The sequence below is a fragment of the Leptosomus discolor genome, chromosome 2, assembly GCF_034619465.1.
Source record: "Leptosomus discolor isolate bLepDis1 chromosome 2, bLepDis1.hap2, whole genome shotgun sequence".
NCBI lineage: Eukaryota > Metazoa > Chordata > Aves > Leptosomiformes > Leptosomidae > Leptosomus > Leptosomus discolor.
In genome coordinates this window covers 48,340,554-48,628,911 of record NC_141392.1, presented here as the reverse complement: position 1 = coordinate 48,628,911, position 288,358 = coordinate 48,340,554, and the positions used below count along the sequence as shown (strand labels likewise).

At 41.4% G+C, this 288,358-nt stretch overlaps 3 protein-coding genes across 16 annotated transcripts; 2 read left to right on the top strand and 1 right to left on the bottom strand.

Annotated features, from left to right (window-relative positions):
- Positions 1 to 45,731: 45,731 nt before the first annotated feature.
- On the top strand, positions 45,732 to 176,967 carry AFDN (afadin, adherens junction formation factor). Of its 14 annotated transcripts, XM_086461036.1 has the most exons (35): positions 45,732 to 45,845; positions 83,195 to 83,390; positions 85,017 to 85,132; positions 86,639 to 86,802; positions 88,194 to 88,354; positions 89,350 to 89,507; positions 95,199 to 95,310; positions 95,713 to 95,880; positions 97,417 to 97,461; positions 105,099 to 105,193; positions 105,928 to 106,190; positions 107,774 to 107,843; positions 109,969 to 110,087; positions 116,726 to 116,787; positions 117,667 to 117,872; positions 121,586 to 121,606; positions 122,348 to 122,493; positions 124,783 to 124,877; positions 127,627 to 127,892; positions 128,414 to 128,557; positions 130,391 to 130,589; positions 132,124 to 132,227; positions 134,445 to 134,531; positions 154,653 to 154,718; positions 154,877 to 154,950; positions 155,440 to 155,558; positions 156,609 to 156,803; positions 157,062 to 157,153; positions 157,592 to 157,780; positions 161,068 to 162,090; positions 163,955 to 163,990; positions 168,673 to 168,807; positions 170,974 to 171,490; positions 175,582 to 175,666; positions 176,823 to 176,967. In XM_086461036.1, the coding sequence occupies exons 1-35, from the start codon at positions 45,732 to 45,734 to the stop codon at positions 176,965 to 176,967; spliced, it is 5,787 nt and encodes a 1,928-aa protein (XP_086317162.1). The 14 variants fall into 14 exon arrangements, with proteins under 14 accessions (XP_086317162.1, XP_086317164.1, XP_086317168.1 ...); XM_086461038.1 differs by lacking the exon at positions 163,955 to 163,990 and having other exon boundaries at positions 85,020 to 85,132; positions 170,974 to 171,265; XM_086461042.1 differs by lacking the exons at positions 97,417 to 97,461; positions 163,955 to 163,990 and having other exon boundaries at positions 85,020 to 85,132; positions 170,974 to 171,265.
- Positions 176,968 to 184,559: 7,592 nt separating this feature from the next.
- Positions 184,560 to 227,376, top strand: KIF25 (kinesin family member 25). The gene is given in 17 exon segments (XM_086461035.1): positions 184,560 to 184,634; positions 185,496 to 185,561; positions 187,017 to 187,028; positions 187,030 to 187,083; positions 189,188 to 189,304; positions 191,293 to 191,431; positions 196,441 to 196,544; positions 197,806 to 197,894; positions 199,400 to 199,442; positions 204,883 to 204,950; positions 209,269 to 209,343; positions 213,688 to 213,837; positions 214,951 to 215,127; positions 220,662 to 220,813; positions 223,311 to 223,508; positions 225,831 to 225,986; positions 227,219 to 227,376. Coding segments are annotated over 17 exon segments (1,833 nt in total).
- A 17,978-nt stretch (positions 227,377 to 245,354) lies between these two features.
- Positions 245,355 to 276,495, bottom strand: FRMD1 (FERM domain containing 1). Its single transcript, XM_009954062.2, has 13 exons — positions 276,400 to 276,495; positions 269,854 to 269,944; positions 260,602 to 260,681; positions 258,390 to 258,466; positions 256,511 to 256,697; positions 253,848 to 254,003; positions 251,460 to 251,525; positions 251,186 to 251,254; positions 250,821 to 250,995; positions 248,816 to 249,151; positions 248,550 to 248,678; positions 247,777 to 247,856; positions 245,355 to 245,642 (listed from the first exon to the last, which is right to left on the bottom strand). The coding sequence occupies exons 1-13, from the start codon at positions 276,493 to 276,495 to the stop codon at positions 245,355 to 245,357; spliced, it is 1,830 nt and encodes a 609-aa protein (XP_009952364.1).
- Positions 276,496 to 288,358: the final 11,863 nt, after the last annotated feature.

Sequence of the window (288,358 nt, the reverse complement as noted above, 5' to 3'; positions counted from 1 at the left end):
TAATTACTACAGTGTTTGTTCTGTTAGCAACACTTCTATTCTGTTGCAAACATTTTTCAAGTATAGTGGGGATAAGGTCTCTGCCTGATATTGTTTGTAGTCTGAACATGTAGCTATAACCTGGAGAAAAAGAATGAACAGAAATAAAGTGTTAGAGTGATGGTTTTAAGATGACATAAAGGAATGCTTGGGGGTTTTTGTGCTTGTGAATGGGATGAGAACACATAAGAAGGAGGGGAGAGCTGCAGATTATGGAGCTATTACTCATTATTAATTATATATTTTGCACCATTACAACCACTCTGAGATCTAAACGTAACTTGCAACCAATTAGAAATTAAGCTTCATGATGTCTCTTTGATGTTGATCATGGAAGACCGAGTATTAGATACCCCAGAGCCAGGATAGACTTCGTATTGCTTTCAAAGAGATGTGGGGAAGGTTAACATCAATTTTAACTTAATTGTCCAAATTAGATGCATTAGCGGGATGGTGATAAGCACGAGCTACGGCACTTAGATCTGCCTCATGGATACCATCCCTTCTCTCTCCTGTGTTTCAAGATAGAAAGAAATCGTAGTCATGTCAGATTCAAATCTTTCAGGGTAGCTGGGACTCCAAAAATATTTTCTGTGGGTTTCCTTGCCAAGAAACTAAATGCAACCCTAAATAAAGCAGATGGGGGCCCTTCCCCTGTCCTCCTTTCAGCTGCTCTAGCCATTTTTTGTCTAGACTGAGCCCCTGCTGATGTGCCTGTACCCACTGCTGCTGCCTGTCAGGTACCCTGGCACACTGACAGCAGGTTTCCAAGAATCTCCCCATACCTAGGGAGACAGGACCATGTCCGACAGCCATGGGCACCCCAAGACCCTTCTGCCACCCCTCCAGACCACATTGGCCATGACGAGCTGGCATCACGACCCACAAGGAGCAAAGAGCCAAGCCCTAGGATGATCCCAAGCCTGCAGAGAGGGCAAGAGCAACTTTTCCAGAGTGGTGCCAGTCACAGCCCTGGGGCCCTCTCTTGTTGCAGCTTACCGGCTGCTAACAAAATAGCATGAGAAAGACAGTGAAAAAATTACTTCAAATGCAAAGGCCCCAGAGCTGCAGCCATGTTGAGGAGTCTCCTGCATGACATCTCAGCAGCACCTGCTCACCTCAGTGGGGTGATGGACATGTATCTCACACATACCTGCAAATGTCCAGTGTATCCATGCTTAACTAGCTAGAAAGCTTCTACAATGGCAGCTTTGAGAAAGGTTCACATGTTTATTCTGCTTTGCCTCTGAGTCAGGCACAACTCCTGGACACAGCAGAGGGTGGATCCCGTTCAGTCCCCGGGGCATGTGCTCAGGCTGTTCCTCACCAGCACCACAAAGCAGAAGGAGAAGGCTGGCTTCAGCTGTGCTGAATCACCAGTTTCCCCTTTAGAAACAAATCCCTTACTTTGCCCAGGGATCTTGGAGAGCACACAAGGTATTTCCCAATCAGGATTTCATCGATGCTAATGGGATTTACTGAACATGTCGATCTTCCCTCCCCTTCCTTTTCCTGCAGGATTTCAGTGTGAAGCAGCAAATGAACAGGGTTTGGGACTGGGTTCCCCTTCCTCTCCCTGGCAGGGCTGGCTGCAAGGGGGCTTGTGGCCTCCCTGCGCCGGGTAGGTCATGGCTTGGCTTGGCACTGTGTGGCACAGCTGGGGTGCTTGCCAAAGGGGGATGCAGATGGGGAAGCACTTGCAGCATCGTGCCCTCAAATCATCAAAGCCAGACAGGCTGGTGATTTGCAGTCTGGTTCTTCACTGTGCTTCAGCGTCTCACCCCTCATGAGAAAATAAAAATCCAAAGCCGGAGCACTGGCAAGCGAAGCTCGCAGTGCTGAGCAGCTGCCTGGCAGCCTGCAGCCCTGTCCCTTCCCCCAGCTGACGTGCTAGTCTCATTTTGATGTAGCCTGTGTTCTGATTTCACCTTTATTTTTCCCTGTTTTTTTACCCTGAGGCAAAATTCAGATCTCATGCCCACATGGGGCTGTGCTCCCCCACCTCCTGGTGCCCAGAGCTCCTGCTGACAGGGCGCAGCACTCAGCCCCAGGACAGCTGTCACCATCCCTGCAGAAGGACAAGGAGCAAAGTGACTTCCAGATATGCAGAGCGAGAGATTTGGATCAGCAACAAAAAATGTATAAATGCAAGACTGCACACATATTAGTTTAGAATACTGATTAGATCCAGAAATAAAGGGATAGAGTAGCCAAATGTTTTGGGAAGCCAGCATTTTGTATCATTTATTATTCCTCAGCTAGCTTGAGTTGGAATAGGAACTGATCAAATGTTTGAGTATCACGTTGTCATAAACCGGTACTGTTTGTGTCAGAGGTTTTGGCTTAGAATCTACAAATGATTTGGCAAGTGACCTGGCTGGCTAAATCTGATCTTTTTCTAAAACAGGGGCCAGGGAGTACCACTAAAGGGATCACATTATGTGTAAGGGAAGCTGTTCCTGTTTCTCTGTAGTGCTTCGGCTGCACAGTCCTGACATTTTGTTTAATGATATTTCTACAGTTGTCAGGCCTGGCCAGGGCAAAAGTATCAGTGAAAAAGGAGCATTGAGGCACCTCCACAGAAGGCTTCTGTAAGTTTAAGATGGGATACTTAAACTTACAGAGAGACTCTAGTCCAGCGAAGGGAATACTGAGGCAGAGGAGCCCCCATTCAAGGTACACCCCACAAACTCATTGGGAGGGAGAAGTGACTGGAGAGCCGGTGTGCCTGATGCAGCCCGGTGGGCAAGGGCTCCAGAGGCAGAGAGAGAGGCTGGTGGCGGAGGAGAGCAGTAACAGCACAAAAAAAGTACTCAGAGCCAACCACAAAGAAAGACCCTCCTTCCTTCCCTGTAGGACTCTGGACTATGAACACTCACCTGCCAGTATAACGTCTATGGAGGAAGTTCTCCATGGAAGGATTTCTATGCTAAAAAACTGCTACATGTAAAGGCAATGCCTGAAAAGGCCTGGTCTCGATGAAAGCTTGCTGCATGGTTGACCTCTCCCTGGGCTTTGGCTTTCCCCTCCCTCCTCACACAGCTCCCTGCACACACTCCATTGCTTGCTGGACTTTTCTGAGGGTTATCTTTTACCCGCCTCTCTTTCAGCTTCTGCAGAGCCCACCTAGAGCAAGGCTGACGTGTCAGATATTGTTATTACCCACTGGAAGCAAGGGGTGTGGGGGGCTTTGCTATTTATATCCAGAGTTTCTCGCTCTGCAAACAGCTTTCTCACCTCTCATAAAAGCGTCATTGGATGAGCACCAGCATCACTGTGACACCAGGCCATCTCAGCGTGTCAGACCCAAACTCTTAGGACATCCTGGCGAGAAAAAAGGGTGATTGCAACTGGGCTGTGTCTGGTTTGTGGTCCTACGGTGTAAAACAGTGGAGGCAAAACCACTCTTAATTTTGTTTTTAATGTCTTTTCTTTAAAAAAGGAAAGATGTTGGTGAATAACAAGAGCAAACTGTTCACAGATTAAAGGAAAGGAAGGTGATGACATCTCTATAATACACGCTGGGATGTAATTATTTATGTAATATTGAGTAGTTTCTGTCCTCTGTAAGACTCAGTTTCCAGTTAATTGAAAGAAAATCCATCAAAGTCCATCCAAATAAATCAGCGGTTTCACGTGTTATGATGTATGTGCACTGCAGTATGCCTGTAGGGGCCAGTGTCACAGTCTGTACTGGGATGCTGTACTGGGAGACTAGACACTCAGATTCAGATGTAAGGTCCCAGCCTTGCCAACTTCAGGATGGTAAGTTTCCAGTCAAGGCTGAGAGGAGGGCAGTGGGACCTGTCAGAAGTCCATTCTGAACACAGTTGTTACACTGTGAGAGTTAAACAATACCACTAGTATCCCATCCCACTGCCTCTGACTTCTCCAGATCACAGGGATAGCTGTTGGATAGAGCAAACTGAAGAAGACACCTTAGTAAGAGGGGAATATGGCAAGGAAAGGAAGCAGATCCTCTGGCTGCATGTGATGGCAAGGTGAGAAATGAATTCTACAACCCGTACTATGGTCATTATAGAAGCACATGCATTTCATTTACTGTATTTAGAATAGTTTGACGATTTACTCTGATTCGGTTGGCTGTAACAATATAGTACCAGTGCATAACACAGGTCAGAAGACTGCAGTGAGTGAAAAGAAAGAGAAATGCTTCTCCTAGCATCCTTGGCAAATACTGGGCTTATCAGAGAAGGCAGAGTGCCATGGAAAAGATTCTAGTGTCATTATCTACTTAAAGTCTTCCAGCAGCACACAGACATTGTTTCACTGGTCTTTAGGTTATGCCAATGTGGTACAAATATTTATCATCACAGATTATTAATTCCATTCTGTGCAGAAGAAGATTTGTTTTTGACAATACACATTAGGTAAAAGGGTGTAAAATCAATCTTAAGAAGAGATTTTTATCAGTAGAATCTTAATGATATAGAATACACTTAATGATGCACTTGCAGACAAGGTGTTTTAAACTGCATGTGCAGGCATCTTGCATAACAAAACTCTGGAAGACGGATTGAGGCGAGTAGGATGCATAGATTTATCTTCTTTAGATTCCTTTTCCAGGCAGCTGGACCAGCCTAGAACAAGACTTTCAAACTCTGCAATCATATCTACATCTTTCATTCCTACAGAAGGCTGACAGATTAAGAGATGCGATATAGACTCTTCTGTCATAATAGAAAAGGGCTTATATGGGTTTTGCAATGAAGATATGATAAAGCTTTAAGAGGGTTGTACAATTCTATGCTAATCCTTGGCAAGCAGATCAATATCAAGGTAAAAGGCATAATGTTTTTGCAAAAGGAGGGATCAGCATGGATGTACTCAGATGAGAGGCAGGGCTACAATCAAGTTGCCAGGTGATGCTTGTAGTACAAAATCAAATAAGGAAAGATTTCTTTTTGCAGGCATGGTAAGCTTGTTTCTGTTCTTCGGGAACCATAAATGTTAAAGCTGGAACAGTCACATTTGATCATCTGACCTATCTGAATTGTTTAGCACATCAGGTCTCTGAGTAGCTTATTGCTCAGAGTTGCTGCATGGAAATTTATATTCCCTGGAGAACACTCATATACACTTATGGACATCATTAAAAAATTAAATAACATTTAATTATGTATCATCTCATGGAGAATTCATCAGTGACAGTGGATATTTCACTGAATAGGTTTTCCTCTGCTGTAAATCAGTACAAAGCAGTAGAATAAAGTACAATAAATGAGAATGAGTATCTAATTTGGAGAGAGCACAGCAATCGAAAATGATGGTTTCTCAACTGAAAACAATTGGATTTTACAGACATGCCCAGAATCTGTTATATATTTGTGTCCTTGAAAAATATATCGATGGGGTTACTGACTAGCCATAGCTTGTAAATTAAGAATATTTCTGATCTATTTCACAGGGAAAAGGAGTGAACAGGAAGGGGGCCTGCAGGTAGGACCTGGTGTGATGGAGGCACTCCACATGTTGTGTGATTGCATAGCCTAGCTCAACGAGAAGAACAGGGGCATAGTTTAATATTGGCCTTGACACAACAGATTAATTTTGTAGACACAGCAGATTATTTTTCTGTAGCCCTGGGCTACTCCTCTCCTTCCAAGTCCTGTCCGGGCTGCCTGCATTCACAGTCCTGCATGTGAGAAACTGCCAAGAGAAATGTGGGGAGCAGAGGGCACGGAGTGGCTGGTCAGGATGGGGAGAGGAGGAGGAGGAGTGAGGCAAACTGGTGCACGGGTGCAGGAAGGCAGTAGCAGGGTCTTGGAGTTTGGCCTTGGGCAGGAGGGAAGGGGAACTGCGGCCACCTCTGCCCCTGGGGTATGGCAAGGCTGCGTGCTCACCGTCTGCCCTGCATTCCCACACCAACCCTGCTCGCTTGACAAGTCAAGAGCCACCTCTTCAAATCTCCCCATAGTGTCACAGCCCTGCAAACCCTGCAAGGTCGCTGAAGGCAAAGCAGGTAATACAGCTATCTCCATCACTGTCAGGGCTGAGACAAGTCTGAAGCGCTGTTTCCCTCGCCCTGCAGAGCCACGCCAGCCAAAGGGGAGTGGGCTGGGTGCTCCTCCTTTTGTTCCTGAGCAAACACTTCCAAGATCCCGTCAGATACACATCTGCAAACACAATTACACATCCATCATCAGCAATTTAATTTGAAGTGAGCAGCACAAGTGTGTGAGAGAAGCACCTGTAGCCTGCAAAATATTTGTTTACTAGCTTCAGCAAATACAATTCTCCATTTTCCATGGGAGCAGCTCAGTTGAGTACTAAAATGTTGTCTTCCCCTGCATACAAGCACTTTCAGGAGAGTGAAGTAATTTGAATTTAGGGTCCAATAAGTCTGGGTTTATGTGAGCATGCCCTCTTTTTCAGCACACAGATTCTGTTCAAATGAGGAAAAAAAAAAAAAAGGAATTTAGACTTTTCCCATATTTTGCAGATGTCAAATAAATTTTTTCTCATCAGACATCTCCACATGAACTCCAAAGTCATTGTATATGCACATACATACACTCTTACACCAACTATGCACAAGGCAGACCTTCTGTAGTTGTGCTGCCCAACCAACCTTCACTTCCTCAGCAAGTCCCACATGTTATGGACACCTCTGATTTACCATAATTAGCTGCACAGTACACGTTATATAGGCTCAGTTTGTTCCAAACTCTGCAGAGATATTGTATATCGGTGCCTGATAAGTGCTAGAGGTCTGAGATACCTAACAGACTCTGCACATGTATTTTGTACCCTCTTTTCCATCCAGGACTCCCTACCTACAGCTATAGGGGCCATTAGTGAGTAGCCTGACTAAATTACAAGCAGGACTGACACGCTACACATCTTGTTCAGCGCAGCCCCAGTTTAGCTGGTGGCAAGTGCAGGCATCTGTGCAATCCCACAGCCTCTGCGGGCTCACGCACCCTGCAGCCCACACCATGCGCAGGGGCACTGCAGGGGACTCTGGGCAAATCTGCAGCTCGTGTTGCTACTTACTGCCGAGCACGTTTGTTTCCCAAGATCTGCAGAGATGGCAACTGCTAATAAACAGAGTGCTTACTTAATTTCCTCCACCCTTTTAGTTAAAAAAGAAAGGTAAAAGCAAAACAGTGCTAAGTGTTATGATGGGCTTAGCTAATTGAGTTCTTTGGCAATTTCAGAGGTACGCAACGGCACAGCCTTGGTGGTGGCATGTAATCGCATATTTGCACAATGGCGTGAGGCAGCGGAAAGCCACTTGGATAGGAATTTAGTTACAGGTCTCATTCCATCAGTAAGAAACTTGTTTGGTAATCCCTCAAAACTCCAGAATTTCAAATAACGTCTTCTAAACTAATTCGTTTTTTCAGGGAGGCCTGTTTCTGACACCACCAGTGTGCTTTTTGGGGAGGCCTTGCCCCCAAAAGTCCTTGGACAGTTGCTGCATTCACAAACAAAAAGCCTGGGATGCATTGTGCCTGCTGCTCAGCAATGATTGGACTAAATTAGGTGCCAGGTTCATAAGTGCCCCAGCACAGCTGGACCCCTAAGGCTCCATAAGGACTACAGCATGCATCTTGCCCCACAGAATCATTGGCATGATTGGGGCTTCCAAATCCAATATAGGGTGTCTAGGGCACAAGTTGTTTCATTATTTCCAAAGTAGCTCTTCTAGGTGTGTCTCCTGCCTTTCGTAAATAGGAGTGTTATGTCTTGCAGCTGAGCAGCTACCTAGATTTTAAGATTTTTTTCTGGTTGTTCATGCCCATGTCATCTCAGCCTAAGCACGAGACTCAGCCAGAATGAATGAACTCCCCGCTGTTCATTCCCCCCGCAATGCCTCCAATGGGTCTGAAATTAGTGAGAAAATGGTAAATGTAGGATGAATGTGTGGGGAATGGATAAAACTGGAACTGGAGGAGCAGAAGCTAATATAGAAACTAAAAGAGAACAGGCTCAGAAAAGGCCACGTTCACTTTTGAGGCTGTGAGGGACTGGGTTTTTCAGTCTGTCTCCAGCTCCTGAAAGATAAATGGCTTTTCATTAGCGTGGGCAGGATTCCCCACAAGGACAGACCATCCTGGCTGCCCTCTGGGGAGGCTGCTGTTCTCCTGGCTGGGACAGGAGAGACAACGTCCCAGCACGCCTTGTGACTCTCAGCATGTTGTCATCCATCTGGGTGCTGAGAGACTTGCTCGGCGAGTTCGGCAGCTCGTACAGCTTCCCATAAGATACTAGATAATTGCGGCTGGATTGTTGTGCGATGAGTAGGTTAGATAACAGGACTATTAAGTACTGTTTCATCACCCCAAACCAGTATATGAGATACTTCCTGTAAAAGTACTATTTCATCCCAAATTCAATAAACATAACTATTTTAAAATCCATCTACTGTTACAGTGTTTAATTAATTGGAAGAATGGTCAGTGTTAGATTTGATAGCTCAGGCACAAATTATCATGTAGTAGGATCTGTTAATTACCTGAAAAAAAAAAGTAAGAGGTAAACACTTTCTTTGTGTTTTCAGTCTGGTCAGATACAGTAATGATTTTTCCAAGCCTTCAAGCCAATTTCCTTAATGTTTTCCCCATAATGCATTAAGACTCTCATTCAGCAAGAAACATAAACACATGCATAATCCCAGTGCAACAATTGGCAACTGCTTGTATTAAACGTAAGATTAATACCTTGCTGAAAGAGGGCCTGAGAGACCTAGGAGCAGCAATGCTCAATAGACTCATCTCGGCAAGGGGAAGCAGTGGTATGTCCCTCCTTGCAGTGTGCTGCTTCAGAATGCAGGTGAAATCCCACCTGCTGAGGTCGGTGGGCAGCTTTAGGGTATGTCGTGTGATCTGGAGGGTCTGCTCCCCTTCTGCAGCTCCAGTGCGTCCCTACCACCATCTCCATAGCGCTGAGGATAACAGGAGCTGGAAATCACCATTTCAAAACTGGTTTTCAGCTACAATCCCCAGCACCATTCTGTGGCTTTTGGAAGGTCAAACCATATCCTGCCTCAGAGGAAACAAGAGGGAGACACAAGGAGGTCATGTCAGCAGCAGCCAGGGGATCAGTGCTGGCATCTCCTGGCCGCTTGCCCTGGCCTGGGGCCAGCAGCTTGGGGCCAGCAGCTCCATGTTTCCCCTTGCTTTGCCACGGTGCAGCATCCAGGACAGGACTTACCAGGAGTGATCATGAGGGTGCAGCCCTCCCATGCTGCAGATAGGTCTCGTACAGGGTGGGGGTCGTGTTAGGCAATGCAGAAAAGGCTGCTCTGCTGCATGGCACCCACCTTGTCACAGCAATTGCAGCCATGTGCAATACCTGGGCACAAGGAGCCTTTTGGCAGCAGACTCTGCCACTAACTGTTGTCTCCCAAATTGCTGGCGAGGTGACGAAGGGATTATTGTGGGCTTAGATAAAATACATAGGCCACCAAGATCATCGTCTTTGATTAGACCATACACTCTGCCAAAAACATCCTCATAGTACAGCTAGCCAAAAGACTGGAAATCCATAGTTTCACTTGTGGAAAACCTTCAGAAACATCTGGGACGTGGTCCCTCTTTGAGTTTTTCCAGCAGTGTTGAAAGTCTGCAGAGTAAACTGCTGTAGCTCTGTTAGCTGATGTCCTGTGGCACTTTGCTAAGGGGTTTGTTTCATTTTGGGACATGCAAGAGAGCTTTTTTGCTACGTGTCCCTAGGCTAAACTGTGCGAAGAAGGCAGCGTCCACCTTTCAAGGACAAAAAAGATTCCACGAGACATTTTAATCTCAGTATAGGTCTGCTGGATTATTATCACTTATAATTAGTTCTTTACATGCTGTGACATTCCCTGCTGGCAACCTCTTTTTCATCTGTAAAAATACAGAAGAGCTGTAAGAAGCAGGAGGGCTTGCCAAGACATCTGTATCAAGGAACATGTGTCCCACCTGGGAGGTTTGCTGTGTTTAAGCCAGACCCATTCCATCTGCATTATATCCTCTCCAGGGATATGACTATGGCAGTAGTATGATGTCCTGTTTCAGCACAAGATTTAACTATTTTTTGTACAATAATATATATTTTGCACCCTAATGCATTTTTGACTGTGCGTTGATGAAAATATTAACTACCAGAGAAAAAATGCTTTGAATTCAATCCTGTAAGTAATTTTCATTTTTAATGGTTTACTCTGCTTCTCTTTATGAACATCTAAACACTTTCTGAGTCTGGACCAGTTTGTTGCTTCCTGTGTCGTAACACCCAACACATCAGTTATACTGAGCATTTTGTACCAATTGAGCTTAACAGCACACATTCACCACGCTGAACCAGCTGAATTTAAATATTATGATACCGAGCTGACATATGGATGCCACCACTTGCCAAATGCCCCACTAGCCTGGGAGAAAGCTTGTTGGGCTGCAAAAGAGGAGAGCAGAGTCTAAGAGCTGTTTAAATTCCCCCACTGTTCTTCACTCACATTACTGACTTACACCACACACTTGACCCAGAGGACAGCCTGAGAAGAACCATGCTCTTTACTTTAGCAGTGGTCTTGGTGGTAGTAAGGCCAATTGTGTCCCCAGAAGCACAGAAGCTGCCAGGCCCAAGTGCTGACTTGCAGATATGTGCAAGCACGTGATGGGGCCACTGTTACAGCTTTGTAATACAAAACAGGTTTGCTGAATTTGGGGGTGAGCTCTGATTTTTGTTATCTGGCAGAGACGAGTGCATGCCTTATGAAATGCTGTAAGCAGCTCAGGGGGACTTTGCCCTCCACTATTTCTTCCCATCCTTTCACTAGTTTGGACGACCAGAGTATGTCCTGTGTCACACTTAGCTGCCATGAACTATTTGTCCTGTTGCCGAAGACAGAAGTTAAACTAAACTAACATTAGCTACCTTTTCCTGTTAATTTAAACAGCAGCCCACCTCCTTCTAATGCAGAATATGTTTTCCTCCTTCTTTGCTGCTCCCTGAAGGCCATGGTCATATTCTACCATGTGGTTCTGCTGCTACCAGGATCAGCCTGGACCTGCTGAGATATCCTTACACATTTCTAATGGCATATGCATGAAACTTGCCCCCTTTTAATCTGACTTATGCAGAAAAGCACACTTTTCAATGGCAGAGTGAATTCTCCAAGGCATTTAATGTCAAGGCAGGCCAGTCAGACAAATATTAGCTCTAATTGCCACTCTAATTCTTATATACCTTACCTGCATCCCCTTTCTTGCCTGAGACAGTGTAAATAATAAGAATGTTTTCTATCTCTTCACATCAGTTCATCGAGTAGCATAAGGGGGTACACTCAGCAGCAGCAGTAATATATGGGTTTGGAGAGCAGAGTTTGACCCAGGTATCATTCACTGACTCTGTGATTCAACATTCATTAATACCAGCTCTGTATCTACTGGATCATCTGGCAGTACAAGTTTAATCCAGATGAGAAACAAGCCCTCAACTGCATTTCTATCAGGTTAGTAATTGTGTACTTTAGAGAGTCTGTGCCAGCTTACACCATGATCATGACCTGGCAGCCCTGGTGTTGCATTTACCCTTTTTTTTTCGGTTGCCTTCACACGATTGAGGAATGTTGTCCCAGCTGTGTTGAGGGGATGTTTGGATGTGGCACCTCAAAGGACCAGCCTTCCGATTTGAAGGACAGCTCACCCATGTTTCCAATGGGGTCCTGCAAAAGATATTCAGGGCAAGCTCAGCACTATGGCCAGCAAAATATTTCCAAATCACGTTAAGTAGCAGGATTAATCCATGCCTAGCTGCATCCTTACACCTGGCAGAGATTCGCTTAGATCCTGTTGTTTAATTTAATTTCCTGATCCCTTGCCTGTTGATGAATAGGACCAGCCTAAGTGTCAAGGAAAGAGTTATCCACCACGGACTGCCACTCTGCTTTGGTGTAGAAACTGGACAACCAGCAAGATAACTTTGGAGTTGATTTATGCTATGCAGAAGAGTCTCTGATCACACTGTTTACCAGCGATAGGCACAGATGGACAGTGTGGCAAGGCTTGCTTATATGAGTGCATGTTCTGTGTCCGGACTTTGTGGATCACCATGGGTGGCAATTGCTAGTTTGCTCTGCTGGCCTGGCAAGCTGCATAACACCTTGGTTTCCACCACTCTTGCCTGGCTAAAGCATGCAAAAACAGCAAGTGTGCTCCTGCTACAGAGAGCAGTGAGGTAAATGGAGACAGTGTACTGTTGGTTTTTCACGCTCTTGCCTCTCCTCCCTTTTCAGAAGCAATCAACTGCCTCTAAACAAATGGGGTAAGAGATGCTCCCATCATTGTTACATCCAAGGGCTGTGCTTATGCCCCAACTTGTAATGCAGTCCAACTACTTTGCCCCAAGAAGTGCAAAACACTTAGTACCACACATTACTGTTGGCTTGCTGGGCCATCTGAGTGGGTTAATCCAAAAGGGCCTATACAAGCTGCTGAAATAATTGTGTGGGTTGGTATGACAGACTGTACTATTCCATAGGTTTCCAGTGACAGTGAAGTGCATGAACATGTCTCTTGACATGTCCATGCCAGTATCTGTACTTGGGTCCAGTTAGGATCCAGTTAGTATATGTGGAAGGTGGATTCTGCCTCTGCAGGCATACACAGAGCAATGAAGCCACACTGCTCATGCTGTGCATGAGTGAGTCCAGGCACTAACACAAGTGGGAGCCAAGGCATGTTGGCAGCAGGCAAGGAGAAGTATGAGCACAATTCATGCCTGATGAGTGTGTAAATAGCAGAGGAAGTCCCTGGGTCCAAACCTACTTACAGAGCAGTGCAGCAACAGCCAGAGACCATGACCTTGGTGTGTAGATGGCAAGAAAAGACTATGGGAGGTCCAGTCAAAGGCCTACACACAATAAGCCTTGCAGATCTGCCGGGAAAACGTTAAAACATCAGCACATCTGAATCACTAGAGTCTCTTTAGACTGATAAATGGATTAATATCTTGTGGCTTTCATGTTTTTGACACAGTGCCAGGTGCCCAGAAATTCATTTCTGGATTCATGGAATCATGGTCTGGGAGCAATCCAAAATAACTGATTTGGACTCTTTGCATATAAGTAAACTTCTGTTTTACAAGCAGAGATCAGACACCCCATGCCCCCAAAATTCCAAACCATAAGCAAGATGTAGTAATATAATTGTTAACTGTGAAACAGATAATTAATCTAAAAGTTAAGAGTAGGGTATTTAATATTAACACAGAAACTTAGAAAAGGCTAGGAGATAAAAAGATGCTACAGCTGATTAGTAGGAAGAACCAAGCATCTTCTCACCATCCTTTTTATTTTGGGTGTTTTTTAGAAATAACTCATCAGTTCATGTATTTAAATGTCAGAAGAAGGCTTCACATCATTCCTCCCACCTCATAAAAAGGAAGAAAATGGACATGGAAGGGAGATGCCGGTAGAATTTGTAAGTTTGTCCCTGAGCAGCCGCAGTATAGTTTCACCATTGCGCTGATTGCTGAAGGCTGAATCACTGATAAGTGAATGGCCCTTGCCAAGAACTGTAAATGTTCCAGCCACTGCAAGAACAAAAGTATGCAACAAAAACTCATGTCCAACTCTTTGGGTAATGGTATTCTTGGAGTGGGGGAAATGGGCTTAAGAAGTGATTTTTCTTCCATGGACTTTCCACTGAGGACTATTAAATACAAATGCAGCTCCTCTTTCCCATGGAAACCCAGAGACAAAAATCAGTGGAAGCTGGGAAAGTATTCCAAGAAAATATCACTGTATGCAAGGTCTGTTCTTGCACTCTCCCTAGGCACCTGCCACTGACCTCTGTCCAAGGGAACACGTCAGGCTACAGTGATCCCTGGTCTGATCCAGTGTAGCTGCTCTTCTTTTCCTGAAGCAAGGAAAGCAAATTAATTTCTATTTGATGCATTTTATATTGCCTTTATCCTATTAGGAAGTCTGGGTCTCATTTATTGCTTCTGAAACAATCTTCGGCCTTGCACATAGCCCAAAGCCTGCCAGAAAACAAGAACATTTGGGTTAGCCAGCAACATGCGAGGTTTTTCGACTCAGTCCGGAATAAGTCAGTCTTTGAGGATTTCATGTTGACATTCACCCATACATTTCTGGTTATTCTTTGCTGGCTTGTTTATCCTCAAAAATTTAGGTTATTTTTACTTTGCTATGAACCTTTCATTGTTCGTCACCCTTCCCTTTGACTCCACTCATTGCACGCTTGCACAGAAGTTGGAATCAGGCTGCTGCTGCAAAGCTGCCATTTTCCTAGCTGCAGAAAGTTTTAAGAGCAAAAAATCAACTGGCACACCTGGCATGGACTTAATCAGGAACTTCTGCAGTATTAAATAAAACAGATGGAGTAGAAGTGTGCTCTTAAAAAAAAACAACAAACCAAAAAACCCAACCAAACAAAAAAACCCTCAACCACTAAGCAAACTTGACAACCTGGTATTGAATAATAAAACCAAAGCATTCTCTAGAAAAACAAGTGTTCAGAAATTATAGGACCACAGAATCATAGAATGGTTTGGGTTGGAAGGGACCTTAAAGACCATCTAGTTCCAACCCCCCTGCCAGGGGTAGGGACACCTTCCACCAGATCAGGTTGCTCAAAGCCCCGTCCAACCTGGCCTTGAACACTGCCAGGGAGGGGGCAGCCACAGCTTCTCTGGGCAACCTGGTCCAGTGTCTCACCACCACCAGGGTGAAGAACTTCTTCCCAATATCTAATTTGAATCTACCCTCTTAGATTAGATGTTAGGAAGAGTCTAAATCTAGGTGATTAATCCATTCAGGGAATGAGGGCATCGAACTGATGAAACCAGTCAACTTTCAAGCTAATAAAACAGAGGTAGGAAAGAAATAAAAAATAAAAAACAGAAAGGAAGGAAGAACAGGGACAGCTTGCCAGCATCCAATCGGTCCAGCCTGTCTTACCAGCTATTTGAAAAAAATTCATCAGGGCATCTGGAGGTAAAAGGCTGGTATTCGCTATTTTGAGAGGTGGGAGTTGGCTGTCTTAGTCTAAATGGGCTTTTGTGGGAGATATGTGTGTATATATATATATATATATATATACTTCTCCCCAGATCTTTCTCCAAGGCAGCTCTTCTTCAGCTACCTTGTACCTTCACTATCAATGCTCTGATCAGCACTCAGATAATTCTTGCCCTGCTTACCGTAGTACATTTAAACTAGACTGGTGTTAACACACCAGGTCTTTGTAAACATCTCCACTTTTTCTAACAATTGTAAAAGATCTATCTCAGCCAAGTCAACAAAAAATGTCATCCTGTAGATCAAACCATGGGCAAGACTTAATATGTGATGAACATTAGGGTTTAAACCCTGGAAAAGGGACATTTCAAAACTGACTCCCTCTCTTTAAAATGTCACAGTTGCTGCCTACTGTCTTTCAAGATCACTCCTTAGAACGGGATGCGCCAGCTAGGATTTTTACCAGGAACAATTTTATTTTTGGAGAAGTTGTAAGACAGAAAATTGGCCTAAACCCCAACTTTAACTACAGGGTGGCTCCTGCTACTCTATAACATTTAGAACATTTATCTTAGAGCAAGCAATAAAGCAGCTGCTGGAAGCAAACAGCAAAGCAGGTCAATGAACCAAGTTATAGTCACTTTCTTTTGCAAATTTTTTCTTCCTCTTTTCTTCCATATCCATCTGCCCAAGAGTTAATTCTGAAATCCCTGGATATTTTTCGAAAAGATTCCCACAACTATCTAATGAATACTTATTTCAGAAGATGCCTTAGTAACTAGCTCATCTGCAGTATAATGGCCCTTGGAATGCCTTTATGTTTCCATGCAAGGCTTGGTTTTGAGTTCACCTATATATATATAAATATATATATATATACACATATAAATAGATATATATATGTTTCTGTTATGTGTGTTTGTGTGTATGCATAAGTATATATTCAAAAAAGAGTTTATATTTTAGCATCCTTCATTCTGCCTACAAAACTTCATCACTGACAAATTTTGCAGCATGGTTCTTCCCTCTGGTTCTGCAAAGCTTGTGCCTGTTCAGTGAGGACAGGGGCTGACAGAATTAAAAAATGCAGAATGTCCTCAGGGGCTCACCCGGCCATAATTCATGCAGTTTGCTGCAAGTAGAGATGTGAATAACGTTTCCCATCTTGGCTCCACCCCAAAGAGTAATGACTTTCAGTTTTCATCCTGTCCTGACCTAGGTTTTGGACACTGGGAAAGCTGAGGGGAAGGTTTCATTTAACTAGTTCCCAGCTCATGTAATGATTTTGGAAAACAGCCTCTTCACCAAAAAATATGGGTTTTTTTCTAAGCTGGCTAGCCCAAACTTGGGTACAACACTAAGTCTGAGTCATTTCACATCCTTTCTTAGAGCATGTATATTCTGTCTTCATTTAACAACTTACAAAGTTAATAAATATTCTGAGGAAGTAGATCATGCTGCCACTGTCCTGTGCACTTACACGTCTGTGTATATACACATGCACGTATATGTGCAATATGTATATATATGTGTATATGTGTCTATCTATAAAGATATATATACACAAAAACCACCTAAGATAAGTAGTAAGCGTGGCAGTATACACGAGAGTATGTAAAACCCTAGCTCTTACATTGGAAACATAAAACATAATGAAGCCAAGTTTGCAGAATAATTTATATCTAAGAGTGCAATTCAAAACCATATTTGCTTCCTATCTCTTATAAGAGACATTTGTTAGTAAAAAGGATTAAAAAATAGTATTTCACTGCCCACACCTGAATCTTTATATATTTGCTACCCATAAGGTAATATTGGCAAAACAAAACAAAGCAAAAGGCATATCTTCTGAAGACTCAAAGGTGAACACAATTCTGCAGTCAAGCAAAATTGCCAGCACAGGCTTCCCCGTCGTTCCCAAAGTAAGTGAGGTGTCAGTAAAATTCCAGTTAAGGCAAGGTCATAACGATTTCTCCCTCCACAAATTCCACTGTGATTTTAAAAGAGGGCAAATCATCCACTCCTTCCTCTTGCCTGTGCCTCCACTAGTGGGAGGGCACCGCGGGTGATGGTCTCCCAGAACACAGATCATTGCAGGCAGCAAGCACGTTTTCCCTGGCTCATTCGAACAGTCAGAGTTCATACCACAGAAAGTCAAACCGAGGATTATGTGAAGACCTAGGGAAAATAACCAGCTAGCCCATCTAAAATTGATCCTGCATCCTGGATAATTGCAGTGCTATAATAAATAGGCTGCTTTGTTTTCTCATCCAGACTTTGTGTCCACTGCAAGCTTTGCTGAGCTTTCTGCTATTACAAGCTTACAAGATTTGCTATCCCACTGGCCCCCATTTGCTTTATTCCTTTGTATACAGCAAACTGCCTGTAAAATATTAAGACACTGACTGTACAAGATGTGTGAAATCCAAATAGGTGCAGGTGAGACTGTCTTTGTAATTGCATATCAGAATAAAGACACAGTATAATTTAATTTAATGTGATAAGCACTTAAGTCCCAATTTTCCTGGCAATTGCTTATCTGGTGTTTCAATTTTTCTTTTCTTCTTTTAATATTCTTTTAGATAAAAAAGTTATTTCTATCAGATCCATGGTGGGTAGGTGAGATCAATAAAATATACATACCATTCACAAAAGTGCCAGGCTTTACTTTTATTGAAAAATGTAGTAGCGATGTGTAATAAAAAGCATTTTCCCTTTGTGGAGGTGGAGAACAGCTAGTAACATTCCAGAAGGCCTCTTTTTTCTGTACTCCTCCTGCATTTTAAGAAGAGATCACATCCATTCTCTCTTGCTTTTCAGTTTTGATTGAAGCCAACAGACACAGGCGAGAAATTAAACCTGCATAAATCTGACTCTGAGTTGCAAGGTTTGTGGATGTCCTCAGCTTCTCAGTAAGGTATGGGAGCTGTCCCTGAATACAAAGTTGATTTCCTAAGTAGTCACTGTGAATATTGCTGTTTTGCACATATTAATTATTTTTTATTTACTGGATCCGCTTTATTGTGACTGTCTGGGTTTTTTTTTTTTTAATGCTATAAAATATCCTAGTCATATAGCATTGTCACATAAACATTCCCAAAATGATCTTGCCTTTTGGAAGCTCCTAATTCTGCAGTGCTCGCCCCATTACCTTAGCACTATTTTTTTCACTGACCTTTTCCATTTTGACTAAACCATCAGTGTCTCTATCTGGTCCTGGAACCAGCCTCTCTGAGGTCTCTCCACGCTGGGTGGCACACAGAGGCACGGGTTTCCATGCCTGATAATCTGTACCTAAATATGGATCTCCTTCATGTGCTACAGAGAACCCTACCTGCCCCTGCAGCGCAGGAGCATGTCAGGGTGATGCAGTGATGTTTGATTTCCAGTGCATCCCATCCAGCTGCACTCTGGTTGCACTCACAGAGCTCAGGGCCCCTCTCCCAGGGGCTCTCTGCAACCGTTCCTGACCAAATATCTCTTACTTGGCAGGCTTCTAAAAGAAGCGTCCAGGAAACATTATCTTTAAGCCAAAAGTACTGATGAAACAAGGAAATTAAGGAGACAAGAGCATGAAGCAAGCGGTCTGTCAGTACAACTACTCTTGGCCCCTGCCCTTTCCTAGCCTTGGCGCAAGCAAGCCTGCCTGTTTTATTTGCAAAGACGGTGAAAAGTGCTTCTGCGCCAAGGGTCAGCACAAAGTCTATAGATCATTTAAGACCTTGCACTGGCCTTCTGGGCAGGGGTGAATTTTGCTCAGCCAACATCTTTATTATCTAGAAGTAATCTCCAACCTCTTGGGTTCCATGCCATGTGGAAAAATACCTCTGCTGGGAGAAAAACCCCTCCCTGTTTATTTGAAAGGTCTAGACTGGATGGAATTTTCTTTTCCCATGAAATTATCCAGATGATATGTTGCATTGTAATTTTGATCTATATCTGTCAAGGTTATACTTCTGCTCCCACCAGAGTCTGTGGCTAACACTCCCTTGATTGTAGGGAAAGCAAGCCCTCGATCCGGAGGGAGTTAGACCTACATGGAAAGAAAAACAATTATAAGGAAATTCTAACTTCATATCTATGGTAATAAAAGAGAATAGACGAGATAAAAATGAATTAAAGGAATGTAAAAGCTTTAGGTCTGTAGTCAGTTTATGGAGAACGAATATGTTGTGTCTTTAACACTCTCTATCTTAAAGGTTAGCCTAGGAAATCGAAGTTTGATCCAACAGTAAATCAGCTGGTTAGCACAAAATCGGATGCATTTAAAATCCAGCTTCACAAAAATGTCATTCATTGATGCAGTATAGAGAGACTGCCTGGTCTGTCAAACACCTTCAAGTAGGTCATCTTTTAGGGATTAGTCTAAGTTGCTATCTGTTGACATTTCACATGTGACGTCATAAGCTTCTTAAAATGAATGAAATTCCATTGGGTTTTTTTTTAAGGCAAATGATAGCTGAAATCTTGCAAGGCACAAAGGTTTGCAAAACTGGCTAGTGATTTTGTTCACCTTGTATTTGGAGTATCCACGTTAACAGAATCTAGAGAGCCTGTTTGTCAGGAAGAGAGTGCTTTGCTTATTTTTTCCTGAAAATTGGACCTTCTCTCTCAAACCGGAACCCAAAACACAAAACACCGAAGGAATGAATAGCGTACTCTGAAAATCCCTAGTCAACATCTTCCAATTAATGATGTATTCCCCTATTATCTGTCAGAAGACCAGTTAGGAAGATGGATGTGAGTTTGTTCCTCTAACTTTCAGTATCAGTTCTTCTGCTTAGTTCTTCTGTGCCCCTGAGCAAGTCACCTTCTGTTAGGCTTCTCAGAGGTGCTGGCCTCATCCCTTGGGCACTACAGTCCACTTTGAAATGATCTGTGAAGCTTTCTGTGCCTCGGCATTACCGTCTGCACAACTGAGGCTGCTATTGCAGAGGAGCACTGTGAGCACAATGACTGCAAGAACGGCACCATCCACATGTAAAACGGACCAGTGACACCTACACAGCAGGACTACAGGGCATTACACAGATGTTTCTTTTCCAGATTATATTTCAGTAACCAAACAAAATAACAGGAATGAGCAGGACTTCCTCATGGAGCAGCAGAAAAGCACAGAGGGACTGCAGCTTCTTTTGGTTGCTCCTTTCCTGTTTGTCCTCGCAATAACCATGGGCTCTGGTGTGGAGGACAGTAAGAGAAGCAGAACTACACTGGGAACTGAGGTTGTTCCCTGTTATTAGTAAGAGGAAAACAGGACAAATTATTGGTTTATCATGAATGAGACGAATAACTGATATGAATGCATTAAATTAAAATGAGAGGCACTATACGAGAATGTTTGTTTTTACTGCAGCGAAGCAGCATCATTTTATTGTGCATTCTTACTACCTAAAGCCATTGTGTTGGCCATCTTGAATACACTTAAGGAAAATATCCTTATGGAATGACTTTTTTTAAACATTAACTGGAGAAGAAAGCTAGTATGAATAACGGTACACTGAGTATACTATTTATAAATGTCATTTATTTATACATCCTTTGTATATTTGTGCATTCATTGAGACCTTAATTTCTCAAGAAACTTATCTCTGTATCTTATTTACTTGTCTGGAGTGGCTTCCCCTTCGTACCAGTAAACTAAACATATAATTGTTTAGAAACTCTACAGACTTGCCAAAATATGAACTCATGCACATGGAAGGGGGCAGAAGTTCAGATTTCAATCTGGCCATGCAGGACGGCACGTGCTGTCCTAAGCTGCTCTAGTGAAGTTGTTCATCTTAGTTGCTCTCCAGAGGCTCTTCTGTTGGGAGAGAAAAAAGATCTGATTGCCAAGAAGGAGGACAATGCTGTCTGCAGAGATGTCTCAAGGCTCTAATACAGAAAACAGAATTTTTATTTTTTCTTCTCCTCCTGTTCTGAGGGACTCTGGAAGAGAATATAATCCAAAAAACGGTAACTCTTTGCAGGGCCATATTTTCCTTTCCAGGCCATGTTCTGGCCTTTCAACTCACTCTGCTGGGCCTTTTTATTTCCTCTTTTTGCCACTGTAAAGGAGCCCCAAATTCCTAGGTCATAGCCCTCTCCTTTTCTTCTGTGCTTCTCCACTCTCTCATCCACCAAGCAGCTGTAGCCATAATAGCAGTTTGCTTTACTGACAGATAAGTGTTTTCCTGCACCTTAGACATAACTCATGAGCAATACGTCATCATACAGCTCCACAGTGGAACAGGACACAAAACCCCACTTCTTCTCCCTTGAGCACACAATCAAAGGGCTAGTCACCAACAGAAAAAAAATGATGGATTCAAGGAGAAACATAGTTTTTCACCTTTCCCTAAAAGCAAGAGAAATGTTTGTTATCAGCTGTGTGGAAGCAGAAAAAAAGCATCTGCTCCTTTTGATTCTAATTACTCACAAACTGCGTGAAATCTAAATGACTAGAGAGCACCCTATAGCTCTCCCATGACATTCAGTGCTTGGGAGGACCAGGCTTTCAGCAGCCTGAGAGCACCTAGAGGTGGAGACTGCATTTTCTTCCTTGCTGTCACAGCTTCTAGGGTTACTCTCTTAGAGTTCTGAACAATACCCGTGCTGTGAGCTTCCAGGTCTGCCATGTAACATGGGACAAACGTCCTTTCAGGTGCACTTAACCCTGTGGTGTACTGGCAAATAAAAAGGTGTCTGCATTTTTCCTTCTGTCATCCTGGCTGGAACTTGTGGTTAGCAGCAGCTACACTGCCGACTCACATAGCATCGTTTCAGGATTTCTGTTTTGATCAAGTTGCTCAGCGTAAAACGCCAAAGCACACAGCTGACCCAGAGTCAGCTGGAGCAGGTGGTGAAGCAGAAATGCTGTGACTCCTGTGAGCCAAGGTCTTGAGAAGCTGTTCAGCAGCAGCTGTTCCATGCAGTTTCAAGGACACGTCACAATAAAGAGCATTACAGAATCTTAGAGCCTGACAGTGCAGCTTCTTTGCCACAGATGGCTCAGCATTCAGACAGTATTCCTCAGCACTTCATAAGTCAAGAAACTACAAACAAGCACTCCTGTGAGCATGCACAAGATGCAAAGGAGCCATGCAACGTGAATGGCACGCAAGAAATGCTCCACCTAGCCTTCACTCACCCTGCCATCTGGACGGCCTGGAACAGGTCATTGCAAGGAAACCATGCTGCGAGAAGACCGCTGCTGTCCCTTCTATAGAGGTTGGTTCTTCCCCAGGCCATGTGTTACGGCTCATATGGCAAATTGCTCACTGGATTGAGATTTCTTCTGCTTCTTGGATAATATATCCCATCCTTTCTTCATTCATTATGGGGCACGGTACATCTGGCAAGGCTTGGTGTGCAGAAGGGTGGGAGGAGGTGGGTGCACTGTGCTCAGGTGCCTGCCTCTGAGCCAGCACCTGCTTGTGAAGGCAGCAGACAGATCCCACAGCATGGAAATGCTGGCTGGGAGGAGGACAGGATAGCATAGGATGCAGGGTTTCTATTGGCATGTTCTGTAACATGTGTGTCTTTTTGACACATTTTGGGAGATACTGCAACAGACACGCATATGCCACCTAGCACACTTCTGGGAGCATGGCAGGAATCCAGTGGAGTTGCAGACTAAAGCTAAAATGGGATAGGATGTCACCGCTCATTTCAAAGATGTGTATCAGGCACTCAGGTCAGGCCCTCTGGGTAAAATTTGTGACCAAAAAAATTTCTGCAGACAATTTCATATTTTTTCTTGTTAATGATGACCTGTATTTTGTCTTGATCAGCAGATATTTCGTCTCAGACTACTTATGTCCTCCCTGTGTGCTATGAGGGACTCTGAGATCCAAACTCAGAAGGAGTCCTGCCGAATGCATGCCGGCACTTTTAGGGAAGAGGTGGGGGGATAATGCGGTTACAGGGAAATCTAGGCTGTGCTTTCTTGGCTGGTGTCAGTTTGACTGGTTCTATATGGAAGATCTGAACATTTTTTTTGTGGGCAAGAACAGTAAAAAAGGCAGTTGCAATTCTCTTCAGATGTACTGGGGGGGGGGGGGGGGGGGGGGGTGGAAGGTGGAGGAGAATCTCTGAATTCCAGCCACAATTCAGCCATTTATCAGAGCTACCCCTTTGCCACAAAGCGCTCCAGTGTCTCACCTGCCAATATCTTCTGGAGGGAGAAAACTGTATAGGCAGTTCTCTGTCTTCCTCCTCAAGGCGTGGCACGAATTCAAAGCACATCTGAAATCTGATAGAAAATCTCTGTGAGGATCCTGACAGCCATTCCGGTTTTATGCCCCTTTGATGTGTAGAAGTATTCCGTCAGCATGCTTCCTCTCCTCTTGAGTCTGTTCTAGGTCTACGGTTCTTCTGGGAGCATACCACCAAGAGGGCAATGTATGTGTTATCTGTCTCCTATTAGTATTATTCCCCATCTTCCAATTCTGCATTGCTATTGATTGATTGTGTGCTGGCTGGCTGACTCTAATAGATAGCTTGTTCACTGCCTTTAATTGATTGCAAGTTCATCATTCTTTGCCCAGTACTCTGAACAGATTGTTATTAATTGCCATTTACTTGTTTCACAATACTATTTATTGCTATCTTCCTTCTCATCTGCTTTTCTTTTTCCCTCTCCTGTCCTTTTTGCCTTCCCTTTGACCCCTGCACCCCCATCTCTCCATCTGCCAGTGTCTCTCCTTTTCCTCCTGTTACCTCCCTGCTCTCCTACATCATGAACCTGTTTTTTGCCATAGCCTCGGTGAAACTTGTGTCTGTCACGACCTCCATTCTCGCTGCTACCTGTCTTTGCCCTCTCTGTCCTCAGTTCTGGGGTGGTCCCCTCCTCCCCCCACACCTCTTCTATCCTCAGCAGCTTCCAGGAGGACTGCAAAGACCTGAGCCCACGCCTGAGTGATAAGCAGTCCTGAGCCCTTCCTCGGGGGCTGCTCCGGAGATGGGCAAGTCACAATGCTCCAGATGAAGGAGGTGAGAGTGAGAAAAGCAAGAGTTAAAAACAGGCTTTCCTACAGTACAAGGAATAAGACAGCTAGTGTCTGTGTTCTGTAGTGGGAGTGTTTTCAATGACCTCTTTGCTGATCTGCACTGTGGCTACCAGTGTAGGGGCACAAGCCACAATGAATGTTTCTTGTAGGGAAAACTACAAATGAGCAGATATCTTGTCTGTTGGGTAGTGACTCTCTTGCTGGTGTGTGTGAAGAGTCTTCTATGTGGTGATGGTGCACACGTGTAACCTCAGCAGGTGACAGCTAGTGGGACCATGGGCAGCAGCAAGCTGGTGGACATTCATTGCATCCGCTGAGAGCTGTAAGCCTTCAGTATGTCCTGCTGCACTTGACATGAGTCCAGCCAAAATGCAGTGCGAAAACAGGCACATCTGCCTTCAGCACTGCTCATCAGCATGCAGAAACAGGTACCTCCGCACAGCAGGGTATGGTTATCGAGAGCTGAAGCCTGAGAGAGGGACACCAAGAACAGCATGTTCAGATATGACCCAGACCCTTATGCATTTCATGGACCAGCACCAGTGAGGTTTGTGTGCCTCCTTGCCTGCCCTCCCCCTCCCAGGCATGCTCAGTAGCCAGAGCATGTCCCTTTCCCAGGCGGTGGCCGGCACTGCAGCAACACGCTGTGTGGATGTTATTCCACAGGCAGGAGGAAAGGCCACAGGCAACTGGCTGAGATACCCTCGGTGCTCCCCTCGGTGTTCCCCTCTCCCACACAAGCCCAGTCACATTACAGACCTCAAAGGAAAGCTACCAGGGACACTCAAAATGCTCAACCAAAGTCAGAAAAAAGGGGCTCATTTTAATAAATCCAAGCCTTGCTCTCATGTAGGTAGGAGCTCTATTGCTCTCCAATCTGAACCTTTAAAAATAGTCTGTGTTTTGAAATCATCATAGTGCAGATCATCCTTTACTGGAGGGTTGATAGCAAGGTGTGAAAAAAAAGAGCAGACAAGGATCTGGAATCAAAGGCAGGGAAGCACTCTGAGACGTGTCGATAAGAAGTGCTATATGGATGACACTTTAAAAGGACTGGCAGATTTCTATCTAAGCTGTTCCTCCTCCTGGATGAATTCATCTTTCAGCGCAGCACTTCTTCATCCATACCATCCCTGTGACTGTCATGGCACCTTTCCAGAAGACTGTGTTCTGATTAGAGGTATGCAGATCTAGCCACCTTCCCTGTTCATATGCCCTTATTTGAAGCCAATAAGGTCAGGCCTTTGGTCCCTGACCTGTGCAGCGTGGCAATGGTGCAGATGGTATGTGGAGTGCCCCTAGCTCAAACCCACACACATTTTACTCCTCCTTTTGACCCGTGATAAAAGTAGACCAGGCTGAGATTCACTACTTTTTCAGAAGCTTAAAGATGTCAGTTCCAGGCAAGGCAAGAAATACACAGGCCTCAAGCAAATATCTGCGGGTGACCAATGAGATAGCTGAGAGCTTTCCCCTGGCTGTGTGTGCCGCACGTGCTAACATGCAGCTGCAAGACAATGCTTCAGTTGTATTTTTAGACGAAAAAATTGAAGCTGTTCCTCCTGCCCAGCACATGCCAGAAAAAGCACAAATGAACAGTGTTACTTTCAGATCATTTGCTGGACAAATTACATCTAATCAAGAAATGTCACAAATTACATCTAATGTTGAAATGAAGGATGTGCGGAAGGGAAAACTGAAAGACCCCAGGGCAGGTGCGGAGGTGATCTGTGAGCAGCAGGGGAAAAGCACTGCCTCCCTGCGCTAACCCCCAGATCTCCCCAGTGCATGGGGGGTCCTGGCATGGGAGGGAATGGCATGGCGCCCGAAGGGCTGCTCAGGCTGGGCAGGTCCCACTGGCTCGAGTGGAGGGGCCACTGTGAGTGGCTGCTGGCTGGGGACCACAGAGACAGCACTGCCGAGTCGACCCAGCGGGCGCTGGTGTGTTGCTGATGAATTTGGCAGTCATGCTTCTGTGAGCAGCAGGCAAAGGGTAATAAGGGAACCGAAAACTCATCTTTTAAACTGATCTCAGAAGATACGGTGACACAAATTTTGGTCTCAGACTCTCAGTTCTGACAAATTAAACTTGACCAAAACATGATCAATCGTTCTTATTGTTTAACATTAGGGTGGAGACGCAAAATTCTCCAGAGAGAAAAGACATACAGCCAAGTTCAGGTGCGATATAAAGATGCTTTAAATATACCCTTACTTTATGCTCATTTATATCTTCCTTTAGCTGAAAAAGATCATTATATTTATTTTTTTTAAAAAAAAAAAATCAAACTGGTAGAAGACACATCCACCATAAACAAAAGATGATTTGTGGATGTTTGTATTTGACAACTGTCTTCCAAAGGTAATCAGATGAAATAAATGTTGTGCCAGCTACCTGCTATAAGGGAGCTAACAGTTACATACAGGAAGATGTGACACAATTGGTTTTGATGGTTTCCTCTGTGGTTTTTACTTCTCCTTCTAGGGAAAGTGATGTAACTGTGATTTCTCTCATTTTCACCCTGTTCAGAATTCGCGAAAGTATCCTGTCTGTGTTTCTTTTTATACCAGCATCTTCATTTTGCTGTCAATTCAGAAGCAAATCCTGTTGTTCAAATGGATTAAGGCTAAAATGAAACATAGCTGGAAAACAGTATTTCTCTCAACCAGTGTTTTATGCATAAAATCACTGAGTCACGGAATCATGGAATATTTGAGGCTGGAAGAAACCTCTGGGAACCTCCTAGTCCTCCCCTGCTGCTCAAAGCTGTTGACATACAGAGACCAAAAAATCGGAGTGTGCTCTGCTTGTCACTTCAGTGAAACGCATGCAACAATTTCTGTAAAATACTCACTTTCTTGGTGCATCTAATGAACAGTCCTTGTTCAGATATTTTGGAATACAGATGGTATTCAGAATTCATAAAGTGGGCCAGAAGCACTCCCCTAGTCCTCATCCCAGAAATTAGCAACAAAGATCTAAAATCAAATGAATACTTGTATACTCACGCCCCAAATTACAAGTTATTTGACAAAATAGCATGCCAATGCAAAAGTACTGAACAATTTTCCTTTAAGCAGAATGCAGTGCATTGCTTTTGTGCTTGCAAGCCCCTGGCTGTCTGAAGACTTATGTCTTTTCATAGTTTCCTTAACCACTAATTTATTATACACATAGGAGATGCACACTCTCCATCAATGTTTAGATACAAGGAGCAGGCACAGTGCTGTTTTTGAAAGAATGTGCAAAGGCAGCTGCACCCAGTGTTTCTGTATGGGGACACTTCGCAGCAGCACACTGACATTGGGCAGCACCTCGTTCAGTGTGCGGTCTGTTTGCATCCTATTCTGAGTCACTGACCCTTTTCCATGCTCTCTCTAGGCAACCGAGCCCCTAGACTTTGGTTTATACGCAAGGAAACATGCAACACCCTGTTTTTAGCCACCTGAACTCTGTTGGATCTAGCTCTTCATGTCTGGTTCTGTACATCACACTATAGGAGCTGAGGCCACCAAACACACGTGTGCTTGTGCTCACACACAACTCTGCCTGAGCGAGCAAGGGGAAGCTGCCCAGGATCATTCATTTTAGGGGACATGCAGTCTGCAGCAAGGCTCCCCCTCCATACAGGGTCTTTCTCCTTTAATCCAGCAGCTGCAGACTTACCTGCAGACTCTTTCTTCAGGTTAAGATTCATTGAGGTCTTTGGTTCATAGTCACCTCACAATTCACTGGGAGAGTTTCTTATCTCTGTTGTTACCTCTCTGCCAACTGCCACCATTCCCACAGCAGAGTCAGGACAACAGGCCTCAGCCTCTGTCTTATGGGTGCACTGCCCTGGGAAATGACACTTGAAACAACCATGTTCTAGATGTCTTCCCTGTGCCTGCCATACCCAGCCCTGTGTTACTCATGAATCAGGTCTGATCTTCTGTGATTTCCAACTGAGCAGTGAAAAGCAAACCGTCACAGATTTTGGTTTGCTCAAGGCATCCCGTTGTGAATGGCAACAGCAGAGGGACTGTTGCATGAGCAGTTTGGGCATCTGCGTGGCAATCAGGACAGCAGAGGCAGTGAGGAAGAAACTTTGTGCATCACGTCAAGGTAAGAGGCTAAGCCAACCCCATCCATCCATGCCGGTCCCTAGTGATTTCATTGCCACGTCAACGGACACACAAATGGGCAGCTGGGACGCTACCTTCAACAACTAATGGGTTTGGCACGTCTTGTCTGTCCGCAGCTTATGCTCAGTTTCAGTTTGTTGCTGAGTGCTTTAGGCAGATGTCAGCTTAATGCAGACGATTTTAAATTCAAATATTTTAAATCAGAGCTTTTTGCTGTTCTTAATCAGCTTTAGAAAGACAACTAAGTTCAACCAGCACAACTCAGTAGGTGGGAAAGTCTTACGAAATTGGATGGAGATCAGGAGAGCTGATCAGGTGTTTAGGTTGACCGTCTGACAGCTATATATAGGTCCTAAGTGTTGCAAGAAATGAAACTCAGTATCTACTCTATTAATGAATTCAAACACTAAAATGATAAAATTAAATATTGTTATAATCTGACTAATATAATTAATTTAGAATTAATTATAACTGTCTCATTAAAATCAAACGAGCCTCAATATTATACAGGAATTTGTCAAATTACTTAAAAAATAATCAGTCCTTATGCATTTAAAAAAGAATCTAAGAAAAGGGATGTCCTCTGTTTAGAAAGCACAGCTGAAAAGTTTTACCAAAACCTGTTAAGATGTGATTGAAAATGTTAACCTTCTTTGTGCTCAAACAAAACTACAATCTGACAATCTGATTGTCTCAGGGACAATTATTAAAGCTTTCTTATTAGAATTATGTTGCTGAATAGTTGAGTACTTAAACAGACAGTCTGCTCTGCTGCCTTTGAAAACCATATTGGCAACCTTGAAAATCTAGTTGTTACCTTTCCCTGCCTCCACTCCCTCAGAGACATTTATCAATTTGATAAGAAGCTTGAAAACTTTATTTACCAAGAATTGTAGAGAATTGATTCTTTTCAGACTTTTAAACATACAATACACTCAAAAAACCAATTTTATAAAATAATATTTGAACAGTAAGTCCTTCTCTGGATTGACTCTGCATTTATTGTACGCATGCATTTGCTATGCCTGCTTTCACGCATAAGATTAAGGAACATAAAAAGACCATGGCATTTCACAGCATAGAAGAATAGAGGGGGAAAAAAAGAATAATACATTTCTGAAGATAGCTGGAGTCTGAAAAGATATCAGCTCTTTCAGGCTTCTGGATTTGTACAAAGTAAAGTCTAGGATTGCAGCCAATAAGCCAGATGGTGATCTACTGGACATCACATCTCTTGAACAGACTTTTGCTCCGTTCAGGTTGACTAGTCACATGTTGGTAGGGGGTACTTTCTAGTGCTATGACTTTTCTCTGCCCAAGGTGGATGGTCACAGAGATTTTAGAACATTAGTTTTCCTTATCCTTTTTTTTTTCAGGCTGGTTCTTGTTGCTTTCCAGAGCATCTGTCCAAAGTCTTTGGCCAAATCTGTATAAGGCCTATCTTGAAGATATGCAAGTTACCAAAAACTTTTAGGTCAACTGTCTAGCTAATACAAACTTTTAAGAATTCTGCTTTAAAAAGTAATTTAAATACAGTCAGTGTTTTGCTTCCCACAGTGCCTCCCTACCCCAAATATATACAAAATCCACAGACAGAGGACCATTTTTGAGGAAACTGGCATGGTCTTATCTGTCTGAAAGGTCTTGAGATAACATTGTGTCACCAATTTAGAGTAGATTCAGCATAAAAATAGAAGTCACTACTTAAAAAGGAACCATGATAAACATTAATCAACAAGCGTTTGCCCATGAGTGATATTTTGCATGGTTATTCTAAAAGATAAGTTTCAGTTTCACTATGTTGAGTTTTTTTCTCAGAAACAGCTGATACATAATATTTGCCTAGCACACAAATGGGCTCCAAGTCAAGCTGTTTGTCAACTGGAAATTTCATCTTGCAAGCTGTTTTAAAAAAAAAAAGCTTTTTTCATCAAAAAGCTGTTTTAAAGCCACTCAAGAGTGAAATTCATGTAAGGCACTAAACTGTATATATCAGATTTGCATTCCTTAAACTGCTCTTCCCGTGTAGGAAATCTGGGCTTCACAGCTCCCTGTTGTTGATAGCAGAGAATGGTTGAAATACATAGCAAATGCTTTACACGTTTCTTCCATTGTGTTATTTCCACTAGGAGCTGAATTCATGAGCATGTTACAATCTCCCAATACCACTGGCAGTAGAAAGTATTATTTACGTGAACCCACGTAGATGTTTACATCATTCTCTCCTAGGATACTGCCTTTGCATGCCATTGCAAACCACCTTTTGTCCAAAGTCAGAGCAAACAGAAGAAAATAAGCATTGTGCTGGCGAAGGTGATTAACAAGACATAAAACATTACACCTGTGATGACTCTTAGAAGGGAATAGAAGCACTAAAGCCAACTAAATCTTTGTATGTCCTGAAAAACAGAGCTAATTCATGCTGCTGGCAGTACTGCTGTGCCACAGGCACTCTTAGAAGGAAACCGTTCCCGTTACTGACTATCTACAGGGCAGATTTAGTCATTTATCCACAATAAGAAGGGAAGAGCAAACAGAGAAATCTGCTCACAAACTGCCAACGCTGAGAAGGACCAACTCTGCAGGCTACAGGGATAGATTTTCAGAGAGACACCATTGAGAACTACAACTCAGAGACAGTTTCAAAGCTGTGATACCTGGATTTCAGTGGAAACCTGCCCCTATAATTGCTTAGAATCTATTTTTATTTCTTTGGTCTCTGCCCTGACACAGTTTTATTGTCACCTCTATCTCTGCCCATGCCTCTTTCGTCTACATGCTTTACCTTGCATCTCTTGCCTGCACTAATTCTTGTCCTACTGTCCCTCACTTCTAATTCCTTATTCTTTACATTTATGTTTCTTCTTCCTCTCATCTTTTGCAGCTCCAGTCACCCTGCCCATTCTCCTGCACGCTATAGAAGGCTTGAGGATGGGGTATTTGATACTCCAGGGGTCTGGTACCGCAGGAAGCTCTGACAAGAGCTGTTACCATGGTCCCAATGGAGGGAAGCCTGGGCTGATGGACATCAGCTGGACCTGGTGGACATATCTATGTGAGCTTCCACACCTGGCTGAGCTACAATTCCCATAACAACATGAGGGAACATGAGTACTATGTAAGGACTCACCTTTACCTACCAACGCAGTGGTAACAGGAGTGGCCCTCATAAGGAAGGAGTGGACTTTGGCTCACTCAGTTGTATTCCTTTACACTAATCCTATGACAAACACTGGGGAGTAAAATGTGTATTCATGTTTTTACTTACATAGCCACATATATATGTGTTATAGCCAAATATTAAAATTCTTCTGTATCCATGATTACACACTGACTTTGCACTGTATTTATATCACTACACAAAAGGCTTTAAAATATTCACTAGATTTTCAGCAAGTGTAAATCACTTTAGCTCCACTGCCGTGCATTGCCTTGACTTTGGCGTGATTGTAATTCAGACCCGAATCACTGAAGGTGCGCTGACTTGTGCCAGCTAAAAATCTGAATTAAAAAAAAAACATAAAACAACTAATGTATTCACCTCCTTGCATCAAAACAAGCTTGGGTGAAAGCAAGCCAATGAGTCTTATCTCTATATATACTACTTTCCAAGGGACGACCAAAAATTTTTTGTTTAGATGTGACCAATGTAGGAAATTCTCTGTGGGAATCAAACACAGAACTGTTAAAATTGCCTCTCTGCTGCTAATGACTTCTCATCCATATGACTAAGGTTTTGCTTATCTGATAGCTAGTCAGGTTACTATTATGCATTGGTAAAGTAATTTATTTCTATTGAACTCAGTAACAAAATAACTGGCTGATTTCTTCCTGTCTAAAAACCAGGTCAATTTGTATTGAGTTTGCATTGTTTATCTTTAAAGCTCTTTAAGAAAATGCATTCTTTTTTTTTAGGGAGCTATAAAGTAGATTTAAGCTGATACCCACTGCCACTATGTAGAAGGCAAATTGCCAGCACTGCTGACACATAGGAGCGTATAAATCTGAGTAACCCTTAAAACTCTCTCTGAGTCCTGCAATCTATTGTTGCTGGCATGTTGGCATTGTGGAATTTGCTACTGGCTCCTCTTTTGGAAATCTTTCATAGCTCATCCCTCAGGCATAGCCTGGACTTCGAAGACCTCATCTCTGCTTGGTGCCTAAATCGGAGCTTTTTTTCCTTTAACTGTAACACAACTTTTACTGAGTAAGTCACAACAGAATGGTGGAGTCCCGCCTTCGAATGCCTTTGCTGCTGAGATTCAAAAACACTCTCGTTGACCTCCCTCTACAACAAAACTCTTCACCTGTGAGTAGCACACCTCAGGAACAGATTGTGAATGGGGAGCTCCTCATGCACAGTCCTTTTTGGGAGAATCTGATGACAGACAGGCACGCTCAGGCTGCTGCTGCTAAGTATGGAAAATGCACTTGCACCTCCCCTCCATCCTCTCCACAGTCCCTAAGGCACGGGAAGCATTTGGACCAGCACTTGCCTAGGTCCCGGGATTATCTAGGGTACTTGACAGGTATTCAGCCTGGGGTGGCATCTATGGGCTTTGTCCAGGGACAGCTAAGAATAAGTGTGTTTATTAGCAGCTCTCACAAATGACAGCCAAGAGCAGCATGTCAGGTACCTACAGGAGGTGTAGTGGGTGAGTGGGTAGGGAGGAGGAATCAGGAGCCTGCCTCCTTTTGCTGCTTCATTGATTCACTCAGCATCTGGTTCCTCCTCTGTAAAATGGGAGTTTCTAAGTTCACTCCCAGTTTTGATAGCTGGATGAAAAGAGGTGATGCACATTATGATTAATTTTCACACCCTAATTTTCACAAGCAGCTATTAGGCTCGCTCATGATTTTGAAAGGCTCTGTCAAAGAGAAAGTCAGACTGAGATCATAATCTGACTCCTTCCCCAGCTCCAGAGAGACTCAGTAGTCAGTGGATAGTGAACCTTCTCATGCAGCTGGTTGATACCCTACTCTTTGAGGTATGGCAGTTTCAAAAACGTAGGCAAACTCACTGGTTGGGCATGTCAGAGGGAAGGAGTATTCCCACAAAGGAACTTGTCTGCCTGACTTGGATATTCAAATTTTGTCAGACAGGATCTCCTTCTTTGTTAGGTGAATTTCCTTCTGCCCTGCCTAAGGAGCCGCACGGGCATTTGTTCAGGAAAAGGGTGTTATTAGGTAGTGAAGCACAAGAACAAGGAGGGTGCCAAAGCAGAGTAGATTGGGGCACAGCCATGAAAATGCCAAGTGATGGAGGATCCGCCACAGCACAACATGAATCTCTGGTACACATGGCTGTGTCTTCTCCCCTTTCTCATTGCTCGTGTATGCGTTTGCCGCGCTTATCCCAAAAGAAAACACAGTATGATAAATGTGATGACCTTGTCAACTTCAGCTTTTACCCAGCACTCACTCCTTAGGAAGGGTCACTGAAGGGATATGTGCTGCAGCTGACATTAGTCTGGGGGAGTGGGTGTCCCTCAGCTCCCAGGGCCGCAGTAGCAGTGAGCTTGAGGCACATCACCTGCCCTGCACTGGGATCCTCTGCCCAATTCTGTCATTGAGCTCCATGGAGGCCAGAGACAGGCACCATGTGCACAGCAGAAATGGTGACTGAAGGCCCTCACTCCAGGGATGGCGTGGGAACTTCAACGCACGGGGCGCGGGGTCTGGCACATGATGAGACATGAAGCACATGTTATGGAAAGGATTTCCCATCATTGCTCCAAAATTAAGGAAGAGAAGCATTTCCACAGGCTGATTCAGAACAGCGAGGTGAGGATCTTGCCCTGAAGTGCCCTCCGCAAGAGCCTCTCTTTTTAACGGCAGAGAAGCTGCAGTGAGCATGGCTTTCCCATGGTAAACGTAGCCTTTGTGAACATCTTGTTATCAGCTGGGGAAATCCTTGAAGATCCTAATCAAGGCCTGACTTCACCTAAATATCTGTAGTCAGGAAAGATACGTAAGCATATGCATGACCTAGCATGAGCTCGGTTATATTGTTAGTAAAGAGGAAATTAGCAAATGTAAAACTACAGGAAAGGAAAGGAAAGGAAAGGAAAGGAAAGGAAAGGAAAGGAAAGGAAAGGAAAGGAAAGGAAAGGAAAAGGAAAGGAAAGGAAAGGAAAGGAAAGGAAAGGAAAGGAAAGGAAAGGAAAGGAAAGGAAAGGAAAAGGAAAGGAAAGGAAAGGAAAGGAAGGAAAGGAAAGAAAGGAAAGGAAAGGAAAGGAAAGGAAAGGAAAGGAAAGGAAAGGAAAGGAAAGGAAAGGAAAGGAAAGGAAAGGAAAGGAGAACAGGAAAAATTGAAAAGGTAGAGTGGGAAGGGGAACTTTCTTCTGAAATGGACAACCTTTTATTTTATTATACCTTGTCACTTCTCTGTGTATTTACTACATGTTCAATGTTGCTTTTGTTTTATCACTGTGCACTAAGCGTGCCAAATCCCTTTGCAAAAAGTCTTGAGCCACAAATGAGCCTCAATTTTTATTTTTTTTTTTTACAGTAAATAGCAAATCCATTTACACCAGTAGCTAAGGATCATGGCTTTGCTTGAAAAACATTAAATCAGTAGCGAGAAGGTCATTTTAGCATGTCAGGCTGGGTTTTTAACTAGTTAATTCAGTTTGGGTTTGGTGTAATTCTATTTTTCCAGCACTGGTGTGAAACCTGGAATAACCCTTTTAAATCTCCTGTACAGTTAATCCAACAGGCTGCTGTACAGATACGACAGCAAGGCCGGGCACTTGCAGTCTCTTTAAGATGTTCCTTAAGGAAAATAATTATATTCAAAAGGAATAATAATTTCTGAAGACTGATTTTTTCTCTGCTCATTCTAATGGAGCCCTTTGAGCTCAAGAGTTTATTTGTTTATGAGAGTATTAAACTATTTTTTTAAAAAAATCTGTTTCAATTTCTTACCCTTGCTGAAAGGCTGAGGGCTGTAACACTGGTATATCTGCTTTCCAGGGACAATTGCAAGTAACTGGGACTTTGGAAGATCTTGTAATTATTTCTGAAAGCACATTTCATACCCTGCATATTTTTTCTCCTTCTTGATGTGCTGTAGCTTGTTCTAAGACAGAAACCAGCAAACTGGCCATTCAGCAAAGGTATGGATTGCAGGAATTTTTACCAATGACAGTGCTCTCTGACATGCAGTAACACTCCTGTGTTTAACAAGTAATAGAATTTCTTATAAAAGAAGAGTTATATATACACAGTCTTCAAAGCCATTGCAAGCAATCTGTGATTCACTGAAAAGTACCACCACTGCTTTCCTTCAGGATGTCTTAGCATTTTCTCTATAAGTAACCCATCACACCATTAGGATGGAGCTTTAGACCAATCCTGACGTAACTTAGCCCATCACTTCTTGGCCTAAAAGCACGACAGGAAAAAAAACCTTATTGACTATATATATTTATTTCCATTCGGAGAGATTTGTAAGCGTTTAGAAGCTCCTTTGCACTTCCAGGCATCAAAAAACCTGGTTTTAAGGAATGAAATTAGTTGTATTACTGCAGACAGAATTTAAATAGTTCCTCCTTAAAATATTTTATATTTCTTAAAATGGCTAGACAGAATGCTACTGTGCATATGAAGGAATGTTGTCTTAATACATACCTTTTTTTATTAATCTGGTAATGCTCTGTACTCGATTGAAACAATACAATATAGCCCAAAGATTCAGGAAGAACTTGATATGAGAAGTACGCCCTGATTTACGCAGAGCTAACCTTTGTGCCAGCAGGCCCTGAAGGACTCAGTGAGTGCTCCAACTCCTACAGCCAGAAAGGCAAATTGTTGTTTTGCTGGATGCTACTATCCCCTTTCAGAAAAGTCAAAAGTTTTCAAGTGCAGCGAACGGCCTTAGTGCTTACTTCCAAGCCAGAAAAAGTGTGTTACAGTGAAAGAGAGGGTTATTTGTTTAAGCTGGTTAAAAAGAAGATAAAGTGGTGTCTTTATAAACCAGCAGGTAAGATATGTGTCTTAAATGGGAGAAAAGAGAAAGTATCAAAGGGCTATTGAACGAAACACAGAAGTGTGACAAGAGCCAGTGCCTGGAAGGTGAATTTGGACATATTGAATACGACACACCTTTTAGTGGAGAGGATTATTAATGGCTGCAACAAACCCTGTGAAGTTCTTTATCCTCTGTCTCTTGCCATCTTCAGTTCAAGTTTTTATGAAAGATAGGACTTCACTAAATGTAAGACACAGAATTAATCCAAAGACCAGTTGAATTAAGTTCTACAGTTTTGTATTAAACAAGCCGGAACAGACCTGCTGCTCATTCTGCCTCATAATCTACTGGAATACAGATGAGTCTTTCCATTGCTACCTGTGCACTGGGACACTTGTGTCACAGCTCATGCCTGCAGCAGGGCATTTCATATTATGTCTCTTCAGCAGATTATGTTTTCCTAGCCCACTGTCAATCAAAAGTTACAGTGAGAAGGAGCTGTAATCTCACCACGCTGCCTTCTCACATGATGGTAATTCTGATGGTCAGATTAGGGTCAATAACTGCAAGAAAACCCAGCATAGGCTAGGGATTTCAAAACACCCTACTCAAGATGAAGTGCCTGTGTCTTGGGATGACTGCCTTGCCCTAGCTTTAAAATGCTGCTAGCAGTATAAACCTGACAGCAGAGACCGATCCCTTGACTCAGCAGCATGCTTGGTGAGGTTTGCTGGACTCCCTGCTGCCACAACGTCCTTGCTACCGATACCCAAAGCTGCCAGTGCAGTCCCCCTTAAGTCCCCCATAAATACACTGCAGCCAGTGCAACGTAGATGGGCCCAAGCATGGCTGATCTCCACCGTGCTCCGGGGCCAGGGCTGAGCATGCACAGCCCCTGGCAGGGAAAACCCGCAGCCTGGCAGCATGCCCCAACTTCAGAGCAGCGCCTCCAGACTCCTGTGATTTGTTACATTACGCAGTTTACATCCATCTGCCATAACCACGTCGGGTGAAGTTTTTTTGCGAGCCTTTCTGTTGAATTCCCATCTTCGGATATTGGGAGGCAAAGGACACATTTTTCGTGCCTTGTGGTCTAAATCTGTAAGTGAAGATTCAAAGGTGCCTTTGATGGCTAGGAATTTACAGCATTTTGGAAAACAGGTCACTAATCTAGGTGCCTATTTCTGTGCATGTGTTTCTAACTTTAGTCAGAAAGAGTGAAAGTGGTGATCTTCCCATTTTGAAATGTAGAAGTAATGTGATTCAGGAGACCCTTCACCCAGAGTGCTGTACTCCTCCATAATCTTAATCTACAGCGATCTTTTAATTCTTGGTTTCTCATTTGATTGTCCTGCAGCGCTTGATCTGGATAACCTTCCTTGGGATATATGCCTTGGAAACCATACTTTGTTTATGCCAGATCTACTCCCAAACTGTTTCTGGTTTGTTTTTTCAGTTTGGTAACATCTAAATGCACTTTTACAATATGAATACAATGTAAGAATAAATTTTGCACTTGGAAAAATTGCATACGGGAAAGTTTGTCTGAGAGGTGTCGTCCCTGAAGGTGCTTAAAAGTTAGAGTACGCTGTCTTTAGGATTTGCTTAAATTGATCCCACAGTGCCTTACTGGGTAACATTAAGCAAGGACACTCTTACACATTTCTTAAATTACCTATGAAGCTGTACGTTGTGCATGACAAGGTCATTAACAACAAGCTCTATCTGCTGCTGTGTCAGCCTGCCCGTGCAAAATTGTACTCAAGGGGGAAGGGGCCAAGGATACAAAATTCTGATGATTGTTGTACCAGGGTCTGGTTGGCACACTTGCTTTCCAGCAAGGTTTAGTATTTATCACATGGTGATGCATCTTGCTTCTACCATTTTGAGCTGTGCTAACTGCTGCACACATGCACAAGAAGATAGCCCCTGCCTCAAAGTAATATGCAAATCCCAGCACATATTGAAACACAGTAAGGAGGAAAGGAATATAATGACCAAACAGAAAGGGGAAAGACGCAGAAAACACAGTAAAAATGTGAGGCTTGTGGTTAGCATAACAAGCAGAGGTCACAGCACACCAAGTGCCTTATCCATAGGTTAGCAGTTCACTAGCTTCATGACTGTGGCAAATTTAGAAGGATCTGAAGGAAGTACCTTTGTGATTTTGGCTGGGTCTCTTCCCACAATCAAAGAGTGGCACGGGATGAAAGGTGAGGGTGTTTGAGGAAAAAATGCACAACCTGGTATTAAAGGTTGGTCTCACAGAGAAGAGTCAGGGCTCAGTCATTTCAAAGCGTAATTATTGAGTATTCCTGCGCTGGCAGATGCAGTGTTGAGCACAGACATCCTAGCTGGCTGTCTAGGTGAGGCAGGAGAGAATTTCACGTGGACAAGTTTAGCCAGCTGAAAAGGACACACTTTTACATGTAGCCCAAGCATCTCTATTTCACATTCTACTATGTAAATATACTCCCAAATATGCCCCCCCACAGCTATTCCCTTTTTTACCCAGTTGGGCAGGACTGGGTGTGACAGTCCATACACTGAAAAACAGGTCCTTCATTGAGTTTGATGCATTCAGTTTAATGCAGCTGGAGGGACTCCTTGTCTTTGTATAAATGAGATGACCAATACAGCTGTATCATGCCTGACACAAAAATGGCATAATCAGCTAAAGCGGTGGTGAGCTTGGAAGTGAAGCTTATGCCACAGTCAAAAGACTGAAGCTTTGAGGAAGCTGAGGGATGGCAGTATTATCCTCAAGGAGGGATTCATCTCACTTTTCAGTAGCCATCAAAAAGTTAGGGTTTAATCCTGTCACAAGATAGGCGTCAACTGCTTTCTGGAAATGGCTGCTTCTCTCCACTACCTATAGAGGGAGTCTACACTCACCCTGTCGGTCTAACTTGTAGAAAATTCAGGTTAGATAAAACAAATATCACTGCAGTTTTCTACAGAGGAGTTCCCTGATGCTTTCTGTTGCTTTTTGTTTGTTCATAGAAATCCCACTTCTATTCTATACTTATTCTGGACAAAGACCTCAAGAATGCAGAAGCATAGCATTACTAAGGAAAACTTGGGGACGGAAGGATTGGATCTTCTTTTGCTGAACAGGCACTTTAATTTCACAGGTTTACACCAATGTTTTCACTTACAAGCTTCCTGCAGCATTTGGTTTTGAGGCTAAAGCTCTCCACATACAGGACTTACACATGCTATTTGATTTAAAAGAACAGCGATTGTTGGAGAAAATACTTTCGTATCCATTACATTCTTAGCTCAGTGGTATGATAAGTGAAAATCCTTCTGGATTGGTCCTAAAAAAGTGAAAAAAAAAAAAACAAAAAGCCAACGGCATGCTGACCCAGTTTGCTTCCAAATCAAACTTTTCTAACAAAAACTGCTCAGATGTGGCCAAACAACTTCTGCTCGTACAGTCATCATGTGAGTGTGAAAACAGATTAAAATGAATGCCCTTTTAATTTTCTATACAATGTATGCTTTGAATGGTGTTATTTTTTTAGTGAAGTAATTACAGGGTGGAGAGAATGCCTGGCCCATGGCAGCAGGTTAATTACAAGAGCAAACACCCACTACATCTTGCTCAAAGAGCCTTGAAATGATTACACATTGTTGTAGCTAATAGCCTAGTTTGGACCACTGATTGGACAGCTACCCTCAACTTAAAAGAAATGTGTAACTTCTATTTTTACAAATAATGCTGTATACCAGAGAGAGATTAGCTAAATTTCTGCAGACATGGGATGTCAGTTTATTTATACTGTCCACTCGACAATTTTAGATAGACTCCATTTCTTTCTTTCCTTTTTATGCTTGCCCAATTTCTCATCTTCTTTCACAATACAGCAGTTTGGGAGAAAATGCTTTAAAGTGCACATCTGTGATTAAAAATAAAAACTATCAGAAAGCTTTTGTGGTACCTGCAGCAGCTCTGACCTTTGCTTTAACTGATTGCATTTTAAATTCTATGGGATAAGGCCAGGAGAGATCATTTGATAATCTCATGTGTATACCAGCCATTAAGTTTCTCCTCAATACCTCCGTGTTGAGAACAGCACTCCCTGGATAAAAAGCATTTTCCAGAAAAGGATTCAGTATTCATCTGAGGATGAATCCAGCAGGATTCCAGTATTAGGCTGACATCGACTGCAAACCTCTAACTGGGACTTGACCTTCCCATGTGCTTCTGATTTCCAGGAGCTGTTCACCTGAAGACAAACATACACCTTGGCGAAGGCAACACGAATGCTCACGTGCTGCAAATCAATCTCTCATTCACCTTGTTGAACGTGGATCCAACAGCACACTTCAGTAAAGACAGGATGGAGGCGGTGCGTGCTCCGAACCTACAAATACAGGTATGCCCAAGCTCCCTGTCCAGCCTTTCTCCACTGCTAAACGGTTCACTGGACCATTTCAGCATCCAGATCCACTCCTTTGTGCCCGACCATCTCCAAGTTCTGTTGTTAGCGTGGTCTGGCTATGAACCGGATAGCTCACAGACAATTCCCGGGCACAGACTAGGAGTCAGCACAGGCCAGCGATCACTCCAGCAGGCAATTTGCAGCCACCCTGTTTTCAAGCTAAAATGATTTAAAATCACGGAGATGGCCACACTAGGTCAGTTGGCTGTAGGGCTAGAGAAAGGTCCTTACACTATTTTATCAGTACAAATATAACTCAATGGGTCTTGACCCAAGAAGCATTTACCAATAAATTACTTTGAAAGATCTTCTATACATAACAAAAATTAAGTATATTCCTTAAGTGAATTTTCTTGACAGTTTCTGTCATTCATCCATATACAAACCAAAAGTAAGATACATTTATTAAGATAACTGCCATTTGTACACTTTTGTACTTCCCTCTCCCTAAAAATAGAGCAAGGATAATTGAACTGAAAACCTAAAGATTTCCAAAAAACAATTACATAACTTGCCACACTTGCCCTGTTTTCCCCTCTACTCCCCCCACCCTTACTTGTATTTTAAAGAGGTCAAGGTTATTAAACACAAGCTCCTACATTCATACAGTAAGAAAAGTGGGATCTAAACATACAGTAAAGATCTTTCATGCAGCATGAATTCGCCCACGTAGCCTATACATACCATGTTTGTTTACCAATGAGGCTATGAAATTGATACTTTGACGTACAGTGTGTGCAATTCATGCGGGTCAGATAATGGTGCAACAAAAAACTTCTTTTCCCTCCCTGACTCATCTGCGTTTATAGTGCCCAAAGACGCAATCCTTATTTCGGCTAATTTATTTACCTCAGTGAGTGTGTTGCCTACGTAAGGACTGCAGTCTGACGACCCAGGTTTGCAGCGTTGGTGTTGCTCTCACACAGGCTTTTGCGTGGTGTTATGCAGAACTACAGCTCCGATACTTCTGCTCTAGAAATGCATGCACACTTGGGAAGACACGAGAAGGGTTACTTCAATAATTTCAGTCTTACCTATGAACTTACAACTTCCAATAGTGTGCTGATCTATACAGCGTGGCACTACACATCAGGTGCAGGCTGCCTCAGAAAATTAATGTTGCATTCTGGCAACCATATGGGCAGCAGGCAAGCAGCCAGGAGACCAACAGAGCATGACCCTACCTTCACAGAAACCCTCCCTGTACAAGAGAACTGTTTGCATGAACTGCACTAGCCAAGGAGCAGAAACAAAGGGCTCCCGTACATTGTCGTTGCTTATAACCATCAGATCCCCCAGGGACAGATGTATGTCAACGTGATTAATGAGAGAAGCTGCTCAGACACAACCCCCTTGCAGCAGGTAACCACACGGACACCACGCTTCTTGATGTCTTGGGGAATGGACAGGATTGCAAAGGCCTCCTTGTACACCTGTGTTTCTTCTTGATGGACCTCTCTTCCTAGTTGTTGTTCTCACCTGTGACAAAATTTAGCTTGCAAACTCTACAGGGAAGGGCATTTATCTTATTTGTTCTGTAAAATGCATATTACAGTCTGAATGCTGAACAAACAATCACAATAATAGCTTACAGTAGCTTAGTTATCTTAAGCACCTGAAAAAAGAAAAGAACATTGTTCAGTAAGGAAAGAAGTAAAAAGTATTTTTCATTATCACTCGCAAGTGAAGCAGTTTCTGTTTCCCATTCCTTTGCTGCTCTCACCCTATTATTTCTTATCAAGTACGTAACCATTTATAGAGTTAAATCTAACTCTGCCACTGGCTTCAGCGAGGCTACCTACAGGGACTCTGGGCTGAATTGGAAACTCCTCAAATAGGATTCTGTCTTCTCACTATGTAAATGATAAACATCATCAGAAAAAACACGGAGGAAAATTTAATTTAATGGTTTCAAGTAATTGTATGCAATACCTTACAGGGAAGATGCCTTGATGATAGCTTAAACACACAACCCTGTTTATAATGTATTTTACGTGTATAATGCTTCCCATTCATAAATATCTCTGAATTTTTTTTACAACTGTTCACAGGAATCATGTCACTTGCTAGGCTTTACAGCAGCTGTTTTACTTCTCATTGCAATAGCCCTATGAAAAAAATAGGCATTGAGAGTGAAGCAGCACACATTTTCCACTGTAAACTAGCTGGTACACTATAATTTCATGCTTTAGCTCTCTGCACGATAGCTTTTCCAAGGAGGTCAGGGCTTATGCTTTATCTCCCACAGCACAATCTCCATAGGCACACTGTCCCGCTGGTTCACTCAGACAGCTATATTCTTGTCTACATTATGATTTTTCTTAAACCCTGATGCTGTACTAAAGCTGCTGCCATTTGACTGTTGATGGCAGCAACTTGTTCTGCAGGTACAAGCGGGCCCGGTTTCTTTCAGTACTGCTTCAGCACTGTCCTGCTCAGTGCAAAGCTGGTATTTGACCATCAGCAGCATTCCCATTGCTCCTGCCACTACAGAAACACATTGTAGTGGGTCGGGATTTCTGAGAAATGACATCTGAACACTATTAGCTTGCTCCAGTTCTGCTCAGTTTGAGGGATTTGTTTGTATCCAGGCTGGAGGCTAGCTATGGTTTAGAAATGCTGACTAGCTGCAGTTGAAATAGAAATAAATAAGTTCACAGCTGATTATATGCACCACGTGGGTCCAGTACTGTGATAATTTTATTCCTGGTGCTCCTCGGCATTTGAAAACCCAGGCATGCCAGCAATGCTAAATCAACTACTTCCAGTAGCCAGTTTTCCCAGAGCAACTGCCTCTTTTCCCCAGGAAAAACAATTTTATCTAAGTGGCCTGTAATAGCAAAACAGTGATCTATGCACACCCATTACCTAGAAGTCTCCTTCCTAATCCTGAAGTAATACAGCCACTGTTTCTCATGCTGTGTCTTCAACAATCCCATTTCACTAACGTCCAGACAGAGCCAAGCATCCAAATAGGCACACCACACCGCAAATGTCGTCTGTGACAGAGCGCGCAGCTATCTGCCTGGGTTGTGAACTACCGCATCACAGATTTTACATGGCTTCTTGACCTCCGCAGGCACCACCAGAACATTCAAAGTTACCTGGAAGCACACTTTCTGGATATGGAAAAAAAAATCCAGCATATTTTTTTTTCCCTTTTATGTAAGAAGAGTTATGTCTGGTTGGTTGTTTTTTTCCTTCTTCTTTCTACACTTCTAAAAGAAATATAGTAGTTTTAGGATGATGGTATTACAAGAACTTGAGGTTTTGTGTCCCCCCAAGCTCTCCAAGGGCTCTTAGAAGGGCTTTCAACAGCTCCCAGAGTTTGGGACTTGAGAAACAGGATCTCTTCTGTCTTTGGAACTGTAAAGCTCTGATACGGCACAGTTACAGATGTAGGGCAAAAGTATAACTGACCTTCACCTGTAAAACCAGAACTGCTGGTATACAGGAGCTATACTGATGGATAAAAACAATAATTTAATTGCTTAATGTAGACAAGGCCTCTGAGGAATCTCCTTCTTCAAATAACCCAGCCACTCAAAACTTCCATCAGCAAAACCCACTCATCTGAACTCCATCAGCAAAGAGGAACTTGAAATGCTCGGCCAGGTACACAAAAAATAAACAGTATTTCCCCCCTTTTAACCCCTGAAGAAACCAAAGAAGATACACACTCGGACCACTGAGTTCAAACATGATTGTTCAAGGACTAAGTTTCAGAGGATGCCCAATGCAAAACAAATATGACCACTGAAGTATCAGCCTGCATTACCTACTTCAGCAGGTTACGAAACAAAGCCAAACCCCCAGAGCTGTACTGGATTCCAGAGCCTGTACAGTGGGCAACGCCTCTCGCAGACAACTGACACGCTTTGTGAGAAACCACACACAAACGATATAGCTAAAAAACATTAAAACGTATCTGATGCTTTAATTTCATTGCAAGCTGTGGAAATTTCTGTCAGTACAGCCTTTTTGGACGATTCCTTTCACGCGGTGCTCCAAAACCACTCCATAACCACACACGGCAGCACCCGGGGAAGCAGCGGAGCGCCGTTCCCCGGGCTCTGCGGGGAGCAGCCGCGGCACAGGAAGGCCAGGTGACGGGCTGGAGGCCGCAGGGCAAGCGGGCGGCACCCTCCGTTCCGCAGCGGCCTTGACCTGCGGTGCCGTGTCCCCCCCGCGCCCCGGCCGTGCGCCCTGACCTCTGCCCGCCGGCAGGGAAAGTTGTGGCAGGGACGGAGGGCGGGCGGGCTGGGCAGCGGGGACATTCCCGCCCGTACGCCCTGAAGCGGAGAGGCCACGGCGCGGCCGCGCCAGCCTCCGCCCTCGGGGTCTTTGTTCCCGCGGCCGCCCAGGCCCTTTGTTGCTGCGAGCGCCCGACCGCCGGCCCCGCGCGGCAGCCAGGGCTCCCACTGCCGGTCCCGCCGCCGGCGAGGGGCCTCCGGCCAGCAACCACCCCCCCCCGGCCCCTGCCCGCCGCCGCGTCTCCGCGGCCGCCGCCCCTCCCCCCGCGCGGAGGCACCTGGCCGCGCCCCGCCCCGGCCGCCCCCGGCCCCCCGGTCCCCTCCCCGCGCCGGGGCGAGCGGGACGGAGGGGAGGGGAGGGGAGGGGAGGGGGCGCCCTCCTGAGGCGCGCGGCCGCCGCCGGGAGGTGACGGCCGGCGGGAGCGCGCGCGCGCGCCCCAGGAGAAGGAGGGCGGGCGGCCTGGCGGGGGCGCGCACGGGACGGTGTGTGAGGGAGCGAGCGAGCGAGGGGAGGGCGATACCGGGGCGGAGAAAGGCGGCAGCGGCGGCTTCGCTCGGCTCGGGGCAGGCGAGCGAGGACAGACGCTGCCGAGCCGGGAGACACAGCGGCGGCCGCCGACGACTCGGCGCATCCTTCCTCCTCCTCCCCGCCCCCTCCCCGCCCTTCCCCCTTTCTCTTTCTCTCCTTCCCCGCTATCCTACGGGGCCGATCCCTATCGGCGGCGCGATCCCGGGGCGTTTCCGCGGCGCTCGTACCGGCAGCGGCCGAGGGGAGAGCCGGCCCCTCCCCTCCCTAGCCGGGACTGAGGGACCCCCCGCTCCGTCCCCGCCTCCGCCCCTCGCCGGGGCTCGGCGCAGAGGGCCCGGCCCCGGTCCCGGCTCGGCTCCCCGGCGGCGGGCTCGGCGAGGATGTCGGGCGGCGGCGGCGGCAGCCGGGAGGAGGAGCGGCGCAAACTCGCCGACATCATCAACCACTGGAACGCGAACCGGCTGGACCTGTTCGAGATCAGCGACCCCACCGAGGTGAGCGACCCCCGCCGCGGCATCCCCGCGCCGGCCCGCCGCGGCGCGGCCCGGCCCGCCACCCCTTCCAGGCCGCCCGGGAGGTGAGACACCGCGCCCGGGCCAGGCCGCGCCCGCCTCCGCCCCGCGGCCAGCCTGGCCCCCCGCGCCGTCCCCTCCCCCCGCCCCGGCGGGGGGTACTCGGGCATAGGCCTCCCCCCGCTCTCCGGTAACGCGTGGCCCGCCCTGGCCGGGGAGGAGGCTCCGCTCCGGGGCGAGGAGGGCCGGGGAGCGAGTATCGGGCCCCTCGCCGTGCCCGGAGCGCCTGGGGCGAAAGCAGGTTGCAGCGGCCGGGCAGAGAAAGGGAGCGCGGGGCCGGAGCCCTTCCCTCCTCCCGCCCTCTCTCGCTCCCCTCCCGCGGGCACATGCTGGCCCGACCCTGCGGGACAGGCGGCTCCGAAGCAGGAAACCCTCCGGGAGTTGGAGGTGGCGAAAGGGGGCGGGCAAGGGCAGTAATACAGAAGCCAACCGCCCCCCTCCGCCGACCCCCAAACGGGTTTTTTTTTGGTCTGTCTGTGACTTAAACAGAGCCGAAGGGCGGCTGGTGGAAGAGAAGGACTGAGAAGCCCCGTGGTGGGCTTTTTTCGTCGCTCCTTGTTTGTTTCTTTAAAGATTCGGCTTTGTGCAGGAGGCGGCTCTCACAAAGCAACCTGCTCTACTTCAGCGGCTCTGCGGGGCCGCTGGTGCAGTCTCCGGGGCAGCTTTCCCGGGGCGTGACGGACGGAGCGCTTTGGCTCGCTGTGGCCGAAGGCTGCCAGCCCTCGGTGTAAAGTAAATATCAGGAGCAGGTTCGCAGTCCTGAGTTCACATGTTGTACCGGAAAAACACAGCGGGTAATTTCTTCCTAATGAAATGGGTGTTGCTGATGGCTGAGAGAGGCTGGGTTTTACTCCTTTTTTTAAAAAAAAAACCAAAAAACAAAAACCCAACAACTAATAGTCAAACCACACCCTAGCACTGCCCCTTGTCATGTTCCCTTTGGCTGGTTAGTGCTGTGCGTCTGGTTTGAAAGCGGCGGGGGGGTGGGGGTGTGTGTGTGTGCTGGGCAGGCAGGTTACAGCCCTGTTTGTGTGTGACAGCCCGCTCCCTGCTCGGAGGGTGGAGGCTGATAATGTGCGTGTTCCCGGGGAAAAGGAAATTCACACTTGCTCTTGGCCTGGCCCTTGTCCTGGCTGTTTATTAACAGGAGCCTCTGAGAAATCACGTTGGCTTCATCTGGGAGCGTGCTCCTGTTTCTGCACTGCCAGTGTAGCCACGAAAAAGTCTTGAATGCAAGTCTGAGATTATTAAGTCTGTGACAGCTTGGAAAGAATTGTTTTGGGTATTTTCAGTTCCGCTCATTGCAAACTGTTTCTTGGATGCCAAGATGAGGGTTTCTGTGATTATTTCCTTACAATATTTATCATAATTGGAGTTCCTTGCCTGTATTGCTTAGGTTTTAACAATATCACTGTTGGCTGATGGTTGCTTGTTCAAGACAGTAGGCTGATGCTAGCGTGAAGGAGCCTTCATGATTGTGTTTGAGAACGTAGCTCAGTCTTCCTGGAATTGCAGGTTGACTGCTGTCTGTGGCTTTTTTTTTGTCTGATTCATGCATTTGTCCATTCCCTATACATTCTAACTCCACCCTGTTTTCTTTGTGTTTGTGGCAGATTGTGTTTCTGTAGTTTTGTTAGTGAGTAGTTTAATAAATCTTACCATTTTTTAGGTCAGCCTTACATGCTTATCATAATTAACTAGACTTTGCACAAAAGCTACCAGCTTCATTATAGCTATTTTGAAAAGAAATAATAGTTTAACTTACATTAGCTCCACGCTTCTGCACTTAAGTCTCTGTAGCTGTATAGGAGCATACTTACCACTGTCAACAATGACATTTATTTCAGTGAACTACTGATACTCTAAGTGCATGTGTACCTCTTTGAATGCCTGAGCTTTTTAGACAACTAGTTCTAAAAACGTTCAATAAGACTGCAGGTGCATTTGCAGCAAACAGGCAGTAGGAAACACTTACAGATAAAGTATATTTTCCTTCCAGATAATTACGAATACAAATGTTCGCATTTTTTTTCACCATTACCCTGAACTGACCCAAATTTGGCAATATTTTCAACCCAGCTGATGGTGTGATTCACATGTGTACTATTTATCAGCTTAAATGAAAGTCGTTTTACTAGCCTGTGTGAGAGCTGACAATCCTCTGTTGTTTTCCCCGCTTTTCCTGGCTCAGCTTGACCATGAGGCACATCTTGCTTGTTGTAGGGGCTGCAGTGCGTGTGGCATCTGTGAAGAGGCAGTAACCTGGGTGTGACTTTTGGTTGGGTCAGCCTGAGCTGGGTTGGACTGGATCATTTTAAACTGGTTGGACATGGTTGTTGGCCTTCTGGGGTTAGCTTCGCAGCTAGCACGTGCTCATACTGCAAGCTGTCACCTCGGAGCTTCTGGTTGTGTAGATCATGTTTGGAATATCGAGACTTGATACCTTATAGTGATTCTGCAGGCATTTCTTCGGTGTAAACAATCTGGTTTAAGTGATTTGTCTTTTAAGTTCCCTATACAGAGTAGGATTTTCCAGAGGAGCTAATCACTTCCATAATAGTAGGGTTTCAGGGAGATTTATATATTCGGAGAAGAAAAGGAAGAGTGAAATCTAGTGTAAACTGACTAGAGTTCTGACAGTATAGCTTAGGCAGTGACAGTGAAAGATATTCGCGTGTGACCTGCAGATGTACCTCAGTGTTAGTTTGAAAGGTCTAATTCGTTGGTGAGAGACAATTACTCTAAGTCTATTGGGTGCTCATCACTTTAATGGAGAGTGTAAAATGTGACTTGATTTTGAATCTATAGAGTAGGATTTTGAAAGTAGTTTAAATGTGTGGGTTTTTTTCAGAGAAGCGCTTCATGAAACAAATCAGTTTGAATTCCTGTTAATATTTCATGGTGTAGAGTAGTCCTAAGGGATGAGACATCCACTTATCTACTTGCCTGTTTTGAGAGTTAGGCACAAATTATTTCTAAAAGTATATTGCCCGTAAGATATTGAAAAGCAAGAGCCTTGGGTAGGGCATGTGGTACAGTTCTATTACTAACTTTTTCCTAACTTGTTGTGTGATATGAACAAAGTCATTCAGTGCTACTTTTCCCCAGCAAAACAGGGGTGAAGGGAACTTTCAGATCCATGCTCGAAGTGGGATATTACTCTGTTTGTATCCGATGTGAAGAAGATTGAAGACTTCGTGGGAGTGAGGGTTTCATATCTTCACACATGTTTCACTGAAGTCACTTGTGGACTCATGTTTTAGAGCAAGGAGGGTATTTTAACTTTGTTAGGTGTTTGCCTATTTTAACACTTGCTGTTGCTGCTGTTCCGAGAAATCTGTCAATAGTTTGCATTATTTTAAGTTTGAAGGTTTATTTATTTATTTATTTTTACATTCAGGAAGTAGCTGAGGTGAGCTCTGTGGCTTGAGAAGCTTATAAATGAACAAACCCCAAACTCTGTTTTTTTGGGGTTTGTTTTAGAGGTTTAGTTAATACTTTTTGAACTCTAGTGGTGTTAGGAGTGGTGCTAGGTACATACCTTTGCTAAATAGCTCTGTAATGCTGGTACTAATTTAAACTTGATTGAGCTTTACTGCATCAACTTCAAATGGTGAGGCAGCTACTCATTTTCGCACGTATAAAGAAGATACAGAAGGCTTTGGGGAAATGTGGGGTGAATCATGTTTTTGTTTGTAGATAAATCAACAGTGAAATTTAAAATGAAGCAGTATGTTAACCCTTTTCTTTAAATCAATTTCCCCTTTCCATTCGAGTTTCTCCTTGCTTTTGTTCCAACTATTAGCAAATTTTTGGATGCTTTTAATATTTGGCTTGCTTTTTCTTTTTTTTTTTTTTTTTTTCCTCCCCTTGTTTTGGCCAAGGATAGAAACGCGGTGAAAAGACTTCAGACGTTTTGTACTAGGAGATAAACTGGTATTTTGATATTGATTTAAGTCTTGGGTGATTGTAGTACCCAAGTTTTCAAAAAGGAGTAAGTTTGAATTGATGATTTGGTAACAAGTGCAAAGAGTTGTTCAGAAGCTTGTAGATAAGAAACTATTTGTGTTTATACTCTTTCACCTTTTTTTTTTTTTTTTTTCCCCTTCCCTTCTTCCCTCCCCAGTGAAAGTGCTTATGGGAATTAAGTGGTTGATTATATAAAGTAACTGCATATGAATGTTTTGGGGGAGAACATGGAACAGAGGCACTGTAGACTAGTGTGTTTGTTACTGTCGAGTAAGTATAAATCCTCCCAAAAGTGTTTAAGATTTGTTAAGATGCCATACATGAGCTAGGCATTATAATTATTGTTGATCTTGATGTCAAAGTGAGGTTTCATCTTTAATATACACTTTGATAACCGTATATAAGAGCAAGAGAAGTTCTGCTTATTCCTGAGCATGGTTAGTAGATTAGGAATGTGGATTGCATTTAATTTTTTGAGAAGGACACTTTTCAGAATAGGTGGGGGTTTTTTGACAGTTGCCCAAGGGCTCGAGGATTGTTGTTGGAAGCATTGATCTGTTGTAGTTTTGTTTTCTGATAGAGAAAGCTGTTCTAAAATGATCTAATATATCTACGTGTTAACAAAAGTAGAAAGGTCTAATAAAAAAGCTTGGCAAAATAGCATGCTTTGCGTTAAGAATACCTGCTAATAGGGTATTCAACTTTTAAATGGCCATAGTTTAAAAAAAAGAAAAAAAAAAAGATTAGGAATTTGGAAGGTCCTTTTTTTTTTTTAAAAAATTTTTTTTTTGGTCTGTAAATCACTTGTGTAGGCTTTGCAGCAGGGTATTAGGAATAACTGCAGAATGAGGGTGGGATTTTTTGTTGGGTTTTTTGTATTGACTTCTCCACTGTTCTGGTGTTATATGTGTTTGGTCTAGTCAGTACGTTTTAAATTCTTTTCACTGGCTTTACATAAAAATAAGTAATCTATTTACAGAAAATGTTGCACAGCACACTGGATGACAGGATATTTTAAAGTGATGCAATTTTTGTCTTTATTATTTGGGTTCAGACCCAATTCTGGTTCATTAAAGGTATTATTTGGGTTCAGACCCAGTTCTGGTTCATTAAAGGTAATAGGGAAGACTGATACATGATAGAAATTTGTCGTCTTTTCAAAGTAGTTATGCAAGTTTGTTATTTAAATCTGGTTAAAGCAGTAAGAATTAAGAATCTTCTAAGCTTTAAACCCCCTGTAGATTCCTATCTGCCTGGTTGCTAACCTGTAGGCTTTTAAAAATCTGTCTCTGAGACTTTAAAATGACTTGTGTTTTAAGATTGGGAATAGCAGCAGTGGCTGTGCTTACTGCATTACAGGTGAAGCTAGTAGTGGAAGCGCAAGTATGGAGGTGGGAAAACGTCATATAAATGGTAGAAATGCTTGTGCTTTCGCCATACATTGGATTCTATGGTTTTCAGTAGTTTTAACTGGTGCAACTCTGCAAACGGTGTAGATGTCAAGAAGCTGGTGAATGTATCTGAAAATACTGTCTCTTTAAGTTTATCAAACCTATAATATGGAAAATAAATTCTCTTTGCAACAAATGTTTAAGCTAATATTTACACAGTCTGGAAAGGTGTCTTGTAATCTTTAGGGACTGGTGGCTGCACTTTTTAGTGAGTAGAATGTTTTCTAATGATGACTGTCACTAAACAGGCACAGTTCAAGAGGAGGTAAAAACACTGTTGTGCCTGTTGAATTCTAGTTCTGCATTGCAATGGCTAGAGAAAAGAAGTCATGGACACAGGTCTGCTCATTTGCATCAAAAGGACTATTTGGAGACCAGTTTTCCTTTAACTGAGCACGAGTGAATAGTCTGTCTTTACAAATGAAATATAATCACTACTATCTAGGGAGTGATAAGAAGTTTGAATTAAGATTTTTGACCACGATCTACAGACAACATAACGGCATGAAAATGGTTCTAGGAAAAAGCTTTATGCTGTACTTTTAATATTCCGTATGTAAGTTATTTCTTGAGTTAGTGCCTAATTAGGTCCATACAATTCAGACATACTAGCTTTAAGAATTCCCTCCTGATGTGTGAATCTGTTTCCTGCCTAAAATGCCATTGACAAGCATTATTTTTCAGTTGGAAAAAAACCCTAGTCCTTTAGGCATGTTAGGGATTTACTTTGTTTTCACAAGTGTGGGGTTTTTTTTCTGACAAAACTATTTCTCTTTCAAAAAGATTAAAAGAGGATTAATGGAACACACTTTTATGATTTTTAAGGAAAACCTTGGTTTATAATTAATAAAATTTTACTTTTGTCTAAGAAATATTCATCTAAATGGGCTAAGAAAAAACTAAAACTTGGCTGGAAGATGTTAAAAATTGAAATGAACTGGTGTTTGTGATAAGGATGTAGATCATAAAAAACTGCTCTGAATTTATCTTTGTGTCTGTTTGAAAAGTTGCTTTGTTACAAATGAAGGAAAGTAGATTGTGGTTATGCAAAAATTCAGAGTATTGCATAAAGAATTACTTCTGGTTTTGACTAGTGGTTCTGATGAAAGTGGAATTGAAAATCACAGTGTGAAGTAATAGACTGAATGTTATGATAAACTTGAGTGAAGTCATGTTTAGCAGATATTCCGGGTAAGTAGTGGAGTGTTTCCTCTGTTTTTCAAAATGAACTTCACACTAATGGAATCCTCTTCTGAAGTATATTTGAGTAAAGCTCTATGTAGGTAATTCTTGATTTTTGGAGATTTTTGGCTAGGAAGAACATTTATGTATGAAATATATTTTGGGCGATGATTGTTCCAGTGAATAGAGCTGTATAGGATTTTGCTTTTAGCTTGTGAAAAGGCTGGAGCCTGTTAATTTCTGCTGTTAAAGTTGTTACATGGATTTTGGAGATCTTTTCGCCTCACGACGTGAATTTTTATGTTGAAAAACCCCCAGTTTTTTTAACTGCTACCAGTTAAATGCAATAATGTTTTAGGAGAATAGTTTTTTTTTTTTTTTAAACTGGATATAAAATCCCAACGTATGAATGACTTCAGTGACTGTTAAGCAATGTATTCACATTAATTATGTTTATTAAATAGTTGAGATGATAGGTGGGCAACATCTTGCATTAGGTCTTGCTTGTAGCACAGTTAAGAATTGCTGTATAAACAACTGGTGTGGGTTTTCTGCTGTCTAGATTTGTACAGCAAGATTGGAAATGATAAGTGATGTTGAACATGCATCTCCCTGGAAAGTTTTTGAGGTGTGTGTGTGTGAAAATAGAGTACAGTACATTTCTCCTTCTGGATGGAGTCAAGATCATTAAAAGTGAAAATGCTCAAGGACTATTACCTTTTCTAATTTGTTGGCTTTGCTTTGCTGTCTTTTCTTTCTGCTTGTTCATTCCCTTACCTCCTTTCATGCTCTTCTCTTGTTTTAAAGGAAGGAAATGCAAACTTTACTAAGCAATCAAGAATGTGGAAATTGAAGCTAAAATTTACAGAAGCAACACTGTTTTTCATTCAGTTCCATGGCCTCTGTAAAGCAAATGTTCATATCTTTCGTTTTCCAAGTTTGTTGCTCAGTGTTTTCTGTAGTCGAGGTGTGTATCAGAGCCAGCTTTTTCTTTGTCTTGGTTTATCTTAGTAGACTAAGGGGCTTAAAAATATTCTTTAGCTAGCTTTTTTTTTCTTTCAATGAATGTTACCAGGATAAACCAAACTAGGTATTAGATAGTTCTGGATGCATACATGACTTAGCTCATAATTCTGGTTAAACACTTTGCAGAGTCCCCCTTCTCACCCTTAGTCTTTAAAAAGCATTGCGGCTAAAAACTAGTTACTGCTTTTCTCTAACTGTCCCTGTCTGGCAGTGTGATAGTCTAAGATGAAAACAGGAGACAACAGAGATAAAACTCTATGGATGAGAAGTAGTTCAGGTCTAGCAGTAACGTTCGAGGTATCTTCCTGGACTGTATCGTGCCTTGTGAGCTGCTGCTTAGTGAGCAAATGTGTATGATCGTGACATAACTTTTTGCACTCGGAGGGTAAGTTTTCCATGTGACTGGTTGTCCTCAATCATCTAATTGCAATTCTGTCTTTCATTGCTGTCTAGTTTAGTTCTGAAGTATGACTAAAACATCTGCTTTGACAGAAGTCCAATGGTCATTGCTCCCCACCCCCACCCCCCCCCAGTACTTGTCTGTTTTGCTGATATCTTCTTATTTTAAGGGACTCTTACTTTTTCCATATTGGGTGTTTATAACTTGGTGAAACCATTTCGTGTAATACTTTGGGATTATGGTCTACTTCTGTTAGAGGCTTTAGCCTAAAGGTTATCAACTGGTTAGTGTTGTCATATGTTATATTTCACTACTTTTTCTAGAGCTGCTTTCTTTGCTTGGGTGCTCACCTCTAAGTTAGATCCTTTGTTCAGCTCCTCTCCAGATTGTCTTCTGGCCCAGGTGTGCTAACCAGGGAACCATGCCTCTGATACAGCCTACATTCTTGCCTCCTTATGAAGAAGCCATTTGCAATATCTACTGCTTTCTGCATTTCTTTCCATACTGAGCGGGACAGGGCTCTTTATTGCCCTGATCTGTCTTGGACACTTTTGATGTAGATTACTAATTACTTCTGGAAATGTCTTTAGAGTTTGAATCCTGAAAGAACTGGAAGAAAGTCCTAGGGCTAGGATGGTTGTCATCTAGAAGATCAGTTATATGGTGTTAGTTGTGAGTGCAAATGGGATACTAGGAAATGTAAATAATACTTTGATACGCATGGTTCTACTCTTTGAATTTCATCATATAAATAGAAGAGTCATTAGTAGAGTTTATGACTGTACTGATGAAATTGTGCATACTCCTCTTCTGTAAGTTTGTCCATGTCATCCGTTGCAGTCAGGAGCAGAAGTTACACATCGTCAGCTTTGCAAGTTTTAAGCTTTTTGTAAATGGTGCTTGGTATAGCTTAAGAATAAATACCAATGGATTTCTCGTTTTACTCGTATCTTCCAAGAGTATAAGATACACTAGACTTAAAAAAAAAAAAAATAGTTAAGAGTTACTATAGTGATTCTTTTCAAGGAGATGAGAGAATCTGCTGGTTTGCAATATAATTGGGATTGAGTATCTGTTTAAATATATGACTCCTAATGCCAGGTCAACTCCTGGGTAAATATTCTAGAATAGATTTTGTGTAATCCAGCACTAGTTGCTATAGAGTGGTGGCAGACTGAAACAAAAGCGATGTTCTATGTTAATGGCTCCAGGGTGGATTTTATGTTTTATTTGTTCATTGTTTTTATTTCTACTTTAATAGGTTGTACGCTGTTGTAACTAGAACTAAGGAATATGAAAACTCTCACAGTAATTTACTAGCTAGTACTAGATTACAGTTTCTTGTTGAGCTCTTTTAAGGCTTGCCCTTGGTGAATTGTGTCCCAGGGCGTGGCTAATTTCTGGTCCACTCTAGTGAAAGCAGCTTTATAGCAGGGGAAAAAAGTGAAAGAATGGGTTGTCTGGCAACAATATTTATTTGGCCAACAAAGTATGTTGCCTGTAGCAGTATCTATGAACTAATGTTTTGGTGCCTAGATTTTCAAGCACCCCATGAGCTGCGCAGGAGAGCTTTCTCTTTGTTGGATGAGTCTTGTCAGTCCATGCTTGAGTATTTTCTTACCGGCAGATACACAGCCTAATCACAGTGTCAGGCTTTTACGCATTTATTGTTGCTCACAAAACCCAGCAGAAGATCAGAAACTCCCTTCTTAATGAAGATTAGTGGCTGTTGCAAAGCCTATGGTTGGGCAAAAGAGGTCAAATAACAAGGAAACCCTCCCCCAATGACTACAGCAAGGAGAGGTCTCCTTCCCTCTGGCCTCCCAGAGGGTGCTCTACTTTGAGCAATACATCAGCCGGAAATGAAAAAAGGGCCTTTTAACCATTTTGTTGTTGTTCTCCATTTTAGTAAAAACAATTATTCCATGTTCTTAATTTAAAAAATTTTAGGACGATGCTGTCTGTGATGTGGTGTCCTCCTGGACAGGAAGATGTTTATGAGGAAACAAACCATGTTGTACCAGGTTATGTTTTAGAAAGCTTTGCATTGATAAAATGGTCTTTATAATGTGATTTATTTTTTTGTTGAGAAATCGGGAAAAATCTGGCTTGTATTCACCTTACATGTATAGTTCGATAATATTTACTGCGTTCGGATCATATCCAGGCATTGCATACTTCTTGTAGAACGCTGGGTGTTTTATTAGGCAACATGGGAGTTGTTTCCATTTAAAGTGATAGCCTTACTGAATGTGAATACTACTTACTTTCAATGTAGACGGAATGGAAGTTTTAAGAGTTGTTCAATGTTTAATGTATTTATTCTGGCTATTGAAAGCGGGGATAGATTGTTTTCATATCTGGGAAGCGAAAATAATTTGAAAATTGTGATGGAAAGATGATGTTTACTAATGAAAACATTGCTAAATCTTGCTAATTGCTTTTGGTGGATTGCCTGTTATGCCTACTGTTTGCTGTCTAGTGAGGAAACTCAGAAGTGCAATTACTTAAGATTATTGCATTTTGTGATCTAATTCTTTAGCTTTATTGAAGACTTTATTAAAAAAAAAAAGGCCAAACAACTGTTTCCTTCTTCAAAAATGGGTGAAATGATTTAACAAAGCCCTTCTTTGTTTTGTGTAAGAGATGTATTGGAATACTTTCGATAAAGTCTCCAGAAATACTGAAATTAGTATTACAAGAGTGTTTTAGTTGTTGCCATAGCACAACAAGGACTGTTTCAATAAATTCAACTGTTGTACCTGTAACAAACTGTTTTCAGACAGATAAGGTGTTATAAAAATAAAGATATTTAGACAAAAAAAGAGAACAATGAAGTAATTTTATGCACTGACTATTGTCATATTCGCTGAAGCCATCTACAAGCATCTAAAGACCTAACCATCCCAAAATCATGAAATTGTTACAGTCCCAGCAAGTGCTCAAAGACATGAGCTGGATTTGCTCAGGTGTTCTAGCCATTTAATAGGAAAAAAATGTAGAAGAGAGGTGTTGTGTCTATCCTAGAGCCTTTGTCAGGATTTACCCTGAAAAACCTGGTTTTCTATTACCTTCTGATTTCTGTCTGTCTGTAGCTTTTGACTAAAGTTGTCTTGAAAAGTAGGATCTGTGATGACCTCACAGTGTTTGAATTTTACAGTGTTCAAAATCAGTAGAATTTTCTGAAGTGGTAATCAAGAAAATCTCTTAAAATCTGAAACTGACTCAGTGTCTTGAGTATTAGTTCTGAAGGAGTTCTTAATTGTTGTTGTTGGAAATAAATTGTTTGCAGTCTACTACAAGCTCCAGAATACTTTTGTTTCACACTTTGCTTTCTCATCTGCATTAAGATTAAGTGTGAACTCAGAAAATCAGTGCATCTCCTTTGAGAGATTAGCCAAGTTTGAAAACTTTGCCTTTTCAGAATAATCTTTATTCATCTTGAGTGGTAATTGTCAAGAGGTAGCACAAAACTTGGATAGCATTGTACCAATGTGAGACAGCCATGTACTGAAGCAAAGTGTTGTACAACACTCTGATAGTGGTAGTCTGAAGTTTGTGAAAACCTATTGAAACTCAGCACTTACGTTAAGTGTCTGTCTTATCTTCAGTGTTCCACATTTGTCTCTAGGTCTTTGAGCATTGTTGTGTGCACAGATGCTCATAAATATCCATGTATATCACTATAAATGCACTAATCTGGCTCTTTCAATAAACCTGCCTATGTAGAACCCTTCTCTTCCAGATTTCCCACATACACACTTTGCCCCAGAAATCTCAAATCCACAATCCTAAACTGGACACCCCAGTCTTCTGCTTTGGGTGAAAAAAAATGGCAATTATAACAGTCTTCAGGTGTGTTCATCCTGCTACATAGTCTTCAGACAGACCCTGGGAGCATGACTTTATAATTATCCAGCTTTGTCAGTAGCTTCCCGTGAAGTTACTGATCAGCCAGCCCTCCAGCACATGCCATGTGGACTTCGGAGTTTGGAACGGCTGGACTGTTGCAGTCTCTTTATAACCAGCTAGTCCCTTTGCTGATGGTGGCTGTGACAGTGGGGTTTTCTTCTAAGGGAGTGGGGGAGAAAAGGTGTTTATTTCTTGCTTGCTGTGCTATTATAACCGTAGATACCATTTCCTTATTTTGGAGAGGATTTCTTCTTCTAATATGCTTTCAGCTTAAGTGTCGCCTATTCTGGATACCTGCTAGGTTGAGTTTTCTGAATTAACCTTGCACTGAATTCTTCAGCTGCTGAGAAGAGAATCTTGCACCAAGGTGAAAAATTCCTTCTTAACCACCTCAGAGGTAATTAGGATGCTACTCACAGCAGGTAGAGCTAAATTTAGCCAAATCCTGAGGATAAACAGGGTGTTTCTTTATGGTGCAAAATGGCCAAAGCAATTGCTCTGATCCCTGATACACATGCCTTTTTCCTAGTTCCAACTCCCCTCCTTCCAAGGTAATATGATGACATTATCAGTAGTAGTAGAAGTCTGCAAACAGAGTGAGATAACGAGTGTATTTCTGGTGCCTTTATACCCTTAATGTCTGAAGTAAAATATTGAAGAGCAGCGTTCCTTGGCAGGGCTGATGGATGCTTCAGTAATCTGAAGGCCTTTCCATCTCAGCGTCTGTGAAAGAGGATAAATAGTTTCACATGTACATACATACTTTGTACTGCAGCCACTTCTTCACCCACCTCTTGGCACTTCTGAGGCACAGAGAGAAAGCCGGTGGTGTTGACTCTCTTCCTCCTGTCACTGCTGTGTGATTACCATCATGGGGTTTGTCTTCGGCAATGCAGAGCTGTCCATCTTCAATTCTCTTCCAGCTCTGCAGTGTTGATGAGAGCGAAAGGCAGTGATGGGTATTTCTGCTGCTAATGTTTAGCAGTTGCTAATCCCTACCACTTTTACTGTTCAGTACTTCTGCATACTGTAAAAGTTAAATTTGGATGTTGATACCTACTGGGGCTTTCCAAAACTATGGCCAGCCCTTTCTCGGCCTTATCCTCCACCCTCAATGTGCATCTGACCTAACTGTCATTAAATGTTGACAACATTTTAATTGGTGCTTAGTTTATTTAAAAAATTTCTTTCCATATTTACATGTGTGAAATCTACGTAAAAAAAACCAAACAAGTGTAGGTTTTGCTAAAGCTTTTGTTGGGAAAAGCTGCTTGCTTGTTATACACAAGTAGACTTTTTGTTGTTGTTGTTACTGATCTTTCCTGTTGTTACTGATCTTTCCTGTTTGTGTATGCCCATACAAAATAATGTGGTAGTCTGACTTTTTTCTTACATTGACTATCGATCTGAAGGTTTTGTAGGTTGAACATATGTGAGATGTTTTATATGTAATGAGCAGTTTTGAGCCTAATTCTTGAAAGTAGGCAATGCTCAGTCAAAAATGTTTGGAAAGCAATGACATTACTTGATTTTTTTTTCTTTTTTAGATTTAGATCATACTTCTATTTGTGTGCAGTTGTAGCCTCTTTTTAAACTCTCTTGTGTTTATATAAAAGACATCTAGCATTCTGACTTTATTATAATGTCTCCAGGAGAGTGAGATGGGAAAACAGTGATAGGGAAAAAAGCAGAGCCATGAAATAATGTATTGAAAACTGTTGTAAATTTGGTTACTACAGAACCAGAAAGATGGCAGATTTTAATGCATGTATACGGTTTGCTACTCACTGGGTCATGCTGATTTGAGATTTCACCTTAAAAAATATAGGGCGGGGAGGGGGGAGGTACTCACACTTAAGATGTCACACACCACCACCACCACACCACCCCCAGCTTAAATCTTAAGCTGTCTTGTGTGATATAGCAAAGAATGACCCTTTTATCTATTTGGTACCTGCATACATGCGAAGTAGGTTATGTTTCTTCATAGAATGAATGATTTTAATCTTTAGGTTTTTTGTTTGTTTGTTTCAAAAATACTTAAATATCAAATCTACATGAGACTGTCTCATTCAGTAAATAGGTAATTTAAGTTTTGAACTTGATGAATCATTTCTCTTTTCCACATGTGTAACTTTCTGGTATTCAAACTGCTAGGAAGCTTATAAACTGTTAACTAAGACAAAAATATATGTTGTATTAACATTCTTAAAATAAATACTGAATACAGAAGAAAATCAAAATCCCCAAATGCTTTGCCATAATAATTAAAAAAAAACCCCAAAATCTTCTTGAACGAGTTACTTAAAGTACCTAATCCTAAAGAAAGCTTGCTTCTCACTGTGGAAAACAGTATAAACTACACAGCACAGATAATGTGTTAAGTAAGAATATATGACATGCATGGTTGTTTTTTTGTTTTATTTGGTTTTATTTCTGTACAGATAAAATATTTTTGTACAAATAAGCCTGGGAATGTTTACTGTCCTCGGCAGTAGAGAAACAAAACAGTAGGCAGCACACACATCACACTGGGAGAGATTATTGGATGTTGATTGAGAGGAAAAGAGGCTAGAGATTCCTTATATTTTTAAGTCCCTTTCAACTTCTGAATACTGCAAGCTTTGCTTCTTGCCGATTTTTTTTTTCTTTTTTTCTTGTCATCTATTCATATTCTTATAACGTACTCCCTTGCTAATGAGAGGACAGACCTGTCTCCTGGTATAACTTTTCAGCTATGTTAATCCTGATTTGCTGCAAAGATTCTTTGGGTAATATCGCCAGTTAAAGCCTAAATTGTTTCACCATGGTGAGTCAGAATATACTTGAAATCTTGCATGGTAGTATCACTTATGCCTTCATTAACTATGTTCTAATACCTGAGTAAGCCAAACCAAGTTACTAAATGCTTTGGTAATCTGAGCCTGTTTAAACTCGAAATACTCCTGTTCGCGGTTAATCATCGGCATTAATGTTTGTATTGTAACTTGTCCTTGGTCCATGTGCCACTGAAATGACAGTCCCCTGATAAGAATAAAATTAAGGTCATTTGATAGGATTGTATTTTAGAGCAAGAAAATGCTTGAAAGTAAGGACCCAATTAATTTTCTGGTAGTTTTTTTGCAATGTAGCAATGAGAGATGAAAGATGGGGATTTTTTAGAGGGAGTTAACTAAACATACAAGCCATGTCACTGGCTGCAAAACTACCTACTGGGCAGAAGCACAGGACTTGCTGAGAACAAGAATTCATGTATAGCACACTGGCAAACACTTTCTTCTCGTGACTCCTGATTAACACTGTTATAGAGACCAGTTTTCTTAACCAGTGCTACATGATAAAACCAGTAATTTGTTTTCTTCTAGAAGAAATCCTTAAAATAGAGCTGGTATCACTCTTTGAAACGTAGCTCCTTTGGTAGTCAAATGTGCCATTTGAAGGGTGAAATGAGAGCATGGTGGATTCTACAGTGCAGTTACTTTCCTCACTGGGGAAGTGCTTTTTCACTTGGTTATTTTATATTTTTTAAAAAAAATCATGTGCATCTTTTCTATATATCTGAGACAGATTATAGAAAGCTTAAATGCTGAAAATTGCAAAATAAAATTTACTTCAATATGTTGAAAGGCTTAGATTGTATTTTCAGAGTGAAAAGCATTTCAGGCATTTTTTTTTCCTAAAGCTGAAGTGTATTCCAGAGGGTTGGAATTCTTTAGATAGTGAACAAATTGTAATAATTAAAAAAAATATATTTTTGCCTTGTTTTAGTAAAAATGTATCTGATCTGGGTTTGATTATTGCCAAAGTCTGTTCCTTGAGATCACTTTGTTCTTGAAACAAGCATGAAAATTTTCATTGCTTAGTTATGTAAACCTTAATGATGATGAAGAGTGGGTAGCCTGTGGCACAGGGAGGAGTTGTGTGTTGAAGCTCGCTAGTTCTTGATCGCAGCTTAAAAATGAGTGGATGCTTGAATTAACTTTTCTGACTCTGATGTTGCATATTAGTCCATCTCACTTTATTAGCATGGATCTCTCCAAACAGAACAGCTTGCAAAATGGAGACATGTATCCTTATAGAGAAAATGATACTTGTTCCTTTTTGTTGTTCAGGAGAACCTCTGAAAAATTTGGCTTTGGACAAAAGATGTTCTATTTCTGTTTGTGTATTTGTTTACCTTTAGGAATTTGAGACATTATATAGCTTAAAATTTTAGGCTGAAGACCTTGTGGAGGTGATATCATTGGAAATTGACGTTTTGAGAGGGAGGAGTGTTTATATTTGGTCAAGACTTATGCGTAGTTTAGTCATATATCTCAATTGTAAAGGCTCAAATGTGTGTTATCCTGCATGGCAGTATGATTTCAGGACAAAAGGCTAAAAAAGTTATTCCTGATTTCTGTAGTTAGCCATACTAATTAGTCAACTTCATTATTCCTAATTTCTGCTGTGTATCATTTTAATTTAAAAAAAAAAAAAATTGCTGGACTGTAACTTTCGGAGGCTGAAATGCGTGCTGTCTCTTGGATATGCCTTTGAAGGGTATGAATCAAAAAGACTAAACAAACCCAACTGTTCTTCTCTGCTTGACATCAGAAAACTCAGAGCTAGTTTTCCTAGTTCTTCAGTGCTCAGGTAGCTCACTTAGCATTAAGACAAAGCTCATTTAATTCTTTTTCTGACAGTGAGAACCACGTTTTATAGTGCTGAAATGCAGACTTGTCCATGTGATTTTGTGGTCATACATATCTTTCAGATATTTAGTGATTACCTAACAACAACTACTAAATATCAAGTTGCTCTTAAAAGATGACAGGGTGATCCACATGTTAAAAGTAGTGCCAGTGGCATGATTTACTGTGCTTTCTGTGGGAGAACAGTCCTCTCAACTGCTCTGGGTATCCAGATTACAGTTTGGAAACAACTCATTACTGGCAGATATAGGCCATGTAGGTTTTACAATGAATTACTATTAGTCTAGTAGTCTCAGCAGGGATATTTACGTGAGAATTTTTGATCATGAAACTGTTGAGAGTGATTAAGAAAATTCTCATTTTTAGTGTAGTTGGTTTCTAGAACCAGCTCTGTGACAAATTCACACAATGCAGATCCTAGACCTGTATCATATGAACAGTGTCACCGTTTTCATACAGCTATAATTATACAGTGGCATGTGGAAAGTAAAACTGTGACATTTTCTATTGTCACATACAACTTATTAGCTACATACTAGTATGCCAGCTAAATTTGAGTTCAGAAAATAAGATTTCTCATCTGTACTTTGAAATTAAGGAGAGATTTAAAGTTGAATCGGGTGTCTAGTATTTTGAGATTGGTAAGGTGAACCACAAATGCACTTTTCACCTTAGAACAAGACTATTACCTTCTTTCCTAATTTTTTTGGTTTTTTAATATGCAGGAGGAAGGCTGATCCTGCAACTCTTGTGGATTTGGGCCTTTTCATTTCATTTTGGGTTTTTGTTCACGGGAACACTGAAACATTGGCTTCTCTTAGTGTCTGAAGTTCAGATACTGTTTGGGCCTCTTTCCTTCCTCTTGCCGCCTATGTATACTTGCGTGAAGTGAATGGCTGAGAAGCTTGAAACTAGACTGTTAATGTAATTAGACCAGTGTTTCTTCATTCTTCTCTTGATCTCTCTTTTGCCTTGGTCTACACCACTTTCCTTTTGTTCCTGCTTTCTTCATTTCTTTTCTTCTCATGTTCTGTTGCTTTGTGGTGTTCCTCTCAAAATCAAGTTGTGCTGCTGTGGTTAGCATGTGATTATTATTATTAATAATATTTCCACCCTCTCGGGCCTTCCTCTGGCCCACATACCCTGTGGCAACTAGAGGATAGCAACAAATTGGTATTGATGGTGGTGAATCACTTTCCCTGTTGCACTCAGATGCTTGTCTGGAACTTCAGAACTGCGCTGTGTTCAAAAGTAACACGTATAATCTAAGGGTATATAACCTATAACCTAAGTTTGAGGATATAGGGAGGGTGGGGAGTTTAATTTATTATTTTTGTTGAAAGCCTCCTGTTCCGAGTCCTTGCCTTAAATTTCTGTGTTTGTCTTGCTTTTTCTGATTTTTTCGTTGCTTTTTTGGTTGTATAATCTTTCTTGAAGAGTAAACAAGACTTACATGTTAAAAGAATAGTCCTGAAAATTCCTGATGACGTATTTATGTTCTAAAATATCACTTTGTCTTCTTAAAGGAAAAAATGAGTTAGAGGCTAGTCTTAGTATTTTGCATGGATGAATAGAGTAAGCAAGCTTAATTTAGAGCCATTATACAGTGGTTCACCTGATAATGTTTGAAAAAATGTTTTCATGCTTACAGTCTACTGTATACACATTAAAAGTGAAATCATTATGCAGTTTACTAACTGCAAATGTGTTCTGCAAAATAAAACTTTTCAGATGCCAGTGAATAGTCAAGTAGTGGAACAGGTTGCACAGAGAGGTTGTGCAGTTCCTTTCCATGGAGGTTTTTAAGACCACACTGGATAAAACTGCAGCCAGCCTGATCTGACCTGAGAGATGACCTTTTTTTCAGCAGGAGATTGGATTGGAAACTCCTGAGGTTCCTTCCTCCCTTAATTATCCCATGATGGGTCAATGGTATGTGTGCCCATTCCTGTTCATTTCCATCTGGGGTGGATTGCATTGTGTTGTTTGGAGAAATGACTCTTGATATGTGTAATAGAACTGCTTAAATAGATTTTATTATCTCTAGTCTCTACTAGTTGGACTCATACCTGAAGAGAAATTTGTAAATGTAATGTTGCTACTTCTGCATTTGTCATCGCTTTTTGTCATGGCCCTTCTTGTGACATCTTCAGACATCTCAGTGTTGGAGCTGTTCTGTTGGTCTTGACCTCTGTTATTCTGTGCCTGGAAGTCAACTTGGGTAAGCTAAGGATATCTGCCTTCCTGGCTGGTGTAATAATTTGTGTTTTTTGTAGGATAATAGTCTTGGAAAATTGGTTAGCTTGTCATCCATAGATGTTTAAATAAGATCATAGGATACTTTGGTTTGAAAGAGACGCTGGGAAGTTTCTAGTCCAACATCTTGCACAAAGCAAGGTCAGCTGTGAAGCCCCTGAGGGCTTTACCCAGTAAGGTCTTGAAAACCCCCAAGGACCAGGTAGTACACAACCTCTCTGGGCACATTCCTCCACTGCTTGACTGTCCTAATGATGAAAAAACCTTTCCCTATATCCAGTTTAAAGGCCTTTATAGTTTTAATTTATGCCCATTGTGTCTTCTCCTCCCACCATGCACTACTGTGAAGATCCTTGCTGTATCTTCTTGATGGCCTCCTTTTAGATACTGTGGGCTGCTTTGTAGGTCTCCTCAAAGCCATCTTGTCTCCAGGAGGAACAAACCCAGTTCCTTCTATAGCTCCTAAGATGGTTCTCCAACCTCCTGACTGTCTTGTGGCCCTCTGCTGAACTTCAGTTTATCTCTGTCCTTCCTCTGTTGGCAGCCCAAAACTGGACTGATGAGTAGAGGATGATAATAATTTTACTTGATCTAGAGCCTATATTCCTCCTGTTAACATAGCTGAGGGTGATGTTGTCCTTCTTTGCTGCCAGGGCATGCTTCTGAGTCATCTTCAGCTTGCTGACCACCAAGATCCCCAGGTCCGTTCTAGCAGAGCTGCTCTCCAGCCAGTCATTCTTGAGCCTGTGTTGTTGCAAGACATTCCTTTCACAGGCAGGACTTTGCATTTATCCTCCTTGAATTCCATGGAATTAAAAATCCGCTCAAAAGCTGCTCAGAAACCCAAACAAAAAACAGAGGGCAAAAAAACCCAGTCCAAAACAAACCCCAAATCCTCACGTTGTAGAACTTCCTCTGGCAAAACATCTAGGCATGTGCTTCAGTGCTTTGAATATTGAAACACTTGGATCCATTTTGTAGTTGAGCACAGCATGGACAAGAAGTGATTGATTGTAAATTGTCTAAATTCCACTCTATTTTGCTCCCGTTTTCTGCTTCTGTATTTCTTCTTCCTCCAGATCTCACATCTGTATCAGTTACTTGAATAGATACTTGCGGTGAATGATTTATGCTGGATTATTTTTATTGATATGTGCATGTTGTGAATAATATTTGCTTTCATTCCTGATTATTATTAGCTTTATAATACTGTATTTTGTGCAGTACAGTGTGTTGACTAGTTGAATTCTTCATAGTTAACCTCATGTTCTTTGTGTTTTGAATTCTGCTATGGTGTTATGAGTCTCTGTGATGCCTGAAAATATGTCTTAAAAACCAGCACGTGTTGCTTGGGGCATGTGATAGCTGCTGAACATATCTTGCATTTGCGATGTTTAGAAATTAAAAGTTTTATCTATGAAATGTTAATTTTAACCACAGAAAGGTCTTTTTTCGTGGTATCAGAACTTCTAAACATCTGATGTAGTTGGTTAGAGATGGAGATTGTCATTTGTGTGAAAATATAGCTATGCTGATAATGTAACATTTTTGGTGGAAGAAATGCTGAAGTACTAGTTTCAAAGTAGCCTATAATCTCATCTGGACAGAGATGTCTAATACTGCTGTTTGTTGCTTCAATGGAGCATTTTTGCCATTAAAATTTTAAATTACTTTGGGTAGCATTAATCTGTTAATTCTGTAGATGTTCCAAGGCCAGTATTAACAGAGCAGGAATTTAAAACCAAAATAAGCCAAGCAAGCAAACCCCCAAAATCTCAACATTAAATCCCCTTTCCTGCTTGTTACTGGACTCTATTTTGATGCAAACTTGCTACCCATTCTTAAGTAGCTAAGCTAGCACTTCAGCTGATAAACCCCGGGTCCAATCTTCTTGGATTTCCACCTAAAAAACATGGTTAAAAAGGTTTATTGTGCATTCTGGGAAGTCAGTAGGTCAGGACTGGCTTGTCCCAGAAGTTCAGAGATCACAATCTGGAGTTCCTCAAGAAAAATACCATTCCAGAAGTCTCCTTTCAGAAATGGAAGCTGTTCAGCTGAAGAGAGCTGCAGCAATGTGTCGTGGAGTGAGACTGCTTGTGTTATGACAATATGAAGCCTTAACGTTGAATGAACAAACTCTTGAAGGAGCTATTGAGTTGTATTCTGTAAGATCTGTAACTATCTGCTCTCGGTTCTAGGAATGAAGGTGCCACCTAGTCTTAGTGCTGTACAAATACAGAATTACATTGTTTGTTTTTAAGTGCATTATTCCAGACCAGGGGTGGATAGGAAGGGTGAGGAAGAAAGCAGTGATGCAAAGGATGCTTGTGTGATGATTAAGCATTCAGCTTTTCAGTCATCTTTATGTTGTTCCTGCCTCCTCCCGACTCCACACACCCGATCTTGTAACTGGTGATCTCACTGACCTGCCCTCTGAAACTTCCTCGCTCTTCTGTAAGCAGCCGGTGGCAAGCCCCTGTGAAATGATGGGGCAGTGTTGATTTGGTGTCTGATCTGTTGGAGTAGATTTGTTCTGATGCTTAAATAAGAAGTGAGCAAGTGACTCTGGCTACTTAAAATTTTGAGCACTTAATCAACTGAATCAATCCCATAATTGTCTTTCAACCCCCTCATCATGACAAAAAGTGAAGCCAGATTCTTATCTTACGGGTAAGCAAAAAGTGGTACTTCAAGGTAATTTATATAATTTTAAAGAAGTAATGAAGTGTCACTGTTTGAGTGGGAAAAGAGCTGCCTTGTTATTGTTTGGAAATAGAAATTTTTCAAAGATGTGAATAGTCTTGCACAGAACACAATCTAATTAGAGGATCAACCCCGAGATATTTGAGAGGGTAAGATCAACAGTTATAAAGTAATAACTCAAACTTTTCTTATTTAACTGGGGCGTATATCTCAGCTCCAGTGTCTGAAAAATTTAAGGTGATTTCTGACCTAATTTCTTTTGACAAAAAGTTGCTAAAATTGGGTTTTATGGTTGTACCACATGATGTGTTTTTTCTAGATTATTTATTCTATTATGAAGAGATCTGCAAAGGAAATGGGAAGCTTCCTATGTAATCAAGTGGTCAACTGCTGTTTCCTCTATCGGGAATAGTGGTGGTGATTACTCACAGTCACTGTATTTGCATTATTGTCCTGAGCATGGAATAAGAGACTCTGAAGCAGTAGAGGGGAAAGAGAAAATACAGTGGCCATGGCTGAAGTACTGCCATTATAGAAAGAGGGTAGCTTTTTACTTGTATACTTACAAGGTGCTTTTGAGTGCTGCTTTGTTTTAATGACTATTTGATGGCACAATTAAATGTTGCTTTTAGCAAGTTTAATTGTGTTTTTTAAAAAACATATTTAACCCACCCTATCTCTGGGCTGGCTTCCTTACTTATGACTACTTCCTCAAATCTCATTTTATTTTAATAATTTTGCTTACTTTCCTTTTCTGGCCTGTTTTGTTGAAATGATAGTACTGTCATCCCTAAGGACGTTAGAGACTCTCAAGACTGTAAATCTCTGTCTGTGTTTGTGTGTAGACAACATCTGAGAAAACATCTGATGTAGTGTTTTGCGGAGGGTCTTTTAGCACCAGTGAGTTGATTCCTCCACCATTTGTATCATTCCTACTTCAACTGAACCCTTGTCGGCATTGTCTTTTAATGCCCAGGACATGAAAAATATTTCAGAGGGTAGTGTTAGCAGCCAGTGATTGTAGCTCTAATGTCCTGTGGACTCAGCAGCCCCTCATGTTTTGGGGAAAACGTTACTTCCAGTAGAAAATAACGTCACTTGGGTATTTGATAGCTTTAGTCATCGTTTAGTTACTTTTAGTTGAAATAATAGAAAGCTGTATTTATTTTTATGCAGTGCTACTCTTAGACTTTAGAGGCTATGTCCTGTAGTATTATAAACAAAAATACAACTTTTGTTCTTCTCAGTTAAATGATTTACTCATTGACATATAGCCTGATTTTATTTTAATAGCCTTTATTAGGCCTTTTATACTGAGTTTCAAGTACTGTACTACTTTCATAATGTTTTGTTTGTTGAGCCTTAGACAAGTGAAATAGATATTTAGACAAGGATTATGAAATACGTCAATTCCCATAGATAACTAACTTATTACCACTAGATGCTGTTAAAGCTAGCATCTAACATACTCCTGGTTGGTTGGGGTTATGGATCTGCAGCAGCATTCCTCGCTTCTGTAAACTATTGTTCCTGGTTTTCTTTTAGATGCCAATAGCTAAACAAGGGAAAAGTGTGAGGAGATTTCATATTTATAGCTTAAGCTGGTAAAACGGCTTTCTAGCAGCAAAAGAGTGCTCCCCTCACCCCTTCTTCAATTGAGCTTTTTTTTTTTTAATCCCTCCTTTACGCTGGCATAGGGTTTTATGTGACTCCATGGTAAAGTTCTTAAGAAAGCTGGGGGACTAGGATTAATTCTCCTTGGACTTTTCTCTCTGAAGTAGCTCATTAGAATTCACCTAAATGCTTGTGTTGAATCAATTGAAATGACACTTAGCTGGAGGGGGGGTAGCTAGGGAAAGCCCTTCAAATGTAACTGCTAGTTGCCATTGGATTAGCTTAATGTCATACTCTCCCTCCCTGCCATGGACAGACATGGCACATGGAGTAATTTTTCTCCTGACATAACCTTCCAGTAATCAGAAGTGAAAGTCAGTTAGGGACTTCAGGGGAATTTATTTTTAGGTCCTTGTGAATAGTACATTCCATGTTCTGTTCTAGTAATAATAGCGTGGAGGATACATAAAAGAAGGAGGCATCCAGGTACAGAGGTTTTCTTGTTAAATGAGCCTGTTTACACAGCAAGACCTTTCAGCCAATGAACTGGCTTCCAGTCTGGCAAAATAGACACTACTGTAGGTGGGAGCAAGTGTGGAACCCCCTAGGTAAAAGGAAGCTGTTGGGTAATTGGAAGGTAAAATGTTCTTCATAAGAAGGGTGCCAGCTCAAGAACGAAGCATTAAAGTGTATTGTTGTGTTGATAGCTACATGATATCGTCTGTTTCAAATCTAAAAGCAAACAGAGTAGTGAGAGAATAAAATCGGAACCAAAGCAAGATTTTGTTTGTACAAGTAGCTTAGTAAGAAATAAGTTTATATGTTTAGGACTACTTTGAACCAGCTTTTGTGTAAGAAGGGAGGAGTTTGTTTGTAGTATGAGAATAGTCAAAGTTCCACAAAACTGTGAGCGCAGAATCACTGTCAGTCTGAAGATACTGTAGATGGTGTTACTGCAGAGAAAGCCCTTTTTAAACTTGTCAGCAGTTGTTTTTAAATGCAGCTAACTGAAGCTAAATGTCACTCACCAAGCACAGTGCTTGGTGAATTTGTTGCCAAAGATTATACAACAGGATAAAGTAGGATTTGCAGAGAGAAGGCTATCAAGAGATAAATTTTACCAAAGTATTACAGCTACTGAAAAGATGTTTTTTTTCCCAAGCTATCTGTGTCTTTGGTAGTCCTGACAACCAGTGTTAAGATAACTAATGGCATTAATAAGCTGCTTCATAGGTTTTAAGAAGTTACCTGATTCCTTTAAATAAAAAAAAAATAAACAAGTTATTCAAAATGATGATTCCTGAAGGGGTGTTTGAGTGACAGAATTAAAACAAACAAACAAACAAACAAAAACTCTACACACACCAAAAAAAAAACCCACAACCGTTTTTTTTGAACTCTCTCTCCTGTTTGGAAGTTGCAACCTGGACCCAGTATTTCCTTTAAATGTTCAAAAAGGTTACAGTTAATGCTTCTAATCATGTTTAAAACTGTGTGGCATTTTCACGTGTGAATTTGGCTGGCTGTTCTGGTTCTATCTGTAGAGAACGAACATCCTATTTCTGGATGAGTGGTAGAAGTAACTAGAAAGGTATCTTAGCTTTTTGTGTGTGTGCTCAACATGAAGCTACATCTGAGCGCTGTGGTTGTGCGCTTTTGGCTGTGACACAGCTGATCTTGCTGAATTTCATTCAACAGTGTGGATTTTGGGCTTTTTTTTTTTTTTTTTTCAGAACCAATGTTGTACCTATTGATTATATAGCCTAAAGTACGGTTGTTTTTTTTCTTAAAAAGAAAAGGGGAAAGGAAGTATTTCAGATAGAGAGGAAAAATAATAATAGGGAAAGAACCTCTTTTTAAGCTATTTCCATAGTATTTGTTACAACAAAATTTTGTTTTAGGCTACATTTTGAAATGGCATTATTCCTTCAAAACTTCTTGACTAACCAAGGTAATTGTCTTGGAAAAATAACTTTTTGAAATCCAGTCAGATGTTGGATTTGAATCAACATGATCTGGAATGTATGAATTTAATGATTGTAAACCAAATTCTAAGATGTTGTGACAATAATTGTACAACTGGAGTGAATTTAAATGTTGCACATTAGTGTCTCTTGAGGTAGTAAAACGGGTAATAAGGTTAATGAAGCTGGCAAGTATCTGGTGCGATTCCTGTGGAATCACATTGTTTTTTGGCAAGACCTTGACCTGCTAAAAAACCTTTAGCAATGTCAGTTTGGCAGCGAGCTCCTGACAGTGCCGTGAACAAGAGAACGCAGATTGAGAGGTTTTTTGCATTTGGGATACCTTTCTTCCCAAATTTACATGCACAATAATCCCTTATAGGCCTGCCTATTTTGCATTTTGCCAGATAGCATTCTCTTACATTTTGTTTGGCTGTGTAATTCTTCATATCCATAGCTACTCCTAAGGTCTCCCAGAATAGTAGTAAATACTTCTCTTCTTTTAAAATGTTTTTAAATCCCGTCTTGGAGGATAGAGTGAGACATTTGGGTCCAGTCAAGAACAGATTTTAAGGCAAGGATCTAAGTCCGTTTGGGTGTTGTGTGGGTTTTTGAGTTTTCTGGTTTGTTTGGTTGGTTTTGTTCTGGTTTTGTAAAGTCTTCAGTTGTTTGGTTTTTTCCAACTGGATTCCCTGCTGCAGTTTGTCTACTTCAGGAGAATCAGGTGCTTGTTTCCTATTAGGCTTGTTAGCATTCCTATGTTAACCTCCTGACTAATTAGCCTGGTTGCCAGAGCACTTGCATGCGGAGTATCGGGTAGCACCTGCCTTTTTCTAGTTCAGTCAGTGTAGCTGGGTGTCTTAACCCTGTGTGGTGCAGATTGCGTCTCATCCCACAGGAGTGAGAAGCTAATGTAATGCGATCAAGTTTATCATTACAGAGTAGAAGCTGGGTTGGTCTTTCCTGGCTGTGTCAGCAGAAAAATAAATATGATCCGACCCCTGGTTGTATTATTTAAAAATTACTCCATTTTTATGGTTTCCTTTGATGTCCTGTTGCATCATACTAAAGCCTGATACTAAACTAATAAAAATGCAGTGCTGGTTACAAGAAATTAATCCAGACAGCTGTTTATTTAAAGGATTGTTGCTATCACTTTTTTTTTTTTGAAATGCAATGAGAGTTTATTTCCTCTATTTCCAGTATACAGGTTATACTAAGAGCAGCTAAAAATGAATACTTTGTGGGGTGAATGTCAGGTGGTTGAAGTGAGGGTGGTTTCTGAGCTGCTCTGTGTATTTGTTGGTGTCAGCCTGTTGATGAGTACCAGCTTGTCAAAGTTGGTTTTTAATTGATCTGTCAGTGGTTAGATTGAACCTTCAGCCCGTGTCAGGAATGTGAAGTTGCTGCAGTAAGTGGTCAGATAGACATAAGACATTAGATTTAGTTTCCACTATGAAGAGAGCGACTGTAGTGTGTGTACTTCTGGAGACTAGAAAATCCACATAGGAGGGAAACGTTAGGAGTAATTCGATTTGTGCTGCCTATAATAAAACTGTGATCAGCTTTGGGAAGGACAGCCACAAGAAACGAGGCTTCATGAGTTTACTGGTGGAAGTTCTTGTTTCAGTAATGCCCCTTTCTGTCTTAAGTACATTGGCATTTCTGTTCAAGATACCTGTTGCTTCTTGAGTGAAAATATCTTTCCAGTTTTGAGTAGTTTCACTGATTAATTTGAAAACTTGTTGTACTGTAACTTTTTAATGGATTTAAGACTATTCCTATTAAGTTCCCCTACTGGAGTTTCATTACAGAGGAAAAAAATTGATCTTTTTAAATTGTAAAGAAGGTATTGTGTAACACCAGTATCCAACAACTCTTGCAGTATGCCTGTGATGGAAATGATCTTAAGACTACAGTATTTTAAACTTTAGTTTGTGACTTCAAAAGAGTTATTTATTTTTCTAAATGTCATGTGTTTGTGGAGTGAGTCTTTAAAATATTTGAGAGATTTGCCATTCCCGTAGCAGAACCCAATTTCCACGTAGCTCATCAGGACTGCCAGTCTCTGCTAGGACACAGTTCTACCCTCTCAGCGTCAGCATCCTCAAGAGAATTTTTTTGTGATGATGCTGCTGTATAGATGAGCTAGAACTACTTTTCCCTTGAAAAATGCCTATTCAGGTCTTCACTTTTTACATGCAGTGTTCAAACTGTACCTTTGAAAACCTGCTTCCCTATTGCTTTAAAACTCCAATTTGAAAGTGGGATTGTCGCTGTAGGTAGAAACAGGTTATTGCTGTGCTGTTACACTCTTTAAGTGTTCCTTCAGAAATGTATAAACACTGCATGAAAAAACAGAAATACAATTAAGTGTTGCCTGGGTGATGTCAAGTCAGCCAGACGCGCTGCTGCTGCTGCTACCATGCTGTTGAGCAGGTGTAAAAATTAGAGCAGTCAGCTTAGGTTGGATAGGTGAGCTGCTGGCAGCTACATTTCTGCTCCCTTCTTCACTCTGGTGCTTGTCTGACCTGTGCAAAGACTTCACGGTGTGCCAAGCCAGCATAGCATGAAACCAAAAAAACCCCAGGTATCTGCTGGCATACAGTGCTGTAAAATCTCCGTGCAGGGTCTGGTATGTGCCGCTGTTAGTGCAAAAGCATGTGTGAAGTGTCTAGCGTGGCAGAAGTTGCGTTTCATGGTTCCTTCAAGTTAATAGAAGGTGCCTGCAGAAGGACAGTTTCATCCAACTGCTAGCTCTGACAGCTTCCTCCACATTGAATGGAGTGCAGGGGGGAAGTTACACCTTCTGAGGCAGTTAACCTGACTCATGCTGTACAGCTGCAGGATGCTGGTGCCTGGCATAAGGGAGGAGGTGGGAATAAGTGTCTCGGTATGAGGAAGGGCTTTCTGCAGCAGCTAGAGTTTCTGTTGCTTTAAAGTGACTGTGTGCCCACACTTGTAATGTTAAAGTGAGTAAGGGCAGTCTTTTTTGTGGCCTGATTGCTGGCTTGAAGATGCTTAAATACAGGAGTTGCAGCTCTGCAGTTTCTTGGCAAATAGCAACAGCAACGAAAAATCAGACTTACAGTGCCTGAACTTTCATTCTTCCCCTTACAATTTTCCTGCTGTGTTTTGATTTGAGATGGATGTAATAATGTGTTCATCTTCTTCCAAATCAGACTGTTTAAAAAATATGAAAAATTCAGATTAAATAAATTTTTTTTGAAGACGTATCTGAAAGCAGACATAGTGGATTGTCTGTACTTCTAACGTTTCTTCTCTAAGCTTTCTGGAGTTGTTTATAAGCATACAGTTCTTAGTACTGCAACAGTGACAGGTTGTAGGTAAATAGCAGAAAGGTAAGTGATATATTCTTGGGGGTCGTCGCTGTTTGTTACTTTGCTCTTGGTTTTAAACCTGTCATGACTAATTCAAAGTCATCTTTATTTTGGTTTTGACTGGCTTTTTACCTGGTTCCAAGTATGATTGTACTCTCTGTTTTGTTGTTGGAGACTTTGAGGGTATTTTGATAGACCAAATGTGCATCAATTTTCTTTTTTTTTTTTTTTCCTGTCATGTCACCTCCTTCAAAAAATTTTCCGAATAATATATTTATTGGTTTTGGGAGGAAGGGTCCATATTTCCAAAGTATTTATTGGCAGTAACTACCGGATCCTCAGTATTGTGGTATTGGGAGAGTCACTGAGTGGCTGTTACATCAGCATCAATACAGTTTATAAAGGGGAGGTCTGATTTAATCAGGTGGAATGATTTAATCTCCTGTAACTTTATTTCTTGCATTTTGAATTTAAGCAGTCCAGTTTAATTAGTGAATAAATAGTTACAGAACTGTTGATAGTTCACATTGTTGAAAATATTTTTGTTTTTCAGTTAACTCTTGTAGATTTTATTTTGTGATTGAAAACAATCTACATTTTCTCTGTTAACTGGTGGGTAAAAGATGCTGTCCACCGCAGCTTAACAAAAAATATCCTGCAGGTGGCAGACAGTTGCTGCGTGTTGCAAATGCTAAGATTTTTCCAATCAGTTACTGTAGGTTTGAAAATTTGAGTTAAAGTTAAGCCTGTAATGCTTTTGGGCAGCACCCTTGGCAGATTTTTGCTTATTTTTAATGGTAGCTTTTTCTGGAGTTGTAAATCTTGCTTGAAGGCACTGCCTGTTGCTTGTTCAACAATGTCTTTTGAGGAGGTTGTGAAAACTTGAACATTTTTAGCATGAAGCGTGGTTGGTGGCTGCAGACTGAGTCTGGTGGCTTTGGCAAAATACAATTCTGAAAACAACTTTTTTGTTTCGAAGTAGGTAGGAAATATTCTGGTTCATCTACCTCGTGTACATGGATTGGTTCTGATGTTTAATTTTTTGATATGCGAGGTGTAACTCGCCAGGAAAATACTCAAGATTACAGTAATGTTTGTTTCATCCTAAGAATTATTATATTAATCAGTCTTGCTATGTGGGCAGATAGGTAACGGGAAGTAGGGAGAATGCATATAAAGTATATGGTAGAATTTTTACATCTGTGTTAATTCAAGGTTCACATGGGTAGTTAAGCTGCATTTATAAAAATAAATCCTTTTTTAGGGTATGTGTTAGTTGTATTTATAGACATGAATTTTGGTTTTAGTCTAAGATTATTTTTTGTATGTGGCATTTGTCATATATTGCAGTGGGCTTGCATTGGAACAGGCTGCCCAGGCAGGTTGTGCAATCTCCTTCTCTGGAGACATTCAGAACCCGCCTGGACACCTTCCTGTGTGATCTGCTCTAGGTGATCCTGCTCTGGCAGGGCGGGTGGACTAGATGATCTTTCGAGCTCCCTTCCAACCCCTAACATTCTGTGGTTGCATTACATTTATGTTATGAAAATGTTTATAGTAACAAAGGCTTTGTTTCATTTTGTAGTGGGGCTCGTTCCGAAGATGTAGTTTTCTTCAGGAAAATAAAGAGGGGATTTTATTTAGTTATGCTTCTTGTGTTGTGGGTTATTGATAGTTCTGTCTGATAGAAAGCTCAGCTGTTGATCCTGCTTCCCGTGAACATTACGGTGTGTGTAAATTGTTGTGGCAGGATGAGTCATGCTGTAGTGGAAAGTCTTTGTTGATCCAGGTCTCAAAGATTTGGAAGAGGAAATAAAGCTGATGAATATTACTTTTATAGGAGCTGTTTACTTATCTGTATTGTTCTTCCTCTCTTCTCTTGGAACTATTTAGGGTATGTTGTTGATCTTGAAGCTGCACTTTTTGAAGGTGTCTGAAAAACTGTAGCTTCACAAGAACGTTGCTGTTCTCCACTACATGGAAAACAGCTTATAAGTGTTAACAGGATATTTTTTTTTTTAATTCCTTCTTAGTATTTGGCTGTGTATGAAAATACTGTCTGTCCTTCGCTTTCAAGTTGAGAATTCACTGCTGGGAATGTGTGCTAGGAACCTGACTCTCGTGTAATTCAGTTCTTACTCCCTTAGTGATTTAATATGCTTGGATTTTAAAATATTATAGGATTTTTTTAAAATATTCATAAATTCATTAGAATTGCACAGATCTGTTGCATACTTACGGCTTTTGGAGAGGCAAAGGAAGTAATTCCATTTTACTCTGTAGACTGACAACGGGTCAGGTACAAAGGCATTTCATGAATGTTTCAGAATATCCTGCGGTGATAACACTGTTGTTATGCTGACCTATTATATCAATATTGTGACATCAATTCATTTGAAAGCAACTTGTATTTGCTTTAATTCTAATTGTTGCACTCTGGATTGGTTTTATTGTGATTTATATTCCATTAGCAAAACTCCTGAGCAAGTAGTACGTGTACCTGAATAATAATTGCAGCTTAGTTAGTCGTTAGTCTTCTGTAGGTTTTTGCCCGTAGAATTTGAATGGGGCAGGAAGAAAGAAGTGATGTTCTTAATGCCGGGTTTTGGTATTTTCTAGATGCGGTCATGCAGAATGATGCTTGCAAGGCAATGTTATCAATGGAGCTAAAAAAGATCAAAGATAGGCCCTTGGAGGGGTTACAGATGAGGATTTCTGAGGATTTTTTTCTATGTCCTCTACTGCTCAAGAGACCGAGTAGTTTACAAAATGGATAGTGTGTAATATGCTTAAGTATTGAAGTATGTATTGCTTTGTGATTGATATGGGTGGGATAGTAGTTTAAAAGCCTACAAAGATCCTTTGCTTGGCTTGTGGGAATAGCGGTCTTGATCTTCTCATTCATACTCTTTTATTACCTCCTCTGGCACTTTAAAGGAGGGGTTTCCTTTCTCACATGTGAGCATGGCTATGGATTACTGCTCCTGGATATTACTGCTTTGTTTGCAGAAACCTCTCTGATTCTTCAGGAAGTCCAGGTTACCCTGCTACGAATCCCACTGTGTCACATTGCAGGCTTTTTCCAAACCTCGCTTACAGCACAGTCTTTTTCTCTCTCTACTTTTTTTACATATTGCTTCTTGGAGGGGATATGATTGGAAGAGAAGAGAGCTGGTTTTCGCTAGGGGTTTTCAGATAAACAAAGGGTTAAATACCTTGGTCATCCAGAACTGTTAACACTTTGTGTGTGTGTAACAAGCCTCTGTAACCGGAGATGGAAGCTTGAGATGCTTTTCTCTGCTTCTTTCACTTATTTGCACTTGTGTATATCATAACTTTGAATGAGTGATTATCTTGATTATTACTGATTGCTTCTTTGAAGCAGAAATACCTACTTGATAGTAAACGGGGAGCGAGATTTAAAGGTCAGACAAACCATTTTCAGAAACAGGAATCACTTTGCTGAAGCTGTGTGGAAAACTTTGATGATGACTGAGTTGAAAACTTGTATGTCACTCTTCCAGTTTTTAACGTGACTTCAGTGATGTCTGTGACTTACGTAATAAAGCTTGTTTGCTTCCTGCTTTTGTAGTACTTTTTATTTTTTCAGTTGATGATGGTCTGAGGTCGTCAAGGAGAATGTCAGAGCGGGGTGGTAGCACTGAGAATGCAAGAATTTCTAAGAATTCAGAAAAGCTTTTCCACAAGATTTTGTAGAATTTTAAAGTCTTTTCGTATTGTGAAAGTGTTGTTTCAAGTGTGTCGTTCTGATGCTTCCGTGTTTTTTTTTGTTTTCTTTTTCTAAAGAGACACTTTTGGAACATTGAACCTGTTGGCTTTGAAGCAGTTACTGCCTGTCACTGACTTTGTGCAAAAAGTCATAACAAAGTAGCTGAAGCACGCTTAACTCTCTTTTGTGCCTAATGAAGAGGTGATAGAACTTTATTTTGCTTGTGAAACCAAGAAACAATGATTAACTGGCAATTTTTTATTATGTGAGTTGGAACCTCCTTTTGAGTAGGATATACTTACGGAAACTACCCTTAAGTTGTTCTAGTAGTGATAAAAAAGGAATAATTAGGCTTTGTATTTAGGGAAAATGGCATTTATGATTTGAAAGGCTTAAAAAGAACTGACTTTTGCTAGGTGCTCTTTAAAATATATTTTGCGGTCAAGGTGATCAGAAGTAAAATTTTGTGAAAATTGACTCTACTTGTGTAGCCAAAGACTGTTCGTGTCCTCACATTCCTCCTGCATAAGGAGCCAGGGACTTGCACAGCAGGTACGTAAAACATCTAAAATGTGTTTAGATGAGAAAGCTAAAATTGCTTATGATGCATATAAACTCCTGAGAGGACCTTAAAAGAGCATTCATCACTTCATACACTTATGTAATTAGCCACTCTTGAAATCCAGAAAATGTTTTAACTTCTTTTTGGTAATTTGTAAATGGCAGTTCTTATCTTTAGAGAAAGATGACTTCAAGAGATTTGTAAATGTTTTGGGGAGATTTCTTCACTTAGGAGTATGTGTTAGGCAGTAGTGGGTATTTGTGTGTTTATTTGGTTTAGGAGAAGTGATCTTTATTTTTTAGCCTCTACTCGTGATGCAAGTCCATGTTATAAACTGCAGTGAACCTACCTGGCAGTCTGGACAAAGAAATTCAGGAGTGAGTTTGAGGATTAAATGTACCTCTGAAAAATAAACACTTTAATGCAGAGTTAGAGTGGAGAGCTGAAATTTATGTGTGATGCCTACCTTGTTGTCTTAGTGTGTGTTGTCATTGTCTCTGTGTGTGTTTGATGTTGATCTGCTAAGCATGTGGCCAAAAAGTTAAATGTGTCTTGAACTGGAAATATATGTAGATACCCACACACACCTGATATATAATAATAATAATGAAGACTAGAGGTTTGTTTTTTTCTTTTTCTGGTGTCCTACTCTCCTAATTCTTTGAAATGTGAAACCAATTACTTCTGTATGACCAAACACTCATATTTAAATGCCGTAATACTCTAGCAATGCCCAAAGGAACAGTATGGAACTTAGTGGAAGTGAAACATTACACTAAGTAGAGCTTTATATTGGGAAGTGGTAGAGTGTTGTGATGCAGTTGTGCAATCTGTGGTTTTTGGTTTGGGTTTTGGTTTTGTTTTTTTTTTAATGGAAGACTGTAGACAATTGAGCAGGGAGCGAGGTGGGCATGGACTTCTAGGGACACAGCTCAAGAAGCTGCCATAGAAGAGACTGGGGGAAATTGACATCCAGTAGTCAATGCATTCGGTTGTTTTCATATCCAGATTGTCAAAACAATGAAACAAAACTCAAGTGAGGATTCTTCAGAGGAACACATTACTTGTTTTCTAGAAGGAAACCAAAACTCTCTTTATACTAACATTGTATCTTGAGTATTCAGAATACAGTTTTGTCACCTCTCTGCTTTGCTAGTGTCTGGAAGCAGAAATAAGTTTAGCAATAAAACTTTAGATAATAATGATAACCTAACCCACGGTAGTTTAGAGAGCTTCTTGAATTGTTTTCTGGATCTTCTCTGAATGGATCTATGTTGCACTTCCTTGCTCTTGAATCTCTGCTGCCTTGTTGTAGAGAATTAAAAAAAATCTTTAAAGCATGGCTAATGGACAGTGGAATGTGTCCTCAGTAAAATAATCCTGCCTTAAAAAAAGAACCAAAAACCAGACAGACAAACAAAACCAAAACAAAACAACAAAGACCTCGGACCTTATCTGTGTATAGGAACTCACAAAATACGTAACACCTGAAAAATGTGATTTGCAGTGTGCTCATTTTCTCTCTTAATTATTGCTTCAGCCGTACCTTGAGACGGTGGTGGGGAAAACCTTGTGGAAAGGGAAGTAAATGTTATAAATGGGATATAATTATGCTTCATGGCACTTCTGTTGAAAGCTCATGTGTCGTCGTCTTTTGTAACCGTCGAACAAGTGGATCAAAACCCAAAGTTGGTTATAAAAATAGCCGTGGCTGTTTTGTGAAGCATCATGGTTAAGGAGTACTTACAGTAGAGGCAACTACATGAATCAGTCCGAAAGAGTGTGTGGGATGTGGCTCAAAATGTTACCCGCGAGAATGCTGTCTGTACCAGAGATCGTAACATGCTTGGATTTTTTTTTTTTTTGTGAGAACTACAAAATTGTCCAGCCCAATTGGACATACAGCATAGCTACACTGAGTAGAGAAGCTTGTTAGAGCTAAGAGGCAGCTAGTAGCAAAGTACTTGCTGCCTGCTGAGAATTGAAGATGCCATGCTGGAGGTACAGACCAAAAGCATGCCAGCTATCAAGGGGAGTGTGAAAGGAAGCTGGCATGACTGAACATCAGGCAAAGATAGCTATTAGAAAGCTGAAGTAGTATCCAAATGAGGAAAATTGTAAGTATATAAAATCTGGCAAGTAGAATATAAAGCATAAGATAGAACAAAAGAATTTGAGTAATAAATTTTGAAAAGTCTCTAATAATAACTGCCTTTCAGCACATAAGTAGTAGCAAATCTGTCACAAGCCATAGGGCCGTGGGATGATCACTTTATAAAAGAAACTTTCAGAAGGTAAGGCGATAGCAGAAAAACTTTGCTTCCCATCTGTGTTCATTGTTGAAAATCTTGGAAAGGTTGCCCTGCCAAGAACCTTTTATGGGTAACTCATTAAATGAACGCTTTCAAGTCAGTGTTTGTTAAGAGTTTAGAGAACATATGGACAACATGGAAGCAAGTTGCTAGAACCAGACAATGTTAATCAAGTAGCTGTATAGAAAGTGAGGGATGAAGTAATTTTACTGGCTGGTACCTAATGACTCCTTTAGGTAGACACCTTCAGGTCGCTGGATTTAAAGGCAGTGTGAGGCCAATATTAAAAGGACGTTTACTCAAAATGTTGTTTGTGCTGATTAGAATTCATGGACACATGGTAAATATAATAGATTGTGAAAGGTTCATCAGAACTCTGTGGAAAAGTTTGTCCCTCAAACTTTTTGGAGCTTACTGAAGGAGTTAGCAAGAATACATGTAAGGAAGTTCCAACTTGCCATGGTAGACAGGATTTCCAGAAGTCATTTGGTAGCCTTCTGCATGAGAAGGGTAAGTCCTTGTATGGATAATTAGTTAGTAATTGGAGATAGATTATTAGAGACAAGAAATGAAGTGGGTAGGATGCTTTTCAGGTAGTAGCTGTTACAAAAAAATATTCAGGATAGGAGAGTTGAGAGCCGTCTTCTAGTAATAGCAGTGAAGTCTCCAGTGGATGAGAAGGTGGCAGTTAAGCTGAAATGAGGCATGTGGAACCTGTAACTCCTTGCAGGAAGGAACACTGGTTTGGGATTACACTAGGTAGTTCTGTGGTAACACCAATTTAGGCTCAGAAAGATTGATTCTATAAATTGTTTGGTCAGCACCACAGAATAAAACAAAATTGGCCACTGTCTAGGTCCATAGTGCCTTTGCATTTGACTGCTATATTGGCGCAGGCTTGGGAGCACCCTGGGAAGAACAGTGTGTATATCTAGGTGACTGAGATGTTTGTCTTAGTGTAGGTTTTAACACTTGTTTTTTTTTACTTTGTGAAGGTCTTCTGAATGATAGAGTAGCTTCAATAAATATCTTGGATTCTTTGCTGTTCAGAGAAATACTGTGATGTGTTTTGTGTGATCAGGTGTAGTACTGGAAAGGGCTATGCTTAGCATGAAATCTACCACTGCACCCGACACCAAAGGATGTATCAATTTCAAAGCCTCTGGAAAGTGAAGACAAGAGCAATGATAATTGAACTGTGGAGCAAACTTGGCAATGTCAACTAGGAGACTTGAATCTTCTTTATTTCCCCCTGAGTGCAGGGCCCCGTGAGTGCTGGGGTTTGTGCAAGGGGCAAGTGTCGGCCACGTGGAGACCGCTGGGGGACTAAAATTTGAATTTGGTGTTGGTGTTCAGACCAGTAATAGAGTTACATGAACAGCCAGTATCCTCCTGCAGTTTGGTAGGCTGGAGTGGAGGACAGAACTCTGATGGCAAAGGAAAATATTTGAGGATGTGAATTTAAAATAGTTTGAAGAGATCAATGTTGCAGCTGTGTGGTAGCCATCTGGTTAACAGTTGGAGTCCCTTTCTTCCCTCTCTTTTACCTTGTGTTGGTGCTGGAGCTTTTCTTCCCTCCCAGAGTGTTTAGGGAGCTGTACCAAAGACTAACCTTTCTGAAAATATGAAGTAAAACAAATAAACGAAATTATTTAACTTCCTGAACAGCCTGTTTCTGGGACAAACAGGTGCCAGTTTAAGAGACAGGAGTGCATGAAGGGGGGAGGAAGAGGAGAGAAAAAGATGATGCTTAGGACTGCTGTGACTTAAAGGGGCCTGCTCTGGGTAACAAAACGTGTTGAGGTCAGTCTCAAAACATGTTTCTGGGTTTAAAAAAAAAAAAAAAAAAGTTTTTATTAATTCTCCTTCAGGTAAACCTGACAGTAGCTGTAAATTTGGATAGTTAAAGATTCTAGTTTTAAATATTTCCAGCAATACAGGGTACTTAACTTCTTTTTACAGAATATCCTTGGTTTTTTTCAAGTTTATGGTGTCCTAGTTAGTAAATTCTACTGTCCTCAAAATTTTTAAAACCAGTGTGATGTTTGAATGTCTTATATTTTCATAGTATATTTCTAACAAATAAACAATAAAAGAACTCCGAACCTTGTAATGGTTAGCCAGCACTCAGGTTTATATTTTTATTTCTTTACAGGATCTAGAGTTTCATGGAGTAATGAGATTCTACTTTCAAGACAAAGCAGCTGGAAATTTTGCAACAAAATGTATCCGTGTCTCTAGTACTGCCACAACTCAAGATGTGATAGAAACTCTTGCAGAGAAGTTTCGACCAGACATGCGAATGTTGTCATCCCCTAAGTACTCACTTTATGAGGTGCATGTCAGTGGAGGTTAGTATTTATTCACGAGGCCTTACCTGCATCCACACGACCTTCCTATCCACTCCCAGCCAAAGTATCTTTAGATTTGCTCCCAGCTTCTGAACCGCATAAGACTTGGCGTTTTTGTGCGTTGCTACTAATTGTTATGTGGGGGAGTGGTATTTCAAGATGTGAGTGTGCTTATCAGGCCTGCAGATGTAAATTTTGATTATGATCTATTAAATGCTGTACTTGACATCCTGTTAATTTATTGACATTTCTGAGAGAGTTGCTATTTTTAGGACTAGTAGGTAAAGACTACATTTATAATGGGAGAATAGGAGTGTTAAATTGGAGCGCTTAAGAGTACATCCTTAGTTCTTGGATGTTGTGGGACTTTGAGAGGTGGCCTTATAATGCATGTTCCCTTACTGCTAATTTGGGGGAGGTTCAACATACTGTTGTTGGAAGCCAGTGTGTTTCTTAAACAGATCCTTTCGTACTACCGGTGAAGAACTTGGCTAAGTAGCCTTCCAGTGCTGCTAGCATTTGTGTCCCCACCCCAGTAGAAAGCTTCAGGTTGGATGGTGGTTGTGTGTGGGGTAGTGGTGGTGGTGGTGGAGACAGGAATAGGAAGAACTAGCTTTTTGTTGTGCTTTTTTCTTTTTATACTTCAGAAGCTTACACAAGTGCTTTAACTACCTTAAATTCTGCTTTTGGAAGACTGAGAATAATTTAATTGGAGGTAGAGAATGGAAATTTATTCGGATATGTGTCACTTCTCATGATGAATTGATGTGAATTATATGAGAATAGGGAAAAGTGCATGTGTCATCACTAATTTAAACAATGAATAGTATATGGTTTTCTGCTTTAGGTTTCTTTAAAAATGTGTTAGCACCGTACTTGTAGTCAAAATGAAATTGTTTCCTTTGCAGAGCAAGTTCCTGATGTTTAAAATGTGTGGCTCGTGAGAGGCACATCATACAACAGGAGTGTTTTTCATTAAATAAAATGTAACCGCAAAGACATTGTCTTGCTATGCATATGTTGTCCCTTATTTCTAGAAGGGAGATCAAATGGCAAAGCTTGTTTAATTTTTAACCATTCTCTCAGATTTTTTTCATATACTTTAGATATAATACAGTCAATGAAATTTTGTCTAGTGTATGTGCATAATAGATTTTGTTGTTGTTGTTATTTCATAATCTGGTTTATTTTTGTGCAGTCTTTCTAGAACAGTAGTTCTTGGGCCACAGTCAGACTGGTTAAGTTTAAAATAAAGAAAATGAGTGTTTAGAAGTCTCATAAAGTTATAAAGTTTGAAACATTATAACTGTAGACTTAATTTCTCCTGAGTGATAATCTTGTGGGCCCAGACTTGGTTCTGACAAGGGAGGTATGCAAGACTACTTTATGTGGACCTTTAACTTAGGTAGATAGAAAGAATACACTCAGGCACATTGCTGGAAAGGGGACATATATTCCTATCTCCCCCCCAGAAAGCCTGGCTTTCTGTCCCTGTACTTAACAGGGAAACATCAGCTGATGTGTACTGTTGAGCATGGTTTTGGTTTTCTAGGAGCATAACTTGTTTGTAAATATCTTTATGCCGAGTAACTGTTACTGCCTTTTTTTTTTTTTTTTTTTTTGAAGAAGAAAGAAGATTAGATGTAGATGAGAAGCCTCTTGTTGTACAATTAAACTGGAATAAAGATGATCGAGAGGGAAGATTTGTTCTCAAGAATGAAAATGATACACTTCCTCCAAAGGTGAGCCTTTAAGGAGTGTGCAATAACAGCAGTTTTGAAATGTGTGGGATTTGCTTATATAGCAGAACATAATTTTTCCTTTTCTAATTCCTGAAAACAACTGCTGCTGCTGACGGTTGATATCTGGAGCAAGTCTTTTTAAATACTTAAAATGCATCTTCACAGCACAGCATTTTTGTGATCTTTCAGATGACTTGTGATGCTTTGACCTATGTAGCTGTCTAGTACTGGAGCATGTAGTGTCCAGAGAACTTAGTTTGCTTTGTTCTAATATGATGAATTAAAATTTTCCTGAAATAGTATATATTGCTAGACACCTAGGATGTAATCCTGCCTCTTGGCAGAGCCTTTAAAAGGAGATGCCAGAAGGAGTTTAACTAAAAATTGTTACCTTCCTAGATAACGTTCTGTTTCTTGACAGAGCTGACGGAAGACTGTTTCCTTTTGGAAAGGTGGTGTGTTGTGGTTTTTTTTTTTTCCTTCAAGTGAAAAATGAGGGACATGTCAACATCAGCCCTACAAAAGCTTTTTTTATGTTAGTCACTTAAACATTACATTAGATCAGACTTTGGCTCCTGAAGTCGTATAATTATATATATTCTGTCTAACTTGAATGCATATGGCTATGGAAAACATGCTGTTCAGTGTGGGCTATCTTCAGACAAGATTTTCATCTTGGGCTGAGCACTAAATTTCTTTTGCTATTGGAATTAAAGCTTGTTAATTTTAAAGGTGCTTTGGGTGTAGATACATGAGCTGTTCTTACACTACGCTTTTGCCTACAGGATACATTCTGTTAGAGGTGGGGAGAGAAAATTAATGATGTCTTGCACTACAGACTTGCTATTCCTATTCATTGAATAATCTTCAATCTTCTTTCTCTGTGATCTCCACTTCCTGATAGAAGCAAAAAACCCTCATCATCTTTCTCTCATCTTCTATTATTTTCTCTACAGAAAGCAAATGAGCCTAGAATTGTAGGTATCTTGTGTATGCAAGGAGCAGGAATTGGAGAAGAGAACACTGGAAGGACAACTCAGAACAATACGCTACAGGGGAAATGTCCTCTGTAATGTTTTTCCTTCTGCACTTTATTCTTATCCGATGCTCCAACACAGTTGTCTTGAAAACAGATTAAGCACAGTGTTGTTTTGTGAAGTATTTTTACTGGGAGGCAGAAATTTGTTTTGCAGCCTTCAGTTAATCTTTGAGACCAAGCAGATAGTAGGCATTATTCAAGTAAAATTCTGCTGTTTCTTTGCTTCCTTGAGTATAAGGTGCTTAATCAGTTCCTACCTGCTTTGGAATATGAAATGATTTTTGCCTTCTGTGTTAGTCCAGAGAATATTAGTCTCATCTCTGTGTAATGCAGTATTGTTGCCTGGGGTATTGTTTTTGTGCTAGTGATACTGTGTCTTAATGAGATTTATCTGGAAAGTTAAAAGCAATACTAAATTCTAAGTGGACTAAAAATGATGGAAGTTATTTTAAACTAATTTATTTCAGAAGGCTCAGAGTAATGGCCCTGAAAAACAAGAAAAAGAGGGAGTAATTCAAAATTTCAAACGAACTCTCTCAAAAAAAGAAAAAAAGGAAAAAAAGAGGCGTGAAAAAGAGGCATTGCGACAAGCATCAGATAAAGATGATAGACTTCTTCATGGGGATGATATGTAAGTGTTTTAAACTTTGATCAGTTCATGTAACCTGCATTTTGCTTTAAAGGATTCCTCCTCTGCCAAATAAGTTGTTGTTCCTCTGAAAAAGAAGTAGTTGACATGGGTACAATATCATTGTAAACCAAACTAGGTGATAGCAGTTTCTGTGGGTTGTATGTTCTTGCCATGATGTTTGTTTTTAAACCATGAAATATGCTTTTTTCCACCTCTTTGTCCTTGTACAGAAATTGACAGGTGCTTGGTGACATGGACTTTCCCCACTATGTTTATTTTTGGTTGTTTACTCTAGAGTGGGTTAATTCCTCTCTGTATGTTTGATTGTTCTGTCTTTTTCCAGAAAAATTAGTGTGTGTGGATATTTGCATTTGACTTACCACCTGACTGTCAGTTTATTTTTCTCTGAGATGTATTTTGGTAGCCAGTCTTCTAGGTTCTTCAAGTATTGCACCCAAATCTGCTGCACCTTATTCATTGAGACACAGGACAGGACATACATTAATCCTTGTACAGAAAACTAGAGCACAAGAGTCAGGCATGAATAACTGTATGTAGAACTAGAAAGCTGAGAAAGGTCTACGTGAAATTAAACTTTGTCTCTGTACCGGATTCTGTAGGTTTCATATGAAAAAAAAACAAAAACAAAAACAAACTTTTCACCAGAAAAGAAAATCATTAATGGTGGATTTTTAACACACTCGGAAAGAAAATGAATGATGAAAATTTATTAGTTGATGATAGATTCTCAGAGGTGAATAAATTACTTGACTGGTTGACAGTTAATAGAGGATTTAGTTGCTCAACTTGGTTGGTTTATTTCTTTCTTTTTTTTTGTTGACTTCGAGTGTGTTTCATATGTGTAGTACTACTTTGCATGGATATGTTTGCAATGTTCTTCAGATGTCAGCATGATCTTTCCAGTATTCTGCCATTACTTAGCTTAATCTTAATTTTTTTAAATTAAAATGGAATTGTATTTAAGTACACTAGCAAAAGAAAAAGCATGAGCTGCAAGCATATGCTAAGTCTGCTTCCACCTAATTGCAACATTGTAAATCAGAATAAAGTTAGGGGTATAATGTAAAGTTTCTTTAATACCATTGTTCCCCCCACTTAAGATCTAGAAGGCCTTTTTTTTTTTTTCCTTTGAAAAGTGGCAACCATCAATACTTAAATTGGTTGTCTATTTCGGCTGATCATGGGTGCATGAACAGTGTTAATGCTAGCAAAAGTGAAGTTCATGTAGAAACCATCTTATAATTTAATTGATCTCTTCTGTGTATGGATTCTACTTGCCTTTTACCCTTTATGAAGTGATAAGAATATATGTATTTCAAGGTATTAAATTTTTTTAATATGACCATTTTTTCTTTAAACGAACTTGGCAGTGAGAATTCTCGCCTTGCAGCTGAGGTTTACAAAGATATGCCTGAGACCAGCTTCACTCGCACAATATCCAATCCCGAGGTGGTTATGAAACGGCGACGACAGCAGAAACTAGAGAAAAGAATGCAGGAATTTCGCAGTTCTGATGGCAGACCAGACTCAGGTACTTACATTTCTTCTGGTTAAGTGGTAAACAGTAAACTGTTTACTGAGAGAGTATTTTTAAGGTCAGTGACTCCTGTAAATTTGACTTAACTTCTGCTTTTTCAAACATTTTTTGTACTTCATGTCTAATTTATCTATGGTGTAACTGAGTGAAGGACTTGTAGAGGTAAGACTTCACAGGAGCATGTTCTGTGATGAGTGTGTCAGCTTTCAGTAATGAGCAAATTGATAGGAGAGAATATGCTTATAGATCTTGCTACTAGTGCTAAACTGGGAAAGAAGGAGGGACAGAATTTGACTTATTAAACTGACAAACTTCAGTCATTTTACTAAGAACGAGCTGAATGATCTGAATGTAAAAATTCAATCAGTAGCACAAATACAGGATGGCAAAAAGTGATTGTTCAGGTTTGCACAAAGGGCTCTGGAAGATCTTGTGAATATCGGTGATCAAGTAGTTCATGTTCTTGGGAGTGGGGATACAACAGCGGTGGTTGCATAAACATCAGCATTAAAGGAATGAATGAAGCAATGTTAGTACTGATAAAACCTCAAAAAACGTATTCTGTCAGTGGAAGAGTAGTGAAGGAGGAGTTGGAGGCATAGAAAACATCACCTGAGGGAAATCTTAAATGGGCTTTTTAAAGAGAGGGGAGATTCTTGAAGGTCAGCACAAACGTGCTGTCAAGATGAAAGGTCAGTTCTTCATCCAGTTGTTGTCACTGTTTCATTGTAACTTCAAGTAATATTAAGAATGGTGAAGCACTGGGCGAAAGGTCTTGCTTAGAGAAATTAGGAAAGTATCACTGGAGGTTTTCACCACTGGAGGAGACAAATGTATTTTGGGGATGTTATGTAACTTTTCTTGTGTGAGTAGATTGACTAATTGATTTCTGAAGGGCTTTGTTGTTGTATTCTGACATAAATATAATAAATGGCTGCATGTCTGTCTGTATTCTCTGGTAGCTTTGTTTATTAAATTTTGTTTCCAAGGTGGGACACTGAGAATTTATGCAGACAGTTTAAAACCAAATATACCGTACAAGACAATCCTGCTGTCCACTACGGATACTGCAGACTTTGCAGTTATTGAAGCACTGGAAAAATATGGTCTGGAGAAGGAAAATCCCAAGGATTATTGTATTGCTCGTGTAAGTGAAGTTACTAAGTCACAATCTTCTCGTGCTTCGTATTTGATTTTGTTCCTTGCAGTAGTTTTAAAACTAAATGGAAAGACTCTGGTAGTTCTGTGACTAACATTTTATTTTTTAAATTCTAACAGCCTCAGGAATTCTGAGGTAATTTTTCAGGTTTTTGTTTTTAAAATCTAAATCTTCCGATCTTACTAAATTATTACTTGCTACGTAGATAAACATTAGTAACGAAAGTAATATATTTTGGTATTTGGCACTGTGGTTTTATACCACCAGTGCTTACAGTTTGCACTTGTATAAACTAACAGTTAACCCTGGGGGTACCTATATTTGTTTGTTCGCAAAACGATTCCTCTGAACTAAGAGCATCTGCTTAGAGGCAGAAGCGCTGAGGCAAACTCTGTTATAAAAGGTGTATGTTTTATGCTCTTGCCTTATGCCTTTCAGTAGGAGCTTACCCTCATTACACATCAGAAAAGGTTAAACATTTAAGTGAAACGCACTTATTTTCAGAATCTAATTATTTTAGGATTTCTAAGTGAATTGTGTAGAATTGCTGTTTCATAGGGGTATGGCTTTATGAAAAAAGTCCTGTGGGCAGTACAGATTAAAGGTTACAAACTTATATTCGTATCTTCTGAAGGAGAATAGTGAGAGTTGAAAACATTTGATCCTTGTTTGAGTCCAGTCTTTGATTACATTTCTGGCTATTGCTTGTCTAATAAACTTGGACTTATGGCTCCCTAAAATGATGGAAAAAAAGGGAAAAATGTTTGTGTCTCATCATATTGTGCTTTCTTCCCCTGCCCCATCTCCAGTACTTAAAGTGCCACTGGAAAACAGCAAGGGATCTTATATTAATTGCTATTCCCTGCACTTTCTGGTGCTCTAAAGGGTGTGGATATATCTTTGGTCTTAAAGTTGCTTTCTGATTTGTTGCTTATGGGATCTTGAGTAATCTTAGGGTCTACTTTTGCTGTGCTTACAGCCTCTAGTGGTATAATTAGCTGGGAATTAACATGTTGTTCTAATGTTGTTGTAATTATTGATAAGGAAACTGTGTGGTGATACTGCTTTTCTAGTTTTGTAACAGTGAACTGTTTCTTAGGTTTTTACTGTGTCAACACTTTTGTCTTAGTTCTAGACATATTATAATGAAGTTCTGGACGTTTTATCCTTGTCTTCATTAACCTGACATTGAGGTCCCAGCTGTGAAAGTTAATTTTGCTTAACCTTGGTAAAATTTTACATAGGTTTTTATTATAGAGGGGAATAATTTTGTAAGTAATAGGGATTTTTTTTTATGACACAGCATATTAAAAATTGATTGTCAGTTTTGGCTGCAAAGTATTTTCTATGTGTAGCTTTAATTATGACAACTAACTTCATATTGTGGGTTCTGTAAATGAAATTCATGATTCTCAGTCATTTATCTTATTAAATAGGCTGACGTGACATGCTCATTTTTCTTCTGGCTTGAGAGAATTTTGGGCCGCAGCAGAGACATTGTGACTGAATTTGGAAGATAGTTTTGCATCAGTCTGTTTAGTTCATAATTAGAAGATATTATGATATATTATGAAATATTATATTTTAGGGAATTTATTGAACTGATTGCACACTTACCGGGGAAACTATAGAAAGTCACTGTTGTGGTGGTGGTGTTATCTCTCACCTCCCCTTGTTCTCTGATCTTGTGTGGGGATGTTTAATGTATAAAATAGTCTGAGGAATGTTGCTTTGATCTTGGGAAAGATTAACAAAGTCTTTGCTGTGAAGCAAATGGATTTCAGTTAGTTTTATTGAAAGAACTGTTGGAAAGTATTTTGTCTTTTCTGAGCAACGCATCTTCTTGATATAGGAAGTTTCTACACTGGCATAAGTTGTCTGCTTATCTTTTAGGTTTGAAATATGTGAGTGGTCTTCATTGGCTAATAGCAGATCTTTTTTATACCTTTAAGTGCAGAAGACCTTACTGTTTGGCTCACCATAAGTCATTGTAGTTGGCTGAAATCTGCTTGGTGTTTCTCAGTGCCTCTGCTGATACAGTGCTTGGGTTTTAAATGTGAAACCCCTTCCCTTTTTAGTAAAGTTGAGTATTTTTAACCTAATTTAAAATCTGCTTTTTTCGAAATATTTTACGAAGTTTCTTTCCTTGCTTGAAACATAAAAAATGTCCTAGCTTTAGTTTAATGTGTCTTTCATTGCTGTTTTCTTTTTTGGGAACTCACAAATACAGTGCTGGATAGGTGTCACGGCCATTGATACTCCTTTACACTGAAGTCTTGTAGCTGTTCTTACCTCTGGTGGGGCTTTTGCCCCTGCTTTTGTGACACTTTACAGTGTTCTGTGGAAGACAAATCTGTCTTGCCGATTTTCTTATTTTTTACATCTTCTTGGGTTTAAAACAGTGTACAGAGAAACTATTAACTTCAGTTTCTTATTGTTTGGCATCTTTATATGTTTTGTTCTCTTTGGGTGGCAGGTGAAGTGTCTTCAAAGAATGTCAACTTAAGCAGTTGACATTTCACTCAGCTATTAAGGTGGATTTTTAAGTTATATGACAACACTTTGTAAGGCTGCATAAGTACCTGTAATAAAGTTCACTCACTTCTGAAGTTTCAGGTGAAAAATGAACATTGTAAGACTTATTCTTAACACTTGCCATTGACAAATTTTATTGTAAATGACAGTTTCCTGTTAGTTGCTTGCTTTCGTACCCTGGTTTGCCGTGTATCGGGCTATACCTTTATGCCCACTTCTGAAGTGCTTTTCTATGTAATCAAGTAAATACAAGTTTGTTCCAATATATGCTTTGTTTGTTTCAATTTGCTTGGTTCAAGTTTCCATGAATAACACGGGGTTCACTGCACATATCTCAAGATGTCAAATTAATTAGACAGTCTTCCAAGCCACCTGTGCATCTTCACTTGGGGCGTAAGACTTGACGCATGCAGCAAACCAGTTAACTCTTAAAAGTCAAATCTTGATTAGAGCTTTGCTTTAGCATGCTCTTACTTTTTATTTGAGGATAAGGCATAAGTAACTTCTTGTAATGTCAAGCAAAACCATGCAGTTCATGTCTATTTCTTAAAATAAAAAAAAAATAAACAAACTAATTGACATTACAGACATGAGGCATTAAATATTTTTTTGCAAGCTCCATTGTTTGTTTTGTGGTGGTTTTTTTTTTGTTTTTTTCTCAGGGGCATGTGCAGAGCCTGTGTTCCAACTTCTAAGGAAAGTTGAGGATAAATTCGTTTGAATGGGCAGATGTATTAAAATACACAGTAGATATGAGGTTTTTATTTAAAAAAACCCATCAAAATGACAAAGTAGCTTATTGAAGACCTGTTATAGTATGTGGGAAACTTTTGCTAGGGCTAGATACGGTAACTTGATCTGTAGCTATTACTTACCACAAGGGGCTTCAATATTTGAGTATTATCTTCTCTTACTTGTGTATCCCAGAAGATGCCTTGGAAGTTAAGACCTGAGTTGCTATGAACTTAATTTCAGTTTCTTAACTTGTATTTTCTGCGTGTTTCATTGCATTTTAAATGAATAAATATAGATTGGAGTGACTTTATGGTAATTTGTATATGTTCATGAATGTAATTATGAGGAAGCAGAGTATATTCTTCCTAATTATCTGTTACGAATTTGTTTTGGTTTGTAGGTTGTCAGCTAACAACCTGCTTGCAAGATTTGTGTTCTTAAAGTAGTTGTACCCATCTCCTTCTCCTACGCTGTTGCAGATATTGGGGAAATGTCTGTGCCTGATCTCAGCAGTCTGTATGGATTCGAATTCATGAAAGGACCTTTAACTGCATCTTCTTTTCTCAAAATGAAAGGAAATCTCTACCCATGAGTGAAAACTCAATCATAATATAAACTTGTTCCCATGTTTTTTCATTGTTCTAAAAATGTAGGAATTTCAGCTTTGTGGGTGACACTGAGTTTACCGTTGCTGCTGTTAAGCCCGATGCCAAGTACAGATGCTCATCCAAGTTCCAAGGCAGAAGTAGTATCAGGGTCAAGTAGTAGCACCTGTGTATTTATCGCTAATCTGTCCTCTAACTTTGCTGCATCTGGGGTTTCTTGGTTTGCTCCCCAGTCCAGTACTGGTCAGCCCCTAGTATGCATGCTGTAGCATGTGGTTGCTGTGTTGTAACTAGATAACTTCTGTCTCGAGGGCTTTGGAATTTAAAAATTGTTCCTTGTTGAATAAGACTTGAAACACAGTGTTACTTTAATTAGCTAATCAAAATTATCCCGTAGGTATAATTGATTTTAAAATCTGAGACGTGAAATAGAAAAGAGTGGTTCGGCAAGATAAGATTTGAGTGTAGATGTGTTTCTATTTCCCTTTGGTTTATACATTTTAATGTTTTCCTCATTTTATAATATCTTGCCTATTTGAAAATCTAATTAAAGATAATTTAATTAGTCCTATGTTTAGCCAGGTTTTGCATAGAAGTTATTTTGGGGAAAGGACAGTGACTTGATTACATACTTTTGATCTTAAACATACTTGTTTCCTGCTTGGAAGAAGATGAAAGGACATTTGAGGTGGATCTGTGAGAACTTAGTTAACACTGAAATGGGTGTGGAGAGGAGGCGACAAGTAAGAGTGAAAGCCTCTTGAGGGCTGCAGGGTAGTAGGGTGCAGTAGACAATAGCTGCCTTATTTCAGAAGGTGCTACCTGGGTCATAGTTCAGAGATGGAAGTAATTTCGAGTAGTTTGTTTAAAATAGAACTGTCTATGAATTTAAATAACATTGTTCAAATCACAAACGAGGGAGTAAAATGTATTTTACTTTAGTTTTTTTATTCAGCTTTGACAGATAGTTAACTTAGAAAGTACTCAGGCAGTGTAATACTGCCTGTCACTGGGTTTTATGCTTTGTTGCTGTGGGGAGCAGAAGTGCAAACATGCATGAAATCACAGGCTGTGTCTCCTTTAGACTCAGAACTCACGAATCGAGGTTTCCTTCTTCTACCCTGTAAGGATATAGCTGTAAAACTTAAAACAGTCTGTGGATCTGTTCCCAAAGTATACTTAGTTTTGGTTCTTCCTTAAAGCTAGACAGCATGAAGAAATTGTGTGAAATGATCCAGTCGTGCCCTTAGTCTCTGTGTAGACCAGATAAAGGTTGGGTAAGACAAGGATGCAGGAGGTATCGTGACATTCTCTTTGCAAGGATGCCTTGCCATTTCTAAGGATCCCTGCACGTTGTGTTAGCGGAATGGCATTAGCAAAATGAAAGGCGGATTCCAGTGTGTGAGATAATAAAGGAAATTTCAGTTTTATTTTTTAACTATCACCTCCATAGATAATTCTTTGATTTTTGTTTGGTTGGTTGGGTTTTTCCTTGTCTCTTGAGAAATGCGAATAATTTTGTTTACTGGGAGATGGTCTTGTCTACCTTAAGTGTAACTTGCTTTTCTTTTGCTTTTTAAACAATATCTAGTGTCCTGGGAAGAGTAATTTAGCTGTAACCAGGGACAAGAGAGAGTGTTAGAAAAAGTCCTGGAAAGCAAAGTGCGTTTTAAGTTACTGAATTCTTTTCCTTTAGCTCTTGTTGTAAACAAACAAGCCACAAAGTATCAGAAGCTATACCTCTGAATCATCTGTTCTAATTGTCCACCAACTTCTCTGAAAACTGATAATAGTTCTTTTCTAGGTCATGCTGCCTCCTGGTGCTCAGCACTCTGATGATAAAGGTGCTAAAGAAACTATTCTTGATGATGATGAGTGTCCACTGCAGATATTCAGGGAGTGGCCTAGTGATAAAGGTATGTCTAAAAAGCTTAAGAAATGTTTGTGCCTTGGGTGTTTTAAGCCATGCTGTGGACCCCTGTAAAGTAAGAAACTGAAAGATACATTTTAGTGTTTTGTTCTCAGGCACTTTTAGTACTAGAAGCTTTTAGAGTTATTTACTGTTTTGTTTATAGTAATGCATCTTTAGACAGTAGAAGGTTTTTACATTTTATCCTAAAGTTTCTAAATTATCCACTGTGGAGAAGTGTGCTATTAATCTTTTAAATAGTTTTAACTTAAAAATAATGTCATAAAGAAGTGTCAGGAACTTAGTAAGCTGAAAGTAACCCCATGGAATGCTTAAAAATGAGTGGCTGTTGGATGTGTGCATGTTCACTGATAGTGAGACTCAAAGGATGTATAATACTGTGTTTTAGGAATACTAGTCTTTCAGTTGAAAAGGCGGCCTCCTGATTATGTCCCAAAGAAATCCAAGAAAATAACTGATGGAAAGCCATTAAAGGGGAAGGAAAGAGTTGACGGGTCTGGCTATGGCTCTTGCCTTCCTCCTGAGAAACTACCGTACCTGGTAGAATTAAGCCCAGGTAAGAATTCTTATGTAGTCGTTTAGATTTTCCAAAACCAAGACTTTGATTGGAAGCACAGGAAAGTCTGTTGGCAGTGGAAGTGAATGCCCCATCAGTTGCTCTTCTGATGTCAGATTCTGAATTGGAGCTATCTAGAGGTAGAGCTTCATATTGCTATAATATCAAAATCTTAGTAGCAAATGTTTGGAGTAAAAAAAGGGGAGAAATGGTTGACTAAGACTTCGTCTCCATTAGCCCAGCTTCAAGTATGAAGCTTTAAGTGTTTCAAAAACAAAACAAAGAAATCATTCAATCTTCAGTTTCGTTTGGATTTTAGGGTTTAAAACTTGGTAATAAGTAAAATAGTTTAACAAGTTGTATTGTGATTTGGAGGGGGAAGCAGCAGAGCAATGCTTAAATCTGGTTTGTTTTGCGTTCAGAAGTATACTGTAGCATACCTAGTAAGATATATTTGACAGTGCCATACATGAAAAATACATCTTTAGAAGGACAAGAACATGAATTTTTAATTCAAACTTATTTGCTAAGCATTTGGAACCTTCAAATCATTAGCAACTCTGGGTTTTATTTTGGCATCATTGCAACTCTGAGCTGCGTTGTAATTTACAATTAATTTTATGATCTAGGAACAGCCAGGGGAGATTGATTGTTTATAGCACAACAACTGATAAAACGCATACAACTTCTGCTCTTAATTTCTATTGTCTTCATGTTTAAAGATTTTGATATGGACTTCATTTTATTTATTAAGTGTAACTTGGGTACACTCGGGTATCCAAACAAGTGATTTACAATTTGAAGTGTGGTTGTTTGCCTTTTGGGAGCAAGGTTGGAAACTGGTGCTGAACACTTTGACCAGAACTGCAAGCAAAAGGTTAAATTTGTAGTCAAATAGTCTGGGTTTTTTGTTGTGTGTGTTTGTTTTGTTTTGTTTTGTTTTGTTTTTTTTTTAAAAAAAAAAAAGGCAAGCCAGATGAAATTAACCATACATAAATATTAAGTGTATTTCATATTGTGTTCTCTATCCTAGGTTTGATTTGCATATTAGTATTTTGGCTTCTTTTAATAGTGCTTTTAATTTCTTTTCTTGTGCTCTAAACTTACTCTTCGTGCAGCCTACTTCCTTTAGTATTAAACCGTTGTGCTTGGGCAGAGGACCAAGACATCCATTAACTGAAGAGAGGAAAAACAATCTGAAATGCCACAGGTGGCAATGCTGTGTACTAAGCCTTTGCACGTTGCCTGTGGGACTGACCTATTGTTCATGTTTTTCTTCTAACAGCTTGTTGTCGCTTTTCTAAACAATAAGAATTGTTTCATTCAGTAGCTTTGTAGTACTGATGTCTTTGTATTCTATGCAGTTTCTAAAGTTGAAAGAGTTTAATGCACTTATCCTTATAAATTAAGTGTTGTCTAGCTATAGTTTCACCCTTTCCTGTCTTGTTTTCCTGCCTTCTTCCGCATGTTCTGCATGGTATCTGTTCTGCTGGTGCTGCCTTCACCTGGGTCCTCTGCATGTGTTTCTAATCCCAGGGAGAAGGAATCACTTTGCCTACTACAACTATCACGCTTACGAAGGTAACGCTATATTTAATGCTGTTCTCTCATTAGTCACTAAAAACATTACTGGCTATGAATCTTATGTTTCTTTTTGACAAATGAAAGGCTATCTTGCTTATCTTTTTTTCCAAGGGACTACTTCAGTGAAGTAGTTATTTGTCTCATCGGCTGTCATTTAATTATTCTGTCTGTGAACAAACATCAAATAGATTGTGAATGTGCTACCATCCAAAGAGTTCAACCTTACAGCTAAGGTTAACAACTAAATTTCATAGGGTGTTTACAAGCAGTGTTGTGGTAGAAAGAAAAACGTTCTTTGATGTATCTGCTTGCAGAGTTCATAGTTAAAAAGCGAATTGGGTAAATGGCACGGAACTTAATTATGCTTTTCAGTGTTTGACTGCATTGATGCAGTGGATGAAATCCATGATGATTTTTAAATGAAATAAAGTGTTTGGACCACTGATAAAGTGACCTCGCTTTTTGCTCTGTGGTGTTATGTAGCATCCTTTGGTATTTCTACTGCCTAGTTTGCGGGGTTGCCTAACATTAACACGGTATGTCAAAGAGATTTAGACACATTAGACAGTCGAGTTCAGTTTTATCTGTAGCATTTGAAATTGAGAATCTAACCTACAAATCATTATGGATCTTTGATTCTCCTTCGAGTTTGAAGTTATGTGTAGGTATGTCCTAGTTTGACCAAATAGACAAGAACACAAAGCCGCTTTCTTCTTCATCTGTGAAATGTCTACCAAAATACCTTTTCCTTTTCTTAGTTTTTTAGCATCTGTTTCCTCATTTTATTTTCTAGACTGCTATAAAAGTGCTATACGTCTGTCAGTGTTGCTTACCCTTTCATGGCTGTGGAGTACAGTACTGGTTTAAAGAACTCATATTCAAACTCATGCCTCCAGTGCTCAACTCTTTGATGAATTCAGACTTCCGTTTCATTAACAATATTATTCAGCAGTGCAGAAAAGTTCTGTAGAATGTGCTGAACTAATAAACGTAGACGAGCTCTGTAGGAATACCTGACCATTTTGTAGAAAACTTGAAGTTTGGTTGCGTCTCACCGGAAAAAAAAAATTAAAATCACAATTTCTTTAGTCTTTATCTCACAGTGTGCAAGAAATCTCTTAGTACTCTAGAGTCTAGTCTGTCTCTTTGAAACAACACATTTCAGGATACTTGTATTTATTATGGAAATAACTGACGTAGAAGTGTCCTTCTGTCAAAACATTGGCTGTTTATATTCTTGCAGAAGAACCTGGCAGACTTCAGTTCATGCCCTATGCAATTGCACAGATCCCCTAAGTTGGCTACTGGAAGTATGTCCCATTTTTTCGCTTCTCTACTGCTGCTGACATTTGCTGGTTGTATGGCTGTTTTGTAGACTGATGATCAGATTCTGCACTGTATGGCAGAGGATGCACTTCAGTAGCTTGTGGCTGTAAATGTGGCAGCTGGCAATTGTCTCTGTCTTCCAAGTCTTGTAAATGAACCAGTAAACTGAGATGAATCTGATAGGAAAAGAAATAGACTGGATAGACTGAAGTGAGATATGGCAGCACTTTGAATAGCTGATACTGTCTGTGTTATCTGTGAATATGGCTGCTGATGAATCCAGGGATGTTATTAGCTGCAGTTGTTCAATCGTAATATTTAAAGGCTGAGAAAAATGACAAAAAGCCATTTTTTAGGATGTAAGCTTCTAAGATTTATCCTACAAGCCTGAAATAAAAATCACAAAGCATTAAAAAAAAAAAAAAAAAAAAGGGCAAAACCTTAAGGTTTTTCTCCCTGCCTCATCACAAGAAAGCAACCCTGAGCTGTAGAACTGACAGCAACGGGAGATGCTGAGAACGTGCATGTATAAGGCTGAAAAAGTTGGGGTTGTTCAGCCTGGAGAAGAGAAGGGTCTGGGGAGACCTTACAGAGGCCTTTCAGTGCTTAAAGGCAGGCTATAGGAAAGATGGAAACAGACTTTTTAGCAGGGCCTGCTGCAATAGGACAAGGAGTAGTGGTTTTAAACTAAAAGAGGGCAGATTTAAGCTAGAATCAAGGAAGATATTTTTTACAGTGAAGGTGATGAAACACTGGAACGGGTTGCCTGGAGAGATGGTAGAAGCCCCCGTCCCTGGAAACATTCAAGGTCAGGTTGGCTGGGGCTCTGAGCAACCTGATGTAGCTAAAGATGTCCCTGCTCACTGCAGGGGGTTGAACTAGGTGACCTTTAAAGGTCCCTTCTAACCCAAACTATTCTCTGATTCTGTGATTCTATAACAACTCGGAAAGAGGAATTACAGGAGGTTGAAGAAGCTTGAAAGCCTTGGCCAGGATGGTTTCCCTGGTCAACCTTCCTTCTGAGAACGGAACTGCAGTATGTGGTAACACTGTTACACGTTAGTTTGAAGGAGCTTTGTTGCTGGTCCCGTTCCTTACTGAATATCCCTTCACCAAAAATGTTTAGTATTGACTCTTTCTGCTGGAAGTGCACATTCTGTCTGAAATTTAATAGACTTATCTCCTGAATTCAGCATGGTATTTCAAATCTGCCCAACCAATCTCTCAAACTTCTTACTGTTTAAACTCTTTGCACTCAGGAACCTGTGCAGGAAATGTGTTGCTTTTCAAATGTGGATTTAGTTAATTTTTAAGTCAATAGGTGCTGTCCCTTGTGTGGACATTTTTGTTCAACTTTGGCTTACTTGTTTTCTATGATCTGATATTCATTGTCTGGTTTTAAGTCAACACTACTCCCCAGCATTGTTTCAAGTGCTGGGTTAGTGAAGTCTATTGAAATTATCATCTGCAAAGTGGTGTAGTGTTCACCTTTCAGTAGTGAGGTAATGAATTTAAAATATATATCCATGAAGGGAGGCCTGTCTTTACTTTTGATCAACAGCAAAAGACTGCATTTGTATTCTGAATCACTGGCTTACAGTGACTGTTCACTTCTGTTCACTACAGGGTTTTCTTGTAACACCACTATTTGCAGTGTGAGTGTTGACTCATAACTGCTTAAACCCAGTCATGAAATCTATTTGTATTGCATCCTTAGCATAGGAAGTGATAGAAACCCACAGTTTTCACAGGTTTTGCATAAACAATTTCACTAGTGACTATAGGTGAATAGTAATATACTGTGCATCTTTTTACTCTACACTGTGTGTTTTATAGTTTTTACTATACATTAACATGCTTTAGTGTTTTTGAAAACCCCTTTTTTCTAAATCACTGTTTCCTGGCTTGTCTTTGGTGATAAGGTCTGCTTTCTGATGGAGGGTTTCTGTCTTGGTTTGAAAGACAGGTGTCTGCGGAGGAAGTCAGGAGCCTCCCTTGAAATGGAAAGTGCAACCCCCTTCACCCCAAATTATTATAATTTTGAAATTAACGGGCCTTCAGGCAAAGATATGGGGAATAGGAATAACAGTTCTTTACTAATATATATATATAAAACACAAGGCAGGGAAAAAAAAAAAACCAAACAACCCACTGGTTTACACTGACAGAGTCAGAAATACAACCTGACACCCTGTTAGGGTGGCAGTAGCAGTCCGATAAGATGCTGGCTGCAGTCCTCCTGAAGCGATGGATGTAGTTCTGTGGAAGCAGCGATCAGGTAAAAGAGTCTGGTCTTCCTCCGAAGGTCCAGTGGTAGGTAGGTAGCTCCTGTCCTCTGGAACTCCAGTGGATGGAAAAACTCCTCTGGGAATCCAGTGGAAGAAGGCTGCTAGGGTGTTCGAAATCTCAGTTTTTATTTGGCATGGACTGCTTGGCTCCTTCCCCCCTCCCCGGGCGGAGCATCTCACAATGGGATGGGGAGTCGTGAGGCAGTTCCTTGATGGGCCATTAACAGGAGATAGTCCAGGAGCGAGTTATGGATGGGTCAGGCGATAATGCATTGTTGTGCCCATTAACAGGAGATAGTCCAGAGGGGGGAGGCAGGGAGCACCGCCCCACCTGGTCTCAACAGCTCCTGAAGATGGTAATAGAATACTTTTTTTTTTTTTTCCTTTTGGCACATTTTACACTGTAACCTAGGACAGTTACCTCTTGAAATACAAGTTTTCAATCTGCAATAGGCAGTATACACAAATGTATGTGTATCTTTGTATGTGTACTTCTGTTATGGGGGAAAATAACTTGTGAAACTTACTTCAGATGCAGATCATTCTGAGTTTGTTTGAACCCTCATATAATGACACTGGGAAAAGCTTAATTATCAGGTAGATAATTAAGTATAGTGTATGCAACAGTGGCTAACATGGTCTCTTGAATCATAGTTCTTGCTTCTTCAGCTTGTGCCTCGGAGACACATCTGGGAGCTACATTCCAATTCAATTTTCTAAGCTTAAAAAAGCCCCAAGAAACTAGATGTTTCTGCACCTATTTAGCTCTGCTAATGTTACTCAGTCATGGGTGCCCTAAACAGAATACAGGCCGTCTTTCTTCCATGCTGTGTATTTAGTTATGCACACATATAAAATGAAAAAGTTTGTATAGAATTCAGACATTTTCCTTATGCTTCTTGCTGCTGCTTCTGTATTGCCCACCTTTCTGAGAACTTTGACCTTTCAAATTTCTGAATGAAAAGAAAATTGTTACTGTCAGATAAAAAACCCAGATACATTATTCCCCCCCCCCCCCCCCCCCCCCCCCAATTCTGGACCTTAAGTCATATGACTTAGATCATATGTATGACCTTTCTGAACCACCGGAAGTCTTTGAAGTTTGGTTCTTACAAGCTGAGAACAGCTGCCTTGGGCTGTCAGAGTTTGTGGAGCAGGGACTTCGCCATAGCTGTGGCAGAATCTGTATCCTGCTGCAGCGAGTTGAGGAATGCATTCCAAACAGCATTTAGGTGAGCTTCCAGCTGTTGAAAAACAGGAAGTACAGGACTTTACAGTGTAGTATAATGCCACCTTCCTTCCCTCCTGCATCACTCCCCTAGAACAAAAAGGCCTTTCATCCTTTTTAGAATTTGTAGTAATTCTTTTCAAGGTTAAAATACTCTTTTACTGTAGAAACTGGCTTTTACTGATGGATGATTACATGTGTGCTCCTAACACTTTCAGTAACTCCTTGAATCTTTCTTGTTTTCCTGGGAAGCAAAAAAAGTGTTTGCATCTATGCTGTGTTTTTATGTTGGACACTCCAGAGAAACAAAACAGTCTTAATTTGCCTCAGCAGAAACATTGTGATACTAAAATATATTTCATATGTGAAAGCACATTTTACATGGTATGCATCTATACTGAGAATATACAGTGGTGTGAGGTAACATTTATTAGTAGGAACTTGGTATTGGTTGATTATCACAAGTGCTGAACTCAGGAAAGAGATCTGTAAGTTATCTTAAATAAATATTTGCAAAACACAATATTTTATCATGTATTTTACAGAATATTTCAGAAATATGTAGGAATATTTTAAAGTTTTGGGGTTTTTTTTAGATATCAAAAATGAAAAATATGGGGGTGGGGAGTATATTTAGTATAGGGGTGAAATCACTAGACCATTAAGCCTGTTCTGTAATCTGTATAAAAAGGGCTTAGGAGGAAGTGCCATAAGAAATTAAGAACAGAAGCCCTAGGTACCTAGCCCTGACTTTTATGCCACTGACTTTTGAAATTCCAGTATTTTGAAATGTCATTATTTATGCGTGTCGAATAAGGGTCCTTGCTTCCAAACTGAATCTTTTCTCTTTTGGATGCCAGTTTTACCAAACTGAGATGTTGGCCAGAGGAAGAAATGTTTGACTTTTGGATTCATAAATAAATAAATGAGGGGGCTACTCTAGGTTTTGATGTGTAAGTTGTGGGGAGGCATAATAACAATTCAGAGAACTTGGGTTAAGCAGCCAGATTTATTCAGTAGTGTATTACGTGTCTGCATTTGGTGATATTGAAGATGCAGCCATGTAATTTCCGATTAGCATTGTTAAGTATTAAAAACTGCACACAATTAAATTGAAGATACTGTATTAGCATTACCTTTTTTAGTGTACAGTGATATTAGAAGTATGTTTCTGTAGACTTAAATATCAGGATTCAATAAAAGGTTTATAACTGTACCTGAAAAATGTTTAAAGGACTGTATGCTCTATGTTTAATACTACTTTTGTGGTGGTTGACATACTACTGTTACGATAATGATTCTAAATATGTTCAGTAACTGGATATTACTATAGTATTAGCACTTAACCTCGATATTTATAGTACTTTTCTATGGACCGTCTCTGCCTGATGTCTTTATGTCCCAATAACATCACAACACCCTCAGGACAAGCTTACTACTAGGAGCACTTGTACTTTTCCCCACGTCAAAATCACACAAAACTCTGTTGGTATCATTCTTCATTGATACCCAGCTTCTTCCCCCCTCCATTTCCTTTGTGTTTTCTGTTCTTCTGTACTGTTGCATTCCGTTCTTTGTATCTTCTGCTTTTAGTCAGCGTGTAGTTCTTAACTGTTAAGTTTTCTCTGTGCTGTTGACTTTTAATTCCTTGAAATACTGTTCACTGAAGGGGATTGATAGAGGACTTCATAGACTAAGTGAAACTTTATGGTTAAATGGCTTAGAAACAGATCCTGGTAGTAATGCTGGGAGTTTACAGTTAGATTTGTGGAGGTACTGTTTATATTGACTTTCATGTAAACTCTGAAGAGGACTAGTATCCTGTTGAAGACAGTATCACTGTATGTGCCGTGGCTTTAGTAGTATTCTCTGATGCTTTTTGGGGATGACTTGAAATCATTGTTCATGCCCACAGGTAAGACATTCTTTGTGTTGCAGCCTCCCTTTTTTGCATCTTCCCTTTGGAACAGAAACAGGAGAGGAGTCAGAAGTGACAGTATTAGTTTAGTATCTGATAGTATTTAGAGTTGTAGTATCTTCTGGGGAGTATTTGTATGTGTGACAAAACCCATCTGTGTTAGCCTGTGAAGGCAGCAGCTAAATCCTGTGCTGCATCCAGCGTATCTTGCAAAATGGGGACAATATGTTCTTCTGGGGGGAGGAGGAAAACAAACTTTATCTTTGACCTAATTTTCTGTGAGCTGAAAATAAACGTCAATGGGACTATAAAGATAAGGCCAGAAGGGCTACAGTCCTGTATATCAAGACTAAAGCTGTCATAGGTGAACATTTTGTAAGATTGTCTTTTAATATTGCCCTATTTCAGTATCTGAGGAACAGGAAACAGTTTGGCATGTTGTCCACCTGACAGTAGATATTTCTGATAATCTGTACTTTTAGTAAGATCAATAAATACTATTATTATAGACATGTGCAGTTAACCTTATTTTCTAAATCTTTTGAACCCATATTTGTTTACCAATATAAAATCTTAGAGATTAACAAAAATTGTATTGCTTAAACTACTAAGGAAACAAAGTTTTTTAAAGTATGTTTGGATTAGTAGTTCTTGATTGCTTTGGTCTTTGCACTTGTAGAAAACAGCTGCTTTGAGTGGGCTCTGTCTAGTTTCTGTGTTTTTTACGCTGCAATGAACAGCTAAGTTTCAACAAATCTTGAATGTCACTCATTTGACAAATATTGCTACTCTGAAATAAATTGCATTGATGTAGAAATATTGTGTATTTGAACTTTAATGGCCTGCAAATTAACATTTGTCACTTGCTGTACAGATGGTTCTGACTCCAGAGATAAGCCAAAGCTCTATCGTCTACAATTAAGTGTCACTGAAGTTGGAACCGAAAAATTTGATGAGAATTCCATTCAGGTATGGAAAAAAAGCAGACTCAGATGACAGAACTGATCCAGTCTCTGGTCAGTTATGTGCCATTGTGGAAACTAGTAAAATATTCTGTGAATACCGTTCAAAGCTAGAAGGGTAAAATACTGCTGCAATTTCATGTTAATGGTCTTAACTCTGTTTTATTTCCTGTCTCTTGCTTTAAGAGGAAAGTAAGGGTTTCATTATTTAAAGTGGGGTATTCTTTTTCGTCACTGGATCAAATGGTACATATTGTTATTATTGTAGCTGCTTAATGGCTTTCAAGTCCTAGTCTCAACCCCTTTGAGTGAGGTAGGATTTCTTAAATGTATAAAACAAGCATAGATGTATGAAGTTCTTGCCGGGGAGTCTCATAGCACCCTGGGTCCATGTCAGTGCAGTTAGCTGGCTTGTAAATACTTGCCCTGTGAGATTTCGCACCAAAAGAGCAAGTGGAAGAAAACAGTTTTGAACAGCATATGACCAAAAAAGTGAAAAACTTTTCACTAAGTGATTTCTGCTGCACATATTAGTTAAATGAGTGTTTTATTATCTCTGTTGCAAGGAGAATTGAAGTGAAACCTAACGGACTTTAGTACCGCTCATGTCTGTTAAATCCATAAGCAAGCAAAGTTAAGTTACTAGTCTGTAAATAGGGTAAGCTGGAACTCGATCTTTTTGTTTTAATTTCTGCTGCTGTAAAATTTAGTTTATTCCATGTTAATTAATTCTATTTTCAGTTATTTGGTCCAGGAATTCAGCCTCATCATTGTGACCTTAATAATATGGATGGAGTTGTTACTGTAACCCCAAGAAGCATTGATGCTGAAACGTACGTGGAAGGTCAGCGTATTTCAGAAACCACTATGCTGCAAAGTGGAATGAAGGTTCAGTTTGGATCATCTCATGTATTTAAGTTTGTGGATCCCACTCAGGACCATATTATTCCTAAAAGACCTATTGATGCAAATCTTATGGTCAAAGGTCCAAGACACAAAACTGGGTGAGTAAAATTTATTTTCTTTCTGCTCAGGTGAAGCAGGGAGCCTTGGAAAAAATAGGGAATGAGAGCATTATAAATGCCTGTGACTAGAGTGTGGTTTTAAAGGAGTTCTGAGTATCTGCTTTTAAGTGTTAAATATATAGTAACTATTTTAATACTTGAGCTCCACCTTGTGATTTTTTATAGGATTAGCAAGTGTCTTTTTCATTATGAAATATTCAGAAAAGTTTTTTTCTGATGCTCACTTCTGTGTTAAAAACAGTGGAATGCCTTATTGTAGTGTATTTCAAAGTTCTTCCAACCTCCAGGAAAAGTAAAGAATTTGCTGAATGTTTTCAGAGAGCCTGTTTTTTGTCGTTTTGTTGTTTGAGGTTTTTTTCCTCAGGTAGTAACTTTTAAAATTCCACTAGAAGGATTTGGATATTAAGTAGGGTAGTCACGAAATGAGACTGTCAAGATAGGGAACTCTAAATGTCTCAATATAGCAAGCACTTTTTACAGTGTGATTACTTATCTTCTAGTTTTTCGGTTGCAAGGACTAACAGTACGGAAGTCCATCGTGTTGTTTCTCTGTGTGGTCATATTTTTGATAGGTGCATAATAAAAAATTCTGCTTCTAGATTTAGTGACTTGTAGGGGCTCAGATATTCTGTTCAGTGGCTGTAGAATATTTGGGAGAAATAATCTTAAAATCAGACTGTATAGCATGGAAGAAAATAACATATCTTCCATCTTCTCTGGGTCCAAATGAGGCTACTGCTGTGGTTTAGAAAAGAAACAAATTGGCTTAGAGGTGAACAAGAGAAAGATACCTAGGAAAAGAGGCTCTTCTGGCTAATGCACTGAGTTAACAGAGATGCATACTTTAATCATTATTATTTTTTTCTCCACTTTATTTTAATGTGGAAATACCCAGTGTGCTGCTTGTGGGACCTGTCTGCAGGAAGACCTCCAGCCATTTAGCTATCATGTAATATTTCTGCTTAAGTCTTGAGTTCGTTGTACATCTAGCCTGCAGATCAATAAACAAATGCTCTCAAACGTTTACATAGTAAACTCTGAAGCACTGTACTACTGCAGAGCTTTATCTGGACAGCAAAATCTCTGGCAAAGGGCTGTTGCAGCTTGAACAATCAAATATTTTTTAAGTCTTTAGAATAAGCAGATAATAAAATGCATTGCTATGAGTTATGAATTATTTACATTATCAAGATTGTTGTACATTTAGTACTGAAAAACTGAGCAAAAATTTCTAGCAAGTCTACTGCAGTGAATACAAGAACTTGAACATGTTGTCCTGTGATTTTATATTATTTATGTTTATGTGTATTTATATTTTTCTCACTTAACTAGTAAAAAAAATGTAACTAAGAATCTGTTTTCCAAATTAAATTATCTGTATAAATATTTTCAGTGTTTTTATATAAGGAATTGATACAATGTTTTAGAAAGTGAATATTAACTGGACTCATGGTATACCTCTTGAACTTTAATTTACTACTTTTAGTTGGTCTGTTCCTTGTTTGTTAGATGTTCAACAATAGAATTTCTAAAAAGTACTTGAAATGTTATTTTGCTTTTAGAGCTGTTCAGGAAACCACATTTGATCTGGAGGGAGATGTTCACAGTGGAACGGCATTACCAGCAAGCAAGGTATTATAGTATGACTAAATTATAAATAAATAATAAAAGTTCATGTGCAAGTTAGGTCAAAATCATAAAACAGCAGTAGTATTTGGTAAGGTGCGACCAGTTCATCATTCTCCCCCACAGTTACCTGTTGTGAGTGGGCTTGGGTATCATAGTTCTGTTTAAGTTTGTATTAGCATTTCGCATGCATTCTGTGCCAAGAATAGTAAAAAGGGAATTCCTCAAGCCTGGAATAGTTTCTCCCCAAGCTGACCTATTGAAGGCAGATTGCATGTAGGTAGGGATTCATATTAGAAACGATACATCATTATCTCGTGTACATAGCATATGACTATTGTTATCTGTGATAGTGTAAATAAATGGTTTATATCAAATGTGAAAGGACGTTCAATTTTAGTTTAACTAGGCTTTTAAAATTTAATGGATGTGAGTTTTGACTTCAATAGAAGTTCTGTACGCACACTGACTAAACAAACTCTCCCTGCAGTCATAATTATAAACGTTTTATGAGGTGGTAATCTCTTCTTGATTTCTTTCTTCACTGTCTTTCTGTTAAATTCTGTGCTAGAGTTGCATTTTCCAAGAGCAAACAAATAAAATGACACGATGGTGAATGCCTTTCTTGGTGCTATGATCACATGCCTCAGATGAAATGAAAGAATGAATTATTTCAGCGATATGAAATGTTGTAGTTCTCCCACAAATGCATTTCCTTCTATGTTTTGGTGCTACTGTTATCAAATAGAAATACTTGTAAGGAAATTTAGTAATATTCGTGTCACAGGGTAGGTATTAATAATACTCTCACAGCTTTTGAATGTGTTCGTTAGTCTTAAAATTTTTTTCTTGCCACAGACTTCTGATTCAGTTTTTCTCCTTTGTAGCTTTGTTCGTGACAATGCTTGCTTTTATCTTGGATGCATTCTTTATATATGATTGGAATTTGTTTAGTGACGTTTTGGGAGGAGAAAAAGTTTGTAAACTATTAAAATGCTCAAAATGTCTCAGAATTGGAGTTTCTGGCATTATTACATAGCATACCTCATATGCTTTTCAGACTTAATAGAAAAATATTGTAGTGGACCTGGGGAAGCTTGGGAAAATTCAGCTGGGTGTTTGGTTTTTTTTTTTTTGTTTTGTTTTGTGGGTTTTTTTTTTTGATTTGTACTGTTTGGGAATGTGCATGACATCTTGTTAAATCACTTGTTTTCTAACAGTTGCTCTTATGAGTTTGCTTTTCTATTTAGAAAAGGGGTAACAATAACTTCAATGAAAGTTCTCTGAGACCTGGTGATGAAAAGTGATTCATGGATTGGCATGTCAGTACTTGCATTTTGGGATGCACTTTTTGTTAGGTTTTCTTGTGTCAGAGCAAATAATCTAGTTCTAGAAATTTCTTACGAAATTTCGTATTTTACTGATGGTTTATTTTCAACTATTTATACTGAAAAATAATTGCTACATATTTTGCTGCTTAAAGCAGCATGTTTTTCCCCTTCCTGGTAGAGTTTGATGGAATTGGAAATCGTAAATTAAAAGCTTCCTATTGAGGAGCTTGTGACACTGAAAGAAAACAGACTGAATTGTACATAAAAAAATGGGATAGTTTGAATTGCCTCTTCTAGTCTTGTAAAATTAAGTACTGTCCAGCGGATCAGACTTGCCTTAAGAACAGGATAAATCATCGCATGACTCCATAATGTCAGCACTTGGAGCTATTGCAGAAGCAGGGTAGGGGAGCATAGCTAGTTTTAAATCTGTTAATATGTTTAACTTTGTCTCTTAGCTAAAGTCATTAACAATTCATTCTTACTTTGAATTGGTAACTATGCAACTTCTAAATAAAGACTTTTGAAATCTTCATTATATGTTCAAATGTTAATAAATAGTTGTTCCTAGCTGGCCATTGTTGTCCTATGAATTGCAAGTGTGCTCTTCGATGCTTCCTTGCGGTGAAAACACCTCCTGAGCTGCTGGATTCTGTGCTGTACTCTTCTGTTTTCCCATCTCTTGTCAAGCCTCAAATTGACACTTAATAGTGCCAAGCACAATTTTAAGAGTGCCAAGCCCAAATACTGGCTAATCCAATGTTTGCATGCTAAGCATCTGTCCCTCTGTTTTGGATTAGAGCACCAGCAGGCTTGATGGTGACAGGACATCGTCAGCATCCAGCACAGCCGAACGAGGAATGGTGAAGCCGATGATTAGAATTGAGCAGCAGCAAGATTATCGCAGACAGGAAAGCAGGTAGGAAATGTGTAATCTGTAACTTCTCATAATGGAACAAACTGGATACATTTTTCTGATAGATCAAGCAGTATGTTGAAATATTTTAAACTACCAGATTTTCCCTGTGGAAAATGAGATTTCTCACTCTAAATAAATCCCAGGATTAACAACTAACCAAAAAACTTTAGAATATATAAAAAAGAAATTCCTTTGTTTCAATATTCTGTTATTTGTAGTTCTCTTTTTGTGAAGCCAGGCTGATAGTCATGTCACACCATTGTTGATTCATGGCTAGGCATGTTGTATGAAGTGCCTTTAGTAACAAAAGTACAGTTACCTAAAATTTTCATTTGTCAGTGGCAAGATGATGGGATTTACTCTGGAGAGGGAAATAACCAGATCATTCCTATTTCTACAGTAGTATTGTTGGCAAGTCTTCTGAGCAAGAATTTTAGTTACCTCTGAATGCTGTTCTTGTAAAGTTATGTAATTTGTAAATACATTTAACACCTCTTTCTTGATTTTTGCTTTTATGATACAGTGGCTGTTATTAGGTAGATAAATGCTATACCATTTTGCTCATAGGCCCTTTTTTCAGGTACAGAATGATACTTTTTGTGCCCTGCATATTCAGTTTGTTTCCAAAGCCATAGTGGAAAACACTGACTTCAGTTGTATGCCATTTTCTTGCTATTGAGTCTCCATGTATTCGTAATACCTTGTTCAAGTTCAGCTTGGGCCCATCTAAAAGGACTCAACTCCTTGTCAGACGATGTCTTTTAATATTAGCATTGCTTCAAAAGTTGTTGCTGTTTTCCATCATAAATAGAAAAGATCTGATGGGATGCATCCAAAGATGCTGGGAGTTGGCTGACATCATTGCAAGGCCACTGTCTCATCTTTGAAAGGTCGTGGAGATCAGAGGTACTGGCTGACTTGAAAAGGGCAAATACTACATCCATCTACAGAACAGACAAAGTGTAAGATCCAGAAAACACAGACCAGTCAGCATTAATTCAAGCTCTGCAAAGACTGTAGAACAAGTCGTTGTAGAAGCTATTTCAAGGCACACAAAGGACAAGAAGATGGTTAAGAAAAGACAGCATGGGTTTGCTAAGGATAAATCATGCTTGACCAACCTGTCTGACTTCCGTGAGGAAACAACTTACATAATTAATGAGGGGAGAACTCTGGACATCATATCATCTACCTCATTCTAGCAATGCATTGTCACAGTCTTCCAGAACATCCTTGTTGGTGAGATACGGTCTGGATCAGTGGGCCAGAAGATGGGTGGAAAGCTGGCTGACAGGGTGATTGTGACTGTCTCAAAGTTGAACTTGGCAGCTGGTCATGAGTTGAGTTTCTTGAGGTTAGTATTGGATCTGATAGTACTCACTAACTGTATAAACAATCTGGGTGACAGGATTGGATGCATCGTTGCCAAGTTTGTGGGTAGTACCAAGCTTGGAGGACAGCCACAAAGGAGAGCCACTGTTCAGAAAGACCTACACAACAAGAATTGCATGAAGTTTAACAAAAGAAAATGTGAAGTCCTGGACATGAGACAGAAAACACCAAGAGCAATGTAGGCTGAAGTCTCAGCATTTGGATTGTAGCTCTGCTGATAAGAACTTGGGGTCATGGTGTACAGCAAGCTGAATTTGAACCAGCAGCATATCCTTTCAGTAGTGAAGGCAAACTATGTCCTGGGCTGCATCAGCAAGAACACAGGCAGCAGATCAAGGGATGTGATTATCCCACTTTACTTGGCTCTTGTTAGGCCACACCTGGAATACTGTGTCCAGTTTTGGTGCCCCCAGTGCAAGAGTGAGGTTGAAAAACTGGCAACTGTCCTGTGAAGGGATGTCTCCAACAACATGATCACAGGATTAAAAAACTCGATGTGTGAAGGGATTGTGTTTTTTCAGTCTAGAGAGGAGGTGGCTCAGGGTAGATCTAATCACAGTCTCCCAATACCTAAAAGGGTGGTTGTACAGAAGATGGAGGTGCTGTCATCACAAGGATGCTGGTTGACAGGTGAAGAGGCAATGAGCAGAAGCTACTTTGTGGGAAAACTGTCTGGCTGTAGGGAGCAGGGGGAAGGAATCTTTACTGTGAGACCAAGTGAACATTGGGATATGTTGCCCAGAGAACTGGTAGAATCTGCCTCACTAGAAATTTTCAAGATTCTGCTTGACAAGGCGCTGAATAACCCTGGATAAAGTCCTGCTTTCAACAGAAGGTCGAAATACATGATCTCTAGAGGTCCCTTTCAATGTAGGCTTCTGTGCAATTATTTTTCCTCTGGAGTCCAATGTTTTGGTCAGTTTTGATAAAAAGAACATTTATGAAAATAAGGCTGGGTACCTAGAGTTGGAATTACGTGGCCTTGTAAGAGAAGGCTTGGGATGGATTTTTATCAGTGTGGTTAAATACCTGATGGGAGGAACTTCTTTACTGTGAGAGTGATTGAACAGGGGAACAGATTGCCCAGAGAGGGGTGTGAAGTCTCCATCCTTGAAGATATTAAAAACCTGACTGGACAAGTTCATGAGCAACTTGCCCTAGCTGACCTTTTGAGCAGGGAAGTTGGACCAGATGATCTTCAGAGGTCCCTTCACACCTCAGCAATTCTATGATTCTGTGAAAAGATTTTTTTCAGATGTTAAGAAAAATACAAGATTATATTGCTGTCTACATAACTTTTACTTTCAGATGAACTGTTATGATAAAGGGTTAAAAAGTGCAGTGATTCAAGTTGTAGAACTTCTAGTACCTTCAGGTGGATTTATTATTCGCTACACGGAAAATAGAGTTCAGAGATAAGTGGTAGGAAAATGAGGAGGAAAAAAAAAAAGGCAGAAAATTTTGCTTCCACCTGAACTGAATTCCTGATGTTCTAATGTTTTGTAGCAGTGACATCTTTTAAATGCTTTCAGTGATGTTCCAGTAGAATAGAACTTGATTCTACTCTGCATTCCTTCTGTTGGGATGCCTGGACATCTGGAGTGTCTTTTTCAGAACTGTTTTTATTAAGGTTGCTGAAGATTTAACTCGTTCTTGTTGAATTACTAGTGTTTTTAACTGTAACTTTCCTCACATTAAAGATCAACAAAACTCCTTTGTGAACGTTTTATAGCCTGACAGAAATTCTTGAGGCTTCTAATATTAATATTTCTTGAGTTCTAGCTGTGCATTTGTATGTGTATGAAGATTATTAAATTTCTGTATTTCTACCTTTCAGCAAGAGCACTTGTAAAGAGGATTATCTTGTGCTATAGTTCTGTATTTCAAAAATACAGAGCCATCTGCGAGCTATATCTGCCTTTTTTTTTTTTTTTAACTTCTAAAACTCCTTCTGAAGAGAATACACGTACTAATCTTACTGTTACTATACATGGGTTTTTTTTCACCTTGGTACCTGTGTGCGAAAAATGTTTTTAGAGGCATCCAAATTGCATTTAAGATTTGTGATAGCTACAACCACAGAGATCTTTATCGCCAGTATTGACATTGGTATTTTATTTCTGTATGTATCATATATGTGTAAAGTATGTGTTGTGTAATTACATTCAGAGTTATTTATCTAAATACAGCATTTCTATCACATGCTCTTTCTCAGATTTATTCACTGTGTTGAGATTAACAGGTTAGCAAAGTCAGTCTGTCAAATTAGGAAATGCCAGGTAATGAGTTGCTCAGGTAAACTGAATTCTTTCCCTTTGTGGATGAATTTTGTAATCTTTAGTTAGGCTTTCTCTGGGATACTCTGGTCTCATTTTGTGAGCTGTAAGAACAGTAATCATGGAGTAGAGTAACTGCTATGTCAGTTTGAAAAACTGGAAAATCTTCACTGACCAGGTTCTTGTTACTGTACGACTAGCTCATCACTGTACTAAGTGTCCTTGTCTGTTCTCTTTGTGTGTGTTCATTGCTGCTGTTCAAAGGTGAATAGTAAGGCAAATGAGACTTTCTTCCAGTCACCCACTGAATGGATTAAAGACCAAAGATTAGAACTTGTCTGTCTTAGTTTTTAGTCTCTAGAAAAAAAATAATTGAAATCTGAGAGCATAACTCCAATTTACTTATTGTGTATGGTTGTTCTGGTTGAAATGTGATTCTCTAAAAGAAAAGATGATGACTAAATAGTTAAGGATTATGGTTACATCCTCGTTAGGTAACTTACTTCAATTAGCGTGAGCAAGCATATAATAAAAAAGAGAAAAAGATAATTTTTTGCCTTGGATACCCTTCATGAGTTCTTAAGAATGTGTTTGGTTAGAAATGAGCATGGTGATGTATAACTGGTGTTAAAGGAATGCAGACACTTACCTGATTCTTAACTTTAACATGCCTTACAAAATTTATACGTAGCTAGTATGCTGGCTAAAACAGCCACATGAAGACAGAGGATTTTCTTTTTAATGCAGTTTATCATAGACAATCTAGGAGAATACAGAAATATCTGGAGAATGTGTTATTGGTTTTAAAGCAATTTTAAAGTGTAATATTACCTGACACTGTACTTAGAGAGGTGGCAACACCTAAGTAATATTTTATGGCCTTGCTAACATACCCTAACTAGACTTTCAGACTGGTTTAGCTCAGAATTTTGTCACCACAGAGAGGATTTTTCTATAAAAACAATAGCACAAAGACACAATATTCTTAAAATGTATCCAGTACAAAGCAGGTTGGCTAGCTGCTATCATATCAGAAGCACAGAGAGTTATTTTAACTTAAATTTCCAATTTATAAAGCTTAATTAGAGAATATTCCTTTTGTGTGTGCTTAGAAAAGGCAGAAAATGGTACATTAGTTGAAGGAAATTCATATTAAGGTAGCTAAAATAATTGACTTGCTGCATCTTTACAGGTAAAACTAAATTAACGTTTTTAAAAGAAGTCTTTCCTCCTACTGCTTCATCTTAATTTCTTTCTTAAAGCCAATTTCCAAAGTTCTGTAAGCAATCTTGCACTAATCTGTATCAGTTCTCATCTCTCTTGCTGCTTTCTCTCCCACTGGGGGGAAGAGTGAGAATCCTGTTCCTTCCTATGTGCTGAAAGGATCATTATCTTTTTGTTCTAAAGAAAAGGAAATAAATCATCAGCTGAAATCTGTCACTGGTTTACTAGTGAGTTTGTTGAAACATTTCTTTGTCTTATTACCATTCGTATAATGACAGATTAAAAATTTCTCTGGAGTTGTCACTATAGTTCTATTTTGATAATGCTCTGTGAGTATTAGTTATGAGTATTAGTTATTCTTCTATGAAACAATGAACTTTTCAGTGGAGATGATGCACTTTTGATAGTGTGGAGGTGGTGAGAAATTAGTTCACCTTAAATTTATAGCAATAAAAACAGAGGCAATGCTACAATTTACACACCACCGAGTGCTCTGCATAAAGAGAGTGTGCTACCATGTTTGAAATGTAACTGAACTGGCAGGAATTTGTGTATATGTTGCCCTGCTGTTCCTTAACTTTCAGCTCCACAGAACTTCGTTTTGCTGAGCTCTTCTTATAATAAAACATTATCTAGATGACATGACTGAGCTTCCTGTTGGTTTAAGTTTTTGCAAGTTTAAAAACCAAAAAAAACCCAACCCACCAAAACCCAAAGGTACTCTCCGTTTTTTTGATTGCATATGCTAAAATTTAATTTTATATTTTTTGACATCAGCCTTCAAAGTCGTCTTGTGGTGGGTTTTTTTGTTTGTTTGGTTTTTTTGGTTTTTTTTTTACTACAGGAGATAGCTGAATAAAGCCTTCAGTGTCCTCTCTCTGCTTTGTGGCATAACTAAAATTTATCAGGAGAATGAGGCTTATATAATCGTATTACACTCTTTCTTTATCAAAGTTACTGGGGGAAGTAGAGAGCTACCTATTGTGTTACATATGGTTATTGCATGCAGAAGATGTTAGGCTTTTACATATTTCCTAAAAATAGGTGCCTAACTACAGAGAACAGCTCAATTAATGCTTTTGCTTAAGGGAGGAATGAAATATGTGCTTAACCTTCTGTAGAGATCAGAAACATCAGTTTTCTGTTAATTTTTCTCCTCTGTGAATCCTCTGATAGGTACTGGTAAGAAAGAGCACTGCAGTCAGTTTTAGTGAAGATGTAGTTCTGGGGCTCATGGAATGGCTGCTGTTTCTTAACATAGCATAGCAACAGCCAGGTGAGGGTGGGGGCTGGATTTTACCTCCTTTTCCTCCTTACCAGAAGAAAAGACAAATAAATTCTCATTGGTTTTGAGGGTGTTAAAGATAGCAAAGTACATTTGTTGTAATCGAGCTGATGTTTCAAGTGAGGTTTCATTCACTTTCTTTCATGTGTCCATGAATAATTTGTTATTTAAATCCTGTCGATGGCAGATGGCAAACTGATCCTGTCAGTCTGCCACGCAGCGCAGAAGGGGGTGTTCATTAGTATCACAGGCTCCACAGTTTCAAGTCTGTATTTTGCTCTGTTGTGTTGTGGGCAAATATAGCCTGAATGATTTTAGAGGAAAGGTAAAAAAGGATCATTTTGGGGAAGGATATTGTGTCAGCATTTGGAACCAGTGTATTTGGAGAAATCTGTAATTTTACAATGGAATTAATATCACCTTGTAGATTGTTTGTTTCAATTTTTGTTGTATTTCTTTAGACCTCAGGATACTCATGGACCAGAACTGATACTACCTGCCAGTATTGAATTCAGGGAAAGCTGTGAGTATATTGTGAAGTTGCAACACTAACCTGTTGACATGTTTTTCTATAGTGTAATATTTCAGTCAGTTTGAAAACTTAAGGATAACTTAAGTAAACATTGAAAAGAATAATGACTAAACAAAGGATAGCTAATCCAGTAATATAACTTATATTGTTGGGGAGGGTGAACACACGTTTTGGGTGTTGAGGCAGGTTCCTGCATATCTAATTCTAATTGCATTTCAACTCGGTCTTCAGATATTCAAATGTAACTGTGAAAACATTTTTAATCCTGCCTCCTCAGCAGTACATTGAGTTCATTCTCTTCTATACAGTTCTCCATGCTTGGGTAATAGGTTGCATCTTGTTCAAAGTCTGTTTTATATAAAATCTGATTAAGTTTAAATTTTCATTTAGAATTTTATTTTTTGTTGTCTTGATCTCCAGTTTTTTAAGGTCTCAGATCTGGTAGAAAAATACCATGCCAGAGATTGTTCAAACATTTGAAACCAAATAGATTTGTGAGCAAACAAAGGCAGGTTTTTTTATAAAATTCCCTATAATAAGGGACCTTTGTAGGAATAGAATAGACAAGAGGAAGCTTGCATTTTCATGTGCCTTGAAGACGTGAATTTTCAGCAAAGAGATAGGAAGTAGTTCGAAAATGTATCCTGATGATCAGATTTTCTGGCTTTTTATAGAAGTGTGTGGCTGTTATGCCTAAGTAGCTGTAGTACATAATAAACAATTTAGAGTTCAAATTCCTGTAAGTTGCTTCCCTCTTCTCCCTCTTCTCCTCCAAAAAGATGTCCTCTATGCCCCAAGTTATGAAATTATTTTATTTAATTTTCTTTCTGTCTTTGGCTTTGATGTGTTTTTTTTCCTCTTTCTCTACAGCTGAAGATGCCTTCTTATCTGCCATTATAAATTACACAAATAGCTCGACAGTTCATTTTAAGTTGTCACCTACATATGTTTTATATATGACATGTCGGTATGTATTGTCAAGCCAGTACAGACCTGACATCACTCCTACTGAGCGTACTCACAAAGTCATTGCAATAGTCAACAAGATGGTGAACATGATGGAAGGAGTTATACAGGTGAGTTTCTCTGCAAAAACATGTCAAGGGAATGAAATACATTCTGTAGATTATCTAGTGACCACCTTAGTCGTCTTAGTTTTTAATCAACTGTTGGCAAGGGTCAGGCTAATACCTGCACTGATTGTCTATATGAAGGTTTGCTTTTGTGTCAATGAATAATGCAAATGGTAAGAGACTCCTGAGCGATGTAGGAGGTTAGAGAGGGGCTGTTGCTCTGAAGATACGTTCTCTGACAAGAAGTTACTGTTCTGTTCTTTAGAAGGTAAGATCTTTACCAGCATTTCTGGCTGTGAGCTCTGGTAAAACAAGTTGGATGTGCTTATTAAAGAATATCATGTAGATAGTCGTTGTTTTGCACTGATTGATGCTTGAAGTGAACATATTAAAAAGAAACATGACTCTCTAATTTTGATCATGTTACTCCTACAACTTCTATGACCACAAAAATGTATTAAAACTGGACTTTTTGAACCAAGCTGACACAATTGCTTTATAAAGAGAAATGAAAGTTCTCAAATGTTCCAACATCTTGCATGTAGTCTGATGCTATTACTGTTACATGTGTAAGACTTCTACAAAAGCACGGGGGGAGTTCTGTTTCGTGTAGGAATGCAGGATGAGATCCACTGGGTTGTCTGTGCAATTAGACAATATCTTGCATTGTGTAACAGTTGATAAAATGTAATGGTCACTTCCTGAAAAAGGAGTGCTAGTTAGGTGTGCTCACTGAGTAATTATTGTAACTTCTCTTCTGCAGGTTTTTCTCAGAGCAAAAATTGAAGTAATATTTCTATATTTATTAAAACATATGCACTTGTTGCAAAAAGTACTGGCATAGTACAAGCATAGTATGAAGCACTGTACAAGCATAACAAATGCGTCAGTCCTGCTTTAGAGAATTTACAATGTAAGTGTTACCCAACAGGTAGATTAAGGGAGAAGAGGAAAGTAAACAAGAGAGTGGCATGAAAGTCACAGAAAACCAAAACTGTTCAGCTTTTGTTCAGGTTTTAGAAAGATTTAGTGGAGTTTTCAGCAGGTAAGAGTGTTATAATTAGACAGTTCTCACACCTTTCATAAGAAAGGGTGGGAGGAAATGCCAGTGTTGAAGACACTTTACAGTGAGAAAATAAAAGTCTAGCCTTTCAAGTACATTCTGAAGCTGATGAGAGGTTGAAAGGTGGTTTGAATCTGAAGTGAAGAACTAGTATGTTGCTTTGAGTCTTGATACTGTGGTAATTGGATATTTGATAAAATTGAAATGATATCAAAAGTTAAATATGCAGGTTCTGCTATTAAAAAAAAAACCAAACCTGGCTGTGGAAGAGTGAATTTGTTAAAGTCAGAGGGGAGACCGTGACAGCAGTGGAGAACATGAAATGCAAACAGCCTGAACATAAGCAATTTAGTTGAGAGAATGGAAAGTAAACAATGAAAGGATAGGCTTCAAATATAATCTGGAAGTTACAGGGCTGAACAAAGTCACTCGGTTTACGTAACTAATGTAAACTAGTAACAAGGACCCTAAAAAGACTTGGGGTGATAGGGATGGGTACAGTGGGAAAGCAAATGGATAACCATGTAGCTGCTAGAAGATACTAGAGAGGTGGGCTCAAACATCGGTTTGGTTTGAAAACAAATCAAAGCTAGAAAACAGATTATCCTGTGAAAACATTCCTTTACAATCCTGAGGGCTTCCCAAATCGAGTCCAGCCTTGTGGTTGTTGCAAGAAAGTGTACTTTATATAATCCTGCTAATAGTATTACGAAACTGTTAAAACCAAGTGTTTGTCTGGACTGTCCTTTGTGAAAGGCCATTTTGACAGCCTTGCAACTCTACAGCTGCACTCTAATCTCCACCCTAAAATTTTAGGAAGACATCAACAAGGAAGTGGAAGCTGCATTTGTGATTTGTGAAAGATGTTACCTAGTTGCAAGAAATAAACTGAAGAGAGTTGGAGGCCGAAGAGAAATGGGAGGAGGTTCTTTGAAATATCATGTTGAAGAGCTGGAGGAAAGGGGGAAAAATTACAAATGTGATGAGAGAGTAGAGAACTTCAGTGAATTTGAAGGTTAATGGGCTGGAGACAAAGAAACACGTTGATTCTAAAGCTTGACCAGGAAAATGTCATGAGCTTGGACCTGTTTTAGTGGAGTATAAACAGTGCTAGCTAAGATAAGCCAAGCCAAATTACTTCATCTAAGCGGTAGAATGAGTGGTTATATTGATGGCTGTCACAGTTAAATTACCATGTAATAAGTCACTGTATCACAATAGCTTTTTTGTGTGTCTTGACTGTGAAGCACACATGCATACACTGAAAATGATCTGAGGGTGTGAAAGACAGAGAAGACAGATGGGAGGCAAGGGGAGAGAGGCACCCAAAACAGCAGTAGAGGGAAGGCGCACAAACTCTTGTGTTGTACTGTGGGAGTAAAATAAATGGTTTAGATCCTAATTTTGCCTGCCTAGATTGTAAGGAGACTTGATAGCTTTCTGAAGTTACTCAAGAAGTACTTGCTAACATGAAGTTTATGACTTTCTGTAGTCTTTGCATTAGTGTATGCAAATATTATAGAAGACAGGGATAAAAATGGAGAGATCTATGAGAAAGCTTGGTGCTTTCAATAAAAATCTAGGAATAGAAACTGAATTCATATTAAAAAAGCCAAATTTTTTGTATCCTAATTTTTTTTTTCCAAATCATTTTGTGGCATTTCTGATCCTCTGCAAATTTCAACATTTTTTTGTAGAAGGAGCATCTCCTTTTTGATCTGTGCCAACATATCTTCATTCAGTTCAAAGTGCCTTGGTTGGAAAGGGAGTGGAAACAAAAAAGCAGTGGCAATTTGGGGTTTTGGGCTCTAAGATGATAATAGTAACAGCAAATTACACCTCAAATTTTTGCATCTAAGCTCACTGTGTTGCAAGTGGGGGAGCTTTAGCTTTTCTGAGTAGAAAGCTAAGAAGAATTAAGTAAGAGCTCAGTTTTAAATAATCAGACAAACATATCTGGTGGGTTTGGGGTTTTTTTTGTTTGCTTAACTCAGTGTAGCTTATATGTACTAGCATTTAAGGAGCTGAGTGTGGTATTTCATTTGACTCTCTTTTGTTTAAAACAGTCTTTTTTGTTCTTTAATTGAAAAGCCATGTATTAAATCTGTCCTAGGTGTTTTGTGTGTTTAGTTTGGTTATGTTTGAGTTTGGGTTTTCGGTTTTGTTTTTTTGTTTGTTTGTTTGTTTGTTTTTCCTGTTGTTGTTTTTATCCTGGTGGGGATTTTCTGTTCCCCTTTGTGTGTGTTTGTACATTGTCTTCATTGCAGCAGTGTGGGCAAATAGCTCCCTGGATCTGTTACTTGGATGGCTAGTTACCCCGTTGCCTGCAAAAAGTTCTGCGGGATTTCTGTGGTGCACTGAGCATGGAATAACCAACTAGTCTGGGATGTCAATTAGTACAGGGCATTCCTTGAATTAATTGTGACATGTGGCCACTTCAGTTCTTGGCTGTTGTGCTGCTAGTCGTATTAAAATAATTCATTTTTTAAAAGGGGCTCAGTTGCATTGTAGCTACTGATTAACGCATCTGTGTATAATTGTGAACATAAGTGTTGTACCTTCATATTTAGTGTTTGATTTCTAAAGCTATCATGATTGTTCACAAGTTTCTTTCTTCTATTCTGTTTGATTTCCTTCGTCCGTTTTTCTCCAGGAGGTAGACCAGGTTGATCAGGTAGGATATTTTGCTGGGAACTGATCCTAGCTATGTTGGCTTAGCTCAGTTTCTCATGCTGCTTCCATATCAAAATACAATACTCAAACAGCTGGACTTGAACAGTTCATAACACTCATTCAGCAACTGGAACATGCAGTACTAAAATCCTTTTTTGACTATGCAACTTTTACGGCATTCCATAATTTCTGCTTAACGCACTTCAATGTGGATATGAAATGACCAAAGTTCTTTTTCTTCCCTTTATTTTCTTTTTTTGTTGTTTGTGGTTCCTATTCTTTGGATTTCATCTGAGGTTGCCTGGCCTGGCATTTGTGGTCGGGAGATGGTGAGATAGATCAGTACTTGATACTGAATCACCTGGTATCAAAGCCAGTGAGCGCAGTATCAGAGTGGCAGTGGGCAGTAGTGAATATGCGCTTGAAAGTGCACAGACTACCAGATACTGCATTCAGCTAAGCTTGTAGCACTATGTAACTAGATGCTTGTGTCGTGGCTTTATTGATATGGCTATTGGCAATTTAACAGAATTTCCTATGTTCAGTGAACGTGTTAAAATTGAACTTACCAGTTACAGCAATTGCAATATTACATGCAAATGTTTTGCAAATATCTGGTATCTGGGATATGTTTGGTGAAATGGGAGAAGGTACTGGTCTATCTTTTGGAGCCTTTTTAAGCTGCCATGCTTTATCGGAGACCTATTTCCCTGCATTATTTCTTACTTCTTTCTACTTACAGAAACAGAAGAACATTGCTGGGGCACTTGCCTTTTGGATGGCAAATGCATCTGAATTACTGAATTTCATAAAGCAAGACAGAGATCTTAGCCGAATTACTGTGGATGCACAAGATGTTTTGGCACACTTGGTTCAAATGGCATTCAAGTAAGGCTATCAACCTTCCGCTTCGCTTAACATATTTTACGTTTCTGTGGTTTTTAGAGTAACTTCACATTTTTGCCAAATTTTAGGTATAGCGATAATGTCTTTTGTGTATTGTTGAATATCTGAGAGGAGGACTTAATATGAGAAGCTAGACTTACTGCTTTAGACAGATAATTTGTTTTATGAACGTGGATTACTGGGCTATGCAAGGAGTGTCATCTGTTAGCTGTTCTTGTGGTAGTTTAGGCTTTCAATGAAAATTTTAGGGAAATGTTATTTAAATTTAGTTTGTGTTGATTGCCTCTTAATTTAAGGTTTTGTTGGAGATGGGAGGAAAGGTTATTTTTGCTGTTAATATATAAATAGGTAGGCTTAAATATTTGTGGGTCTCTAATGAACCTTGCATCCTTTAAGGTCTTCTAATAATAATCTAATTTAATAATTTGCATAAATAGCCATTTGCACAGTGGATGTTTTACACAATTTTTTCTTAAAAACGTGAAGACAGGTTTTGGCTTGAGGTGAAATCAACCTGTGCTCATCAGCTCAGGCAATTACAATACTGATTAAAAGAAAAATTGAATGAAGTGTCCAATGGGAAGGGAAATCCTCTGAGGAACGGGTCTTCGAACGAAGATTGCAACATTGAAGTGAGCGCAGCGCTAGTCAACAAGGGCTTAATTTTTGTTCATATCTTGATTCTCTTTTGGTTTCCCTCAAGCCACTATTGAACAAGTATTTCTCAGCAAATTTGTGTGTCTCAAACTAGTGTTTAGAGAAGTCCCTGTATACCTTGGATAGCTTATACCCAGCCTTTCCCAACTTGTAGTATGAAGAGTATTTAAATATAGTCTTTTCATACTTCTGTAATGGTAGATTCATGTAATTCTGTAGAATATAGTCATTCTTCTTTTTATACCATGGCAGGATTGGGAGACCTAACCGTGGTTTAACTGTTTAGCTTTAAGGGTGGCTGTATTGCTCTGAAGAGCAGTATGTAGTATGTGAAATCTTATAATTGCTTTCTGAACTTTTGAAAGGTATCAGAGATGCACCAAACCACTTTGTGTGTACTCCCACAGATTCTTTTTTTTCCTGTTGGTGAATTACGGGTATAGCAAGTAGCTATTTTGACAAAGTCTTTCAATTTTTATAGCACCTCTAAATTACTAACTGTTAATGAAGCTATGACTTTTTGCCACAGAACCATGTCTTGAATTCGTGTCTTGAAACAACTCTGTGCTACTTCAATTTGCTAGTCATTGAAGACAGAGTTTTGCTGTGGCTAGGACGGAATGGCCCTGTATTTTCCCTGTACATGATGAGCAAGCTGGATGCGAAAGGATACTTCTGAATTTTAGCTGTGTGTGAATTCTCACTTAAGTACACTGTGATGTGTACTAAGATTCCAAATGGATGTATTAAAATTTTTGGAGGATTGTGGAATATGTATTTAGAAGGCAAATTAAAAAAAGCAGAACAGTAGCGTGAAAAGAAAGAAATCTGCTGTGCAAATGTTACTTGATGGTTACAACTGGCATACACCTGAATTGGTCAAAATTACTGTGGCTTTTGTTTTCTACCAGTTGAGAGTATTGCATTAAAATGTTACCAGTGAAGCAGAAAGGGGAGTTGTAGAAAGTCATGGAATATTTTCCTTTGTATCTGTGATTACAATTGGATTCCCTTTTAGTTTCAGTTCTTAATGTAAACTGTATAAATAAATTATCAAAAACAATGTTAAGGAAAATGTTTAATTATTAGAAGAGAAGGAATACTAAAACAGGCTTTTCATTCACTGTAGTTAAAGGTAAGAGAAGAATCAAAAAAATTGTTTACACAAAACACTAGGGCCGTTTCAGGATCTTGTGCTCAGAATAGGAAAATGATATTTTTTTTTTTTTTTTTTTTTTTTAAAAAATACTACTCTTGACAGATTTTAATAGAGGTAAGTGTATGTGTTTGGAAAAAATAGTTATTGCAATCTTACAGAACCAAAGTTTGGCCTGACAACATATCTTTGTGACCTTCGCTTACAAGTGTGGTGGCAATACTGCATTTAAGTGTCTGTGTTTGTTTCCTAACCTTATTATTTTTCCAATGTTTCTAAGAAAGGTATGGGAGAACTGGTCTCTCTTGCTTTTTTTAAAAAGTATTATCTGGTTCCCCATAGTCACATACATAACACTGATTTCAGGAATTTTGTAGTTTGATAAATCTCTCTTTTTCTTTAGAAGCATTCATAATGAACACATAGAGGATTTTAACTTTTCTCCCCTTCCCTTCCAGGTACCTGGTTCATTGTCTGCAATCGGAGCTTAATAACTACATGCCAGCATTCCTTGATGATCCAGAGGAAAATAATCCTCAGAGGCCTAAAATAGGTTAGACTACTTGATCTTTTCTTGTCTTGTAAACCATACAATTAATTAGTAATAAACAGAATTTTTCTCAACAGTGACACAGCATTTACAAGTTTCCCTAACCCCTGAGAGTTGTTTGGATCAACTTTGTATGGATGATAAGAAAGGACAGCAGTGACATTCAAATGATCTATATTGGGTTTAAAAACCATGGAATAATTAGTTCGGAGCGGTACCTCTGGATGTCACCTAATCCAGTGTCTTGCTCAAGGCAGGTGCAACTAGATCACATTGTTCAGAGTATTGCCTAGTTGAGTTTTGAATCTCCCCTGAGGGACGGGGATGACGCAACATCTCTGAGTAACCTGTTCCAACGTTTGACCACCCTCGCGGTGAAAATACTTTTCCTGTATCTAATTGGGATTTCCCATGTTGCAGTTTTTGTGTTGGTTTGCCTTTCTTCTGTGCTACCACTGTGCACCTTTGAGAGGGATCTTGTTCTGAACCCTCCCATTAGGTAGATGAAGACAGCAATAAGCTGTGCCCTTAGCCTTCTTGTTCCCCAGGATGAATCAAATCCACTTCTCTGTCTCTCTTTTACGTCTTTTTTTCCATCCCTCTCATCATCTTGGTAGCTCTCTGCTGAATTTGCTCCATTAAATCACTATCCTCCGTGTGCTGGGGAGTCTAAAGCTGAATGCTGTGCTCCAGATGCAGCCTCACAAATGCTGAATGCATAGGAGGGGTTGCTTCCCTCCCTTTTGCTAGCTGCGCTGCTGCTAACTTAACAGCTTTAGTATGCAACTGGCTGCCTTTCAAGCAAGGACACACTACTTAATCACCTTTAACTTGATGTTTACCAGGATCTCTACGTCATTTTTGGCAGGGCTGCTTTCTATCCAGATGACACCTAGCCAGTACCATTTGCATAGACTTAGTCCTTCCCAGATGCAGGACTTAGCAGTTGCCTTTGAACTTCATGAAGTCCCTTTCAGCCCATTTCTCCAGCTTACTGAGCTGAAAAATACCACTGCCCTTCCCCCCAGCTTAATATCGTCAGTGAATTTGCTGAGAATTCACTCCATCCAGTCACTCAGGCCATTAATAAAGTCATTAAATGGTATCAGTCCCAGCCTCAGTCCGTGAGGGAAGCCACTATTAGCTGACTGCCAACTGGACTTTGTATCCACAAATGCACTAAGTCCAGTGGTCCATCCAGTTCTCTACATTATCATCTGCTTATCCAGTCCTTAGGAATTTCACTATAAGGGTGCTATGGGACAATCTGACAAATTGCCTCTGAGGCACTAAGGTTAAGCTGACTGGCATTGCAGATTTCTGGCAAGGATCCCTGCCACGATACTTTAAATAGTATAGTGCTTTGAAGCAGTGTCAGCCTTCCTGGGCTGCTCCTGTCCATAAGAGCATGCTGGTCATGTGTGCTATCCCACTGTGTCCGTAATCCCAGCTCAGTGGCTGTGCTCAGACTTCTAATGCTTCTCGTTGCTTTCCATGCTGAACACATTCACACACAGGCCCCTGAGATAGGACCCCCTGTTGTGCTTTTCATGGGCACAGTGTGAGAGCCTCCTACATTATGTAGCCTGATGACTAAAGATGAAAATGGAAAACAAAAATACTCAAGTTTGAAGGGATTAACTGGGGATAAAATGTTAGGAAGAGTTGAGAAACTGGTGACATTCTCAATAATTGAAGTAAAGATGATCTGCCGAGCTATTAAGTACAGTCATTCTGTTCAACTATGAAGAGTATTTATAACAAAATTTGTATATACTTCCTGGTCTTTTGGGTATTAAGCTTTCTGCAATTGCTTTTTTCCTGTGTTGAACACTGAAGGAAGAATACAAAGATGTACTGTTATATTTTTAGTGCCCTGTACTGTGAGAGAGTACTTTCTGGGACATGAACCCTGAAAAAGTAGCAAACCGATACTGAAATAAAGGCAGATGATGTTCATGATTTCAGTTATTTTTTAGCTGCTTCATTGATTTCTGCCTTACACAGATAGTTTTTTCAGGCACAATCCTGTGTTTCAATTCTAAAGAAATTAATTTGGTGGTCTCTTCAGATTTTAGATAAAAGTATTGTCTTAAAAGAAGACTTGGAGGTAAATGTTCTACGTTCCACCAAGAAGCATATAAGGATGTTTGCTCTTGGTGAAGCTAACGCAAGGTCCCTACTGCTTCTTACATAATATTGCAGTTCACTAACGGGCAAAAGGAAATTTGAGTAACGTTTTAAAAAACTAATGCGTAAACAGAAGGTACATTCTGCAGTTCAAGTGCATCATGCAATGCAAATAGTTTCTGCTGAAATTTTTGAGTACAGTTTGATATCTAACTGCAAGGAGCTATGGAATAATTACAATTGCGTTTGAAACAAGTAGAATATAAAGTTTTTCACTTGTTACTAAAAATAACAGAAAAAATGAGTTTATTCAAGTGAGGACATGATTTAAGTGTCAGATATAACCGATGATGTACTTGCATACTAAATATTTCCCCAAAAGACTTTATTTTCATTTCGGGAGTTAAAAAACCAATTTCAGTTACCAGTTTAATGTTGCTCAGTCTTGAAAACCATGGAGCAGTAAATTTATTCCAAAAGTCTGTATAACTTAAATACATGTAAGTTCCACCTAGCATTCACCAACCTGATTTGGGTGTGTCTGTATTATTTTTTTTATGGCCTAAACCAGTTGTACATAGCAATATGTGAACACGGTTTACTTTTTGTTTTATCCCTGTAGATGATGTGCTGCATACGTTGACTGGAGCTATGTCCCTGTTGAGACGGTGTAGAGTGAATGCTGCTCTGACTATACAGCTCTTCTCCCAGCTGTTTCATTTTATCAACATGTGGCTTTTTAACAGATTAGTTACAGCCCCAGATTCAGGGTTATGTTCACATTATTGGGGAGCCATTGTTCGCCAACAGTTGGGCCACATTGAAGCCTGGGCAGAAAAACAGGGTTTAGAATTGGCTGCTGATTGCCACCTGAGCAGAATAGTGCAGGTGAGTGTGTATATTTCTGATTAACACTTCTCACATAATTGTGTATTCAAAGACAGTATTTGTATATTCTGTGTTCTTAGGGAATAGCATGTGGACAAGTGTAGTTTGTGTGAATCAATCCTGGAACATGGAAGTAGCCTGCAAAGACACAAAATACGTTTTCAGTATCATTAATACTAAATTTACAAGTTAACTTAATAATTAGTGATTGTAGCCAACATGCTGTTCAGTTTCTGGTTTTAAGACTGAGCTATAACTATGTTGGAACAGAGACAAGAGCAGCAGCTGAAAAATTGATATGCCTCGTTTATGATAGGTTTAGTATTGATTCGTCTTACAGGTACAGGAGATACATTTAATGGTTGTTTTGGGGATATTTGTGTTGCTTCTGTTACAAATCTGGATTCTTGCTATGTCTTTTCCTATCTCTTATCTAAAGAACAGTCAGAAATGAAATTTAAGGTTCCATTCTGGTTTGATTTTGTCTCCTATGATTTATTTTTTTTCTTCCTGCCCCCCAGGCAACCACATTGCTTACCATGGATAAATATTCTCATGCAGATGTTCCAAATATTAACAGTACTTGCTTTAAGCTGAATTCTCTGCAGCTACAAGCTTTATTGCAGAATTATCACTGTGCTCCAGATGAACCACTCATCCCAACAGTGAGTCTCTACTATCACTTACTGTGCTGTTTTAATGTACCTGAGGAATATAGACGTAAAAGTAAAAACACTGGCTGAAAATCACTATCTTATTCTTACTGGTTTGGAATTATTAAGAGAAGAGTCAGAGTGGGCAATCTGTTTTCCATACACTAAGAAGTATCGGTGGTATTAGCCTGCTTCTGGCCACCAACTTTGGTGGGTGTACTTCACTGCAGCTCGAGCAGGATATTACCAAAAATCTCTTACACGGACTTGGAAAGTAAGGTAACAATGCATGTTATGCATGCTGAGAGAGTTGTCACTGCACCTTACACTGTTTGTGGATGAAATACCATACAGCGGTAGAGGAGAGGTGCACAGAGCACTCCTAAAAGCTCATTCTGTGTGTAACCAGAAAGAGCAAAGATTGATAATTTGTAGAAATCAAATGAAAGAAGCAGGAACACTTAAGCTTTTTTTGCATGTGGGATGTAAAAATCCATTAATCTTGCATCCCTTCATACAAGCAGCGGACAGGTTGTCCTTTGGCAGATTAAGTCGTGGAACATGTATGTGTATGTGTGTATATATATATATATATATATGTAATGGTTTTTTCAGAACTGTTTTTTACCTTGGTATTTAAGATAACTGACTATCCTAAGTTTTATCCATGGGAAAAATCTTTTTGGCAAAAGTCAAAAAAGGTTTTGTGTTCCTCGCAGAATTGTAAAGAACTCTTAAGATGAACTCTGATAGTTGACTGATCTCAAAAAAGTCTTAAAAGGTGAAGATAATCTAATATTTATGTAACTGAAAGCATTGTCTACAAAGTCTGTTTTTTGATAACTTCGGATACATCTGTTTATTAAATCAAAGGTACTAATACAACAGTTCTAAAGGTGTTTAGAGAGGACTTGTAGTTTGGATGTATTTTTATATATTGGCTACCAAACTAAAAAGTCTTTTGCTGAAGAATATAGCTTATATTTCCTGTTTACACATAGGTAGACTTCCACAGTTGTTGTTATTTAGGGACCTCCAAAGAAACATAGTGCTAGATTTGACAGGTCTTCTTTGTGTCAGAGGGAGGATTACAGTATGGCTGGTTGGTCCTGTTGTGCAGTGGTATTTAGAACTTCTTTGCTCCTTGCTATGAAAAAGACTTGTACGCTTAAACCCTGACTTACTGCTACCAAATCTGAAAAATTTCAAGGCTTGGAATTTGTTCAAAGGAATATAAGTGTATTTACTTCTACGTATTTTAGTGTGATATAACTCTTCTAAAAATTAGCACTTTTAATGATTAAAAAGCCCTCCTTGAAGAGCACTGCTAAAGACAGACTGGATTTATCTGACTTCCCCCTGGAAACTTTGCAGAAGCTGAACATTTCAGATGAGAACACTTACATGGTTTTGTCTTAACTGTGTTCTGCATTGTGCTCCAGTCATAAAATTATTGTATCAGGTTTACAGATTCTGAGTTACACATCAGTAAACTGAGGTGAGATTAAGACCAAACTGTAAGCTGGTCTTGGGAGCCAAGTAGAAGCTGTTACAGAGTTTTAAATACAGCTCTCATACTAAGTAAAAACATGCACCACATGTTTTAAAAATACTGAAGTAAAAAATAAATGCTTCTGTTACAGTTTTTAACCACATAATCTATGGGATTTAATGAAATAAAGCAGTGCAGACTGTACTTAGTGGAGCCGAAGAAGTTTTATACCTGATAATTTATTTTCCAAATTCCTTTTTGTTACAGTGTCAGTATTTTCTTAATGTTAAGGTTTTTTTCCTTAATGAAAATTATCGCTTTATAGTAACGATGTCTTTCTGCCTTCTGTCCAGGAATTGATAGAGAATGTAGTCACTGTTGCGGAAAATACGGCTGATGAACTTGCTCGCAGTGATGGCCGAGAAGTCCAGCTGGAAGAGGATCCTGACTTACAGCTACCTTTTCTTTTACCGGAAGATGGCTATTCCTGTGATGTTGTCAGAAATGTTCCAAGTGGTTTACAAGAATTTTTAGATCCACTCTGTCAGAGAGGTTAGTTCTTATGTTGTTTTACAGTGATCTTTTTTTTGGTGTTGTGAACACAGAATGCAAAATATACTTTAGTAAAATGTAAACCACTTTCTTATTCTTTATGTATGTTTCAGTCTTTTTATACTGTGTTCTTAAGTGTTTACTTTTGAAACCCATAAAAAGTATGCAGGACTTTTTAATCTTTACCCTTTCTTCCTGTCCCTTTCGTTCACTTTCAAGGTCCTAAATTAGCAGTGCTGAGTTACTAGTGCCTACTGAAATTTTGCTTTGCCTTTGCTCTAGAGCTTTTTTGGATTTTGGTGCTAGAGCAGCAAAAAGTTACATAAATATAAATTTTGTAGTACTATAACAATTTCACAGTTAACTTTTAAAGCTAATGTGAATTAAATATTTACATCACTTTTTTTACTTATCAGCTACTTCCGTATAATGTTAAAACCCATGAGCTTAAAATAGTTCTTTTAATGTTCATCAGCATAAGAGTTGATGGTTTGGACATTTGTAATCTCACAAAATTGCAGATGAGTAGAGAGCTCTTGTGGTTGGACGAAAGTGACAGAAACTTGAGAAAGTAAAGCAGGGGGTCTGTCAGAGCATTTACAGTGCATGAACAAGTCATGATCCTTATCTTGGGTTACTCAATTTTATTAGAAACCTTTTTGTTATATAATTTCTTTATAATTTTCTGCTTAAAAAGCAGTTTAAAAATTTCCGCAGGAATATCATGGTAGGTAGGACAGCAAAGTAGGTGGTCAACAAAGCAGATTTACTCTGTCCTACAGTGAAGTTTTGCAATTGTTGATTCCAACTTATAGAAAAGACATATTCTTGCATTTAAAAAAAAAAAATAATAGGAAACTGACTGTTCTGAAAGTCCAGTGAGTTACAGAGGATGTAGTCTTGAGACTAAAGGACACTAGTAGAATAAATTCTTTAATTAGTAAGTATAAATAATTTGCTGTACAAATGTCTGTATAGATATTACAAGTAAGGCCTTTTTAATGCAGACATTCAAAATTTTGCTTTTCAAGTATCCCTTAAATTATGCTGAGGGACTGGTTTGCAGTCAGTCAGTATAAAATGAACTGCTGAAAGGTCGTCTCTGACACAGAGAATATCATGTATTAAGATGGAGTGATTTGTAATTTGACTGTGATGTGGATTCTTACTGTTCTTGATTTAGGAGTGAATTTTGGATGCCTCTCAGCTGCTGTGTCTTCCTTTTTCAAAATTCTAGGAATTGCTCGATTAACAAAAAAACTAATCAAGTGAAACCCCACTTTTAATTGCATAGTTGCATTAAATAAGTAATGAGTCTAGGTGAAGCTTCACCTCTCCCAAATCTATGGGAGACTGGTTAGCTGGACTCTGCAAAGCAGAAGATTTCTGAGGTGCTGTCTTATTTAGAGTTCTGGTGCTTTATATTCTAAAAGATAAATACTGCTATTTGGTATTTCCTTGTGGCAGGCTATTTGATTTTAATAGATCTCTTAAGAAAATGCCACGACTATGTTAATGTTACATTTTCTTCTAGGTTTTTGTAGACTAACACCTCATCCACGGTCACCAGGCACGTGGACAATATACTTTGAAGGTGCAGACTACGAAAGTCACCTGTCACATGAGAATGCTGAGCTAGTAAGTATTGATTCAGTGAATAATTGTTGAAACGGATATCTTGGCAAGTCACTGTGTTTTATGTGGTGAGTTTTAATCCCTATTAGGAAGAACAGGCTTCATCATTAGACATGTAGTTTATCAGTGATTTGGTGAATTTCAGGAACTATCTGCAGATTTTTGTAAGTCAGTGTTTTTCTAGGCTGTGGCATGATATAATTCTCATGTAAGTAAACTTTGTGTTGTTCCCTCACCCTGAGTGAAGAAATGCCTTTTAAACGCAGGCAAAAATATATATGAACATGCATCATAATGTGAATGGAGCTGCAAGCTCCTTTTATTTATAAACTGCCAGTTACCAACGAAATGTTTAATATTACATTGTAATACAGTACTTTTTTTTTTTTTTCTGCTAGATTTTCAGCAAAAATGGTTTAGTTTCCCTTTTCATTATACTTAGTAAAGAGTGATTTCATTTCACTGTGAGGTGGCTTTTTTATGTTGCAGGGTTTCTTTGGTTTGGTTTGTGTTGTTTCTTTGTGGTGGGTTGGGTTTTTTGGGGAAGGTGGTTCTTTTTTGTGGGTGTGGTGGGTTTTTTTGGGTTGTTTTTTTTTTTTTTGAATATATGATAACCAAGAATGTCAAAGTTACAGAACAACTTCGTTTTGGAAATGTGGTGACTTCATGTGAAATCATTTTTAGAGCAACTAAACAGAAATAGTTTCGTATTTATAATTTGTATTTCAATGATATCAGGAAGGCCAACATGGAACTACAATTATGTTCCAAAGGCCTTCTATGAAAACACTTGCCCCTTGCTGTTCATAGGGACTTGAAAGCTTCATTTACTCTGTTCAGAACCCGACATGTGTTAGATGACACTATGCAGTCTCACTGCAGTGGCTGAAGAACATGTTTACTTTACAGAAGAAAGCATCTCCTAAATCTGTATGACTGATACAGCAGAGCTCAGTCTTGAACTGATAAGCCAGGCTCTGCGGGCTTGGTATCTTGGTAAACAGGCATTAGACTGGGGAATATACAGCAGAGATATTTTTGAGACATCATGCTCTTCCTCCTTCCCTTGTTGCTCTAAAGAAAAGCATTTTATAGAGCTGGTGGAAATAAAAATCATCTGAAGTTGTACTAGGTACTTGCTGTCCCTCATACTAAGAAAAAGCTGAAGTAGAATTCTGGCCGGTCTTCCTTAAAAAGGCTTTGTAAAGAAATGGAGGATGAGTGGATGCTGCTACTTCGTTCATCCATGGAAATGGATACCGTGTAAGACTGTTCAAATAACCTGATCTAATCATTCTTCTCTCTGGTGCACATATGTTAACTGAATGTGCTAAGCTTGAGAGTTCTAAAAGTCTTCAGTCTTGGTGTCTGAGCCGTGCTTTAAATGCTAGTTCACACATCACCTCTTGGTGCAACATGTCTACATAACCTAAATACTAGGTAAACGTTCTTTTTTCTGGTGTGGTTTTTTTTGTTGTTTTTTTTTTTTTTTCCTCCTCCCCAAGCCAAAACTATTCTCATAGTTCTGCTTCTGTTGGTAGTCTGTGGAATTGCCCAGGCTAGGCAGTCCTCCTCAAATTTTCACTGAAGAATTTCTTTTATTCTTAGACCAAGAAAGAAATTCAGTATAGACTGATGGCAAAGTTAAGTGGCTTACCTTTTCCAGTGTGTATATTTGTTAAATTAGTTTACTAATGATTATATTTAAATTAGTGGAAAAAATCCTAAATAAAATAGGAACAGATTCTGTTCTGCCATCTGTGGCACAGGAGTGCTAGACTACTCCTACCTTAAAAAGTGCTTCCTTTTCTAGTACTTTGAAACTGAGCTCTGTGTAGATCACACTCACCTTTCTAATAGTAGCCTACTGAGTCTGAAGTTCAGTTTTCATTAAAAGTTACTACAGTTTTATAGACCTGTTGGATTTCAAATTGTGAATCATTAGTATCTCTCCACTAAATTAGAGGAGGAGAAACAATGAGTACACTTCAAAGCTTTGGCAGTGTTTGTAACGCAGGTGTGGTACTTGATAATGTGAATCCATGTTAATCAAGTGTTTAAAATGGAGTACCAGACGTATTCTTTAGGATGTGAGATCTGCTGTTGCACTAACAATTTTGTTTTGATTGTAGATGAACTATTTTGCGCAGTATTTTTCCTGGTGTGGTAGTGAATACGAACTCTTTTTTTTTTTCTTCTTTCCCCTTCTCTGTTTCATAGGCTCAGCCTTTGAGGAAAGAACCTGAAATTATCACTGTAACACTGAAGAAACAAAATGGAATGGGCCTGAGCATTGTTGCTGCCAAGGTATGGAAGTCAGTTTGTTTAAGTGTTATTGAAAAAAGTTTTTGTTGTTGGTTTTGTTTTGTTTTTTTTTATCAGGCTGCTGTGGAAAATGTTAATGGAAAAATCTATTTGTAGTTATTATGACATTTAAGGTTAAACCTCTATTACAGGTTTATTCATTTTTCAGAGACAAAAATTGGCCATGTTATTAAATGGAATTAATAAACAGGCTTACTTAGCACTTCTGCTGAAAAGCAGCAAAAGTGTCTAGGGAAAAAAAAATAGTAAGTATAAAGAATAAAATATGTGGGTTGGTTTTTTTTAGTTTGAATAAATAAAATAATTCAAATGTGATCATTAAAGTTTGTATACTTTCTGCTATGAAGACACCACCTTATCTTTTGCATAGTGCACAGATGCATGTATGACTTTGGTTTTGCTTCTTTAGAAAGCTACAGCGTATTAAGTAGCTTGTTGGAGTGTATACCTCTTGCCCTGACTTGCTGAAATTGTGGATGTATGCTACTCTTAGTAGCACTAGGTAGTAATGTATAGAATGCACATACAACTCCAGCCACCAGATGGAGGACTCCACTAGTTGGTTGGTTTTGCTTTATTAACTGGGTCACATAGCAGACATAATCGTTGAGTTTTAAGCTTGTTATAAATTATGCAACGGTGATATCCAAAAGTCCTTGTGGTAATTACATGGCATACAAGAGATAGAACAAGTGTTTCCTAATGTCTCTTCGCTGTGTAGTATGTGAAACTCCAGAATGCTGTAGTCCTCCTCAGCATTTAGTGCATGGGCTGAAAACATGATTGTTTTACTGCTTTTAAGTTATCTCACGTAGTTAATTTGCTTCTAAACAGCACTATTGTTTTTTTTTTTCTGCAACTTCACTCATTTTGTAGTCTGTTCTTGAAATGGTCATCTTGCATAGTATCGGCTTTTAAGATTTATATCTGATCGCTGTAAAGGAATACCGGGTGTCAGGTGTGTATTGCTAACAATCAGCAGTCATTGAGGAAACTATTCAAGATCTGAAAAATGTAACTCCATATTCTGCTTTTATTTTGGTGGGGTGGGTTAATAATTTGAGAAGAAAATATTTAGCAAAGATCTTGAGATATGCCAGATTAAATATGTATCAGACTTCTGACTGCTATCTGCATTTCTGTTGAATGTTTCAAAATGTGCAGTGGAAATAATTTTTTTTTTTTCACTTTAAACCGTGAAATCTGATTTCTCATGTAGAGAGAAGCAGAATATATCAGGGGAAAAGGTTTCCCTTTTCACTCGAGCTGGCTGGCTTCTATATGTCCTTTTAACAACCGACACTCTTAACTTCCCTTAGCAGTATGTAACAGTGCTGTAAGCTCGATTTGAAAGTTTTTTGCAAGCTATTTAACCAATTCCATGATTTCTTTAACGTGATGGAAGCAGCAGTCTTCATCTCAGTGTGGCTGCAGAAACACTCACTGGTTCAGGCAGCAATTGCATTTCATCTTGCTGCTGTGTGCCTGCTGCAATATTGGAAATCTGATTTTAAAACAGTTGTGTACTAAACCTTGATCTGAAATAAGCAAGAGGAAGGTTTTTGTTTTAGTTGCAGTATATGTAGAATAGAAACTTCTGCTTCATTTGAAGTCAGCAGAATGTTCGTTGGATAGAAATAAAATTGTCTTGCATTGTGTTGAAACAAGTTGCTGTAGTAGTTAAATAGGATTATTTTCAAGGCATTACTTCAAGGGGTTCAGAGTTGCTTATTGTAAGTAATTAATAGCATGTTTTTCCCATAATAGGCTTCATAAAAACAACAGAGTAAGGAAGACTATACAGGCGTTTGTTTTCTCAGTCTGGCCAGAGCAGAATGGATTAGAGAATTGAGTGAGTGTGACTGAGAAGCTAGCAATAGTGGGTGGATTTTTTTCTTTCTATTCCTATCTTGTTGACTTCTATTAATAATTTTTCTGACATGTCTCAAGTTATGTATCTTTCACCAGCATAAAAACTAAAATTCTCATTTTTTTCCTTTGGCTGGAGAAAACACAGGAAGAAGTCCAGTAGACTCATAAAAATTCCTAGGCATTAACTGGATAGAATACCTGAAATGAGAGGGAGAGGCAAGTGTAAGAATAAATTCAGGTTTTTCTAACTTTCTTGATAGTAAATCACCTATGAAATGCTCATATGAAAGTACCTTATAGTTGAAGAAATGAAAGCTCATGTTGAGTTTCGGAAGTACACAGTTACTGCTGTCATGCACATGATCCCAGTTTGATTGCTGACCCAATTACATTTATTGAACCATTGGTTTCTAGAGCGCTTCATAAGTGCTGTAATAAAAGAAAATGCAGTGGCTGGTCAACAGGTGGCCCTGCTCTAATCAGTGAAAGACAACCCTGAATCAGTTCAGCTTTGGTTAGGAAAACCGTTGTTTTTCCTGTGATGTAACAAAATTGTTGCTGTCAGTAACATGCTGTGAGAATGCCTTTGCATGTCAATCCTGACCTGCCTTTCTTGTTAAGTCTTAATGGGCTTCTCACACTTGTCACTGGCTTTGGATGAAGTTCGCTAAAAGGTAGGTTGGTGATATTCTAGAGATGGGTGAAATAGGCAGATTCTCAGAGGTTGTAAATAAAAAAAAAAAAATAAAGTCCCTACTGACTGCTTTTCTACCTGTTGCAAAAAGTTCTACACTTCCCTAGTAATCTGTGCTCGTCTCTGAGGAAACATCTAACAAATTTATCATTTGATAATTCATTGAGGTTTTATTAGTTTGCAGGGGTTTGTAGATAAAGTCTCTGAGAATTAAGAGTTTTTAATGGTGAAATTTGATACCATACCTTACATAGCCTTTCCACACCAAATGTTCTTGATAACCAAGTGATTGTCACACCTTCTTTGCCGCAATCAAAAAAGGTGATTGCACTTGAAGCTTAGGTTATACAAGCAGGGAAGTGATGCAACTTGCATTGAAGTGCTGTGCACCTGCTTATCCTTATGATAGATGGTTTCAGATTGTGGTACTAGGTGACTGCAAACACATCGACGTTAAAGTGAGAACAAAACCAAACCAAAAAGAGATGAGTCAAGGAGTATATGAAAGTGTTAGGTCCCTGGGGAACCCTGTATTTGATCCTCTTTCCACCTAATGGTAGGTAAAATGTTAAAGCACATTACTTCTAATTAAATAAAATATGAGTAGCTGTGAAATAGGAGTTTTAAAGGCCTGCCAGGAGTGCCCGGGGAGCACAGAAATGCTGTGCATCACCGAGTTCACCTCACTCTGCTGTAAGGGTGTTTTCTGAGGCAGGACAGCCCCTGTGAGCAACAGTGTACGCTGTATGCATACATGCCAGAGGAAACAACTGTACTTGCGAAACAACTGTTAGCTGCCAGAGCACTGTAAACAGTGTTGCGTTTGTTGGGCTTTTGGTTTGGTTCTTTTAAATTGGGAAAATACCTAACAGCGTTTCTTAAAGTGAATACTTTACACAGATTTTTATTTAAAGTTAAATTACATAGCTTCAAGTGTGATCCAGAAAGGTAACTTCTTGTTCTAAACTTTTGTAGGTGTTGCATGTTTTCTTACAGTACTACTCCTGTAGCGTTATTAGCAGTAGCTTTAGTAATAGGTATATGGAAATGTAGCTGGTAGGAGTGGTCGAGCATCGGGAACAGTATTGCTTTTTGAGGTTGTGTGCAGACTTCGGTTGCTCTAACCCTGAAAGATGTTTTGATGTTAAAAGCTGCCTGACTCCCAACCACATTGCGGTTAAGTTTTTATGAAATCCAGATGATTTGGAAGCAGCGTGTGCATGCAGTTTACTTTAAAAATATATCACTTTTTGGGGGCTTTCGCATGTGACTTCTCAGCCATCTGTGGGCCAGCACACTACTTCCTGTTTAATTTGGAGGTTTTTTGTCTTTTGTACAAAAGGGCTCCTTTTTTTTCCTAGCAGTTTTCAAAGTTTAATAAAGCGTCTAAAGTAAATGGAAGTCAGAACAGCATAACTGATTACGTAAGAGCCTGAATATTGTATTGGTTATAGCTGGTGTTGATAAATGCTACACTGTGTCATAGCATCCAGCTCTGAGTTATCTTGATGGGTATCTTGGAAAATCCAGCAGACTAGAGCGGTGGTTGCTGTTGAGGGCTGAAAGAGAAGTGGAGAATTGTTTTTTTTCTTTCAAGGATCTGTAGTCCCGGAGATCAAAATGTGGTTTTCTGTTGTTGGAAGAACAGAATCCATGGTAAGTCTGTTCAGGTTTCTGTTGGGACTGTTTTTTCTCTGAACTTTTAAATACTATCCCTGTACTTTTTCCTGCTCTCTTGCTTGTTTAAACCTGCCAGTAGTTATTGGTTCGTGTAGCAACAATGTAATACAGCATGCAGTTAAATACAGTCAGACGTTAGTAGCTAACTTTCTAAAATCTAGAAAGAAAAAACCCTAACTTTTTAGCTTGTTCTTCATATGCACTTCTCAAATTAGTGGAAGTGACTATTAATATTGAAAGTTTCAGGTGTGATAACTACTGTGGCAGAGCATGAATAACACGACCTGTGATCTGTTTACTTGTTGTATTAGTTGGCTTTAATCCAGGTTCCTCTGAAAGTCTGTTTTCCCCTTATAAAGCCTTAGTAGAATAATTAAAATTAACATCCCAAACAGTATATGTAAGATTTGTAGTACTCTGTAGACCCTTCTGAAAAGATCAGAACATGCAATTACATTGCAGTTAGGATATCTGATGTTCAACACATTTCACAGGGTAGAGGCATTTAAATTCTAGAGTGCTATTGCACAAACGAAAGAATTCCCATGTTCTGCAAGAGTGATGGAGCAGGTTTTGTTGATTGATCTTTGCATGCTGGTTATAGTCATTAGAATGCTACAATTTAGTTCTTTAAAGTATGGCACACTTCTACTTCTTGCTCAGTCATCTTTTATTAGTATAACAGAAAAAGTTACCTTTAAATACAAACAAGCACCTTAAAAATGCATAAGTATATGACCCTACTGGCACGTAAGTCAGAGTGTATTTTCTAGGACTTTTTAACAGAGGGTCAGATTAAATATTTTCGTAGTGCTTGCTAAAATAGGATGAGATGGTGATAAGGTGTTTCTTTTTTAGTAGAAGCATTTCAAACACCGACCGTGACAGTTCATCCATAAATATCCGGGGAAGGGGCTTACTTGTCTAAAAACAAATGTGTGGCATCTTAACCATAAATAATTCGTATTATTTGGCAACCTTGATTGATCTTAAAGCAACTTAGAACGTTTTAATTAAACCTTATTTTCTAAACTGTTGCTTGTCATTTTATATTTAATAGCCCATTTAAGGTGTTCAATTTAAGGAGGGTTTGAGACTTCCAGGAGTATCAGTTTCAATGTGAAATTTTTCTGAAAGTTTGCCCTACAAATTTCTTATGGATGATCTATGTAGAAGGAACAGGCTTAAACATTCATTTGAAAATCTTAATTTTTTTTTTTTTTTCCAAAATGGAAAATTAGGTTTATAGTTAATAATACTGGTAACATAATATAAAAATTTGATTCTCTCCATCCTGTGTTGGCAAATACAGATAATTCATGGGATTTTTTTCTTTAACTGTTTGTGAGCTCTTTACTTGTGTTCCAGGTCTTAAGATTTCAGATACCTCAGTATTTGAAGTCGTCTTGTGTCTGTGCTTTCTAAGTATTTAAGGAAGAATTTTGCCCTTTCTTCCCAGCATGAATTAATTTAAAAGTTTGAGTAAGAAGATTTAGAATTTGTTTTGTTTTGTTTTTTCTGATGTTGGTACTGATTCACATCAGTGGTCTGAACTACTGATGTTGCCCTAACAGGCTTCTTACGAGGAACTTAAAGTAAAAATGTAGTATTTGTCATTTCCAGCACAGATTTTTTTTTTTTTTTTTTAGTCTCAGAAATAAGATAGTATGCAAGTTGCCAGCTTAGTCTTCATCATAAACAAGTGAGTAGCTATGTGTTAGCAATTCACCTGTTTCTTGTTGATTCATAACTTCCAGTGGGTTTTTTTGGTTAAAGTTTGGTACCCTGTAGATGTTCTATAAAATTTTGCTAATGCTTTCATATGCTGTGTAAAAGCTAAAGGTTATGCTAGCACAGCATGACTTTTCTTCTCACTAGCTGTGAGACCACAGCTCTGCTCAAGTGGAGTGTTTTTGACTTCTTTGTGATTCCTTCTCTTTAGGTTGGTACTGAAAATGACATTTCTGTTTTGTGCTTTCTGAAGCAAACTGGGTTTTAAAAGATACGTGCTGGTTCTTCCTTGCACTTACTAGCCAGCCTGTAGAAGTTATAGTGCACGTATGCTTTAGCTAGAATTCCTTCAATTCTGGCATTTGGTTAACTTCCAAAATTCTGTTTAGATACATGTTAATACAGCATTTTAATTTTAAATTTTTTACTCCTGTTAGTGAAAAAGACTTTCAGAAGTTAACAAATTCTGTGTAGACTTTTTCCTGTATGAATAATACTCTGAACTGGAGTAGAAATTTAGGTGCTTAACAGTACGTGATAGTGTATGCACTGGTGCTGGATTAAGTTGTATCCATCTGAAACTGCAGAGCCGTGTTAATGTGGAAGATTGTGATGTGGGGCTTTTTTTGGTTGTCCTTATCTATAGAGCCCAGAGGCATTTCTTCAAGAAAGTGCAGAGATATAGGGTGGTTGTTTTCCAAAAAGGATTGCCCAGTATGTCTTCCCTGTGAAGTCCTATCCACAGACCTAATTAAGCTGAGGCAGTAGTTCAGAGTTGCCTTAACAGGGAAGAGCATTACAGAATCTGCAACACAGCTTGCAGATTGGTACATAACTCTGAATAGCTTTTAGTGTGTTACTGCTCATAGAGTATTTATAGCAAATGTCCATTAAAAAGTAAACCCTTGTTTGGGGAAATAGAGCTCAAGCAATGTGTTTTCCTTGAGCTCAATGAAAGATTTTTTTCTTTGAAACAGAAGAGAAACAGAATGAAACAGGCTCATGATTTTAATTTCTTTTGTTAAAAACTAAGACTGCTTTTATGCATTTGTAGAAGATCATATGAATCTTAAGTTGCAGCATTTATAGTGATAAAAGAGGCTTCCTTTTCAGAAAAGTTAAGAAAGACTAATGAATAAAACTTGCTTAGTCTTTTAGGAATGTCGTATGTGAAGCATTTTCCCTTTACTTACCCCTTTTTCCTGTTTCATGAGAGTAAGACTGAAGTACAATTAGGTAGGAACTGTTGCATACTTGATTCCAGTCTCAGAATGTGACTTTAGGCCAATTGCTTTAGGTAGTTCGTTTAGTTGCTTTGGTTTTCATCAAAGAAGATACCTTTTAGAAGCAATAAATTTCCAAAGTGTGAGAGAAATCACTTTGTTACAAATTGATGCAATTCTGTCTAGCACGGAAGATGCTACAGCTGTTTGTCAGCATGCCTGCTTTCCGTGTTTATCTAATTGTCTTATTAAAGTTTCTGAATACCGTAATTTGGTTGGTTTTGTGGTTATGTTTTTTGTGTTTTTGGGGGGTTTTGTTTTGTTTTTGTGTTTTTAAAAGAAGACAACTACATACACACAAGATTACAGTACTACATATTTTATTAATGCCATTTCAGGAAGTCCATTACAGAATGTCTTGGGTTCTTTGATCTTTTATCTCCTGGGAGAAGCATGCTTTAGCAAGATAGAGGGTATATTCACTTATTGCTTTCTGTGCAAGTCAATCTTGATTGCAAACACTCTGTTATAAAAAAGTAACAGGTAACCCTTATTCCATTAAAGAGAACAACAAAACTCTTCAGTCCTTTCTCTTTACTCCTTTGAGGCTATTTGTAAATAGAGCTTCTGGATACACTGGATGTAAAGTTTCTAGATTGTTGGATGCTTCAGAGTCCTGTGATATTGTACTGCTTGCAATCTAGTGCTTTTTTTTCCCTCTGAATAGTAAGACACTTGCTTTTCATCTGTTTTCCCACCCAATGTAACTTAAAGTTACAGTGGAATTGTTCATCGATGTTAAATGCTTAATGTTTCTTCACCTGTAGATAACGTTGATTGTCACCAAAGTTTGAATCTCCACTGCCTGTTTTGTTTAATTGGAAATGTTTTGCACACTTGTGACTGTAGTTTGTCCAGCTCCAAAAATATTTGGGTTTTTCCCGCACTGTGGAGGAGAATTTGAGAGGGGAAAGCAGGAGTTTACATATGTGGAGCATGGGTCGGTTTCAGAGTTCTTTTTAAGTCAGTGTAGGACATGACTCAACAGCTGTAGAGACCAGTTTTACATACAGTAGGCTGGTTCACCTCACTTATATTTGGAAATTATGTAGGGCATGCAGTGAAGTATTTTGTCTAATGATGACAGATTTCCAGTCTCTACGCTGCTCTTGAGGCAAAAGAGGCCTTCGTTTCCTCTGGCAAAGTGTTGGGTTTTTTTTTTTTTTCTGATCTTCAAGTCCAGAGAAGTTTGCCCTCACTGGAGATGGGACCAGTAGCTACAAAGTTGGTCCTTCTCATTCCTCTGGGCTGACAGCAAGTAATTCAACAAGTCGCAGATGTGGTGTGTTCGGTACATAAAGTAGATAAATAATGTACTTGTCCAGATACAACCTGCAAAATGCCTGCAGCTTTAGGGAATGTGCGTGTTTGGGTGATCAGGAGGCTTTGCTTTTGCCTCCTAGAGAGCACGTTTGTAAACTGGCTGCATAGTTTAGTAAACTAGTATTTTAAATGCTTACAAGCTTGGGTTATTTAAATGCTTCTAAACTAATTACTTGTCAGGGAGGCCAGACTGAGACTTGATTCTGTTGCATAAACTTGCCTTTAAGGATGTTTATAAAAACTTACAGAGATCTCTGTAAACTCCAAAGTCTGGAGTCAGAGAATTAGCCTTGATAAAAATCAGTAAAATCTACTTTGGGTGTAGGCAGATAAAAGATTTCAGGCCTGATTGCTGTCAGGCTTGATAGCTACATTTCTGTCCTGTTTTGTTTAAAGACATTTTAGTTGCAGGGATTTGTTCTGGTTTTAAACTGATTTGTTTCTATGAAATACAACAGAAGCTTAAAAAAAAAAGACTGAACTGGGGAAACAGTGTCATCCTTGAAATGCTGTGACAGTTACCAGGTCCTAATATTTCAGCAAGGTATATTTATGTATGAATATACATATGCATATATGTGATTTCTGTATTATTAAAATGAATTTTTATATTGTTTGCATAATTATGCAAATCTGATAAAGACTTAAAAATTATTTATTTTAAAAAAATCTCCAATGGCTTGTGTGAAAGCTTGGAGTATTTTGACATGTATCTGGAGCCACTTAAATTGGAATATTACTTTTAAAAGTTGGTAGCTGTATGACACTTTTTTGTGGATTCAGTCAAACTACAATTGGAGAGCAAAGATACCTTCACTTCAGGACTACTTTTTCATATTACTATTTATGTGAAGCTTTAAGCCATTTAAATATTTGTTGTATTTAAGACAGAAATTTTAAAACCGGTGTTGAAAAGTAATTAGGAAGACTTTCTTGCACTGTATGTAAATAAAAGTAGGTTTTAATACATGTAATATTTTTAAAAAACAAAACAACCAAACTTGCTGTTGAAGTGGGGGGGGTGTTATTTTTTCTTTAATCAAACGTGATTCTGCCAGTCTTTATTGGAAGCTGTTCATTGCTCCAGTTTTATTGGAGTGATAAACACAGTATGTGAAGCTAAGCAGGTACAGGCAAGTGATGGTTTAGAACAAGTGATGACAGGACCACTCTGTTAATTGTGTGGAGCGTTACCGGTTTGGTTAGGTGCCGTACCTGCAGATACGTTTTGCAGATGCATAGTTTTTGCTTAATAACTTAGTATTACAATTTTGTTGTCATTCCTATCAACTGGAAGAGTGCTTTTGTAATAGTTTTCATAGGTTTAATGATATGTATTGAAATAACCAGGTCATCCTACAGATCTGCTAAAACTGCAAGAATATTACTAACCTCGCAGAAAGTACAGCTAGTTTGTGATCCACCTAGGATCACATGTGGGGCATGATGTTTGAGGATGGAAGTAGCTTAACTGCTAAGAGGTTATCACCTTGTCAACAGGTGGACTTTCAGTCCCACTCTGATACACTTAGATTGGGATACCGGTGGGGCTGTGTGGTGTCTCAGCACCTGCAGCCCATCCAGCTGCTGGTGGCAGGTCCCCACATGGCATGGCAGGTCCCCACTTGGCGTAGCGTGGGTGCCTCACCTGGGAACCCAGCTGCGTGTTGACTCCCAGTAGAAGGAGCTGCCTGTTTCCACCCTGCTGTTACCGCTGCTTGTCCTAGCAAATACCAAATGGGAAGGAGGAGCCAGCAGGATTTCTTCTGCTTGCTTTTAATGCTTCCGTGGTGACTGAGTCACCAGCTCGTGAGCTGGCTGTGATGCTGCCATTAGGAAGACATTATCTGATGCTCCTGTTATTCAGACTACCACTTCATGTACAGCTGCGCTACATAGCATTTTCCAGTTTTATGGGGGATGTCATGTACAGGAGCCAAACTTTCCTGTGTTTGTTACTGACAAAGTCGTCTTACAGAACTCATTTTGCAACACAGCAATACTAGCAGTAAAACCTGTTCTCCTTAAATACACTCTTTAATTCTGTCACTTTCATTAATTCATTACTACTGCAGTCTTGTACATCCTCAATTTTACATTCGTCTGATGTAGTAGTAGTTGTTTATTTTTTCAAATCACTGCAGTTTATATCGTTCCTTTCCTCATTGGTCTGATAACTCCATAGAAGCAGCTGTAATATTTTTTTTTTGGTGCTGTCTCTTCCATTTCTATAGTTCTTGTATTTTTTTAAGCAAATGCAGTATTTTGGGCACAATCCTGTTAGAGCAAGGAGGGGCTTGAAAAATAATGCTAATTGTGAAAATAAGTTTGGACTGTTGTTCACTGATGTGTTGCTTGATAGATGACTCAGATGATAAGCAGATGTGATGGAAAATGGCCTATTTCTTACTGTCTCAAAAGCTGAGGTTAGTTTGCATTAATCAACTCCATCCTTCAGCTTCTTTAACATGATAGAATTTTTGTAGTCAAGCAGGGGATCGTACCAGGCTTAAAAGGGGCAAATACCCATTTGCACAACAGGTATGAAATCTTTGTGTACCTTTGTCTGACAGTCAGCTGAGCATATTTTTGTATTTTTTTTTCTTTTGATGCGTTAAATGCATGATTGAAATTTTGTTTGCCTTCCATCCTCCTGCTCCCAGTGAATTTCTGGATTTTGTTGACGTTGCAGCGTGTGTGACTCAGAGTGGAAATTCCATAAACAAACCTAGTATTTGGGGGGTTGTTATTGGCTTCACTGTCCGGGTTCTCTTTTAATGAGAAACTCTAGTGTTGGACACCCACCCACCCACCCCTTTTTTTTTTTATTGTTTTCTCCCCTGCCCTGTGTCAGTGCTGTGACTCTTAAGTATGTTGTATCAGCATTCTAGAGATTGAAGTTGTGCTGAGGACAGAGGTGCCAAAATTTGCTCTTTAACTTCTATGGATTGCCATAGTTGCATGAGTTTTCAGAACCTTCCTAATCTTTCAGGCCCTACAGGAAAGTCATTCAGTCAATTAATTTGCTTATTTATTCAGTAAATTCTTTACTAAATTCCTTTATATCAGGTGATGTGCCCTGGATACTAGCTTAAGTCTTCCAGTTAAGCCACTGCTTATTTAGAAGACATTTATAAATGACAGTTTACAGAGTTTTTGTTACTTCTTAATTTTCCAAATGTAAGTACTTAGCAAGTACTTTTTCTGAATTAGTAGAGAAGAATGTGTGTGTATAAAAACATGTCACTATATACCAACGTTATTTATATTATATATGTAATAAAAACAATTAAAAGTTGTTGTCTCTCAGGTGAGATTTTAACATTGAGTGTTTTTTGTTGGCTGCAGTCTGTCTGAATTCATTAATGTCTGAGATAAATAGGGTTTATTTGAAAGAGCTGAAAGCTCTTGCTGAAGTTCCAGCTCTGGTTAACTGTGCTCTGCTCTGCAGTCTGTGGTTGTATTTTCAGATGAAGTTCTGTTGATACTGGGGTTTTTGGTTCAGGGGTTTCGTTGTTGTCTGGTTTGTCGTTTGGGGGATTTTTTTGTTTGTTTGTTTTATTTAGCATGATGCAGGAATGATAAAACATCATTTGAATCAAATGGAATTGTAACTACTGCAAATTTTTCTCTCTTATACATATAAGCTAATTCTTTCTTGTTCATGAAATCCTCTAGTATTTTAGTGTTTATTCATGTTACTTTATGGTTTGGGAATATAGTCTGCCATTTTAGTTTCTTCTAATAGGTCAGGGTTTTATGCTTTGAAAATAATTTATGTATGAAGTTTCATAAGAGTGTTATAAAACATTCAGTTTAGGTACTAGTGGGGGCACATCAGCTTTTTTTCTGATCAGTTTATAGTGTTTTGTAGTTGAGTTACAATATTTATGTGTTTTACAGTGTTTGGGGCTGAATTTCAATATTGATTGCATGCAGAAGATTGTGTCAGTTTGTGGGTAGGATCTACTCATTTATTTGAGGAGGTCCCTTGTCAATTCAACGACAAACCAACAGAAAATTAAGTATCTCTTGTTATAATTAAGTTTTCCTTATGTGCATTAGACAGACTGGAATGTAGCTGAACATTGTCGGACGGTGCTTACACTAAACTAGGGCCTAATTAGTACCATTTCAATAATTTGAAGTTTTCATTTAATTTCAAATGAAGAGTTAGATTTACATGCAGTATACAACCCATGACCTATGAACAGTACTGATGTGAAACTCCCAACAATCATCATCATTCAAATGCGTAATAAACTTTACAAGCCTCTGTTTTATTTCCTTGCTTCTACTGATCTCCTCAGGTTGTAATTTTAGACTCAGTCTTGTAAGATTTTTCTAAACATGTTTTTGTTCTGTGATAAGAACTGTTTGAAGCTAGGCTACTTTGACAACAATAACGCTAGTCCGCTTCTCTAAAAGCTTACCTATCTTCATTCTGTCCTACTTCAAATGTTGTTACACAATGCGCGTGGGCCACACAGATGCATTAAGGTCAGATCTAAGGGAAATAGAACTTTTGGTGAGTTTTATTGCTGGATTTATTGACAGTGTTTCATACGTCAGTTTTTTGCTGATCCTCTTGACTGGAAGCTCCTTTTATTCTTGCTCTCAGTGAGGAGGACTCGCTGGTTTTTTTTACTGTTTACAAGGTAGTCTGATCACTTAAACATTTTCGCTTACATTCTTTTCTTCATTTAGATTTAGGATAAAGACCTGAGTTACCATTCTAAACAGACTTCTGTATGCAAAAGTGTCCTGTGTTTGCCTTTACCTCCTAAGTAGGATTAGAAGATCTATTAAAATTCCATCTAAATGAAAAAGTTCCCATTGTCATAAAATTCCTGCAGCAACCTGTAAGTCACAGCAAATTTAGGAATAATTATTCTCATGCTCTGACTACTCAAGTGCATGCCAAACTTGCAAGTGTAACATTTTAACATCTTTCAACTTGCACTGTTTTAAAGCATTAAATTACTTCTCAAGATAGGTGTAAGATGATAAGAAAAACTTAATACAGGTATTGCATTCATGCAAATGCATGGCTTTATTCTGGGTACTGGACCTAACCATTTTCCTTAGTTTCCCACATGCATTGGCTGTGTACATCCATCTTAAAGATGAGTTGGCCCAAACATGGAGAAGATTATTTTCAAGAATCTTTTCATATTTTTACTCAGGGACCTAATTAAGTTTCCTAGGGAAAAAAGGGGGGACATTTTTCTCCTATTGTGTAATTACATCAGTAAAGGTGTTGTTTTTTTTAACAGGATGTGTTTACTTCAGTTCTAGATACGCTATTCCTCTCCATCCCTTGCTAAAGTCAGGATGATTTGTGTTTTTCACGTTTAGAAGGGGAGTGGGTGGGCCTTAGCAAGGTTGGGAAGTGTCTTTTGGGTGTGCTTGACATGCAGGCTATTAAAAGCTTGAAACAAAGATGTTTTTCCACTGTGTAGTTTGCTTCTCTGTGTGGGAATCTGCATATACGTGGCCTTTTTTCGGTTTTGCAATTGTTTTGGGACTCAGCTTCCACTAGAATACTGTTCCTCTGCAGATGCTGCTCAGAGCTGCTTGATAAGTCAATAGGTGACCTATAGTAGGATTTAGGAATTCGCAACTGTTTAAATTGTTGGGTTAAAAATCACATTATTCACTAAATAGTGAAGTCTAAGGCTGCAGCAGAGAAACACTGATTATTTTATGTCATGCTGGTTTAACCCATTTGGGAATTACTTGGGAAGTGTTTAAACTGAAATATTCTCTGTTAGGTCAAGCTCCCTTGGCATTTTTTGTATTGCTTATTAAACAGAAGGCTTCCGTAGTGGAAGTTCACATATGTGTGCTAAACATGGGTGAATATAAAAGATTAACAATTCCTGGCTCTTACTTTCCTTCTCAAGGCAGGCTTTTGGTTCTAAGAGTGAAAAGCCCAGTTCGGGGTCTGATGTGAAAAGCGTACCTGATACTCACCCTATATATTCACAGTCCCTGATGATTACACGTTTATTAGCACAGGTACAGAGTTGCTGTAACGTGATAAAAGTTGTCACAACAGCTTAACAAGAATGATGTCACCTCCCCTTATTGATCCAGGCCCTTCGTAGCAACCCTCTTCCTATACGGTTATGAACAGTCATGCTGTACTGTAAACAATTTGAGGAAGCTGGTTTGGTTGAAAACAAAGCTTTTATTTGGGAGGAGGGGGCCTGGGGACAGGGGTCAGCATAGCTTTCAGCCAGGTCTGTTGTGGGACCCGCCACAACACAGTAGTGCCTGTGAAGGACCAAGTGTGAGACAGCACAGGAGCAAGCAGGTGGGTTTCTTTCTGACACTCTGTATGAGTGCACTGCTAGTGTTGTTGTAATTAATAAAACATTTTTTAAAAAAACACTGAAATGTGTAAATACTGCTCCACTGCTGGCCTCCAAATTTAGTTCTCTGTCCTTTATGTAGTTTTTGTTATCTGGGTTGTTCTTTTACACTGATTATTTAACTGTATTGTAAAAGCACAGAATGGAGGTGTTTCTCATTTTGAAGCTTAGGTCTAATGTACTTGAGGTATCAGAATTTTTGAGTATCATGTTCCCTTTCTTCACTCCACAATTCACTGTTTGTCTAATTTTGATCAGCTAATACCTGCCTTATAAATCTTTTTTTCCCTATGGTTCTTTGCTTTATCTGTGCATTATAACAATTGATACCATTTAGAGCTAACAAAGGAGGTCTCCAGAGTAGAGTGCTAATGCTTATGCTGTTCAAGAATATTCTCACCCAGGCGAACTGAAGCAGCAGTAGTAGCTGTGTGGGTTTTTTCCAGTTATACATCTTGAAAATTTTCCTTAAATTATTATTGAAGGGGAAGGAATTCCCAAATTTTTCCTCAAAAGGGTACTGTTGTTTCACTGTCTGCAGGAATTGTGGGGAAAAAGTTGCTTCAAGTGTGAAAGAAAACAGATAGATTGGTAGCACTAGAGAGTTTACTACTGTGGATGAGGCTCCCCCCATCTAGAATTTACTGCATAATTTTTTGAAAAATACTTATAAAGGTTTTTGTGGGTTTTGTATTTGGCTGCATATATTTGAAAAAATGTGCTGTAGGTTCCAGTATGTTAATTTTGGGGTGGAGGGAATAAACCGTCTTGTTATGCTTAATAGATTCTTGTTTTCCACAGTCACCTTAACTTCTCTACACTTGTGTTCTTCTGGTCGAACTAACAGCTTTACAGATACACATGCTTCTTGTTCAGGACTGGAGGAAAATAAAGTGAATTGAAAACAATGTTTGCTGTATTATTGCTACCAATACACGCGTGTCATTGCTCTGTTTTGTTTGTGGGGGAACAGTTTTAGTTAAGCTGACCTTCACATTCCTTTGAAAGAAAAGCATGTTAATAAGCAGCTTACAAAGAAATCTGTATTATTGTAATGTCAGTAAATGATAGGAGAAAAATCCATGAGGTGTGTATGAGAATTTTTGCTCACTCTGGAGTTTAGTATGCATGCCAAACTACATGTTATCCTCTTTGTGTCCTTAATAACTGTAGATTTCTTTCTAGTGCAGTATCCTGAAGGTGGGACTGAAGAAAAATTAAATCTGTTTCAATAGAATTTAGCAATTGTGGTTCAAATTACTATAAAGCTTAGGGTAAAAGTTGAAGGAAGATGGTGAGTTAACTTTGAGGATGCTTGGTGAGAAGCTTCCCAAGCGTAAGTGAGAGCACAGACATGTTGTCAGAAACATATTAAATGTCATGTCAATTAGGCAGAGAAGGAACTCATTTGTCCTAATAATATATGAGTAGATGTGGTAGCTGGTAAAGATTTTTTTAATGTTGTCTGAATGGAGATTTATTTTTAAATCATTTTTTATGCTTTCAAAATTCATTAGTTTTATATTAAGTGAGATGACTTGGAGCTAACACATCTGCTCCTGACTTCTCGTAAAAGAGGAAAGGGATTGACAAACTGTATAGGCTTCATAAAAACATCAAAAAAGAAGGAACAAGGAGTAAAATGTCAGCTCCTTCAAATTGCAATGATGAATTACTGTAAGGCTTAGAGTATAGGAACTGTTAAAGCAAAAATCCATCTGATCTGGTATCTTCCAGCTGTAGGGTATTTAGCCAAAGAGCATAACAAAACAAGCATAAGATGGTTCCTCCTGGTTTCTAGCTTTCTGTAATTTCAGAATTTCTTTCAGAGTGCATTGTATCTGTATCTTCTGTATCAGAAGAAGAAGAAATTCTTCTGAAAGCCCTTCAAAGTCTGTACCATGAATCTCTGATCTTTTTTGTGCATGTTTATACACTTTTGCATCTAGAGCAGTCTTGTTCCTGGCAGTTTCCCAATTTAATTATGAAAACCTATGGAAAATGTTTTGGGGTTGTTTGGTTGGGGTTTGTTGTGTTTTGTGTTGTTTTTTCCTTGGGTTTTGCTTGGTTATTTTGTTTTTACTTTTTAAAATATTCTAGCTGTGGTAGCATGAGTAAGAAAGCATTCTCTGATGGCTATCAGAGACATGATAAATAATCCAGTCTGTGCCACTCATAATCCTGTAGACCTTCACCTCCTTGATTGCTGCTACACTGAGGAGTCCGTGTTTATTTAGTTGGTTCTCTCGAGAAAGCTATTCCATGTTTCTGATCATCCTTGTTATCCTCTGAGCCTCATGGTTCTGATGGTGTCATTTTGTAAGGGAGTAATCAGAATTATAAAGTTTTCTTAATGTGAACCTTTAGATTTTTAGTGACTGTGCTGGTTTCTGATTTGTTTGTTCTTTTCTATTAGTTCTGTTGGCTTCCAGGTATTTGAGCTGATTATGTGAAGATGTCTCTGAAAACAGTGACTAAAAAGGTCTTTCTCGAGGTGTTAAAGCCAGTTTAGGAACTGTTATATGGATAGTTGTGCAGTTGCAGATGTTTATCTCATCACTGTCTGGAAACCAGTGCACATAACATGGGCTTAAACAGAACATTTCAACTTCATTTAATGTGCACTAACAAACATAATCAAGCATAACAAAGGTGGTATGTATGGATGTAGTGTCTAATGCAATTAATGAGTACCAAAGTCACAATCCCAAAATTGCTTGATTAATACGTGCAGTGTTTTAAGGGACAATGCTCTTCCAGAGTCTTGCTCTTTTTTGTTTTTTACCTAATCTTTGACTATTAGGCACATCTTTGTCTGAATTCCTTGACCCAAGGGGATGAGATTCTTGTCAGCATCCTTTGAAATTAGGCTGAATAAAAGCAGTATCAAGCCTAGGTGGCTTCAGAGGCTTCTGGTTAGTCTTGGTCAGTCTGGCCTCCAAGAAAAGCTGCTGTTTGGTCCCTGCAATTATGTGTAACTACATGGTGCATGAGGTAGTAACTACAAGGATGGATGAGTGAGTTGCTGTTGACTCTTGTCCTTTGGAAATAAAGGAGCTTGCCCTCTAGGTGTATTTAGTGGTTGGAGGCAGAGGAAGGAGCACATGAACAAAATCATCTTAATTTTCAGTTCCCAACAAGGGGAGGTGGTAACTGGTTCTGCTGACAGTGCCCTGATGGGGACCAGTTCCTTACAAGGTTGGAGCATTACTTCTATTTGCCCCAGTGAAATACACTTTCCCCCCATTATTGCTCCAGTGTTCAGCATCATGTGATCTTTCTCTAACTTTTGGTTTTGACTTACCCAATATATTTTCTATACAATAAATTTAGTTACATTATTGTTTGCCCTTTTTCTGGAACACTTGGAGCATGGTGAACAGCACATTGATTTAGAGAGTCTGAAAACTTCCTTTCCTTGTGAAAACTAACAACTTCCTATCCGTTGTTGAACCAGTTATTACTATGAAGGACAAGTTCCTTCTTAGCCCATATCACCTTAAATTCTTGAAGAACTCCTGGTAAGAGATCTTGGAAGTCTAGGTGTTCTGTCAACCAGATCATCCTTCCCCGTGTGCTTCTTGGTTTTTTGCAGAGAAAAAGAGATTTGTGAAGCATGATTTCATTTTTCATTATATTTATCTAGCTGTCTTCCGACTTGTTTTTCTCATAACTCTAACTGATTTTTCTGGTATGAAGTTAAAAATATTCTGCAGTTACCTCGATGTTTCTTTAGAGCCCTTTGGAAAACCAAACAAAAAGTAACTGAATTTTTTTTATTTGCCTTTATATTTCTTCCAGACAGAGTGGTTAGTTCATTTATTTATTGTATATTTTTTCTTTTTTTTTTTTTTCCTGCAAGTACAGCTTAAGCAATTGTTATGAAAAATTTGGACATGTAGAATGTTAATCTGGAATCATGGGACTCGAAGGAATTCCTTTTCTGTGGCTTTTGGGATTACCTCAAGATTTAATGAATAAAACTAAGTCATTCACTTGCTTAGAAAACGGCGTAACACTAGCTTTTGAATAATCTTCACCTTGATTTTTATTTTACATTATTCTGACAGTGGGAGCAATGGATGCTTTTGCTACCAAAAGAAAAGAGTTGGAAAAGCTGGGGAGAAAAAAGGAAGAGGAAGTTGCATATTCAATATCAAAGCAACTTTGGGGTTATTTTAGAAAATGACGTTACATTAAAAACTCTGCTCTGTTGAAAGCTCACTTAGCACTTTGCTTCCAAGTGCCTTGCAGAGTAAAATGGCACTGTTTGCTATAGTAGGTAATGAAATCACAAGTGATGGTCTTACAATATAAGTGACAATTTGAAGGTTTGTGATACTAACATTGAGACTGATCTGTGTGGTGTCTTGTAAATTGGAGCATGTGGATGATGCAACAGCATGTCTTGAGTAGATGCTTCTGTTCTCTTGAATCTGTTGGTTGTCTCGCAATAAGTTCACTGTTAACAGTCCTTTGAAAATTTAGCAGAATACTTTGAGGCAAATGTTTTATGGACAAAATTGCATGGTTTTGCAGTAGACTTACATATTGGCTCTGGCAGCTCTAAAAGACTTATTAATTATAATGCCTGCTTTACTTGTTTATTGTAAAGCTAAAGGCACTGTGTGTTTCTTTAAACTAGCTCCTTTACAGTCCTAACGAGTGTGAAAAGCATTTCTATTCCTTTTTCTTGTAATCTGCCATTTACATTGTTTCATTTGAGTATTAGCAAGGGAAACAGTGCAGTCTTATGAAACATAATACATAGAGGTATAAAAAATAATAGCATGCATGTGAAAGTGCAAATAAGTATTTCTTATTAGGATGGGACTAGAACACACTTCTAAAGTATAAGTTTTAGTTAATGTATTTTCTTTCTTATTCAAGCTTGCATTAAGACCAAATATTCTTTACTTCTAACAATGCTCACAGGTTCAATAGACCTAATATTAAAATTTTCTTTTGCCTTTAAATTAATGTAACTTTTTTCTATGTAATTGGGTTTTTTTCCAGTTTGTGGATATATAAAAGCAATGAGAACTTAGAGGCTTACCTAGCCATGTAAAATTCAGATTAACACTTGTGGAATGCTTAAGAGATCAAATATAAATGTAATAAATTAATGCCTCTTTCTCTGTAGGGTGCTGGTCAAGACAAACTTGGAATATACGTCAAGTCTGTTGTGAAAGGAGGTGCTGCAGATGTGGTTAGTAATATTCTTAAGTATCAGAAGTTCAAAGGTAGAAAGATCCTTTGAAAATGCTTTTAAATCCATCATTTACTAGTATGTGTGAATAATTATTTTAATTTAGACCATGTTAGCATTGGTGTATGAATCTTCTTCTCTCTTGAATACCTATTTAGGATGGTCGCCTCGCTGCAGGGGATCAGTTGCTTAGTGTGGATGGTCGAAGTTTGGTGGGCCTGTCCCAGGAAAGGTATGGAATGCTTTCCTTGACTGGCTTTACATGAAGAAAATGCTAGAGTAATAGTTTACTGAAAAGGGCTGAAGCTGTTTTTTTTTACGTGATAGGCTTTGTCTTGGCTTTTTATAACTGCCTATGAGTAACTTTAGTAGCAAGTTCAACTGTTTGTGTAGTATTTGCTGTATATGATACAGGATATCTATATAGAAGAGATTGTATTACACGTTTGGACTTCAGTATTGAGCAAACCTTACTTAGCTCTTAATTTTCGATATTTGGCTTCTGATCTTTAACTGCAGAAATCTGAAAGAGTACTTGCCTGTAGGTTTTGTCTGTGTAATAAGTGTTTTAAGTATTAATCAGAAAAAGAGTGGTTTGTCAAACAAAAGATTATTAGAATAAAGGTGAGGAAATCATGGCATAAAAACTGGTAATGAGGAGATTTAAGTAATACGGAGCCTAACTTTATTTCGTTTTATTTGCTTTGGCTTTTTATTGCAGGGCAGCAGAACTTATGACTAGGACAGGTTCTGTAGTAACACTAGAAGTAGCAAAACAAGGAGCAATTTACCATGGTCTGGCAACCCTGCTTAATCAGCCATCCCCAATGATGCAAAGAGGTAAAAATGCTAATATTATTTATGTTGATAACAGCTTTATAAGTCCTAGAATGTAGAAAATATATAATTCACAGTAGCTTGCCAAATACTACAAAAATAATAAATCAGAAAAGAAATGTAGTTGCACAGGAAAGAAGCTTTTCCTTTCTTATCAAAATTTATCTGGTTTTGAATATTGTTTGAAATTATGCTAGTCTAATCATTAGTAAATGCTTTGCATATGTACCTTTTAAAAAAGTACATGATGCATTTAAACACAATTTGGGTTTGCAGTAATTTTTGTTTAACAAAAGGAATATAATGAATACAAAGGGCATTAAACTTCAATGGCTTTTTTTATCCCTTTTTCATAAAAGCTTCTCTCTGGTTATAATGAAGTCATATTCTGAGAACAGGAGAGTACAATGTAATTACTAAGAGAGAAATAAATAGAAACAGAAGCCCCTGGAACATGTTTTGCTATTGAATTTTTTTATTATTATTATTTTTAAACTAGAAATATTTAAATGTATGTTTCTAAGTTTCTGTCTGATCGTAAGAAGTTCTTGGATGTTTCTCCGATGTTAACATTTTATCATCCTACTTCAGTGAACTAACAAAAGACATATTTAAGTCTTACATAAAATAATGTTGTAAAGGAAATAATTTTGTAAAGGAAGACCTTTTCTACATAGAAGGTAGTACTGCAGTATAGAAAAGAATGGGTTAAAAGAATAAATCCTTATTATCACAGTTTACAACACCATCCCAGATGCCATATGCCTCTGAGTCAGCAAGAGGCTTTTCAGTAAAGCACAATTGGCTTTTCCAAATATTATGGTACCTTTTCAAAAGCTCTTTTGAAGCATACAAATCAAAGGAATCCTATGTAGTTGATACAAGAGTTGGGATTGTGTGTCTGAAGAAGTAAAGATTTTAAAATCTAGCATTTGCTTTACTGGGAACTCATTTTTTAATCGTAAATGCAAGGTAGCTGGGGTTTGAAAAAGAATATACTAGACAGTAATTAATATAAGTGAAAGGGGGAAAATACATATCCAACTGTTACAGTTTCTGACCGCCGTGGCTCAGGTAAACCCCGACCAAAGAGTGAAGGTTTTGAGCTGTATAACAACTCCACTCAAAATGGGTCACCTGAGAGCCCTCAGCTGCCGTGGACGGAGTACAGTGAACCAAAGAAGCTGCCAGGGGATGATAGATTAATGAAGAACAGAGCAGATCATCGCTCCAGTCCCAATGTAGCAAGTAAGTAAGATCATCCTTCTTTTAAGGGTAGATGCCTCCTCCACTAGTTTTAGAGGATGTTGAATTCAAAAAGGGGATGATTGTGTTTAAAAACAGCTTAAGTTTAAAATGCCAACAGAGTAGTAACATTTGAAGTAAGCCTCTTGTTAGAACTATTCAAAGGAAAAATCGTAGTTATTTTGTGAATACTATTATTTTATTAAGTTATGTAAATTATTATTAACAGTCATGTAAATGCTTCCTTTAACTTTCCAACAGATCAGCCTCCAAGCCCTGGGGGAAAGAACGCTTACGCATCTGGAACTACCACCAAAATAACCTCAGTCTCTACTGGAAATCTTTGTACAGAGGTCAGAAGTGGCAAGCAAAATGCTAGCTATTAAACTTTCTTTAGCGATCAATAGCGTCAGTGTGCTTGAGTCAAACCAGCCTTCGTTAACTATTTGAACATAATGCTAGTGCTAGTAACTGGGTGGCAGTTTTGCTTATTACAGTTAATGAATGGTTGAGAAGGCTTCGAGTGATTTTTATTAAATTTTGTTCATGAAGTTGTCCTTGTGATTTCTTAGGTTTGTACAGTATTGCGTACTGGTTTTCAGACTATAAAAACATGAGTCATAGCCACAATTATATTTGGTACTGGACAACCTCTTTATCTCCTGTTCCAGACAAATAATGCTGTTGTGAGCCAAAAGGAAACATTTGGAAAATGCATTTTTAGAATAATATTCCGTACAGATCTGTGTGATTAGAAAATTCTACCTTATGTTCTTTCTACCGTTTTTCAGGAACAGACTCTGCCCCCACGACCTGAAGCTTATCCCATCCCAACACAGACTTATACTAGAGAATATTTCACATTCCCAGCTTCAAAGTCCCAGGATCGAATGGGTCCAGCTCAGAGTCAGTGGCCAAATTATGAAGAAAAACCACAGGTCCAGGCAGAAAGTAATCATTCAATCAATGCTACGATGCAGGTGAGAAGTAATTTCTTTCAATATAAGAAAAAAAAAACAGAAAGAAACTGCTCAATTTCCACAGCCAGGCTGCTAGAGACGTTTTTGCAGAACAGTCAACTCTCTATAATCTCTGAGCTGTTGAGGACAAACTATACCACAGGGCGGGGAACAACTGTACTTTTGCCAAGATTGGTTTGGGTTCAGAAACCCGATTCTTACCCGCCCCCCCCCCCCCCCTTTTATTTTTTCCTTACCTCCCTTTCTTTTTTTTTCCTCCCCCCCTTTCTTTTTTTTTCCTCCCTTCCCCCCCTTTTTTTTTCCTCCCTTCCCCCCCTTTTTTTTTCCTCCCTTCCCCCCTTTTCTTTTTTCCTCCCTTCCCCCCCTTTTTTTTTCCTCCCTTCCCCCCCTTTTTTTTCCTCCCTTCCCCCCCTTTTTTTTCCTCCCTTCCCCCCCTTTTTTTTCCTCCCTTCCCCCCCTTTTTTTTCCTCCCTTCCCCCCCTTTTTTTTCCTCCCTTCCCCCCCTTTTTTTTCCTCCCTTCCCCCCCTTTTTTTTCCTCCCTTCCCCCCCTTTTTTTTCCTCCCTTCCCCCCCTTTTTTTTTCCTCCCTTCCCCCCCTTTTTTTTTCCTCCCTTCCCCCCGCTTTTTTTTTCCTCCCTTCCCCCCGCTTTTTTTTTCCTCCCTTCCCCCCCTTTTCTTTTTTCCTCCCTTCCCCCCCTTTTCTTTTTTCCTCCCTTCCCCCCCTTTTCTTTTTTCCTCCCTTCCCCCCCTTTTCTTTTTTCCTCCCTTCCCCCCCTTTTCTTTTTTCCTCCCTTCCCCCCCTTTTCTTTTTTCCTCCCTTCCCCCCCTTTTCTTTTTTCCTCCCTTCCCCCCCTTTTCTTTTTTCCTCCATAGAATTTATATTACAATGTTCCACAGACCTGTTATCTGGGGTGCTTTTATCTCCATATTAGAGATAATGGGGTGTAAATGATTGTCTTGTAAAACATTTTGTGGTTTTCTGAAAAGCAAAGTAAATCTTTCACTCTTCCAAGAAAGTTTACATGGAAAAAGTTCTCCTTTGCCTGCAGGGTGCATTGTTTAAGTGACAAAGTGAAGTATTAAAAATGAAATAAAACAGTACTTTGAGACATATCCAAGGTCTTCACTGAAACCCATTCCTTGCTCTCAGTTTAAAAAAAAAAAAAAACAAACCAAAAAACCAAGTAAATTCAAGTTGCATCTATTATCAAAGTGGAGATGCTTCTTGACATGAAAAGAATTTACCCCCCACTGTACCTTTATAAATTCAAAAAATAATGTTTTCTGCTCTTTGTAAATGAGGACTTTACTCAAATCCATACAGGAAATTAAATCTGGATCTGCTAAATCCAGTCACTGGATCATATTTTTCTCTAATCCACCAGAAACTTAAAAATACAGAGAGAAACCTTTTTTTCAATTTCTTAATTTGTGATAAAAGCAGAGCCTTCCACCAGGCTTTTGGAGAACCAGTGTCATGTAAATTATCTTGAGATTGTGTCATAGGAGCAAAGTAAAGATTGATTATTGATTACTCACACATTATTGGAAATTGAATTTAGTAAAAAGTCAAGTGAATAAAGCCTTAGGGTTTTTTTTTCAGTATTATAGATATCAAATCCTAATTATTTCGTCTGTTAAGAAAATGGATGTTATACCCAAAGTTGGATGGTAATATTGAAGGAAAATGCTACAAGTTAAATGACTGTGGCAAATAGCCGTAGAAATATATTGCTGAATTTCCATGTTACTGAATCTCCTTCACATTTCATGATTTCATCTCACCTAATCTTAGTTGCATAGTTACCATCTAGGCACTGTCTGTCGATGATGGGACGGGGGAGGCTGGTACCTCCAGAGAATGGTTCCTATCCATTTGTCTTAATGGCATGAATTGCTGCCTGGACATGCGTCTCTCCCCTGCTTAAGACAAGCTTAAGTGAGTAGCTTAGGGGAGGTGGTTAAAACTGATGAGAGGAACCCCGTCTTTTAAAGTTGTTGACAGATACTGTGTTTGAGCTATGGTCTTAAGGCTAAATGCAGTGCAGAAAAGCAATTTCATAAAGCAAACAGAAGTTTTAGCTCCTTACAAGCATTGAAGGTGTACACAATTTTTCCATGCCATACAGTAGTTCTTTCAAGTTGAAAATTAGAGGAAAATAGACTTTTTTTTAAAAAAAAATCCTTTCAATCCTTACAGTGAGAACTGGGCTTGTAAAAAAAAGCTGCTGTAATCTACTGACTGATGTGAAATGCCTGTTTTCTGTTCTGAAGGCACTAGCAAACTGTTTGGCTAGGTGCATCTTTACAGCAAATCTAACACAAATAGCTGTGTGTTCAGCTCTGCTGGACTAATAGAGCATAAAAAATACACTTGTTCATCTCAAAGAAGGCATTCTTTAGGGGTCATGGTTAAGGTCATTGATGAAGGAAAAAGAAAAGGAGTTTGCTTTGTTAGTCTTCTCTCAGTTGTTGATAATTGGTACATTATGTGTTCAGTGCTTAGTAGTTCCTAACGTTCAAAGTATGAATATTTGCTTCAAGAAAATCATTAACAGATTTGATAAGCCTAACTTATGGTGCAGTGTTCCTTTTCAGGAGGTTGTACAGTGCAGTGAGACCCTGGGCTTGTGTAAAAGAAGGCTTTTAGTTTGACGCACTAAAAAAGCGACAAAAGTGCAGACCAATACACCCAGGCCCCAAGAGCAGGTAGAATTGGACCCGACTGCCCAAATTCTGTACCCGTGAATGGCACTGTAGTAATGAGAGGAGCTTCCCGCGGGTCATCTTGCCTGTTAATGGAGGAGGGTGGGCAGAGGCTTCCTTATCTCTGCCTCAGCAGCCTTTCTGTTTGCCTTCCCAATAGGAAAAATGTTCAGTCAAGCCAGCTGAAGGCTGAATGGCAGAGCTGGTATGCCTGAGCTGCTGTTCCGAGCTGCCAGGACTCTCGGTGCTTGCATGCAGGGGAGGGGATGTCAGGGATAGTCCTGAGAAATTGTGCGAGCTGGGGAGGTTTTCAGCTTAAGCTCCATTTTGCGTTCATCCTTCCTCCTGGTCCAAGTTTCCAGGCATTTCAGAGGTTGCAAAGTCTTCCACGACTTGAATGAGTTAAAAGGACTGAGAAGAATATTTTATTGTTGGTTTTGGGAAACTTACTGGGCATGGAAATGCTGAAATTCAGTAAAAGTAATTACCTTCAGTAATAAGAATGCGGTTTGTGAGCCATTTTCAAATATGTTTTAATATAGATTGGCTATGCAATACATGCCTTGTTTATTTTTTTCCAGCGTGTGGCTCGTTCCCAGGAAGAACTCAGAGATAAAGTTTTCCAGCCAGAGAGGAATCGTTTGGAAGTTGTTATACGGAAGGATGTAGAGTACATTGATCGGAAGTCAGACAGCGATCAGTGGATGAATTCATCTGTGGATTCTAGCACGTCTAGCCAAGAACACCTGAACCATTCATCCAAACCGGTCTCGCCTGGTTCTTGTTTAACTAAAAGTGGACCTGGCCGTTGGAAAACTCCAGCTACCAGCCAGCCAACTCCAGTGGCCATTTCCCAGCCCATCAGAACAGATCTTCCTCCTCCACCACCTCCTCCTCCAGTGCATTATGCAGCTGAATTTGAGGAACTACAAATGGATTTGCCTCTGCCTCCCCCTCCTCCTCCAAATCAGATAGGAGCACAAGCATCTTCCCAGGTAGCCGCTGCTGAGCGTAAAAAAAGAGAAGAGCATCAAAGGTGGTATGAAAAGGAAAAGGCACGTTTGGAAGAAGAACGAGAAAGGAAACGTCGTGAGCAGGAGAGAAAACTGGGCCAAATGCGTTCTCAGCCACTAATTCCTGGTCAGCCTGTGGTTCCCCCTATGTCTCTTCAACAAGTGAAATCGGAAAAACCTTCAACGTTGCAGAGGTCTCAAGAAACAGTCATTCGAGAGTTGCAGCCACAACAGCAGCCTCGGACTATTGAGCGGAGAGATCTGCAGTACATTACTATCAGCAAGGAAGAACTGTCCTCTAGTGATAGCCTCTCTCCAGATCCCTGGAAACGGGATGCTAAGGAGAAGCTGGAGAAGCAGCAACAGATGCACATTGTGGACATGCTGAGTAAAGAGATTCAGGAACTTCAGAACAAGCCTGATCGTACAGCAGAAGAAAATGACCGCCTCCGCAAACTCATGCTTGAGTGGCAGTTCCAAAAGCGACTTCAAGAATCAAAGCAAAAGGATGAAGATGATGATGAAGAGGAGGACGATGATGTGGATACTATGCTTATCATGCAGCGACTGGAGGCAGAAAGAAGAGCAAGGGTAAAAGGGGATAATCCTTTCTAGACAAAAGAATTGTAAATATATATGTCTTGGTGGGTTCTTTGGCTTTGTCTGAGTATTTTGATGTTCTTACGGGGTAAAGGAGGATGAAGCTTTCTTAAATACCTTGAATTTTAAAATTGCTAACTTACAGTGACTTCACCAGTTAAGTGATGTATTATGAAAGTACCATAAATACCTATTGCAGAATTCAAGTTGGCAGTCAAATTTACTTTTCTGGTTGCGAGGGAAGAAATTCTCTTCAGATAAAGGGATTTTGCCATGTGCCTGCAGTAGGATTAGAAGGTTAAATGTGGCAGGACTTTGCTTACAGGAAGGTAAGCAAAACCATGTGAAATTATGAAAGTCTCTGGGAGAATCAGGAACAAAAATAGTGGGTTCCCCCCCCCAACCCCCAAATATATTTACCTCTAAGAGTTCTTATTTATAGTCTCGGACCTGAACACAACCACCGAATGAATGCTCTTGCCAGGGAAGAGTGAACTGAACTGAGATTCCACCTGGTCTGCTCCAAGTAAAGGCTGGGCTATTGGGCAGCTGCTACCTCTGCCTTTACCACCACCTCAGTGGTGACCCCAGCCGTGCTGGGGGGAAGCATTAGGTTTAGCCATGTGGTTTTGGGTGTTGTAACAACTAATACACCCTGTCTAGAACTGCAGCTCATACATACCTGGATTTTGTGTGGTGTCCAGTTTAACTGGTGTCTGACAAGGTTTGCTTGCTTTAGCTTCAGTACTGTGAAAGCTTATAATACATGGTAGGATAATACAGCTGAATAGTAGGATGAAGTTTTTATCACTCTGGTGGTGGCTGTTGTCTCTCAATCTGTTAAATCTATTGTTGCTGAGAAACAATATCTGTAGGAAAACTTGTTTTTCTTTTCTGAATAATAGCATGGATACTAAAGTTGCATACCAATAGCTATGCTTTGATAGGCTTACAAACTAGCTCTGTAATATGCTGAGTGTCTTCTGTTTGTTTATCTTGAAAAGTTGACTTAATTCTATGATAAGCAATTTTTAATTCTAAGAAATGTTTGGACATACTTTTTTTGACATTCAAAATACCTAACAGCTTGAGTAGTGTGTCTGAGTTCAGGATTGTCTTGGCAGCTTGATTTCCTAAACTTACTCTTCTCATATTTGCTGCAGTCTGCATTGCTTTCCTTTTTTCTTGTGGCTAACTTTATTACTGTGTAAAACAATAGATACCTCAGACTTGGAAACTGAAGAAAGGAAAAGCTAAATATATCTTTGGCAAACAGGTTGCATTGAAGCCCAGCATCGCTAACATGTAATTTGTAGTATATAGGCGGTTACCTATGGACATAAAAAAATCCTTGTAAAACTGCCATTTTAACAAACACTGTCTTAAAAATTTTACTGTAGCAAGGCTAAAAAAGCCATGTGTCATTAATAGCAAGCCAGTTGTATTGCATAACATTATATCAGTCTTCTCTGCAAGTGCTGGATTTGAAATACTATTTGTGCATAAAGTTCTTCCAGCATTTTGGAACATTTTGAATCTAAAAAGGTAACAGTTGTCTTGAACTGAAGTAAGGTTTGCATTTCGGTTACACTTCACTGTCTATGCTACTAGAGATGCAATAAGTAGCATCTCTGGAGAATTACTGAGGTTTTGAATGAGTCAAACCAATACTGATAACAATTTCGGATTATTTGATTGTTTTCATTTCTGTATTTCAGGATTATGTCTATTCAGTTCTTCATTCTAAAGCAGCTGACAACAAATAAAAGAAAATGCTTTTGAAATAGCACAAGTCTAACCTATCTTTATTTTCACTGTGCATATTTCTTTTTTTCCCTTTTCTTACTACCTGCAGCAGACTGCTGTGCCAGCAATCTCTGTTCTAGATTTGGTATGTTTGTTTCCTTCTCTTCAATATCTCTTTCCCGTTTCAATTCCTGATGTTATTAATAACCTCCGTGTGTTTTGGATGATGATTTGGCATCTTTGGGTGTTCAAAAAAATCATTGTGATACAATAAGCAGTGAGTTAACTGTAAGCATGCATTTGAATGTTTCCAGATGTGGTGACTCCTTTCCCTACGTTTCCTTCCTTTTAGATGTTGTGTTCTGCTTGCAGGCTAGATTTGTTTGTTGTAGGAGTGGTCTAATACAAGACTGTGTATTTGATGTTTTGTGCAATCGTGTTTATAAAATCTTATTAATAACTTTGAATGAACAGGCTGTGATTTCCTCCCTTCCCTTCCCTGCCCCTTAGAAGAGCTCTAGCAACACCATTCCTTTCCAATTTGAAGTGAAATTGTCCTGAGAGCCTAATAATACAGCATACTGTTGGAACAAATGCTGAAACCCTGTTGTTTACAGGTGTTACAGTTTTCTCATTAAAGTAAAAATGGATTGTAACTCAGAATTACTTCTGAACTAGTATTTCCAAGCAGGTCACATAAACATGCAGTTATTAAGTTACCATATAATTTCAGTTCCAGTTGGTTAATATCATTCTCTTGCATCTAAAACATGACAGGCTTTCAAATTGGAGCAGTAATTGCTACGACTCCAGCTAATTCTGTATTTTATTGCTCTCATTGGAATTTGGTAAATGGAAGAAGAGTTCTGTAGTCTTCTAGAGAAGACATACATCCCCTTCGAAGTGTATTTCTGTATAATTAGTATACCAATTTGAAAGAAAGGTAATGCCTGCAAGTCCTGTTAGTATAATTAATTTGTGCTGCTGGGAAAAAACTGTAAGTATGTCTATTCCAAATATAGATTTGGATATTTGGCACTGCTTTATTTAAAAGGTGATTGGGTTTTGGTTTGGGTTTTTTTAAATGCACACTTCAGATAACTTAGTGTGTCTGAGGCGTTTGGGTTTGTATCTGCGTGGTACATGAGCATTAAGCAGTTGACAGCAGTGAAACAGGTGAAGCATGTCAGCTTTCTGAATCAATGGACAAGCCAGGAGTCACAGATTTTTCAGACTTAGTATCTATCAATATTTTTTCTTATTACTACTCATATGGTTTTTTGCCTGAGCCTTGATCCCCAGAGCTGCGACTGGATAGATAAAGTACTTTGCCAAGCAGGCTGTAAACTTCTGGATCTCTCTGCGACAGGCGGTTGTGAAGGCAGACGGTACCATCAGATTTAAAAATGGATTAGACAGATTCATAGACATCACGCCTGTGAGCAGCTACTCAAAGGATTACACAAGGCTGTACCAGCTGACATCTCTAGTACTATGCTGAACGCTGGGCACATCCTAGAAAAAAATTACCAGGCTCATATGCAGCTGCTCTTCCCATGGTCAGAGAGAGAATAGCATGCTAGAGGATCCATGGCCTGTATCAGTTGGATTTATTAGGTTCATAAATTTATCTTTAGAAAAGGAAAGCAAACTAATTCTGAAATAGATGATGTTGAATGCTATATCCAGCAAATGCTACCCCCTCCCCCCCCGCCACCCAGTGTCACCATTTTCATACTGTTCACGTGATTTTCTGGGCATAGTTGCGTCTGTCCTATGCCACTTCATGTACCCAAGCAATTACTACTTTGTTTCTAGGAAAAAAACTTTCAAATGCTCGGTGGTTTTTACGTATGTCTAACGTGAGCGTTGGTGATAGCTGTTCTGCTAATTACAAAGCTGATGAAAGGTGATGAATAGTTAATGCGTGAATTGTCAACTTGGCTCTTGTGTTTTTTAAATTCCTGGGGCCATTAGCAGATCTGACACAGCTTCAGCTGTCATAAATACATACTATAAATTTAAAATTCTTCTGGAACGTCTTTTAAAGCATTCATGCTTGGAGAAATGAGTTTTGTCTGATATTTGAGGCTTCCTGGGTGCCTGCCAGTCCCATGAATATTTAATGTTTCTGATAGGGATTGGCCCAATCGCCGACTGAAGAAGGTGGCCTTTTGTGCCCTCCTAGGTAGGAATACTGCTGCAAGCATATGTTGGTGACAGGGGGACAGAGTTGCGCAGCAAAGCAAACTGTTGGCAGTTTGCAGTACAGCTGGGACAAAGCAGAGGGAATGAATTAGTGCTTTGTACTTAGCTGCTTCGCTCCGTTACAGCTGGGAGAACGCTCTTCTCTGTCGCTCTGGCTGTACGGGTCAGTTGTTGCTACCTGTTACGATGTAAACACATTCTGCTTTGGACAAACCCAGGAAGCACAGTAAATCACTTGAAACCATGACTCTTAAACTAGAGCAAATCTAGTTGAGATAGAGAAGTACCGAATCAAAATACTCAGCCTGGGAATCTAATGGCCATGGGACGTGAAGCTAATTTTTCTTAGCGTCTTGAAAATTTGGGATGAAGTTTGCATTGAGTACTGTTGCATGCAAATGCAAACACAAATGCCTGCCAGTGATCTGGCATGCCTCACCATCCTAGCACTCCCTGCCTTTGTCTGGGAATGCTCCAAAGTAGAAACTAGTTACTAATAGTAAAGAAATGAAATGTCACTCTCGTAATAGTTGTTCTATTCCCGCTTGTGCCTTACACATAACTTTTGGCATTTTTACTATTATGTTTAGAACAGCCTCTGACCTGGATACAGTTGTCTTCCCAATTATTATGGTTCAGAGGGTGACAACTGTTCCCAGGTGGGCATCCTGCCCAGTTTTCCCTTCTTTCTTTAGTGAAGCTCACAAGAAAATAAAACAAACCAGTCCCACTTCCCCTTTAATTTAGTTCAAAATATTTTCTTGTTTTAAGTGCACTTGAATAGGAATATTTGCTACTGAGCAAAAAGGCATCCATGCCGTAACCTGGGATCAGTAACTGCCATGTTCAAGAGTGTTTCTCTAAATGCAATTGGGACAGAGTTAAGGAGTCTTCCTGTTTTTTTTCCCTGGGCAGTTTTTGCCCCCCTCCCCCCCCACCTTATTTTTTTTTAAGAGGAAATTACTTCTCTTCTACAAACTCTTTCGCATTACTAGCTGCCTTTCCTTGTGACAGCAATATTATCTCCTTTGCTAAAATAATGTCTTTTTAATAATCAAGACAAGAAGAGGTCTTAATCCAAGCAGGGAGTTGGTTAACAACTTTATTCCCTGCTCTACCGTATCCACTGAGCTTGGTCTCTGTCTTAAAAGTCATTTTCAGTTAGGAATTGCAGAAATGTTAGCCCTAAAAAGGGGAATTTACTCGAAGGTAGCATCCTCTAGTATACATTTGCCAAATTACTGCCTAAATGAAATAAATTAATTTTGTTCTCTAGCTTTCATGCTCAAAAATGTTGGTTTTTTAACACTTCAGATGAGAGGCATTTTCACTGCTATTAGTCTGTATAGCTCCTTGAAGATGTAGAAGGCAAACTTCTTCAAAATTACGTGTTGTACAAGGTCATAAGATACCCATACATAACATAAATACTACATGAATAGTGGGGGGAAATAATTACCGGAAAATTTGTCAAAAAAAAAAAAACCCCGACAACCAAACCAGTTTGTTTTTAGAATTGATTGGGAAATTAATTATAAAACCTAATCTGCTTTAAAGCACATTTCCTGTTAATTGACTGGGGGGAGATTTACCTACATGAAGGTTGTCCTCATAAAGTCTATTAAAACTAAATTTCTCTTACTTATATCATTATTGCTGTGTGTCTTAAGGGCCTTTCTCTGTAAATGAAACTGGATTGTAAAAACAAATCCAGGAGTAGAGAATTATCCATGTTACATGCAGCTTATAGCAAGATCCAATGATTTACTGATTTAGAGTTATACCAACCAGTATAAAAGATGGGGGGGATCACTTTAAAACGTACGCTGCAGTAAGAAATTACGCAGCATGTAGTCCAGTTAATTTCTAGTTTTGAATTTAGCTTAGATGCCATTAGCTTTGGAGAATCGTGCAAAGTTTGGATTGTTGTTCAGTTTTCTTACCTGTGCAGCGTTTATCAAAAGCATATAGAAAACAGTATTGTCTCTTGGGCATCAGTTGTTCGTGTGAGCTGTTTCATCTCTGTAGTCAAAGATTTCTTTGCCTCACTCTCTGCTTTTTCCAAAACACATCTGGTGCAGATACAGTGGGAGATTTTATTTATCTCTTGAGACTATTTGCAGACTTGCTGAATGAGCCTGTTACTTTAAATGGATTGACCCTTTGACTAATGAATCATGATTTTCCGGTGCTTAAATACTAATCCAAAGTGAAAAACCAATTGGCTGCTGGAGCTGTGCACTGTTGGTTCCAAGTATTTAATTTCACTTTACTGTACCTATGAGACTATGGTTGCTGAAGCTATCTGGAACGTGAGTCACCTCAGTCTTCTGCTAGGGGTTCATATATGACTGCTAAAAATGTCTCCCTGTGTGTTTTGTGCTTTTATGTACGTAGTTCTGTGTGTCTCCTTTTTTTTCTTTTATTCCCCCCCTCTTTTTTAGGGAAGCCAGTGTAACAACCCATACTCTTTAACAGCTGGAAATTACATTGATATATCCGTAGTATAGCATTTTCTACTGAATGAGTTACTTTTAGGTGTAAATACTTGAGTTACAATTTTTTTGACCCATCTTGCCCACATGAGTGATGAAAAAATTAAAGATGTGTCTCTGTTAGTTACAGGATGAAGAACGCAGACGGCAGCAACAGTTGGAAGAAATGCGCAAACGAGAAGCGGAAGATAGGGCCAGGCAGGAAGAAGAGCGCCGACAGCAAGAGGAGGAGCGGACCAGAAGAGAGGCTGAAGAAAAGGTTGTGGTCTCCTGGGTGCTGCAGGGGTTCTCACAGACCTCTTCTCTTTAGCTTGGCCCGTAACAGCTCAGTGTTGGGTCACCAGGGGTCAAAAACACTAGCCCTAGTGATAAGGGTCATGGCCCAAGGCTTCAGTTTATCCAATAGAAAACAAAAAGTAATTAAACAAATAGCCCATTTGTGGAGCTGGCTGCTACTGCAGAAAGAGTACCGTAGGTTTACCGGCTGAAGCTTTTTAGCAGGCAAGGGCTTGGCTTCAGAGCCTTTTCAGAAAGTTATGGCAGAAATCAATTACCTGTTGGTTTCCTTCAGCCCCCGACATGACTTACCTACCTTCTGAATGATAATGGCTGAGTTAGTGGTGTTGGGTGTTGCTGTGTCTCAGAGGTGGCACTTAAATGTTTTTGCAGTAATTGTTTTATATAGATAGAGAAATATGAAATGCAGTGGAGAGGAGTACTCCATATTGTCTTTTATGTTTCAACTATGGGAGGAAAGGGAATTGGTTTCTAGAAAGGAAGTAAAGAATTTCAGCAGATAAGTTATGTGCAATCAGATTGTAAAAATTCAGGCTTCTAGGTTCCTTCAGAACATTATACATGAATTTGAGAAGCTTTATTGTTCAAAACTGTAAGACAAAGCAGATCATTTGACTCTTAGCATGTTTAAGACCCTCTTCTTCCCAGAGAAAGAACAGTTACTTTTGTTCAGATTGAAGACTTGCCTATTAGCTGATTTCAGAATGAAGAAAGAGGGCTAGCTGTTAATGTTGAAAGTTCATCTTGGAAGACTGAGGAAATCCATTAAAAAAAGCCCAAAACACCTTAGATATATTCACTTTTATTAGATTTGTTAGATTGTTTTCAAGCTTTGTTAGACTGTTTTCCGTAAGCAGTCTGGGTTGATGAGTAGGAGAAAGTGAAGCTGGGAGTGGTGATGTGTGAGAACTGAGGAAGGTATTTGAAAATATACTGTAGGATTTTTTTTTAAAAAAAGTGTGGGGCAACCAAAAAAAACCAACCAAGCCGTTCTTAATTTCTGACAATGGTGCAGCCAAATGACATTGGGATCACAGCCTTGAAAGGGTTTTCACTGACAGGTCTTGACTGAGACACTCGTACATCTACCAACTCAGAACTCGGTACCACCTGACCACTGCAGTGGTTTTGGAGAGTAGCACAAGGAGATGAGTTTCATGTCTTTGCTTTAGATGAAGATCGTTTTATTTATTATTTTTTTAGGATAATTGACTCAGTGTTGAGCAGATAAGCAGATAAGGTGAATTTTTTAAACACATGGATTCAAAACAGAAAGGGTGGTTGTTCAAAAAGTCATATATTCCCAGCAGAATAGACTGCTTAGACAAAAGAGGTTTTGTAACATGCAGTTCCCAAATACACATTTTCATTAGTTATCAAACTAATGAATAGACCCTTGTATTAATTTACAATGTGGCTTAGACAAGAGCTGAACAGAATTAAGTGCTATTTAGTTTAAAAACAGTAAAAATCTTTTAAACTGGAAAAATGCATTGAAGATATTTCATGGCCTTTTAAATGGTCAGTAGCCTTTTATAAATATCATCCGCATAGAGTTTTAAATTTTTTTTATAAATGCTTTTTAAGAAGTTATTTGATGTCTGTTTTAGAAAAGGTCTTTGTAATTTGATTTCTACGTGAAGGTAGTTTTCCTAGTATTTATGCTAGAAGTCTTGTTAGGAGACATGTATTGACTGTTGATTAATTTACATTGTATAAGCATGCAGCAAAATTACGAAGTTCCCTTTTTAAGATGGTAGTTAATTTTAGTCTTTTCCTCTCCCACAGATTCTTTACAGCTTTAGTAAATCTACCCTTTATTAACTGTAGTTACTTTTTGAGTAATAACTGCTGGAATCACCCATAGTTCACACAGGCAGTTGCCTTAGTTACCACAGGCAGCAGTAAATCTGGAAATAACAGCAACGCTGTCTTACACGACGACTGCCGTGTATTTCATCACAGTAAATATTCCTTGTATGAGTCCATGTAGATGCCCTGCTTATTGTCAGAAAAGGAGACACAAAAAAAAGGTGTTTGTAGCTCAGTGGTGAAAAACTTAAATCTCTCTTAGATTGAAATGTCTGTCTTTCTGACCGCTGTGTTTTTCTGTTTCCTCTGGACTTAGAGGCGACAGGAAGAGGAGTATTACAGTCGCTTAGAGGCTGAAAGGCGCAGGCAGCACGATGAAGCAGAACGAAGATTACTGGAACCTGACGAGCCTGGTCTGTACAGACCTCCGCTTCCACGGGAATATGAACTCCCATCCCCAACCCCTTCATCTAACGCTCCTCCTCCCCCACCTCAGCGAAACACCTCTTACCTCAAAACACAGGTCCTCTCCCCTGACACGATTTATACTGCCAAGTTTGTTGCATACAATGATGATGATGAGGAGGAGGAGGATTCCAATCTAGCAGGTCAGGATAAGTACTCCAGCACAAGAAAATCTTATGGTGACTTTCCTCCTGCCACCCTTAAGCCACAGCAGCCCTCCCGCCAGCCTCGCCCAGTTTCAGATGGCCTCTTTCTTTCCAACTCATTCCAGTCATCTCCAGTCAATGCCAACAGTACTGCTGCCAAAAAAAGCCAGCCCCCACCCCCACCAAACAAACTGAGTTTCATCCATGCCAGCAGCTCTAAAGGTAGACGCCATGAAATCAATTGTCTCCACAGAACTATCTTGGTGTTTTCAACTCTGGTGCTATGGATTGAATCACTTACTTTGTGATTTACTTTTTTCCCCACTTAATCATTATTTTCACTGTGGTGATCTAACTGAAATCCTGATATTAATATGAATCCTTTAATTTTTAATTGTTTTGATCTCTCAAATTTCCTTGTTCCTTACTCAAACTCTTCAAAAGCAAAAAATTCCGTCTTTCACACGATGAATCAGAAATTACTTTAACTGTAACTCAACCAATTCAAAGTACTGTTGGTTTTGACTTTCACTCTGTATCTTTCAGTGATTTGTTTTGTATGATTGACCACTGGTTATTCAGGGCATCTGGAAGTGCACCTTTCTTGAACACAGGAAAACTCTTCTAATGGGTTCATGGGCAGAGCTTATCTTCTGCTTTCGTTATTGGTACCAGGGTTCTCTCCTTTAATAGTGTGTGCAAATGGCTTTACAAATGACCTTTGTCGGCGTAGTTCTTAAATATACAAGCACCAAGAGACATATAGGACATGAAGTTAGTTTCATGTATTAGGCACCATTCCTTTGCTTGTGGTTTGTACAGTGCAGTTTTCTTGCAGAGAGACAAAAATCTAAATTTCATCTTAGTGCTTTTTGCCTGCCTTTCTCCTCCCCTTCTACACCCTTGTATTTGTCTCCTCATCTTGTTTCTTCTATAACTCCAAGTGGGCAACCATGGAGTTTAATTTCAATTGGAGCTCTAGCTACTAGTAACTTCATCCCCACATTTTATCTGCAGAGTATTAGTTTAGTTAAACTCATGGATTCAAAGCTCATTCAGTTCAAACTTCCATGCTAATTTTTTTTTTAAACTGCTGCTGTATAGGAGGAATCTTACATACTCTACTCTTTGAGTATGTGTCTGTCTAGATCACACTAATAAATTTGCAGGTTATTAATGTAAGATTTTATCTTTAAATAGCAGCATCTGCCATCACTTCCCCTACATTTGTTTTCTTCTTCTGTATTCTTCTGAAGGGAATGGTGGCCATGACATTCCCCTAGTTCATACTTTTTGCTTGTGCTGGAAGTCAACAAATGGCTGACAACCAACTCCAGCTGATCAAATCATCCTTTTAAAATGCAAAGGGTAGCAATGGGAAGTGTTTATGCTGGCTTCTAGCCAAATGGCCAACCTGTTTACTGGAGCCAAGTCTTAATGACAAATGTGGAAGCCAACAATACGGTATATCCCTGATCACCTTTTTGGCCACCTAACGAATTACAAAAATTACTTTCTTTAATCAGAGGTGCGCCGTGCCCCCTCATATAGGGAGCATACCAGCCTCAGATTAGGTTCTATCTATCATAAACCCTTCTAATCCAGCTGCAGTAGTGTATGGATCTGAATCTGATTGGGGATATGTATGAGACCATACCATGCTCTGAGCTTCCTGTCTGCATCCTTTTCAGTTAAGGCTGAGGTCATCATTTTCCAGCAAGGCTTCCTTTCCTTTGCAGGGCAAATCAGCTTCTGCTACAGTTGGAGTGCTTCCAGCGCCGACGAGAAGCTCTGCACAGCATTGTGTAGTTTTAATACTGCTGAAGGGACAGTAGTTTAGCTCAGCTGTAATTATTACTGAACTGATAGAGTTGGTGCTTAGCAGTTTCACTGTTTGGGGTCAGTACAGCACCCAAACGGCATAAAAAGTATCCACACTGATACTCCTTTAAAGGAAAAAAAAACGAAAACAGTTTGTTTACCCTGATGTTGCCTGTGAGGTCTCATGATGTAGTAGTCCCTATGGATCCTGCAAGCCTGCCTATTGCTCCTATCAGGCTCTGTCATAGGTTCCAAATCTTAAAGGAAGGTGAGGGAAGGTTTTACCTTCAGTGTGTTGTCAGTAGGCTGGAGTAGAAGTAGACACACTGTACCATTACAGTGCAGATAATTCCGTTATGCCTATTTTCTGTGCACGTGAGCCCACCGATAAACCCACAGTGAACCCAAATCACGGTTTTATATCAGAACGACTCTAGCTTTTGAGCACCTTATATGGCACAGAATTAATGAGTTAAAAAAATAAGACTAAAGAAAGACAGGAAATGCGTGGAAAAGATTCTCTTTATGACTGTCTGTGTTGTCAGCTTGCTCTTAGGAATATTCTGAAACAACAGGCTTCTGACATGAAACGTCTGTACTGTATGTCCGTACTGGGGTGTTGTTCTTTCAAAGGACTTTCTTTTTCTAGAAATTCTTATTTGAATCTGACTGTAATAGAGTGTAAAATGTGCCTTCTGTCACAGCACATAGGCTTCCAAAGGCCCTCGCTTCCCTTCCTTATTTGACACTTTGAAGGCTGTACGTGTACTGAATTAAGTAACTAGAACCATCAGTCGCGAGTTGTCACCACCACTCTTCCTGCCTCCCATCATCCACGACCCAGAATGCCATTTCATATGTAATTGCATTCCCCAATCCTGCGTTCTGTTAATTTTAATAGAAAAATGCATCTCAGGGAAGTGAAATGTTCACTGATATTTTTTTGTGTGTGCACGTTTGTTTTTCTGGAAAACAATCGGAAGGACCATCTACAAAGATTTGGTTAGGGTTTTGATAACATACAAAGAATACTGTAGTATGATGCTTCGCCTTTAATAACCTAATTCATAAACCATACAACTAATTCTGAATACTCTTATTTCGTAATTTTTAAAATAGCCATGAGAACAGGTTAACTTCACCTGATTGCTCAAGCTTCTATGAAGACTGCCTGCGTAACGTACAAAGCCGTTTGCACAAAATGCAGCATTCACCGTGCAGTTGCCCATCTCTCATCTCGCTGACTCTGTTACATTACTGTCCTTTACAGCTCTCTTCTGTTCTGAATGTTAACTCTAGTAAACCACGCTTCTGCGAATTTTGCTCCTTCTTCCACTGGGTCTCTTCAGACCGTTGGGTCTGTCAGCTAACAAGAAAACTACCAGCACCCAAATCAAAACTACTGTCCCGAAGGAGGTGGCATGTGGATCCAGACTTTTCAAAGTCTGGAAGGCGGTGCTTACAGGCATGCAGGACTCATGCCTGAAAGAAAAAAATCTTCACGTGCCTGGCATACCTAGTATGATTTGGTCTGCTACAAATTTTTGGTGGAAAAAATGTAGCCTACAACACGCTAGCTAAATTTGCTTGTGTGTTCCAGCCTCACGTGTCTCTTCTATTGAATATTTATGAGAAGTTACATTTACCAGTGGAAGAAGCAAACATTTCCTTCTGTACCAAAGAAGGTTCACAAGACATAACACGTACAATATTGAGACCAGAACTGTCTGAAGACAAATCCGAGTGTTGTGCTGACATTTTTTTTTTTTACTCTTTTCGTGACAGTTGTTAAGAGAATATGGTCCTAAATACAGATTAAATTACTAAACTTTTTGATTGGAAAGAAAAGGTTTTGTCTTGTGGCCTTTAGAAAGAATTAATATAATGTGTAAAACCTGTGTGTTATATCAACTTAAACTAAAGGTGCAGTGCTGCAAGATACTTACTTGAAATTTAAATTTAAGGTCTGGGGGGGAAGGGGGCATTTTCTGCGTGATACAGTTTACTTAATCAGGCTAAACAGAGACAAAAATTCTGACTGCTGAATTGCAAAGATGGTATATACTAATCTTCACTTACTTTTAGCCTCATAAAAGAGAGCAGCTGCAGCTAACTTGCTTCCTGTGGAGCTTGTTACAGGATAATGAAGTGTGTTGCTCTTTCCATCAATCTCCTGGAACAACTTCTAATGTCTGTCTTACAGTAAGCCGTAATAAGATAAAGACCATGATTTGATATGTGCTGGATAATCTAAAGAAAATCTGTTCTGACTCAAAATCAGGAATGAAAAAATTATAGCTGTCTTGATGGAGGGTGGAATTTCGTAGTGCTGGTTTTAAATATTCTAGAGGTCAGACGACCCTCTAAATTTATTTCTGATTCTGGTTCAAGATTATTCCTTGAAAGAAGCACTGCACCTTTTTGAAAAAATACCATATAAAACTTCTGTGTTGTAACTGCAGTCCTTCAACTTCCTTTTTCTTTTGCATAAGGAATAAATTCATACACTGGATCTACAGGAGCAGCTGTTGGGGCCCATGAAGTTTATCGGGATCCAAGAGACAAAAGATCTAAAAGGTGACGTGCAGGAGTCCATTGACTTTTATACACCTGACCTGGCTAACTTCTGCAGGATTTGCTGTTGTTGCTGTATCTCTGGGGGCCGTTCAAGAGTTCTGCAGTGGGCTCTGGATTATCTTGGGTTACTACAAAATACAGCTAAGTGCTCCGCCAGTCTTTAGGTGATCTGAAGTACCGCTTCACAGCAGCAAATTTTAGTGCTACAACGGAGTAAACTGAGTGATCATTGAAAATGAACAATTTCAGCTGTTTTGGGTGTATTTATAAATCTGAACAGTACCTCTCAAGTGGGATTCTTGCCAAATTTGTAGTAAGCATTAATACCAGCTCTTTCTTACATGTGAGTGGCGAGCTTTACTGTGTAGTGTACTGCAGGTGTGACTGGGCTTGGCTAGGAGTCTGTAGAAGCTGTTTGCCCAGTTCCTGCATTTTAAAATGTAGTTCATGTTTCAGCGGAGTGTGCAGAGCAGAGACGTCTTGGAGCTAAAAGTGAAACCTCTTCTGGTCAAGAAACTGTAATATATATTGAACCTTTATTATATGAGGGTTAATCGCATGTGTAAAGTATTGTTACAGCTACGACTGAGGATGATTTGAGATCTTCACTGTGGTGGTCAGAAACACATATTACAAAAATTGGTTTGCTGCAAGGGTAAGAGATAAGTGCCAGAGCTCAGGCAGCAATTGTGCTTGGAAGCTTGGTCAGTATAGAATGAAATAACAGCGGTGCTGCAGCCCCTGCAGCATACCCTGTACTAGTAGCTTTGTTTACCAAGACAGAAAAGCTTTGTATTCCAGTGCTTTTTCCTAGACACGTGCCACCGCAGAAAGGCTTGCTAATTCAGCCGTTAACAGCAATGCTGCACTAACACCGGTAGAGCCTTAGTTCACACCTGCACTTCACTTTGGAAATTGGCAAGCCGTTTCATTCATGTTAATGTGCCAGAGGTGGTCGTGAGCCATTAATTTGTCTAAGTGATAGCACGATGTCAGAATTAAATGTATGTGTGGAGAACAGAACCTTGCTGAACACTAAATGGAGAATCCTTTGCTGTAGTCAAAAATGCTATCAGTCAACACGTGTCACTAAGAATAATTATATTTAAGGATATTGTAGATAAGAATTATAACAATTTTTTTTTTCCCTTCCCAGTCAAGATACAGATTTACCTGGAGCACCAGAAAACTTGACGTTCAGGGAACGCCAACGACTTTTTTCACAGGGTCAGGATGTATCCAATAAAGTGAAAGCTTCTAGGAAATTAATGGAACTGGAAAATGAGTTGAACACAAAATAAGATTAAAGCACCTTATCAGATGTAACCGAAGATCTCTAAAGTGAGGGATTGAGATGGGGGGCACACTACTAATGAACAGAAAATGAATGTTTTCTGAAAGGAGTGACTTTGATTCCTCTATATCTAAGACTGTTAATTAAGATTTAGAGATGTTGCAATAGCAAGAAAACTGATTACTTTGCCAGGAGCTTGTGGTTTATACAATGAAAGCACTGTAAAATTTTAAAGATATGAATCACGTGAAGGTAACTTTTTCTTTCTTTCTTTCTGTTTTGGGGGTTAAGTTCTTGTGCACCAGACCAAGTAGCACTTGTCAAAGATAAGTTCTGTTTCCTGGTGTTCTACAGACACACTTTTGTTTTAGCTGCTGAGCAGAGAGAGTGAGAATAGCTTGAACTGCCTAAACTAAACTGTGCACTAGAAAGTAGTATTTTAAATTGTTTGATAAGAAGCCAATATCTGGGCCACCTTAAATAAGACTGTATACACAAGTTTGACATCACCTATGGTGTCACAGAATGATCAGCATATCAATACAGATCTCACCGTTACTTAGTACTGGAATAACACACACTCTGTAGGTGGAACCTCGGAATAAAACCACTTCTAGTCCTGCGTATTTGTTGGGTCTGAAATGGTTGCCTAAGAATTTATCAGTAGTTATGGAAAAGTCTGTATGTTGATGCACCCCCACTGTATGGGCTTCAGACTTTCAAAAATGTGACGATAAAACCTCTGGATAATTGTTTTAATAAAAAATCTGTAAGCAATAGATAGTAGGCTACACTAGTGGCCCTTCATCAGCTAGGACCAAAACGCTAGTAATGTGTTAAAGGCGAGGAGTAATGATTCCAGTTCGAAGGTGAGCGGAACTGATACGTCTGTTTCCCAAGAAAGGTAGATTAGAAGTTATTAGGCAGTTGGGCGTGGAACAGTATCCATAAGTCTGCTGTTATCAGTTCAGCAATATCCTTCTTTTTTTCTGCGGAGGAGTGAACTGGCATATTAGAGGAAAAGACCGAAGCGCAAAGCATCAGATCCAATGCTGCTGGCTGGGAGCGGGAATGTCAGTGCGGCCGTTAGCAGAGCTGGTGTGCTGGCAACCAACCACCTCTGCTCACGCTGAGGAGGCAGTGCTAGCCATCTCTGCTTTGGCCAGCTGACTTCATTGACATCCTGTTACTGTTGTACTGAAAACCTTCTTGGCAGTTCAAGCTATTTTTTCACACTGTAATAGCCTTATTTAATTTTAAATTGTTAATCTTTTTTCTCCCACTGTTTCTTCAGCTACGCGTATGTGGCTGATGATGTTGGGAATAAGGACCTCATCAGAGTTTTTCTCATTGTGTGATGTTAAGACAATATATATTGTGATTCGAAACAAATTTTCTATTTGACAAAGCCCTTTACTGGCTTTAGATGATTTTTTTTTTTTCCTGTATCATATTGTTCTCTTATAAATATATATTTAGGGAATTGTGCACACTTCCAAATACAAAGGGGTAGACTTTCACTGCCTTAGGAAAGAAATCACTTTTAATAAGAGTTGTATGATAAATAAATGCAAGTTAATGAAAATTGGAGTGTAAATATTTTTTACGTATTTCAGGTTTCTTATTTGAAAGTGTGCTTTTACCGTTTCACCTGTTAAATATGAAGTAGAAGATTAAACTGGTTCAAAGTGTTAATGAAGGATCTGCATGCTTGCTATGTCTGTTAATCAGGAAAAGCAAGCCTCTCCCAATTTATCTTGAGAACACTAGCAGCCTTACAGTGACAAATTTTTCTTAAGGAAAAAAACTTATGCTGTGGCTGAATTACTGTTGCTGCTAGAATCTGAAAAAGGCTTAGCAAAAAAATACCTATAACCTTCAGTCGAGTGGATTTGGCCGCTATTGGGCATTCGGGTCAAGTGTGAATATGTGTAAAAGTGCTTTTCATATTTGTCTGTGCATTATTATGAAAAACATCAAAACTGCTGTAGTTTCCCATTTCTACTGTATTTCACTTGCAACCTATTTTTAATAAAGTTTGTATTGTATTTAACTTTGCATTAAATGGTTTTTGTATTGTTTGTTATTTGATTCTGCATTCATAACAGTGTTGTTATAAACCAAAGGGGCTCTTGTTAATATACTTTTTGCTTTACCTGTCCTTTTAAAATATACTTACAAGCAACGTCAGTGTATCTCATAATGAATAGATGAAAACCTAAATTAATTTTACGTGGAGAAATCGACAAAGGAGGCTGATTCTCATTGATCAGAGAGCAGAATTTCTTGGCCTAATGTTGTTCAATATCTGTAGCAGTGACTTGAAAGAAGTGATTTTTTACAGCTTAACCAGGTACTTATGAAACAGTAAATATTGGTGGGGTCAATTACGCAGGCTAGTCTTGCTGTGTTTGTATCCTCCTCGGGTGCAAAGTTGTATTTCTGACAGCAAAGAGGAACCTGGAAAGCAGCTTCTTCTGGAAAAGTATCACAGAATCACAGAATGGTCGAGGTTGGAAGGGACCTCTGGAGATCATGTAGTCCAACCCTGCTGCTAAAGCAGGTTCACCTACAGCAGGTCACACAGGACTGCATCCAGGCGGGTTTTGAATGTCTCCAGAGCGGGAGACTCCACAACCTCCCTGGGCAGCCTGTTCCAGTGCTCTGTCACCCTCAAAGAAGTTTTCCCTTTTTTCCTTTTCCTTTTTCCTATAAATATTATTTCAACCAGAGTCTCCGTTGTGATTGCTGTGGTTAAAAAGTCCTTTGATTTCTTCATTTTGAACCCAAAGACAAGATAGCTTCATCAAATCCCTGAGAAAAATCGGTTTGGCTGACCTGGAAGTTTGGAGGCCTCGACTCAAATGCAGTGTGTAGTTTTGAATGAAGGTTGAATTAAAGGACTTAAGGATGGTGGTGCTCCTCTCTTATCGTTGGATTGATCAGTGTAGGTGACTTGACTCTTGATGGGAGACAACAGTTTAAGTCCTGCTTGGTGACGGTGGAGGAGGGAACCAGGCCCCAGTGAAGTGCTGTAGGTGTCTTCTGCTGTAGCTGACTGCCCCCTGAAGCCGGGATTGAGAGCCACCTACGTCTCTTTCCAGGTGAGTAAAGCTCTTGAGTTGTGGTGCCTGCACTTCGGAATTTTCAAAATCACTGATGAGGACGTTCTGGATTTCAGTGCAAGAGATGTGTGTATAAAGGCAGGGAAGGAGCTAAAGGAACCACAGAAAGCCAGAAGTGCTCTTTAGTATCTTGCAAGGAAATGACTGCCAGGACCTCAAGGCATGGCTGAGGGGAATCTTTTCTCCATGTTTTGCACCTGTAGCTTTTGACTGTGAGAACAGCCCAAAGAAAAAGAACTTTCAGTTTTTGAATATAGAAATGTGTAGGCTACAAGAAAAAGGAAACAACCCATTGTGCTTCTGCATGGTGGTCCCTCAGTCTCAGCAAGAGCAAAGAAGTGGTACAAGCAAAAAGTGACTTTTTTGATGAGACTATAGTTGTTGCAGCTGTGAGCTGTGTCATAGAAACATTTATTTCCAGACTACAGTAGTCCAGGCGTTGCGGGGGAGGAACTGTGCAATGCGCAGCAATGGTAACACATTTTCACTGGGAAAACAAGTTTTGATCTACACCTTGCACCGTTCAGGTCAGGTTTGCTAAGTGGGCACACAGGTACGATGCAGTTGCAGCATCTACTTTGCTTTAGGGACATGAGTTGTCATCCTTAGTAGCGTAGCTCTTTAATTGATGATGACCCTTACGGTGATAACTCTGTGAAATTACATTTGCATATGCAGCCAGGTCTGCTGCTCCCAGGAAAGACTTTAATTATGTTAAGCCTCTGTCAGAGTCTCCTTTCTGCACCTGTCATCCACATAAACGGCTTTTCAGCTGCTTGTACATACTGCTTGTACTACAGTCTTGCTGGTAATTGAGGAAAAGGCAGGGAAATTAAGAAATGGACAGAGTCCATGGTATACGTCCTGTTTACTGAAATAAATGACATACATGACCATACAGGTTGCTGTTCGTAGGTCAAGCAATGAGTACACAAGCAGCAGAATAATCAAGACTGTTCTTTACCTCCTAATTCAATTAGGTATGAGATAACATAAGAAATCACAACAAAAGTAGTGATGGTAAAAAAAATAAGCTTCACCAAGAGTAGTCTTAAAACACAGGTTGTAACTCAAGTATTTGATAATAGTAGATAATAAGAATGGGAAAATGGCTCTTCCTCGTGTTTTGTCAAGTGATACCGCTGTCTCCTATCGTTGGTTAGTGGCTGTGCAGCCCAGAAGGCAAAGCCTCACAGATTAAAAATTGGGAGTCTTCTTTCTCGGCTGTAATGGTAGGAAAACTCCTTAAGGAGAACAAAGTGCAATACACCTGCTCAGAGAATCTCAGCTTATTCTTTGTAACAGCTGGAGGTTCAGAATCAACCTACAGTTACTGAAACAAATGTCTTGCTAAAAATGTGGAATGAAATATTTACAGCTTCACTGAATAATGTTTTAGGAGGTTCAGATGATGGGCTGTGTGCTGTGGAGCAGTCTCGGGTTACTGTCTGCTGAACGTGGCGAACGCGATCCCATATGGGCAGCAGAAAACCCGAAGGCGTAGAGCAGTGAATCTGTTTGGCACAAGAGGGACAGCAACCTTCTCTCTTGGTATTTTCCTGAGTGCTTTTCTACCCATTTTGTTTCTTGTTACTGCATTTGGGAACACTGTAATGGACGACTCGCATCAGAATGCTGAAGGTGGGACCTCGTTAGTCTTGTTGGTTCCACTACTGGGGTTAACATGAAATGCATCAGAAGTATTAAGGACAATGCTCACTTAGTAGTATCTTACGATTTATAATCCACCGTGGTATTTCACTGACGCTAAAATTAATAGAGTAAAATGTGGGTTTAGACAATTTCGTTAAATTTCTGGCCTTCTGGTTTCCCAGAAGGATCTGTAACAAGGCAGGGTTCTGCATTTGCAGGGGGAAGACAGGATCAATTTGGTAGAAGTTTGGGGGGAAAAAAAACAAGATTCTTCAAAGCAGAGAATCAGTGTAGAAAGGCGTGCTGTATTACAGCCCTGCAGCATTTCCCAAGGATAGCTGGAGTTTATATCTGTTTCTTGCCTAGATATCACTGACAGACTGTTTTGTTCTCTCCCCATCAAGCAACTTCTCCTGAGCTTTGGAAATGGAAGATTCCAAAAAAGAATTGCTGCTGTTATCGTGAGTCACAGATCATATTGTGATTGATTGATTGATTATAATACAGATGGGACTGAGTTTTCAGTACTATCCAACTTTCTGATGTGCATAGAGAAATGACTGAATAAGAATAGTCCAGGAATACTCAGTTTTAGGTAACTAGTTCAAAGTGAGAGTGATCGTAAACTAAGTCTTCTTTGTTACAACCCACAGAAACCAGGTTCTTAATCTCATTCATAGCTGGTAAAACCCACAGTAGGGGAGAGATCAACCATCACACTTCAGAGATGATCCTTCTGAGATAAGGCTGAGTTATGTTGGAAAATAACATTGTTCTGACTTGATTGCTGCTGCAGGATAAGCATATAAAAATCACAGCTCAGTGTCAAGAATTGAGTCACACCCCCCAAGCTACTAAAATACTCTCTCCAAAATAGCTGCTGTTGATAAAATCCTGTCTGCCTTACTTAGTGCCAATCTCATAATATCCACAGTATTCCAGTACTTTGGAACTCCTTTTTATTTTTTGTTAGCCTAAATCCATTTGTCAGTTTTCATTTTTCTACCAGTGCAGAACTAGTTGCAAGGACAAAGTGCTGAGGGGCTTCTGTTGGTTGGTTGGTTGTTTCGTTTTTTTTTTAAAACTGAGGCTACAGTTTGTAGATGATGCGGGGAAGAAGTTGCAGTATCATGGAAGACAGTTGATAGAGCTGCACAGAGGTGTTTGTTTTGGACTGTGAGAGATGGGCAGTTCCTCTGTAAAGGATTGCTGGCCCTCTTTGCCAAACGTGGTGAGATTCACTGCTGTAGGCCTTTGGATTTTCTACTGCCCGTATGGGATTGCGTTTGCCACGTTCAGCAGACAGTAACTTGAGACTGCTGTTTTGCAGAACTGGATTCCTCTGTAATTATGATGTTGGCTTCAGTTAAAAAAAAAAAAAACAAACCACCACCAAACTGTAGTGCAAAAATAGCATTATTTCCCACTTCCAAGAAGCTGACATGTTTGTGTCTGCTATGCATTTAATAGCCAAATACTATGCTGACTGGTTTCAAGGTAATGTTCATCTTTCAGTGCAACACAGTGGAGCATTAAGTCGTAGTACTAACGTATTGGTATTACTAATGTATTGGCCTCAGAAACCTTAGTATGAATAGCTCCTGTCTCGGGCAGCCTCTGAGGACTCCACCTGCAGGCTTTGTCCATCTCCTAGGCCTAGCTCTAGACACTGGCTTTGCTCACGGAGTTACTGGATAGCTGGGGTTGGAAGGGACCTCTGGGTATCACCTATAGTCAGCTACAGCCAGTTGCCTAGGCCTGTGTCTAGTTGGGTTTTAAGTTCTCCAACCATGAAGACTCCACAGCCACTCTGGGCAGCCTCTGCCAGTGCCTGACTACCCTCACACTAAAAAACAAACAAACAAACAATATTTTTTGGGTTGAGAGGAAGTTTTATGTGTCTCAATTTGTGCCTATTGCCTCTTGTCCTGTCACTGGGCACCATGGGAGAAGAGTCTGGCTCCTTTGTTTTTATACTCGCCTTTCGGGAAGATATTGCTCAGATCCCCCTCAGCCTCCTTTCCTGCAGACTGACCAACCCCCAGCATGCTCAGTGTAACAGATGTTCCTATCCCTTAATCTTCTTTGTGGCCTTTGCAGCCTTATCCCAGCGTAGGCACCACCAGCTGCTCAGGGGGTAAATCCTGTAGCCGAGAGGAGCTCTCGGTCCTGTCCTCCTCCTGCCCTTGGTTGTGGGCTTAATGCTTGGCGAAGCCCGCGCCCCTGGCCCTGGGGCTGGGGCCGGGAGGAGAAATCTCTCTGCAGCCCTACCTCAGCCCTCGCAGCTCCGCCATTCCCTCCTCTCCCTGCGCTCCCCACCCGAACCCGTGCCCTCGGCCTCTGCGGTCGCTTATCCCGAGTGACGCTGCAGCCGGGGCGGTACCTCCAGCCCCTGCACACGGCACCCTCGCTAACCGCTCAGCTAAAGGCGGGGAGCAGGGTCTCCGCCCCGCCCAGGGCGCTTGGCACGACAGGCCCGAGGGTGCCACCAGCTGCCGGGCCTTCGCCGTGGCCCGGCCCCGCCCCGCCCCCCCATCGCTGCGAGAGGATGGGTGGGCCCTCCTGCCACTCACGGGCGCAGAGGGGCGGCTGGGAGGTGCTTCCGCAGCCCCGCTAACGGTCGGAGGCGGTGCGCGGGCAGCGCACGAGGCGTTCGCCTAGCCAATCGAAGTGCTGGCTGGCGGGAGGGGAAGAAGGCGGGTCCTGTCACCATGGCAGCCCGGGTAGACGCCCCAGCTGCGTTCCCGATTGGCCAATTTAAATCCCCGACGGGGTGGGGGGGCTGAGCGGGGTCTCGGTCTGCCTCGGCGCGGGGAGGACGATGCGGCCGCGGCGGGGGCTCGACCCGGGCTCCGTGTGGGCGCAGCGCCTCCGGCAGCTGGAGCAGCGCTTGCGGGTGAGCCCCGCGACGCGGCAGCGGGAGGAGAGCCGGGCGGCGGCCGGTGGGGAGGGGGCTGGCCCGGCCCGGCCTCCGCGGGGCCTGTCGGGCGGGGCCTGTCGGGCGGGGCCTGTCGGGCGGGGCCTGTCGGGCGGGGCCTGTCGGGCAGGGCCTGTCGGGCGGGGCCTGTCGGGCGGGGCCTGTCGGGCGGGGCGGCGCCTCGGCCGGCTGAGGGCGGCGGTGCAGTCAGCCCGGCCCTCCCCTCCGCGGCCCCTTCCCAGTGTATTTCTAGGCTTAAAATTGAGGCGAGAAGCCCACCTAGCGCAGCCCGCGGGGGCCCGGCGGGTAGCCCCAAGTGGGGGAGAGGCTGCTCTGCCTGGGGCCGGGTTAGGAAGGGGGGTTGGGAACTGCGAGAGCGCTGCCAGCCCCGCCGCTGGGCAGGGCGGGCGTCCGGCCCTCGGGAAGGCAGCAGCTGTGCGGAGGGGTGGACTCGCTGCGACAGCATCGAGGCTGTCTAGCAGTGCGGCCTAGGAAATGGAGATGTATGTGGGTATTGAGAAATAAACAGCGTAGCGTTTCTCTGAGGACCATAGTCCTGGAAAATGCCAGGCTTTCGCTGTTGTTAAAATTTTGTACGTATGCGTTTCCACACAAGCAGGCAAAATGACAGAAAGTGTAGGAAATAAAGGTGTTTATCATAACTTTTATGTGCTTGTAGACAAACATTGTGCTGAGGAGATTGGGGGTAGGTAGTCCTTTTGTTTCAGAAGGTAGAGAAACAAAGGAGTATAATAATGAAAGCTATCATAATCAAATCACGTTCCTCGGACTCATATTTCATTTGTATCTTTGTGGGTTTGGGTGGGTTTTCTTCCTTAGACCAAAGAAGAAAGAATAGTTGTCCTGGAAACTGAAAATGCTGCTCTACATCTAAAACTTGCAGAGGTAACTTGTTTATTTTTCCAAAAAAGAATTCTTGTAAAAATAGGGAAATCAAAACAGAACAAAAGCACACTGAAATCTGCCATCCTGTTTTCAGCTGTTGCACTCTTTACCTGTTGGGGAACTCTATAAATGGATTAAGGCTCAGTGTTTCTACGTGGGTTTTGGGGGGTTTTTTTTTTAGTCATAAGTGGTAGCAGTAACAAAGTTGCAGAAGTGAGTCACAGAGCATAGACCAACAACTGGATGCCCTCATTTCCTTCTATCCATCTGCAGAAGGATATGTTGTTCCTAGAACATTATTGAAACAAGGAGCAGCCTGTGATAATGTTTAAGGTCTTCAAAGGTAGGATTTCAGAGATTTGGAGAGTTTTGAACATCGATCTACACTGCTAGAGCAGAGCCAGCTGTGAGTATTAGTTGTGATACAGACTGTTGGCCAAGAGTTTCTAATCTGGGCTGAAACATTAAATGATTGGATGACCTCAGGAAAGCCTTTTGCCCTCCCTGTGGGTTTGTTAACACCTGCGGATAAAAGTGGGTTTAACATTTTCAAAGCCTGACTGGAAGCAGATGGTACATCTGAAATGAGTTTTGCGAGGTATACAGAAGAATACTGTCATTTATTCTGAGAAAATGTTTCTATTATTTTTGTTGTGCTTTATAACACTGAACAAAACCCTAAAGTGTTTCAACTGGTTTGTTTTTTACTCCCACAAGTACAAGAAATAAATTATTCTAGTCAGTAAGGTGCATCAGATGTAGGAAGAAGTTATCTGAGCATTAGGTAATGAAGCCTTGTTTTCAAAATACAGCACTGCTTCAGTTTATTGCAAAACGTGCTGGAAGGTACGAGCACCTACAGACACGTGAGGAGCGTGGTAGTGTTACCACCATCAGTCAGAAACAATGCCAAATGACTCATGGAGATACTTTGCAATTAACCTTGCACTGGTATTTCTATTCAGGCGGTTACTTAAATACACTTTTAAAAGACTTTCACTTCTGCTTGGTTAATTTGCTCCAGCAATCTGAAAACGTGAGCTAAACTGACATCTATGAAATAGTTTTACCTTAATTGAAGAGTCTCTATTAAAAAGAATGCTAGTTTTAATTAGATTAATTTAAGGTTGTGCAATATTGCACCATATCTTGATTGCACCAAGATTTTGCCAGCTATGGTGGTGAAAAAAGCTCCTGCCCTCAGCTGTCAATCACTGACCCTTCAGATCTGCTGGTGGAGCTGCCTGAATGATTGAGCTGTAACAAGTTCCGTCACAGTGACCAGGGTTAACAGAGGTCTCATTCTTAACTTGTAAAGGCTAATTGGATTCGTTTTGGCTGAAGTGAGTGAGGGAGCTTTGGAGACAAAGTTATGAGGGTAGCCATAAATTAGGATTTGCGAACGTTTGTCTATAGATTGCATCAGTCCAATAAAAATGTTATCTCTTGCTACAGACCTTCCCTTGCTTACATCTGTAAGACGATCACGAATATCAGCACTGCCACTGCTCTCTGCAGCCCTGTATTATATTGTTATCCTAGTAGCACATTGTAAGGGTTGTTACTGAACGTAAGAAGTCGGATTCTTTCTCTTTGCCTATTTGGGAACATGTTGGTCTACTTGTATGTCCCTCACTTTTGTTAGCAGTCCTGATCCTGCAGCCTTCCATACCTAAAGCCAAGTCTGCCAGAGTGGATCCAGTTGCAGTACTGAGATTGTGCTTTGGAGAATGCTATTAAGTAGTTCAGTTTCACTTCTGTTTATACTAAAGCTGACTATAAAAAGTTTTATAGTAATTTTTTTGCTTCTCGTGCATGAGCACAGATTTGCAAGTTCTGGCCAACTCTGATGAATGCTAAAACTATTTTAATGGAGAAAACCTCAAAACCAAGGCAGTGTTTGCAATAAAGATTAACTTGATAGTGGAAGTGATGAGAGGTTGACTGCAACGACAGTAGAATCAACCATTCCACTTTTATTGTTCATGTTGAGAAAAATGGGGTGGTCAAGGGGAACCTGTGCAGATGGTGGAAAAAATGTTAGATGTTAAAAGTAGGTTTTAACTAGCTTAAGCTTATTTAACAATAAGGCTTGAGTACTGCTATTTTATATATACGTGCTCAACTGTTCACATGTGATTGGAGATACTAATTCTGGTGTACTACTTGTATGTATTTTTGTCAAGCATGTTTGTAAATATTGCATCTGAATAACATGAGTCCTGAAAATCCTGAGAGTAAAAGAACATGTGAACTCTCTATAGAATCAGTTTCAATTTCTGGGAGCTTAAAGCTTGTAACAGAAAATGAGAGGTTTTTTCCAAATAACCTCTTCTTGCTATTTCTTTTCAGTCTAAGAACTTTTTATATTAAATAAACTTTTTATATTAGATAAGCAAAATACTTTTCTTGGAAAATATAATCTTTCTTTATTCTAACAGTTCCAGGACTTTGTATTGTTGGTTTTGCAGATGTCGTCTGTAGTTAAACTGCAATTAAATACCTATCATTATCAGATGATTGGAACGACATCAAACCCATTATACAAATAGATTTAGCTCTTTCATGTTGTACTCGTCTATGCTTTGTTAACTGAAATAACAGAGAACTGCAGTCACAGAATTTAAGGCCTGAATAAAGTGGGAAATAAGTCTGTGCTAGAGAAAAGTACATTCCAAAAATAAAGAAAGATGCTATTTGTACTGATTAAGGAATGACACATATCAACAGGTGGCAGGGGAAGAATTTGCAGCTCATTTTAAGCACCAGGACTATCAGTAAATGACAAAAATGCAGTTTTTCGTATGATACAGATTCTGTCATATTGCAGAACTCCACAAGTACTCTACAGAGATTTCTGTTTTGTGTCGTTGTCTGTAAATATTTGAAGTTGCACTCTTTCTGTTTTCCTTTGATCTCAACATCTCAAAAGAAATTTGCCATAAAAATTGCTTTTGCATAATAGGGAATTTTAGATTATTAGAAAGCATTCTTCTCCATATCCTGTAAAAATTGCTTTGGTTGCTTTGATCTCTGAAGACCCAGCTTAGTGCTTTGCTGCAGTGAGCAGGGACATCTTCAACTAGATCAGGTTGATCAGAGCCCTGTCCAGCCTGAGCTTGAATGTTTCCAGGGGTGGGGCTTCCACCACCTCTCTGGGCAGCCTGTCCCAGTGTTTCACCACCCTCACTGTAAAAATTTTCTTCCTTATAGCTAGTCTAAAAGTTAGCCTAAAAGTTACCTTATATCTAGTCTAGTTACTGGAAGACACTTAAACCAGCTATGTAACCAACCAGCCCTTTTCCCTGAGTGAAGGTGCAGATTAACCATGTAGATCCACCTCAGGCATAAGTAGGGGTTTTAGGTACTGCAAAAGAGTTTTAGTAATCTGATGCTGAGGTTTACTGCCCTAAGGAAGTAGAATATTGTGATGTTAAGTTACCTGGAGGTGATCCTTCATGTGACTCAGAAAAAGGTAAAATCAAAGAAATTATATATTTACAACATCACATGAAATCATAGTTAAGTTACAAATGTTTACAGGGGCAAAGGGGACAGAATGCAACAGAAAACATGAGTGCTTTAAAGTGTTTTTTTTAGGTGATTTTTTTTTTTTCTTTAAACAGTATCAGTGGTTGGCTGGAAGAAGCACTAATGAAGTATTGCAGCTCTACTCTGCTCATGGCCAGCAGCAGAAATTGCAGAGGACTTCTGTTGTAACCCAGCTGCATAGAGCAATAAAGGTAAAGACATTTAATAATAATGTAGGCATAATCCATGCCCTAAACATTTCTATGCTTGTCAAATATAGTAAAACCCAGAAAATGGTCAGACATGAACCTGATCTATGGCTTTATTGTATTCACAGCAGTGCTTGCAGTGAAGTGTAGCAACGCCTGAGTTACCTTAAAATCTGTAGTGGTTTTGCTGCAATAGGCTGCAAAGTCACCTGAGAAGGTGGTGAAAGTGGCCGCTCCTGAGCTCCAGGAATTTATGTATGGGCTGCTATCAATACCTAAGCCAGATATTTTTGTAATCAAAACCTTGCAATCCCTGATTTGACTATCATATAAACATCCCCTAAAAACAATAATTGTGATATGCTTTAACCAGATAGGCAAATCCTTTAAAACAGTGTTGGAGAGCTCCACTGATTCCACTAAGAGTTCTGCTCTGGCAGACCTCACAAGAGGGAGTAGTTTGCTGTATGCTCACTCAGGTTGTCTTAATTTTGCATCAGAGAGACTGGAACTGTTCTCCCAGTACCAGTACCGTAATATTTTCCTTTGTGGAAGTACTTATTCCTTAAGTTACTGTATAGAATAGTGAGTTCCTTTCAGGGACACTAACAAATGTCACCTTTTCCCAGGGCAGCAGTGAATGCCTGCATAAAATGACTGAAGAGTATCTCAGGAAAGAAGTCGGATTCTTAACAGGCAGAAGAATGTAGCTTAATTGTGGCATAGTTGGACTAGGTGATCATTGTAGGTCTTTTCCAACTGAACTATTCTGTTCTAGTTTAATTATGGTGATTCTGCTCAGTGATTTTTGCAGTGGTGTTTTACATTTTAGGTCAGCTAGAATGGTGGAACTGCTTGTAGTGCAATACCAGTGGATTGAGATGGTTTACTATCAGAGATCAATGAATGTTAGGAGAGAGCAAAGCTCTCCAAATAGAAGTCTAGATTAATGGTAATCCTATACCTGTAAAGAAAAAATACTTCTTCCCAGTTATATTCTATGGCTTTTGAGAGTGAGAAATGCAGTGGTTTTCTCCCTTTAGTTCAGATTATTGTTTTATCATTGAAACGAGTTGATTAATTCAAGGTCAGTACCGCAGCTGGAAAAATAAAATGCCACAGCATATGTGACACTTTGTACCAGGCTGACTAATGAAACATCACAGTGCTTCTGTGAGATAAGGTATTGTTTAGTTCATCTTACAGATGGTTTTACATGTTTGTTCCAAGACTTAGATGTCAAGAAGTCTACTAATCCTAAAATCAGGTCAATTTGGTTTTACTTTATTTGGACTTTTAGGTGATTATAAGTTCTTATAAACATTTAAAAGTCTCATCACGTGTGTTATGCTGAGTTATATCCATAATACAAATACTTTTCTGAACAATAAAAGTTTCTGATCTTTTAAAACTACATCTGATCTATAGGACAGGCATAGAACTGGCTTATTTAATATTCACTTATTTGCTTAAGTAAATATAGATTTAATAAATATATCTTAATATATATTAATTAATTAATATTAAATAAATATTAAATAAATATTCACTTAGCAGATACCTCCTGATCGAAATCTGGAAAATGAATGCGGTAAGGGATATATGGGTCATGATTGTTCATGGCTCATTCTGGATATGTCTTGTAAGTGGACAGAACACACACACACTCACACAGACTTTTTTTTTTTTGATGGAGTAAGAAAGAGACTTTGTTATACCTGAAGCTGTGTTACAGTCAAGGTATGCACTATAAGATGGTAAAGATCATAAAGTGTTGCTGAAGTCTTTAGGAAATGGTATCACTAAATATCTTACAGGATCCTTCTCTAAACACCCTGAAAGATATACTCCTGAAGACTTCCTTTCATCAAGTAGAGGGTTCTTCCTGACTGTGATATCTCACCATAATTATTTGTGGTGTTGTTACATTGGTTCTTTCTTAACTGCTGATTTTGTGTCTTTATAATGCATTTTTTCTTCTTGCTGAGAAGAGGATTAAGCAAGACCTGAAGAGCCTCCGTTCATTTGCTCTCGAGCTCTCAAAAGACTTTCAGCGTCAAAGCAAAACTTATCTTTACCGAGTTTTGACAGCAGTCCAAGGGATACAGCTGCAAAATGAAGCAATGCAAAGTAAGGCTCGTTGCGCTTACATTTCAAACGTGTAGCATCAACAATGTCGTTGTTAAACGTTACTAACATTAAAAGGCTGAGTTCGATTTTTTTAAGAAACATGTCACTGAAATTGTAGCACTTGTTTTTCGTTTGACACTAGATCATCAAGGAGTTCTGAAGTGTTAGAAAGAGTACAAATAGTACAAGATTACAAACCTCTGCAGAGGTTATGACTGATAATTTGGATTTAGCTTTTGTGTTGATTGCAGCTGCTACTAGACTGCTGCTGGGTTGACTGAGCTGTAACATTTTTAATCTGAAGTTCTCAGGCTTGCTATCTTGCTATTTTAGAATAGCTGAATAAAGAATGTGTTGCTTTAGCTGAAATTTTTCTACTTTTGACTGTACCAGAAGAGGACTTGGGTGATTTCAGAGATTTCTGAAATTAGGACAGACTGGATTTTTAATATTTCTTTTATTTTTATGGAGAAAGTTTTACTTCCAAGTCAAAACCAGTTCCACTCACTAGACTGCATGGGCTACTGTTTTGGAATTTGTGTGCTTCCTTGTTCATGTGTACATGCAAAGCAGACCATGCAGTGCACTGGCACTCTCTGCCCTCATCACTGAGGACTATGTGCGTTGGTCCCACACCTGGATCTCTTTGGCATGGATCTCTGCACTTGTTTTCAATATCCTTGATTCTGGTGGAGCCCCTACCAGGCCTGAGAAGCACATGACGCAACCTGGAGCTTAAGTTGTTTGAAGCTTAGCAGCCTGATGAACTAACAACAAATACACAAATTTATAATTGGAGTCCCTGGGCAATGCTCTGATAGCCCTGTGTTGCCATTTGAAAGGTGTATTTTCTTCCTGCTTTGCTTTTTTGGTTGAAGTATTTAATTTTGGGACTGATTTGATTCGAGTGGGACTAGTCACATCAATAGCAACAAACAGCATTCTCAGTGATGAGTGTTTGCAGAACTTGTCCCTGTATGTTATGTACTAAGTTGTGATTAAAATTGGTTTGATTACTGTATTATCCATGTAGAGAAAATGCTTAATCAAGTTGTCTTTAAAATGGAAAATTAACCCTACATGAAGATGAATGAACAGATAGGAGGTTGCATTTGGCACTTGAGCTGTTGCAGTGTGAACAAATAGTAAGTTTTCTTTACAAGGCCTTGCAAATTCCTGTTGAAAGTTCTCAATTTGAACTTGTGGTGCATTGTTCTATGAAATCATAACCAGGAGAAGCTGCGTTGCCTGTAACAAAGTAGTGTGTTGGTACTTAGGTAGACGACTTATGTTTTTAATTTGGCCCTTTTTCAGTTCTCTGTCAAATGTTCTAGATGGAAGTTCTATTGTTAAGGTTAAATATGACAGTCAGGATTGCCATCTTTAAAATTACATGTAATCTTTTGTAAATGGAAAGACCAAAGTACGTATTCTGGAGATAATATATGTTTTCAGTTTAATCCTAAAATAGAGATTGAAAATGAGGGAGAGAATTATAGAAGAAACATTCAAGTAGGTTAATTTCAAGGCTGTAGTTGACATGCAGTATACTATAAAACTGTTCTGTAATAACTGAGTAGTCCCTTGCTTAGAAATATTTATTCATAATCTGAAAACCAGGCTATTGCCATCTTTCCCACTGAAATTTAAATAGTAGTAATTCATAAGAGAGAGAAGTGCCCATTATTCTTTTGTTATAGGCCTATTTCCCTCATAAACAAAGCTGCTATTATTTTAGCAAAAAACACTGGCCATCTGACTGCAAGTGATACTACTGAGGTGGATTCAGTAATTCAGCAGATTTCTGAAAGGGTAGGAACTCATAAAAATTTAAGATTACTTTTTAGATTGCTTCACCACGCAGGTATTATGAGAAAGAGGGAACAACAGTATCTGTGCATGCAGAACATTGCAGAACATATTTTGAGAGAGGGGGATCCACTATCCTCGCTGCTTGGCAAAGTGGCGGGTACTAAGGAACAAAATCTGTCCAAGTGAATACGTGACAGAGGAGTTGCTGCAGGTTATTGACATATTTTGTGAAAGCAGCTGCAGCCCAGTGACTTAGATAGCCTTTGTGGAACCAGGACACTTTCTCTCTGGGGTGGACAGGAGTTAAAATTGGGTAAGGAGGTTATTTCCCACTTTGCCCATATGCTGGTACTTATGTGCTGTGCTCCTCTTGGGGAGAGCTGAACTCTGCACTGTGCTGGTGACTTGTCTGTGGAATGTGAACTACCGTCATCTTTTACCTTCAACTTGAGAGCAGAGTCTCATCAGCTCAGCTGCCTTTGGAAAGCCTTTCCTTTCTAGTGTAGAGTAGGGGAGGAGGAGAGGGACCTCGGATCCAGCAACAGAAATACTGCAGCAGACCAAAGAACAATGTTATAGCCCAGGACACTGAACACAGATGAATTAAAAAGAAGTTTTGGAATTGAGTCTATTACATCATAGCTGCTTATCCTAGAAGGCATGGTCAGATTGACCTCCTTTTTTGACTGGAATCTAGTATGGAAAGAAACATTAAAAACCCCAGGGAACTGTGGGGACAGCTACACATCCGTATCTGTGCTAGGCTGTGGCTGTGCTGCTCCTGTTGTTCATGTCCCCATTATGGACCTTCCCATTATGCTGGTGTAACTGTTTGTGTGACCACACATAAAACAGATCAGGGAACCGATCCAGGACAGAAATTACTCAGCAAGAAGGATTTGTTTTAGACCTCCATGTGACCATGGAAGCAGTTGTGTTAGCACAGCAGAAGGTCTGCTGCAGCACTGAATTGGGTGGGAATGAAAAGCTCCTTAATCAGGATTGTCAATTAAAGAAACATTACAATCCTGTACGTGTTTGCAAGCCATCTCTCTTCTACAACTGCTAGTCTGATTATTGATGAAAACCCTAACTGTGCTCAGTGGCATTTAAACAGAAAAATCAGCATTCCCAGCTCCCAGAAGATTTCCATACAGGTCAATCAGATGGGCAAAGTGTCAGGGAAAGGGATGTCTACAATGGCTGCAGGCACATAGTGACTACTTCTCTTAAAATTGAAGAGTGGGTTATTAGTATTTTAAAACAGATGCACTCAGTGACTGCCCCTAGGTTATGGATGAAACTGTAACTTCTGAATAGCTTGCAGCTGATGGCAAGCAGAAAATGGAAAATGTTAAATAAGTGCTTATAACTATGTAGCGCCACTTCCAGAAAAATTAAAAGTTCAAAAATAATTTCTGCATTAGGAAACTTCCTCTGTGGAGCTTCTATGCAAGAAGTTTTTCTGTGCTGCACATAAAGCTTTATGGAAGGTGGATGTTAAAACTGATAGTTCACTCTTAGAAGTATCAAATACTATCTGCTAAATGCAACAGCTTGACTCATTTTCTAGAGACTGAAGTCCTTCACCTGTCTGCTCAAGAGCCCTGATGTCAAATTAGGAAGCCCATAGGCTGATTTCAGTTTTCACAGGCATCTTCACCATAGGAGGGCTAGTTAGGAAAAAAAAAAAAAGTAATTAGGGCCTAAGTTAACTGAAACTGGATCTATAATGTCCAGTAGGCTTCTCGAAGACCTCATGAGGAGGCCATTTAAATATTGAAACAAACTAGTAATTTATTTTTTTTTCTCTCAAGACTGGAAGAATGGAAGAGTACCCTTAGCACCTATTGCTTTACTGCTTTTTCAAGAAACTTCAGGAACTGAAAGTGTGTGTACACAAATTTATAAATGAAGATAATTATTATGGCATTTACTTAAATAATCAATGGATTCCATCCTCATATTTTGAAAAATACTGTAATTAGGGGTCAGTGATGTAAGGGTCGATTTTCATAATTTATTGTAACATATTTGCGAGTGATTCTCCAAACTAAGACCTATTACTGTTACTACACGTACAGGATGGAAGAAAAGGATTTTTCTTAGTGAGACTCCTAGACTTTGGTTCCCCAACTATTAACATCATGTTTCCCCTGCATGCATCCACTTGTGGAGGAACATTATGACCTGAACAGCATGGGTATTACAAAAATAAGATCTGAGAAATCTTTAGTATAGACCAATGTCCCTTGAAGTGATCTGATTTTTAGTCTATACCAGAGAGCATAAATCATGTGTGGCATACTGAGATTTTAAGTCTGTACCTTTCTTTGTAAGGTAGCACATACTGAGGCTGGTGGCCCCGCTGCTAACTCAGCTCTCGGACCATGGTTCTGACTGCTTGATACTCTACATCTTCAAACCACTCACTAATTGTTGGGGAGATTGATTTCCCACTGGGGTCCCTAAAAGCTTGCTTTTTACACAAGTTTGCAGTCACATTATGTGCCTTCTGGGCTGTATGTTTGGTTTAGGCCTGCTCAGTGTTAATGTAATTGGGCTGAAATAAAACCATTTGTGAAGTTAGAAGGCTTTTATAATGACCTATTTTGCTCTCCTCAGTTTTGTGAAGGAGACTCCCTGGAGTTCAAAAGATCAATCTTTTTTATGAAATCCTACCCATGAAGCGAATGCACGTATCTTAAAGGGGAACCTTATAGCTGTTTTACAGGATTAGTAGCACTGTAAATGAGGCTGAGGATAAATGATAGGTTTACTTCTTGTAAAGTTAGCTGGCGTGAATCTCATAATCTGCAAATATGGCATGAGCCTTGCAAGTGACAGCCCCATCCAGAAGCAGGTTGCTTCAAGTTTAGTTTTCAGGCTTCACTGACAGATAACATTAACTAAACTAACACATTTGAACCGCCTTTAAATAGCTTGTGGTTTTGATTGGTTTTAAAGACTTCATATGTATACCTGTGGTAATTATCTGTAACTTCTCATAAGCATGAAGTATATAGCAAGAAGTATGATGGGATTTTTTGGAGGTGTCTAGTAAATCAGGGACTAACTCTCCTAATTAAAGTTTGGTAGAAGTTAAAAAGGTTTATGCTTGTATTTCATGAGGTGCTACTGGAAAATTCATTTTGTAAAGTCACAGAGTTTAGTTCTTTGAAACAGCTTTCTTCTAGTGTTTCAGATAAAAGCTTTTGATCTCGAGCAGTCTCTACAAGAGGTGACAGAGAGATATGAGAAAGAAAAGCAAAAGAGGAGAGCTCTGCATAACAGCTTAGTTGTAAGTATGTTTAATGACAGAACATTTTCTTATTTTGTTGCAACAGTGCCTGTAATTTCCTCACCAATAAAACTGACTATACTTTTCATGGACGTACCACTTCTCCTAGCTGTCTATATATGATGATATATATTTCTTTGCTGAGGCACATTTGTCTTGCAATAAACCCCACCCCATTCTTCTTACACAAGCATCTTCCAAATGCACTCGTGCAACATATTGCCCTGAGGAGTATCACCCATTTTGAATAGTGGACAAAACTTGAGTTTCTTCATCTTCTTCTCTAAATTTGCAGCTTCTGAAATTGTTTTAGAATTCTTAAAGTGACCAACTTGAAATTGCAAAATTGCAAAAAATTGCAAAATGGCCATCTTTTATTTTTCTGAATATGTCTAGCTGTGTCCTGCTCAGCCATTAGTGATGGTTCATTTGCGATTATTTTTGTCCGTTTTGTACTTGAACTTTACTATTCCTCCCCACCCCCCCCAATCACTAGTTGTGAGTTGCCTGATTCAGGACCTGATTTTCGGAAACACAAGTCGCTTTCAAACAAAATTCTTCTAAGTTTATCTACTCAGGAAAATGAAGCTCTTTGTTAAAAAGTAGTTACCTTCCAAACTCCGCCTTGTGTTGCAGTTTACTGAAAGGGTATTCCCCAAAGCAGTAGAAAGTTAATGCCAGTGGTCACTAGTCATCACAGCCAAGCTGTTTTCACTAATACAAAATGAGAAGAACTGATCACCACAAAAAGGAAGGAAAAGCACCAGGTTAGATAAACTGAAGTCTGAAACAGTCTACAGAGAAAAATCAGTTACTGGCTTTTTAGTTATGTATGAACACACAATGGAGAGGAAAAGGTACAAAATGTTTTGTATTCCACATCTTCCTCAGGGCTTGTGGAAGAGAAATGGAGTGTGTGATCTTGTCTATTGAGTTAATATAGGTGTCTGAAGAAGCTCAAGTAAAGAGGAAGGATGCTGAAGAGGAGAAAATGGCTCAGATTGAAAGCCTTTTTTTTTTTTTTCCATGTGGACTGGAGAGGGCTACACCATTCCAGAGCTCTGAAGAGCTGATACTTCCTCAAGTACTTTTTCCCAGCTTCTCAAAGCAAATGGTATTGATGCTGTTTTTCTCTCCACAGTGTCTGAGGCTGTGATGTTGTAAAAAACCTGCTTTCTTAAACATATCTGCTTCACAAATTCCAATGTATTTGTCCTCTCCAATAGTTTCTGTTAAATACTTTTTAATATTCTGACCCTAGGAACTGAGAGGAAATATCAGAGTCCACTGCAGGATCCGACCATTGCTACCTTTTGATACTGCTGCTGGACATTCAATATTACAAGATAGGTAATTTATTTTGGCTGCATTAGATCTTAGTTGACTCACAATTAATACACAGAGAAAACAATAGTTATATGTATGTGAGAACAACCGTGTTCTTGATTTTTCTGGCTTTATGTGTGGGGGGGGGCAGAAAAAGTAGTTGCCGTTTCCTTTTCTTTCTCCTGCTAAATTGGTTTTAGCCAATCTCATCCCCTTGTCCAGAAGTATGTCCACCTGAACAGAAAGCCATAGCTGTTCTGCCAAGCCAAGATTATCCCTTGCTTGGCAGAAGCAACACAGCCGCAATCAGTTTATTCACTATCCTATACAAATTCTGGAATACAGTAATGTAATAACTGTCAGGAGTTGTGGGCAGAGAAACACACTCAGCACTACAGTTGTTTTGTAATGCTATTGAACAGATTTGCTGTCAGCACAAACACTGCTCATTCTATTTCAGTACAATTTGGCTCTGAATCCCCAATTTATAATACACTTACTGTAACGGAGGTGTCAAAACATTCCAAGATCCAAAAGGAAAGAGGGATTAGATGCGAGTATGTGCTATAATGAGCTGAATTCTCCACAGATGACTAACATGAAAGAAGGGATGGATTGAAACATATACAAAGAAGGAAAGAAGGGGATAACTAGGTGGGTAGCTAGAAACCAGTACCATTATCTTTTGGCCTATCAGTAAATAACTGTTTTGGGGCTTTATTCTACTTTTGCTGGCTGGTAATTCTAAGTAGTACATTCAGTGTTTTGAAGTTTATTAATTTTTGGCAAATCTTTAAAAAAATATAGAATTGTTTTAATTAAAACAACATCAAAAGTAGCAGACAAGAAATTTCAAGTAGCCTGAAGGGGAAACTTGCATTAACCTGTGCTTGATATACCTGGGAAGAAACCCATGTGCTGGTTTTGTTGCTGTATGGAATAGTGCAATGAGGTGTTGAATTGCAGTGTAAAACAAGATGGACTGGGGCAAGCAAATGATCATTAAGACTAACTTTTCTTAATATATCAAAAAGTTATTTAAATAAAACTTAGTTGTAAAACTAAGGACTGATTCTCAAAACACTTACACACATGAATGAACTGGTACACCTCAGCAATCCCAGTCAGTTTTTGGACTAGTAATGGATGTAAGAACAGGGACAAATGCCTAAAAAGAGGGTGGTTTTCACTTTGATGTTCTAAAGTGAAAGCCTCTTGTTACAAGCTCACGTTACAATCTCAGAATAATAGAATGGCTTGCACGTGAATAAGTCTTAACTGGGTTTGTTCTGTCTTTCTTTTTTTAAGCAGATTGTTTTGATTGATTGCACTTCAATTTCTTTTTCATTCACAGTTAGCTGCGGTGTTAGTAGGTACCGGGGGGTACAAGAATAATGGCAATTCTGAAAGGTTGTCTTCAGACAATGTATGGTTCAGACATTTTGAGCATTGACTTTCCTCAGCTAGATGGAACAGTTATGGTTTCAAAGGCACCTTTTTTCTCTATTGGCTTTTTTTTTTTCTTACAGGCAAAGAAACTTTTCAGAAGAAGTGGCGTATGCAGCTGATGATGTGAGTATTTGGTGGTGAAATTCGAAAGTACATTCACAGATACGGGGAAGGAGAAACAAGGAGGACATGTGAACCATGGGTTTTTACAAAAAAAAATAGGTGCTTTCTTGTACCTAATCGATGCCCAGCTTTGATCACCTATGGGTGCAATAGCAGTTGATTCATGCTGCTTTCATCCTGACTCTTTGTAGCAGTAATAGCTTGGAGCTTCTGCTGGTGCAGCCATATGTGTACTAGAAGTTGTGTGTTTGCAGTAGTCAAACCCCTGCAGACTTCTTGCAGTCAGTCCCTTTGAGACACCTGTGTTTGCTGTAACTATTTCTAAAATTATGTCAGGCTTTTTTCATTTTATTTTTGCAACACAACTAATGCATTAGGAGAAAAATATGGTATCTCATGAAGCACAACAGCCTTTGTGGTACTGCAGTCAAGCATGTGAAACTGTCCTGGCTTAGATCCATCCAAGGAATGAGAATGAACGTAGAGGTTGCAAATCCAGATGATATTCCAGCATTAATTGAGGCCATTACCAAGATATAAGATTTAAAAAGGCACAGTAGTGTGAGCTAAGGTCAAAGCATTAACTTGGGTTTTAATTTTCTTAGCCGCCATAGTTCTTAGTTGGCTACTCACTGTTACTTATATGGTGATTAGCCAAATTCTCTTCTCTAGTAGAGTGCTTAAAATATTGCTGAAGTGACCTATAGTATGCTATGCATTTAAATCTCCCAAATTATAGCTTCATTAGTCAGATCTCACTTGCATAAAGTGGATACTTAGAGAGATATATATGCAATTAGGAAACTAATGGAGAACATGAAGAATCAGCTAAGAAAAAGTAAATATGTCAGGTGATAAAAACCAGAGATCTGTAACAATAGACGTAGAATTCTGGATGCCGTGACACATTTATTGTACTGTAAAATGCCAAAACCATTTCTGTCCCATTAAATTTTATTACATAAAGATGAAATTAGTTAATATTTAGCTTTCAGAGTATTTGATATAGGTATTTGGTGTATTACAATATCTATATGTTTACAGGCAAAGCAATGTCTGCTTGCTTATGCCAATTTATGAATTTTAGTTTGTATGAAGCAGTGACCTGGTAACCTTCGATATGCTAACCTGTTCTCATGTTTGAAAGTCCTTATGAAATATTCCAGGAAAATAAACATATTCGTGGACTTGATCGTAAAATAAAATTTGCAAGATACTAATTTCCTGGTTTTGGAAAACATAACGTTGACTTCGAACGTTTTGTTGGTTTTTCTTGACATTTATTTGGTTAAAATGCTTTCTAGTTTTGATCAAGTGCCTTAAGTCTTTGTGTTAGTCTCATAAAATGAATTTTTTTTAAGGAAAAAATATTTTTGTTTAAAGCATAGAAGTTCATGAGGGAGGATAAAAGTACAACTGACTTTTTACAAAAAGCAGTCAATTTAGACTAATCTAATGAAAGTAAAGGAAAACAATGTTAATTGCCTGTTTATTTTGCTTTTAACAACTGAAGGTGCTATGCTTGTGGCTAGGGTAAAGATGCAATTTTCAGATAAAATTATGGGGCTTGATTTGTTATTGAGCTTTCAGTTGCAACACAGTCAAAGCTCACATTTCTGGAAACAAGTTAACCATTTTCCAGACAAGTATTTATGATTTAAAGGAAATTTTAGATCAAGGTGAAGGAAGACTGTCTGTGATAGAGGTGCTGAGTTTAGTAGTTTCGCTTTTTCCATCATAGCTCTCTTTCCAGACTTTTCCCTGAAAATACTTTATATGTGTAACATAACCAGGCAGTTCTCTGCTGTGGTCATTTTAGAGCTAATGTGCGTTAGAAAGCAAAGCTGCAGTTGAGAACCTGAGTCCCAGCGCCACCCAGCATAGGTATTGGAAACTATAGCTGGATCTTCTGGACAAGCTTCAGCTTGATGTTGTTCTTGGATTGGACTGGAGCTCTAGTAATGTGCTGATCTGTCTCAACTGTGCTACAACTTTGTCATGTCACAACTAGAATAGGGAAAACATCTGTCTGGTAGTGAAAGACCACAACAGAAATTGCAGTATAAAGTAGCTTTGCTTCTCTTCTGCCAAGAGCTGTGTTAAGACTTCTTTCAAACTGTCTGTAGATATGCGGAACTGACACTTGAACAGAATGGTTGTGTATGTTTTTGTGAGACTGACTACATGAATTCTGTTTAGTCTTTGAGTGTTTTTTCTTTTGTTTATTTAGAGATTCATATCATTCTTCAAAAGACGTGATCTTTTCTATAATCTTGATCATCTCATCTAGAAAATCATTATTCTAAGTCTAAAAAAGGCTTAGAATTTTACTGGATGTACAGAAGAGTATTTAATTTCAGGTTTTGAGCTGCTTTTGAGATCTTTGAAGTTTTCTTTTTGCTTTCCCATGTATGTCCAGCTTCTCACCATAACAGTAACCACTGTCTGAGCCTTTCTCCTGAAGCCTGTTATGCAATAATGGTAGAAAGTGGGTACACACTACGCATAGATTAGGACACTGAGCAGTGCTGGTATTGCTGCTACCTGAAAAAATGAGTAGATGAAGTACTGAATGCTCAGAATCTTCTTGGTGGTGACAGGACAAGGAGGAATGGGTGCAAACTGAAATACAGAAAGTTCAGCTTAAACATGAGAAGCTGTGAGGGTAGTCAAACATAGGAACAGATTGCCCAGAGAGAGTGTGGAGTCTCCATCCTTGGAGATGCTCAAAACTGGACTGGTCCTGGGCAACCTGCTGGAGCTGACCCTGCTCTCAGCAAGGGTTGGCCTCGACGGTCTCTGTGAGTCCCTTCCCACTTCAACCTTTCTGTGACTCCGGTCTAGGATCCCACTTGCTGCTTTTCTGTAATTTCATCCATCTCTGGCAGGGTGCGCTGTGTGTGCCAGTGAGTATAGGTGTCATGTTTGAATGGGTAGCTATGTTTTTGCCTGGATTCACAACACCAGATGTAGATGCTTAAATGAGGTGCTTAATCTCTCCAGACTCCCCTTGTGGCTGCTGAAGAAAAGTAGCCACCTCCAGAGGGAAAGCCATTCACCTAAGGTCTGAATTAAACTTTAAATACATTTATCTCTCTCCACAACTACAGAGGCATCTGAGGCACCTGCCCTAGCCTAATACCTGAAGTGATGTTTAAATCCAACTTCCTTTGTCACAGAGAAAAGAAACTGGCTGACTCTACGTGATTGATTCCTTTCAAATAATGTTAAGAAGGTTTTCATTGTGAGTAGTTGAGAAAATGGGGATGGCAAAAAGGCTGCTCTGAATATAAGGGAAGGTGCAAGATTTTGCTGTTTCTTCAAGACAGGACTCAGGAAACATGGATTAACACAGCAAAGACCCTCCTCTTCTTGGGAGATAATTTTATAATAGATCAGATGGATGTAGCTGTAGCAGTTGGAGACATTATTGCTCACCAGTTGCTTATCACCATCCCCAGCTAGAGGTTTCTTCACCTAGTGCCTACTCAGTGTGGGGAATCCTTTAAGCTGTCCATGTCAGCCTCAGTGCTGTGTCAGCTGGTTGTGCTTAAGCTGACAGTGAAACATGAGGAGCAGTCGCAGTGTCCCTTACATGGGCTCTGCTGTGGAGCAGTAGTCTTGGGAAAGGGGACGTAGCCTTCAGCAGACGTGCAGTAACAAGTGATAAGAAATTATAATTATCGCAGATGGATTCTGTGATCATGTCAATATCCACTATTCTATAGAACACATTTAAAATTATTTCTTTGCCTTACTGAATTTCACTTACTGAACTGCTCCCCAGGCTTGGGGATTCAGGCTTGGGTGTCAGGACAGATTGTGAATATTTATGAAGTATCCTTTTGTCATTTCTATGATTTATATTGCCCTGAAAGAAGTCAGACTGGGAGTATTCTGTGACTCTGGGGTGATGAAAAGTTTCTTCAGTGTTCATGTGAGACAGCTGTATGGATTTCACAAGCACTATTGGCAGTGAAACCTGATGAAATTCTGTAGGCCAGCAGCCGTGGTGGATATGTTAGGCCATACTGATCTCCTGAGAAAAGAAGGTCATTACCAATGCTCATATGAAACTTCTGCCTATTAAGAATTCTTTTGTTTCTATGTTATGCAAATAGAGTTTTTCTGTCCAATTTCTCACCTTAGGGAAAGCTGATCTGTAAGTAAATTTGATATCTCAGTCAGAAATGTGTTCCATAACTCTGTCTCCTTTTCTTCTTTTCCTTTTTTTTTTTTTTTTTTTTTTTCCTTCCCCCAGAGCCTTTTGGTTACTGATCCTATTAGAATTTCTTTGTCAGGCCTTTTTGTAGCAAAGTGTTGTACTCAAATCTGTACTGCTGCTGGATTTGCCAGTACTGGGACGGGTAACATAGATCATTCTGCAGAGTGAGTGTTGTCGTCATTAGGTTGATAATGATACATTGGCCTGCTCCAAAGAGGAAGAAATACTTGTAAACTCAAAATGAGAAATTTTCATTTTTATTAGACATTTGCAGACTGGACACGCTGTTATGCAATCATTATTTGCTCAGCTCTTTACAACTTCATTCTGTGGCAATATTCATTTGAAGGCCATTAATCAGCGCTCCAAGCTACTTGTCTGAGGCACAGTAAAGCACATCAAATACAGCAGTGTAACTGCAGGTTAGTAAGCTAGGAAACTACCTTGAATTAGATGAAGTATTTTGTAGGCTAGTGAGCTTCCACTCAAATTGTTGTAAACCCCCACATTTTTTTTTCTTTACTTTTCTCTGCTAATAAGCAATGTATGCCACGAGGAGCAGAAGGGCACAGAAGTTGCTTATGTAAGGCATGCCAGACTGCTGTGATTATACTCTGGTAATAGTTTAAACAGCTGCTTACATATGTCAGACTTACAAAACTACTATATAATCCATCTGGAAAGTGAGTTCCACTAAAAACTCATGGAATTCTACCAATTGTGCTAGTGCAGTTCTTTCTCGCAGTTGTGGACTAGCATGTTATTCTATGAAATGTGCATCTTCTGCTCAGTGCTAGACACGAATATATATGAATTCAATCTGAAAAGGCACTGTGAAAACTGGCCCTATAATAAAAAAGGGCTCTTTTTGCAGTTATTTCTACGCGTGGTGGCACTTAGGGAGGTTGGGTTTACTTGCCAGTGGCTTTCTAGGCACATAAGAAGTTCAGATAAGGGTTTGGACCTTGTGAACTGAAGTATGCATATTTTGTGTTGGTTGTTCTTTAGTAATCTGAATGTGTTTTGAGATCCTTTCTTATTAGTTCACTGCAGTATACAGGCTCTAAAGCCTCACGTGTTGGTGACTGCTGGAGAAGGGTCTTGGACTTCATGATCCTTGATTACTGCTGTCACCTGGAACATTAGAAATGATAAATACTTCTTTGTGTGAGTGTGGCTATGATATTAACTGTAACTATTTTGTTTTTCTCTTAGGAAACTGTCCTCATAAAGTGTAGCCGTCCTGGTCATGCATCAATAAACAAGACTTTTCAGTTTGAGAGGTGAGTAGTCCTGTGTAGCAATCTGGATTGCTGGAAGATTTGTATAAGCGAAGGCTAATTTTTTTAGTAGGCATGGGTTAGAAAGGTAATGTTCATATTTTTTTATTTATGTGGTATTCACATTCTTCCCAGGACAGAATAATGCACTTCAGGATACAGATGACACACTTGGTCTTCTATCTCAGTGAAGGCTACTGATATGCCTAAGTTTGAAACTTAGAGTTGTTTGACCCTCTTCACAATCTGAGTAGCTTTCATGATCCTTGTAACATGTTGTGAGATAGCAAAACGTTGTCCACATTTTAAAGGGAAGGAAGGGAGGTGGATTGTGTGACTTCAGCGTGAGACAGACAGCATGACTGAGCCAGAAACTGGACTGAGGGCTTGTAAGACTCGATGTTCAGCCATGCTACTTTTAACTTAGAGTTAAAATGGCCTGAACATGGACAGCGAGAGTGGCATGTAAATCAGTGCTCCCCAAAGGAAAGTCTGTAGCGGAAAACTTACCTTATTAGATGCCCAAGAATCCACACAGACAAGAGCGATTTTGAATGTATCAGCTGTGATAAGGGTTTTGATTGGTGTTTGTGCATTAGGAGACACCAGAGAGTCAGTCTGCAAGACAGAGAACTGCAGGGAGTCAGGCTGAAAGTTGACTTATGTTCGTTTAGAATGGAGCTGAAACCTCTGAAAGCAGGAATGAAGAGTTAAATTAATACAAATGAGACCTCTGTAAACAAAGAAATACAAAATGCTGCCTTTTTTTCTAATGCAAACTTTGCATCTATACATTGCAATGACTCATACAGTAGACTCTCTACCCTGAACAGTGCTTCAAAACCCTCTGGAAACAGAACACATGAGGACAATTTCATGCTTCCTTGCTTGAAGGCAAAACTTGATTTAAAGTCAAATGTATCCAACATGAATTACCTGTCCTGGTTTAAACTTAAGGAATGAGCCTGTTCAGCCTGAACTGCTGTAGGTTTGCTAAACTTTGCCAGTCATTCACTCTTTCCTTGAGGCATCTTTCTCAGACGCTGAGAAACTCATGAAGTCTGGGGACTGTTGTTGAGTAGGCCACCAAACAACTGAAAATTCCTGAGACACTGCAAATTGTGAGGAAGATTTACTGACCCCACAGGTTATAGGACTCCCTTGATACAAGGTATATATAATCTTTGAAGGTACATGGCCCCCTTGCATGTCTGTTAAGCTACTCAAAGTAATTCCTTTCACCCTCCAGCTATGCCTAACACAGCCATACCAGTTGAAGTAAATGCAGAATAATACTGGAATTCAACTCTGTAGAGCAGCACAGTTAATAGTATTGACACCAAACTGCAGAGATGCTGTGGCTCTGGACATATGGTGTAGATCCTGATAATCAGGAAAAGGGTTAAAAAAATGTAAATCCCCTGAAGAATGCAGTTCTTGGGGAATGTTTTTTCAGTGTCCCAGCACAGCTCTTTTTTATAAACAGAAGAGCATATGGTTCTTATGAACTCCAAAATGTTTATTTTTTTAGCAAAGTTTTATGGAACTAATAAATGTCAAAATATTTTATTTCAGCTCAGGAAGAAAATTCCAGCTTTCAGCATGTTATGCTTTTATAATTTTATTGGTGAATCAGTTACCAAAATAAAAAAGAAGCTCAGAATTTTCAAGGTGAAATGAACATTAATTGCTACACAGGGACAAATCTGTCATCATTCTGGTAAAAAGACATGGGCTTACGGACAGAGATTCTCTGGATTTGCTGCGTCTTTCATGGCCTCAGCTAGCTAATTAAGTGGGTGTCCATGCTTCAGCCAGTGCTGTGATTACAGTGTAGCATAAACTAGTTCAAGCCAACTTCAGACTACTTGTTTTGGGTACTGGTAGCATTTGAACCACAGCAGCTAAGTAGTGGCAGTAAAACTCCTTTAGGAAGTTGAGTAAATATTTGGAGTAGTTACTGTAACACAGAGCCCTGTGCCTTTCCTCTGAATGGCTACCAGAACCTGAACCTGACGTAGTCAGCTATGGCTATACTACTTTGCAGTGCAAACAGACTACTAAGACTGGCTGATTCAAGCCCTGGTTGGGGTCAGTAGTAATCTGTTTGCTATATTAGACAGCAAAATCCACCAATGGCAAGTGAAGACAGTGTGAATGTTTTCATCTCTAAAATACGTTTTTAAGTTTGGGTTGGGTTTTTTTATGTTGTAGCTCTGAGATGTTTTGGTGTGTTAAGAAAAAAAATATCATTTCAACACATAATGAGTCAGAGGCCTAGTTGATGGATGACTTGGTTGCAGATGATAAATGAAGCAGAGGAAAGTGGAAGTGCTTTTCCTCTCTTGTGTTGACCTTGCAGATTTGATGTGCAAACTTTACTGAAGCATGTGCGGGTATGCATGCAAAGCGAGGATGGAGAATTGCTATTCAGTGTCTGCGTCCTCCCAGCACAAACTGTGCCACATCTCTGCATATTTGTTGGTTTCTCAGTGTAGTATGACAGCACATCAGTGGAATGGAAAGACAAGCAGTATTTGTCCATCAAGCCAGACAAGTGCTCCTTTCCTGATGAAAGAGAGTACATTTTTGCGCAACTTACAATTACACTGTGGAATACATTGCCACAGGCTGTTACTCCAGGCCAAGAATTCAGCAAGATGCAAAAATAAACTAAATACTAATTTTAATATTTATTTTTTTTTAAACAGAGATTCAATTCATAGTTCAGTTTTGAGGCCAGTTTACAGCTTTTAAGGATAAGGATGAGACACTGAGATGTATCATTCTGTCTCCAACCACCATAGTGTTTCTTGTTCTTTCTTCTGGCTATTGTCAGGAACAAGATGCTGAACTAAGCGGGTTGGCTCTAATTCTGTGTTCGTTTATCAGTGATACCTCTGTACAGTCTTATTTATGGAGAACATGAATACAAAATCTACATTTCTGCAGGCTATAGACTGTAGTGGCCAGATCCTGGTCAAATTTACAAAGAGGCTTGAGTAAATGCTGAGGAGCGCACTATGTCTTCTTTCGGTTAAACTTGTAGTGTCATATACAAGCTGTGGGATGCTGCTAAGTGAAGTGTACTAGTATGCTGTGTACACAGGGAAGTAACTATGCTTTCAGTGTTTGCTGCTACCAAAATTCCTGTTTCAAATTAGTTGGTTTGCTGTAACCTATAAAGAACACCCATTACTCATTGGAAAACAGAGCTAAACAGCAACAGAAAAAGAATGAAAACAGAAACATACCAGAAAAGGAAGCTTTTTCCAAAGACAAAGATTCGTACCTCAAATACTGAAGTGTGCTAATGACATTCACATTTTAGGTTCTGTTCATCTTGTATAAACAGTGCTTGCTGCAGGCTGTTACCCTGGGGAGGGTATGTTTTTGGTGTGCTGGAGAAGAAATGAATGAGTTAGGATGTCCATGTGTTACGATCAGGATTTCCTGTTTTCAGGTCTTGATTTTATGTTGTTCAAACTTTATAGTTGAAAGGGCTGGAGGAGAAAATTCTTTGAAGAGCCCTGTGTTAGCTGCTTTTTTTCCTTGAATTTGAAAAAACATATGCAGTTGTTTTAGACACCATCGTTTTGGCCCAAGGATTGTACTGTCATTGCTCTTTTCTAAGAGTGGAATAACTCATTCAATTTAATTGTCTTTCATTCTGTTTAAAAATTAGTCTGAAGTCTTTTACTTTGTAAAAGAAAGTCTTCCCTTGAGCAAGAAGTGTTTATTTCAGCATAGATAGTCCAGCAGGGGTGGGGATGGGAATACCTCAGGCTGATGCTGCCCACAAAGACAGCGCATCCTTAAACATGACCCTCAGGGGCCTCCTGATTTCTGCTCTGCCACTGACTCTTCTGGGACAAGTCCTGAGGCAAGTTTTCAGCCTCTGTACCTCTTTTTTCCCAATCCTTATCCACATCTAGAGGGAAGCACAACCTGACCACTCCCTTCTTTAGCACAACACAAAGGAGACACAGGCAGCAGGGATATTTCACAGTCTGGTAAGTGGGAGAAAGTAACAGGGATCCAGCACAGCCTGAAAAAAGACTGCCAGAAAGGTAGGCAGGAGGATTAGGATGAGCGCAGAGAGCCACAAGTGTACACCTGCGGGTCATTCCCTCCAGCACAGACAACAGCCACTCAAGTGGACAAGAACCTTGGAGTTCTAATTTTCAGCCCCCTGACATAGAAATGTCAGCAGATCACGAGTTTTATGTCACTGGCCTACTTTTTCCCTAGTTTGCATTCTTGTATTGTGACCACATGTTTGTATTTTTACTTCAGTTAATCATTGCACTTTGCTCCTCAGAGTTTACAATGCTTCGGAGTCTCAAGACACAGTATTTGCAGATGTGGCCCCTTTGCTAACATCTCTCCTGGATGGGTAAGTTAAGAGGTGGGAGTAAGAAAGCTAAAGGGCAATAATCTACTGAAATCCATCAGTTAAAAAAAGTCTCAATAGTGGTGGTCCTGTCATGTTTTGTGGCTTTGCAGTCACATTCTTCTGTTTTCTTTCTATTCAACACCAAGTGAATGTTGTTTCCTTATATAAACAGTGAAAACACTGTTTACAAAATTTAGCAGAGCAAATAATTTGGGAAAAAAAATAGGTGTGTGGGGTTTTTTTCTCTCTGGTCTCTTTCTTGCAAACTTAAGCATTGCTTCTAATGGAGGATACTATCTTTTTGTGTGTTTTGATAGGTTATGTTTTATAACTGTTTTTCAGTTGTAGACACAGCATGATGCATCTTTTCCAAGAGGGTATTCATATATGAAAGGCCTGCCAGGGCCACTTTCTGGTCATCTGTGCTGGTTTTGTGTACATCAAAGGCCATAGGAGGTGGTATAATCAACTTTTCTTTGATAAGAACCGAGCTTCCTCAGTTGTAGTTCTGACAATCCTTCAGGCACTGGTTTGCAAACAGAATTCTGGTTTGAATACAAAACTGATCAGTAATGACCAGTAGTAAATATGTGTAATTACTTCTAGCCAATAAGTTCATGAAGTGTGATTCTTCCTTTATACTAGAGCCAACTTAAGCTACTCTTGCGAAGAAGCCTTGAAGTGCATTTTATAATCCTTGAAGCTTGAACTGAGATCTATGCAGAACTTCCCTTCTGCTCCTTTCTCACCTCCACTCTTAGTTCCACTTGGTTATAGATGGTTGTTGTAGAGCTGTCACGGACCTTTCCTTCCCTGGAGGGAATGCCAGTCCCTTTCCATCCACAGTGGCACAGTTGAACAGTGGTAATCCTTGTTCCCAGCAGTCTGCACACTGAAGTTTCCAAGTCTCCTTTTCTTAAAAGCAGCCTAGGAGAGGCATATCAGGATATTGTGAATATTGGGAAATCCCAGCCACCCCTTTACACGTGCCAAAGAGGGGCCCACAAGTGCTACCTGGGCTAAGGGAAGTCCTGTACGGCCCATATGACACTATTCTAGTTTACCAAGGATGAGTAACCCCAGTTTCTATAGCCGAGCAACCTACGGACCTCTAGGTTGGAGGAGTTTGAAGAAGTCCTTATAACCACTGTTTTTGTGCTCTCTGCTTTTCCCTTTGCAATGAACATGTTTGCTTTGGCTCAGTGTGTTGCCTATGTATCTCCAGACATATCTGATCTGTACCCTGGTCTGCTGTACTTCCCGCTTTCTAATTTCCACATTGAGAGAATCCTGTCCTAAAAGTCAGGATTTTTTTATATTCAGTTAGGAAATGTTCTGTTATTGAAATTAAAGGAGTTGTCTTATTCTTCCAGAAGTGCCATTTAAACAGAAGCAGATTTTCAGGGGAGGCGAGGCTGTGCATATGAGCAGTGTTTCTCAGCAGCCTTCCCATTGTAAATGGGAAACAGACATACTTAGTCTGAACCTTGAACCTTTTTGCTGCTCCTGATTGTTTTAGTCTGGGCTCCAAAGTGGTCTGTAACAACTTTTAGCTTAAGTAGAAAGGCGTGTTGTGCTCCTTTGTTTTTTCTTTATTTTTCTTCCTTAATGAATTGTTTCATTTTTCAGTGTAAATATACAGGAGGAAAAGATTGTTCCATATGCAAAACAGACAAAGTACAGCAGGCTTCAAAGTTTACAGTTAGCTGTACAGGGCCAGCGAGGGAGTAAGATAATAGTTCTTTTCTTTATAGCATTGAAGAATCAAACTTGTTTGTTTATTTTAAAGAAGCATACATTTCTCCTCCTTTGATTTCCTTTAAGAGTGTTCTCTCTTAGTGATAACTTTGCAATACGGAACACCCATGCTTTTCTCAGGAGAGAAATACTACAAAACCATTGGTATTCCAGCTTGACAATGAGAACTTTTCTAAACAAGAATATAGCTAGTGAAGCAAAGTGGAGAAGAAGAAATGTCAGGGCACACAGGTGAATCATAGTCTGAAATTTTCAGATTGCTCTGTTTGAATCCCTTACGTTGGAACCAGAACGCAAACGAAGTAAACTAGGTAAATATAAACTAGTCTGCTTCTGCTGGGTAGTTGGATAGTTGGAGCTCATTTGGGCTTACTGAAATAGAGTTTTGGCTTTGGCAGAGAAGATATCCCTGATTGATACCTGATTTGCATCTCTGTCTTCACTGTGACAAGCACTTGTCCTACTTAGCTTCTGATACTGTCCCCTGTATCTTGTCAGAACTGTTTTGTCCATAATGCTTACTTTCTAACAAGTAACAGTTAAGGAAAATTTTAATAGCTGCACGGTATGAAAGTTTGAGAGACTTCTCAAAAGACTTCCATTCTGTCTTTCCTAAGGAAAACTACTACTTGCAAACTTCTGGCTCTCTTATTGATTCCAAAGATCTCTCTGATTTTAAAGTGGGACTAGAAGTGTCAATAAGCTATGGGCTGGCGAGGCAGTGTGCGTTAGGGGTGGAATTGTGAAGATTTCTCATTGTTAGCCTAACTGAAAACTACCAAAAATAGTGGGAGCTTTTGCACTGACATAAATGCAAGTAGAGTTATGTCAGCAGTGAATACTTGGAGAAATCCCTTGTTTCAGATTTACAGCCCGAATTTCTAACACATTTCTTTTTCCTGTAGTCCTCTTTAATTTTCAGTTGCAGTTATCTCATCTCCTTTACTTCATCAAATCTATGACTAGACTTCTATTTTATACTCTGCATCCTGAAATGTGGAAGGACCTTGCTATAGGTTCACTGACTGCAGCTTTGACTTCGCATCCCCAGAAGGAGTACCCAGATATTTGCTGTCTTTCTTATCAGCCCACATTTCTTTCTAACAAGAGAAAGCTTTCTAAATAATCCTCCAAAAACAATTGCTTCTGGGCATGTTTAATATGCAAAAAAATCACTGCAAATATATTTCTCTGCAGTGGCCATGTAAGCATTTCATGACTTGAAACCGTAAATTTAAAACAACTAGCTGAGGGGTGTTCATTGAAATTTGCTGGCATATGCTCGAAACAACATTTTTGATATGAGGAAAAGCATCGGATAACCAAAAGCAGCTGTTCAGGTCTGCCCACAGAGGAGGTAGCTTAGGCCGTGAAATTTTACTCCCTGGCAGCCCAGGAGCAAGCCCATTCTTGCAATTCTCTAGTAGGGCGGAAATTTCAGCATACTGCAAAGCACTCCTTGTGTGTGGAGATTCTGCTAGTGTCGTGTCTCTGAACAAACGAGATACTCCAGGGAAGGAGCAGTCCTGTCAGCATAACTGCATGTCTTCCGAGAGTTTTTGCTGGCACAGTTCTGTGGTCAACACCAAGGTGCTGGCAGGTGCTGCACAGCAGATGCAGCCCAGTAAGGACTAACCTTCGCCTGCACAGTACAGTGTTGGTCCTCACTACAAAGTACTACTGTGGCTGGACACATTGGTATCCACCCACGCGCTTTGCTTAAGGTGCTGACTTTGAGCCAACTGTGTTAGAAACGCACTTTCTGGATAGGATTTGTACATCGAAATTCAGATCCTTGAGACACAGACATCCGTAACAGAGCTCACAGCTGTGGACTTTTTTTGTTATTTTCAGTGCCAAGAAACAGGCATTTTCAGAGTTCTGATCATTAAATGTATTTTACACATCTGCTTCAGAAGATGATGAATTCATTTATGTGTGTACCCCTGCAGTGACATTGTACATTTTCACCTTCTACAAGTCCGTATCAGAGAAGATCCTACCACCAGAGTGGTCTCTGTGTGCATGCTTGTGCTGAACTAATGCGTTCGCTTTAAAATGTGTACGTCTGTTCGGGCTGTCTTATCTTTTCCTGTGACTGAGGGCTATGACTGATGAGCCTGCCTGAAAAAGACTACAAAAGCTGAAGCGTTTACTGTCCCCAGCTGTTAAGATATCAGCGCTGTGGTTTGCAGCATAGCACCGTAAGACAAATCGAACGCAGCGGTGGTTTACTTTAAGATGCTGTACCGTCAACTGCAGTGGTTCAGGAGCTGATTAACAAGCAGCTCCGTAGTGCATGAACTGGAAGTTGGGCAGACAGGAGGTCTGACCTTGACCTCATCAGTCATTCCAACCTAAGCATCCCCCTTTTGTCAGTTCACTCCCCTTTAACTCTGCTTAAAAAATAAAAGTCTGTGTGGGCAATGCTATGAGCAGTAGTTTAATTTCTGTTAGATTTTGAGATCGGCAGGGCAGTGTATTTTTTGTTTCAGTTTGTGTTCCCAAATTGTTTGGGGTTTGGCTTGCCACCTGACAAACACATTTGCTAATGGTAAAATAAATGAGGGCCCTTTTAATTTTCAGGTACAATGTGTGTATCATGGCTTATGGGCAGACTGGAAGTGGGAAGACATACACAATGTTGGGACCACAGTTAGAGGAGAACTTTGCATACTCCATAGAGGATGAATCAGAACTTGGAATTATTCCTCGAGCTACCCAAGAAGTGTTCAGGTAACAACTAAGTAAAAGCTCGTGTCAGAGGCAGTCACCTTAAACTTTATTGAAAGGATGAAATAATGTTTCTAACTTATTTCTTATTACAGATTTCAGCTTCACAATGATTAATATTTATAGCTTCTCTGACTGCCATTTGATATGTGAGTTTTGACAGAGATTTCTAGTCTCTCTCCTGCTTTGACTGATTTTCTAAGGAAATAAGATTATGCAGTCTTGATGTGTGTTATCGGTCCATCTGTCTTTCAGACTCCTAATTAACTTTTGAATGTGTTTCAACCACAGTTGTGGGAGTCTAAAATGGAATTAAGTTCTTACAAGTTTTGTAAAAATTGATAATTGGAATAGATGAAGAGGATCCATATTAGAACTCAGTCCCAAAGAAGAATGATAGGAGAAATTTTAACCACAATCTGTTCTTGCTTTGAGAAGTCTTAGATTTTTTTTTTTAGCTGGGCCTGATGCATGATTTGAACCGATATACTGCTGTGTTACAATAGAAGAGCCATTAGAGGTTTTTCCAGCTAAGCCTGTTTCTTTTGGAGCAGGGTATAGGCTAAATCAAAAAGATCCAATTTTGTACCAGAATTACTGTGTTTGACTGTAAATACTCTCCTGAATAGACAAGCCCTTAATTTATGAATTTTCTGAGGCTGTGGACAGCTAACCTCTTAGCGGTCTAGCTGGGAAGTTTACCATCTCTGCCTGTTTGTTCCTTGTGCTCTGCCAGAGTTTATCATACCTTGAGCTGTGAACCAATAACGTCCAGCAGAGAAATAATGTAAAAAAAGCCTTGAGGAGGGAGGGAGGGAGGGAGGGAGGGAGGGAGCTTAGTGGAGAAGAACAATTTAGGCTGTCATAGCTGCTTGGAAAAGTTTTATTTACTGCTTTACTTAACGTATATTCATGTATGCTCTGATTCTTCAGCTTAACGTTAGCATGTGGATGAGGCACAGCCACAACTGTGGATATTTAATAAGCACTTTTATCAAATTGTAATTAGATTACAATGTAAGAATAGATCTTTATTTACAGATTGTTCACTTGGGGTTTGACTTCTACATTTTTTAGCTTTTTTCTTTCTTTTTTTCCCCTCTTTTTATTCTCCAGGCTTATTTCAGAAAAGCCACCAGGAAGTTACTGGGTTGAGGTTTCTCTTGTAGAAGTGTATAATAATGAAATTTTTGATCTTCTGGCCAAAGACAGTTGCGGAAAAGCATTTGGCGTCAAACGTGATGTTGTCACAACCAGAGAAGGAAGGAGTGATGTTCCACTGCTCACGTACGAGTAAGCACACACTTTGATCGTTGTCACCCGGCCACGATCTGGGGTCAATGCGACGCGTAGCTGTCACAAAATCGCACTGTAGGCACCAGTTATCGCTGCTAATGAGTCCGTATCATATGCAAAAGAAATAATTGGGTGGTTCTTGCTGTTTCCCTTAGCTCAGTCTATCAGACTGCAGTTGGCTGCAAATGTCAAAGTGCTTTCCGAAAGAACAGTGCAATTGGTTTTGGTTGTACTGCTGTGTGAAGCGCCTTCCGCTCAGGATGCCTGAAGAGAGCTGTGCATTTTATTGCTGGATCTAAGGCATCTTGTCAGCTGTAGAAAAAGAAGGGGTAATACAGTCACAAAGCACTTGCTCTTTAGTCTTACTCAATTATAAAATTTACAGATTATAATAGAAATGTAGGTATTTCTTGTAGATTTTTAAGCAGCTGTAGAGTATTAGCTTTCCCTATACACAATGGAGTCAAAAAAAGAAAAATACTTTAGAAAGCATAAGTTTTTACGTGATCTTTTAATATAAATACCCATCATAGACCACTTAGTATTCTGTTTTCATAACTGAAGGCAAAAAAGTGGGAATTGATATGCTGGTATTTGAACCTGTAGTTCTTGAAAATCCAGGTTCTTCAAACTGAAAGCTAAGAAGCAGCTAAGCTTCTACTCATTCAGTTTTAAGATGCATACCTTCCCCGCATCGGTATATACTGAGTTTGGTTCTTATTTACACATTCTGACAATGTAGGGAGACCTAAGGTAGTTAAGGCTACAGCTACCCTTATTTTAATGCCTCCTTGTAATCTCTAAGCATTATAAAGGCTTGTTCCAGTAAACATGGGAATGATTCTTGGTGTTACACATGTACAGTGTACAAAGTAACTGTGTAATACTTTCCTGTTATGTATCAAACACTCACCTTGGCTAACTGGTCGGTAAAAATCACATGTTCATAACAGTTCATGCATTAGCAAGAGTGAATCTGTTTCAGATGCTTCACTTTAGTAACAGCTAAACAGTGGTGTTTATGCCAGCATTAAATCAACGTTAACAAAACCACATTATGACAATCAGTACTAGTGGCACCAGAATGATGATGCTACCCAGTGGAATTAAGGTACTGGACACCTCCCTATGAGCACCCAGCGTGTGAACAGAATCCAGAAGGGAATGTTGCTGCTTGTGCACTATGGAGAGCTCTAGCAGCTTAGAAAAAATGTTCTGTTCCTTGGGCAAATAACGTTTGTGAAAAGAAACATCTTGCCCTATTAAAATGTTTAGCCCAGTGTTACAGTGTTTTACATTTCTGGGGTAAACGTGATGTTTTTCTTCACTTCTCTATAATAATGCTTGTCATGGTCTAGTGTCTACTTTTCCAGGAGGAATTAGAAGTCAGAAATGAAACGCATTCCCTCCCCCTCCCCATGAAAATAAAACACAACCATGGTGTAAATAATTGAAGGCAGTATTTTTGTCTTGTGGGACTTAGTCACAGAAACAGATTAGTAGTTGTCTGTTTATGTGGGTTTATGCTATGGCCAGAAAGCCTTGATAAAAATACAAAAATGTACTGGAGGGTTGTGCAAACATGCTTTTTTTTCTACCTAGTTATACACATTTATTGACTTGTCTTTTCTAGCAATTGAACTGCTTGTAGAAAAGTGGGACCCCAGAGAAATTGTAAAGTGGTTTTGTTCACCACGGGGGCTATATAACTCTCCTTTCTTTTTATGAAATAATAATCGCTGCTGTATTCTAGGAAGGATTAACAACTGTATCTGGGGTATGCTTGCTCTTCAGTCTTGAGGTTAAACATGATTTATAGAGATTTCTTGATTGTACTCTGTGTGCTCCATAAGAGCATGGAATGAATTGAATTAAAAGTGACGAGCTTGAAGTGATGAATCCTTTCTCCCTCTCTGTCTGGTGGGTTTCTCTTGGTGTCTGTTCTTGGATTTCCCCAGCTGTGACTCTATTCCAACTTTTAGTGTCTGGTTGAGGCTCTGCTGTCAAGGGAAAGAAAAACTCCTTCAGAAGAAGTTGGGAGTGGTACCTAAGCTGTGCGTGCTGAATCTTTCTTAAAGGAGCTAATCTTTTTCCTTTGACTAGAGAAGAAATGCACCATATGACTTGGAAAATAAAAGTGGGTGTATATAGGGTGGGTATGATGGGAGTTGGATCTTTCCTGCTTCATCAGAACCTCCAGGTAATTTTTAATTATAGTATTTCAGTAACCAACATGCTGGCCTGGTTTCATTCCTGAAAAATGCCTACTGCCCTTCCCAAGGGAGCTTTGCATAGTTAGTGGGTGAGCCATCTCTTTTCTTAGGCTTTGGAAGGGAGAGGTGAGATGTAGATGGACTTGCGCCCTAAAGGCAGGAACTAGAAGCTGCAATAAGGTTTCATTTGTCTTTCTAGTTCATAAAATGGCTGCTCTGTTTATTTCTGTAAATTTTAATTTATGGTGAAGAAACCTGGCGCCTTGAACTAAGCACCTCTTAAAAACCACTTATCTCAATCAACTGATAAATACTCAATTCTAATGCAAATATAAATAAGAATATGGACTTGTATCTCAATTACAATGCAAGCAGTGAAAAAAGGCCAATTCATAAACAGGGTATATTAAGGATTACACCGAAACGTTAATAAGAAAAAGCAAACCCAAACAAAGTAAGGGAACTATTGAATGAGGCCACCCAGCTGACCGAAATCTAAAGTAAACAGCTGGTGCTTTGAATAAAAACACATCCTCATTTGTGATAATATTTCATCTAGAACATACTGGCCTGCTGGGTCTCATTGGCGTCTCCATATATCCATTGAAGTACAGTAGTCTCCTTGCTGCTAACATGTACATCTTACTGAATCCCAAAAACCTCAGCCTCTTTCTTCTTTTATGGCTTGGTTGACTTTGGAGAACATTCAGCATCAAATTTTTAACCTTACCACAACAGGGCTTCTCTTTCTAGAATCTGGTCCTGGAACGTGCAGTACATACAGCATGATAAAGCCGTAGAGATTATACTAAAAAATCATTTCTGTTGGTCCTGCTGGGAAGCTGCTGTGCCAAGCTTGCAGCACTGGGCTGGGGGTGCTGTTTGCCTCCAAAGCCAACTATGCTTTCCCAGGAGGTGACCAGCTCTGACAGCGTACCCTGAGGCCTGTCTTCTTCTGCAAATGCTACTCAGAAGACAGCAGCTTGTAGCACTGACCCCTTGCCAGTGCCCAGCAGCAGCTCGCAGAAGCCGATTGCCTGTCGCTACACCCCAGTGAGGGCTGCTTACCTCTCGGGCTGGCTGGTCCTGGCTGACCAGCTATTGGAAGATGCAGTTCAAACCTCGGGAAGGCAAGGTCTGCCTCCTTGGACTTGAGGCAATAGTCAGATCACCCCAGTGTGAGGCTCTGCCTTTTCTGACAGTAGGAACTAGAGCCACTGCTTCCCTGCTGGTGCCAGGTCAAGCAACCAGGGAGACGTTCCCGGTGCTGCACAGAGGCAGAGACACTGCAGGGGAGGGCTGCATGTGCGGCTCAGGGTTGGAAGTGAAGTCTATAGTGATCATTTAGCTCCTGCAGCCCTAGTTACACAGCGAACTGCTTTTAGGTGGCTGCTTCTCTTAAGTGTCTATAAGCATGGTGTGGTGTCCTGGTTTAAGCTAGAATAGAACCAATTCTCCATTCAGTGATTTTACTTTTCAGTTAAGTCTGTTCCAAGTGACTGCACTTCCTGAAGTTAACAGCACGTTTTTCCAGGCAGTGTCTGCTTCTAGGAGTGACAGTGCTTGGTGTTTATAGTTACTGCAGAGGAATGTTGTGCAGAAAGGCTTTTGCTTATGCTTGCTCCTCTAGAAACCAAGGTCACTGCTAAATCTTGTGCCATGAAGTAAAGGGTCGTAAGTAAGTAAAAAGGTCGCACTTGTGGGGAGGGGTGGGCTGGACAGGTGACCTAAAACTGACCAGCTAAGAACTCCATTCCATACACGTCATACCCAGTATAAAGCTGAGGGATCACAAGGGTCAAGCCCTCTTTGTCTATGGCCAGCATCTGAGGAGGACTCTGTCCATTCTTCTGCCTTCAATCCCAATCCATATGTTCTTGAATCCAGTTCCCGTCTGCTGCTGAGCCCAGTCTGGGACTTTCCCAGTGCCCGTCCTGCAGCATCAGTGCTGACTTGATTGTCATTGAGGGAGTTCAATATTGGGTTTATATATATTTGTATATATTTCATTACTTTCTTATTAATATTATTATCTTTTCTTTTTATTCTAATTGCTTCATTAAAGCTTTTTTTCATTTTTTTCCAACCCGTAAGTGTCTCTCCCTTATTCTCTCTCTTTTCCCTCTCTGGGAAGGGAGAGGGTTTAATAGAGAGCATCTGTCATTCATTTAGTTGCCAGCCCAGCCCTAACCCATGACGTGTGGATAAATGTTTTTCTCGTTTTTTTCAGATGCTCTTGCTTTATTTTCAGAGGAGATTGGTTTAGTTGGGTATAGCTCCTTCTTCCAGTAGGGCTGCTCTTAACATAAAATAAGTTTGTGCCCAGCATGACTTTCACTGAAATCAGCCCGATCTAAGTCATGAAGGCCCTGCCTTTCGCCACATGCTTGCTTTTGCTGACTGCAGCGATGTAGAAACAAGCCTGTAGCCTGTCAGGAGAGTTCTTAATGGTTCTGGTGTTACAGGGCATTCAGTATCCAGGCTATGATATGCAGCACAATAATTTATACCTCCATCTGGAAACTAATGTTTAGATGATGTAGCTTGAGTGATTATTGAAGAAGGCAGAAGAAAGGAAAGGGTAGGGAATCTTACCTCATTTGTTTTAAACATTGCAAACCTGGGGGAAATCATAGTGGGTTTTTTCTTTACCTAATCTGTTTATTTCACTTTCTGTGTTAGGTTTTTGCCCTTCGATTGATCATATTTTCAGTATTTCCTTTAACTGTAAAAGAAAACAGGTAGTACGAGACAAAATGGTCCATAGAAACTTATGCCTGTCTATTCTGACACTGTGCTAGAGTCCGTGCTCATCAAACAGTGGAACTGAACTTTTTTCCAAGGATTCTGGATTTAATTCCAGGTGTGAAATATGATTTCCAAAGGCCCAGAGAAATTTCTTTTTTTGCCCAACTTCTGTACCTCCCAAAGAACAGGAACTACCTTAACACAAACCGAACAACTCCACTTCTGTAAGACCAGAGATCTGTGTCTTGTCTTCCAAAGTGTGGAGGCATAGAAATTTCGGTCACTTCTGGAGCTGAGCTACAGTATCTCTAGACTCGCAAGGCTGGCAGGCCACTTCTTCTGCACTTTCAGCACTGTCTCACAGCTTTTGTCTTGAACTTTCATCTTGGACTACACCCCACCTGAAAAATCTATCCACAGTTTTTTGTGCAGCTTGAAACTGAGATTAGTATAAGGAGTTAGAAGAGTGGGGAGGTGGAAATGCTCACGTTCACATCTAAGTTGTCAGCTTTCTCGTGTCATTTTTACTGTGAGTCAGTTAAATCTCCTGCTTGTTTCTTTACTTCCTAGGACTGTTGAAAATGCATCTGAATTTTTGCATCTAGTCAACAGAGGCCTACAGCTGAGAGTCAGGCACCCAACTCTGGTGCATGCCGATTCCTCTCGTTCTCATCTGGTGGTTACATTGACCATAACCACAGTTGTCTCCGGAGATAACTTTGGTAAGTGAGATGTTACTAAAATACATCTAGAGCCAGTTGTTTTTTGAAAAACAGTCTGTGGACTGACAGATTTTCATAGTGGTTTTTCCTCCTTTTTCCAATGTTTAATGCATTCCCTCAGTTCTTTTCCATTTTTTTTACTTCTACATACCTTCTTAAATAACAGGCCAGTTTGATGTTTGAATGCTGCTGAAACTTCCGCTTTCATAAAAACTTCTAATTTTTCTTTACACATCTTGATCTGTAGAGTTCTTGAAGTTTTATAGCATCAAACAACTAATGAAATAAACAGATTTTATCAATAGGTCATAAGGTATAAGATAGATATCAATAATATAGGTACTCAAATAGTAGTTAAATCACTTTGCACGTATAATTGTTCATGCAAAGTTTGTGGTAAAGCTAACCATGCGTTTTAGGGATCATCATATGCTTTCGGGTGAGAGAGAATTATTTTTTACCTGCTGCCTTGCAAAAACGTACATTAAATTCAGAGTCTCTTGAACTGTTAATAATAGGCCACTGTAGGAATAGACAACATAGCTGTCTTATTTACTATGGCAAAGCCTGTACTTCTGCATTTCATTACCACACCAAGACTTACCAGTTTATTGCTTTAGGAATAACTTTGGCTTTTGGGGGTTAACTTTGTTTTCTTTTGCTCATGTTGTAATTAGGCCTTCTACTTCCAGCGCTGTGGTCCATCTCCTTCGTACTCTGCAACAACAGTATGGTTTTAGAAAGCGGAAAATATTTAGCATTTTTTCCCTTAGATTGCTATCAGAAATTAAACCGGCAATATTAGCAAACCAGAACAAACAGTGCCCCCGCTTACCTACGGGCCTTGCCAAAAGACACAGCTACTTCACAAGCTGCAGCCCCAGCATTGCAGATGTGAGCTCCAGCCAGTTCCAGGTTCTCGTCAATCAGACAGATGTTACTTTTCAAAACAGTGCTTGCACTGTTGGCGCACCAGCCGTCTTGTCTAGTCCAGGCTTCCCTTTGCCACTTCTAATGGCAGTCACCCTGCCGTGCCATGTTGTCTGGCAGCAGAACTCCACAGAAATGTCAAATCTACGTCAAGAGCAGACTCAGGCTTTCAGCTGATGGCGCGTGGATGAAGATGTGCAATATGGGGGAGCAGAGCAGCACTGCGAATGAGACCTCGCTATAGCAGCGTGATAGCACATTCTGTCTTGTTTAAAAAGGAGAAAATCCTGATGCAATTGTCAAATATCTCAATGCTGGAGATCTAAGTCACTAGATAAAAAGTTACATGGTCTGTCATGAGTTCTGCACCTAGAGCCAGGGTGACAAGCCAGCACTTTTTCAGGCTGATTAAGGTCTTCTAGCATTTTTTTTCAGTATTTGTTGTTTGAAGAGAGCAGTTACTTGATTTCCTCATCTCAAGCTGAAGAGGAGCGAGAACACTTATTATTACACAGTATGGCCTGAAGCAATTTATTCTGTGTAAACCAACGCAGCTGCTCCATCTACACTGTGAACAGCTAGCTCGAGTTTTAGCAACAGCCTAGCTGGAGAAGAACAAAGCTCTGCAACACAATTCAGTCTGATCCTTACTCAAGTTTTGTACTATTGCAACTAGACTCTTTAAGTCCCCAAAAGGGTCTGTTGTCTCTATTACCTGTAGCAGAGTATGCGCCTTTTATTCTTTTCTGTCTTTCCGAGAGAGAAAGATGGATGAAAACCAAAACACTGAAGAAAAAAACACAGGACTGCTTTGGGAAAGCCCTTCTGCATATGCTCCTGCTAAGCTAATGTCAAAACAGCTTTCCCAGAGAACCTGCCTTCGTCTTCCTTCTCAGCAGAGTGAAAAACGGATGCTGCTGCTGAGGAAGAGGAAGGATACAAAGTAGTCTAGTGCAGCTACAGAACTACCACGAGTAGTAGGTAACCAACCTGAACAAGTGGGAGTAAAGCTATTGAGGCCCATAGCTCATCATGTGAGATGCAGCAGTGGGATATGAAGGCTGAAGGAAGCCTAGAGCGAACAGCAGCAAAGGACAAAATAGAAGAGGCAGGATGAGGGTTAGGGTTTTTTGCCAGAGCACCAGGAGGTGATGTTTCAAATACATAGAAACAGACTTCAGAGCTTACTGCTCCCAAACATCCAAAATCTCACTTTGGTTGTAATCAACCTAAACCATGAAAAAAATGCCTCTTTAAAGTCCTTACTGGACCCCTGTTTCTTGTTTTCCACATGGAAGTGTGAACAATGGGGCTATTAGATACAACACAACCTACACCAAGTCTTGTTACCAACTGGTGCAATTGGTTTGATGAACAAAACCTTAAATAAGATAGAAAAAGTCATTCAGCCTGCCCGTGCCGTTGATTCTGACTAGTGTACGGCTTCCGTTAGAATTGCCTAAACCATCAGATACTGTACTTCCCCTCTTGATGCCCCATTTTTTCCCCATCTCAATTTCCAGTCTCAGTGAGAAGCTCTCCTTGTTTTTTTTTTCCCACTAACCAGGTATTTCATGGGAAGATGAACAAACCAGTCAGAGACTAAATAAAGAGGTTTCCTGCAGCTTTCCACAAAAAACGAGAGACAACAAATCCACCTCTTCTTCCAGAGCCTCTTCTCCAACACAACTTGAAGCAACTGAGAAAATGAAGCAAGTCAAAACTAGACTGCAGCTGGTGGACCTGGCTGGTAGTGAGTGTGTTGGTAAGGGAATGTGTCTGTTTACGGGCATGGATCCTCCCAGGTCTAGGTTACAATAGTTGTCTATACCTCTTTACGTAGGGATACGTGCTACCCTGCTTTCACACACAGGGTGGTTTAAACCCACAGATCCTGGCACAAACAAAATTCTGGGGGCTGATTGTTGCAGTTTTACACTGGTACAGTTTAACTCAAAATCTCACTGCATAAGCTTGAAATAAGCCCAGGGCGGTTACCCATATCATAGGTATATTATTTGTTCAGACTGGTTTTATTAGGCCTGTTTTTCTACTCTGAAAATTAGCATATCTTTGTACAGAAATGTTTAAAGTGCATAGATTATTTAAATATTACAAATATCTGTAATAATTGATATCACCATGTGTGGGGGTTTCTGGGTTTCTGCCTTATTGTGGAAAAAGTCTTGGAGGAAGTCAGTGTTGAAAAGATAATATTGTTTTCATGGTTTCTTCAAAGCATTTTCCTCCTCCTGCCTCCTCTATGCATACAATAATTTCAAAAACTTGATTATTTCCTAAAGGACAAGCTTTCTTACCAAGAAAAGCCATGCAGCCAAACGTACCATTCCAGAAATAATGTTTTGAAAACTGAACCAGTATTATGAAAGAGTCTTTTACTTTACTGCCAAGAATTCTTGCTGTTGCTCTCTGTTAAACTTTTGTTCTACAGAGAAACCTAATATAATACATTATTTTTTTCATTTGTTCTGAGTGCTGGAAACTGTTTGGTAAACACGTAATTGAGCAACAGTGTGTGTGTTTGTCCTCTCAGTTCAACCAGGACAAACATTTACTTGGTTTGGGGCTCGGTGGGCCAGACCCTCCAGTGAAGCCAGAAGACCTGTGCTCTCTTACATCAGTGTCAGATGTGGCCCAGCACATGCAGCGGACTAACCTTACTCTGATAAAAGTGAGGGCAGCTCTTAACTTATAGTCGTTTTAAAATGTGGACAAATCTAAGTGGGCACAGTACAGCAGGCTTCTCACACACTTCAGTGCCCTGCCTTGTTAGCTCTACAGCCGTCCTGGATCACTTACTGAACTGACGAGCTAAGTGATCCCTTTTTAGTAAACTAGGTTTCAGTTTGAAAACTCAGCTAAGTGCTCTGTGGAAGTTCATCTAACCGGACGCAGAAAATCAGCAGTTTAAACATGTACCCCCTCACCTATTTGCAGTTTTCTGCTTTAGGGCAATATCTGTTGTCTCAGGAGTCCACCTTTACTTGCTACAAAAGAAGCCAGTCGGGAAAATGCTGGCCTAAAGGGAAAACAAGATCCCCAGCCTCCCTCTGCACCTCTCTAGGGGTGGGACAGTAGGCAGTTGAGGAAACTGTTAGCCCCATCTCATCATCCCACTACCATTAGCTCTGCCTAGCATGGATCATGTGCTGTGGGTAATGAGAAGTGATTGCAGATGCGTCTGTACCTCACCCACTACCCTGAAGAAAGGCTGAATTTGAACAATGTGATGCTAAATGCTAATAGCAAGTTTCCTTTCCCCAAATGGCAGAGGTAAGGACAGGAGACATTAATTACTCTTAACTGCACACTCATCCAGACTGCTCAAAGGGTTGAGCTTGCAGCACCACTTTAAACTGGTGCAACGTGAAGTGTAGACCAAACTCTTCCCGTGTTGCTCAAGGGCAGCACAGCTACGTGTGCCACCATGCTGGGTGGATGGTCGAAAGGCGTCACTTTCCTTTATCAATTTCCTTACAGCAAATCACACCACAAAACAGCACCTCACAGACTTTGGTGAACGTGAACCCCTCACACCTACAGCTGCTGTACAGTTCTGTTTCTGCAGCTTATGTCATCAGTGTCGCTCCTGTTTTTACTGAGGGATACAGATGGGGCAGTTAACTATTATAAAAAATGGTGGAACACAACAGACTCCTCTCTGGGGACGCTGTGGCGAGGTGTTTCCAAAGACAGCGTTGTCTTGTCTGATCTTATGGTGTTCCTACTTTCTCAGTTCCCTGTTCTTAAAAAAATATGGAGCCAAGATGCATTGTACAGCTGAAGAGAACAACTTTGACATGAGATGCTTCAGATCATCTGCAGGCACTGAACCTTCTTTAACCTTCCTTCAAAAGAGCAGAAGTACTGAACAATGTCTTGGCAGTCCAGAGCGAAAAACCACTGTGTCTTGCTTTTGGCATGGGCAGACTGGAAGTCACGGTTCAGAATCTGTGTTTAAAAATACTGCGTCCAAAGTAGATGATACAGCAACAGAACTTCTCACACATTGCAGCTGGAGCAGCTTTGCTTAGGCTTACCATTGCCTTTTTCTGCACTGTACCAGGTATGTCTGGAGTGACAGGTGCGGCACTGAGAGAGACATCGTTTATTAACCGCAGCTTGTCTGCCCTCGCAGACGTTCTTGGAGCAATCGCAGAACAGCGATCTCACGTACCGTACCGAAACAGCAAACTTACGCATCTGCTTCAGGACTCCGTAGGTGAGGGATTATTCTGACTTTTGTTTAACAATATAGATTTTTTTTTTTCCCTAATCTTTCCCCTCCTTTGTCATGTAAAACTAAAGGATGATCTTGTACTCCTCCCTTGTGTGTGGGCCTCTGTCCAAAGGATCTGGCTTTGGAGCCGTGTGAGTACACAGTGAGAGCTCTGAACTCCTCCTGAATTTGGCTAAACCTAGCTGTTTCCAAGGTTCAGATTAGGAATAACTTGTAAAAATCACATCATCTTTAATAGGATGGTATAAAGGGTAATAATTGCATTTCATTAATGTTTCATGTCAGGTACAGTTTACAAGTTAAGCTTCAGTCTTCTTTACTACAGGGTGTAGTAGTCCCATATTTGCACATTCCTTAACATTGTGCCCTGTAGCAGTAAGATAAAGGAGGGAGACAGAACATATGCGTGGTACTGTGCTACAGCTTCTTTGTGTGTTTCGGTCACCTCCTCATCTCTAGCTCCTCATCCATGCAGAAACAGTTTTAAAGCAAGTGTAATTCCTGCAGTAATGTCAGGTTTGTGTCCATCCATGCAGTACATTAGCCCATTCCTCTTCAGCTAGAAAGCATCAGCCCTTATGCTTTTAGTCTCCAGTTCAAGGCATTGACAGTGGCTGAGGTAACAGTTCTTGAGGGCTTCTGAAAGACTATTAATTTTTGCTTGAACTTTGAACTTCATCAAGTGCTGGTCCCCACTGCGAAAAGGGAAAGCCAAAGAAGTGAGTTTAGGTGCCACGGTGTATGGGCACTGTGCCTGGTTTTAACCACGGATGGCATATGACTTGGGTTTAAGTGAAGTGTTGAAAGTGGCAATCTCCTTGTTTGTTTAATCATTCTCTCTGAAATTCTGTTTTGCTTTATTGTCACACAAATAAGCCATTTTGCCATTACCCCAAATTTACAAATATTTGACAAAACTTAATTTTAGTGCCCAGACCCATAACGTACACGCTGACTAACTGGTGAAGCTGTAAGTGGAAAAAATCTGGATTACAAATTGTGAAACATTGATTCTACTGGAGCAAATACCGTATCATTAGGTATAGACTTCCCTTGAAGGAGCTGTTTGTTTTCAACAGCCCTCTTCACAGCTAGTCTTCTGCTTCATACAGGCAACGGTAGCCTACCCTCATTGTAGATCAGTACATTACCAGTGTATAAGTACTGAAAATAATGAGGTAAATAAGTATGTTTTGTCTTTTTCCTGCTTTTAGGAGGTGATGCTAAACTGTTGGTGATGCTGTGCATCTCTCCTGGCCAGAAGTACTTAACAGAATCAATGCAGTCTCTGGGATTTGGAACTCGTGCTCGGCAAGTTCAGAGAGGACAAGTCAAGAAAAAAAATTTCCCAGTGCCGAACAAAGCAAAATAAAACCTCAGATTCCTGTGGATTAAAGTATTATTAATGAGTTCCTCCGACTGAAACGTATATTGTTGTCTTAAAGCCATTCTTTTAGATAGCAACTGCCAGATAAAATAAACAATCCTCAACATGGCATTAGTAAGCCATAAACCTGCTGATAGTGTTCTTGCTCCAAAGACAATACCAAGTATTGACAACAGCTACCAACCATGGTGGAAGGGCATAGAAATAATCAGGCTTTTTTTAGGAGAGTGACTTCAAGACATGGTTTTGGTGGTGTGCTTCCTTTAGGCAAGCCGAACTAAGTCAACAGCGCCCTGATTTAGGATGGCTCGCTTCTGAAAGGCCAAGGGTGCACTCTGTTTTCTCAGTAGAAGACAGGAGTCTAAATATTATTCCAGTGCTTCAAAGCAGTAAGTGAAATACTTCCTCTCAGCTTGGGTTAAAATGAGACACGTCATTGTGGCTTGCTCTTCTGTCTAGCACGGATGGGGTCGTTCCTAACGCGCTATCAACAGGTGGGGGTGGAACGGAACCCATCGGCCGGATTGAAAGGCGTTCTGTTCTCTGGCTTTAGGTAGGAAATAAGGGCACTGGTGAGATGGAGAAAAAGGAGTAAAGCTGTATCTGTTATCCCTCTGGAATGTAGCTTAGGAAGCAAACAAGGGATTATACAACTTTTTGAAAGCACACTCAGGTTGGAGAGAATCCCAACTCTACTGAGTTCTCAAAGACTACAGCTTTGTCTATTTTGGCCGTTTTTTTTTCTCCGTAAGTGGTGAAACGCCCTGAACTATAGATCCCAATGGGACCTAACTTGTACAGCTGTTCTAGTAGAAGTCTGGCCTATTGTTTCACTTACCTTTTTGAGGCAAGTTAACCACATCACAACCTTGAAGATGTACCTGCACATTAGAAAAGGAGAACTACACACTTCCCATCCAGCACATGAATAAACCAAACACCAAAACCCAGCTAGAGATATGATGCTTGTCATCTTCAAGAGGCTTTCACCCTCTTACACCAACATTGAGACAAACATCATGCAGGTTTTGTCAATGAAGTTACCCTGGGAGACGCTTCAAGGAAATTTAAGCAATGTTATAGCTAAGCGCTGGTTCTGAGAAGAGTCGTTGGGTTCAAATAACATCTGATGTGTTTCATGCACTGCGTTATTGCTCAGCAGAGGCCTCGGGATCCACTTGGAACTTTTACCTCCAGTCATCACTCTGGCCTGGGAGAGAGGTCATTGGTAGGTCACTGCAAGAAGGCTTAAATTGCAGTGGCCTGCCCAAAAGGCTGGAGTTTATAGTACTCCAAGTCAGTTAGCCTTCACAAGCATAAATATTTATCCAGAGATTATATAGCGTACTGTTATCAGAATTTCATCCTTGAATATATAACAGCTGCTGTGTTGCACGCAGCGCTCTCGTGCTCAGAACATTAGCATCGCAACCAGAGAGCGGTAATAATACTTGTTTTCCTAAATCATGTTGCGAGGGTAACTTTAACTTTACCTGATTCCAGCAGTAACAGATGGGTAGAAGAAGAACGCGGAGACACAGGACCTTATGAAGCTGAGTGGTCACTAAAGCAATCTCAGGTGAGAAAGTGTCAGAGCAAGGAATGTTCAAAAGCCTGCTAAATGAAACGCAGGAGCAGACAGCTTCAAGCTCGCCTTCATCTCCTGACAGGCAGGCTACTAAAGCAGCCCGGATTATAGCTCTGAAAGAGGCTGTGACAAGGCAGGGCTAGCTGATTGCACCAGCATCTTTAAGTAAGTTCCTCAAATATTTTGAAGGATTTGGCATCTCCTAAGCATAACATCGAAATATAACTTGTCATGAACTGTGCTTTCTTCTCTGCAGCTGCTTTTCAAAATTTGGCATTTATTTACAGTCTGTGTGGTAGGAGAAAAGGAGCAGCACTTATTGTTAAAGCTGAGAAATAAACGCCTCAACTATCAGCAAATACCAAAAGCTTAAGTTTCTACATTGACTCTGCCAAATTGTGCATATGCAGCAGCAGTCCCTATTTCTGTTTTCCTTGTCAGCATAGCATATCACTCACTCTTTGACCTGCATAATGTAGCATACAGGATATGCAGGGCAGCAAAGTTAACATTTTGCTCTAAGAACTTTCAGTTTTGGAATTTCCTGGGTTGTGGAGACGGGATAGCTCAATCCCAGTGTCAGATGTGATGCGCTGAAGGGAAGAAGGGTAAAAGCTGTAAGGGTGAAATGGCTTTGCTCTGGCATCTAAGCTGAATTGTCTTCTGCCCAAAGGACCTGCTAAAGGAGAGGCAGGGATCTTCAGACACGTAACTGATGTCCTGAGGAGCAAGGACACAGCATGTACAAGGCCCTGTACTTCTCTGCTGTAATTTTTTCAGTTTTCAAACCCTTTATCCTTTGAAATAACGGCTATATTAGAAAAGCAGGTGTGACAGTCATGGAGCTGACTTCAAGGTTTCTTTTGTTGACTAAAACCTATCCTGATAAACCAGTCCTCATCATCTTGACACTGTAAAGCTGAAACACATGTACCAACACGGGGAGAAAGAAAGAAAGTGGTATTGGAAAGTGTTCTAATAAATTGAGAGAGGAGGTCATAAGCACCAGGAAAAGGTGGTTGTTTTTAAGAGTGCCCATGTAGTCTATTTGCTAATACAGCTTTGCTCTCGGGGAGGGCAGGGGCATAAACAAATGAGAATAAAAAAAAATATAAATCACGAGAAAATCCTTTCAGTGAAGCCCATGAGTGCATAATCCAGAGCTCAGCTGGTCTCTGGGTGCATTGAAGCAAGAGCACCCTCAACCCTGCTCTACCTCCCGCCTGCTCAGCCAGGTCACTGGGTCACTGTTTCAGAGGCAGTGCTGCTCAGTAAAGGGGGGGTCCTCTCTCCTGCCCACAACCAGCACGCCGTGGTGGCAGTTGGCATGTTAACCTTTCACTGCTGGTCTCCCATTTCCCTCCCTTGGGCCCCCACCTTCTCCTGTGACAGTTCAGCCAGGGCTCAGCTACGTCGCACCTTCCACCATCCCCTGGCTTTCCCCCACGCAGCGATGCAAGGCAGCACAAACCCCAGCTACCCATTGAACTGCCCTTCAGCTGCCCCTCTCAAATTTATTCTGCCTTCTTCCTTGCCCTGCAGATGAGCTGAGCAAACCATTTTAGCCTCTACCTCCTCCTCAAAAAGCCTACCCATTATTGAAACCACAGCAAACACAAGAGAAGTTGGTTTTGTGAATACTTCGGTGTTCAGCATCCTGGTTTAGTGTCAAGTTAGCCAAGGAGTCAACGGCAGCTGCCTGGGAGGCCCAGGGGCTGGTATTCATGCCAATGCACCCCATTACGGAAAGGTGGAAGCTGCTTCCATGCTGCAACCACCCCTTAACCCCTGGCACCCTGCTCACACATCCTTAACCCACCCTCCCAGAAAGCAAAAAATTCTGATCTAATGCAAAGACAAAAGATTTGCACTCGTGTCACTCCCCGCACAAGTGAACGCTCTGACTTGTAGGACATCCAGCAGATCTGGAGATGGGGCAGGGAAAATGGGACTCTGCCAGGCCAGTCCCCAAGTCCTAATAGCAGCAAGTGCTCACCTAGTGTAAAATGCACGCTATGTGTACACACAGACCTACACAAAGTTAGCAGAAGCCTAGGCATATATAGAATAAAACAATAGCCTTCAAGGTACAAGTCCAAAATTTGGCCCAAAAGTACAACTTGATGCCTATGTGATAAAAGATGGTAGTAAATTTATCATTACAGATGGAATTTATCATCTCCGGTTGTTGGTTCCCCTTGCAGCCAAGGGAAAGGGATTAACAGGATAAGTGCACTTGCAGCACGTGCCTCTGCCTCCCCAGTCTAGTGAGGGAGTCCAGGCAATGGGCTCAGAGCCCCAGCTCTCAGTTTGTCACAGCCAGGGAAACTGACTGCTCAAGGACCTGATTCTGCTGTGGAGGTTTTTCACTTGTTTTTTTCAACCTTGAGCCCTACCCTACCTACCCAGCGCTAACGTTAAGCTCTTCAGCGCTGGTCCAACACACCTTCTTTCAGCCTTTGTGAATCTGCCCCCCGTTCACTTGCAGCTCCCGGCTTTCCATACAGGGGAAGGCAGCGTGCAATGGGGCAGAGCAGAGCATATGGCACGGGCGCTGCTCCCCATGAGGATGGTTTTTTCAGCGCTCACAGGGAATGCCCTTGTGCAGGGCAGCTTTCCACCCTCCGAGAGCAGGTGGCTGGCACGCCGTAAATTCACACTGCAGTTCATGGCGCTCCGCACCCTTGGCAGAAGAGTCGTTAATCATCCTCACCACCTAGGAATACTCTTATCAGCGGAGCCCAAGGAAGCCAAGTGGTCCACAATTGCTTAACAGTGCTGCTTCCCATCACAGGGTTAAAAAAAAAAAAAGTCAGTAATTAAACCAGACAGCGCCTTTGGCCCACTCTTAAACAAAACCTTGACCTATGCTGACGTTTGAAAATTATATATTTAATTTCCACATGTGGCTTCATGCCTTGGCAGCAGCCACACCACAAAGAGAGGCTAGGAAAACCATAACTAGCATTGGAAGGTTCACAAAAATGTTTAATTTGTTATTAAATTGCAATTCCATTTTATGAAGCACTTTTCCAAACCTCTGCACAGGCAGAATGAAGCGGTTATTGGGAAAGGCTTTCGGTTCCTGCTGCGGACAAGCAGTTGCAAGCTGATGGGCTTGCAAGCCCCTTCCAGCCAGAGGAAGAGGCAGCAGCGCCTGCTCACGGAGGAGCAGACAGACCTAGAGTGCAGGAACACCAAAGGTACTGCTGCCTTTCACAAAACCAACTTGGTGTTTGAGCAACGACACTAACCCAGGCCCAGCCAGATGAAAGCACAAGCCACACACCATACAAACCAGGGCACAGGGTGATCTAATTGAAGGGCACGAGTGAGGCAAAATGTGTCCTACAATTCTTTTATGTCCATTTTTATCAAACCAGGTTTTAGCTTGCAATGCCTTTGCCCCCTTTAATTTCATTTATATAACAGGAGACAAAAAGAGTCTAAGATAAAATTTGAGCTATCTTGAATTCATGCAAGTTCCTCTGGGGAGGCCAGGGGAGCAGAAAGCTGCATTCGGTTTCATTTACTCAAATTCATCTCTAATAAGTGACAAGGTGCCCCCGGTCTTGGCTAAGGTTGGCAACGCATCTGATCAATCACCATCCCAAAGCTGCGTCAAAATATTCTTCGGTGACATATAGAAGCGAGCATGTCACAGCATGACCCCGGGGGCAGGGAGAACGAACACAGCTCTGGGATGGGGCACTGCAGTGCTCGAAAGGTTTCAGCTGGCGCCTGGCAGTAGGCTGGTGCCAGGGACTGAGGCCTGTGGCTGCAACGGCACGCGGGTGCCGTTCGTTTTGGGTGTAACCCACAGCCTCCCGCCGGCGCTGGCAGGCGGCAGGAACCGCGTGGGGCTGCACAGAGTGCTGAAGCCACTGGGTGATGCATCTTCGTGCTCTGCTGCACGAACTCTTGGGCTGTGAGAGCATTTTCAAGAGATGATTTTTGTCTGCGCCTTATTGCATGACGACACTCCCTCCACCTGTGTTCTTATGTAAGAGCTCAGATTGAAAAAAAAAAAAAAAAAAAAGATCCCTCTTCCCCACACCCAAGAGTTTGATGTTGATCAGACAATGCATTTGGAGGAGGAGTCCCAAACTCAATACTTAAATAACACGATGCAATGCTCCAAAGTCACCTCTTGCTTGTTCAGCACATGACGTGTTTTTAACACCTTGGAGATCAGCCTCAGAACCTGCTGAAACGCCAAAATGGTCAAGTGACCAGACACGTTCAGATGTCAGTACTAACAGAGCTCAAACACCAGGGCCTAAATTCAACAACAAAAGAAGAGAATTGTCGTGCTCCAACTATCAGGAACAAGTATTTAACATCAGCTTTGATATAGGGGAAAATATCCATAGGTATCAAAACTCCAGGAACACGAGATTTGCGCATCGTACCCACAGATTTGCAGGCTTGAAGTCACACCTCTGCTCCTTATCCTGGGGAACCACAGTTAAACTGAGTTATCACCCCCATGTTCTTCCAGCTCCTCCAGGTTCATGCTCGCAAGTATCTCCTCCAACACCTGTCCCCTCTTGCCCTTTTTCTGTTACATGAAATTACTATCCTGGCTGGGATGAGTCACTGCCCAGCAGTTCACTCAAAGGCAGGCACCCGAAGAAGTGGGTTTCCCTCTCATTTTCCTCTGGACTTTACTAATCAGCTCCTTCCCTCTTCTAAACAAAAAAAACCCAAAACAACAACAAAAAAGTCAACCCACTACTATAAAAATCTTTGGAAGCCACACCAGAAGCTTTGAAGATCCAGAAGGCAGAAGATGATACTTCCTCCCTCACTTCAGATGTTCGGGTTTTAGCAGCATAATCCGCCTCCACCTCTGTCTGAGCAACCCCCCCCCCCCCCACAGACTCTGCCCACTACGTGGTCTGAGCTGGCATATGGAATAACACAGGCTCCAGGTTAAATTCACAACCAGCTTCAATGCAGAGGGACTACAAACCGGGTGTTGGGAAGGTACCAGGCAGTGCAAGAGCCACAGGTCAGGTTGCCTCCAGGGGCCGTGAAGGGCACCGTGTCTCTGGGCATCTCCCACTGATGCTGTCTCATGGAGAGACATGTCCCATCTGCTGCTCTCCCAGTCTCCATCCAGAAGGTAGGCTTTATAATGCTTTTTTGAGGAAAGCCAGTGTAAGCTCACTGTGGACATGCATCAGCTGGAAGTTACGGCAGTATCTTTTGCTGCTGCTCACTACTCAATGCCATCAGAGCATTGCTGCCAGCACCTCTTGGTAGCAAGCCCCTTAGATCAGCCAGGACACTGCAGCGATGTACCCATCGCGCTGTTCACCTCTCCTCTTACCTTGGCTCATGAAGACTCTGAAACTGCCTGTACCAGCTACCAGACCAGCAGCTGCGACACGGGGAACATGCACAGGCAATTTGAAGGGAGGAAAAGAGGTCCGTAGTCAGATCTGAGCCTGACTTCTGCTTCCTTACCAGAATCTGGTTTACCTGCTAAATTTGGTGTAGCATTTGCAACAGCAAAAGGCAGGATGAGGCTGTGGTGCCTGAACGCAAGAAGCTGTACCTGCATGTTCACCAGCATCATCTCCACACGGACTTACAATAGACACACTGATGTAGACATGGCGTGACTGCAGGCAACTCGGAACAGCCACTTTCGGGGCATGGCATGCAAGCAATAGGCCTACAGTTCTTCAGCACAAGCAGCTTTGTGTTAACCCCTTCTACCTCAGTCCCATAAATCCTGGCACATCGAAACATCACAACCGTTGCCTTCCCAGCTGCAAGTCACAAGCTCAGCTCCAAGGTATACAGAGAAAAGGCACAAGAATTGATGAATAACGAAAACGTAAAAACGTGCAGTTGCATGGGGACATGGGGCAGGGGAAGAGAAGCGAGCTACCTGCACAGTCACTGTACAAGTCCTGGGAGGGCTCCTGCTGCTCCTCGCTTACAGGTTTGCTCCTGCTGCATCTCTCCCGAAGTGAGCCATGCACCGACGTGGGACGGTGAGGTGGTCTCTCTGCAGAACAGACCAAACCAAGCTCAAAGAAGGGGAGGTGCCACTGGGGTCACCTCTGCCCATTTGCAGGCAAGCCTGGTGCTACACAAGGCAGTACCAAACTGCCTTCAGCCAGGACACCTTTTTGGAGAGCCCATCCAAGCACTCAGGATACCATCACAGCATATGGTGACCCCTGAATGCTTTGTGAGAGCCAGAAAGGGTCCTGAACCACTGGTCGGGCCCCCCAGGGCGGCTGCAGACACGGCCAGGCATGGATGGCACACATGGGATGCTCACAGTCAGCTGTGCTCTGAGTCACATGACGCCACCATCACAGGGTGGTCTGGCGACAGCAAGCCCGAAGGCAAGGTGACGCCTCACCACAGGTACAAGAAAACAAAAGAAGAAAAACTCCAAGAAGGCCAGTGACGTTTGGACACCACCTACCTCCCAGAAAGAGTGGAAAGGGAAGAGAGGAAAAGGCATGGGGTCCTGAGGGAGCTCTGATAAAGCTCTGTCAGGCATGAGATACTGGAGATGTGGTGATGTTGACTGGTACACCATTAACTCATCGAAGTCCTGAAAACAAACCTCGCCTGGCCCTGGGAGTTCAGATTTCGTTAGCGCTTTGCACCAGGCAGCTGAGGTCGCATCCTCGGGGCTGACGTTTTGCCAGACACTGGCCAGAGTCTCAGTTTAGGCACCTGCTTTTAACAGTGCAGGTTAAAGAGTCCGCTGGAGAAGTCTCCTGGTGTCTCCCACCCACCGGCACCAAGTGGTGCTACCACCAGGTTGGTCCCTGCAGGTCTCCCGCCGCCACATCCTGCGCTGCCGCCATCACCCGGCTGTTCACACTGCCGGGCACCTGGGGCGCGCAGCCAGACAGGGCTGCTGCTCCCAGGAGGTTGGACCCAGCAGCCACAGCACACGTGCCCTGGGAGAGGACACTGTTGGACAATTAACATGTGTGAGGCCAAGGTCCTCTGCAGCCTGAGAGACCAGGACTGCAGAGCTGCTCTCCTAGGAAAGGCCCAATCTCCAGGCAAGATGAGAGCCACAGGCAAGAGATAAAATAAGGACAGTCAGAGGTAAAATAAGCTATGGCCTAGTGATGCAGCTCTTCCCAATCACCACAGGAGACTCTTACCATTTCCTGCCGAGTAGTAACCGGTAGCCACCCCCGCCCATTCTATCACTGCCTGCAGTCCTTGCAAGTTATTCCTTATGCCAGCACATCCCAGTCAGCAGCTTCACCACCAGGACATGCCAGACAGGGGGAAGGAAGAAGTGGTTTCCAGCCCACATCCCAGCAATTGTTTAAGACTTACACAGTGAACAACACTTGAGCACGACTGAGAAGCAAGCAAGCCCCACCCCAGCACCCCAGCAGGCCTCTCCTTACTTCTCTCCTGGGCAGCTCATCCACAGGACCACAGCACAAGCATGTCAGTAACTTCTCCCAGAGAGTCTGCAGAGACCTTCTCCTTTCCCTGGCTCTTTCCCTTAGAAAAGAGCTGATTTCCTGTGCCTTGATTGCCCTCCTCTGTAGCACCCTCCACCTGGACCTGCTCCCAGCTGCAGCAAGGTAAACACCTGAGTCACCAGGAACCTTTTCTAGCCCCTGCCCTCAGGCAGAGAAGAGCAGCTTAGAGACACCAGAAACCATCTCATGCTTCTCCACACCTGGGATGTCATCACTGGAACAGCTGTCCCTGCTGTCACTGTGCCTCACAGGGCTCTGTGTCTTACCCACGCATCCCCTACATAGGCAGAATTTATACTTGAAGCTTTGTGGGCACCTGCCTGGAGTTTAGAGAGGCAGCACTGAGCTTGCAGGACAGCATCAATGAATCAGGATCAGAGTGGTGGTAGCATGGTCTGGGGCAGCAACTTTGGGAAGTCTTTAAAGTTCGTTAAGTATAAAGGTGCTGGGTTGTCTGAAAGCTCAGCTGATGCTTTGGCAACATCCTTGGGAAAAGCAGCCTTCCAGAGCTCCTGCCCTGCTATGTTTATTCTGAAAACAGGGTAAAATCAGCATCATGGCTGTAGAGCTCTCCCTCAGCATGCTAGCCCTATATTTTTCAGCAGTAATTCTGCTTTGGATCTCAAAATGGTTTCTGTCAAAGCAGATTGGAAAGCAATGGTTTGTACCCTCTATTATTTGCAGCGCAAACGTTAAGCAAAACTGTACCCAACTGCTCCCACAGCAAGCCCTGTTGCTCATCCCCTCCTGCAGGACGTGGCTAGTTGAATGCCAGCGCTGGTAGCCAGGCTGGGCTGGGACTGGCCAGGGGCACAGCTCTTCCAGAGGTAGGCCCCGTGTCTGCACCCCCGACATCAAGGTTTTTCCTAAACGTGAGTTTGGATCTAGACATTCAAAAGCACACCTGTACTTGGGGCTCTCTTTATTGCCCTTCTGGCACAGGCCCTTTGAGCAGTCTTATTGCCAAATTTTCCCTTCAGCCAGGTAGGCTGGGAAGGATTCCTTGGTTTTCTTATTACAAGCTTTGATCATCACGCACAAGTGCGGCTCTGGGAGCTGGGGCTTTAAAAAGAAAGCATAGTGACCTGCAAGAAATGTGATCAAAGCTGGCAATACTAACATTGCCCACCTAGCCCCAGGTGCCTCCCCTGCCTTAATGCACCCACTCCATGACTGGCACGTCCTTCTTGACTATCACAAGAATGGAAGATCCCAAAAATGCACCTTGTTAGCACTTTTAACAGAGAGGTTATAGGAACCTGCTGTTCACATGTGACTAAAAAGACCATCGACATAAAGGCTGCATTAGCCACAGAAAGATCATCTGGGCAGAAAACCCTCCCTGACCCTGGCAGCAGCTATCTGTGCCAGAGGAGAGGACAGGGCATTGCTCAGGATCTGCTTCAGCAGACGCTACAGACAAAAGCCAGGCTGGCCCAGGCTTCCTCCATACACACAGCGAGCAATTTAACTCTAAATATAGGAGCACAGCCCACAAGCCAGACAAGAAATATTTCAATACCACCACCAGGAACAACAACGAACTGCACCACAGACCTTATTTCCAGCAGTGGGTAAGCGTGGATGCCTCAGAAGAGGGCAAAAAGCCTCCTCGCTCTCATCCCCTGAAGTTACGCATCAAGGAGAGAAAAGTACCTGGCTTCCTACAGCACAAGTTTTTGCTGAGGGATCTCCATCCCAATAGCCAGAGCTCTTTTGAATGCACTTGGGTCTGAGACAGTGCAGAGGGGAGGGTAAACCAAAGCCTGCACCCAGCAGAAGAGCAGGGAGGGGCTGCCTCAATGCAACCCTTCCAGTCTGAACCCTCTCGGTTGGAGAGCGAGCCACCTCCAAAGCTTCATTTTTTAAGAGGGTGGGGAACGTGGCTGTGGGAATTGGTCACTGTTGCCACGATTGTCAAAACACTCAGGCTCTTTGTCAGCTGGTCGTAACAAAAAGGCTGAGTATTTTCTGTAGCTAATGCAAACTGATTATTCCTACATCAAATACTCTGCTATTACTAAAGTATTTGGTGGTATTTTCCACGTGGTGGCTTGAGACTTAAGGCTTCTAACACATGCCATATCCAATTATCTCACTGCATATTGAGAACAGCAGTAATTGGAAAAAGAAAAATAAAGGCTGGTATAAATGCATTTACAAGATTTAAAATAAAAATGTAAGGCTGATATTTCCAGGAATAAAAATAAAGCAGAATTTTAAAATACCACAGCTATGCTCTTCAACAGCCCATATTCAGCTGCCCCTGCAGTCTACCAGAAAGGATAAATACAATTTTTGCTCATTACATCTCTGCGGTAGAACAACAGACCTCCAGTGCAAGGGTTGCTATCCGGATCTTACTCTAACAACTGCAACATTGCCTTTGCAGAGCCAAATTCAGGGTTCAGGACAGATGTAGGTGGGACCTGGCTGACTGGCAGCATAAAAATGCAGCATGGCCCTGGGCTGGAGTATGTCCCAAAATATGAGCTGCAGGGACACAATACGTGCCAGCAAAGGAGGAGTGGGAACTACTTTGGGGTGGGTTTACTTTATAAAATGTTGTTTGGATGTGAGAAGTGAAATCATCCATGGGGAAAAAAAGTCCTTCTTGTTCATTTCTCCATCATCTCATCACCTCCTTCAGCCTGTCCCTGCTGGCCAACGGCACCTTACCGGTACCAGATTCACCCTTTTCTCTGCTCCCCTCCACAACGAGCCCCAGTGCCAGTGCAGCAGCCAGTGCTGTCGCAGAGCATGCCATGCTGGGAAGGTGCTGTGCAAGGGGCACCCTGCACCCCTGCGCTGCTGAGCCGAGCCACGGGCCCAGCTGCTGTGCCAGCTGCCCCACCTCCAGCTGGCCTGAAGGTCCATGGCAAGGGCAAAGGGGTCCAACCGCAAGCAGACAGCAGCCCACCACTAATCTTCAGCTACCCGAGGGGGTCACGGAGGTGGGCTGGGCAGTGGGCAAGAGATTGCAAAATTAAAAATTCAGTATGCTTGATTTCCTGGGCGCAGCTAGGAGAAATACTCAGTGATGCTGCTCTGGCACCTACAGAGGTTGTGCAGAAAGGGTGCTCGCCCCGGGGAAGAGGCAGCTCGGTGATGAAAGAAAAATTGCGCTGAGTGGTACCCCAGGCTCCTCAACACCCGTCCTGTCCCTAGCGATGCCCCATGCAGAACACCGGAGGAAACCGCAGGCACAGCTCAGGCACATGGCCGCGCTGCCTCAGCTACAGCCGCTCAGGTTACAACTGTCCCTGCTGCTGGGACTTCCCATCCCAGGAGCGTATTGCACTGGGGGGGCTTGTCTTCCATAATCTGACTTGTTGGAGGGTTTTTTGAATTAATACCAACATTTCAGACCTAGAGAATTCCCAGAGGCTAAGAAGGAGCAGCTTTGTCCCCAGCGCAGTTTGGGCGTCTGACCCTCCATGCAGGAACCAGACATGCTGCCCCGGGGAGTCGGGACCACTTAATAAGCTTTTAGTGCGGGTCTCCGTGAGCACCTCATAGCCACAGCCCGCCTTGGGGTCTGCTCGCTCCACTACCCACTTCCCGGCCAGTTGGCCTGCGGGGGCCTTCCGGGCTCCTCCCGTTTCGCAGCCAGGCGTGTGTCCGTGCCCCGGGGGCAGCCGGCACCCCGGTCTCCGGCACCCCGAGGTGCCTCCGCTGCCGCAGGGGACTCAGCCCCCGGCACCACCGAGCCCCCCCCCCCCCCCCCCCCCCTTAGCTCTGCATGAGGCCGCTCGGCCCGGCCGGCACCCACGGCGGGAGCGGGCAGCGCGGGGCGGCCGGCTGCCAGCACCCCCGTCCCAGCCCCGGCCCCGGCGGGGGGAGACCTGGCCGTGGGGCAGCGGCCGCCGCGCTCCTCGGGCGCCGCCCCGCGCCCCGACCCGGCACTGCCGCCACAGGGCCCGGCCCCGGCCCGCGGGCGCGGAGCGCAGTGCCGCTCCGGGCGTTTCCCTCCGGCTCCCGCCCTACATGGGCGCCTCAGGTCCCTCCGGGAAGGGGGCGCGCAGCCCCACGCGTGGCCTAGGGGCTCGGGGCCCCCTTGTTGATGTGAGGGGGAGAAACGGTGCCTGCCGGGGGGGGCGGGAGGCGCAGCAGGCGGGGGCGGTGAGGGCAGGCGGCGCGCCCGCGGCCGAGCTCCCCTCGGCCATTCCCAGCCGCACCCCGGCTTCTCTGGGAGCATACCCCAGCTCACCCCACCGCCGCCAAGGGCCGGGAGCAGCCTCAAGGGGACATGTCTATTTCCTTCCTCCTCCTCACCCCAGCTGCTGGGCCTCCGGGAGAGACACGGGCCTGTCCTTGGGCACCAGCAGCCCGGGAAGACACCCAGGGAAGAGGCAGGCCTTCACAGGAGGGGCTGCGAGGTACAGGCGGAGGCAGCTGCAGAGGCACAGGAGAAAGGATGAGGAAGAAGAGCTAGGGGGAGAAGCCTGCGCAAACTGACCAGGAGACACCATAGTCAGAGAGGGGTAATTACATTGTAATTACACATAGTGATTGTGTGGTGGGCAAGGAGCTATGTCAGGGAGCTTGCCCACTACTGTGAGACTTTATGAGCAGTTCTTGCCCAAAAGTGTTCGGGCTCTTAAAACACCACATCAGCCTTCACCGTCTCAGACCTCACTGCCAGGAATTCCACCAAGGAACTGCTCTCAATTCACCAAAAATATCTGGGGTGTTTTACACCCCAGCTTTAGCACACCCCTTCAGACCTTACCTCCATGCAGCTCCCGCACTTGGCATGCCTTACAGATCCAGTGCAGTAACATTTCCCCCATCCCACTCTGTATCACTTTACTGAGCCCATGCAGGATTCGCTGGTGCCACAAGAAGGCCCATCTTCATAGACAGACTCATCTCACGTATATTCTTGTCAGCAGCAGTCCACCCTAGCAGGCAAGAAGGTGCTATTACTTACCAAGCAAAGAAACAAAGAGAAGCAACAAAACCCTTCAGATTTAGGTGACTTACTATTTGTCTGTTACTTAATTTTACCTCCAGAGAAAGCTCCATGTGTAACCAAACCACCTCCTTCCAGCAAGTCCTTGAAAATTTAGAAATAGGGCAGGTACCAGGGGGAAGTCATGACAATAAGGGCAACACTATAATATCAAAGTACATTAGAATTTTTTTTTTTTTTGAATGCTAGCTTTAGTGGCCCATAACATCTCCAGAGCAAAGGAAAAAAAAAACACCCACAAACAAAACCCCACACATTTATGAGGGAGCCCCAGTCACCAAGCTTCTTTAGGAAGAGATGTGAATAGTTATACTACAACACTCCTTCATAGATTTATGTCCCAAGAAAAGCAAAACTTTCCTTTATCCGTGGCAGGTTACATGACTTATGGCAGAGCACTCTTCAGCAGCACTTTGCGTCGTGTGGTTTGGTGTGCCTGTCCTCGGCTGCAGCCCCCAGGAGGATGCTGACAGGATCTCTCTACACCCTTGGGAGTTTGCACGCTCAGTTTTCTTGACTAACCACCACGAGCAGCTTAACTTGTCTCTTCAGTTAGATTCAGCTCCGATTAGTGTTCCCGCTGACTCCAACCTGCTCGACTGGGTCCTCAATGACTGACAGAGGCCACTTTGGCATTGTGCCACCAAGTAGCAGGGAAGAAAAGGAGTTGTTCCAGTGACTGCAGTGCCCCTGGGTTTGCCATCACAAGCCAAGCTCATACAGATTGCAGTCAGGCAGCAAATTAGCTTCTACAACCTACCTATCTCAAATGGAAGATGTCACTGAGACACACCCCTTCTAGGGAAAAAAAAATTATAAAGATACACAATTACTTTTTTCTATCCATACTTTATTGCAGGTATACATATAATTATTTATATTTTATTTTAAACAAGAAATTCCTTTCATGGAAAGGAGAAGCTTTTACCATTAAAATAGAGTGATTATACCATGAGTATTTTACAAATATGTACAAATACTGGCAGCTAGTTTCTAACATCAGCTGATAAATGCTTACACGCTACCCTCTACCAAACTAATCCAAACCAAAAGTGAGAGACCTCCTAAATCTGATGACAAACAAAAAAATAAAGCTATGACTAGCAGGAATAGGGTTTTTTTCACATGAATACAAAAACTTGCATAATAGATATTCACAGTGCTTGTAAGACATCAACTCATTCTCAGTCTACACACAAAGGTCTCCCCTTCGTACGTGTATGTAACTTATGTACTGGGAGGAGCTGCGTAGACCACCGAGAGAAGATGGTCAGACCTGGAGAGTTTGCCTTCCCCACCAGCCATGAATAAATACAAGAAACCCCCACGTACCCCCCAGGTACCCAAGGCAGTGGATGCTTATGCAAGAGCCAATTACAGTTTTCAGGCATTGGTGTACTTTGTAACCAGGGACAGCAGGATTACAGCGTTTCACCAAATCCGTGGAGCGCTCGGTAACTGCAAAAAGAAACTCGAAGCTGCTCGGTGGCAATGAACACTGCAGTAAGGTGGTTAGGCTGAAGCAGGTACAAATGTCACTGTCTTTGAGACAAGCATGCACCGATGTGAGCACATGGTGCACACCCATGTTTTATGACACTTTTCCCAACAGCTACACCCAGGGGATTTTGAGCTTTTTTCCTGTTAACGACCATCGCCAGAACCACGAGCCACTCTACGCCTGCACTGGTGGGAGAGCAACAGTTTAGCAGGGCTGTCGCTCCAGACCCCCCTGACCTTTTCCACCGTCAGATGAGCATCGCTGCAGTAAGAGCCATCCCTCCAGCTCCGTGGCAGCTGCAAGAACAAGGCTGCTCCCTGCAGCACAACCACTGGCCTCCTGCACCCCAGCCGTGCCAGTCTCCTACGGCTTCCAGCCAAACAGGCCCTAGGTAGCAGGGACTGACCGACAGTGGGAGGCTTGGCTGGCCTGTTCACAAGCAGCCAGGTCTCCTTTACCTGTTTAGATCCATTTGGAAGAGTTTATTTTGGATACAGTAAACACCCCCAAGTACTCTGCAAAGGCATTTTGGCTTTGCTTGGAAGAAAGAAAAAGAGGCTACGATGAACACAGCGCTACTAACTGTTCATTACAAAAAGAAAGAACAGGGTGATCAAAGAGGGCACAGTCGATTAAGTCGTGGCTACAGTGAGCTTGTGCCCATTATTCTTTCCTCAAACCCACAGCTAGGGTTTGGTGCTGGATTCATCTCAGAGGATGCACAGCCGCTGACGGCACTTCAGTAAATGCAGATGCACCTGCATGCTCTTGTCTCTACACCACACTCACTTGCATAGAAACAGTGAGATGTCAGACTTCACGGATTTGCTATTTTAACAGTTCACAGGAATGCCATTTACCAGAGCCTGCAAGCCCTCTGTCAAAGCAGCAGCGAAAACCCTCCTCATCATGGTCTGGCTTCCTTCCTTTCCAGAATTCGGCTATCTTCAGCTTTTGAATGATCAATACCGCATAAACACACGCTTCCTCAACCAGCAGAATAGAATCAGGCTGCTTCTACAGTTTGTCAAAAAACGACTCCTTCCACCTGCAAGGCTGTCAAAAGCTGGGTACAGGTTACACACGCCTGTAAGTACAAGCTTCCCAAATGCTGGGAATTGATGAGGCGAAGAGGTACTGGGGGGAGACAGGGAAGGAAACCAAACAAACATACGTTTATTTGGATGTAACAAGGTAGCAGGATGCCTTCCACACCAAATGCTTGAATCAAACAGCATAATTATCATTGTTTTCCTAGGGAGAGCCAGCACAGCCAGCTCCACCACTCAAAATCACCAAACAAGTACCCTTGGTTTGGCACACAAACACCCTATGCTTCCACCATTACCAGCCCTGCAGCACCACACATTCATTTGCATGACCTATCCCTGACTAAGTTGGACACAGTCACTCTGTCCTTCCAAAGCGACTTTTTCCAGTCCACACTTGCTTCCTAAGCAGAGGAAAAAAAAACTAAAGGAACAGATTTATTAAAAACAAAGAAAAGAACAACATAAAAGAACGATTCAAAGTAAGGGGTGATCATGCCTGGACAAATACTCCAGTCACACTCCTGTCTTCAAGAGCCAGTCAATTAACGCTCTTAACTTGACTCCTGTACTCTCAGAAGCAGCCAAGTCATTTGCTTTATCCTCTCCCCCATCTCCCCAACGATATAAGCATTTATTTACCAATCTGCATCATGACAGCAGTAGACAGCTGAGAGACAGTTCCACTTGTTGCATTAAAGAATAGAAAGAAGAAAGCACATTGTATTTGGCTGGATGCTTACAACAACAAAAAAAACCCCAACAAAAAATAAAGAAATAAACTCCTGGCAGAGCAGGTCTTGCTCCCAGTAAAGCAGATAGGCAACTTGTGTTCATTACAACAGGAACAGGCTAGACACTTCCATACACAGCCCTCCAAATGTGCTCAGAGTATATCCTGGCCTGACAGCTGTTGGCAGTGTTGCAGCAGCACCAACTCAAGACAACCAAACTATCTGTACACTAGCATTAACATACATGGACCACAAGAGAACGGCAGGAAGATCAACTGACACATACTTTAAATTTCTTTCTGATAAATCTGTTTAGACACAGTTTTTGCTTTCCTAGCTCAGAGTCAGTTTTGGTCCACTGTTTTTTTGGTTTTTATGTTGGTTGTGTCACTGCTAATGGTGCAGGTCACTTCTGTTTTCTGCTCAGACGGACGCCAACGTTAAGTGCTACACTCCACTTGATTTGCCCTGTAGTCAGGTCTGCAGAAGTGATGTCACTTACTGATAACAGAGCTGAATAACAAAGCTGCTCACAAGCTCCTGCAAGAACCAGAGTGACATCACATGTGTTAATGAGGTATATATTTCCATGATGAGCTGTTTCCTGGTATGGAAAAGCTCCAATCTCATTACACCACAAACTCCTCCGGGAGCTGGTCCTCTCCCAGAAGATCCAAGGAGAGGCAATTCATGGATCGCTTCCCGTAAAGCGCAGACTTGGTTTTGCAGTCCGCTGTGGAATAAACGCAGCCATAGATAGACAGCTTATCCTCCAGGCTGCAGCCAAATGTGTAGCTGTGGGACGTGTCTGAAGACAGCGTGGCACTTAGTGGCGGGTGCCGGTGCTTGTAAAGGCGGATGTCATCCAAACTCTGGCTGTGCTGGTCCGTGCAGCTCCTGCTTTTGGGAGATCTGACCTGCCAGTTCAGTAAGACACACACAAATAAAAATGATGAGCTCAGACACAGCCTAAGGATGCTGGCTATGCATGCTACAAGTTTTCCAAAATTGTTCTTCCACTCCTTCAAAACAGCCCCACCAGCCTCCTGAAGGATGGTGGCTTAATGAAGAAGCTGTGAACCATTAAGAAATCACGAGTGCATTTAGCTGCCCTTCCACGTTGAGCCAGATCCTGATCTGTCTGCACTGTGTCCTCAGTGTCCACTACGGTGGACGAAACACTTGACAAGTACTGACACCTGAATGACCTGACACTTCCTGGCAGATCCGTGCAGTCATCCTCAAACGGGCAAAGTGCACATTAACAAACAATTACCCCACCTGCTTGAACACACCAAGTTAGTGAAAGTCTAATGATCTGAAAGAAAGGTTCGGAAGGCAACCAGGCAAACTAATGGGTTACGGTGTCCAAAATTCACTAAGCGCAACAGAGTTTCATCCACAGAACATTGTTCGGCAATGAAGAGAACAGGAGCGACAAACCAGCAGCAATTCCCTGAGGCAGCATCTTGCTACACAAGCTGTACTGACTCAGCCTCTGTGGAGGATCTACTGAGCATTCGAGACATTTCCATCCTCCCCACCTGTTTTTTCTTGCTCTAGCTCTTCATAATCAGCTTTTAATGCTACTATTAAGGCTGATTTCAGGAATATCACTTTTAAAACAAGATACTTCTATTGGCAACACAGAAAGTTTCCTCCCAGTATTCCCTCCCACAGGATGGGAATTAAAAAATCTACCCTGCGGAAACACTGCACTGGCTCAGCTGTGCTCCCAGAAGTGGGCACACACTGTATGGTCTGGTCAAAGCTAGGGAAACCCAGTCCTGCAGCGTGTAGTCAGTGGCCTTGTAAGGAAGGTTTTGGCTTTTTTTTTTTTTTTTTTCCAAAGATGCACCAAATATGTCATGCAGAAGTGGCAGCCAGGTCTTTGCAATTGCTTAGGCAGTTCTGTGTTGATCAGAAACATTCTCATGAAACAGATACCTCCTGATCAATTAATAGCATAAGCATGTGTTGGTAAATGCATTAACATTAAAACACCGCTTTAAGCAAGATCCTCACTCCCTGCCTTGCACTTTTAAGTCATTCCACTCAAATATAGGAATAAGTTCATTAGGATTTGTACTGCACTGTCTTCAGATTAGGAAAAAATAACCAAGATTTCCTTTAAATCTCCTACAGCACTTTACACACTATTTTGCTCATCAGTGAAAATTTCTTATCAGTTTTGACTAGGTCCAGGAAGAAGCATGAAAAGAGAAAAAAAGAAAAAGTCCTAAGAAGTGATTGAAGTCCTTGTTCAGAAAAGTTCAGGGAGTGAAGGGGAAAATGATGAACACATTTTTAAAATTCTTTTAGCAGATAAGGCTAATTTGGATTCAGACACAGAAGAAATGGTGGAGACTTGGTTTTTGGTTGTTTGATGTTTGTTTTTAAAAAACCCACCACAAACAACCAACAATCTACACATTTTATCGCAGTGGGTACAGATATACTTTGAAAAGAAATATTGTTTGGCCTTAAAAAAGACATTTTAATAAGCTTTTTCCAAGCACAAGTTATGACATATTTTACCATACATAGTCACCTTTTCTCTAGGGTCTGATGAAAAGAAAACATTGACAGCAAAGACTTCAGCACACACATAGTATAATCACACAAATGATAGTAATTAGAGTTTGAGCATCTGGTTTTGCTCTGATGTGAGCTTCTTCTGGCTTCAGGAGCAGGAAGATGATCAAGTTTGCAACCCATATCCAAACTGCATGGATGGTCTTTGGCTCTGTATTGCACTGAAAATTTGGAAGTGGTTTATTTTCCATTTCCCATCTGGAAGCCTTAGGCAGATGATAGCTGGCTTGCAAGATTTCCCTGCTGGTCTCTCCAAACCTCTCTATACTATTCTGGACTTAAACGCTGCTCTCATCCTATTCCTGACAGCAGTAGCTGGCCAACAGCTGGTTTTGCTTACCCCATTTGAATCAGTCAGACCCAGACCAATCAAGTTCACCCTATTTACAGCTGCCTCCACAACACTAAACCTTGGTTCAATGCCCACACAGACCCTCCTGACAAGCACCCCCTTACCTGGTGAAGGGATTCCACACTTTGGCCTCTCATTTTTATGAGCGTGACTTGCACCACAGACAGCGATTCCTGATTTATAGCTGCAAAGAAGGAGGAAGCGAAAAGCATTGCAGGTTTGAGGTTTTGTGGGCTGCGGAAAAGGGAAGTTGTTCTCACAGGCCACATTCAAGCAGAGATATCCTATAAATATAAATATACATCAGCAGGCACCCTGGGAGTTTTACTTACAAGTACTCCTTTTTGCCCCTAAGGATCAGTGTTTAAAGACTCTCAAGAAAACAGCTTCTCACCGATTTGTCCCATATTCACCCATCTTGCTTTCCTATAAAGGCTGTATGCCTTAAGGCCAGACAGCTCCTGTTGTCTAGCATTCCTTGTATCACAAGCAACAAAACTTTACCCATTAATTCCTGCAACTAGCCCATTAATCTGTGGTTGAGCCCCTTGGCTGTTTTGTGGTATACAAGATTTTAAAACAAATTCTTTCACTACAGAAGGTTTATTTCAGGTATCTTTTTGTCATTAACCAAGTATAAACTTGGCAAATTTGGAGAAGGGAGACCTTGAGGAGCACAGAGGAGAGCAGCACTGTACAATCTAGGGTGCTGGCCTTTAACCTTCAGATGAGCTGACTTCAAATCGTGCCTTAGTATGACAGTAACTAGCACTGGCGTTTTTTTTTGAAGAAGTTACAGCATTTTCAGATGCCTCAGATTATGCCTGTTGCTAAAGCCTAAAGAAAAGCACTGAGCAGTATCAGAAAGCCATCTCACCTTGGCAGCTAGCAGCATCTAGAGGAAGAGATTCAACAGATTCTCCCACAGTGGCCTCCTCTAACTGGTCTCCCTCTAAAGGCTCATCTACAGGCACCTCCTCTGGCTCATCTACTGCCAGCTCAAGCTCTAGGAGGAAGAGAGAGGCAGAAGGGTTAGCATTACACTTCTGCTCCAAGCTGCTTCATGTTCTCTTACTCCCCATTCTCCTGCAGGGGAAGGCAAGAACGGGCTTACAAGTTGCTCTGCTTCTCCGAATTCTTTACCATCATCCTGAGAGTCATCTTCAGCCCGCCCTTTGCTGCCGCTGTCAATGCCAGAGCTACCGTAGCTGATGGTCGAGCTGCAGGATTTCTCTTTCCTATGCACCCGGTCAATGCTGAAGGGCTCATCCACCGACATTTCCACCGATACCCGGTGCCTGGAGTCAGCCTCGATGCCCGATGTGTGAGAGCTGCCATGACTCCCCGTGGACTGGCGCGAGAGCCGGTTATCCCTCCGGCTGCCCCCGCTACTCCCGCTGCCGCGTGAGTTCTTGTCGCACGGGTCCAGGTCCATGTCTAACGTGTCGCTGATGTAGGACTCCCGGTAGCGCTTCTTCTCTGAGGAAGACAGACGAAAGAAACCAGTGGGAACATTAAGCAAGACCAAAGGAAGGGTAGCAAAAATAATCAGTGAGTTCCAGGACTGGCACAATCCAACAATTAAGAAACAACTGCTGCAGCTACTGAACAAACGCAGGCACAGTTTTGTATTTTGTTTGCTCAACAGATACTAGGATGCCCAGATGGTCATAAAAGAATTAGTCAGTCACACTTGCAGTAAGCCCAGCATCTTCTGAACTGGAATACGCAGGTAGAGGCAGTTATGACACAGAAAACAGTAGCTTCCAGAATGAAGTAAAAAAAAAAAAGAGAAAAAAGAGGTAATTACTTAGCTAACCTAAGCTCTCAGTCTTTAAAAAGAGTGCATTGAAAAGGATCCCCATGGCTGGCATTTATTAATGACTTATTATTTCTCCCATGGCTTGAACCTGTTACCTAAAGAGAATTGTGCTGAGAGGGTGGTCAAGAAATCCACGAGACACTAGTAGACATAAAACAACCTCGGGCCTTTTGCCCACACACACTTGATTAATGAACCTTTCTACAGGTGACTGGCACATGCCACTGCTTGCACCTGCACAGCTCAAGTCCACTTCTATAACCTCACTGAAGGGAAAGACAGAAATAACGAAGCTAGAGGAGACAAGGGCTGCCTTGCCTGGTGCACCGATTCCACACAATCAGTGATCGCCGCTTCAGAGGTGGATGTAAGTTCAGAGTTAGTCAAGATGGGCAACAACCAGAAACTTGTTTCTTCCTGACTTCTCCCTGGAAGGAGTCAGTCTGTCTCCTCAGACAAGAGGCTGGCTGACTTCTACTGACCTCGAAGGCTTACAAACCCCAGACAAGACAGGAAGCATGAATCGAGAATGGAAGGAACAGCAGTCAGGAAAGAAGTAGGGGGAAAAAGCATTCAGGAGAGGACTAGAGCAAAGGGGGCATAATCCTCTGAAAGAAGACCTATGCAATGCATTAAAAACAGTCACTGGGGAGAGGTAGGATGAGAAGTTATAGGAGACCCAGCTTGCAGAGCTGGAAAATGGAAGGGGGCAAACTGAGAGGTGATGACATGACTGAAGATTACCTGGAAGGATACCAGGGACTGTCAGAGTTCAAATCACTCTTCCAACAGAGAGGGGACCCCATCAGAAGAGACAGATTTGGGGAGTCCTGATCCGCTCTTAGGCTGTTTCTGGCACCTGCAACTCCTAGCTCTTAAGTGTCAGACACTATGGACTAAATTGTGTGCAGTGTTTAGCAAAGGGCACTACAAAAAATTAAGACACAGGCTCACAACTTGTACTGCTGCTCAAACACAAGAAGATCTTATACCAACAGAAAGCTTTTTATTCAAATTACTTCCGCTCAGAAGCATGTGTCAAATGTGCACAAATTGGCAGCGCAGAGGATCTCCTCTTACTTAAAGGGAGATATTCCCCCTTTACTGCTCTCACATACACACTTTCTGATCAGTCTAACATGTGGGAGCCATAAACACTTCCTAGTAACGGACTTGAAACACAGCTAACACCTCTATTTCTCTCACTGGCTTCCTGATAAGGCAGAAACACCATTAATTAGAGAGCAGCCACTATGAAGCAACAGCAGAGCCTAAAAAGCTGTACTCTTCTCCTCTACCAAAGTCACCTGCTCTTCTGTCACGTACCTTCAGCCTCCTCCAGTTTTCGGATTTGCTTCAACACTGGCTGGATATTCAGAAAGAGCCGGTGGCTGTTACTGAGGAGCTGCAGCAAGTGCCGTGACCTGAAGGGGCAACCTGTGTAGTAAACCAGTTTCCGAGCTGAGGGCAAACCATCTGGCTGGATCTCAAATTTTTTCCCCTGCATAAAGAGGAGAGATGCCAGTGAAATGAGCAAGACCACGTTTTCAGCCACACAGGTACCAGAGATAGCTGAGGTCTCATGCACATGAGCGACAGGACTTGACGCGGCAGTGCGGGCAGGCCAACAGCTTTGCCAGCTCCCAGGTTGGCAGCCCACTGCCAGATGGTCTCTGTTCCCTCACACTCACCAGAAACGCCAGCTTCCCGATGTGCGACCAGGGAAAGTCGTAGAGGAGCTGGCGAACGTGATTCACCTCCTGCAACACATCAAACTCGAGTGACACGGGGACTGGCAGGTACAGGGTGGAGTCAGCGATGTGCAAAGAATTTGCAAACAACCAAGAATTCAAGATATGCAGAGCCTGGCGCTTGCAGGGGAGGCAGAGGAGCTGGGTGGGGGGAGGACAGGGGAGCTGGGCAGAGTTAATGCTATACCAGAAGGCTTTCACGGCAGTCTGTTACCTGATAGATGTGCATTCCTCTCAGGGTCAGGCCCAGGATAACTGTCGGTCGATCCTCCTTCTTATCCTAAAAGAACAGAAGAGCCCAGAGTCAAAGGTTAATCTGCAAAGACCACGCTCTTGTTCTGGCACCTACTGCAGGAGAGGTAGCAGGAGTCCTCATCAGGCAGATGCCATCAGCTCATTTGTTTTTTATTGTGTTTGTAAAGTGCACCTTGCCTTGTTGACCCCTGAAATATCTACACCTAAAATCCCCTCATGCTGGGTGACTCAAGCATTTCACCAGCAAACGCCCTAGCTGACCTAGACAGGGAATCGTGTAGCTTTAGTGATTTGAGGGCATGGAAAATTACTGCTCTCAGAGGTACTTTGTAACCTCTCATACTGCCACAAGCTGTCTCTGCTGTCCCCATGAACATGCACCACTCCTGCTCTCCAGGTGACAGAGAGCCCGAAACAGAAGGGATGTCTTCTCCTTGCCACAGCACTTCTGTTCCCATCTGGGGACTTGCTGGACCTTAGGTGTCCCTTGGCCGGGAGGGAGATAATCAATGCCCAGAGTTACAGGGACTTTCCTCCTAACCTTTTGATCTCAATTTTGGGAGCAGGTGGTTTTAAATGTTCGTGGCTGGGCTGGAATACTGCCTTGCTTTTCCTCATGCTGTATCTTGATATGACATACTCTTGTCTCCAATGACATTCCTTTGCTTGAAGACCAAAAATATAATAAAATAGTTCTTTCATTCTCTCCTGGCATGGCAGTTAGGGAGGGGAAGACATAATTTTCTTGCTAGGAGCAGCAGAAGGAAGAAAAATTTGGGGTAAAAATTTATGGGCTCACAGAGCTCAAACTTTACATCAAAACTTTCTCCCTTGATCTCGCTTGTCAAGATGCAAGACTCATGCCATCACATTACCTCACCCTTTGCTCCTGGCACCATTCATGTCTCCAGTTTAAAGTCACTAAGAAATGCTTTCTGCCTCCTAAGGCCAAAAAGCTTCATAAATCAATATTGGTTTGGAGGGGATACGGGGCTCAGTGCTGTGTTTTCTTTCTGAGTTCCCAACCTCAGCAGCAACCACGAGGAGGGTGTAAGACAAAAGTGACTGCTTTTGAAATCTCAGGGCAGCCAGGGCACTGACACCTTCACCTGGCACCCGTGTGCTCGATTGGGAGTTTTGTGACCCAGATGTCACCTAGGAGGAGGATGTCTCATCATGAGATAAGACAACAGCATTACACAGCAGGAAGAGCAGCACATTGTGGATAAAACAACACATGACGGGGTTAGCAATGCACAAAGTGTAAGTTCAAGTCAGACAGGAATTTGGATATTAGGACAGGAATTTGGATATTAAGAGCAACCAATTCCACAGCCCTAGTGCTTTTAGATATAAATTGTATCATGTCCTGACAGCTGGATTTCTTACGGCATTCAAGTGTAACCAGCTCTCTTATGACTGCATCATTATCAGCATTAGAACCAAAACAGAGAGGACAGAGGAGAGGCAAGGGGAGCATCTACGGTTTGTGAGGAATTTAAACTAAGCCTGGACTACAGACCAAATTGGAATGTATTTCCTCCAGAAAATGCATGTTTCTCCAGTAACGAGAACTGCTAGATCTGGTCAAAGGACATGGATACCTCCCAGACGTAATTCCCTCTGAGCACAACCAACCAAGACATTTAATTACAAGTCTGACAAAGTGGAGTATCTCCGTTTGGAAAAAAAAAAGTCCAAGCCATTTGTAATTGCATGAGCAGGTTTCACTCACTGAAGTGGAACACAAAACTTCTCTTCAGTCCAGTTTCTAGACCTAAACTCTCTTAGCACGTGAAAATGAAGTGCATTCTGTTTAAGCAGGCTTGGGTAAGGAGTCCAAGACTCAGGGACAAGCAACAATCCAGGAATCCAAAAAAATGACATACAGCTAAAAAACCACCAACCATTCTGATAGGATTGGAGGGTGAGGGGGGTAAGAGAGTCAGGATGACTCTGTGTCACCTTCAGTTATTACATTGCACTTGTGTGAAAGCTGGCTGACCTTTTGTCACTATTTCAATGGACTGCAACAAAAACAAACAAACAAAAAAGGCTTCTCTGATTTCCCTGGTGCAGGTCTACTGACAGGCAGGGACAAAAATTAAGTTTTTCCATTCCTGTGGTCAGTTTCTTGGCCAAGAACAAAACTAGATTCCAGCTATACCTGTATATTAGCAACAGATTTGTTTGTGGTGACAGGCTTCATTGGCTGAACATTTTAGGCTTGTTTGGCCTCTCTGAATCAGAGGCAACCATCCCGCCGATAAACAGAAAGTGAAAAACGCAATGGTGCACCCAGTTAACGATGGCAGAGAAGTTCAAAATAAGAAGCTCTTTGTTTAACCTTCTGCAGCCTGTAGAAGTGGACGGGCACATCTTCCAGCAGGCAGGACTCCTTAATGAACTTCAGCACTGCTTCCTTAGCGCTCAACCCTTGCTGTTCTCGGTGCATCTCTGGGGCATGTTTCAAGATATAGTCGCTCCCCCTCTTCGCAATTATCTAAACCACAAAGAAAACAAACAGGTCAGCAGCTCTTCAGCGATCCCCATGGGAGGCAGCTGTGATCAACAGCAGAGCAGAGACTGGAGCTGGAGGAGGTTCATATGGTCCCTCAAGATGTTACTCCACATTCACCTCTACCTCCCTGGAGGATAAGCATTTAAAGCAGCCCAGATGGTATCAATGTCTCCAAACAGAACCTAGATGGCAAAATCATAAGAGAGTAAGACTACAGAGGTTGTGTCAGCTCTTTTCATTTTTAAGTACTGGAATTAGTTTTCCTAACTCTTGGCATCCATAAATGCTTATGGGCAGATAACAAATACTGCTCTGCATGCCAACACAATCAACAGCAACATCTCCAGACACTGCAGAAATGCTAGGTGGTCCTTTTAAGACCAGAAACTACACATTAGGCTTATTTAGCATTTCCAACCTCAAAGAGGTGGATAACACTATCTCAAGGTATTTTTTTATGTCGGGAGTGGTTGGCAGGCACGTGGCTTTGCTAAGCAGTAGAGAAACCCACGCTGGGCCATCTGCTCTTGTCCACATGCCCTCTCTGTATAAGGCTACAGGGCAGCCCAGCCCCGCCTGTGCCAGACTGGCCTCTTCCAGGCTGGAGCAGCAGTGGCAGGTAAGAGGGGTGTTGGCTGACTTCACTTCACAAAATCCCCCACTGTTGGGGGCATTTAAAACTAGATCCCACCAGGTACCCAAGAACATCCTGCCAGGAACGGCCTGCCCTGTCTCAAAAAAGCCAGACCCCATCACCACCCAGTTCCCACTTCCATTTTATATTAAGCCCCTTGTTTATTCTGTTTGGTAACACCTCTGCCCTCCTCTGCTTGCCCTCCCACGAGGAAGGCTGGGCTTGGTGGGGGACAACACCGATGCCATCAGCTGTGCAACGTCAGCAGAAAGAAGATGCGCCAGCTCCACAGTTCAAAGCTGGGTGGATCACCCCAGGGCAGCACCACCTCTCCTCACTAGTACAAGGCTTGGGGCAGCCCTTGGCCAAATGATCTCAAGCATGTGTTGGAGGAAGAGATCGTGTTGGAGAAGGAGATCGCTCAGTATCTCCCCACGGGAGCCCGGGGGCAGGGAGAGAAGCGTCCCCATGCCTGCCAGATTTTGCTCTTTATAATGATGTAATAAATCATCCACATACTTGCTTGGGGTTGTGGCTCAGTGCAGTTGAGCCAAGCTTTGCCTTGGCCTTTGCAATGTTTGCCAGATGAGCAACAGTCTGTGATAAGACTTTTAACTGCCCCAGAAATGGCACGCATGAGATGCACGTTTTCCAGCCCTTTGTTAGTTACCTCCTGCCAGGCGCCCCATAGCAAAGAATGGCATGGGCTGAAGGCCCGTTGTCTGGGAGAAAGGTGCACTTCTGCACAGCCAGGCCGGCAAGCTGGGACTTGTGCACAAAGAAGACTCAACCAGCCTTGCCTCCCCAGCACAACCCCTGTCACTGCTCTGAATCTTCTCCCCAGAGCAGGAGACAATGACACTTTTCAGGGGAGACAACTTGCCTACAGATAAGCAGCCAACTACCAGAGGCATGTGGGCTTTTTGACAGCTATCCGAAGGCACCAGCTGGGCTAAAATCTGCTGTCACAGCAGAGAAGGTGGCTCCACAACTGAATCAGGTTGCAGAGGAGGGTCTGTCCAGATCCTAGGGAACATCCTGCTCCAGCAGACATCAGACACTACAGTGATGTTCTGTAGCAAAGCTACCTTCCCTTTCTATTTTTATGGACACTAAATTGTTTATCAGCAGTTTTCTTGACATATCACTACAAGTGGTGAACTCTCTGCAGGTAACCAGCTCTGGCAGAGTCTTAGCTAATTTGCCTTCATTTGACAACTAAACCAACTCTTGGCTTTCTAAGTGGTTTCTAAGTCTTGAAGGGCACAAGCCCATGTGCACATGCTTATAAACAAACAGGCAAACCCATTTCCAGGCCCTTCGCTTTTCTCTTAGTGCAGTTGAGCCAGAGATTAATGACAAAGCAAGCACCAGAGGCACTGCACGGCAGCACTACCCCTTCGGGTTTGGGTCTATCCATCCCAGAGGTAAGCATTACAGAGATAGGAACAAAGGGCAATGGACTTGGCTTCGTGGCTCTGAGGTTTTCTGTAGAGCTTAGGCTGTGCAGATCTTGCTGATGTGTCACTGCAAACTCACAACCCTTCAAGTCATAGAAGAATTAAACAAAGGCAGCCGCACTGCCAGACTTATTCAGTTGACAAACACATTTCCTCACCAAGGAAGGGTACACACCACCCACCTCACCAATGAGTGAGCCCAGGAGGAACAAGCACCTACATCCACTGGAAAGAGAGAAGATATCTCCTGAGGGAAATTCAGGGTGACACTCTACCACTCTGCCTGATCATTGCAGTGGGAGCTGGGGAAGTTGCATGGCTACAGTTCAGTACCACCTTGACATAGCTCCTGCTGCGCGCGCAATCTGTTGACAGAAGATTCCCCCGAAACTTACCCATTGTGGGAAATAAGCCTGAGGTTCAAAATATTTGCCAGTATGGACCTTCTCTCTGTAGTTGCCCAAGTCTGCCTGTAAGCTGTAGGCAGCCAGCAAGAAATAGATTTCTTCTTTGTGGTTGCACCGAGACATAAGTACTTGCTCTTTGAGATGGCAGTAGTAGAGCTGCCGTGCCACCTTATCGCTGTAAGACACAAATGCAAATTTACTTGAAGAAGAAAAGAAAGTTCAGGCTCAGATAAGGCTTCTCAAACATATCTTCCTTCTGAGAGGAGGGATTAAACTTTGACATCTCTGATGCGTGCCAATGCCACCCCGATACAGCTCTGCGTGTGCAGGGAACACCAGGCCAAGATCAAGGTCTTCTCCCACCAAGTGTTGTACAAACACCAGAAATGGTAGCTTCTATCTTGAGCAGCAAGAGATCTAAGAAGTTAGGGCAGAAGGCAGATGAAAGAAAAATCATGTCACACCTGTTCAGGAGACTGACTACATCAAGCACTTCTGTTTCTCTGGAAAGCCTGTAGCAGCCAGGAGAGACAACTCCCTTGAATCCCAGTCCTGTTTCTTGCACACCTGTCCTCCTTTCCCCTCTAAACCTGGCACTGCTTTTTCATTTCACCCTGCCTTAGGCCCAAGGTACTTTTCAACAGCTAATTCCCTGCAAGGTAGATCAAAAGACATGGGAGCCTTGGGCTTGTTTTTGTCTTCTTCCTCAAGCGGCTAAACAAGGATAGTCTGATAAGGCATAACTACTGCGTAGCATTGATAACCCAACCCCCCCCAACCCCCCCCCCCAGCTGTAAGAGCTCATGGGAAACAGGCTGCTGACACGTACATGTAGATGAGGTGCTGGACACTACAGTCTGCTTTAAAAGTTTGTGTGTGTATAGCTTGAAAGGGCCACGTAACTACCTCTGCATGGCTCCACAAACCTCACCAATTAAATCACTAGTGCAAGAGAAAGTCGCTTGTGACGCTAAAGGATATGTACATCGGGGGTGGTAGAATGATATGCAATCTCCCTTTGTACCTAAAAGCAAAACTAAATAAAAAACACTTAACAGCCAAACAGACTTCAGAAGAAAGACTCCCCTGTATTCAAAATGAAAGACTACAGAGAGAGAGAAAAAACAAAAAGCCACCAAGCTTTGTTCAAGACGAGAGCAAATGCCAAAAATTTGGTAAAGATTTTAATCCACCCAAATGATCCCAGCTCTTGGCTTGCCCCAGGGTCACAGCCATGCCAGAAGTGCTGATGCAAATGAACTCTGTCAGTTGTTCATTTTTAACTACTTCATCCTTTGTTCTGTATTGTGGGTGAGGGTGGTGGTGTTTTGAGTGCAGCCAATATTCCATGTGAATGGACTACAAATGGAAAACTCTCTAACTTATGAAGTAATTTGTTTTGTCCATTTACAAAAGTCCATTTTCAGGAGTAGACTTCACAGAGCACTGCTCAGATACAAAAACCGGGTCCAAAATTATCATCATGTGCTCTGGAGTATAAAAAGCTATTTTTGGTATATTCATCTGATGCTTTTCATACAACCAAAAGATGCAAGCAAAAGACTGTTAATTGTATTTTGATACTGTTGTCATTTAACCTGCTCGCTAAACACAGATGGAAAAGTAGTCACAGTTTTCCTAGGGAAAAGGAACATGATTCAGGGGGAAAACATTCATGGCTGGGTGAGGATGTCTGTGAAGGTCTTCAAGGAAAAAAAAAAAAAAAAGGGAAAAAAAATCAAACGGATTTTTTAAGCTTATTTTTGTGAGCTCACAGAGACGAGCTTAAAGAAACATTATTTTTCTTGCCATTTAAGAACACAGCGAATAATTTAAAACACAGCAACTGCTACAGAAGGGAACTTACCTTATTACTCTTCCATTTTCTACATAGTATTGTACTCTAAAGAACGCAACGAAAGGAGGGCTGAATTTCTCTGTTCCCTAGAGAAGAGACAGAAGGCACGTTAAATAACACTTAGCATCCAAAATTCCTGTTAGCCCATCTGGTAATGTTCTCTTCTCCCAAGCTTGCTCCCCATTCTTCTTTTCATTTTGTACCCTTAGATCTGGGCAAGTTTTGGGGGGATCTGACTGTCTTGGAGGCTCACAACAATGAGGCGTTATAAAGCATTTGGACAGGCTGAATGGCAAAACATCCTAGGGAGGGCAGAAGGTTTTGGATCGGGGCGGGGGGGGGATAAGCAGGTACAAGAGAGTCCCAGCGTAGCCTGGGGATGCCCAGCCTGGCCCAGAGTTACCTAGCTCAGCATCTGGCAGTGCCGCAGATGCATCAGAGCTGAACGCAGCAGGTTTAACACAGCCTCCCTCCAAGCTGCAGGCGAGGCAGCAGGGCAGCGTGCCACGCTGGCATGGCTGCGGCATTTCCAGGGCACACCTAGGAGTAACCAGCTACCTCTGCGCCGCACCACATCACTCAGTGGGGACACGAGCGCTGCTGTGTTCAGCATTTACTGCCCCAGGGTGAGGTGCACCAGCCTGATATTAACTCCTCGCCTTTTGTTTGGCAGGGCTAATTGTTTATTCACCTTCCTGCAGCCACAGACCAAAAGGAGACACTGATGTCTACTTCACGCTGAAGATGTCTGCTAGAAGAAAACCAGCAAGAGTTCTGGTGTTGATTTAAGTACAGCCTACCTTTCAGACGTACAAGCTTGTATAAACAGGAGAAAGAAGAGGGGGGGGAAAAAAAGGGGGGGGGGGGGAAGGAACATCTTATCTTACTAGCTCATTCTCTCATCTCTCCTACTTTGCTACTCACTTCTTTAATGTTCATATAGGTAACTTTGCTCACATAGGCAGTTCCAAGGCTTTGCTGGTCAGACCCATCTCACTAGGATAAGGTACGTGGCACACTGTTCACATCTGATGCAGACAGCAACTTCTTGATCATCATACAAATATTTACATATTATTTCTGGAACTTATCCATAGCCACCTTATTTTATCAGCTGGACTGGGCTTTCCACCTGAAACCTCTTCACAGGAATTAAATCCCTGTCTGTTAAGCCAGGCCAATAGCCCAACTCCTCTCAAACTTCAGTACTTAAGACTCGAGAGCCAATGGCAACTCATTCAGCCTTTTATGATTCACCTCACACCAGAGGTTAGACACTTACCCTGACTTAAAAAGTGTTGCAAGAATCCAGCCTCAAAGCAACCCCAAAGCATACCCCATCCTGAGGTGACCAGAAACATCTGCTGCCTTGGGAACCCTCACTGGCTGGACAGATAGCCCTCCGCATGACTGGCAGCTGTCTTTGAAGTAATCCTTACTTGTTTGGGAGAAGCAGTATGGGGTAAGAGAGATCCCTGAACCTCACTAGTCATCTGCAAACTTCTCTAAGCAGCAGCAATGGCAAGCATGCCTACTCTGCAAAAGAAAACCCTTAAGAAAGATGGAAAAACTCATAATGAGCTAATTAAGATATCTGAATGTAATTGCATACTACACTTTGTTCTAGACTGTGGCTCCTCTAATAATGACACACACAAACAGGCATTATCATGTCTGAATGACCAGCACTAAACAATTACATAGGCTTGTCTTTATTTCACATAGTTTTTCCCTTCCTTGACAGGGCTGGCTAGCCTTAAAGAACTAAGATTTCTTGAACAAAATATCCTTCCTCTCACTCCACTGTCCTTTTGCATGTACTCTGGAAGAGTTGCAGCTCCAGCCCTCTCCCTCATATCAGGTTCAAGTCACAAAAGGCCATTTGAGGCTGTTCTGCTTAAGGACAACAATTATGTCTTCGGACTCTTCACAGGCTTGGCCAAGTTCAAAAGGAAAACTGACCAACTGACCTTCTCCACTCCTGTAGTGGCTAAGCAGTAACCATGTGGCTACTACTGCTCAGGTGAAGTTGTGTAGGGGGCTGTTTTAGCTCTTTTAGTTAATTCTATAGCTGTGCAAGAGTCACTGTGTCTTGCTCACTGGACAGCATTCTGCAGACCATCTTCAAGAAATGCTTTACGGACCTTAGTTTAAGAGCTTTCATTTCACTGTGTAGTCCAATACCAAAGCAGTAGCCTCTAAAATTAAATTTCTGTCTTACTTTGGTGTTCTCTTTCTTCCATTCCTTTGAAAAGTATTTGCTAAGCTTCTGCTCCAGGTCTATAAAAACATATTCATTATCTGAAAGACAAGAGGAAAAATGTTAAAGAATCAGAAATTCTTACTCATTAAATAATTTGACAACTATGCAAGTTGTTTCCAAGCAACACACTTTAAAACAAAGCTGACCAGGGAATAGATAGGGCAGGGAAAAGAGAGGGCACCGAGTCTCTTAAGTACACATGCTACTTAAGACAGTATGGAAGGAAGGTCAGCTACGCCTTGATTCAAGAACTGCTGAGCTAAAGTCTCCCAAACACCTTAGCCAGAAATGCAGAATTCTTGCTTCGTAAGCAAGAAGCCACTCACAGAAGAGAAACATCATCTTACCAAGCTAATTGTACTGTCAGTTTAGCAGATACAGGTTTTTACTATTATTAAACAAGCAAGCCCTACCCCAACTTCCACTCTGCCATCATGTAGCACCATGGTCCAGCGTGGCATAAGCAAGTGGACAGAGTCAGGTATTTGACAGGTTTCATCCTCTACATATGAATGGGATCCTCTCAAATGGTGAGAAGGAAGAGGACCAAACCCAAATGTCCTCCTCAGAAGATCTGGCATCTCCTGCTCACACCCAACTTCTTTCATAGAGTGAAAAGATGAATGCTCTATGGGAGGAAAACCTGCTCTGCCTCAAAGAACCAGGGCTTGCTCTCCACCCAGGTGAGGGTGAACAAGAGACCGCCTGAACACATCATCCTGAAAGAGCTTTGGGCTGCTTTCAAAGCCAATGTTTTGTTAACACTGCTTACCAGTTACCAAATCCAAACAACTCAGCCAGTGAAAGATTTTTCCCTAAGTCTTCTCAAGTCTCTTAAAAAAAAAAAGACCTGACGGGTGTTTCAGGCTTCAGCAGCAACGCCATCTGAGCATGTTCACATGACCAGTCCCTCTACCCTTTGGTCTTGCCCAGGAAAGTGTTATGACAGGTGACACAAGTGTCAAGTTGAAGAACTTGTTCCTCAGACATGAAAGAGGCAGGGAAAAAAAAAAAAAAAAAGGGAAAATTAAGGGGAAAAAAAATAAATCCCCAAACCCTTCACAAAACAACCTCCTGCCCTGAAGATCAGCCCAGACTTCCAAGCTTTGGTTTTTGCTTTCTGATGTCAAACAAACAAAAAGGAAAGGGAGAACAGAGGTGAAATTTTTCTAATGGAAACTTACAATCAAATGAGAGCCTGCACTCATGTCTGTACAGCAGATGAAGGACTGGCAGAGGCCAGCATTACAGCAGGTATTCAAGGGGCCTGTGAGATACCTTGCAGCCATCCTCCCAGAGCATTCCAGTTTCTTACAGGGGCAGATACAGCAAATACTTCCTTTGCAAGCTTTTAAAAAACAAGCAAGCAAAACAACACCCTATTGCCACCTCCTTCAGCCCCCACGTCAAGTGAGAGAAACCACACCTGGTGCTAGCCAGAATTGGTCCACACACCACACTAACAGGAAGCCTTGTGTAAAATACCAGTAACATTAGACAAAAATAAAAGAGGACAATCCCCCCCAAGAGTCCTGTTTCCATCTCTGTGGTCTTTCCTGCATTGTACTGATTACAGCTGTGATTCTAATACACTTCTGTTTACCACATTGCTTGACATTTAACAGCACTGTTGAAATTGCTGTCCAGAACTTCTGAATTTTTTAGTGGTGGGAATGAAAGTGCTATAGCACACAAGGTGATACAGAAGTTGTTTTGCTAATTCAACAAGGAGAGGAAGAGGTTTTAGCACCACAGAGACTGCATCTTGTACCCGTCTCTTCACTTATGCCTGCAAGATAGGGCATCTGGGGCACTATGCTGGCCCCAACCCTTGCTTCTCTAAGTCCATTGAGATCAGATAACGTTGCTTTGAAAAGGTTGATAGAAGTCCTAGTCAGTGAGAGATGGGTTTGGTCCATCTCTTGGACTTGTCTCTGTCCCTTGTCAGCTGTCGAGGTGATAAGAGTCTCTGTAAAGCTTTTCTTAAAAAGTAAATAGAAGTTCATTTAGGAAGCAATTGCACAGCAAGTGACAGGAATTGGGTAACATAAGCACAGTTCCCAGTCCCTCTCCAGGCTTCAGCAGTCCCAGGGCAGGGTGCACACTCCACTATGGGCTCCCACAGCAGGACTTGGGCTGCTCCTCATAGCACAGCGATGTTGAGTAAAGCCTGTATCGGTTCTGCCAGCACCACGGTGTTCAGCTGCCATCTTGTAAAGAGGACAGGGAATCTGTACGGCTGTAACAACCTGTGGGGGCAGTTTTCCCTTCTCGATCAAGAACTACCCTGTGCCCAGAGGCATTTAGGGAAATATGTGAATTATTCCTCAGCCAGGAGGGAAAGATGGCAACAGCAAATACAGAGATACACTCTGAGCCATCTGATCACATATGGATACTGGGACAGAAAGGGGAAAAGGATGACAGAGCAGTTCCACAGTTACCCACAGCCCCTATTTATCTCTGTCGTCTTAATTAGGTTAGAGACATGACTGTGGGAAGGCCCAGATGCCAAGCATGGGGACTCCAGGTCATTATCATGCCTACTGAGAGGTGCACATAAATCCCAGAATAAGCCAGGCTGAAGGAGGAGGACACCCTGATGTATCAGCTCTCCCTGGGGATCCCAACCCTCCCCAGCCCAGCATCCTCCCAGTCCTCCCTCCTGTGCAAGAATGCAGTGCTGCATTCCTGCCTTAATGAAGTTAATATTGCTGGAATGTCAACCTGCAGTGTAAGCCTCCATCTACAAAAACAAAGAGGTATTTCCCTCCCCAGCCCTATGTGCGTTGTGGGGTTATTTTTCCTTAAACTGGATTAGCGGTGAAACTTAGACATCTTTTGCCAGATGCTAAAACTGCCTCTGGTTTGAGAACAAGCATCTCTAACAGAGATGAGGGCACCAAATTGTGCCACCTCAGAGAAGTGCTGTAAAGGACAGTACAGAAATGCACAGATGGCTGCCTTTCCAGGGAAGAATGTGTCCAGATCCATGGATCCAAACATGGATACTCAGCAGGTACGAACTATCATTGCTTCACTGGCCTCAGCTGAAGGACAACTGAAAGGTACTGAGAAGCTGGCTTAGAAGCACACACACACATGCACCCATCCACCCGCAGCTACTGAACATGTGTTCATGAATCCCGTCTCAGTGCTGTCAGTGAGCTTAAATATATATCGTATCAGCTTCTCTTAAAAGGTTCCCTCAGGTATGTGTGTACAGATACCAGACCTGGCATAACACACCAGTGTGCTGCACTGCAATCCCAAGAAATGCATCTGGACACCCAGCTAGTTTGCAGGAACGCAATTTACACATTTCTCCCAATTTCAGCTTTTAAGAGCCCTCAAATGAAACTGAAAGTTTACGCTGTAAATATCTCACTTCAAATTAAGCAGTCACCAGAAACGCAAACATTCAAGCACTCCTACTCTGCAAAACTAGCTTGGCACATTTACATATTTAAGCAAATATAGGATGCACATTGTTGCAAAAAAATAATGGGCCAGGTCTCCAGTCAGGAAAAAATTGACACAGTTCCGGTGAGTGATGCAGATTTACAATAGGCATTATTTACAGTGCAGGGAAAACGGGAATACAAAATCACAGCTGTAATACTGGGTCAAATCAGTTCTGAGTCATTGTTACACTAAAAGCCATTATTTTGCATTAACCAGTGCCTCTCCATTTTTTTGTGAAAGATACTTACCTTTTCTGCAGGGAAGTTAACAGTGAATACCAATAATCTGTTCTCCCCCTGTGCCCATTTTGGGCTAGGAGCCCTGAGAAATTCCACAGAGGTAAGTCCTGTCCTATCAAGAGGCTGAGCTCAGGCCCTGTTGGCAGCCATGAACATCCCATTAACTCCTTTGGTTAGTCAAGTATATTTTAAAGTTTTAACTATTTAGACAGTGCAGAAGATTAGCGCTTAATTTCTCCCAGATGCTGCAAGAAGCCTCATGGCAATGCTACTATTTCCCTTGAGAGGCAACAGGAAAAGACCAGGAGTGGAACAGAGGGATGCTGGGGTTAGGGGAGAGCTCAGTCTTAAAAAAACCCTAGCACTTAAAAAGACACCTCACAACACATGCCGTAGGCCTCACATAACCTGTTTAGCTTCCCTGCATACCAGCATGGGGTTTTTTGTTTGTTTATTGAAGAGCTGGCTACACACTCCTTTTGCATGGGGAGCTGTAGCTTCCAAGTGCTGGTGCCCTGGGAACATCAATATCCACACGGCATCTGCCCCACCACCTCTATGTAACTTCTCCTGGTGTTACCTTTCGAGCCAACAGAAAGAAGCTTGTCCACTTTTCAGTCCGTGGTTGATCAGTTTACTAAGGGGTCTAGAAGAACCTTGAGTTTTTAGCTTTAGCTGGGAAGTACACATATCCCAAGTGAAGAAAAGAACCACAACACAGGCTGGGAATAAAGCAAGGAACGTCCTGGCTAAGGTTGCTTTACCTGGGATGGACAGAAGGTATACGGAGGGAAGAGTGAAAGGAGGCAATATCAAGAAGCCCAAGGTCAAGTGGCTGTTAGGAACTGCTGAGGTCTGAAGACTGAAATAAAGGCACAGTCATTCCTGATGATGGGCAGGTACTGCAGGAATTTTAAGTTGGTATCTTACAGTTAGCAAGAAGGCATGCCCAGACAAAACGCTTTGGACCTTTGGCAGTATTCACAGGGGATCCTTCTGCACAAGAATAGCTGCAGAACCATTTCCAGCACTGCTGATCCAGGAGCAAACAAACCCTTTGCAATCCTCAGGCAGGACAGCACTTGGCTGGATGTTGTAATGATCCTGAAAGAGAAACAACTGACAACAGGTGCAGACAAAAAACGTCTTCCTAGGAAGAGATCATACAAGTACTTCCAAGGAGCGTTATACACTTTTCTGAACTCCTGCAGTTCCCTCTACATGGCACATTTCTGGCCATGTTTTCCTTGCCTTGCGTTTAACCCTTGTTGGAGTTATAATACAGCTGTATCTTCTTGGGTTAGGATATAGAATCAATTCATAAAAGAAATGCAACTATCCAAGCAGGTATTTGAGGGAGGAGAGGCAGAAACAGGGATAGTGGGGAAGGACTGGGGTGTAGAAATCATCTGAGGGCATTTTGGAGAATTTCTCCAAAGGAGCCACCTGTCTTCTTAAGAGACCCTTTGTTATAATAGATACCCACATAACACAAAAATAACATGGTAGCATATTCTGTCCATGAACTTTGGTACTGGAGGATACACAGACACAAGAGACAGAGTGGTCTTGGCAGAGTTAACCACCAAACTCCCTGGCTAAGCACACAAGTAAGGAGGACTGGGAGGCATGGGTCTGGCGAGGTGAAGAGCCATAGCTGTAATAACTGAATGATGATCCTTGAGGCAGGGGAGCTGAAGCAAAGGGATTTGGCTTTGTCATAAAGCCAGCCTGACAAACTGGTAAGAGGACACAGAGAGACAGTGGCAGGGTGTAGGAGCTGCAGGCTTGCTCCTTCCCAGTCAAAAGCTTCCATCTGCTTGGGTCAAGCAAGGTTTGCTTCTAGAAAGGAGAAGCTCAAGATTGAGGATTGAAGGGATCCAGGTTATAACAACAAAGGAGGCTTGGCTGTTCTTTGTCTGCCGACAATCAGGTTTAGTTTAGAAGACTGAACTGTGTCACTGCATACACTTGCTGATAACAAGAGGGGAAACCTCCCGCAGGGCATGAGATAAGGTTGACCCTGCAGGAGGAGCTGCAATATAAGACCCAGCTGCTGAAGCCTATGGAGCCAGCCTGAACCTGGCAGGGTTGCAGGGTCTTCCACTGAGCAAACTACAAGAAAAAAAATGCACTTCAGCAGCAGCAGGACACAAGGCACAGCCTGCTTGATGATCTGTGACAAAACTAGAAGAGCAACATGTCCCAAGCTTTGTGCCGGTATGGCTTCCCATTAATATACACTCCTGAACTTAATTTTCAAAGGGATCAAATTCTTATAGATGCAAGCTTTCTTCCCCCCAATACAGTTGGCTGAAGGGGTTTCTGTCTTGAGAATAAAAAAGCTCAAGAGCAAAAGGGATGAAAAAAATCTGTTCTGCCACCATTACTGGTACCTTAAACCCTGAAGCTTGCCCTCAGCACATGTAACAGCCAGAAGTGAAAGCAACTAATTTAAGCAACGAATGCTGGAAGGCATAGGCTCCAAGACCTAGAGCTTAGGTCTCACAGCATTCATGGTTTGCAGTTTGCACAGTGCTTTGTGGTGCTGTTTTCATTTTTGCCACACTTACGGGTTAAACTTCTGTTTATGATTAAGGAGCCCAACCTCTCCCCCTCACACACATACTTACTATGAGACCTACTGAGCATTAGTCTATCTGTACAACGTCTGCAGGTCAAATGGGCTCCTAATCCAGATAATCCACCCAGTGTGATTGGTTACAGTTCTGTAGAAATCCTTTAATTTTCACTCTCTTGCCACTGCTGACAGTCAGGGTTTTGTTGACAAATTAGCAGCAAGGTAATGGATGCAGGTGGATTAGAATACCTTGTTCTGCATGCAGCAGCATCAGACCGCCAAAAATAAATACACATTAAGAAACTGGGAAATACACCCTTATTACAACAGGGCAGTTGTTTCTTAAACAATGACATCTTAGAGCTGCAGCACAGAGGTAAAACTGTGATGCAAAAGAGGAACATTTTGGTCTGAAATGCAGAGGCTTCCTCTACTTTTCCAACATCTAACCCGCCCTTGCCCCACAGACCAGCCCCACGCTGTCCCTTTGCAGCTTCTGTGGGACATACACCAACTTGCTGCCCGGCCAAGGCAGTTGACTTAAGTACCCACAAGGCAACACTGGGCAATGCAAAACTTACCCAAGCCTCCCCACAACCTGGCCGGACTCTGCTTCCCTTTCTTGAGATTATAGCTTGCTGTGAAGCCAAAAATCTCTGAAAAGCAGACAATGCCTTAAAGGCTACTTCCAAATACCAGAGATGGACAGTGCTATGTTTGCAACAGAAGCAAGACCTCACTCATCACTGGCAGCAAGGGAGATGACCACCAGTCTGTTAGCTAAAGCAAGGTGGGGGAAAAATCAAGTTGGGAAACAGAAAACAAAAGATTTCCTTTGCTACAGGTCTATAGTACCAAACCTGAAGCTATTTTAAAAACAAAATACAGAAAACCTTAAAACTCACCCCACAGGTGTCCAGTCAGCAGCTTACTGAACCTTCATAGACTAAAGGTAGGGACCAGAGGAAGCAATAGCAAACAGACCAGGTTTGCTCCCTCGAGAGAGTAGGCTGCAGCCATTCAGGCTGAGAAACTCACTGCTGGCGCTCTTCTGTTGTCTGGCCCCAACAGTTTCTTAAACAGAGGCACAAACAAAAATAAAACTCCTTTTCATCCAAAATCCTGACACCTGCCTGGGTTGCAAAGGGAGATGGCTGTCAGGAGGAGCCAGGGTGAGCACGAGGAGCCTTCAATTAAGCAGCTTTACAAACCGAGCTACAGCAAGCAAGAGCTAGGAACAGTCAGGAAAACAAAACAAAAAGGGAGAGGTTAATTCAGGCAACTGGGCTCCTGCAACTCTTTTCCTTGACATTTTTCTAAGAGCTTTGTGAAAAATTAGCTGCTCTAAAAAGGAAGAACACTTTTGTGAAGAAAGAAGATTGTTTCTGTTTAAAGCTATGGCCAATACACTTTAAGGTCTAGTCAGCACAGCTTTATTATACTTTTGGGTTGGGGTAGTTACACACATTTCCAACAAGCTAAAAGGCATCTGCCACAATAGGGTATTTTGAGGCCAGAGCCCCTGTGCTTGACAGGATGAAGGAAACTGCTCCATGCAAAAGGTGGGAGGGAAGGAAAAAGCCGGGTACAGAAAATATGAGAGATACGAAGGGGGAAAAAATGAAAGAAATAAAAGGAAAACAGGCGAAAAGCACCTAATTCAAACAAAAGCAGAATGAAATTGCCCTGCCTTACAGGGGGGACACTAGCTCCAATTTCACCCAAGATGTTCTGCAATTAGAATAGGCAAAAACTAGTGCTATAAAAAGGGGGGGGGGGGCGGGGGGGGGGGGCAGGGGACCACACACTCACAGGAACACAGTCAATTTATGAAAAAAATTAAGAGTATTCAGGTCTTCCTCACTTAAAACAAACCTGTACTGGTTTAAATGCACAGATATATTCATTAGCTACAGGTTTAGTTACATTGATGAAATTTCTTGGAGACTCTCCAAACCTTACAGAGATAAACAGCTTACACCCATCTTAGTTTGAGAGCCGTGCTCAAAAAAAGCAAAAGTTTTAGAGAATGAGAGCAGAAAGGAAATGAGAAAAACTTAAAAGAAACTATTGTATCCCACATACTCATGGGGAGGCAAAAGAAATCTTATTTAGAAGGACTCATAAATGTCTCTTGTCATTTCAATAAAACAATATCTAGAGTTGCAGTAGTAAATAACAAGACACTTCAGAAAAATTTTGGAGGGAAAGGTCCTTTCCATGCTTTCGGAAATTTGGGGAGGCAGGATAAGGAGGACAACAGATCCATTTCTAATTGCAGAGATCTGTGTGAAGGTGCCAATGCACACACCGTCCTAGAAATGTAATATCTCCTATCAGTTTGCTCCTTCAAAGCATCTTCTTACACTGTTCCCTGGTCAATACTAAGCGTAGGACCAAGCAGACTGGACTTCAACCCACAGCCTAAGAAGTTCCGTATTTCCCATCTGATACTTCAAAACCTAATGTGTCCCACACCTGTATTCAGCCCCCTCAAACCATTTGAGTTTCCTCCTCCTGGTGCCACATTCTTTGCATGTGACTTCAGAAGATAAGTAACACTTTCAGCCCCAAAGTCCTTTTAAAACTCACCTCCTGTTCAACTACTGACAGTTCTGAATTCAGTGACAAATATGTTGGCTAGCCACTCGGCTACAGGAGAGAAAGAAAACCCCACAAAGAGGTGGAACTTAAGAACAAAGGAGGAGAACAAAAGACCCCCCCCTTCTCCCAATTTGTCTGCCCACATACCAAAGATCAAAAGAGCTCCGAGAAGCCTGTGCATAATCTACATACTTTGTGACCTTATTACAATCAAATTCCCCGCAGGCACGGCCGCTGTGTATATATGTGCACACTGTAAATACACAAGCAGGTCTGTGGACGTTTGCCAAGTCATTTGCTCTGTGCGTTGAGTTTGCTTACTTTTAACAATGCTGAGGCCAAAGAAGTGAGGCTCTTTAATCTTCACTAAATCACAAACTTGCTGAAAGAGCTCCTGTCCAGTGGCTTTGACCTGAAAGAAACAACCAATCCAACATTACAGAGCGCTCACACACCTGGATGGAGAAATTCTCCTCCTTTACATTGGCCAATATATTTTTGGGTACCATAGCAAAAAAAAAAACACCAAAAAAACAAAAAACAAAAACCAACCACCACACCAAAAAAACCCCACCAACACACCAAAAAACACACAACCAAAAACCCCCACAGAACAAACTTTATTTTCAGTATTATTGCTATTATCACAGAGTAACAATCAAAGTGTCATTCTCCTTCCTTCACAGTGCAAAATGTTTCAGCTCAGTTAAGACATGAATTCAAAGTTGCCCAGCTATTGGCATCTTTGTATAATAATCTGGAGTGCTGTTGAAGCCCTAGTTTTGTGCAGTACTGACCATGCTATTTATACATGCTCTTACAAAAAGTGTGTTCGTAATTACAGAAATGAAAATACTGCTCCCGTGCAGATTTTTTTTGACAGGTTACGAGAAAAAAAAAAAAAAACAACACTTTCATTCAGGAGAACTGAAAACAAAACTACACAAACAAACCCAAAACTGCATGGTTTGAGCAGAAATAGCTCATGAGTTAGAGATGAGGTTGCCCTGTAGCCCACAAAGAAGAGCTTGTTCTGTCCCCTGCTGACTTCTGGTCACACAGCAATTAACATCTTCATCTTCTGAAGCTGTCACCAACGGCCCATAAGCCCTTGCCCTTTCCATGCCATACAGACCTCCCAGTACCCTTGTCCCCATAGCGCTGTGCATGCCCTGAGGAAGCACTAGGAAAGCAAAGCTGCCAGGAGACCTGTCCTGCAGAAGACCAGAGGAGGGTTAGTCCCTGCAAGCACAGCACAGGGTAAGAGAGCACTGTGGCACTGCAGCACAGCTAAGGAATGCCATGTTCTAGCAGGGCTGCTCGTAGCACAGGCTCCTCCAGCAAGAGCATGATTCTGCCTACCTGCGTGGGCAGACCTGGATGTGCATGCTATGATCGGAAAATTCCTCCACTAAATGTCCCCCCCCCACCTATAGACTCACTTCTCCCTGCCCCATCGCATCACCCCAGGAGCACAGAAAGACAACCATGGATACAAACAAACCCCTCCCAGCCCTCAGAAGCATAGGGGAAGGAGTTTTGAGCAAAAGCAGGTGGGGAGAGCAGAATACCACCAACACAGACAAGCTCAGCTCAGCCTTAGGTGCTACTGGCTGCAGCTGCAAAATAGGCCAGAACCTCTGAATTGCATTACATCGCTGCTGGATGATGCAGATTAGCAGCAGAGCAGCCTGCCTGAGAGAGGGACAGTGCAGCGCTACCTTCACAGCGGCAAAGATGACAGGGCACAAGTTGACTACCAAACTCTCCTACAAACTAATCACCACCATAAAATTTTTCAAACCCTTTTAGTCCAGGTGTGCCACACTCTCCAGAAACTGGCTGTGTTCCCCTCCCTGCACCAGGATGTACCATGTCACTAGACACAGACAATGGGAAACAGGAGGTCATTTAAATACTCATTTTCTTCTACTTGACAAGGCATCACTAGCCAGCCTCTCACTACCATTTAATCAGGAGCTTTGAAACCTGTACTACACCAATGCACACATGCATGTGCAAGTATGTACTTTGAGAGGGGAGGAGGTAGTGCACAGTTCTGCTAAGACCCAAAACCACATCTGGGTCTTATTATGGGTCTGCATGTGAGATGGCACCCTTACAGTCTCACACCTAAAAACAAGTATTTGTTCAGCCACCAAGAACTTGCAGTTGGAAAGGAAAGTTGGGCATGGATCTGCCTCCTTTCTTACTGAAGCAAGCTTTGAGCATGTTCTCCTACCTGGGAAGGACTCACTAAGGAAGAGGTAACCTAACCCCTAACTCTAGCCAGAATGGTTGTGTGCATACAAGAGTCACTGGCAGTACAGGACTCTTTGTAAAAGCTGTATGATTAGATGAATTTTGTTAAGTAAGTGCCATGCTTTCACACCTAAGGGAAGAAAAACCTGCTTGAACATACTTAGTTCTAGGGAACTGAGCACTTCAATGTTTTGTGACACTCAGCTCTAAAGCAGCAATTTAATCAGATTTATTGCACGGCAGGTACGTGAGCTACCACCTTGTCCATTCTCCTTTTGGCACTTCCCTTCTGTATCAAGTTTTACTCACAGCCTTCAAGGCTATGCAATACTGATTACACTTCCAGTCACTGTTCCCTCCTCTGCTCAAAGCGACCAACATTTCCCCTTGCATTTTTCATCTGCATGCTTCTCTCTGACTTTTCCTCCCTTTGCTCGTGGTTCCTGTGCCAAGCTCTATCCCAGACACGCCATGAATCATTCCTTTCCCTGATGCTCAGCCTTGCCCCATGTCAGGCTCAGGGCTTCTTTACACATGAAATTTAGTCCAAGGTAAATCACAGAATGTTAGCGGTTGGAAGGGACCTCAAAAGATCACCTAGTCCAACCCCCCTGCCAGAGCAGGACCACCTAGAGCAGATCACACAGGAATGCGTCCGGGCAGGTTTTGAATGTCTCCAGAGAAGGAGACTCCACAGCCTCTCTGGGCAGCCTGTTCCAGCGCTCTGTCACCCTCACAGTGAAAAAGTTTTTCCTCATGTTAATGTGGAACCTCCTATGCTCCAGCTTGCACCCGTTGCCCCTTCTCCTATCATTGGACATGACCGAGAAGAGCCCAGCTCCATCCTCCTGACACTCGCCCTTTACATATTTATAAACATTAGTGAGGTCACCCCTCAGTCTCCTCCAAGCTAAAGAGAGCCAGCTCCCTCAGCCTTTCATCAGAAGGGAGATGTTCCACCCCCTGAACCATCTTTGTGGCTCTGCGCTGGACTCTTTCAAGCAGTTCCCTGTCCTTCTTAAACTGAGGGGCCCACAAGTGAACAAATATTCCACAGGTGGTCTCACCAGGGCAGAGTAGAGGGGGAGAAGAACCTCTCTCGACCTACTGACCACACCCCTTCTAACACACCCCAGGATGCCATTGGCCTTCCTGGCCACGAGGGCACATTGCTGGCTCATGGCCATCCTGCTGTCCACCAGGACCCCCAGGTCACTTTCCCCTATGCTACTCTCTAACAGCTCAGTCCCCAACTGATACTGGTACATGGGGCTGTTCTTTCCCAGATGCAAGACTCTACACTTGCCCTCCTTGTATTTTATTAAATTTCTCCCTGCCCAGCTCTCCAGCCTGTCCAGGTCTCTCTGAATGGCAGCACAGCCTTCTGGTGTGTCAGCCACACCTCCCACTTTTGTGTCATCAGCAAACTTGACGACAGAAGAGTGCATGTTTACAGAAAGTAACTGCTACTCCAGGGTCATTCTTTGTGCAAATACTCATGTGTATTGGTTATCTATCTCTTATTTTTCTTGGTCCATATGCTTTAAAACATCAGCTCTCCTGCTCACAGAACAACTGAAAGACTTCAGACCTATGCTTGCCATTCACCAACACACAGGACCTCAACAGACTTCCTCCCCTCCAAAAATTTCTGTTCCCACACTTTGTCCAGCGGCTAGGCAAGGAGCAACATCTGCTGTAGCTGCTTCTGAACTACCCAAACACAGGTAGAATGGCTGCCTGCCCTGCTCCCCTTGTTGGCAGCCAGACCTTTGCTAGGACAGGTGTCTCTCCTTTATTCAGCTGCTACCACCCCAGAAAATTTTCAGAAACCTAGTCATAAAAACTAGTTGATATTGATCAAAAGGTTGAAATTAATCAGGGAGAAATGCCACAATGCTGGCAGATAAATAAAACTGAACAAACAGGATACTACTCCAAGATATTTGGAGCAACTGATACAATTTCTAGTTAGACCATTCTCACTCACAGCCTGCTTAAGCTCCCTAGTGCTTTGCTCTGTGCTCCCCAGCAGAAACCTCCCACTTCACCTTGCTGTCCTTGGGGCAGCTGGTGAGCTGCAGCACCCACTAGTTCTCCCCACTGCCCTGCTTCTCATGTTCACAGTTGGTCCCAGAAAGACCGTTTTCCTCCTCACTATGCCCTCAAATTCATCTATACATCCAGAAAGGCGGACACCAAAGTTAAGGGATACCCGATTATGGGGGAAGAGACTTTAAAATGGCTCCTGCTCTTCTCTCTTCAACAGCCCTATTTGTGAAGGGCAGAAAACAAATCCATTTTAAAGAGCAGGCTTCAATCTACATGTGACCACATAAAACACATATAGGTAAACTCTTATCTGGAAGGTTGGAATTTATATGGGAGGGGGGAGAAAGGAATTACCTGCATTATCACAGGAAGGATCTATAATTTATTCTGCTGGAAGGATAACCATTCCTACCTACCTCACTGAGCTGCAAGCTTGTTTAGTATTTGCATTCCACACTGAAGAGGTTAAAGGGCTTTGGAAATCTTAAGTAGTGGCATTATTATTCTAATAAATGCACAAAGTATCATCTGTGGTTGTGCTAATTAAATTTGGGTTCTACCAACATCACTAGAAAATTGCCTTCATGATCCTTTAAAAAAACAGAACAGATCTCTCCAGCTGCAAAATCTTAATTTTTGTTGTTGTTTTGAAGGGGTGTTGTGGTAAAGACAGAAGCCAAATTAAAAGCTGATTTTGGTGACTTGCCCAGCTGTAACAGGTCATGTTTCCTTCTCAATGCAATTAGGACACAACTGTGTGTTGAAGTCTCATGTTTTGGCCCAGGCAGCTATTCCCTTTCACATGCAGGCATCTCCACATACACATTTTCCCAGCTTCCCAGCTGCCAAAGCAAGAGGCAGCAGAAGCAAGGAGTGAAAGTGTCTTTAAGGGCTACCGAGGAGTGCTGTGGCAGGGACCCCTCCACAGGACAAAGTGGTGATGCTCAAGGCACCCCGACTCTTTAGAGGGGCAGCGGGCAGGAACAGGGGGACACGGCACCTTCCCCCTGTCCCTGCCAGCGCTCAATGTGAAAGACTATTTCTTATGCTTATTAAATACCCTGGAGGTATTTAAAAGAAGTGTAGATGTGGCACTTAAGGACCTGGTTTAGTGGTGCTCTTGGCAGGGTTAGGTTTATGGTTGGACTTGATGACCTCAAAGGTCTTTTTCCAATTTAAATGATTCTGTGATTCTATGATAAACTGCAGGTATCCAGGACTTACTGTATAGTCTAAGCACTGCCTAAACTTAACATGGTGGAGTGTGACCCAGCGGAGGAGGAACAGCTGTGTGCCCAGCGAGAAGCGGTGGTGGCACCAGTCCTGCCAGCACACTGCCCGCCTGCATGTCCGCACCTTCCGAGCGGCAGGGTGGGCTCCGCTATCTCAATCTTTAACCACCCTGATAAAAGCTATAAAAAGTGAGATTTAGGGTCAGCCCCAACAGACCATTACCCAGGCCTGTGCACCTGCCGCCAAGAACTTAATTAAATCATCATTTTGTGGCTTGCACAAAAGCCAGCAGATTGCAAAAGCCTTCTAGGGTGGTAGATGGGCTGGGTTTGAACCGGTAACCCAGAAGCAGAGTGCCCCAGATTTTGCTGTTAAAGCCTTGTTCCATCCAGCCCTTGTGGCTGTTTCAGTTAACGATGCCACACTTAAGCACAGTAGGTAGGAAAATTCCTACATGTATTTTGAAGATTAGCATGCATAGTTTTAAAAGCCACCGCTGCAATCAAGTACTTAAAATAACAGTTCACCTCAACTGTCTTCTCCCCCTCCTCATCCCGGGGTGGGGGTGGGGGGGAACCCACCGAAAACAAAGCAAAACTTCCCCAGCCCACACATGAGTGCATACACACGCTTACAAGAGAGCACTTATCTTTGAGGCTAGCTTGTCGTCTGAACGTGAAGTGCCTCTGTCAGCTCGGTTTCCCACAAGTTCAAGAAGCAGCCGGCCTTGCACAAAGAGACACCATGCCACGGTGGACATTGCGCCACGCTGGGCTGCCAGCTGACCTGGCTCACACACTTAGGCATTTGAAGCGGTGATCAAAGAAATGAAGTGACTTACCTCTAGTTTTTGTGTGTACAAGTACCCAAAGGAGTGAAAAAAAAAAAAATCCCACCCTCAATGGCTGTTTACTCTACCTCAGTCTTTGAAGGTATCTACAGACTATCAAAACCAGAAATAGCTAAAACACCAGAGCAAATGGTCACGTGTTGGGCATGCTTGCTAAGTCATCAAGGCACTTTGGGTTCAATTTCTTAAAAATTGCCAGAGTATAATCAGCAGCAAAAACATTCAAAGAGAATAAAAAAGAAATAACAACAGAAAAAGAGCAGAGGGGACCCCCTGTCCAAAAACACAACTGGGACTTTAAAGGAACTCTGCAAATGAGTGGAAGCTGCCCAATTAGAAAAATGGAGCAGCAGTTACCTTAAGCTGGCTAACAGGCTTTCGGTCAGCAGACCGGTACCAGGCTTTTGGGAGAACAATGGGAGCTAACAAAACTGAACTGAAGCTGTGACAGCAACCTCCTGTCCACTCACCCCGACGGCTAGGCTGAGCTGCTCCCGGGTGGGCAGGAAGACACAGACGCTCCGGCTCTCCGGCTGCATCCTGCCTGCCAGCAGTGCCCTGCTCATGGTGGGCAGCTCCGCAGGGTCCGGGGTCTCCTCTCCGGGCAGGCGTCAGGCTCCCTTCATCCCACGCACCTGTCAAGAAGGTGACAGCATCAGTGCCACACTCCTGCCAGCGTAGGGAGCTACCCGCGGCACATGTTTGTCAGGGTGCTGTCCTCCTTGCTGTTTAAAAAGCAAACACCAGACTCATCCATTTTACACAGTCAACGTTTCTACCACGGTGAACATTTCCAGCAGCATTGCAGCACAAACTGGGCAGAATTGACCTTTAAATAGCTTGTGAGTCCCAGGAGAGTGCCATAAAGCAATCAGGACTCCCTAGAATAACATACCAGACTCAAGGTTTCGAGACACACATAAGCGATAAGGCAGATGACACCACAGACTGCTTCCTGAAAACACCCACAAGACAGGGGGGAGCACCCCGTCCTTCAACCAGGTACCTCACTCTCACCCGAAGTGGAGATTTCAATGAGCCATCAGCAGGTGTGTGTCAGAGTAGAGGACTTCATCTCAGCTATCTTCCCCCTCACCCCACCCCTCGTCCCTGTGAAACTACTGCTCCAAACCCTCTATACCTCAACTCAAAGGAGGAGGTGGAAACGACAAAGGAAACTCACAAGGCTGAGCCTCTGTATCATACTTTTCGGGAGACACGCACTGCCAGCCTCCTCCCAGAGGCTAAGCCCAAGCTGCAAGAGCATCTTAGAGCTGAAGTTACAATAACAACAGAAGTAAGAAACAGAAATTCAGTTCACACCCAAAAGCACAGTAGCCAACATCATCTTCACATTATAGCTAGGTTAGACACAGTCTCCTCAGCAACTTGTGATCTTTTATTTACAGCCCTCCCCACTCCAATGCTCTCCAGGGTGAGGAAGCATATGGTGGCACCTGACAAATCTGGCAGGAAGGGGAGAGGCTCCTCAAGGGTAGGTTTGGGATGAACGCTCACAGAGACCTGAACCGGCAAGATGCCAACCACTTATGGGGTCTGCTCCATCCCTGTGCAAGATTTCCTGCAAGTCAAACCCCACCTGCCCCAAACAAAGTTACCCCAGCATGACTCCCTTCCACCAGCAACACCCAGACACTCATCACCAGCACAGCAACAGAGGTGCTGCTGGCGGACGCCTGCGCACAAAACCCCCCTCAAGCCCCTGGGGACGGGCAGCCCCAGCAAAGGCAGCCAAACACACCAACTTTGGTAGTGGTACCCTCTCCCACCGCCCACGGCACAGCCCACCTTCCATGAAGGGATCCATGGGCTTTTCCCTCACCCTCCAAAATGGATTCAAGAGCAAGGGAGCAAGGGATCATAAGCAGCAAGGAAGCAGGTCATGTTATGCGAACACATGACATAGATATGTGTCTATGTATGTGCACGTGCGCATTACATGTAAGTTTTAAAAGCATTTGGTATTTGAAATCATGTTTGTCCTGCTTCAAGTCAAAAACATGGCAGAATAACACTCGTGTGGCAGATGGGAAAAGCAAATTGTCACGGGAAAACAAAGTACAGCACAGAAAAAAGAGCACCGATTTACCCCTCCCCCTTCAATTCTGTGCTCAAACTTTTTTTTTTTTTTAAAATCAAATACAAGAAAAATACCTATAAGTGTCCTTTTGCAAGTACAAAAGCTGTTCCATGTACCTCCTTCCCTGAGCTGGCAAATACAATGCTTCTTAATAAGCATTTTTTGATAGAAGTTCTTTATGCAGAGCAATGTCTCTTATGAGACAATTGCATTTATTGTATTAATGAAAATATGGGGTTATTAAAGGTTATTATTATTACTTTTTTTTTTTCAAAATCAAAATCTAATTAAAAAAGAACAAGGCATTTTAAAAAGGAGATTGTTCTAAATTAGAAGCAAGCAGGAAAAACACATTTGACCTCCTGGGACAGATGCAAGCTTCTATTAAACGAAATAGTAAGAGAAACACTCTAGATTTATCCTTTCTTATTTATATAATTATACTGATGAGCTCTCTTAGGGTCCAGGCTAAACACTACTAACAGCTGTATGTAAGTTACAGATGTCTGCAGAATGACTCAAGGGCAACAGGTCACCATTATTATTGCCAGCTGATGTCATACGCACCATAAACTTTATCAATGGCATAAAGTCCTCGGAGTATGAGCTCAAGCTTTCCACCATCAGGAGGTTTGTCTTAATTGTCAAGCCACTGCCTTGGCCAGCACACTGCCACTCGCAATAGATCACATCCAGTGAAGATGTTCATGCAACTCATAACAGAATTGAAAATAGGACAAAGAAGTGACCATGAGAAACGTGTGCACATAATTTTCTGTGGATAACTGAAGAAACTGAATGCCACTTCCCTATAGCCTGTATAAAATAAAGCTTCTGGAAAGGTTTTCCTCTGGTCTCACACCTGCTTTGTCCATTTGAATTTTTAAGAGAACAACTGTGGACCCTGGGAGCAAGGAAGTGAGAAAGGAGGGGGTGAAGGTGTTTTTCTTCTTGCATTTTAAAACAAACGAGCTTGTGAACCCTGCCACAGCAGGTAAGAGGTTAAAGAAGCAACGTCCTTAATCTGAAGGGGGAGGTCAAACACAAGCCCAGCTCAGCCTTCTCTTCTTTAGAGGTATGTTAGGATGAGATAAAAAAATGAATCATTAACTTGCTAGCACTACATGTTTACATCTTTTTTTTTTTTAAAAAAAAGTTTTAAGCCAAGAGTAACTGCCCAATAAAAACAAGTGGCCAGAAGGAATGCTCTTACTTAAACATACACAATTTCAGACTGCCCATATGCCATTCTTTTGTTTACCACAGATTCCAACCTCTTAACCTCAATTAAACCCTAAAAGCTCCAGCAAATGCACTGCAGATGAATTAATAAAAGCTGAAGTCAATCACTGGCCTCTGGGACACCCTACAGGTTGTTTGTTTTTGTTGTTTTGAAGGTTTTTTTTGTGGTGGTTTTGTTGTTGTTGTTGTTTTTTCTTTTTTTCCTTCAAACAGCATCATTTCATGTTTTAGCTCCTGGAAAAGTGCATTTTGAGATGTAATTGCTTGGTCTGAGGCCCAGCAGTCTATCAATGAAACAGTCAAAGGTGCTATTTATTTGTATTCTTCTGGCATCTCTCAGGAGGCTTATTAGTGCCCAGAGTGGTGGCCCAGCTTATTTAGCACTGTGCATTTTACCTAAACACATATGCAGCGGAGCTTTGGAAAACACACCTGTCAATTTCAAGACTCCTCTGATTAAACAGCTCAAACATGGCCATAAAAACTCACTAAGAAAAACACTAATCTTTCCCTCCTCTCTCCACAGCCCTTCGAGCTGCCTCCTGGCACTGGACCAGAACCTCAGCACTTGCTGGGTCAAAGCAGGAATGGCTGAGGGATCCTTCCCCAGAAAGAGGGATAAGAGCAGCAGAGCCCTCCAAGAGAGTAGTAGGAGGAAGGAGACCGTTCATTTTGGATATCAGCAGGATGGCTAGCTAAACCACCTCACACAGCCCACATACACAATGCCACAGGAATGACCTGCCACCACTGAATCTGGGGCCACACCACAGCCAGCCTGTCTAGAAGCAGGTCACATCAACAGCATGTGGGTTCATGTAGCTTTATGAGCACTTCTGTATTTTACACAGGTTTGTGGGACCAGGGCAAACTGGGTCCTAATCCCGATTTCAGCTGCTAGGTACTGCCAAAACCGCATCTCCAGGGGATAGAGCAAACAGTGATTGCTCATTCATCTACCAACTCAAAGCAGCAAAACAGAACAAAGTCCTCTTCTACCTAGAAAAAAAAAAAACACAGGTAACTCTGTGCTTCTCTCAGAAACACCTGGAAACATGCTTCGTGAGGTTTATTAGAGTAAAACATCCTAGGAAAGCTGGTTTTGCTCGAGCTGGCAGAATATGAGCATTGAGCATCTTCCTGATGAAACCTTATCAGAGTGGCCCTACCGAGTCCCATCAAAAACTGTCCAGAACTGTGTCTAGAACACATTTTCCTACCATTATCCAGAGATGTCTCAGGCTTCTAAAATGAAGATACTCTTTGGCTGCAGCTTCACAATCAGCTTAAGCAGCTTTAATGAAGGCAGTCCTGCAGCAAGACAGACAGACAGCCTGGAAACAAATCTGCCTTTGGCAGCAACCCACACTTGGGCTGCCTCATAATCATGATGAAACGTGGCTTTAAAACTGAGAACCCCCCTCACCTTCCAGGTATTTTGTCCCCTCAGAGACATACTGCAGGGCATCAGTACAATCTGCAAAACAGTGTAATAAAAAGCCTGAGTGAGTAAAAGATGTAATGATGGCATATATTAGCCTTTCCCAGCAATTTCAATACCCCACCCATCCCCTTTGACTATCCCCTAAAATGATGAAAATTTCTCTGGAAAGATACATCAATCAGGACGGAGGGAAAGAAAGTTGCTTGTCAGGGCAGAAAACAAGGCTGAAGCTAAATAGCTTTATGCCACCTGCAGCCAAAACCCAGGACAACTAGGTCATGTCCTGCAGCAAATTCCCAGAAGCACACTGACTTTTCAAATGTATCTGCATCAGCATCACTCCAGGACTAGCAGGACATATCCAGGGGCAAGGATGCCACAAGGAGGCAAGGTACTGAATTTGGTGTCCACACACGACTTCTGGGGTAGAATACACACCTGACTTCAAACCCCGAACACTACTTAGTAGGAAGCCCCTATTTGAAGCCATTGAACGAGGAATACCAAGACACCTCCCAGTCACGTGGGTGCCCTGATGGGCTGGATCCCAGAACTGATGCAGCTTGGTTACAGGACAGATGCATCACTGGTAGCAAAGCCAACTGCCTTTCAGTCCATGGATGTGGGAGATGCAGATGCAGCAGGCCTTCTGCATCTGCTAGCAACACTTGTTAGATCTGAGTGCCGTCCTCTTGCAGGGATGGGATGTGGGCCTGGGTCCCACCGTTCCTTCAGGATTTTCAAAAGGTACAATGGGAGATGCCTCCAAAAACTCCAAGCTGTGGAGCCCTGCAGACTTAGCCATCACCCTGCACCTTTTGGGACAGACAGGGAAATAACCAAGCATTGGTCTTAGATACCAACCAACATGCTTTTTTGTTTCTTTCTGTAAAAGCAACACTCCCTCATGACACTGAGCTTTAATAATAGAGAGAAAAACGCTTTCTCGTTAGTCTTCATCGCAGGATTAGACACAACTCTTAGTTAGGTATGACTGCCCATGCTCCACCTTTGTGCTGCAAAGTTTTCCTACCTCACGCCAAGCAGCACAAGTGCGTGCTAGAATATGAAACGTGCTCTTGAGTTTGTAAGTCTGCTCTACATCCCCCCCAACATGGCTGGTGTGCTCAGGAAGAAGGATCTCCCACCCATTCCTAACCTGGGACCATGCTGCTGTGCTACGTTGTCTGTAGGCTGCCCTAGTCCTTAAGCTCAAAGATGGGGGACAACTCTCCTACCCAGGGAATCGTAGCATTCTCTGGTAGCCAAGTAAGTGACTTGTATTTTTGGGCACGCATCTGACCTTACTGCTGCTAACTAGTCCTCAAGGAGAGGAAAGAGGCTTAGCTGAGGACAGAGCACCAAAGCAGGTGCTCCTACAGCGTGTGGAAACGCAATGGCAGGGCAGTGGTGGCAGGACTGCGCAGTGTGGCTGACACGCTTCCATCCGGCTCTCCCATGGGATGAAAAAAGCTCCTCAGCAGTTTGCTCCCTGTGAGGACACCCCAGTACAAATCATCTGGGATTAATCTTTCCCTGAAACCAAAACTGAATTCAGGAGCCTTTTGAGAGGAACAATGAGTATTAAAGGCTCCATGCAAAAAGGGATGAATTAGGATCTCACAGGGACTACATTTTTCCATCACTTCCAAGTAAACATTAAAGTCTGCAGCTAGAGCATTCAATCCCTTTCCAGCATGCCTTTTTCCTGGGGGGAAAAAACATTCTCTTGCAAATATGGGAAGAGCAACAGATCAACTGATCTTGCCTTTTCATTGATTGGTAGAAGTACTAGCAGATACCCTACAAACTCCAACTACCAACATAAAGTTTCTTATCACAGTGAGTTTGTTTACTTCTGCATAATCTATTAATGGACTTGTTTATTGATTACCAATTGCTTATAGGGCTTCCTCATACTTCATAAATCAAGTGCTTTAATTAAAGTTTATGAGTAAGTAGCAACTGAAGGTATTGACTGGCCTAGGTAAATGCAGGAGCATAAGAACGAACCAGCACAACAAGGGATAAGGCGTGAGCCAGCCTCAGTGTCCATTACCCCTCACGTAAAGCAGCTGCAAAGGAGGCTGCTCAGAAGTGCAAAGCTCTGTTTTCTCAGCTGGATAACCCAGACAGCACTGCATGAGATCTTGCAAGGTGAAAGGAAGTGAATTGCTTGAACAACCACTCAGCAACAGCAAGCCTGCCTCCACTCAAACACACGGACACATCTCTCTCGAGATGGACCCTTACAGAAAGCTTATTCATGGGCACACACACACAGAGCCGGGAGTGCTGTAAAGAAAATGGCACAGTTTGGCACCTCAATGTGAAGGACAGCAACAGAAGATACTTCAGTTCAGCACTCCAGCACTTGCCCTGCACACGTCTGCCAAATAGCGCAATCTTTGCTAAAGACTGTTCATCTTTGGTATCTACGGGAAACAGGAGAGGAAAAGTACCAACGGAGAGCTGCAGCAAGGTCTTTAAAATAAGGGAGAGTGAGGCTTCTTTCCCAGCTCTGTAACTGTCAGGAAGCTTAGGAAGTGCAGGGAGAGCAGCTGCAAGACCTGGTCTCTCTAATAGCAACTCAGGAGAGAAACATCTTTCTATATATCATGCAAATTGCAAATGTGCGAGGTCTATGACCCAAAAGCCTACTGGTTAATTCTCCAACTGGAAACATATTCCTTTTTTTAAGTCTACCAATGCTACAAATAAGATTTCTCCCAAGCAGATCCATTATATTCTTGCCTTAAGCACAACAGCTGGGGGACACTCTTCTACAACACTGTCTTTGCAGAAGTTATTCCACTGTGATGGTATTTTTATATTTGAGTCAGGCTGGACTGAATTGGAACAGATCACCAAGACATCTGAAATATTTTGCAGAGCTGTCCAAAAAAAGTGTGAATAAATTCTTCCTTCATTTTCTATTCTCACCAAGATCTTGTCACAGTTCTAGAAGTAAGCAGACTATGACATTTTTATTTTAAAAAAAAAGCAGCAAAGCATCATCATAACTTCACAAGCAACACCTGGAGTTGCAGGACAAATATGAACAGACATGCTTTTACCAATGTCTCATGTAAAGAACTCTTCCGAGCAGGAATAGCTTTGCTACCTGTAATAACCAGGTAAAAAAACCAATTGGCTTACTTCCCCAGAGGAAGGAGAAAGTCCAGTGCTGATCTCATGGCATTTGAATCACCACCTAAATATTCAGACCAACTAGGCAGTTTCTGCATCTGTTTGCTTCAAACATTTTCCCCCTAAAGTGTACAGCTGGTCTTGAACACATTCAGAGCAGAGAGGAATATTGATTTACGTAAAGTGGATGGACTTCCAGAAAGAATAGATAAAACTTCGTGTGGAACACAGCTTGCCCCTGTTACAAGTGTGAAAAAGCCAATCTGCCAATACTTTACAAAATTAACACGAACAGCAGGGTCTTCATGCTTAGATGCAGCTTCAAAGACTGAACACAGTACTGCCAGACATCAGCTTCAGCAAAGCGATGGGGAAACGGCAAGACACAGCCCAAAAAAGAAACAGAACAAAAAACCAGCTTTACAGAGAGCGCTGCATTTTTGAGGTGATTTGCCAAATTTTGCAAAAATAGGAAACAGGGAGAAAAAAAATAAAGAGCAAGCCTATATAGTTTAACAAGCAGCAAATTACTTCCTCCTGCGATTCTCCAAGGAACAGCTCCTCCCTGTCAGAGAACTTTTGGGCTGAGACCACCGTTTGTCCGTGCTCAGTCACTAACGACACACTATGAATTAAGGTACCACTACTAAACACCACCAAGATGATCAACGACCAGTGCAGCAACACGAGACTTTCTGCAAGAAAACAAGTGTAACCCTGGAGCACAGTAAGCATGCGAGTTAATTTACATTGTCTTGCATTGGAAGAACAGTAGGGCAACTCGACTACAAAAGCTAACTGATACAGAGTTAACCACTGGATTCACACACTTCTTACCTGCAGTGTTGGGAACAGAAAAGAGTGCTGTAGCTTTACAGCACCATCAGCTTTGCTTTTTTTTTTTTTTTTCTTTTAAAAACCAAAACAAAACCAACCAACCAACACTGAAATGACATGGCCCTTACCTGCTATCCAAAAACTTTCTCTATCAAAAAAAGACTTAAATCTAGAAAAATACATGTAAATACGAATTCTTTTGTTTGTTTTAGGATTTTGTGTTTCAGGAAAAAAAGGTGACACACATTCATCACTGGAGTTTATCCCAGTTTATCACATTCATGTAAAAACCTAGTTAACAACAAAAATCCCTAGGGAAAAAACCCATCCAAAGAGCACAGACAGTATTTTTTAGTAAACCACTGAAAAGAATCACTACAACTCATGTTCTTCAATAGTATTTTGCAGACTTATTATTTGCTTATACCTGTCTTACCCTTTTTTGTGTGTCCTCCCCCCCCCTTTTTTTTTTTCTTAAGGTGATCTCTGTAAGAAAATTCCCCCCCCCCCCCTTTTGGATTCCATTGTCTTCTGATTTGGCATTCCTCACCTGAAGCCAAAACACTGGCTACTACACAGACTCTCAACACTGCCACTGCTGAAAACAGAACACTTTGATTAAGAGTGCACAACAATTGAATGGGAGGAATAAACAACAGAGCGAGGCCAAGGCATTCTGTTGTCATTCCAAGTCTTCCAGGAACAAAATTAAAAAAAAAAAAAGAAAAGATAAAAGGTAAACAAATGAATGGGAAACAAATGTTCAAGGAGTTGTTTTGTTTTCTTTCTTTTTTTTTTTTTTTTTTTAAAAAAAAAAAAAAAAAAACAAAACCACATTACTCCAGAGATCATCAGTGCTAGAAATACATCCTCATTATCTTCTCTGGGAAAGTGCCCTGTACTTTTGAAGTATTTATTGTCAGGGCCTGAGCATCCCCGGCAGATCTCTGAAGAAGAGACAAGGTTCAGACAGCACGCTACAGTTTCCTAGTGTGCTGGAAAAAAACAGATGTGCGTTTTAAACGCCGCCGGGGAGTTAACCTGAGAGCCCGTCACTGCCGAGCAGCAGGAGAAACCTCTCTCGATGCAGAGGATGACGATTTCTCAGCACAGGCAACCCAGAGCCTTTCCCTGTAAATCGTTACCAAGAAAGAATTCAAGAGGTGGAGAAACAATGAAGTAGGGAGACTTTTTTCCTCTTCGACGCCCACCCTTTCTCCCGTGTACATATACCTGCTGGGACACTCCTCCCCTTCCCCGTCCCGTCCCGTGCCGGCGGATGGAAGCCTGTCACCGCAGTCAGACCCCCCGCCCAGCCCCGAGGGATGCCTCCAGCCCCTCGCCCCCGTCCGCCTGCCCCGCAGGGCTCACCCCGCCCCAGGCGCTGCCGCACGCAGGGACCCGCACCCCGCTGGGCAGCGCCGGCCCCGCCGCCGTCCGGCCCGGCCCGGCCATGCCCATGTCGCGCTCCCTCAGCACCCGCGGGCAGGTGGCGGCTCACCGGGGACCGTCCCACGCTCGTGCCATCTTACGCTCCAAAGGAGCCCCCTGGGATGCGGCCGCCGCCCCCCCGCCCCGGGGCCTGCCGGGGGTCTCTCCTCAGGCAGCCCAGGGTACCGCCGAGCGCGGATCGCGCCCCGCCATCACCTCAGCTTCTAGCACCGGCGAGGCTCGCAGGTAGCAGAGGACGACGGCGAGGGGTGAGGGAGTCAGCGCGACTCCAAAACTCCTACAGAGCCCCGTTCCCTCCCGGTTCCAGCCGGCCCTTGCCCACCCTCGCCGCGCAGCTCCGCGCTCGCCGCGACACCCGCGGCCCCAATCCTGCGCTCGCCGCCGCTTTTGACAGCAAAATTCCTAATAAAACCAGAAATCGCTGCGGCGCTCCAGCCGAAATTCGGACCTCCCCTTACCGGCAAAGTTGTAAATCTACTTCTGCAGCCCCACGGGCGCACCGGGGAGCCTCCCGCAGCTCCGCCGGCAGCCGACACCTTTCCGAGCGCCTCCGCGCCGGCGGTGCAAAGGGCTCGTTCGCCCACCGCGGCCGGGCCTCTCCCTTCAAAGCGCCGCCGGCAGCAGCACCTTCCCCACGGGCTCCCGAGGGCACCGCTCCCCACAGCCCGCCGGGGCAGGTGCCGCTCCCGCCCCGCACTCGGGACCCGTCCCCCGTCCTTTGTCCCCCGGCAGCTCACCGGGGCCGCGCCCGCCCCCTCGCCGCTGCAGAGGACCCCAAAGGGACGCGGGAGCCCCGAGCACTCTCCACGCCGCTGCCCCGACGGCGGAGCCCGCGCGCTTACCGCGGGGTGGCCCCGGCCGCAGGGCTCCACCGTCCTCTCCGGGGCGGCATCCAGCGCCGGCCGAGCCGACCCAGGCAGCGTCCGGGGCGGGGCGGGTGGCGGGCGCACGCTGGTGCCCTGGAGGAGGACCGGTGGGGGGGCGGGGCCGGGCGGGGCGGGACACGCCCCCCACCTCCGGGCCGGCTCCGCCCTTCCCCGGGACAGCACGCCGGCACCGGCAGCAGCCCCGCGCGGGGTTCTCCCTCCCCGAGCCGTGCCGCCGCCTCAACGGATTGGCAGAGCCGGGCAGGGAGTGGGCGGGGCGGACCCGCGGCGTGGCCTCAGGTTGGCAAGCGCCGTCGTCAATCCGCGGCCGGCGGGTGGGCGGTCCTGAGGGCGGGGAGCCGGCCGGTCGGTCGCTGCGGGCCGGTCGGTCGCTGCGGGCCGGTCGGTCGCTGCGGGCCGGTCGGTCGCTGCGGGCCGGTCGGTCGCTGCGGGCCGGTCGGTCGCTGCGGGCCGGTCGGTCGCTGCGGGCCGTTCCGGCTGGTGGCGGCCGCTGAGGAGAAAGGGGGCGGCGGGATGGGCGGGGGGGTGGTGCGGGTCTGCCTGCCGGGGCTGGCGGGGGGTTTGTCCCCGTTTGGGGGCGATTCGTGGCAGCTGTGCTCCGTAATGGCAGCAATAAAGTCTACGTCGGTGAACTTTTAATTAAGAGCGATCACAGCGAGGCACGAGAGTTCCGTCCGGGTGGCTGTGCCGCCTGCAGGTTGGCTGGGCGGTGCTGGCAAGGGGAGGTGGCCCACGGCGTGAGAAGATGGGGTCGAGGAGTCGGGGTCAGGGTTGGAAACACTGAGCACCCTGCGGGGTCCGGGAGCCTCTTGGGAAGGAGGTGCTGTGCTGCACGTAGGTCTTCTTGCCTCCCTTCCTCTTCTATGTTATAATTTGCTTTTTAATGTAGTAATTTTCCAAAAGAAGGCCGACATGATCTCAAGTACTGTAGCATTGCTCCTCCTCCCTCACAAACAGGCCGTTGCTTCATTTCCCCACGTATCCAGTTGTATTTGAGGGTGCAGCCTGCGTGGGGACTGGGATGGCAGCAAACTGTAAGGGGAGCGGCGGGTGAGAAGGCTTTTGTACAGTGTTGCACTGCTCTTGCAGGAGAAGAGCTGAAATTTGCCCAGAAGGGACCACAAGAGCAAGCCTGACTTGCTGCTGTGACATGACCACCTGATGGAGTGAGGGAAGCAGGGCACCAGGTCACCTGTCCTTGCTCCCAGATTTTTCTCCTGCGTTTTAGGTTGGACATGAGACTGGATGAAATCTCAGCCTTGCCAGCGTGGATGACAACTTACCTCTGCCTCTTCCCAGCTGGATTGTAATAGTGA

Excerpts from the sequence above, each read along its gene's own strand:
- FRMD1 (XM_009954062.2), bottom strand. The coding sequence starts at position 276,495 with ATGAGCAGGGCACTGCTGGCAGGCAGGATGCAGCCGGAGAGCCGGAGC. Across the intron at positions 251,526-253,847 it reads ACTTCTACAGGCTGCAGAAG|GATAAGAAGGAGGATCGACC; the intron begins GTTAAACAAAGA and ends CTGTTCTTTTAG. Across the intron at positions 247,857-248,549 it reads AGATGCTGCTAGCTGCCAAG|CTATAAATCAGGAATCGCTG; the intron begins GTGAGATGGCTT and ends CCTTCTTTGCAG.
- AFDN (XM_086461036.1), top strand. The coding sequence starts at position 45,732 with ATGTCGGGCGGCGGCGGCGGCAGCCGGGAGGAGGAGCGGCGCAAACTC. Across the intron at positions 124,878-127,626 it reads TCCTCAGAGGCCTAAAATAG|ATGATGTGCTGCATACGTTG; the intron begins GTTAGACTACTT and ends TTATCCCTGTAG. Across the intron at positions 127,893-128,413 it reads ACCTGAGCAGAATAGTGCAG|GCAACCACATTGCTTACCAT; the intron begins GTGAGTGTGTAT and ends CCTGCCCCCCAG.